Source organism: Petromyzon marinus, chromosome 43 (assembly GCF_048934315.1).
Source record: "Petromyzon marinus isolate PM22_M1 ecotype Great Lakes invasive population chromosome 43, UKy_Petmar_22M1.pri1.0, whole genome shotgun sequence".
In the NCBI taxonomy this organism is placed as follows: domain Eukaryota; kingdom Metazoa; phylum Chordata; class Hyperoartia; order Petromyzontiformes; family Petromyzontidae; genus Petromyzon; species Petromyzon marinus.
Window position 1 is genome coordinate 6,457,192 of NC_133709.1, and position 286,841 is coordinate 6,744,032.

The window sequence follows — 286,841 nt, forward strand, 5'->3', positions numbered from 1 at the left end:
ATCACCGTTCCGGCCGGAACTCGTGAGGTTCGTCCCAGTACTGCGGGTCGTAGTGGAGCACCCACAATGGCACAGTGACCACCACACCCTTGGGGATGACCAGGTCATTCACAACCGTCGTCTTTTTACAGACGCGGTCCGTACGAGATGATGATGAGTACATCCGCAGAGTCTCGCACACGACCATGTCCAGATACTCCATCTGCTTCAGAGTCTCGTAATCTGGCAGTTTCTGCATGCATTCAAGGTGACACGGACCAATGCATTTTACATTAAAATGTTATTGTTTAACACAATTCATTATGGAGTGTGCAACACATTTGTCAATCAGCCTTTGAAAAACACGTTCACATTGACAAACATGTTCCGAATGCTGCGATGTATGACAGCGAGTAATACTCTAACAATGAATGCACCATACAGTACTTAAGTAGTTAATGTAAGTTGACTTACGCCATCTGGAAGAATTGTGTCGATCTCTTGCTGGACTTTAGTCTGGACGTCAGGGTTACAAGCAAGGCAATAGGCCAAAAAGGTGATGCTTGTGCTTGTGTTATCATAACCAGCCATGAGGAACAGCACTGCCTGAGACTCCAGTTCACCGTCAGTCAAATCTGTCAAATGAAACCGTAAACGCAGAAGACTACAGGTTGAATAGTTTTGTACACTGAATTAATTCCCATTACCCTAGGTTAACACTAGATGCGCAATCCACAAGTTTTCCAGTTCGATCTCCCAGGGCAGTAGCCGAAACAATGAGGAAGTGTCTTAAATCCTCCCACCTCTGTCTTCCCAACAGTATGCTGTAAATGGGTTCACCACAGTTAAGTAAATTCACAGGTCGTGTGTGGTGAAGGTGTGGGTACTCTCGCCTTTCCCTCCGAGACGTTTAGGTGGCATGGAAGAGTAAGCTAAGATACCCTCTCTAGAGTGCACTTCGGCCAGCAGTGGCATAAGTAATTGCAGGGCTGCACCAATTAGCTAATTTTACTGTGACGTATACTGAACTTTAAACATATTCGGAATTTTGCTGGCTGTCCAGTGTTCATATAACGCTACATAACGTGTACTGTACTACACGCTATGTCTTGTGAAAGGACCATAACCAACTCTACTGTATACGAGCATTTTGGCTTCCTTTGGTGGCCTTAAACCCATCTTCGATGGCGGTCAATTGGCTACAGTCGAGTCTTTACCAATATAATTGTCTGCAGTCGAGGCTTTACCAATATAGTTTTACAGTATTCCGATTTTACTTCATCTTAAAACAAAGTATGTAATGGCAAGTGTAATTTTAACATCAGTCTTTCGAATGGCTATTCACTGCAATTCATCAAAACATAACACTTTATGCATAGTGCATCTAATGACCGGAACCATATATGCATTTACAGTAAGACATAAAATAATAGGTTTTACCCTTTCTGGCAATAAAGCAGTTGTGTTAAGATATTCTCGGTTCTTTCGGTAAAATCACATAGAAGGGAAACAATAAAATAATAAAAATATAAAACAATAAAATTCTCACGACGTTTCGACTGCAACACAAGCAATCATCATCAGGTGTGAAAACCACAGCAAGAAAATTTGAAAAAACTAAGAATATGAATCCCTGCAGTCACGAAAGCATTAAATCAGGAGGTGTTAAGATGTTCACCAAATATAAACCTTTTGCAAGGAATCGTGTCTGCATTAACCACACTCAGTACTTGTGGTGAACGTGCAGACAAAACATGCCCTAATAATATATACATTGTCCCTGAAACTGCTTGGTCTACACCAGAAACAGCCTTTAGGGCCTGGTGTCACCAGTGAAAACCAGAGAACGCCAAAAGGTTTAATGCTAGAAAGAGTAAAACCAATTGTTATTTTTTCATACTTTGATACTGGAAAAAAAACATCTACTGTAAATGATAGCAGCCTCCCAAACTGTGCACCCTTTGTTTGGGATACGCGACTCAATCTCAGTTTCACACGAGATCAGGCCTGACCATTCCCTAGCATGCCCACGTTGATTTTAGCGCACTGAGCTCCTATCTTCGCTCTCAGTTATTTTGATGTTTCTGGGTCGGCTGCCATACATGACTGACCTCCACAATTATCCCCACAAATACACGTCAAGAGGTCGGGAGGTCCGGTGACCTTTTGATTGCCATTCATTAGGACCTCAGTCTTATAAGGGTCAATATTGAGGACACCTATACCCCCTGTACGCATCAAACAACCATACACACAAAGCACAGTCCAGAACTCACCACGGTTCCTGACTTGCCGCATCCTGTACACCACTACACATAAGACTTTATTATGTGTATGTATGTTGAACTTCTTTAGCACCATACGTAGCCAACAATGCTATTCGGAATGTAAGTGATCTAATACATTAATTACATCAACACGAGAGGATATTGTAATAAAATTCCTACACTTTTCTGCAGGAGCATTCCCTTCATTTCCATTCGAGGTGTTTTCTGAAAGTTGAGCATTCACCATCTGTTGCAGAAAGTCTACTCTTCCCTGCAAAAAGAAAACCTCACATTTTTACAACAGTAGCATACCTCTCAATCCATACGGTTTACCTGTATTCTTGTACAGGGAAATTGAGTGTTCAGGTCCATACGGCGTACAGTCGTCGTTTCAATACGGGGAAAAAATGTGTCCGTATGTGTTTCTCCCTTGTGACGGGACTTTGTAGGATGAACGTTGAGATTTATAAGGGCACGGGGTGACCAATAAGGTCTGAACTGGTCTGTAATAAGGTAGGCACTGATAAGGGGTTGACAGGTATGCAGTAGGTACATCGGTCTATTAACTAAAACACACGTGTCTTTGGGTCATTGCTGCATTTGTACAAAGTAAATGCATTTTTTTGTTCGAACGAGCAATAAGTCCAACGCTCACATGTAACAGTTTGTTTTTTGACAGAATTTAATATTTAAGGTTTGGAAAAGGTGTTTTGAATTCATGGCTTTTGTAGGATCTGATTAATGACACTGACGTGGTCAATTATGGAAAAAGCTTGTAAATCCTGTTTGCGTGTGGGTGACCTCTTAAATGTCTGCAATTCAGTTTTCGATTTCTTGAGTAACTCATAATCATGTGACAGCAGTCTAATTGGTCTGCAATTCCTCAAATACATTTTGTGTCGACCTTATTTGATTTAGTTTAGATTTTTTGTTCTCAACAGAAGCAAAGAGTTTCACCTCCTGATGTCGGTGTTTTATTTTAATCGTCTCAAACTTCCATGTAATTTGCTTAGGCATGTCTTCAGAAATTTCCACGTCCCGTCACATTCGTTGTGCAAGGTGACCTCCAAAATGCTCTGGGGTTTATGAGCAAGAGATGCATTTCGGATAAAAACTTCTCCTTTTTCATTTTTTTCATTTCATTTATTTGGTATAGCCCTGTGAGCCATTCCTAATGGCCTCCTCCTCCTCAAACGTTATTTTTAAAAAAAATATTTTTTTATGGACTCACCATGTCATTCAGCCCTTTCTGACGTTTGTTCTTCATTTGCTGAACAATTTTATGGAAAAAATGTATCGCTTTTTTATCAAACAAAGTCACTCCCAGTCTTTCGAGTGGAGAGATCAAAAATGGGAAGAACACTGAAAGAAATAATTTACATTGATTATGTCATGTCACTCAACGTTAATACAAATGAAATATAAAAAAATGTATCCTATAAATGTTAATTGACTGATACTTTGCAGATTTTTTTTTTGAGAGCTCACAAACCTGACAACATATTTTGGTTTGTCAGAATAATGTTTTTAGGAAACTATAAAATATGAAAACTGAGTTATTCATGAATTGTAAGTGAGGATAACACCACTGGCTTTGATTCATATAGTTGTAAAAAGGTACTTACAAATTACAGCAAATAAAGGGCTTGCGAAGTTTAATTTGAAAAGAAGTTTTGCATTTATGACAAATGGATCGTTGGGGTTGGTCTGAGAATCCACGTCCGTACTGAAGGCTGAGCTTGCGATCACGTCCATGCTGTACGTTCCAAAAATTCTATTTAGAGGTGAAAATTCACATGAAAGCAACAATTAGCCAAAGAATACCTGCTGTGAACTGCAAAGTGAAACTGATCCTGCCGAAATGCAGCATGATTAACACGTGTGTGTTATGTCCATTTGAAACCATATTTGATCTGAACCATATAGAGGATCATCATACTCATGGTAAATATTAACCGAGGCCTCGAGTTTCCTGGCTGGCTGCTGACTGGACTCCTCTCCACCCCAACAATAACTCTAATGTTAGTGACTGTGGGCTGCTGCCACTTCAACAAACTAGCTGGGTAACTGGCTAAATGGGATGTTTTGTGTGACAACTGAACATTACATTTCATTGAATCGGCGGTAGAAGTTCGGAAAACATATAATCGATAGTGACACCTAAGAGGTGGGAGTATCAAATACAGAATACTGACTACAGTTCATATAAAATCGTTCTAACATTTTTATTTGTGCTCCTATTAATGTAATTATTACACCAAATATCATTGAAATCCTAGAGAATATTTTAAAAAAAGCCTGACAATGCAAAATATCTTGGAATTTTATTCCATAAAAATATATATTTTAGTGCTTTAGGTACAGGATCGTGAGGAAAAAGTACAAAAATGGCAGCTATCTTTTATTTTTCGTCACAGCGCAACGGGTTCTCTAAATAGGAACAATAACGATAACAATTTTCAGCCCTTTGTTAAACCATTTCTGATTGGAGGACTTCCCTATGCCATGCTGATCACATCCCCGCTGATGGATCGCACCTCTGCTAGAAGCATCTCAAACCAGCCACAACGAGCGATGAAATAATTGGTCGTAAACTTGGGAGACAAAATAATAAATCTGGCTTTGAAATTCGCGCTCAGATAGAGAAGGCTCGCAATGAATCTTATCAGTCAGCTCACATACCGAGTTGACGAACGAAACTTTCTGCTTTACAATTTCCCCAAATCCCTCACCTTCAAACTCCAAATGATCCAAAATGCCGCTGCCAAACTTCTCACCCACACCCATAAACGAAACCACAACCCAATATTCCGATTTCTTCACTGATTCCCAAATCGGTCCCAGATCAACTTCAGTATTGCCCTCATTATCTTAAAGATCCTTTCTAGAGTCAGCTCTACAACCGCTCCATTCCCATTTCACTCCACCCATGCACTCTCAGCTCCAGCAACCAAGGCTATCAAAGCCCCTCGTTAACCTACACTCAGTGGGAGGTAACTCGTTTTCTCTGTAACTCCCAAAGTCTGAAACTCCCCTCCCTCAGCAATGTAAGCTCCCCACATCTGTTCAAGTGCATGCACACGACCTTCTTGTTTTCATCTGCCTGTGACTTTCTCTATCTCTATAAATGAGTAGGCCTCCTTTCCAGAGGATGCTCATGTTCTACTGTTCTGTACAGCGTTTTGAGATGCAGTTGCATTTAGATAATATATACATCCACGTCGCAATGTATGATCAGGTACTGGCATAACCAATCCTGGTACAGCGGTTACTAAAAATAAAATAGCGGTAAATATCGGTCAACTCTAGTACAAGAAGAAAAGCAAAAATCAGCACTCATTGGTTAGGGATGCAGATTTATTATATAAAACTGGGTTGGCATTGGGGCACTAAAGATATTGGCTGTTTAAGGCAAGAGGGATGAATATGCATGTGTGTCTTGCGTAAAATTAGAAATCTTGTCACTGGTATTGATGGTGATTAACAAAATGCATTACACATGAACTGTTCCTTTAACACACATACCCACCACGCCTTGCTGGAATGACACACATCAAACTGTGTTGAACACCTTAAGTTCATTTACAGCACACACACCACACTGACCTTTCACGTGAGTAAAATGCGATTTAAAGAAATCCAACGGTGGCTTTCATAGCTTACTCTTTTAAATCCACTGGTTGTTCCAACTGGCACGGTTCGTGGAGGTTCTGCACCAGCACTTCAGCACAGCGCTGAATCAGGGGACACATCTGGAAGAGAGAGAGGTTTTTATCAGTGTCAGTTCCAGGGCATGGTTTTAAGAACACGATTATATATAAAAATCGATTAATTAAAGAGTACTGTTTGTTGCTGGCTGTTTGGCATTTTGAGTCTGTTGTCCAGTGCTCAGCAATCGTGATTACAACAAAAACGTTAAATAAAACATTCTATAGAGCTGCCAACGCTGCTTTATTTCAAATGCACGTCTTTACCTGCTTGATTTTTCCGCCACTGAACGCTGGAGTCAGCACATTTCGGATACGCTTCCAGTGCTCATCTTCAGCTATGAGCAGAACATCTTTGATGGGCCCGCTAAGTCCAAATTTCTGTTGAAAGAAAAGTGAAATTAGGTGATACCTTATGGGTAAAATAAATTAAAACAGTATGGAATTGCATTCATTAATACTGTAGAGTACGTCACGTAGCCAGATACTGGGAAAATGGGACAGTTGAGGCTTTCAGATTCACAGCACCACAACCAACACCTTGATCATACAATTTGCTCGAGTTTCTGTTACAACACAAGAAATTAAATATCTATAAATTAAAAAACCTCAGTTGGGAAACTCAGCGTTGCTAATTTGTCTTCTATCTGCACTGCTCACTCGGCGATTGGTGAAGGACTCCAGGCAATCTTTGACGAGGATTTGTTTCAGCATGTTTGTGTCAGTCACCATGAGCACGGGTACCCGGCCATCGTAAATCCTGTACATGTACAGAGAAGAAAGACATCATTGCAGGTGCTGGATTTGTTTGAAAAATATTGCTCATATTTCTGCAATGTATACGTCAATCATTGACCCTTCTTCAGTTGCTCACTCAGTGTGATTGCTCTGGTATTCCTGGTCCAAAATGTGTCAGAACCATGACAAATTCCAAGTATATAACTTTTTTAAACTAAACATAAACACTGCTTATTCATATCTCAGGAGGCTGCCATGGTTATCACGGTTGGCTACATACGGTGCGAAAGAAGTTCAAGATACATACGTTGGCATATTACGCTTGCCAGGGCACGGCAATCAAAACAATAATGCGGTTATGTTTCTTAAATGCCATCACGTGCGGTGCTGTAAAGTGTGTGTACTCTCACCTCTTTCAAGATGTCTGGTCAGTGTGGACGAGTAGGATAAAATACCATTACCATCTAAGAGGCATTCATTTTCTATTGCTCCCTCAAGTAGGGGGGAGGCCATTCCGCCAGAAGTGGCGTCAGTATCCTTTACCTTTGGTCATTTATACAATTATTTAACTGCAAATCATGCCAGAGTTTCCTTAAGTAAAAAGAATGCTTCCAATGGCAGATCACTGTTAGTAGGCTCACATGACATTGACTTCTCCAAGACAGAGGTTCTCTGCAAGCCATCTGGCTACCATGAGAGATTCGTTCATGAGGCTATCCACATATACAAACACAGAGACAATTTCAACCGAGAAGATGGATTCTGGCTTAGCTATCATTGGAAGGATTTGATAAACCATTTCGGGTCTTAATTGATTATTCACGCTTACGGTGGCTTTCAGACCGCATCCATTATTTTCATCTCCTCCCTCCTCTTTTCCGAACATAGATGGACTCGTCCATATGAATAACTGCCAAATCGCTCTCCGTGGTGCTAATGTTCAAAAAACGCCACTATTTTCAAATTTTCTTGCTGTGGTTTTCACACCTGATGATGACTGCTTGTATTGCAGTCGAAACGTCGTGAGAATTGTATTATTTTATATTTGTATTATTTATTGTTTCCCTTCTACGTAACTTTACCGAAAGAACCAAGAATATAATTCTTCCAATGGTTAAATTTTTGTCTTTAAGTTTGAATCTTATCCAGTATGTATTTTGGCAAGCCACATGCATCTTGCCTTAGTTTGTTCTCATTGTGCCCTATATTCCTATAATCATGTTCACAGGATCATGCATAACACAAAATACAATTTACATTCATAAATGAAACTGCCTTCAAGAGAAAAAAATATATAACGGGTGACATTTCGGCCAATTGGCCTTTTTATGTGGCGTGAAGCAGGGCCTTTACCTGAAACGTCACCTATTAGATATTTTGATTTTATTCATATGTCTTCTTTGGTTCTTTCGGTAAAGTCACGTAGAATGAGAATAAAGTAATAAATTAATAAAATAAATAACACAATAAAATTCTCACGACGTTTCGGCCACAACACAAGTGGCCTTCTTCAGGTGAAGCGCTGTCGTCCCGACAGGTCTGTTCCTTTCACCTGAAGAAGGCCACTTGTGTTGTGGCCGAAACGTCGTGAGAATTTTATTGTGTTATTTTATTTTATTAATTTATTATTTTATTCTCATCCTACGTGACCTTACCGAAAGAACCAAAGAAGATGAATCCTTGCCGTCACGAAAGCTTTAAATCGAAATTTATTGATGTTTAGTTTTTTTTTATTTGTGCATGTGCCCCATTAACAAAGCAGCAGCATTACCAAATAATGTGTTTATATACTCATAGGAATATCGGGTACACAAGTATACAATTATTCGGTATACCTTATACTCAAAATGGTAATGCCTTATGTTGGTTAATTATCTCTACAACAAGCCAGCTTAGCAGCGATTTCGGGAAATTACCAAGTGGGAAATTAAGCCCTGGTCCTCACACTTAAATCACAAGTGATAGAAGCTTACCCCCAGACTCTGCCGTATTTTCTGAAACTCTCTGCATCAAATTCTCTGAATCCCTGTGTGAAAAAAAAAATCAGTAAACATGACAATCTGCATATGCATGGTGCTTTTGTTTATTTATTTACTTTCGTTAAACCCAGGGACAGGTCTCATTGAGCTAAAAATCTATCTTTCAAGGTTCATTCCAGGGTCATACAATTAAGAAAGATCACTTAATTACCAAATATTATCCATACCAAATGTTTACAAATACTGAATGGTCAGTAGTATTTGTGAAATGATGCTGACATTTATGTCATGTAAAACTGCGAAAAGGTTGCCAACTCTGAGGCACAAAAACCAGGACACATCATGGAAAGAAGAATATTGCGCAATATCGAAAGGTGCATGCAAACGAGTTGCTTTGAGTGGTGTATTCTAATTCTTATTAAGTAACTGACAAAAACAGGGACTTTTAATGTCCTGGGAAGTCTTACATATTTTCCAGGATTGGCTACCTCAAAAAGATGATCCTGGGAAAACCTGGAGAGGTGGCAACCCTGTGTGCAACATGATGTAATTGGATGTCTGATCCAATGGTCACAATCATTCATAGTATGTTCTAGAAACCCCCATTTGCATCTAATATTCATATTAGAGTTCTGACCTTGAGGTAGTGGTGGAAAGTTCCCACTAGCGGGAAAGGTGTTGGCCCAGGAACTCCCATCTTCTTGAAGATTTGGTATGGCCATAGCAAATAACTGCGACAGAACAGATTTGTATTGGGAGGATACAAATCAAGTTTCATTTATTAGGTATAGCCCTGTGAGCCATGCGGCTCTTGAGTCGGGTGCAACAGCAACAAACAAAATATGAACAGAGAAACATCTTAAAGCGACGACGTGCAATAGAAACATCCTGGGATAAACCAGCAAATCTTACAGAAAAAAACACCGCATTACAACGCTGTGTGCAAAAATCCTAGTGTGATGCAAGTCAAACAATAACAACCATAAGACAATTTAGATTCAAGTTATCAGGCCAACTCCGCACTTCCGCAAGAAACATGGCTTAACCAAATGTTTTCGAAATCACCAAAATAAAGCTATAAAACACAATGTAACAACAGTAATCATAGTAACGTCTGATTTAAAGCTTTTGTGACTGCAGTAATTCATATTCTTAGCTCTTTCGGTAAAGTCACGTTGAAGGGAAACAATAAAATAATAAAATATATATAAAACAATAAAAATTCTGTTTTATATATTTTATTATTTTATTGTTTCCCTTCAACGTGACTTTACCGAAAGAGCTAAGAATATGAATATACATAGTAACGTCTATTAAAATGTAACAATAAACGATATACATAACATGTACGACCAAACTTGCAGCCATATCTGGCAGCATGACACTCCCAGTGTATGTGTGAGTGAGTTTTATAAGGTTAGAAATAATCATAGTAATAATATACAACAAAGCCCTTTCTGTAAATATACTACTATTTGAGCTCGTGTTGTTGTTTTGACCATACTTCTGCAAGCTGGTGAGCGTGGGCTTGGTGAAATTTGGAGATATGCCAAGGACTGTTTCAATTGTCACTCACCACTGATGTTGGCCATAGCCAGAAATCAAACTCCGGTTGGCTAGGTTCAAAGTATGGTGTGATAACTACTGCTTCACCGCTCACCCCAAGGTTAGAAGCACTCTGATTACAAATGTTACAGCTCATTGTCAAAGGTTAGACATAGAGTACTGTAATTGAATCAAGTCCTGACTAGAGAAATATATATACAGTACATCCCATTATTCAATGGGGTTTGTTTGGTACCACCTAGGGTGACAAATGCGATAAGTATCCACCACGGCCAAAAATATTTACTTACATGTTGTCTGTTTTATACATACCTGTACACACTTCCTATTCATGATCATATTTCATAGACGTTTCATATCACACGCCTTTATTTTTTTTTTCAAAATATTATCTAATCAAACATGCCGCAGTACCCTTATTTAATGACATTTTATCATTAAATTTACGAGTGACCTTGCTAACCTTACAAATGTTTATATAAATATAAAACCATTCAAGTAAAGCGGAAAGCACTCACATTGCAGACAAAATGAAGGCAGCCAATGTCAGAACCAGGGTAAAGGGAGACATCTCAGACAGGCTGGACATGAAAGCCATTATTGTGAAGAATCTGTGAACACAGACAGCAAGATCATAATAATTCTCATATTGTGGTTTAACATAAGCAGCAGGTTATAATTGGGGGCGAGGGGGGCACTATCGCAACCTGTTTGTCACGTCATCTCAAAGTCCAACAGCGGCCGAGTAATGAGACTTTATTTGGTAGTTATAGCGGGCATTTATATAAAGATGTAGTGTTATGTAAATGTTAAAGAGAAAAGTGAATGGTTTATCACCAAACATTAACAAAAACATTTTTTTTTGGGGGGGGGGGGGGGGGGGCAGAGCTTTGTGATGTCATATTTGAGGGGGGGTCTGACTTTTTGTGACGCCGTGTGACGAGGGGGGGGGGGTAAAAAATCGTCCGACATCACGTGACGTCATTTATGGACGGCCCCTTAGCGTTAACACACGTGTGTGTGCGAAATACACGCCTGCAGGGGCGCGCGCGTGCACGCGTTCGCTGTTGTGGTGGTGGTGGTGTACGTGGGGCGTGTGCGGGATAACCCCGGGCGGTGGTGAGCCAGCCACTTAGCCATGCCCCTCAGAGAGGGCGCTGGCGCGGGGGAGGCCGATCACTCGATCGGCGGGGGCCCGGCGAGAGGCCGACGACGACGACGACGAGGAGGAGGGTGGAGTGGAGGGGGTGGACGTCGCGCCTCGCCCGCTCACAGGGAGCGGGCGATATATATTTGTTTTATTACTGTACTGTAATGAATACTGTCGTTGAAACCACTGCGATGGGTCCACGAGTCCGGTCCATCGGGAATGCGCATGTTTGGTTTCAGCACAGCTTTATATTTAGATTCCCTCCGAAATGCGAGACATCGATTAGCAGTGAGCACAACAATGTCACTTGTCTTTGTAATCTTCCGTGTGCACTTCATGGGACTTCATTAGATCTCCTTTGCCAGTACCAAAATGTAATAATAGGGTTTTTCCCCTTTTTTCTGGCAAACAAAACTGAAACCTTCTTACAAGGATTCATGTTACTGCATTAACCACAATACCTGCAGTCAAAATGCAAACAAAAAACATACTATGATATGTGGCATTGTCTTTGAAACTGATTGGTCCACACCAAGCCGTCCCTTGATTGGTCCACACCAAGCAGTCCCTTGGTGTGGACCAATCAGTTTCAAGGACAATGCATCAAATATAATCATAGTATGGTTTTTGTTTACATTTTGACTGCAGGAATTGTGCATTATGAGACCTTTGCCAGTAACAAGATATAGGAATAGGTTTTACCCTTTTAACTGGTCCAACACCAATGGAGACTAGGCTCTAAGAAAAGCCGACTCGGGTGTGGACCAATCAAATTCAAGGACAGTGCATATTATTATCAGAGTTGTCTTTTTTGTTTGCATTTTGACTGCTTGTGTTGTGGTTATTGCAAACATGATGCCTTGAATAAAGGTGTCAGTTTTTTGTGCCAGTTAAAAAGGGTAAAACCCATTACTATATCTTGTTACTGGCAAAGGAGGTCTCATAATGTAAATGCTCACCCCGAGCCCTCAATACTCTGATAGTGCGCTGTTTTTGAGTTGTACGCCTTTTGGCGTCTTCTGGTCCAACACCAGTGGAGACTAGGCTCTAAGAAAAACTGTCTCGGGTGTGGACCAATCAAATTCAAGGACAGTGCCATCATCATTGTCAGAGTTGTCTTTTTTTGTTTGCATTTTGACTGCTTGTGTTGTGGTTATTGCAAACATGATGCCTTGAATAAAGGTGTCCGTTTTTGTGCCAGTTAAAAGGGGTAAAACCTATTCCTATGCAGGTATTGTGGTTAATGCAGACATGAATCCTTGTAAAAGAAAAAGTTTCCGGTATTGTTGCCAGAAAAAAAAGGGGAAAAACCCTATTATTATATTCGTGGGACTTATTTCGCAACGTGCGTAGCGAATTCGGAGCAGGTACGGCGGACACGGGAGGCCAACAAACAAAACACACACGAAAAAAATATATAACTTTTTAAAACAATGCGTGTCAGTGTGTGCGTTACACCCTATGCATGTGTTGTAATTGTTGTCTTGGACCTTCGCTGCGCTTAAGTCAGCGGACAGTCATCAACAAATATGCGGCATTGTATTATTATTATACTACGCAGAGACCTTGCCCGGCGCGGCACGGGGCGAAGCAAGATTTGGCGCAACTTTCGATAACGTGCATATCGAACCCCTCCTCCATCAAGCGCCTACCTCATTACAAACCAATTAAGAGACCTTATTGGCCCTTATAATTAATCAACCTCTTAAATAACAGGTCCCTGCAGGGTGGGCTGGTAGGAACATTGGAATTTTGCGCGATTTTATTTTTACACCCCAACAGCACGAGATTTCACTTCGTTAAAGTATTGAAAGGGGACGGACGGACAGACGGACGGACACATGAATCTATTGCAGGCTGGTACACTCAGTTTACAACTTCGTTCCTACCAGTAACAGGTCCCCGTGACAAGGGAGCAACTCAAACAAATGGACGCACGTGTTTCGTTGTGAAACGGCTGTAACGCCGCCGGCGCTGGCGTGCGGGAACGCGCGAACTCAATTCCCGTACACAAGAAGAACGGGTTGGCCGTACGGGTTGACACGGTATGCGATAGGCGCGTTCGATTTCAGAATTAGAAACACAGCCGTCACGTATCGAGTAAATTGTTGTAGTTGTTGTTGTCGTTGTTGTTGTTGAACCAGGCGATTAACCTCCACATTGATTGTATCGCGAATTACAAAACTTATTAAACGGATGTGTGTTTTTGACTGTTAATACTCGTGTGTAAACAAACAAGGCTACGTGCCAAAAGTAATCGCAACTCACCTTCACGCGAACTTTCTTTTCAGCAGCTGAACAAAAAAACTCCCGTCCGCATTCTTGTGACACTGTATGTGGTGCATATAAGGTCGCTGCGGCGGAAGTGAGTGGGTGTGAAACCATGACAACCACTGGAGTGGGTGGGTGTGAAACCATGACAACCACTGGAGTGGGTGTGAAACCATGACAACCACTGGAGGCGGGTGTGAAACCATGGCAACCACTGGAGTGGGTGTGAAACCATGACAACCACTGGAGGAAAGTGAGTGGGTGTGAAACCATGACAACCACTGGAGTGGGTGGGTGTGAAACCATGACAACCACGAGAGGAAAGTGAGTGGGTGTGAAACCATGACAACCACTGGAGGAACTCGATGGGTGTGAAACCATGACAACCACTGGAGGAAAGTGAGTGGGTGTGAAACCATGACAACCACTGGAGGAAAGTGGATGGGTGTGAAACCATGACAACCACTGGAGTGGGTGTGAAACCATGACAACCACTGGAGGAAAGTGGATGGGTGTGAAACCATGACAACCACCTGAAGAAGTGGGTGGGTGTGAAACCATGACAACCACTGGAGTGGGTGTGAAACCATGACAACCACTGGAGGAAAGTGAGTGGGTGTGAAACCATGGCAACCACCTGAAGAAGTGGGTGGGTGTGAAACCATATATATGACCGTGTATCATCTTACGGGACAATCGAAAGGCACAGAATGTTTCGATTGCATACGTTTGACTGAATGTCTAAAAAAGCTGTTATTCTGATAAGGTAGGCCAGCTGCTGACCAAATATGGGCAAGTTTGCGCAATGTAGCAAGGATTGCGCAATGTCAAACAATGACAAATGGTCACCCACGCAGCATGAGTACATAAACAGGAAACGTTTGGAGTTTAAAAATAGGTAACTGACTCAAGAAAGCCAAGCATGTTTTTCATGGCTTTTTTTCATATTGCTCTAACGTAGCATCTACCATTAATTGTCTGAAAATATATATTTTTAAAAACCCCAATGCAGGACCCTCCTGAAAAAGAGTCATACCACCGAGTGCGGCTTTTCTGGATAAATCAATAAAATGAAGATGATCAACCGCTGACAATGTTTCACCAAGTAAATTAGTCTGTTCCTTACCCCTTCTGCCACCTCATTCCCATGCCATGTCATATGGGGCCATCCATTTAGTACGCACGCATCGAGGGGGGAGGGGGGTTAACCCAAATGCGTACGTTTGCGTATGGGGGGGGGGTGAAGCCTCAATAATAATAATGCAGCCGGCGGTGAACTATCTGTTTGCTTAAACACGTTAATAGTATGAATCCTTGATCGTTTCTGCTTAAAGGACGCAACCTGGGCTTGCTGTATTCACTCCAACGCTGTCCTCTGGACAGTCCGGTCCCTTAACCTGATGAAGGCCACTTGTGTTGTGGCCGAAACGTCGTGATTTTTTTTGTTATTTTATTTTTACCTTTCGTGACTTTACCGAATAGAACCTAAGAGTATGGATCCTTGCAGTCACGAAAGCTTCAAATCTAGAATAAATATCGGCCGTTCTGTAGGATTTGGGGGGGGTTGTCAAGCGTACGCAGGTGGGGGGGGGGGGGTCAAGTTTTGACAGATTTTTGCGTACCTACTCAATGGATGCCCCCCTATGCGGATATTCGATGCACAAATGGATGGAAAATAAAAAAAAAACTCCCCAATAGATGTGCGATTATGGTCAACCAAAACAAGACCGTGGAAGATAGAACGATTGAATGCCCGTTTCACAAATACGAATAAGGCATCACAGCAATTGTCTGGATCGAACGAATGAATCTAAAATTATACTGTAGTTGTTGCTTTACATCAACACCAGCCATTCGGAAAAAAGATTCACAGTAATTATACAACGTTGCGTCAACCATTGACATGTGGTTGCATCAACCACATGTCAACGACCAGGCATTAATCGTGTGTGTTAATTCTGCTCATAATCACGTGTGAATGCCACACTTAACCATTTTAATGTAAAACAATTTGAGTTCTGAAAAAAACCAGTGGCTTTTTCTCAAATGTTAATCTGCTGTTGAGTCTCTATAATTTACGGGCTACAGTTTAGTGTAGGGCTTAACTTTCTAACTTCCTGGATGTTGACAATAATGTAGAGTGTTGTTGTTCCACAATAATTAGTTGCGTGAAGCGTGTAACGATTTGTATTTGAACGGAGACGACTGTAGCACGTGGAATATATGACCGGGGTGGCTCTCATAACCCCAGACTCTACAGGATATATGTAACACACACTGGAGTGGGTGGGTGTGAAACCATGACAACCACTGGAGTGGGTGTGAAACCATGACAACCACTGGAGGCGGGTGTGAAACCATGGCAACCACTGGAGGAAAGTGAGTGGGTGTGAAACCATGACAACTACTGGAGTGGGTGGGTGTGAAACCATGACAACCACGAGAGAAAAGTGAGTGGGTGTGAAACCATTACAACCACTGGAGGAACTCGATGGGTGTGAAACCATGACAACCACTGGAGGAAAGTGAGTGGGTGTGAAACCATGACAACCACTGGAGGAAAGTGGATGGGTGTGAAACCATGACAACCACTGGAGTGGGTGTGAAACCATGACAACCACTGGAGGAAAGTGGATGGGTGTGAAACCATGACAACCACCTGAAGAAGTGGGTGGGTGTGAAACCATGACAACCACTGGAGTGGGTGTGAAACCATGACAACCACTGGAGGAAAGTGAGTGGGTGTGAAACCATGGCAACCACCTGAAGAAGTGGGTGGGTGTGAAACCATATATATGACCGTGTATCATCTTACGGGACAATCGAAAGGCACAGAATGTTTCGATTGCATACGTTTGGCTGAATGTCTAAATAAGCTGTTATTCTGATAAGGTAGGCCAGCTGCTGACCAAATATGGGCAAGTTTGCGCAATGTAGCAAGGATTGCGCAATGTCAAACAATGACAAATGGTCACCCACGCAGCATGAGTACATAAACAGGAAACGTTTGGAGTTTAAAAATAGATAACTGACTCAAGAAAGCCAAGCATGTTTTTCATGGCTTTTTTCATATTGCTCTAACGTAGCATCTATCATTAATTGTCTGAAAATATATATATATTTTTAAAAACCCCAATGCAGGACCCTCCTGAAAAAGTCATACCACCGAGTGCGGCTTTCCTGGATTTATCAATAAAATGAAGAGGATCAACCGCTGATAATGTTTCACAAAGTGAATTAGTCTGTTCCTTACCCCTTCTGCCACCTCATTCCCATGCCATGTCATATGGGGCCATCCATTTAGTACGCACGCATCGAGGGGGGAGGGGGGTTAACCCAAATGCGTACGTTTGCGTATGGGGGGGGGTGAAGCCTCAATAATAATGCAGCCGGTGGTGAACTATCTGTTTGCTTAAACACGTTAATAGTATGAATCCTTGATCGTTTCTGCTTAAAGGACGCGACCTGAGCTTGCTGTCTTCACTCCAACGCTGTCCTCTGGACAGTCCGGTCCCTTCACCTGATGAAGGCCACTTGTGTTGTGGCCGAAACGTCGTGATTTTTTTTGTTATTTTATTTTTACCTTTCGTGACTTTACCGAATAGAACCTAAGAGTATGGATCCTTGCAGTCACGAAAGCTTCAAATCTAGAATAAATATCGGTCGTTCTGTAGGATTTGGGGGGGTTGTCAAGCGTACGCAGGTGGTGGGGGGAGGGGTCAAGTTTTGACAGATTTTTGCGTACCTACTCAATGGATGCCCCCCTATGCGGATACTCGATGCACAAATGGATGGAAAATAAAAAAAAAACTCCCCAATAGATGTGCGATTATGGTCAACCAAAACAAGACCGTGGAAGATAGAACGATTGAATGCCCGTTTCACAAATACGAATAAGGCATCACAGCAATTGTCTGGATCGAACGAATGAATTTAAAATTATACTGTAGTTGTTGCTTTACATCAACACCAGCCATTCGGAAAAAAGATTCACAGTAATTATACAACGTTGCGTCAACCATTGACATGTGGTTGCATCAACCACATGTCAACGACCAGGCATTAATCGTGTGTGTTAATTCTGCTCATAATCACGTGTGAATGTCACACTTAACCATTTTAATGTAAAACAATTTGAGTTCTGAAAAAAACCAGTGGCTTTTTCTCAAATGTTAATCTGCTGTTGAGTCTCTATAATTTACGGGCTACAGTTTAGTGCAGGGCCTAACTTTCTAACTTCCTGGATGTTGACAATAATGTAGAGTGTTGTTGTTCCACAATAATTAGTTGCGTGAAGCGTGTAACGATTTGTATTTGTATTTGAACGGAGACGACTGTAGCACGTGGAATATATGACCGGGGTGGCTCTCATAACCTCAGACTCTACAGCAGTGGTTCTTAACCTGGGTTCGATTGAACCCCAGGGGTTCGGTGAGTCGATCTCAGGGGTTCGGCAGAGCCCCCGCCACGGAGGTCCGGACACACTTGAATTATTGTGTAAATTTGTGATGACACACACGGCCCGCTTGGCCATCACTGGCTGCAGATGATCATGCTACACTGCTTGGCCAATCAGCGCTGCGGGGAATTTAGTGCGTACTCAGTAGTCAACGTGTGACTGTTGTTGTCGTACGTCGTGTGATTTCTTTAATATTTTATCCATACTAACTATGTCGGGCAATAGAAGAAAGTGGTCGGACGAATATGTACAACATGGATTCTCATGTATCACGGAACGTGATGGGAGTGAGCGTCCTATCTGCATGATTTGTAACGCCAAGTTGAGCAACTCTAGTCTTGCACCGGCAAAACTAAAGGAACACTTCTTGAAGCTGCATGGAGACGGGGAATACAAGAACACAACACTTGCTGAATTCAGGGTGAAGAGAGCCAGATTCGATGAAAGGGCCACTCTGCCTGCTCTTGGATTTGTACCTGTTAACAAACCGATCCTGACAGCATCGTACGAAGTTGCTTACCTGATCGCAAAGCAGGGCAAGCCACACACCATTGGTGAAACACTTGTGAAACCAGCTGCATTAAAGATGGCGAATCTGATACTCGGAACAGCGGCCGAAGGTAAATTATCCCAAATTCCCCTTTCAAATGACACCGTCAGTGACAGAATAGAAGACATGAGTAAAGACATCTTGGCTCAAGTAGTCGCGGATCTGATTTCAAGCCCGGCAAAATTCAGCCTTCAACTCGACGAAACCACAGACGTTTCTGATCTAAGCCAGCTTGCTGTTTTTGTACGCTATGTGAAAGACGACATGATAAAAGAAGAGTTTTTTTATTTTGTAAGCCTCTTACAACAACAACGAAGGCAGCCGATGTGAAGAAGCTTGTGGATGACTTCTTCAGAGACAACAATCTTTCATGGGATATGGTTTCTGCAGTTTGTACGGACGGAGCTCTAGTCATGCTGGGAAGAAAGTCTGGTTTTGGTGCGCTAGTAAAGGCCGATGCACCACACATCATTGTGACGCATTGTATTCTGCACAGGCATGTGTTGGCAACAAAAACCTTACCTCCAAAAATGGCAGAAGTATTAAAAACTGTGGTGGAATGTGTGAACTATGTGCGAAAAAGTGCTCTGAGGCACCGCATCTTCAGTGAGCTGTGTAAAGAAATGGGCTCTGAATTTGAGGTACTTCTGCTCCATTCTAATATTCGGTGGTTATCCCGGGGACAGGTGCTGAATCGTGTTTTTGCCATGCGTGTGGAATTAGCCCTGTTTTTGCAAGAGCACCAACACTGCCATGCAGATTGCTTCAAAAATCCTGAGTTCATTCTCATTTTAGCGTACATGGCTGATATATTCTCAGCTCTCAATCATCTCAATCAGCAGATGCAGGGTGGTGGAGTCAATATCATGGAAGCGGAAGAACACCTGAAGGCTTTTCAAAAAAAGCTACCGTTATGGAAACGACGAACAGAGAACAATAACTTCGTAAACTTCCCGCTTCTGGACGACTGTGCAAGTAAGATCGAAGATGTGTCTGGAATCGGAGATATTTCTGTATCCACGGAACTGAAGCAAACAATTGCCACGCACTTAGATGAGCTTGCAAAGTCTCTCGACGGATATTTCCCTACAAGAGAGTCATATCCAGCATGGGTGAGACAGCCGTTCACGTTTGCTGTTGAAACAGCAGATGTCAATGATGAATTCCTCGACGAAATCATTGAAATTCAGCAGAGCCAGGTTCAACAGCAACTCTTCAGAACAACAACGCTCTCAACGTTTTGGTGTCGACAAATGAACAAGTATCCAGTTATTGCTAAGAAAGCCCTGGATTTTTTTTATACCATTTGTTACAACATATCTTTGTGAGCAATCCTTTTCGAGGATGCTGGACATAAAAACGAAGAAAAGGAACAGACTTTGCTGTGAAAATGACATGAGAGTGGCACTTGCCAAGGTGAAGCCACGCATATCTGAACTGATCTCTCAAAGGCAACAGCAGAAGTCACATTGATTTCCAGGTATGTAATTTGTTGTGAGTTTATGCATTGTGTTGGTTTTATTCTTTGAACAAGGTAATGTTCATGCACGGCTCATTTTGTGTACCAGTAAAAAACATATCTATGTCTTGAATTTGAAAAAAATCACATTTTATTTTTCACTAAAGAGGGGTTCGGTGAATGCGCATATGAAACTGGTGGGGTTCGGTACCTCCAACAAGGTTAAGAACCACTGCTCTACAGGATATATGTAACACACGCCGTGCCTGAGACCTTTTTACACTTCGCTTAGTGTTCACTTGTGTGTGTGTGTAGCGCCACCCCACGTCAGTAGTTATGTAACTGCATCAATGTAAAGCAGAACTCATCCGTTGTTTTTATCTTACCGTATTATGAATGGGGAACAACGCCTGTTGCCTAAGAACCGACGTTTCGTGAATGCCACTGTGCGTGTCACAATAGTCGAACTCTGAAAAATTGGCCAAAAGTCGAAATGTTATCCGGTTGCATAACCTTTATCTTTTACGGTTTGAAAACCTTAGTACCTCAACTGGATAGGGTTGCCCGGGGCTATTGTAAGATCAGTAACGGAATATTTATTTAAACTGGAGGAATCCGATGAGCTATGAGAGCTCGATTTCACGGACATCCAGTCGGGGCACGGGGTCAGAACGATACAATAACCATACAAAATAACCGTACTCGGCGAGGCAAGACAAAACATGCTCGCGTGGGGCGAAACCACTATCCAGCAGCGGATAGGCAATGGCTAATGATGATGAAGGTTAGTGTTTATGAATAACAGTGGTCGGTTTTGATTTAAAGCTTTCGTGACTGCAGTAATTCATATTCTTAGCTCTTTCGGTAAAGTCACGTTGAAGGGAAACAATAAAATAATAAAATGTATATAAAACAATAAAACAAACGGTTATGGTTATGGTCGAAACGTCGTGAGAATTTTTTATTGTTTTATATACATTTTATTATTTTATTGTTTCCCTTCAACGTGACTTTACCGAGAGAGCTAAGATTATAACAGTGGCCGGTGTTATTGTGCTAACGCAGTCTCTCATGTTGGGGGTACCCACCACGTGACACAATAACCAAGGGGTGGAGGGGGTACGGTCACGTGACACAATCGCCAGGGGGGGTGGGGGTGTACGGTCACGTGACACCAGAACGCGATTGTTCGTTTACGTCACGCGGCGGTGGTGACGTAACATGACGCCAGAATTGGTCGCGTGACGCCAAAAACGCGACTGATCGACACTCCCGTAGTGACGTCGCTCGCCGAGTGACGTAACGAGGCAATTGTGTTCTGGCGTCACGTGACCGAACATCACCACTCGGCGCCGCCAGCCGCCGCGTGACGTGCCTAGCTCGCGCGCGCGCGTTGATTGCGCAACAACCGCCGCGTGTCACGTGGGGGGGTTGTTTTTTTTTAGCTGGTGGGGGTAGGGCCGCGCGAGAAACCCCCCCGCGACGCGCACCACGTGACCTTCACCCCTCCCACCTTACTGCCCGCCCCACTGCGCGTGCCACCCCCCCCCCATTCACTGCCCCGCCCCCCTGCGCGCGCCTTCTCCCCCCCCCCTAGAGCCCCCCTCCGCGTGCCATATCCCCCCCCCATCAACTGCCCCGCCCCCCCCTGCCCCCGCCCTCTTCCCCGCCCCCCTGCGCGCGCCCTCTTCTCCACCCCCCCCATATCCACCGCCCCGCTCGCCCCCCCCCCTCATCAGGCGAGGGTCAAACATGGCGGCGCACTTCAAGATAGGAGAGCTCGTCTGGTGAGACGGAGTTGTTCGCTCCCCGTTCTTTCTTCATTCCTCTTCGCTCTTTCCCCCCCCGCCTCCTCCGCACCCGCACCCACCTCCTCCCTCTCCGCCTCAAACCCACCCACCCACCGCACCTTACTCGCCTCGGCCTCGACGTTCAACGTGTTGTTGTGGTGTGCCCGCTCGCTATGAGCTATGCGCGCGCGCCCCCCCGCCGCCGCCGTGCCCGCGAGCTCACCGCCGCCGCGTGCCCTGTGCTGCTTTTGTGTCCGTGCAGGGGCAAGATGGGCAAGTACCCGCCGTGGCCGGGCAAGGTACGCGCTGGGGTGAGGGGAGTGAGGGCGGTGGTAGAGTAGGCCCAGGGCTAGGGGACATGGCGGAGCGCGCGGTGCGGCGCGCGCGCCCTCCTGACGAACGCTCACGAAACGCCAAAAAAAGCCAGCGAGCTACAAACAACAGGCGCCGCTTTGTATAACGCTGCAATAGAACGCCAAAAGTGATACACGGTTCCATGTCCCGACAATGCTAATAGCACGGATAATACAGGGACTGTACTATCGCGTGGTTGTCGCCACCCAACACTGTGTTTGTGAAGGATAATATTGGCTGAGAAAGCGTACGTGGTTTAAGTTTAATACTGGCGATGTAGCAAACCGTACGGATATTACAATAAAGTACGACTGCAGTGTTACCAAACTATTAGAGCAACGCATCTAACGCGACTGTGTTTTTAAATGCTAACGTTGAAATACATTGCCTTTAAGGCGATGTACATTATTGCAGTAGAATTACTGCTGTATATCAGTACAGTACACACTGCATTTATTCAATTGATATCACGACACATTTTTCCACGTTGATTTGGCGTTTATTTTTTTTCATTTGATCGAGTTGTAAGGTGGCCAGTGTTTCACTCGTCTTTATTGCATGTGTTTAAACACAAACCATCACTGATAACGCAGGGTAACTCCTCAGCTGCTCGTGTGAATAAATACTGAAAAGCGCAAATGTTGGGAAAACCACCACGCGCCATCGCACAACTTTGCTGTGCCGCTCAGAGATCCCATCCATCCATCGTTGCACAGATCTCACGCCGACGAGGCGACTCACTCCTGTGTTCTCCACGAAACCCTTCACCTCTAAAAGCTCCAAATCAGTGCTCTTCATTACAAGGCCCGCTGGCCACTTGGCGGCCCCTGGTGACCTTTAGTACGGCCCTTGACAACCCCCCCTTCCCCCATCATCATTGTTCTGTCAAACCCCCGGTGGTTTCGAATGTGTGGCGGCCCTCAACACTGATGATGTCTTATCAGCGAAAGTGGTGCCCGCCTCTGAAAATGAGTGAAGAGCACTGCTCCAGATGATTCAACTCCAGATACCCTGGCCATACTTGTGACCCGCACCTGTAAACATGACCCAGTCATCCCGTACCTATAAAACTCAGGCATGCTAACAAAACTACACACATTCTTTTTAAGACGGTGTTACTGACGAATAAGTCAAAATTTAAGTCTATAACCGTTGACTTTTGGGCCAATGGCCCTTCGCAGCACTTCAAGAGGCCAGAGTTAGATTACTCTCCAAATATTTGGTTTCATTTTGAAGGCAAAATACATGAGCGCAAGGTGGTTATGCAGTCCGCTACTTCCACAGCTTTTCCTTTTCTGCCATTTAGCACACTTGCTTCAGTTAATCCCTGGAGTGTACAAATTCATCTCTATGCACGCAGTGGTTGATTTGTTCTTAGTATTCTGTTGCTAAGTTTCTGCTTGCGTGGACGTAGTTGATAAAATACTGGCTGTGGCATGGGAGGGCCGGTGTTAAACACTGTTCCTTGATTTCGCTGGATCTGAGGTTAACGCCGCAGTGGAAATTGATACATTTATATTATGAGATTGCAGTAGAGAACCACACAATAGCCAGGGCCTTTTTTTGAACTCGTATATTTGTACTCCTTTTAATGTAGTACTTATGACCACATCTGGATTCGAATTAACGACGTCCATTTCACCCAGATGCAGTGTTAATTGTTTAAGACAAAACGAAAACACATCACATGTGGGCCACGAGGTTACGATCTCCCACCCAAAAAAAGAATCGCCCTGCTACAGAAACGTCCAGGAATCACCTGGGGCGCCTCAACTGATTGCTGATCTAATCATTGGCACAGTATTGTGCTCCAGCCTGGTATGGCATCTCGTACACACAACTGTTGGATGCACAATTAAATAACACGAAACCGACACATGCCCTGGCGAACATTCTGCCACCATATAGCCACGGAGACATGCAAACTGCAAATACATAAACTTGTTTAATGCCAATGACAACCTACCCGTCAAACAAAACTTTTCCGATTCGCCTTGCCACTGACTCAAGTCTGGATCCCCCTTCTGGGATAGTGCTGTCACTATTATAGAATCCCATCCAAATCAGGAAGAATGCTTGCGAACATGGTGGAACAACGCGGACATTGATTATAAACTCCTCAGTTGAGACCCTAACATCGCACCTGCCTTTGACATTCCTCAAAGTCACTGGTGCACCATCAACCGCATCAGAACATCAGCAAGTCAATGGATACAACTTCTTAAATGGAATGTTAAAGGAAAGCCACAGTGTGACTGGCCTTGCGACCCAAACTATGGACCATATAATAAACCACTTGTAGTCGGTGCTCCATGGAGGAATAGCACAACTACAAAAACCCTTTCCTGGAGCCCTCTCGTGGCTAGCAGACCTCAACATTTGCATTTAGGTCCTTCGCATTGTTGCCATATGCAAGAATATAATTTCATTTAATCTCCTGCTAATCCATGCAGTTATTGCAGTGAGTACAATTACTATCTTGGTTGGTACATATTCAATTTCTCTCCATAATTAATCTCACGAAGTTAAATGTTCTTGTACCTCTTTGCAGATTGTGAAGCCACCAAAAGACATGAAGAAGCCAAAAGGAAAACCGTGTTATTTTGTTAAGTTTTTTGGAACCGAAGACCAGTAAGGAATTTTATCATGCTTTTGCCATGCAATTGTACGTGTAATTACTCAAATATTAGGACTTGTAATCCATGCGCTCCTGTTCACTTTATGCTCTCAGTGCGTGGATCAAAGTGGACCAGCTGAAGCCTTTTCAGCCACACAAGGAGGACATGGTAAAGGCAAACAAGAGCAAGCGCTTTCTACAGGCCCTCGATGCTGTGGAGGAATTTATTAACAAGAAGAAGGTGAGTTGTATTAATTGTCTTAAGATTTTTTTAAACGGTGGATCAGAGTGCTTTCTCTGTCAATATGCCTTATTGTAATACTCCACTGTGAGCTCTTTCTTTCTGCAAATCCTCTTGCATATTGCCACCAAGTTAATCACATATCTTGCCCGTGAGATGAAGCATATACCAGTGAAATGAAGCCCCTGGCCTTCCGAGTTTTTTTTAAGTCAAGCCATACAGGTAACAGGCTTTATGTGCGATGCGGCATACTATGAAAATCCACGCAACTTTGCGGAGTCGATATGTGATTTTTCCGTCATCAAAGGTTCGCTGTTAGAGGGAAATATTTTGTCACCATGGCCCCCAAATGATGACTTATTCTCACAGGCCTTCGTTTGAAGAATGTTACCTCTTGCTTAGCAATGCCAGCTTGAGTTTTAAGAGCATGGACGTGGTTGTCTACATGGGCTTACACAGCAGTTGGGGTAAATATATTGTGGTTGGCTATGTGTGCTGTATTAGTTTCATGACTCAATGTAAGATAGTGTTATGGAGGAATTTAGACAAACACATTGTGAAAGACCCAGAGCAGAAGATGCCCTGGTTTTAATATTCCACGAAGCTCGTGGTCCACCTTAAACGACATCGGCACAAATTATGGCAGATGCGGATACCAGATGTACAAACAAATGGAACATTTAAAACTCTCTAGTGTGCTACTGGTCATCCAGAACAGACCATATAACACATCATGATTCTATGCCCGATCCACAAATACAATGGAGACATTACAGTGATACACTTTTGGTGCTCCTGATGCAGTTGTCTGGCTTGACTACGGACCACCTGAATGTGAAATTGTAGTTGTTGCTCCGCATTTACATCAGCCATACGAAAGAAGATGTAACAATTTGTCAGTAATTTAACTATATGGATTTAGCATTGTCAGGGTTTGCTCTCTGGCGGGAGCTGCGTAGTTAGTGAACTAGTAGTGTCAAACCGGAATCAGTTGTGGATTTTAAATTGGGGTGCCTTGGTCAGATCAGACTTGAGAGGAGATTATTCGTCTTCTCTCTGTTTTGCCCAGGCGGCAGCAAGTGGTGAGACAGCCAAACGGGGGAAAAAGGAGGAGCAAAAAGAAGATAAAAATGTTACACCCAAAAAATCCCCTGTGGGAAAGAAGGTGTGATTTTCGTCACAACTTTTATCATTCCATAAATGACAGCTTTGTTGGGATCCATGTAGTGAACAGATGTGCATTACTCATCAAATCATGCCCATGTAACCTTGAATGACACTCACTGGTCACATGCACACCTGTACATCGCAGGTGAATGCATGACACGTGCCATTCTTTACAGCCTGCATGTAATGTGCAGTCGAAACTTTGCTTTGTTGCTTGTCACTCTCTATCTTCATACTTTCTTCCTCTCTCTAGAATTGATCTCCTCTGCTATCAAATTGCATCTCCTAACCCATTTAAAACACCATCTTGAGATGCATCTGCGTTTTGCATGCTTTATTAATAATCAGTGCACCGGGTGATCCATTTATACATACACCATTGATTTCTCAATGAGCCTCTTCTCAACAGGTGATTTAATGTTGTGAAAGTGACAGCTCCATATCTTACAGAGGAGAGTGTTAAACGATGTAATGTGTGTATTGAGATTGGTGGGAGATACGCAGATGCTTTAAAGTATTTTTTTACAATTTCTATATTTGTTGGGTATCTATAAATGGATCATCCTGTATTCCATAATATGCTAGATATAAGCACACTCCTTGGGAGCAAGGCCATGTGTGCTTGTATCAGAAGTTGCCCTTCCCCTTTCATCCACCAGTGTAATGTAAAGGTGCATTGTTTATATATGAATTGTGTGTACGTACAGTGTCCTTATTTCCAGGCTAAACATACACATTTTTCAAACCCACACTCAGTCTTACACCGATTCAACAGAATATTTCAAAGCCTTTTTTTTCTCAATTTTTTTAATTCAAATTAATTTAGTGGAGGATTGTAATGCTGTAAAATAGCAGATGGTTGTGTTTTACTTAGAAAGGTGTATTGATTGTTGCTGTTAAACAGCGGTGATACTTTTTTTTCGAAAAATGGGCCTAATATTGTTTTAGCACCAACTTGTGGTTAACAGACTTTATTCCATGCAAAAGGTTGCTCTTTGAACATCTTAACACCTGTTTTATTGCCAGAAAGTATTTTTCGTATTGTTTTAGCAGTTTCATAGATTACTGCCATCTGCCACTACAAAGACCTATAACTGAACAATCCAGGACCTTCAGCTAATGATTGTAATTTATCTCATAGACATTCTTTAATTATAAAATGAGCACTTAAATAAAATGCTGGCCTTTGTGCCTTTGACAGGTACCCGAGGCCTTGACAACAACTGCAATTGGGCCGGCCGCTATTATCAAGCGCACGGTAAGTGCGGTTACCTCTGGGTTTGTGTATGAGACCACGATTATATGTTGTTTTCCGTGCGCTTGAGAAATGGTATACTGAATACATTTCTTGTGACAGCATGGAACCCTGTTGGTGTCCAGTGTTGAGGTGACTCAATACAAACAATATACAATTGCTTTAGGCTGCCCATGGTACACTCGCTCTCTTTGCTGTTGCACATTTAATATCAATGAAGGGAGCCTTCCAGAGTTTGATTTGCAAATATATGTCAAACACTTGGATCTTAAAGATATTCCTTGAATCGCCATTTGCCATGAGGGTTGCCTGCTTACAGTACCACGGGGGTGTGTGTGTGTGTGTGCATGCACATTATTTTCCATGGGTGTCAGTATGCGTTTTTTGTCGTCCATTAATGCCCATATCATCCTTTTAATCTATGAATCATAGCGCTGACCATGTGAACTGCAAGAGTCGAGTTAAAATATCAGGCATCTCTCTCCACTGCTTTAGTCTTCGATTAAATACCGTCGCATCTGTGGTCATTTGCCCAGAACTATGCTTTTTTATATTTGCGCTTGAAGTGCATATGACCAACAAGTGATGTCTCTTTACGTACCGAGAGTGAAAATTCACAAAAAAAAACACGTTTTTAAAACTGCAGTTACTGCCAAAAAAAAATCTGTAGGAAAGTGAACAAAAACTAGCATGGATACATTTAGTACGCTTATTTCACTGATGAAAATAGAATGGCCAGGTTAATATAGTTTCGTCTTGTTTTATTAGTGGTTTAACCAGATGTAGGTTTGACTTTACAAGATCACCGTACACGCTAAATAGATCGAGTTGTGTCGTGCTATATGGTGTGGGTTGAGCATGTACCCAGTGATAATATAGCAGTCTTTCGCATTTTGCTCAGGCCCCTCTCTCCATTGACGCCTCACTTTTCTGTTTCTTTTCTCAGCATGTTAAGGATGACCCTCACTTTAGACATTTCCTCCTGAGCCAGTCAGACAAGGTACAGTACTGATGTAACAAACATTCCCAGATATAATGCGAATCACTCTTAAAGCACAAACACATTGACAATGATAAACACGTTAAGCAGCACCGTTTATTCATTTGTGATAACCCAGATTTTTTACAATTCCAAAGTTGGATCAAACACATATATATGGCCATAACCATGCCATTCTTACCACTGCTTGATAACTACATTACTTATAGCTTCTATAGAAATATCCAAGTGGCATTGTTTTACACTAATTTGCTTATTGACTACAATTTATCACAGGCAGCTATTATATAATATGCTTCCCAAACAGAGCAACATAATGGATTATGATGACTTACCTTGTGTAACATCCATGTTTTTCGCAAGTGAAAAACTTTTGAAATAAATTACCAATTGTGCTAAGAGAGAGGGAATGACCCGGACATGTAACATCAGTTACAGCAGAAACCAATAAATGTATCATTATACACAATTCAAACACACTGTAGACACTCTTGCTCTGAACATTTCAAAACATTAATACTTTGGCAAAGTAATGATCCTTTGCTTGCTTCTGCTGTACATGATATATTTGAGGATATGGCCCAAATGTAATTGTCAATTTGGTTGGCTAAGCTTGGATGAATATTTACACGATACTTTTTACTCTTGGTAGTCCAAAGTCCAATTTTTTTGCACTTTGACTACCCTTAACATCTCAAGCATGCCTCCTTTTTAGTCTTGCAATTCAAAATGCTTGCATGCTAAACATTGAATGCTGCTTTCATCATCAAAGCGCCACTGTCATACGCGAGGGCAGTTTATAAAGATTTCTGATGCTGCCAATTTTGCAACCACTGTTGGCTATTACATCCTGCTCTGCCAGTATTTGTGATTGTAATGTATAGCTCCAATTAAAGTGGGAGGGGGAGAAAAACATTCTTGGTTAAGGAAACAATTATAGATAATCCTTTCTGACCAGTGAAACGTCCCACCAAAAAAGAGATTACCCCTTTTTTATAATGTAGACTTTACATTCTAACATCATGTCGCTATAAAGCACAGTTATAGCCTTTGCAAGTGTAACTTTGTAGTCTCTTCTTGAATTGTTTCCATCACAATTGTCTACCCTTGTAAAATCAACCCAATACTTAACATTGAAGCAAACCCCCAAACAGTCTCAGGAAATTTATTTAAATATAACAGGCCTTGCTCATGTTTTGATGTACAGATACTTTTGTTTTTAACTGTGGGGGGGAAAAAACATTGTTATAGATTCATTGTTTACATGCGGGTTTATATGACATGCCGTTAATAATGAGAGCTTATGCGTGTTTTTCGTCAGTTGTAGCATTATTAGTATTTATCATCCACTAACATGCACAGTTAACGAACCTCTGCTTCAGCGACAGTTCATGCAACCGTTTGCTGCGTGCGTGCATCGAAACGACACGTTTGAATGTCCGCTAATTATCGAAAAGCATTAACGTCGCCCCGTTTTCCTAGCAGCCCAGTGGAAGCGCGAGCAGCTTCCACGCAGCGCCGCCTCCCAGCACTCTGCAGGCTGCATGCGCCGTGAGTGCCCTGCAGGCCGTACAGAGCCCGTCCTCCCTCCAGGTAGTCGGGAGCCCAAGCCTGACTGAGGCACCAGCGACGGAAGTCGGTGTAAGCCTTCTGCAGTGTGCAGGCGATGCGAGCAACCCGCAACCGCCTCCTCTCAACGGCGGCTCCTCTGAAACGTCATCTGAAACCCCCCAGCTTGGAGGGAGTGCAGTGGAATTTGCTGTAAAGGCAGAGGTGGGAATGCAATGTAGTGGCTTTAAAACAGAACAAAATTTCGTTTATATATATATAAAACTTTTGTACTATGTCGTTAATTGTTCCTTTTTTTTGAAGCCTGCTATAATATGGTATTGTAGTTGGGTCTCAAGTCGTACATTGCCCTCTCACAAGCTTTGACATTGTCTGTATCACTGATATACAATTTTGATGCAATTCTTTCCATCTGGCCGATGTGGAAGTGTCAGCAAGAATATCGTCTGGAGATGCTTCTATTGCTCCCTCTAGTATGGAGGCCCTTCCATAAGCAGTAGTACAAACAAGTAATTGCAGGGCTGAACCTTCACCTCTTACATTTACGAATCTGCACATCTTTAGTTCTAGTTTTAAAAATTTCACAAGGCCGCCTTGTCATGTATTGGTGGTCATCTAGATGTGCCTTCTAAAGGATTGTATGCTTGATGTTTCCACAGCACCTTACCACAGCGTCCGAGACAGGGGTCACGAACCATGTCACACTGGTAATAATTCTAGGCCAGCACACTAGTTGTCCACACCGTTACATTTCAGTCATAACTGTCTCATGAGCGTTTTGTTACCAGATATTCATTCCTATATTTGGTTTTTACTTGCATGATAGAATTTTTTTTGGGTTAGATCACGTAAATATATAAATGTGTCGTTAAAACCCGCCACCACCCGACACGGCCAACTAGTGAGGGTTGTCACGTAAACAGAACGTGGCCAATTCGTCACTGGTACAGCACGCAGGTGTGTTGGAGAGCCAAGCCACAACATTTAAAATCTGAGTACAACGTTTCGCCAGTAATTACAACTAGCTTCATCAGGCGACAGCCAGATTTGTGGAGAAGCCCAGCTGTTTCGTTCCTTATATAGAGGCGTAGATGTGGTGACCAAACTTCTGCGCTCTTGAGTCAACGTACATGATGCATGCGCATTATGTGGCCCATTGATCTTGTCCTTCCTGTCCATTGTGTGTATTAAAATAGCCATACCAACGGTAATCCCTATTGAAGTATGGTGGCCTGTTTTTGCTTGAGAAGTTAAGATGGAAAATCCCGTTGTTGTGGTCCACAGGCTCTCGATTCAATTATGGAGGTGGACATTTAGAAAATGGTACAAAATTTGAACCAATTTTTTTATCTTTTGAATCATTAGGTGACAATCCATCAATGTAATGGACATTGTTTACTTAGCATTACAATGTTCCTTCCAGATTTGCCGTCAATTTTATTTTTAAATGATCACATTCTGTTGAAAGCGGCGTGTAAATAAGTTTATGCATAAGAATATTTTAGTGCCAATTAACAGAATTGCTTATTTTATTTAGTGGCAATTTAGGTTTTATGTATCGTCTAATGCAACCTCATCACAGGGGGTCTGTACTAAACAGTGAAACATGGGTATCCTGGATGAAGGAATTTTAGTCTAGAAAGAGAAAGATAACAGTTGTAGACAGAGAAGAAGAGGGGTGGTCTTGAGTCTAGACTTTAGCAAAGTCGACAACTTGGATGTCGAGGGAAAGAGTTCCAGACAGTGGGGGCAGCAGAGGAGAACGACTGAACTCCCACTAAGCAATGGTTGGCTTCCAACAGAAGGCCTTCGTTACTGGGAGTGGGGAGAGCATGCGAGGTGGCGTAGAGTAAGATTAGAGAGGCAGGCAGGGGTGAGTCCATGGAGGAACTTTAAAACGCTGTGTGATCTTGAAGTTGATCCAGGATATGAAATGGGAACCAGTAGCGTGACCTTGGGGGTGATGTCACGTGATTGGGAACGGGTGATCGGCATTTTTAATCGTTTGGAGTTTGGAGGTTTGTATTTGTGGAGGCCTTGGAGGAGAGAGTGGCAATGGTTGAGTCAGAATGTTATGAACACATAGAGATGGGAGTTTCGGATGCACCTTGGGAGAGAACCATGATGTATGTGGGAGATGTCGCGCAGACGGAGGTGTGAAATCGTGCATACATCTGTGGGAAGAGAGTTTGGGATGAATGGCAACTCCAAGGTTTTGCACACACTGCCAGGAATAATGTCGGTTTAGGAGGTGCAAAATTGAACTGGAGTCTTTACTGAGTGTGGACTCCTGGGTAATATTTAGCTTGAGAAAAACATAGATGACAGGAAGTAGGATGCAGGTTTGAACAGGGAGGTTGGGTTTCTGAAGCCAATCATGACAGAGTTGGCTGTAATCAGTATGGAATTGATGGTTGACATTAACACTGGAGATGTTTTTCCCAAGTGAATGAGTTGCTGAGAAGACCAGGAGACTGAAAATTGAGCTGTATAGTGCACTCTAGCCACAGGGGTCTTTGGGAAGAGCAGTTTGAGAGGTAAGAGTGGAATGAGGAGAGAATTGTGCTGGAGATGTCCTCAGTGATGAGGATGCTCAAGGAGCACGGAGTTAGTCTATGGTGTCAAAAGCAACATCGATCGAGGATAATTTGTAGTGAGAGTTATCCAGGACCTGAACATAGAGAATAATTTTCCACACAGCGCAGTTTCAAAAGAATGGCTTTGGCAGAAACCAGAATATACTGGGTCATGGCTACTTTATAGAGAAAGAGGTGGGTGTAGATAACCCTTTCTTGGATTTTTCCAATGTAAAGGAGGTTTGAGACGTGATGGAAATTTACAGAGATGTTGGGCTCCAGTGTTGATGTTTTTCAGGGTGGCAGTCTTGAGAGCTACAGGAATGGTACCAGATGAGATGAAGGCAGTGACGTAGCAAGTGATGTGCAAAGGGTCAGGGTGGGGAGGTAGTGAGGGATGACTTGAGTGAGTAGAGGATCAGGGCTGTTTAGAATGGAGGTTATTACCGTGATTATGATTCTGGTGACGTACTAAGGGGTACGTCAATTACTTGTGCTGCTTCATCCTTTGTTCTGCCAGGGCATGCCACTAGCATCTGTCCAGGCGGCAGATACCACCGCAGCAAATGGAAACATCACGCCCATCGACAAACGGTTGGTGAACTTTGCCGTCGAGGTTGCTGCGGGTGTTTTGCTTGGATTTTGTCAGTTTTGTCATTGGTTTGGAATATTCAATAGCAGTTGATTAAACACATTCCTGCGGAGGGAGCTGGTAGGAACGTGTTGGGTTGCTCGGTCAATGGCCAGGGTCAACGGCGGCACCACGTGGTGTATTCCGCAAATATGCCCGACTGAGGGCGGGCACAAGCCGGCGTGAGTAGGTTAAACGTTGAGTTTTATAAGGGCACCACGGGGTGACCAGCCCCTCCCCACCCAGCCCCCCCCCTCCCACCCCCCACCCAGCCCCTCCCTACCCTCCCCTCTCCACCCAGCCCCACCCCTCCCACGTGGACAGACATCCACAGACATACACAATCCCGGTTGGGCTTCCAGTCCATAGGGCACCACGGGGTGACCAGCCCCTCCCCACACAGCCCCACCCCACCCAGCCCCACCCCTCCCACCCTCCCCACCCAGCCCCACCCTCCCCTCCCCACCCAGCCACTCTCCACCCAGCCCCTCCCTACCCTCACCTCTCCACCCAGCCCCACCCCTCCCACGTGGACAGACATCCACAGACATACACAATCCCCTGCCTCCTGTGAATTAATCCCGGTTGGGCTTCCAGTCCACTACGTTTCCTACCAGTATCACAGAGCTAATATCAATAGATTGGTGTCGGTAATAATGACTACATTTTTTTATCCAGCAGTGGATTGAAGAAGTGCTCTACTGTACATACACAATAGCAACTGTGAAAGACTTCTCCCAGATATATTACCATTACAACGCACAATTGATTAACGGGACCTCACGTTAACAACAGTTTATTTTTGTTGGCGGAGAGTATATTTTGGTTTTATTTTTGACACTGGCCTGGGCTCAGCGCCTCCTCCCACATGCTGCTGTCTACCTTCTCACCATGGTCTTAACCCCATAGACTTCTGCCTGTGTCTGTCCCCCCCTCATATGGAGGGCCATGGTAAATCTGACACACTATGAAGAAGGGCAGTCACCTGAAACGTCACCTGTAGGCAGTTGTTGACGAATGAGATTTTTTTTTCACTTGCGCACCATTGCCGGCACAGTATCACCAAATGATTCGTCATGTTCGAGATTGGTATTGTGTGGCAGGAAAAATGTTGGGTTTTGTTATAAGCACTTGGCAGTGTTGCAAAGTGTTAAACTCGCTTGCATTTGACGAGGTTGTTCCGTGCTATATTTGATCCTCATGGCGGTACCCCGGGGTACCAAATAATACAAAATGGCCCAGGCAATTGAATATTATATTTCTGGGACACTATTTATCCCCAGGGCTGTAACATCACTCCGCGACTGGGGGTAACCAATCAATCCGAAATCGGTGCCACACTCCGCGATGTCGAAACGCAGCGAGGGCGATTGCGCTGAAACCCCAAACGCTCGCGGTACGCACCGTAGCGGTGCATCCTCGTGAGTACAGCTCGTCGAGATGAGTCGATTGCCGCGTCGCCGACCATCAACAGACTAAAAATGACTGCATCAGGGACATCATGCGAGAGCCGGGCTACTATGGCTACCCCGGGGTACCACCATAAGGTTCATTTGGCCTCCTGTCGTCATGCTGAGCGTAGCGATGTGCGCGCGCTTCTTGCCTTCCTGTGGCCTACAGGATAGGCTTCTTGGGCCTTGGCCTCATGGGCTGTGGAATGGTGCAGAATCTTTTGAAGACTGGCCACAATGTTACCGTTTGGAGTAGAACGGCTAGTAAGGTAAGAGATGTACAGTCAAGGGCTAGATTTATGCAATATACACAGTTGATCATCGATTATATTATCCGGCGGCGTCGGGGGGGGGCGCCGTATTTTCAAAAACGCCGCTTATTTTTGCACATTCTTGCATAACATGTTTTAGGTGTTGTTTCTGGGTTTTTTTAATGTGTTTACTATATGAAATCGGCATAAATAAACAAAAATATCCTATAAAAGTTATTAGTATTTACTGTAAAGTAATTACCACTCTTAATCACGAATATTCTCAATGGAGTGATATACGTACTGCGCTCTTGTTTTAACAACCATGTGTTTGACGATCGCCGGACTGGTTAAAGCCTTCGGAACGGTTTTGCCAGTTTCACTGGATCGGCACGGCACCGCCAGATAATGTTGGAAACCGGATAATCGATGATCAACTGCATTGTATAATATGGGGGAGGGTGGGGGGGTGCGCTATGAACCTGATAACCCGAGTTTAATTCCTGGTTCCGGTTAACATGAGTTGCGAGTGATATCTGAACCGGTCCGCAGCACCCGCTTTTCCCTTACACCTGCCACTGACCAGCGTGGTGACGTACGGTCAACAACACCCATGGCACGGAGAGGCCTTAATCTTGTGTTAAGTAGATAGTATATAATTTTTTGCAGCTACTGTAGTATTATTGTTTGAATGTATAGGCATTCTCTTTGGTACTTTCGGTAAAGTCACAGGTAGAAAAAATTAAGAATAAATCATGATGTTTCGATCGCAACACAAGCAATCGTCATCAGGTAGAAAGATACAGCAGTGGAACTGCTGAACAAGAAAGGGCTGTTGCAACAAGAGGGTTTTCGTAGGTTTGAGGTGGGTGTCACCCAAGGGTAAGTAGGCGGGGTCAGATGAAAAGGAGTCCCGTCGCCTTACGCATGCACAACAGCTGCGCCAAAGGAGGATTGGCATATTCCTGGTTCTTTCGGTAAAGTAACGTAGAAGGGAAACAATAAAATAAAAATATAACGACGTTTCGACTGCAACACAAGCAATCATCATGATGATGATCGTGAGAATGTTATTTTATATTTTTATTTGATTATTTCCCTTCTACGTTACTTTACCGAAAGAACCAGGAATATGAATCCCTGCAGTCACGAAAGCTTTAAATCAAGAGGATTGGCATGTTAATGCAAACGAATGCAATGGGAAATATATAAAACAATAACATTCTCATGACGTTTCGACTGCAACACAAGCAATCATCATGATGATGACTGCTTGTGTAGATGATGATGATTGCTTGTGTTGCAGTCGAAACGTCGTGAGAATTTTATTTTATATTTTTTTATTTTATTGTTTCCCTTCTACGTGACTTTACCGAAAGAACCAGGAATATGAATTCCTGCAGTCACGCAAGCTTTAAATCAAGAGGATTGGCATGTTAATGCAAACGAATACAATGGGAAATTAGACCCGCTGTGCTCGTTCGCATTAACATGCCAATCCTCCTTTAAAGCAGCTGCTGTGCGTGCTTGCGGCGACATTGCTCTTGTGCGACGACGGGGCTCATTTTTTACATTCTTTTCGTTTGCATTAACATGCCAATCCTCCTTGGGCACAGCTGCTGTGCGTGCGTGCGTACGGCGATGGGACTCCTTTCCATCTCTGACCCCGCCTACTTATTACCCTTGGGTGACACCCACCTCAAACCTCTATATAGCCTCTTGCTGCAACAGCCCTTTCTCGTTCAGCAGTTCTACTGCCGTATCTGTCAACCTGATGACGATTGCTTGTGTTGCGATCGAAACCAAAGAGTATGGATTCCTGCAGTCACGAAAACTTCCAATCAAGATTGTGTATCGGCATTCATCGAGACTGACTGAACTATGTTTGCCGTTCCTAGTGCGACATATTTGTGCAAGATGGAGCTTACCTTGGAAGAACGCCTGCGGAGGTTGTGTCCTGCTGTGACATCACCCTTGCTTGCATTGCTGATCCTGCAGCTGCTAAAGATGTATGTAAACCCATGCAGCTGGGAGAAGATGGAAAACTGAAATTGTGCATCTTTCTAACATTACTCCTGGTTGAAATTTATTGTGATCTGATAAGGCCGCACTCATTACACACAACGTGCTTACTACAAAAAAACCACAAGACCTTTGTGATCTCGTTATAGAGCGTAAACCCACACGCAAACTCCAGTCATCCTCGCAGCAGCTTTTGGTTAACCATCGAACAAAGATGGCCACTGCATCGCGCGCTTTTAGATGCGCTTCTGCGGCTGCTTGGAACACTCTTCTGGTATTAAAAAACCACTGGAGCTATACATTTTCAAATTTATATTTAATACTTATTTAGAAATGCTTTCTGTGTTTAGTTGTCCTTCGCCCGCACCTCCGATTAGCACGGTTGGCTACGTACGGTGCGAAAGAAGGTCAACATACACACGAGTGTGGCTGAGCTTTTTTGAGCACTGTGAATGTGCCGGAGCATATGTGCGGAAGCTTCTGGAGCTTAACATCACAAGAAGGCTCACTAAATATCCACGAACACTCAAAAAAATGTTCTATCACAGGTATATTTGATATTAAAGGTTTGTCATCTTGATTAGTTTATTGTGTTCAATCACTGTGAGTTCAGATGTGTTACCATAAACAAACTACATGAAGATGAACGAAATACAGAATGTGTTATCGCAGCGAATAAATACGAATAAACTATAAGCATGTACACAGCAATGCTTTAAATAAATGTGATTTAGCATGTAACATGCTGATATTTCAAAGTAATGTATATATTTTATTACAGGAAATATACTGTGTTTTATACTGTTTAATCTTTGTCCCCTCTGTTCTTCTTCGTGCGATGCCAGCTGGTTCTGGGGCCCAGTGGAGTACTGCAGGGGATTAGACCCGGCAAGTGCTACGTAGACATGTCTACAGTGGACCCAGAGACGGCTGTTGACATTTCAGAGGTTTGTCCTTTTTACGTGTTGTAGCATTAACACATTCCTGCGGAGGGAGCTGGTAGGAACGTTGGGTTGCTCGGTCAATGGCCAGGGTCAACGGCGGTGTGGTGTATTCCGCAAATATGCCCGACTGTGAGGGCGGGCACAAGCTGGCGTGAGTAGGTTAAACGTTGAGTTTTATAAGGGCACCACGGGGTGACCAACCCCTCCCCCCCAGCCCCACCCCTCCCACCCTCCCCACCCAGCCCCTCCCCACCCCCACCCAGTCCCACCCAGCCCCACCCTCCCCACCCAGCCCCTCCCCACCCAGCCCCTCCCCACCATCCCCTCCCCACCCTCCCCTCTCCACCCAGCCCCACCCCTCCCATTTTTGGATGCACGACGGACGGACACAATAATCCCCTGTGGGCTGGTGGTGTAACCAGGAGGTTCCTACCAGTATGATATCTGTAACACCATCCCGGTTTGCATCTCACCTCGTTGGTGCTTACATCGTCAGAAAAAGGGCCTTGCAGTGTTAGTAGTAACTGAGTACACTGTTATTAAAAAACGGTATTGTTGCCACATTTAAAAATATTCCCCTCTAGTACCTAATTGGCGTGGCCATTGATGTTTGCGGCGATGGATAAATATCGTTTGTGGGCTTGATAGAAAGCAATGGAAGCCTCGATGTGACTGTGGGCCCTATGAATTGCAGTCACTAGCTGTATGGAGTGTTGCATCATGGGCTGTTCGAAGTGAAGTCACAGGCTGCAGTTACCCTACCCCGGTTTGTTGAGGACCAACGTTGTATTGCTCTACTGTAGCCATGCGCTTGCACCGAGCCGCCGCTACACTCTCCTGACTCTCTATTTCAGGCTGTAACGCTGCGTGGCGGTAGGTACTTGGAGGCTCCCGTGTCTGGAAACAAGCGCTTGTCTGAGGACGGCGGTCTGCTTGTGCTGGCCGCGGGGGACCGCGCTCTCTATGACGAGTGCAATAGTTGCTTCCAGGCCATCTGCCGGCGTGCCTTCTACCTCGGTGAGTGAGCCTCAGCCCCCCCGCACAAGTAAGTTACGTGTGTGGATCCTGTAGCGCTTTAAAGCCTTCGCCTTTTAAACTCGGAAGCATTGATTTGGCGGTGTTGAAGCTGATGGGTAGTCCTCGGGGCAAAAAACATGTTTGCATGTTGTAAATGGGTCTCCCAAGTATTTTTGGGCTAACCATTTAATAAATGCGGCCAAATATCAGAAGGGCATGCCTCAAATAGATTTACAATTTGAAAATGGCATTCAGTTCTCATCGGATATTGACGAGAATTATTGTCCGAAAAATTGGATCGTCTCTACGACAACTCTCCATTTACGATAACTCTCATGAAGATGCTCCCATATGTGAACCAAACTGTTTGTTATCAAGTTGTCGTATAGAATCATCTTACGAGCGTCGACGACGTGCATCCCACACCCCCGTTACGTGTCGAGACAGACAACATGAAGGCTTGAACGCTTTTCACCTGATGCGTGTAGTAGAGCTTTTTTCGAAATGCTTCTTTGTCACCAAAGATGACCTCTTTGCTGGGCCCGACCCCCCCCCCCCCCCCCTGCGTTTGTAGGCGAAGTGGGCAGTGCGGCACGGATGGCCTTGGTGGTCAACATGATCTTGGGAAGCTTCATGACGTCCTTGGCAGAGGGCTTCTCCCTGGCACAACGCTGTGGTCTCTCCCAGCAAACCCTGCTGGACGTCCTAAGCCTGGGTCCCATTGGAAGTTCGCTCGTGGAACAGAAGGGGCTTGGTGAGATTTTACAACTTTTGATTTAAAGCTTTCGTGTGACTGCAGTAATTCATATTCTTAGCTCTTTCGGTAAAGTCACGTTGAAGGGAAAACAATAAAATAATAAAATATATATAACAATAAAAATTATCACGACGTTTCGACCATAACACAAACGGTCATCATCAGGTGTGAAAACCAACGGCATTATTTTATTGTTTCCCTTCAACGTGACTTTACCGAACGAGCTAAGAATATGAGATTTTACAACTCCGCCTTTTAGTGAACCACAATTTTTTTTACGCGACTAGAAAATAATTATAATTACTCCAACCATAAAAAAGGCTCCATGTTCTGTGCTGATAAAATATGACTTTAACGGCTGTAACGTTTTGAGTTCGCAAAACAAACAAACAAAAAACGGACAACACTTGCAGTGGTATTGATGTGAGGCTCGGTGATCGGAGCACTCAGCTGTGGCACCACTGAGATCCTGGCTTTGAATCGGGTGCAGCTACCCGTGATTTAACTGGGCTCTCAAGTGTAGCGAGTATATTATGGTCACAGCCTCGTCAACAATTATTGCACGTGAAAACACTTTCCGGGGTATCCAAAAAGAGCGCTTTAAAGTGATTCTGTGATGTTGTCTGCAAGAGCCATTCTCTGACACAGGATGATGTACTTGGCTGTGATAGTTCCAAATAATATATATTTTAACCATATTCTCCAGTTTATAAGACCCTCCGGAATGTAAAACACACCCAAATAAAGTTCCCGGTGTTAGAAGAGTTATGCACATCTGGCCATGCACTTACGTTATAAGATGTACCCCAACTTTTTCTTTTACGTCGTCGGGAACTTCTCAACACATACAGAGGGGAATGTGTTTGTCTTATAATCTGGAGAATACGGTTAATTACAATTCTGGCAAATCGCCTGATCAAGCTAGTTGTAATCACTAGTGAAACGTCGTACTCAAATTGTAAATGTTGTGGGTTTACTCTCCGAACACACCATTGTGCTGAAGTAGTAACTAATTGGCACGTTTTGTTTATGTGACAAACCTTATGAATTGGCTGTGTTGGGTGGTGGCGGGTTATTGACACTTATTTTTACGAGATCTAACCCAAAAAAAACCTTTATTATGGACGGTTATTATATTTACGGTTCATTGGGTCAGCCACAGATATCCACAGAGAACTCGCTATGCCCATCATGTGCACATTGCTTTTATGAGTATAGGTCAACATAAAAAAAAACAATCACCATTGGTGGGATATGTGTAACGTCGTGGTATTTTCGTGTTGTTCCTTTAAGGAATTTTACAAGGCGATTACGAGCCCAACTCCTCCCTGAAGCATGTACAGAAGGACCTGAGGCTGGCCATCGCAATGGGCGATATGCTGCACCAACAAACCCCCGTGGCAGCTGCTGCCAATGAGGTGAGGGCAACAGCCGGTGCGAGCAAGGGTATCCCCCCCCCCACGGATATGTTTGGCAGCGTTGTGCACCGTGGTGGCCGAGATGTTATCTCCCTCGCCTGGTATGCAGGAGGTCGCGGGTTTGGTCCCAACCCTGACGATGCCTGTATACAGTGGTACCTCGGAGATCGAACTTAATCCGTTCCAAAACCGTCTTCGAACAACGATTTGTTCGAACACGAATCAGTTTTCGCCATAAGAATGAATGGAATTAGCATTAATTGGTTCCCCACCCAAGGATGCTCCTATTAATGGGACCATTTTTACACAAAGTTTACAATATAAAAATACAGTACATAAAAGCATACAAAAAACAAGGAACAGTTATAATTAATAGAATAAATGAACATTGAACTTCACTTTACCTGTAGTAAGGAGAGTGGATGGCTTGAGCGGACGGTGGTGAGGAAAAAGTTGACGGAACGGTGTTTTGCGGGTCTGCGCTGGGCGAGAGCTACGCGTAAAACTGGGTCATTCGCCTCTGTCTCGGTCGCCCTCGCTACGCGTCTCGGCCCACACGGGTTCTTTCAGCTTGTTTGACCTCCGAATTTTTGTTCGATGTCCGGGGCAAAAAATGGTCGAAAATTTTGTTCGATCACCGAATTGTTCAAGTTCTGGGGCGTTCGATCTCTCAGGTTCTACTGTATTTGAATTTTTGCATGTTCTGCCCGTGATCGCATGCATTTTCCTCCAGATGATCAGGTTTTTCCCTCCACATTTAGAAACATGCTATTTAGATTGTTGGGCTGCTTTACATTTCCACATGATAAGCCACTTGGGTTGAACTGCCATTTGTGGCCACGTCACTTTTGAAACATAGCTTAATAGCTCAATGGGCTTTACCTGGTAAATAAATAGTTTAAAATATATATAACGTTCAATTGTCAGCCCTTTGTCAATCCACTGCTGGATGAAGGGCCTCCCCCCATGATGGTGAGGGCTGTTGACCATACTTTACGCTGGTCAGTGCCTTTTGTCATTCGTTAACAATACAGTTGGACTGCAGAATTTTGTCGTCACCAAGACATTCCGCAGTCACCCATATTTAATCAGTTATCTTTACGTTAAATTGTTTTTAAGATTTAAGCTTGTAGATAAATAAACCGCTGAGTCCGCAGGGGGGTGGGGGGTGGGGAGCAGCGAAAGAGTCGCATGCGGCTCTGAACCGCAGATTGCCAACCCCTGCGCTATCCCATACTGGTGGGGACCAGTGGTCTTGCCTTCTGATGGGCTAGGGGGGTACGGCACCTCCGCGGCAAGTTTTCAACATTTTTTTGTGACCCACTCAACCTTCGCCGCCTCCGGTGCGCTCGGATTGCAGGCGCGCCTAAAGCCCAGCCACCACCATTAGGTCACGTGCGTGGTTTGGTGTCCACTGATCTTGCGTGTGTTTGTGTTGTTGTTGTTGTTGCAGATGTTCAAAAAGGCCAAATCACTGGACCAGTCAGAAAATGACATGGCAGCTGTGTATCGGGTGTACGAGTAGGAAAGTTATTTTTAGACTGAACAAGACTACTGCATTCCTTACACCGCTGCAGCTTAGCGCAGCTTTTTATTTCTTCCTTTCAAGCATACACTTCTTTGTACAGTACGGTATCGTATCGTTAACAACTTGATGTAGTCGTGTTTTATTTACGCTGTTTCAATTAAAACATTGATACCAGACAGTATCATTACACACTGATGTGTTCTTGAGATACCAGGCATATTCATGTTATATCCAAGGTATGCTCAAGCCACCTGGTAGTTCATATTAATAAACCCCGTGGAATGTTTCACAAATTGCCAGGGTTATGCTTCTCAAGCAGAATACAGTTAAGTTAATGTTTTCATTTAAGTTAAGGCATTGCAAGTTGCGTACAAAAAAAAAGGTGCATTGTTAATTTAATATTTGACATTAACTTAAAATAGTTAATCATTCGGCAAAATGTTGTTTGCTTTTCATTTCATAGGGTTTTAAACATTTTAACAGCTGTCAAATAGGCATATATGTGTATTAGTGCTAAGCTACTGACAGCCTGCAGTACATGTAACTGTTAATTTCAGGATTATCGAATGAGTACAGATTTTTGCGAGTGTTTTTTGGCTTGATGTGAGCCTTGGAAGACGATTGCCACCTTTTTTCAATTTAGTAATTTAAAAACAAATGTATCGTTAATTAAATATCTTTGGTTTTCATGCATATGAATAGCTCAATGATTAAATTACCGTGCTACGTAATAAAAGTGTCACAACTAAACATGTCCGCATTCAGAAAGCGTGTTGCAAAACGCTCACCTGGCGACGCTCCTGGGTGTGTAGGTTTTCGCGTCATCGGACCGTGGTGTTTCGACACCACGGTCCGAAGTTTTGCTCCACGTGCAGAGCTACGCTTATTTAGCCGGATTTTTTTTTTAATTCCCATTCCTATACAAGGACTTTCCACTTACAGTACTTTTTCCACTTACAGTACTTTTATCTCTCTTGCCTGGTATGTTGGCTCAATCCCAACCCCCGACAATGCCTGTGTATGTTTGGAGTTTGTGTGTTTTCTCTTTCTCTCCCTGTGGTTTTTTCTCCCGGGTCCTCCGTTCGGTTTTGCCTCCCCACTTTTAGAGACACGTGCTTAGATTGTGGCTGCCACTATAAATTCCCAATCGTGATACTCCACTTTGACGAGCTATCATGTGTGCCCAGGTCGCCTCTGAAAAATGGCCATTAGCTCAGTGGGGAAGATTTTAACTACCTTACTGGGTATGGAGGAGGGTGTCGGGTTCGAACCTGACACCTGTGTATTTGGAGTTTGCATGTTCTCCCTGTGGTCGTGTGTATCTTTTTCCAGTTCTGAAAAAGCAAAAAGCTCAGTGGGCCTTACCTGGTAAAATAACAAAACTTTTAGGAATCGTTTTTAAACAGGTGCAAACCTAATTGCACTCGAAGTTGAATTTATCTACACGTGCTGAGTGACAAAACTGTAGTTTTATGTAAACATCCAAATAAATTGTGATGCTTATGAAATGCAATGGACGAGACCAGACAATTCTACAGCTTTTGATAAATGACTTTTTAATGGAAAAAAAATACAAATTCTCATCAGTATTTACAAGGCGAGACACTGGATGAAAAACCACATCGTTTCTTTTAAAATAATTAGAACCCCTTGGATTGTAAGATGACAGTGTGTATTGTTGCAGTGCCTAGTCCAAAGCTACCGACGATATTTTACGAGCCACTCGTTTTTTTCCACTGCTTTTGCCACCACTGTTCTTGAATAGTTGTTCATCTTGTACTTCGTGTTTTTTGGAGGGGTGGTGCCGAAAGGTGGATGTGTATGCCTATTCATAATAATAATGCCTTTATCCAGAAAGGCCTGAGTCTCAACACTTTTTTCCAAGCGTTGCATTTACATGTTTGGCCAGTGCAATTAGTGATTTGCTTGTTTGAGCACATGCCCGCCACACTTTATACAGTAAAATTAAGAGGGATAGGATAATTAATATTTTATCAGGGGTTCTTAGTCACAGGCCTATTTTCATTTGAAGTGGCATTCAAAATATGAAGGCAGGCACGGCAGCACGCGTTTGCCTTTGGAGAAAATCATTTGAAACTGCCACTTTTAAAAGTTGTACAAAATTACATTGAACACAAATTCAACTTGTAACGCAGCAGACAATATTGTATTTTAAATGTAAAAGTTTCTAACCTCGCGTAAAATTTTTACGTTATGTAACTTTGAAAAGCCAAATTTAAAAAAAAATTTGGAAAGATTCTAACCGTCCTAGCATATAGATGACGCTTTACACTTCATCACCCTATATCAGTTTATCGCAACTCAAGCAAACGATTTCGGCAAATACAAAATGTGTTGTCCCTGATATATCTTCAGAATGTGCATATATGAAACTGAATGTTTGACATTCGTACTTTACGTGTGCCCCAAAATTATCTTCTCCACAATGCAGATTGTATTTGGTTGGTGTGGTATGATGCGGACGAAGTGCCGTCAAGGGTCTGTTTCTCGCTTGGAATCTCTGTGCTCTAGCTCCTCTTGTTGATCTTGCCCAGTCTCTCGGGAGACCTCTTGATCGTGTGAATACTTGCATTTGTCTCCAAAGGTGCAGATGCCCTATTTAAAAAGACAACATTCATTTTCATAATAAACGTTTTTGGGTTAGATCGCGTTATTTATAAATGTGTCATAACCCTCCACCACCCCGACACGGTTAGTCAGTGAAAAAGTGTCACATTGACAAAAGACAAAATAGTTCACTGGCTGCATTAAGGCCCCCAGCCAAGCCATAGCCATTTCAGCTTGGCGATGTATAAACGGTCCACCTGGTGCCTGCACACGAGCCTATTTCATCGCTCCATCATCACCTAAGTGCTTGTCCAACTGAGAACCACAAAGCGATCGACTGTAGGGGTGGAACGACAAGAGAGGTTTGTTTGTCCATGGTCGGTTCCAAAGGCTCATGATACGTGCATAGCACTGTGGGTGTTATATTTGCAATAAATGCAAATAAATATTTTTTTGCATTTAGGCTATTTGAGTAAACCATAATGTACAAATGAGACCTAAATAAGAACAGGGAAATACAAACAAGATGGGAAAAATTACAGTTGCATTAATGAACCCACCACTTCTACTTCGCATTAATTATTTATATGAATTCAAAGAAACTAATATCCTTAATACATATTTGCTGGAAGTGTATTTACCTAATTAACGAGTAAAATATAAAAAAATAAGTTAAACGAACCGATTTTTTTTATTCTTTTTACTGTTACCAGGTTTCCAAATTGCTTTTTAGCAAGTGTAATTTATCCAAATGAAAGTTGTTTGTAAAATCTACTTTGAGGATAAACGTGTACACTCTTAAAAACAATCGTCCTCCTAAACCGGATACATGTTAAATGTGCATTTTGGATATAGTGAATACAATTAAGTCAAAATAAGCTACACGTGACATTTCGTCGATTTGATTTTAATTGGGCAACTGTAAATAAACTGCATTTATCACTACAGAAATGACGGAAGCAGTTGACGAGTGTGAGTTACTCAACTTGCACGAATAAATTCATTCGAATAAAGCTTGTCTCCTGCTTGGTGAAAAGTGAGGGTGGGACACTTCAAGAATAATGTTTCATTGTGCGACTGACCTTCAAGCAAAGCCATCAAGACTAGCTTGAGTTTACGCGATAGTTTTGAAGAGGGTGACGTGCTCATTATCTTGCAGCAAGCCAACATACTGATGCCCATTTTCCACTGTCGTACGTTGTCATTTGGTGCACTTCAACATGCCAACTTAAACTATTTTTATTTTACCAGGTAAGGCCCACTGAGCTGCACAGCTCTTTTTCAGAATCTAACTGACCACATGCTAGCTCAACGAAGTGGCTTATAACGTGGAAATTCATAGCAGCCAAAAACGCATGTTTCTAAACAGAGGGAAAAACCGACGGACCCCTACAAAAATCAATGCGACCACAGGCAGAGAGAACATGCAAACTCCAAATATACAGACGTTGGCGTTGGGATCGAACCCATGTCCTGTATACCAGGCAAGGTAGTTAACATCTCGCCACCATGTGACGCCGACGTTAGTAGCACGGCTCTGGTTCTGCAGTAAGGAAAATAAACGGCTTGTGCCTTGAGCTGCACCGGGCTGGCTGTGCACAACTCGGTTATACATTGGACAAGAAGCGTGAGAGTCTTTTACCTTTTTGAATCTCTTGCAGGGATAGGCTTTGAGACTTGGGTCGCTATAGGTCGCCTTCCTCTTGCCTTGTTGCCTCTTTCTCTTGTTTTCTTCAGACTCTTGTATGCCTCCCCTTCAGCACATAAACAATACTCATCACATTCTTGGTTCTTTCGGTAAAGTCACGTAGAAGGGAAATAATAAAATAATCACAATCATCATCAGGTGTGAAAACCACAGCAAGAAAATTTGATGACCTGATGATTGCTTGTGTTGTTTTATTTGTATTATTTCCCTTCTACGTGACTTTACCGAAAGAACCAAGAATATGAATCCCTGCAGTCACGAAAGCTTTAAATCGAAAAATATTTATCGCCATTGGCCATGATCCACTGCCGGATGAAAGCCTCCCGCCCCCCCCTCCCCCCAAGCCGTTGCCATCTCTGGAGCAGGGCCAGGAGGTGCTTTTATCTGAATCATACAAGATCTGTGCTTGTGCAAGGTGAATGCATATATCATGTTATCAATATTCACTCAAATACGAATGGATGACGGACCTCAATGCCGTGCGGGTCGTGGGAGTTAATGACCATACTTCACCACCCTGGTCAGTGTGGGTTGGGGGAAGTCCGGGAGCTTGATATGCGAGAGCAGAGAAAGCGCCACGGGGCATTGTTTAAGTTTGCTGCACTGCCTGCCGTGCGGTGGCATTAAGGTCGCGCTCGTCACACACAAAGTGCTTGCCACGAATGGACCACGATACACCTTGCCGATCTCGTGAAGGAGCACGAACCGTCAAGCACACTCAGGTCATCCTAACAGCAACGGCGAGCTTTTGGCTCGCCGTCAAGCAAAGACGATCACCGCATCGCGCGCTTTCAGATATGCGCTTCTGCAGCCGTCTGGAACGCTCTTCCGATATTAGGAAGCCACTGGAGCTATGCACTTTCACATCATATAGGTTGAAAACTCATTTCTTTAGAACTGCTTGTTTTTCGTTTGTCGTCCTTCCCCCCGCATATCCGATTAGCACGGTTGGCTACGTCCGGCGCGAAAGAAGTTCAACATACATCCCCCGCGGATGTCTATGACAACCTGTGTGCACGTGGCGGTCGCCAATCCAAGCAAGCACTAGACAGGCTTGACCATTCTTACATTCGGAAATCTGGTGAGATCGGGCACATTTCCGGTTACACCGTCACGGGCGCAACATCACAGTTCTGACAGTCGTATACTTTTTTTAACTATCGGCTGCGAAGAAAATACACCCTTGGCGACAACACTCACCCAGGTTTGGCTCGTGCCTTTGGACCCCAGTTTGGCAACGGATTCTCCTGAAATCGCTTGAGGCCTTTGCGACGAGAGATGGGATTCGCGTCTTCCCGCAGAGTGAAGCACGCTTCGAAGCTGGAAACGCACGCGCGCGCACACACATAGGGAGGGGGGGAGGGCCCTGTTTGTCGAACAGGAAAACGGAGCAAATCGCCTCGCTGACCGCACAGCCCCCTTGTCCGAGGACAACTCGCTGCGACACCTAACGTTTCATCCAAATCGCTGGGGACTGAGATGGTGTTAAGAGGCCAGCGGTCAGCAACCTGCGGCTCACGAGCAGCTTGCGGCTTTTTAAGGACTGCTTCGTGACGTTGTTCGCGTGCATTGCGGCTCTTGAAATATTCAGGTGTTTTTTTTTTACCCAATTCGACGAAAAAAAATCCCCTCGTTATTTTGGTTGCCGACCCCCTGGTATAGGTGGATATGCAAAAACAGTCGGGATACATAAACATATGTAGAAAATGACGAAATGACAATGGGAAAATGATTTTGCTGTACTTTACAAGATGAATAATACATTGCTGCACGTGAAACATTTGCATTTGTGAACCATCCACCAGAAATTACCATTAAAAAAGCCACACATACTGGCAGTTAATTGGTCGGAGCAGATATGCGAGCTATAGCCCTGACACTCCAGTACAAAACAAATATATTCCAACGGCATTGTATGTTATACCTTGCTGGCTTCTTTAGAATTTGAAACCCTGGCATTGTTTCCAATAGCCGCTCCTTCTTTGCAGGCCATTTCTTTTCCTGTTCATATACACACGCACATCATAATCACCATTTAATACGTGTACGGCCCGTTTGTCGATCCACGCCGTGCGGGTCGTGTGTGGGGGCCGGGGGCTGTGATTGGACCATACTTCACCGCACCGGGCAGAGTGGCTTGGTAATGGCGGCAGGTGGGGGGAGCATACACGTGGAAACACAGAAGTACAGAGCAGTAATGGATGTTGCTGTGCTGCACATCCGCCTGCCACCACGTAGCTCCGCCGCTGTTTGACGACAAGCTGGCATGCAGGCGGTCACCCAACCGGAAGCTATCCAGGTTTTAACCCTGCTTGGCTTCTGAGATCCGATGTGATATCAGTTGAATTCTGGATCACGTGGTCATATTTAATAACCGTGAGTAAACACGTACTCGCACGCAGTGGACGGTGGTGGAGGGCTACATAGCTTTAATCGTCATTACACCTCCACAATCTAACCCAAAGAGAAACCAATTGCGCATCGCGTAATTGCTTTATTGCAAGAAAAACACGGAAATTATTGTGCGCGTGAAAAAAAAACCAATTCGATTGAAGAGAACTGCTTTTTGTGTTCAGTTTGTTGTCCTTCCCCTGCACGTCCGATGAGCGCGCTTGGCTACGTACGGTGCTAAAGAGGTTCAACGTGCATATACACATACGCGGTACTCACCCAGCCACGCATGATGTCCCAGATGACGTGCGGGGGTGCGTCGGTCTTGATCGCATTCTTACATGCGTGTGATAAGGAGACTCTGTATCCTGCGTGCAGTACTGCGGACCTTAAAAAAAACACACACAAACAGAATGGACTTTAAACGTTGAAAATTCGTCGGCTGTCTGTCCGGGTGGCTCAGGGGTCACAGCATTGAGCTGACACCGTGACTGCCAAGAAGCTGGGTTTTAAATCCAGGTTTCGTTCCGCCTGCGACTATACCGGGTTCTCAAACGTAGTGAGTTGATGGTCTCAGCCCTGGGTCACGTTCAGAATCATAATCTTTATCCTGGAGTAATCTTTGAAGTTATTTTTCACAGATGTCCAGAAAGTCACAATACTCTCTGTGGCAGGATAAGTGAGGAAGTGCTGCGCCCTCCCCCACTATTGTGTGGATCAGAGGTCACTTGAAATTAATTTTAGAGGTATCTCTGCGATCTCCGCTTCAGTCAGCCATTCTCCAACAAATGGGTTGCACCGTTGTGTGGAGAAGAGTTGTAAATCGGATTCTGGTGTGCAGGTTCGTTGAATTAATTACATTCGTTAAATGGCACCACGGGATCTTGTTGGGCGAACAAACGCTCCCGCTCCATCTCATTGCAGGCCCCATTTGGCTGTTACCTGAACTCCAGCAAGGAGGGGGTGTTGCACCGAATAACGCTGCTCAGTTGATCCAACCCATAATACAGCGGGCAGTCTTGGAGTTCCTGAAATAGAATGGCAACGTGTAAAAACGTTGTCTCCAACGTAACACTGACGTCCATTCGTCAATTCGCTGGACGCCGGCCTCCCCCACGCCGCGCCGGGTTGCATGTTCGTTTGGCCATACTTCACCATGCCGGTCAGTGAGAAGAGGGTGGAGCCGAGAGGCTACGGTCAGTTCCGATAGCGCTCGCGTCAGCAACGTTAAAACGGGAATGGAACGCGTGCCACCCATTTCACAGCGCAGTGCGAAAACCACTGCGCGCTACCGCTCCACTCTGCACTAAGCACATTACTCAAATGGAATCTGGGAAATTATTTTGGCGCAAAACTGATTCAAATACAGTATTTCATCATTATTTGGGATCCGTTTCGGAGATGCTCGTGAATGGGAAATTTTGCGGACGATATTGGCCCACAAATATCGTACGCGCAACGCCTGCAGATGCTTCCAAAGCTTCGGGAAGTTCTCTCTCTCTCTCTCATCACTTTATCTCTCATCGCTTTATCTCTCATTTACATTCTCTCTCATCGCTTGATTCCATCCACTTTCATTCTCTCTCTCGAGACGCAGTCGTGTAGAGTTCCAGATGCAAGTGGCGGAAAGCCAAGTCCGCGAATAACGAGGCAATACTCTACAGATCCCTTCTGAATAACCGTCAGCTTAATCTATCTGGTGCGCCAATTTTAAATCGACAAGCAAAGTATGGCCAGCTTGATTATAATTTATCACAAAATAAATCGGTATTTGTTTTACCTCGGTGACAACTGCCAGCATTCCAATTATCCTGTCGGACGTTTTGAAGCGTGTTCTGTTCGCTTCTACAGCTGATATGATCTTCTGGACGTAGTTGATATCGTGTATGGCGCCTGTCCAGATGGGCCCTCCGAGCTGGCAAACAGAAACGAGGCGTGAATATCAATGTGGGAATTTCCAAAAACACAGCCATTTCCATGTCAAACATGTCCTCAGTCCGTGCAGCTGCATTTGCCAAGCAACGGTGGACACACGTGGCCTGGAATCTAGCGCCGAGGAGGCGAGGGTGGGTGGACTGCGCATTTGTTGTTAAACTCCCTGTCCCGTGGGCGTCAAGGAGCCCTGGCTCGCCAGGAGAAGGCGGTACACCAAGTGTAGACTAATTTCCATCTGTCCCATCTGCATGGGATAGCGTTGCCCCTAGCATGTGTGCGTTTTCTCCTGATACTCCAGTTGCCTCCCACATGTAAACATGCATTCATTGGCCAGTAGATAACATCTACAGCAGGGGTCGGCAACCTGTGGCTCTTTTAAGGACTGCTTCGTGACGTTATGCATTGCAAGTCTTGAAATTTTGAGTTTTTACCGAATTCGAAAAAAGTGGCCATTCTTGTTATCTTGATTGCCGGCGCACGATCTAGAGTGCCGCAGAGCTTGAACCCTACTGGCTCCTGACGTCTCGGGCAGTTGCCGGCTGGTAAACAAACATCATTCGACGACAGAAATCCCCCACGACGAGCGTTTAAGGCACCACTCACGTGGTGCCGCTGTCCACAGTTCTCACAGTTGGGTCCCACGGGCGGGCCGGTGGCTGCTGTGAACTTCAGCCTGTCATGATGGCAACAATGTGGAAGCGGTGAAAAATCCCGAAAGAGAGGTTAACCGCCTCCCCCCCCCCACGTCCCCTGACGTTAACACAAATGCTTGGAATTGGTGAGGCTCTCTGGGGTAACTGGACACGGCAGCCCATGTGGAGCGATACGACAGGAAGACCAGCTGGCAGGGAGATACTCACATCGTAATTAAAGCTGCAGATACAAATGACAATGGGACCGTTGTGCACTTTGAAACACCCCAATTTATACCTAACTAGAACCCATCCCCCGCTTGTAGTCCCGACTCAGTGGGACAAGTGAGCCCATTTTTCCCCCTCTCCCCCAAACCCATGTGCTGTGTTCGGGATTTTTCCCCCCGTGGAATTTCTGCGCCCCCTTCCATTTTTACTGCTCGCGTTCTGTCCCGGGCTCTTGTCGAATAATAATAAATTAATAAAATAATTATTGTATAAATTAATGATAAACTAGTAAAGAAATATAGGTTGTATTGTTATAATAAATAGGGGCGTTGAAAATTACAATAATACGCTTATAATAGATTTGAAAAAATATTGTAATTGACTTTTTTTGCGATCAATTATTCAGGCCCCTTTGAAACTGGCGGCTGCCCCCGGTAACCTGACTCCCGTCTGCCCTAAAGAGAAACCCCCAAGCCAAGAGCCCAGCGCGACGCAGCTGCCGATGCCGATGATGTCACCAAACCCCACCCATCACCTCCAGTCCAGCGGCACACGCGGAAACAGAAGGACTAGTTTCACATCATCAGAATGAGAAACTTGTTCATTGTTATCTATTACAACTCTGATAGCACTGTTTAGTGGCCGGGCTGTTTGATATCCAGGGCCTCTGGGCCCCGTGCTCAGCGATCGCAGAACAAAAAACAATTTCACAATAGATTACTTAATCGGATAGCCCACCTTGATGTACACTCAACACGAACAACGCAATGCGTGCGTGACCTTACCCGCTATTGTGGGCCGTGGATTTCCCCATTGGTTGCAGGTGAAACGAGCCACACCCGACACAGTTGTACACAAGGGCCTGCTTGCTGCAAGAGGAAACGCAACCGATTAGGATCTGGATGCGATATTCGAACATCACCGCAGTTGAATCATACAATCAATAAATCTTTATTTTACGTGCTAATCTGCCCCCTCAATAACACAGGCATCAATCTGTGCACATTACAGCAGAATGGGAACGGTACGGGGGGGGGGGGCACGGAGCAACAGGAATGGAAAAAGAAACCCAGCTAACACCTTTACTTCACATTTTCTCTGGGCTGTACGAGTGTTCAATTGTTAATTATGGCTTATGCTGTTGTTATTGTTGTCGACATGTAACTTCCCAATGCTGCGAAAAGACTTCCCCTCCCCCATATCTATATCACCTCAAGCCTCTCATACGTCACGCAACTTCTGTGTGGCCAATCCCACCCTGAACCCCTCCCCCCTCCCCGCCCGCTGTGAAAACAGACGCCGCTCCATGTAGCAGCGTCGAGGACCTCATGTAACCTCTTCCTCCCCATCCTCATCTCTCCTGACCCTTCGCTCCCAAATTTATATTCCTTGTCCACCCTTTTCCTCTTATTTCCCATTCTTTCTCTTCTCCCTTCCTTCAATTTTCTTTCTCCATGCATTATATCCTTGGCTTTACTCCTATTCCCGTGATGTGCCACGGCTATAAGGTTACCCCCCCCGCGATTCCACCTTGTTCCCCCGGGGTTGTTTTTAATCCGAGGCCGTGGTGCGGTGTCGATTCGAAGGTTTTGGTACGTTTACCTCGCCGACATTTTGACCTTGGCTTGGCCGGAGAATATGCGGACGAAGACCCGGATGTAGAAGTCGGCACTGATGGCCAGCAGAGGCACGATGTAACGGTGGTAGCGGTTGGAATGCAGGTCAAGGCAGTGCAGTATTATTCTGAGGGCCTGTAACCCACCAAACGACACGACGCTCGTGTCTTAGGCCAAGACCGTCGGAGAAAATGTGCATCAAAGCGCGTATCATGCCAGGCGATCGGTTGAAACAATGGGCACATTTCGTGTTGTTATCTCCGAGTGTTGGAGACACAGAAGGGAGCATTCGCTCTTGGAAGGTCAAAGCGACTTTAAAACAATAACAACACCATAAGGCGCATATGCTGGTGAGGCAGGCACACAGTTACAGGCAGCCATCTTCTCTACGAGGTACTCATTGTCTGGGCCCTCCTCTAGCAGGCGCCCCCCTATATAGACATAGGGAGCCACTGGAGCTATGCCCCTTTAAATATAGATTTATAACTCATTTCTTTACAACTGCTTATTGTGCTGAATTTTTTGTAATTCCCCCGCAACCTCCGATTAGCACGGTTGGCTACGTACGGTGCGAAAGAAGCTCAGCATACGTGTATGTGACCATCTGAGGTGACGCACAAATTCATATGCATTAGTACCCCGATACAGTACATTGCTGGAATCTATCCCATCTCAGTCTACCCAGCAGTATTAATGGGTATGCCAGCTAGCCAATCAGCAGGTCACGTTCGATGGGGTAAAGCGTGGGTAATCCCGCCTCTTCAAAGACGTCTGGCCGGCGGGGAAGAGTAGGCCAAATACCCTTTCAGAGGGGGCACTCGAAGGCTGTCCTGGAGTAGAGGGCCCTTCCGCCATTAGTGGTGTGAGTGAGCAACTGAAGGGCTGCCCCTTCACATTTAGAATCAACATGGATTTGGAGTATTTGGCCACTATAAATGTTCACGTGATAAGCCACTACGTTGAGCTATCATTTGTGGCCCGGTCGCTTCTGAAATGTAAGCTAGCAAACAGTAGGTTTTTACCTGATAACATAAAAACATTGTTAAGTTTTAGTTTTATTTTGTTAATGATCCGCTTCCTTTTCCTATACTTTGCGCTCCTGTCATGTTTTTGTATTGTTTGTTGTTATAACGTTCTGATCCCGTGCCCCTACTGGACATCTGTGGGAAAAAAAGCTTCATAGTTCAATGGGATTCCTCCAGTATAAAGATTATGATTCTGACATTAACATATGACTGCATCAAAACTAATAAAACTATATATAAAAAAAACTATTTTTATTTTCCCAGGTAAGGCCCACTGAGCTATATAGCTATTTTTCAGAAGCGACCTGGCTATCGCAAATGATAGTTCAGCGAAGTGGCTTTGTCACGTGCAAATTTAGAGCAGCCGAATACTCAAAACGCACGTTGATTCTAAATGTGGATGGAAAAACCGGAGAACCCGGCGAAAAATCCACGTGAGCACGGGGAGAACACGCAAACTAAAAACATACACGGCGTCAGGCTCGGGATCAAATCCACGACCTCCTGCGTACCAGGCGAGGGAGTTAACATCTCGCCACCGGGGCGCCCCACGAGGGAGAACTTGACAAGTGGAGGCAGGTGTCACTTTACCATTTCGTGGCAGAACTTGGCTTTGAGCGACATGGACCCGTACTTGGAGTAGCAGGTTTCTCCGCTGTTCCCAGCCATGACGGCCATGTCCGTGCAGGTCACGCACAGTAACCCTGAGGGAGCGACATAAGGTCACACGGTAAAAAAAAAAATTTCATCCCCACCCCTCCCTTTCACCCCCTCCCCTCCTCCCTTTTCTATTTCCTCCCCACCCACCCCATCCTTCCCCTAGAGGGTTATCGAGTTAAGGACACCAGGGATGCAGAGTTTATTGATATGTAGATAGACAGGTTGAAAACTATAAAACGTTGGTAATAATCATTGTCCTTTGCTTGTGTCCAAACTGGTGTCAATTCCCATACATGCTCTGTGTGTGTACCTGCATCGTTTGTTCAATAAAAAATACATTTGGGAAAGAGTAAGGTTTTCATTTGAAGTAATGCATGCAATGCAAACGGTACTTTTATAAGGTACTTGATAGGTCATACAGTCAACTCTTGATCATCCGGGGTAATGGAAAGGGGAGTGGCAAGGGGGGGAAGTGGCAATGGGGAGGGGCATTTGGGGGGGCTGGAGATTGGAGGGTCATTTGGGGGGGGGGATAATGAGGGGAGTGAAGACTGAGACCAAGCATAAGCACGGGCAATGCAAAACGTTCACAAAGCAGGATATGCAAAACCCATGTATTGCTTAGAATGGGGGCGAGGATATAGAAATGTGTTCGTGCTTTGTTAATTACAGCAATCGGTCACCAAAAGTCACGAGGCTGCAGTTTGCATAAAAAAAGAGCGGAATACCGCACGTTATATTTTTAGACTTTTTTTTTTTACCCGCAAGCACGGTTTATCCGCAACCCGGTGAAACCAGCTGAAGGCCGCTGCAATTGGTCATTCAGGCCGTCACATGAGCAGCTGTGGACCCCCGAGCTCCGTGCCTCCCGAGTTCGCAATTGAGCAACAGCTTTGTCCATTTTGAGAAATTTGCGCGCGTGACAAGATAATTTATGATCATCATTATTATTACGTTGAGGACACACTGTATCCCCGTGATGCTGTACTCACTCTGGTGCTGTTGTAACAATGTGTGTTTAGATGCCCGCCAAAGCACCCACACTTACCGCCTTCATTCACAGACTGAACGGCTGCGTCCAGAAACTGGACCGGACTCCCGTACGGGTCCAGGTCCACCACATCGAAGCTCTCCTTGTGATTCTTGCTCTTGTACATCAACATGCTGAAGCGAGACAGGTCCATTAGGTGTAAATACATCATCATCATTTATTTATCCCAGGAAAGCCTCATGAGTCTAAAGGCTCTCTACCAGGAGGGTTCTGGATTGACTCTCTTCCAGGAGCGTCCTGGAATGACTCTCTTCCAGGAGGATTTTGGGATGTTTGGCCAATTGCATTTTTAAATGAGTGTTTTTCTTCATGTGGGAGGGAAACCGGTGTACCCGGAGAAAATCCACCACACGCATTAAGGGGGTAATACTGAAATACTGAAACAACCCACTTGCTGTACTAAAAGCTTTTGTCCACCTCACAGCCCATTGGGCTTTGGAGTTTCACGAATCTGCGTGATCCATCGGCTAATGGTGGAACAACGCACGGGTGCAGTGAGACTGTGGCCACTTTACACTGGAAAGTCAAATGTGCGTAAGCTCACACTTGCTACTTAAGTTTCCCAAATGCGTGACACCCAACACCAGAACCAACACATACCAGGTACGCTACGTTGTGAGAAGCTGAGGGTAAGTCCAAAAAAATATAATTGTTGTACTGTAATTATATGCTTCCACATCTAAGCTCTCCTTTTTCGTCAACCCGTGCAATGACCAGCATGGTGAAATCTGGGAAAATAACTCCCATTGCACACATGGTGTGGGGAAATTACTCATCCCCAAGTCATAAACAAACGGCTGGACATTTACAACATACAAAACACTTAAGCTATACCAAATGTATCGAGCCTAACAAGATCGTGTGATATTTTTATAAATATATAAATTCACTATCGCACTCCCTTTGGCCACGATAAAGCTGTGCGTGAATAAAAACCACACACTGCATGAGGTGCAGGTTCTACTTAAATTTGGAAATATATAACTACCGAATCAGGACACTTTACTGTATGTTGGATGAATCTGAAAAATCCCATAATCTGGCCAAGATATGAATCTTCATATCCAACATTTTTTACATTTTTTGTCTCAATCTATCTGAAAGTATGCCATCACAGGAAATTACGAGACATGGCAAATGGCGTGATGTAGCATCGGGTATGTACACAATTTATTTCGCACAGTGCGTAGCCAACTGCGCTAATCAGAGTTGCCGACTTAGAATCGAAATGTGGTGACATCGCCTTCACTTGTGCGAAGACAAAAAAACAAAAACACGAACAAGAAAAACATCTTAAAGTGACTATGTGACTGTGCAAACAGAAAATCCATGAAAAAAACAGCAAAATATTCCTGAAAAAAGCACCGTACACCAACGCTGTGTGCAAAAAATCCCAGTGGGATGCAAGTCAAACAACAACCACAATAAAACTTAGATTAAGGCCATCAGTCTAACTCCGTACTACAACAAAACAAACATGTCCAAACCAAAAAACGTTTTCGAAATCACCAAAAAATAAAGCCATAATTGCAACGTAACAGTGATCACAGGGACTGTGACCGATTTTTTACAATAAACTACATAAATAACATGTAACACCAACTCCTAGAGCCATAGCTGGCTGCATGAGTTACTTCACAACAACAGAAGCATCAGTCGGAGTATCAAATTTTTCAATGCACTTTTAAGATCATCAAAATACAGATAATACTTTGCAGCGTCATCCGGAGCGAAACATTTTATTTTATTTTATGCCAATGAATAGCAGTGGTAACTAGGGGTGTACAACTCCTCTAGAGCAGTTTAGAGAGAAAATCTCATTGGTAGCGATTCAAGTTGCAGTTTATTGGCAATAGCATTCCAGACCCTGGGGGCATCAATAGCAAAAGCTCTTCCTCCAGTTTTTGTACGGCAATAGGGAATGTGAAGCTGATAAATGAGCGAAGACCTGAGGTCAAATTTGTTCTTTGAAACAGAGAGGAGATCCAGCAGGTAGTCTGCGGATTTTTTTGTAAGTACATCGTGAATAAATAAGATCTGGTGCACAAGCCGTCAAACATTAAGAGATGTTAAGTTTGACCCAATGTAGAGATCACAGTGGTGAGTCTTATATGGGCAGTTCAATGTAAATCTTAAGGCCGAGTGATAGATGGAATCAAGCTTCTTCAGTACAATACTTGGGGCTGATTTATACATGATGTCACAGTAGTCAAGTAGAGGCAGTATGGTAGCTTTTATCAATTCCAAACGGAACATTGGGGGGAAGCAGTGCTTGTGTCGATACAGAAAACGAATTTTTATTTGTCTTTTTACCAATATAATCAATGTGATGTTCAAAATTCAGTTTTGAATCCAGGATGACCCCAAGATACTTATATATCTTGATTTGCTCTATTTGATAATTATTTGAGGAATGTAATTGGGGGAAAATAACTTCCTGCTTTAGTCCTGGTGAGAAGCATAGCACCTTGGTTTTGGAGGTATTCAGGACTAGTTTAAGAGCAACTAGCTGATGTTGTAGTTTGTTGAAATCACCCTGTAGCTTAGCAATCACGTCATCCGGAGAGCGGCCAGCAGTAATCAGTATCGTGTCATCTGCAAAAAGATTTACCCTGGAATGATCCAGGTCAGTGCCCAAGTCATTGACATAAAGAGAGAACAAAAGTGGGCCGAGGATGGAACCCTGTGGAACCCTTTTTGTTATCTTAACACTGTTTGACCTCCAACCATCTGTGAATACAGTTTTGGTGCGAGAAAAGAGATAATTTTGTAACCATTTTACTGCGTTTTCAGAAAAACCGAGGCAACTTAGTTTACTAAGCAGGGTGTTGTGGTCTACTGTATTAAAAGCTTTGGACAGGTCTGTGATTCAGAGAGTCTCATGCAGTAGATGTGGTGCTGTATTTTTTTCAGAACCCAGATTGTTTTAGATGTAGTAGATTGTTGGTGGACAGGAAACTGCTAATTTGGTAGGTCAATAATTTTTCAAAAATTTTCATCAACGGGGACAAAATTGAGATAGGTCGGTAGTTATTTGGATCATCTTTAGGGCCCCGTTTGTGAAGTGGACGAACATAGGAATGTTTCCATTCTAGAGGAACTGATGCTTCTTTGATGGACAGGTTGAAAATATATGCTACAGGTTTGTATATTAGGTGACCAACAGTTAGTAGAGCAAAGACGGGAATACTATCTGCTCCGGTAGAGGAGGATCCTTTGAGGTAGGTCAGTTGTTTCAGAACATTACTTTCGTGGATTGGCTGGAAACTAAATTTGTTTAATGTTTGGACAGGGGTGTAGGAATTTGCATGAGCAGGGGTGACTCCCAATACATTATCAAAAAGATTACCAGCTTCAGAAAATTTAAGGTTAAAATTGTCAACTATTTTTTTGGATCTGAAAAATATTCCCCATTTCGGTTAAGCTCAACGGGCAGATTGTCTGTTTTGGATGCCTTTTCGATACATCTGATTGTTTTCCAGAAAATCCTGGCATTTCCATGTGATTCCAGGAGAGTGGAGGAAAAGTAGGCATTTTTTGCATGCCGTATTTTTTTGACACATCTATTCATTAAAATCCTGTATTCTAGCCAGTCATTGACCAAATTACTTTTCTGAGCACATGCCCAAGCCTTGTCCCTAGTTTTCATGAGCTTTGTAATCAAAGGATCAAACCATGGTGGGCGGTTGCCTTTAGTTTTAAATCTAACCAACGGAGCATGTTTTTTAAGAATTTGGAGAAACGTGTACCTGAAGGTCTCCAAAGCCGTAGTCAGGTTGGGGATATCACAGACCTTGTCAATATCCGAGTGAAGCACATCATTAGTAAATGCCTGAGTGCTGAAGTGTCTCATAGAGTGCTTCTCAACCAATTAAGGGGGGGCTTTGGGTCTGGCTAATGATCTCACCCCAAAAATGAAGGAGTGATCACTAAGGTTATTACCCAGAACACCAGTCAATGTGAAATTGTGAGGGGCATTTGTCAATAGGACGTCAAGCAGAGATGACTGTCCCGGATTTTTTTAGGTTTGGTCTTATGGGGACATTTATTAATTGAAACAGATTAAATTCATCTGCAAAATTTGTGGCCACGGCCGGCGGGTTTAGCCAATTTCAATTTAGATCACCCACTAAAACTATTTCACCTTTAGGGAGGCCCCCAAAAAGCTCCCTCAGTGCAGATGCAGCTTTAACATCCTTCCCACTAGGCGGTCGATAGCAGCACACTACCAATATCTGTTGATTATTTGGGAGAGTTATTTTGAGAGCCAGACCTTCAAAGCAACATTTTTTAAAACAAGGAGTGAGCTAGTGAACATGCCATCTAAATCACTCGGTTGTGTTACCGCTTGTTATCTATGTTATGAACCTCCTTGAGCTAAGGCGCTCTAAGTATTAAGTAAGACGTAAATATTAAATTAGATATAATAATCGACTGTGAATAACACACCGCCGTGGAGAACCCACCTTGCATCTGAGTAACTCGCGGTTACAAGATGCTGCACTTGGTTCATCTCAATGTTCTTGTTAATGGCGGCGACGGCGTTTTTTGAGAAGTCATTTGTGATGATGCTCTTAATGCCGGGGATTTCCTTGGCAAATCTGATGGATCGCAAACCAGACGCTGCCAGGGCTTCCAAAACCTTGACTCCTTCCTGTAGATAAATTCAATACAAATCATCATCATCATAACCATCATCAGCCACAATAAATTCACTCATGCCGGATGAAGGCCCCACGAACCCATCATCATCATCATCTCTCGCAGTTCTGAGATTTAGCAACCATCTAGCATTTTCAAAAGAGCCAATTTCATCATTCCATCTCCGCGGCGGTCGTCCCTCAGACGCATTCCCTCCTCTTCTTCCGGTTCCGTTCCGATGACGTACGTGTACGTACGGGTGCTAATACACGCAGGAGGTTCCGCCAACAGTAATCAGGCTGAAGCGCGCATACCTCACACTTGACGCCCACGTACGCTTGTTTCTCGGCATATTGTGGCGAGGCGGCCGACACGCTGCCCGGGCTTTCAGGCCCATCGCTCAGCGACACGACCACCCGGCTCTCTTCGCCCGGCACCACCACTGAAAGAATAAACACTTCCATTTAAATAACCTTCTTCCCAACAACGATAGCACGCAGCAAGGGTGGTAGCACCCACGGCCCACGGGACGGATCAGCATGCAAATTAATTTCATGCGGTCCACGACTTCATTTCGTACGACCTGCGAATTAACTTAATATGGTGGGCGACTACATTTCATATGACCCATGTAAATTCTCTAAGGCCCCGAAAGTTTTAGATGCCATACCAAACAGTGAGCATACGTATTTTAAACAAAACCAGGCAGCCGCCCGAGATAAGAACTTACGAACATCCGCACTTACGAACAAACCGCCATAAGGTGTTGTTATTTTTAACCATTCGACCTGCAAATGTTCGGTCGTACTTGTGAACCGAACTGCGGGACTATTTTGTTCAGCGGAGCGATCCTCGGCGAGGTGTAATGAGTTCCAGCATCCCGTGCGATGCACAACAACGGTGAACCGTTCGGCGTCGAGTTTAACAATGCTCCCCTCTTTTGTTGAACCATAACACAATTGAATAAAACTGACCATATGTGCAATTAAATATTGAGTCCCGAGACACGAACAAACCGACTTACGAGCGGGACTCAGGAACGTAACAAGTTCGCAAGTCGAGGACTGCCTGTGCAAAGGTATTCTCCGCAAGTAAATTTTTTTAATGTAACAATGTGACGGCAGTTGTACTGCCTGCACACTCAATATCTACATCAACTTTTTGCAGCCTCCATGTGTACCTCTGATGCGTCTCTCGTGAAGGCGTTCCCTTATGAACTCTGTAACAACAGCAGACCTGTTCAAACAGGAAATTGCACAGGTTGTGCCAGTTACTTAAGAGTACGCGGTTAATAAACAAATTGTAAACAAAAGTACAGTATTCATTTCATGACAGCTTTTAGAATTAGTTTCAATATGACATGAGCCCAAAAAATATCAGTCTATGATATTGTTTTCTTTTATCAGGCCATGTTAATGATGAGTATGGAACAATGTTTTTTTTATTTGTGCTTGTGCACAACTGCCAATGCAGTCCCTTGATATTTTTTGTTCAACGAGATTTTCCTATTTTACCCTGCTCCCAAAGTTCACCTTTAATAATCACTTCATCTTGCTTGCTATTTATATGTTACATACTGCACCACCTATATAATGTAATAACAAAATAATTACAGCCCTTCGTCACTGCTGGACAATGGCCTCCCCACACCATGTTGGTCATGGGATTTGTGTGACCATACTTCACCACGCTGGTCAGTGCGGGTTGGTGAGAGGAGGGTGACCCAGGACTGGTTCAGATATCACTCTCCACTTATGTTAACGATGGATGGGAATCAAACTAAGGTTGTCGATTTTTTTTCATTTTATTATGTTTTATTTTTATTATCTTATTATTTCCCTTCCACGTGACTTTACCGAAAGAACCAAGAAGAAGAATAAGATAAGGTTGTCGAGTTCATAGTGCAATACCCTAACCTCTGCACCACTACTTCAGGAGAGTATTTTGCCCACAACTCAATGATAAAAGATAATGAGCAGCCCTGAAACGTCTTGCTCAATCCACTGCTCGTAGAAGGGCGTCCACAATAAAGGATCTCTGGAAAGCACCTCTTAGAGCAGTGGTTCTTAACCTGGAGTGCACGCACCCCTCAGGCGTGCGAGATGCCCTTTCTGGGGGTGAGAGACGTGCCAGATTTGTTTAGAAGGTAAATAATGGAAAACACAATTTAAGCACAGGCACGTACGTACAACTACTCTGTTTCATCAAACCTTTGTACTTATTAACATTATAAAACATATTCTGGGTTCTTTCGGTAAAGTCACGTAGAAGGGAAACAATAAAATAATAAAAATATAAAACAATAATTCTTCCCTGCCTCTTATTTTATTGTTTCCCTTCTACGTGACTTTACCGAAAGAACCAAGAATATGAATCCCTGCAGTCACGAAAGCTTTAAATCAAAATTATAAAACATGTTACGATTTAACAGTTGCAAGGCTACAGTAAAGGTTAAGAACCACTGCCTTGGGGTCAATTTGGCCTACGCTTCCACACTGGCCAGACATCATGGAAGAGGTGGGAGTACCCACACTCTACCCCATCATACATGACCTGCCGATCGATTGTGGTGCACCTACTTATACTGCTGGGTGGACAGAGGCAGGGAAGAATTTAATTAACTTGCACCATTGTTTCAGCTGCCGCATCTCTAGATTCAGTGCTATGACACTGGGGCAGCACACCGAACACGATTGTGATGTAGGGCAATCCACATCTGTAAAAAAAAAAGAGCTTTATAGCTCATCGGATTCCTCCAGTGTAAATACATATTATGATTTCTGACGTGGATGTAATGTACTTACGTGATGTCCCGATTAAATTCCTGGACGGGATTGTAAAACACTTCGCTTAAGTTTGGGAAGAAAATTCGGGCTTTCCCCTCTGAAATTATTGATCCGGACGTTCCAAGGTCCACCTCTTCACAGGTCTTCTTGGGCTCGATCTCAGCAGCGTTGGACTCGGGCGTTTCATGCGATGTTGTTGTTGCCATTCTGCACACAGAGAGTTGAAAGGTGAAAAGTTGTTTTTTGTCACTGACATACAATCGGTGGCTTTTACAAACCAGATCTTGAAAGCAACTGTTAAGGTCTGGTGAGGCCAAAATTGGTTTCAGTAGATTATGTTCCACTAAGGATTTCTAAACGGTTACACCACAGTTATGGGGTTGGCCGCTTGTGGTGGGGTAGAAAGTGTGCGTATAATCCCACCTCTTCAATAATTTTTGGTCAGTGTGGAAGAGTAGGCCAAATTGCCCTATAAGGTGGGCTTCTCTAGAGCTCCCGTTTTCAGTTTTCAGTTTATTTCTTTTGGTATAGCCCTGTGAGCCATTCGGCTCTTGAATCGGGTGAAAACCACAACAAACAAAAAAAACAAAAACACGAACAAGAAAAACATCTTAAAGTGACTATGTGACTGTGCAAACAGAAAATCCATGAAAAAACTGCAAAAACATTCCTGAAAAAGCACCGTACACCAACGCTGTGTGCAAACAATCCCAGTGGGATGCAAGTCAAACAACAACAACAACCACAATAAAAACTTAGATTAAGGCCATCAGGCTAACTCCGTACTACAACAAAACAAACATGTCCAAACCAAAAAACTTTTCGAAATCACCAAAAAATAAAGCCGGGGACTGTGACCGCCCAGCAGTGTCGTAAGCAAGTAAAATTTACTGCTGCAGAGCGGGTGGGAAAGTGCTCCCACCCCCTTCCTGTGTACACCAGAGATCACTTAAAGGTATATCTCGGAGGTAGCTCTGCGATATCCACTTCCGTGGGACGCTAACATAAAGGGCTGCACTGCTCTTACGGAGATCCAAATGGAGTATTCGTCTCATAACTTGATGCCGATAGCAACATACAGTATAACATTGCCAAAATGTAAAATATTTATTTAAAGCGTTGTAAACGTATTCAGTACGATTGATCAACTTCCCTTTGAAAAGCTTCAACACATTAGCCAATAGCAATGGTACAAAAACGATTATAATTTTGCGTATATGAAAGGCGACGTTTCGGGCTACGGCCCTTTTCCATGACGTAAAAAAAAACTCCTTATAAAATGTGCCGTTACGTTTTAAAACAATCCCAAACATCTGAATTCGGCACACACACACACACACAAAAAAGCCACCCCACATGGGTGAGGGGGGGTTTACAAGCAAAGGATACGGTGTCCCAGAGCTCACGTGCGCACGTAAGAAAACAAGCCTCGTGCAACGCGCGCTATTGCACGAAGGGCCACATCGCCCAAGCGCCGCAGCCAGCCGCCACCGCCACCACCACCACCAACCAACCAAGCCACCGTCACGCGTGAGCCCGGCGCGAACGCGCGACGCTCACCCAGAGACGGAGAGAGGCGGCGGCGGCGGCGGCGTGCGTAGAGGAACGGGACGGAGGAACCTCCTCGGCAGGACCGACGCCAGACGGCTGCCCCAGTGCATGGGGAGGGGAGAGGCGACCCCCACGTGCAGGAAGCAGAGGGCAGGGGGCGGTGGGGGCGGGGCGGGGGGGGTCACCCGGAGACGTCATCAAGCTGCGCCGCGGGCCCCTGCTCGCTCTCTGGGGTGGCGGTGGGTGGGGGTGGGTGGGGGTGGGGGTTGCCATGGCAACGCTGATGAGACCCTCAAACGCGGAAACCGGTCCGGCGGTGTTTTTGGCAGGATGTTGAGCCAGTGTACGCTGGGACTCAATTGTCGTGAAGGTTGGGTACTTTGTTGCCTGTTGTTACCGGCGGTGTATCGGTGTTTGGCTCCAGCAAGCATGACTCTGCCGATGAGACCCTCAAACGTGGAAACCGGTCCGGCGGTGTTTTTTGGCAGGATGTTGAGCCAGTGTACGCTGGGACTCAATTGTCTTAAACAGAGGGAACTTCGTTGCCTGTAATTATCGGCATTGTTTCAAGCAAGCCTGGCTGCTGATGAGACCCTGAAACTTGAAACTGGTCCATAATGTTTCTTGTGCTGAATCAATGCTGCTGAATCAATGCTGCTGATTTTTTTTGTATTCTCAGAAGGCCCTGAGGTTGTTGGGTTGTGTAAGAAATATTTTTTTCGTTTACATGTAAGGGTTGGGCTATGAAGTCTGGATCAATGGTGGCTCTCTCATAGGTCGACTCAGCCTTAAATGTGAATTTGTATTGTTTGCGGCACGTGACCGTCAGCACATGGGGTGACACACCGCTCGGCGTGATTGGTATTGATGCCACATAGCCCATGACCTGGCTTTAGTTATTTTCCATTGAAAAGATGTTGCATCAGTAAACATGTCTCAATGTCATTCTTACGAGCCCCCCACCGTGGTGGAAAGTTTAGCCTGCAACTATGATTCGCTCTATGAAGAAAGTTCCCAATTCAGTGCCGAATTATCCATGTAGCAAAAGTAGCTACATATGATACGCTAAACGCTTTCAAGCTATCAATTCCGGTTCAGTGATTCTGCACTTGCTCCATTACTATAGTACTATACCGCCTTCAACTTTTATGAACGACTGGGTGTTTAAGGTCAGCGATTTGTCGTGTTATCTGGCTGTGTAGCAAACGAAAAATTCCAATTTACTTTACGATGCAAGTGAAGCATTTGTGTTTTAACATTTGTGATTTTTATTTATTTAGAGGGCCCCTCTATAGCAAATGCTGCAGGCCCCGCACTAGCTTAACCCGGCACTGTCTCTATTATATATTTGTTTCCTTTGAAGGCCACAATGTTATTGACGAACGCGTGGCGATGTCGCTGCGTGGCACATTGGCCAACGCCCGGATGAGAAATCGCGCACCTTCGAATTTTTATATCTTCCAGGGTGCGTCTCGTAATTCCGTACATCTGATTGTCATACACGCCAACAGCCTTATCAGTGACTACCTTACTAAAGACCAATTCACACAGTTCTAGATTTGAAGCTTTCGTGACTGCAAGGATCCATACTCTTTGGTTCTATTCGGTAAAGTCACGTAGGTAAAAAAATAAAAATCACGAACGTTTCGGCCACAACACAAGCGGCCTTCATCTGTGACTTCTTGTCTCGTTGTCTGTTAAAAGCTCTAACAGATAGGTGAAAACCCTCCCCGTAGAGGCTATCAATTCTAGATTTGAAGCTTTCGTGACTGCAAGGATCCATACTCTTTGGTTCTATTCGGTAAAGTCACGTAGGTAAAAAATAAAACAAATATCACGACGTTTCGTCCACAACACAAGCGACCTTCATCTGTGACTTCTTGTCTCGTTGTCTGTTAAACGCTCTAACAGATAGGTGAAAACCCTCCCCGTAGAGGCTATCAATTCTAGATTTGAAGCTTTCATGACTGCAATGATCCATACTCTTTGGTTCTATTCGTTAAAGTCACGTAGGTAAAAAAAATCAGACAGTATTGTTCCCCCCCCCCCGACCCGTGCCTTTATAAATCAACGTTCATCCTACAGAGTCCCATCAGAAGGAGAGAAACACAAAAAAACATTTACTCAATTTCCCTCTTACAAGAATACGGGTATGGATTGTATGAACAAATAAAAAAATAGGTTTTACCATTTCTGGCAATAAAACAAGTGTTAAGATGTTTAGACACCAAATAGAAGCATTTTGCAAGGGATCAAGTCCGCATTAACCGCACGTACTTGTGGTAAACGTGCAAACAAAAACATTCCCCGATAATATACAGGCAGTCCCCGACTTACGACGGGGTCGGCACGCATCTCCATCGTAAGTCGGGGACTACCTTTGCCTTTTGGCGTTCCCTGGTGCTGACACTGCTGAGCCAAAGCAATGAAGAAGTCTGTACTCTGATGTAGACCAATCATTCAGGTTCAAAGACAATTTATACAATATCAGAGCATGATTTTTTTTATTTTTTATAAAACCTCGTGTCAATAAAGTTACGCGGAGCACGCTACGCGCTCCGCAAACACAATCCACACGCCTCCTGAATGTAGCTTTGTTGTCTACAATGTTGGATTTTTTTTTCGGTTTAGATCGCGTAAATATAATTTAGGTAAATATTAACCCAAAAAAAACCTACAAATTATTTACGCGATCTAACCCCCCCCCCCAAAAAACAAGCCTATATTCAGGAGGTATGTGGATTGTGTTTTGCGGGGCGTGTAGCGTACTCCGCGTAATTTTATTGACACCGATCTTGATTTGAAGCTTTCGTGACTGCAGGAATCCCATATACTCTTTGGTTCTTTGGGTAAAGTCACGTAGGTATATAAAAAATATAATAGATCACGACGTTGCGATCGCAACACAAGCAATAGTCATCAGGTGGGACAACCACAGCAAGAAAAAAAACCCCGTTGAAGTATTGACACCGGACACGAAGTTTTTATTATTATTTTACACGCTCTTTATTAACTCACTCTATCTGTTGTTGTATCCTCAAATCTTGCAACTCAATTTTTACCCACTTCCCAATGTGGTATCGACCGCAAGCTTTGTATACTTATGTCATGCTGATGACAATACTACATTCTATTATTGAAAATAAAAATATATATTTTTGTAAACATTATTTTTTATATGTTATGTCTCGGCTTGGGTTTAATTGTCCACGCTCAACTGACGTTGGCTGTAAATCACCACCGGTCCCCTTACGTTATGGCAAACTTCGGGGCCACTTCCTGGAGTCGTGGAGTTCTTCCATTACTCGTACATTTCATGAAAACGTGTTTTTAAAAAAAGTTTTTTTAAATTAAATATTACTTATTTCGTGCGTGCCTTAACTTTATCCCCACGCCCCGCCTCCAGCCCCGCCCCCAGCCCCGCCTCCAGCCCCGCCCCCAACCCTTCACAACCAATCCGGTATAGACGGCGTTGCAACACAGTTCTCTTCCGTGCCCAACGAAAGCAAATGACCACGGTCCCTAAATCCCGACCCTGGAACCGTGGCCTCCTCCTCCTCGCTTCCAAGTGTTGAACGAGGCGACGACGCCGCCGACTGCCGCCGCTTCCATCCCCTCCACGCGGCCACTCGCCGAGTCCCAAGCCGTAGCGGGGCTTGCGCTTCGTCTTCCCGTCGTCGTTCTCCCGTCGCGGCAGCCGAGGGGTAAGCGTGGCTGGGCGCCCTCCCCGTCGACTCGTGGCGGGGTGAAGTCCGCCGTTGCCTGTTGGGGCGAGGCCCTCGGCCGGTCGAGTGATGGTGGCGGTCGCCCTCCGCCCAGGACGTCTGACCGCCGCGGAGGAAGAAGAGTAGGCCGAATACCCTCGACCGGGTGGTGGTGGGGGGTGGTGGTGGTGGTGGGGGTGGTCCAGATGTCTTGTTTTGCGTACCAGATGTCTTGTTTTGCGTACCAGATGTCTTGTTTTGCGTACCAATGTGGTATACGAAGATATTAAGTGAGGAGCGGTGGCGCAGCGGTTAGCGCGCGCCGCGCTACGAACCCCGTACAACCCGAGTTCGCGTCCCCACGCTCACGGGCCACCCATAGTTTAGTTTCATTTAGTTTCATTTATTTGGTATAGCCCTGTTGAGCCATTCGGCTCTTGAATCGGGTGCAACCGCAACAAGCAAAAAAACATGAACAAGAAAAAAACATTTTTTGATTTAAAGCTTTCGTGACTGCAGTAATTCATATTCTTAGTTTTTTCGGTAAAGTCACGTTGAAGAGAAACAACAAAATAACAAAATATATATAAAACAATAAAAATTCTCACGACGTTTCGACCATAACTCAAACGACACACCTGATGATGACCGTTTGAGTTATGGTCGAAACGTCGTGAGAATTTTTATTGTTTTATATATATTTTGTTATTTTGTTGTTTCTCTTCAACGTGACTTTACCGAAAAAACTAAGAATAAGAAAAAAACATCTTAAAGTGACTTTGTGACAGTGTGACTGTGCAAACAGAAAATCCAGGAAAAAAACCATCAAAATATTCCTGAAATAGCACCGTGTACACCACCAACGCTGTGCAAAAATCCCAGTGGGATGCAAGTCAAACAACAACAACCACAAGACAACTTAGATTAAGGCCATCAGTCTAACTCCGTACTACAATAAACAAAGATACACGGCCAAACCAAAAAAACTTTTAGAAATCACCAAAAGCCATAAGTGCAATGTAACAGCGATCAACACCAAGTGACGAATTATCGGAACCGGCCCTGGGCCTCCCCTAGGTCGACTCGGCCTCAAATGAGTACCCGGTGCGGTGTGTAGTAAACACCGTCACTGGGGGAGACAAAGGCGGCCGGTGCGTGGTTGCTGGCCACCCACATGCCGTGCCGGCCTTCATAGGTGCGCTTGCTCCGATAGTCTTATTAAAAGGCTCCACACGCGGCGAATCTGTGTCTCTGTGAAGTGTATAGAGGCACTTTTTCGTCCCGCGAATTCGCGGTAAGGGTTTGAGATTCGCGAGGGGTTCTTCGTCCATACAAAGAAACCCTCCAGGCTCAAGCACCCCCTATCCCATCCCATCTGCGTTAAACTTGCGACGTCTGATTGAGTTCGGGCGCATTGCGAGCGACTTTGTGATCTCGGCGTCGTCGTTTCTTGTGACACGTAGCTAGGAGTGCCATGTTAACCTGCGTTGATCAATGCAAGTCAGGGGTCGACTCAAAATAATAATCATAATCACTCCCCCTCGCCGTCCCCCCCCACTTGATGGAGGGCCAACTAAATAATTGTACGTCCGTGGGACGTTAACCTTGGTCGAATTTCGTCATTGGCACTGGCCCAAAGGCTGTAAAAACGGGGTGAGCTCGAAGTTGAAGCAGGAAACCCACCGCGAGAGTTTTCGTTTTTCTGGCCTTGTTTTAAACCTCGTCTAAACATACTGTTGTGATGGTGAACGGTTCGATCGCCGAGCGCGGCAGTTGTAAACAATGGGGAAAGTCTTTGTTTTATCCCCCCCCCCCCCCCACCAATATAAATGGGCACACACCTTATTACAGACCAATTCAGACCTTTTATTGGTCACCCCGTGCCCTTATTAATATCAACCTTCATCCTACAAAGTCCCATCACAACGGGAGAAACACAAACGAATAGACAAAAAAATGTATGGGTTGACACTGTATGCAAAATACCCTTTTAAGAGGGGGCCCCATTTATAACTCCCTCCACTGCCCCCCCAACTAGTGGCGGGCATTCCATCAGCAGTGGCGTGAGCAGGCAATTGCAGGGCTGCACCTGTTACCCTGTAGAATTAACGCGGTGCTTGTCTTCCCCTTAGGATGTGATTTAAAGCAAAATAAAACAAAGACGTCTCTTGTCTTGGCGGGGAGCTGGTCCAAAGAAGCAGAGCGCGCATCATGCCACAGGTCGTCCCGCTGCTCGCGATCCTCTTGCTGCTCGGGAGGTGGGCATCGGCGGCTGTCGGGGAGTGGGACGGCGCCGGCAGCGATTGGTCCGGTTTGACCATCGCCGCCGAGGACACGTGGCCGCCCGACTGGAGCCTCCTGCACGTGTTCGAGGGCCGGGTGGGCAGCGGGAACTTCACTCGCCTGCGCACCGACCACCCGGGCAAGCTGGTGCTGTGGCTGGAGAGCCTTACTGGGGACGCTGACCTCTACGTGTCGGACAAGACGCTGCACCCGACGTACGATGAATACGAGCTGGCCGCCACCTCGTGCGGCCGCGACGCTACCGTGGTGCCGGCCTCCTTCCATCGGCCGCTCGGGGTGGCCATATACGGACACGTGTTCTACCCGGAGAGCGAGTTTCGCCTCTCGGTGCTCCTCGACGTCTCCGTTACCAAGGACCACTTTGCCAACGATGGGGTGTGGCCGGGGGATGAAGACGATTACGATTACGCGCGAGATGATTCCACGAGGCCCAAGCCCCAGCAACATGCGGAGGGAGGCGAGCATGAGTCTCTCATTTGGACAATTTTTGTGGGGCTGCTCAAAATCGTGTTTGAAGTTTTGACTTGATTCTGAAATAAATAATACTACTGCTCATCAAAGCAGTTGGTGTAGTATCAGATTCATTTGCTGTGTGGAGATGATTTGTTTATTTTTTTTGTGGAGAGTAAAAGGCACATGTGACGAACCCACGCTCGAATGTGTAAATTAGTGATTTGCTAAGAGTTGTGAAAAATATTTACAAGTTTGGGATATGAATGTGTTCAATAGAAACATGCTTTCGTCTGTTAAATTCTCCAAAAAATATATATTTCAAAAGGGGGTTCATTGCAGAGATTAAGACCCGTATTCTTAGTCACTGCTTGGCTTAGGATTCGCTCTGGCTGGAGTGAGCTGGCTCAAAGCTGTGCTTAACTTGAGCCGGCTATGGGCCGTGGGACCCAGCCATGCTCAGGATTTCCATGAGCCGAGCCTGAGCTAAGCCATGGCCGAGTCGCTCATGTGTCTTTGAATATAACTTCGCTCAGCTGCGTCAAGCCAGAGCCAAGCCATGACTAAGAATCCGGCACTAAAACATTAAAATCTATTTTAACCTACATGATGCACGGCCAGATGACAGCAGTGTGAGCACCTTGCATTTGGAATGTTGTGAGATTATATCCTGGTTGGGGGGGGGGGGGTTTGACTCAGCCCATCAACCCAGCGGGGTGCATAAAATTTGTACGATGCTGTAGGGGTAGTCATCTGGATATAATTTACCCCAATATAGGATTGTGGAGTTCTGACCGCTGGCTCAGGGCTGTAAACAGAAGATGAGAACTACCACTGCTAATTTAGGTTGGAAATCTTAAACAACGTACTGCTATAGCAGACCTTTCGCTATAGCCACTTCACACAAGTTGCAACTCTTGTGCAGTGCTGCGGGAGATATTTATCACCCAAGTGTGCTCTGCGTCGCAATGTAAGTGAAGTACCTTTCTGATTTGGGTAAATTGTGGGGAAAAAAAATGTGGTGTTTTTTTTTTTATGGAAAGCCCTGTAACAACTGAAAATGCAGAACTTAACAAGCAACTTGTATGTTGTGATGTGACAAAGTAGGAAATTTCTGTTGTATTCAACTTCTCCGGCAACATTCTAATTCTTTCTCAAGATCAGCCATTGGTGAAAAAGCCCTTACCTTGTGTGTGCTACCTCTTGCATAATAATGGGACACACTTTGCGACAACATTTCAGCGCATTCACACAAAAAGGTGGGAATGTTGCTCAGGTGTAATAGTTTGCAAACTTGACTTGCAATCCAGAGGTCGCTGGTTAAAAATCCAAGCGTGGCAATTGAAACAATGGTGCAAGTTTATCGATTCCCCTCCCCTGACGTCCGTCCTCTGTCGCCCAGCAGTGTAAATAAGTATACCGCAGCAAATCTGTAGGTTGCTTGTGGTGGGGTAAAGTGTGGGTCGTCTAACCTTCCAGGACATTAAGCCGGGGCAGGAGTCTGCTAAATAAGCACGAGAGGTGTTCTAGAGCTTCCTATAATGGAGGAGGGCCTTCCGCCAGAAGTGGCATGAGCAGGCAATTGCAGGGCTGCGCCTTTACACAGGAATCGCTTAAAATGTACTGTCTGATTGAATGATTACAGCTGGCACCTGCAGTCTATTGCTATTTTCTTATTAAAAAAAACTTTAATATTTTGACAAGTTTAAAGAAATGTTGCCTTAATTGTATTTAAATAGGGTTGCTTCATACTGTATTACAATGTCTTAATAAATATCAATGGATCGAAATTTGTTTCATGAACTATGCCTTTCCAGATATCGTATGCTGATTTTGAGCACACGTTGAGTTGGAATTGTTCTGTGTTGTGAGTTTTAAGTTTTAAATTTACAATTTTACTATTGCCGATTAATTCGATACTCATTTTTTATATGGGTGTTAAAATGTTATCCGAATATACATTTTTACCACCTTAAATTTCAATACGTATATAATCTTGCCATTATTTAAAAAAAAAATGGTAGGTTAAACAATAATTAGTTATTCGAGTCTAGCTCGTCAGCTTTTGCGATGTTTCAAACATTTTGGTCCTCATTATTTGCACTTTATTTTAATGCATGTGAGCATTCTCAGTTCCCATCTACACCAAACAAAAACAAACAATGATATAGCCTTTGGGTACTGGCATTGCATGGACACCAACGAAGAACGTGGCTCTTATTTATTTCGCTTGTTTACCCAGGAAAGCCGCCTTGAGTCTCAAGGCTCTTTCATGAGGGTCCTGCAAGTTTTTCCTCAGTTCGGGGGTGATGTTGCTTTGTGCAATTCAAATTGAGTTATTTGCAGGTAATGTTTCAGCATCGGGATGTTTTGACCAATACCTGTTACAGGAAACCCATTCACAACAAGGGGAGAACACAAACCCCACAGAAAGGCCACCGAGTCGGGAATCGCACCGATGTGCTTCTTACTAAGCCACAAATGTTACCAAAGTCATAGTCATTGAAATAAAGTGACACTCTTTAAAACACTGCCATGACTCTTTGCTAATCACTTTTTGAGACCGGCATCAGTTTTTTTTAAAAAGCTTTTCTCGTCTCGACAATTACAAGGGAAGCTGCTTTGGTGTCACGGGTTATTGCACTGGACTTTCAAGACCAGAGGTCGCTGCATTACAATATTCCGGAGTGCAGTTGCAAAAAGTTCCTTTAATATTCTCCCCCACCACCACCTCCGTTTACCCAGCACCGCAGTCAGTCGATCATGCCGTGTGTGGTGGGGTTGAAGTGTGGGTGCTTTACACCTATTCCAAGACTTCTGGCCAGCGTGGAAGAAGAGTAGGGTGGTCTAGATGTCTTGTGATCCCCCATTTAATTCTCAAAAACCTAATGTTTGAATACCAATGGGTATATACAAACATTAAAGTGGGGAGCGGTAGTGTAGCGGTTAGCGCGCTGCGCTACGAACCTGGCACAACCCCAGTTGGATTTCCACTCACGGTGAACGCCCGTGACGATTATCTGGACCTCTCCTAGATCAATTCAGCCTCAAATGAGTACCCGGTGCAGTGTGTAAACATCGTCACTGTGGGGACATAACGGTCGGGCGTGGTGCTTGGCCACCCTCCCCCTCGTGTGCCATGCCAGCCTTACTTAATAGGTGCTCGTCACCAGCACTTGCCCCAACAGTCTGTTACAGGGGATCTTTGTCTTTATATAATTCAAGCAATATAACTTTATTAAATACTAGCTTTTTTTTGCCCGTCCAAGGACGGCTGTATATTGCAGTAAATCTGAAATATTCAATTGTAAAAATTGTTCCCATGTGGAGTGACGTCACCCGCTAATGGTTATTGGGGAGGGGTGCGGCATGTGCAGTGACGTCACCCGCTCATGATTATTAATGAGGGGAGGGGTGCGGCATGTGGCGTTCGGGCATGAATATTAATGAGGGGGAAGGGCCTCTTTTGCAGTGACGTCACGCACGGATGTAGCACTGCTGCGTATATTTATTTTTTTACCGTCACTTTCTGTAAAGAAACGTCGTCACATTTGAAGCGACTTTGCGTAATAAATTATTTAATTCAGCTCGACCTTCCTCTGCGTTCGTGTAAAAAGTCACCCACTCATGAATATTAATGAGGGGGGGTGGTAGGCCTCATGTGGAGTGACGTCACGCGGAGGAGTGGGTCTCATGTGGAGTGACGTCACGTGCGGGACGGACATACATTTCTGGGTGATTATAGCAGGTAATCATTATTGTTGTTAGTTCTTTCACAAAATTCATTTGGAATATATTTAATAGTTTTTTTCTGATGTGTGATCTTTCATGAGCCCAAACGATCACTGCAAGCCGTTCTTAAATAGTATGTGAACTCGTGTCAGCAAATCTGAAATAAATAAGGTTTATTTAAAACGAATAAGCAAAGGAAAAACATTTATTAGGGATCAATTAATTGGGGGTCACAAGACATCTGGACCACCCGCTCCATGTCAGGGGTCAATCAATTGGGGGGTCACAAGTTATCTGGTCCACCCTCTCCATGTCAAGGGGGTCAATACATTTGGGATCACAAGACATCTGGTCCACCGTCGACGGAGGGGCTTGCCATTGGCTTAGCTCGAGAGCAGCCTAGAGTGGAGACTCTAGTCTATTATAACCCCCCCACCCCCCTTTGTTTCAGGCCGCACTGCGTTTTGTGGTATTATTGACAAATTGTGTTTTTTTATTTACACGCTTTTTAATATTAATTATTACATTTATAGTTTTAAAGTTTTAACCTTACAAATACACTGGTTGTGAGGACACTCGTTGGTCAAATCGCCGCGGTCCCTTTTAGCCACCAACAACAGCTGGGCGCGGAACTCCGCCACCGCCGCCGCTTCCCCGGTTTCGCATCCCGGCTGCGTCCCGCGCCTCCCTTCCTCGTCGGAACCTCCTTCACCCTCCGGCACAACCTCCTTCAACCTCCTTCACCCTCCTGTACAACTTCCTTCACCCTCCTGTACAACCTCCTTCACCCTCCGGCACAACCTCCTTCACCCTCCTTCAACCTCCTTCACCCTCCTGTACAACCTCCTTCACCCTCCGGCACAAACTCCTTCAACCTCCTTCACCCTCTGGTACAACCTCCTTCACCCTCTGGTACAACCTCCTTCACCCTCCTGTACAACCTCCTTCACCCTCCGGCACAACCTCCTTCACCCTCCTTCAACCTCCTTCACCCTCCTGTACAACCTCCTTCACCCTCCGGCACAAACTCCTTCAACCTCCTTCACCCTCTGGTACAACCTCCTTCACCCTCCTTCACCCTCCGGCACAACCTCCTGCACCCTCTGGTACAACCTCCTTCACCCTCTGGTACAACCTCCTTCACCCTCCTTCACCCTCCGGCACAACCTCCTGCACCCTCTGGTACAACCTCCTTCACCCTCTGGTACAACCTCCTTCACCCTCTGGTACAACCTCCTTCACCCTCCTTCACCCTCCGGCACAACCTCCTGCACCCTCTGGTACAACCTCCTTCACCCTCTGGTACAACCTCCTTCACCCTCTGGTACAACCTCCTTCACCCTCCGGCACAACGCACGCCGACAGCTCCACCCGCGGCGTCGGCCTTCGCGGTGTGGGGGGTGCGCGCGTTGCTTTGCCCGCTCGCGGTTGCAGCCGTCCAGTGAGACGCAAACTTTGTGGGTTAGGTGGTCACAACAACAACAACAACAGCAGCAGCCGCCACTAAGTGGCGGTGACGTCACCACGACGCTTGTGCCAGGCCATGTGCACCTTGAGGCCACGTGAAGCGTCGAACGCCCGCGGGCAGGAGGCGGGCACAGTGCAGTAACAGCCGTCAACACGTGCTCTTGCTGCGTGCGCTTAGCCCACGGCTTCCAAGCCACGGAAAACAGGTCCCTGCAGGGTGGGCTGGTAGGAACATTGGCATTTTTCACTTCGTTAAAGTATTGAAAGGGGACGGACGGACGGACACATTAATCTATTGCAGGCTGGTACACTCAGTTTTACAACTTCCTTCCTACCAGTATAACCTCCCCTCCTCCTCCTCTCTCGTGAGACGCGACGAGATTTAGAGTTTGTTTGCATTTTCGTGCGTGTAACATAACACTCGTCACAATACTCTTGTCTCTCTCTGTGTCGTTCATTTCAGGAAGCTGTCGCCGTGTTCTCAGCAGGGACACGGAGACGCAGCGTTCAGGTGAGCGTCGCAACAGCACGAAATGGTGACGAGCGATTTTGTTTTTGACGAGCCACACACTCGAATGCAACTGGACAGAGAGTGATCCCGTTTTAGAAGGGTTTTTTTACTGGTAGGAAGGGAGATTGTAAACTGAGTGTACCAGCCTGCAATAGATTAATGTGTCCGTCCGTCCCCTTTCAATACTTTAACGAAGTTAAATCTCGCGCTGTTGGGGTGTAAAATCAGCAATAGACAGCGCAGAGACTTGATGTGTCTTATTGCACCCAACATTTGGAAGTCACATTATCTCATTTGCGAACTTCGCTTTTGGGGATGTTTTGCACAATTTTACGTAACAATGTCATAAAATTGCGCAAAATTCCAATGTTCCTACCAGCCCACCCTTGCAGGGAGCTGTTATTAAATGCCCTCGGATTAGGCATCATCTTTCAATGCCGTAATTGCGGTTCACGCCCGGGCTACGTTAGCAACGCGAGACGCGCACGTGCATCAGGAGGAGAATTCAGGACATTTAACATTTGTAGGGTGAGGACTTTGTCCATAATCGGATTGACGGATGTGCTGTGGATTAAACTAAATGTAGTGGGGACCTTTCACGCAGTGCTGTCTCTTCCATATAAAGTGGCCGTGTGTGTGCGTGCGTGCAGAAAACATGGGAAGTCGGTGCTTTGGCTGTGCGTGCAAGTTTACGATGTTGAGGAAAGAGGTGAGTTTTGCTGCTGACCAACTAAAACACGTTGCATTTTTTTCCCCATTTAAAACCAGGCAAACAAAAGGGCTTTCTCTACATGTACAACGATATGCCCCATTGGACTTATGTGTCTGAACCTTAACCATGATTTGATATTAGAACTACGGGAGAATTACACTTATCCTCTGACCTAACATCCCATCGCAGCAAAATGGTCCCAATTAATTCCATTATCCGCATTTCCCCGAAATAAATAATTGCCGATCAGCTTCCTGTAATGTGTAAAACAAATTGCGGATTTGAGCAGAAAATGTGTCTATTTGTATCTATCGCAATTTTCCGCCCCTGTGGATAAGTGGAATAAAAGCAGGTAATACGCATATAACATCTACAAAGTGCGTTTCCCTTATCAGCACGTACAAGAGGAGTTCTTTAATAAGCCGGGGCGGTGGTCGCCTGTAATCCAGCATTGTGGAGGTGATGGTTGATGGATTGCACACATGTTGTGAAACTCTCTTCCCTGTGTACATCAGGGTTCCATAATACCCTGGCTTGTCAGGAGAATGCAGTACAGCAAATGTGAACCCCACACCTGTTCCATCTGTATAGGATAGAGTGTTGCCCCGCCCTCGCCCACGTGGGGTATCTCCCGGTGGTTTCGGTGTCCACCTACACGTAGGCGCTCATTTATTGTCTGATAACGCCTTAATATAACGAAGATCTGCAGAGCTTGGGGGAGAATTTTGTGCTGGCTCACAGCGTGGGCTGCCTTTCTGGCCTGTCTGTAGTCCCCTCGCACCTCTTGAATCGGATTCTCTTTTTGAGAGGGTGAATTCTGTGTGGTGCTGCATTACCAAGTTGAAATTACTCAAAAAAAGAAATTCCATCCCTTTCTGTACTTTTGTCCGCTAACAGCACGGGTGCAAGAATTGTGGACGTTCCTTCTGTGGCTCCTGCCTCTCCCGTACGGCAACGGTGGCCAAGTTTGATCAAAAGCCGCAAAAAGTTTGCAGCAAGTGCTTCGACGTTCTTACCAAGTGCGTTATTAACCAATGTGTTCGTCTTTGCTGTACAACTAGCTGTCTCATGTGTTTTTGGGTTGTGTCACGCATTGTTTTGTGTGATGTATGACATGTCGCTCCACTTGCTGCGAGCTTCTTCAGAAATGGAACTGAAGGAGCTCCATGCACGCAGAGCGAAACGTCTGATATCGTGACGAACAACCTTGCGGTACAATCCGAAATCACACCAGAGATCTGTATCATCATACTGTTGTAAAATTCACTGAATTCGAACTGGGATTCTTTACTGTAACCGGGTGAAGCATATTGGGCTGCTTGGTTCATCATGAGCAGATATATTTGTAATCTACAGATACATTCGAATTTGAGGTGGAGGGATGGCGCCTTAGTTACCGCAGCAACCTGCACTGGCAAGCGTGGCGTTAAGAAGTATGGCCAAACGATCCCCGATGACCGACACGGCTTGCAGAGGTCTTCATCTAGCAGCGGAATGACAAAAGTGCTTTAATTCATTATAATCATTTAAGAATGTGTATTCTGGTTATTCTGCTAATACGCAATAACCTTGAGAATTCTGTCACTCAGGTTTTTAATACCTACACCCAGTTACTCGTTAGCGTTACTCAGCATCATGTGCCTTGTCATTGAAGCTTTGGTAAAACTGTATCTTCCTGTTTTCTTAATGTACATGTTCATGAGTGATTTGTTTTAGGTATTAACTTTGGCCTTACATGTTCATACTCAGGGGCGGAGCCAGGGGGGTGACAGGGTAGACAAATGTCACCCCCGAAAAAAAATAAAAAATCGAAAATCTGAAACATTCTGGGTGTAAGTTTACGACACTCGGTCTGGCGGGCTCCGTGCAACTGCATTGTCAGAGCGTGTCGCCAACCGATGGCGTCTAGTTCAACAGCCTGACTCTTTCTAAATCATTCTTGAAATAAAAATGTGTTGAATGTCACCCCGGGCTGAAAATCCTGGCTCCGCCCCTGTTCATACTGAGTGTGTCTTTCTAATCTATGCAGGCAGGGTGACGGTGGAAATCCAAGTCGGCCCACCCCTGAGCTCTCACCTCCCGCCAATTACAAGAAGTGCGTGAAATACAGACTGTTTCTTGTCAGCATTCGTGCTGAAAAATGTGTATTTCGGTATTCCAACTTCATTCCCAACTTTGATGCATGCCCCGGTTCTGTTATCTGCTCACTCGTGACTCCATTCTTTCCCCCCCTTTGCTCCGAATAATAGAGTTGACTCTATGCACTGTATAAGTTCAAAATAGCATGCTGCATGTATGTATGTTGAACTTCTTTCGCACCGTATGTAGCCAACCATCCTAATCTGAGGTGCACTGGAATTTCCATCCAGAGGTTGCAGGTTCGATTCGATCTGGAGCAAGTTTGAAACATTCGGATAAGTTTCTTAAATCCCCCAGCCTGTCCACCCAGTAGTATACTAAACAATTTTAATTTTACCAGGTAAGGCTCCACTGGGCTATATAGCTCCTTTTCAGAAGCTATCTGGCCACAAATGATAGCTCAATGAAGTAGCTTATCACGTGGATATTTATAGCAGCCAAATACTCTAAACGCGTGTTTCTAAATGTGGAGGGAAAAATCGGAAAATCCACAGGGAGAAACTTGCAAACTCCAAATATACAGGCATCAGGGTCGGGATGGAACCCTCGCCCTACAGTATACCAGGTGAGGTAGTTAACAACTTGCCACCTTTGGGCCCCAGTTAGTCATTCAAAAACTCACATGTGGTGGGTTAAAGTGTGGGCACTCCCAAACTCTTTCAAGACGTCTGTCCAGTGTGCAAGAGGAGACCACAATACCCTCTTAAGTGGAGGCTCTGTAGAGCGCCCTCAAGTGGAGGCTCTTCAGCAGTGGCATGAGCGAGCAATTGCAGGACTGCACCTTTCAACAGCGATCACCGCTGATCATCGTCTGTGCCGTTACTCCTTCCAGACGAGTGGCGGCACTGCAGGCACGGGAGCAGGGACAGGTCGCCGGTCCAAGCACCAGTCGACCGGCATCCGACATGCGGGGGATGTCTGTAGAGGACAGGGAGATCGCCGAGAGACTGGAGAAACTTAAGGCGGGAGTGCAGCCGAGTAAGAACCGCGAGCTGGAAGGGAGGGGGTCACTCCTCTTCGGTTGCTGCTCCCCCTGTCTTGTACTCATCACCGCTTGAAGATTCGCGCGGTTGACAGCTTTGTCACTTTTCACATCTAGACTGAAGGACCCGTACCTGTACGTGCGTGCTCATAAAAGTGGCACGCAAGCGAGTCTTGTTATAAAGGGAGGAGGTGCTTTGCGTGATGGTCAACGACAGGTGCCGTGCCTCCACAGCCTCCGCGGTGCCGTCCCAGCGTGAAATCGAACGGCGTCTGGCAGCCCTGCGCGACGACAGCTCACGGGATGTGCCGAGCTTGAGGGAGATGGAGGAGAGGCTGGCGCAGCTGCAGGGCCGACCGGCACCTCGCTCCGTTGGCCGAGCCGTGAGTATACCGTGTTGCCGCATGCTGTTAGCACTTTTGAATTATTGGGCCCAAAATGTCCATATCGGTACCATCAAGGGTGGAAAATGCTAAGAGTAATTTTCTTGAAGCATTTAGTGTCTAGATCACATCTACTTATGATAGCAATGTGACCGTAGTAGCTCTAACTGATGAAAATGTTGTTTCATAGCACGTTTGAGAGAGAATATTGTTTTGGGGGATTGGGGGTGAAATGTGATATGAAACATCCATGGAATATAAAACTGAAGTACCGAGCATGAACCACACAGTCGCCCAACCCCACAATGCACCGCACGTGACAGCTATCTGCTGGGTTGAGCATACAGTACACATTGTTTTCCTACGTCTGACCGCATATCCGAAAATAAGTTAATTCAAACTGCATATAACGAATTCTTGGTAGAAATACGTTAGCCGCGTATACTGTTCGCGAAATCACACTACATGCTACGGGTTCTTGGCTGAATCTTCCCGACCCAGGGTAGCATCCTCAGGTTAAAGATACAATTGAATGTATGTGTTTGACCAGGAGCCCTGTGTTGAATGTTTGTAAATAAAGGTTCACCAGCCACCGGATAGCAGGACGCAGACCGAGCAGGCAAACAGCCTACTGACCCAGATGTCAGAAGAGGTGGCCATTGATGGTAGATTCAACCCAGAATCAACCTCGTCAGATGGTGAGTAAAACGCATTTTACACGGAGAGACTTGAACTTGTCTGTGATGTTTGATTGAAAATATTATTTTGTAGTGAGTGGATGAGCCACTCCAGAATCTTCAGAGATATTATTAGCATGATTGTTATTGGTTTGCATGTAGAGAACACACGTGCGGTCTGCTGCACAGATACTCGTTGGATCATGCAGCAAATTCAGGCCTAGTTTACAAATGTTGGATGATCTGTAAAAATGTGTTGTTCTGTTGGATTGATGGAAAAGTATGACATTGCTTAAATGATGCAACGCCCATACCTTTCATGTAAAAAATGTCACGGTATCAGGTGATGTCACCTTTGATTGCATGTTGTATTAATTCAGAATATAAATGATCTTAAAATATAAAAAAAAAATCCAAAATTGTCTTTAAAGATTTTTTTAAAAATCTGATTATTTTTTTATCCGAAACTCGCTGCTGACATGCAGTAAAGTACATATTTTTTGAAGAGTGGTGCATTTTTTCCAGCCAGGCATAGACGTTTAGTTCTGGTAATCGGACACTTTTCTCTCTTCTGAAAAGACAAAACAGCTATGAACGACCTTAACAAGGGCACCAACGACAGCTTCCCGCTGAACATTGCTGCCGAAAAGGAGGGCGACTTGAGCAAAGCCCTGGAGCAGGAGACAAAGGACGTATTGGCTGCAGCCAAGCGAGAGTTGGAGTTTGAGGCACGTGGCCGAGACGACACAATGGCTGTGGCTCGCCGCTTGGCTGCACTTAAAGGGGAGGACCCCGATAAAGGTACCGACAAGCTGCCCCATTGCGTTGGGGCAGGGGGGTGGGGGGTTGGGTGGGGTGTGGGATTGAGCCCCCCCCCCCACCCCCACGCCTTCCTGAAGACTCAGCCGCCCCTTAAAAATTCTTAGGTCAAAAAATGTTGGTAATCTTTAACGCCCAGTGGCGTTTTTTTTAAGTTCGCCAATTTATCAAACGCAGAGGGTTGAAAACCAAAGCATAATTCGCAATAGACATGAGATGATGGGATCGTAACTCATTCTGTTTAACATTTGTTTCAAGTTTATTTGACATTGTGTTGTGCTTCCTTTGAGTTTTTGTTATGCGCCCCTCTTTCAAGAAGCTTGCACTGTAGGGTTTCCAACAATCCGTCTCTCAATGTACACCTTGCCGAGTATTATGCTGCGGGTGTAATTAACCGTAAAAATACGCGCTGTCTGCGCAACAGTGGAAATTACAGATCCCGTCGGTTTATTCGATAAAGGAATAGGATAGCTGTGCCGGCGTCACGGTTCACATTTGCTAAATTTGAAAACTGACCCGCTAAATTATTCGGTTGGGAAAACGCACAGCGGTGTCACCCACTACTGAAAAACTTAAGCAGAGGACAATCATTAAAAAAAAAACATTTTGACGTTAATTTAGGCTTTTCTAGATAATAAAATGTCATGAAATAAGACAAAAAGAGTCGATTCTTGAATTAAATCGTAATGTTGAATCGTGACAATTGATCTCATCGCAGGTGTGTGGGCGGAGGGACAAGATCGTTGCACGCCAATTAAGCATAATATGCACATTCATCGCAAATATATATTTTCCTCTTCCTTGTACAGTGGTTGTACAGAACTTGGCGGATTCTGACAGCGAAGATGAGAACGAAGAGAAGACCGTGTACAGAATGCTGAAGCAGGTTTGTGATGGGAGTGGGCACGGTAGATCCCAGCCACTCCCAAGACTATTCCGAACACATTAGCATTTTGTACTTTAGGTACTCTGTAATGGAAAAGGTGAAGAAGCCCTGTATTTGCCTGCCCGTATCACTGCCTGTGGAAGGACCTCCACTAGAGGGAGCTCTAATGGATGCACGTTGAACTTCTTTTGCACCGTACGTAGCCAACCCGTGATAATCGGAGGTGCGGGGAAGGACAACAAACTAAATACAAAAAGCAGTTCTAGAGGGCATTTGACCTACCCTTCCACACTGGACGGACATCTTGAAAAATGCCGTAGTAACCACACTTTACCCTACTACACATGGCCTGCCAATTGACTAACTGTGGCATACCTATTTATGCTGATAACTGGACAGAGGCTGGAGTGGTGAAAGGGGGGTTTAAAAACTTGTCCCATTGTATCAACTGCCATTTTAGGAGATGGAACTAGCTACCTCTGGGATTGCAAGCCAAGTGTACAAACCATTCCACCACGGCAGCGTTCCAAGTACTGTGTAGTCAGTGTTATTTCTGTCGGTATAGTTTGGAGAAGAGGCGGCAATGGACAAGGCGAGTGGTTTCTCTGAACGCAACAGTGCTGCCACCGCGTTGGAGGGTCCAAAGTTCTCACAGCTTCCAAACCCAGCTGCCGGTGCAAGCAAGGTGAGCGTCAGGTCTGAGTGGTGGTGCATTTGCATGATACATCTTTTCTATCATGGACAGCCCCTTTGTCAATCCCTATGCCGTGCCAGTCATGGGGACTGTTTGACCAAACCTCACCGACCTGGTCAATGCAGGTTGGCGAACTGTAACCGCAACTGGGAATCAAACTCTTGGTTTCCCAGCTTCCGAACCAAGCGCCCCCATTTTATGTGCAGCAGAAAACCTCCCGTGGAGTGGCAGCAGCCGTCCTCAGGCCGTCGGGGAACGACAGCGGGAGTGACGACGAGTTGCCCTGGTGCTGCATCTGTAACGAGGACGCTGTGCTCAGATGCCGAGGCTGCGATGGGGACCTATACTGCAAGCGGTGCTACCGGTGAGCGCAAAGTCGATCCACAGTGTAGAGGCTTTTCTTACGCTGCCATGCCCTAAATAGTTAGCACACGGGACTTGCAATCGAGAGGTGACCGGTTCAATCTCTTGACTCCGGCAGTTTTAAACGACTTGGAGCACATTTCTTCAGTTCACCCCGGCCTCAATCCACCCAGCAGTATAAATGGTTGCACACTACCGTCGATCAGAAAGTCACGGGTAGTGTTGTAAAGTGTGGACACTCCCACCACTACAAAGGCGTCTGGCCAGCATGGAAGAGTAGGCCAAAATAACAATCGATAGGGGCTCTGTAGCGCCCTCAAATGAAGGCCCTTCAGCCAGCAATGGCGTAAGCAAGCAATTGCAGGCTCACACGAAATTGTGATTTCTCTAAGATAATGGTACTTTGCAAGCCTACTGGCTATCGACAAAGATGTGTTCATGAAGCCATCCATATATACAGACACAGACACAATTTCAGCTGAGAGGATGGTTATAAACTCAACAATCATTGGAAAGATGTCATAAACCACTTTGGGTCATGACTTGATTTTTGCTTTCTTGTCAACCTCCACCGTCGGCAGTGTGAGTGTGTGGAGCGAGGTGCAATGATTGCCTGGCGGCCCTTCTATCGGTGTAGACCCACTGCCGGTGTCATTGTTTTCTCCTACATTAACATTAGCTGCCCCGCCCATGCTGCTGACACACTTGGGTTACGCCCATCTCTAAACCTTTATAAACAGTTTGCCTTAAGAGGCTACCCCCTCTTTTCTTGATGACGACTGCTTGTGTTGCGATCGAAACGTTGTCGTTTTTTTTTCTGAAAGAACCAAGAATAAGTCTACATTGTAGACTGCCAGTACACTCACTACGATTAAGAACTAGGCTAAAGTCTATATTAGTGGGTTTTTTTATCCACTTTAATTTTTATTATAATTTTTCTATCGACGTGACTTTACTGAAAGAACCAAAGAATACGAATTGCAGGACTACATCTTTATCCTTTACCTTTAAGGTCATTGTTCCACACACCCAGCAATTTTACAAAAAATTAAAGAAATGTATTATAACATATAGATCCAGTGAAGTCTGATTTGTAGTTTTGATCTGTAGAGATGTATTGCTCGCACATAGTTTAGACTTTTACAATTGCTCATGAGTGTACGCGCATCAGTTGTAATATGTATGTTAAGTAAGTGTTGAATGGGTTAAAATGTAATTATTTATGAATTTAATTGGCGGGTGGGGGGAAACTTCCTGGAATTAGATATCGAAAGATAAAGGCAAAACATTTCCCAATGAGGTCTTGTTTATTATTGTGATTTACTGGAGACGTGTTGCTTGTTCATATCCCACAAAGTGTTAATGGGGAGCAATTAGTGTAGTGGTTAGCGCGCTGCGCTACGAACCCGGCCACCCGAGTTCAATTCTTGCTCACGGCACCAGCGGCGAATATCTGAACCAGTTCTGGGCCTCTCCTAGGTCGACTCAGCCTCAAATGGGTACCTGGTGCGGTGTGTAAACATCTCCACTGGGGAGACAAAGGCGGTCGGGTGTGGTACTGGCTACCGACTCCCTCGTGTCCCATGCCGGCCTGCTCGCTAACAACACTTGCCCCAACAGTCTGTTAAGGCTATACGGAGGATCTTTGTCTTTGTTTAAATGTAATTTAAAAGTGTAATCGCTTGACATTTGTAACTGGCACCTAAATTACGCACTTCAAACTAATTAGTAATTTTTATCCATCTTACAAGAGGCACAGTTAATTTATAATTTGTATCAACATTGCATTACTCCAGTAATGTGTGATGTGACTGTATTTTGCCTGCATCTGGAACTTGTAATGTTCATATCAAGTAGCATATAAATTATTTCATGGCAATATTTTATTTTGTTCACACAGGGAAGGACATGACAAGCATGACAGGCCGGATCATCCTACTGAGACGTATAAGGCCACCAAAAAAAAATAATGTAACTAAATCGCATTTTTTGAAATTAGATTTTGTATTAAGGTGGTTTGCCAAGACACTTTAGATGTTTAGCGGAAGCCATAATCCTGAAAAATAAGTTGTATTCCAGCAGTTATTCAGAACAATATTAAAAGTTAGTGTGAATGAATAATGGGGTCATATAGTAAATTAATTTGTAGTTTAAACAATTTGTTATACAAATGATAATGTGCAGTTCATTGTCAATACACTGCTGTGGATGACCTTAGTTGACCAGACCAGCGCAGGGTGGTGAAGGTCAAACCCAGGACTGGTTAGGACATCACTTGCCATTGATGTTAGTCATGACTACGAAATTAATTCAGGTCAACGAAATTCGTAGCACAGTTGTGCGAACCATTGTTATTGACTTGCTCAAACTTTAAAGCTCCCCTGTTAAAGTGCTGCATTAAATGTTGAATAGCTTGAAAATAGGGTTGTGTTGTTTCACTTGTGGAATGTTGCATAACACTAATACTGTTATGGTGGAAATATGAACCGCTTTATTTAAGACTATTGGGTTTACTGGTTGCATATAATACTGTACACAGCCCATTTGAATGCATTGAGTGGAGTATAGGGTTTTAACAGCTGTCCTGTAGATTTGACACGCGATGCTGCTGTGCTATAATTTTTCGCACACTTGGACATCCAACCCAGAAGTCGCCGGCTTAATCTCCCGGTGCGGCAGTTGAAACAATGGAGCAAGTTTCTTAAATTCTGCCCCGCCTCTGCACTCATCGGTATAAATAGTTACACCACAGTCTATCGGAAGGTTGCGTGTGGTGAGTTCTAGTGTGGAAGAGAAGGCTAAAAGACCCTTGTTCAAGTGTGGAAGAGTAGGCTAAAAGACCCTCTAAAGGGTTCTCTAGGACTCCCCCTGGGGAGAGGCTCTTCTTGCCAGCTGTGGCGTGAGCAAGTAATTGCAGGGATGTAAATTATATTTTATCTTATGTAATGACATTACCCCTAATTGCTGTACCTATATCTCCAGAAAATAAATTATTACTTTGTAGTCAGTGTGCTGAGCTGGCTCTGCTGAGAATCCTGGGTTCGGTCCAGGCAGCAGTCGAGCTGTGATTAAACCCAGGTTCTCAAAAGTGTAGTGATTTGATGTTTGCAGCCCGTTCATAAGTGATTGCATAAAAAACACATTCCGTTAAATTTGGTTCTGCGCTTAATACGGCAAAAAATTCCAGCTGTATGAATTATATATATCGGTTTGACTGTTAAGACAAATCTCACCCTCATTTCGAGTCGGTGAGAAGTGCTGCCCTCTTATTGTGTGCGGCCACTTGAAGGGATCTCTGCTTCTGTTCTCCAACAAGAAGGGTTGTACTGCTCCATGCAGATATCGGAAAGGATACTTCAGATCACATAAAAGAGCGCCCTACAATATTCCTGTTTTTTTGTTGCTAATGACTAAAGAGGCGCCATGTGGCATTCTGCCCCAAGCCCTTGTATCTCCATGTCCCCGTGTCGCCATTTCCTGAATGCGAGTTTACGAATGATTTGAACTTGTAACACGCTGCACATTATTTGCTCACCCGAAGAGAAAATGACTCGGGCACGACGAACTACAAGACAAGCGGGAAGACAACAGCCAAGTGGTGAAACGCCACGGACAATCGCCCCATGTTTTGTGGTTCTCTAATATGTTAAGATGTTTTCAGCAAATTAATGACTTATTTACACGTAGAAGCTGGAGCACCTCGACAAAACCAACGTGTACGAAGGAGCAACACTCAATCTCACACAGACGGAACCGATGGAAGTGCACATTTGCCGTACCGCTTTATGGCAAGCCAAGGTATGGCAACTCGACGCCCACGGAAAGGAAGTTCACATTTTTTGTGATTCACTAACCCTGGTCTTCACAGTCTTAGGTGATAGGCCACATGCAATGCCACCATTTCCCGGCAAAGTAATTTGGGTAGCCTCGAGTATTTATGTGACAGACATGACCAGGCCATGCATAGTTGTATTCGTACAAGAGTTGTCCCTTATGCATAGTATACATTGGGAGTGGAAGTCCATAAATGCAGTCGCGTGTTTCTTTGCAGTCTTTATATTTACCAATAGCAACTAACTCGTGTGCTTCCAAAATCTGAGCTGTTAGTAATAAAAATAAACTGTTGGGTTTATATACATTAAAAAAGATGCATTCGTAAATGTCAACGGCCCTAATCCATAAAAAGGAATATAAAGTCAACGTTTTGTGCAATTTGTCCTTAATAGCAACAACCAATAAACTTAACACGTTCGTCATTAACACTGTGGCATCTTAAAAGTAAAATCTATACATGAATAGGTGACGTTTCAGGCCCTTCACAGCACATGATCAATGATGCAGAAAAGATCAATTGCTGTATTGAATACAGAAAGATGATCAATGAACAGAGACATATCAATGTCTTCATAATAAAGGTTATTTGGGTTAGATCGCGTAAGTATAAATGTGTCGTAACCCTCCCACCACCCGACAGCCAGTAAGGTTTGTCACGTAAACAAAAAAACGTGTGTTGGAGAGTAAAACTGACAAATCGCCCGATTCTGGATGTAATTATCAGTGAAACGTCGTACTCAATTTGTAAATGTGGATTTACTGTCCCAACGCACTGGTGGGCTGAAGTTGTAAACTAATTGGCGCGTTTATGTCTTAAGTGACAAACCTTACTGGCAGTGTGGAGCGATGGTTGGTCACAACACATTTATATTTCTTGAATTAAAGCTTCTGTGACTGCAGGAATTAATATTATTTGGGTCTTTCGGTAAAGTCCCGTAGATAGGTTCAAATTAATAAAATAATTTGAATCTATCTACGTGACTTTACCGAAAGACCCAAAGAATTTATATTTACGCGATCTAACCACCCAAATTTTTTTTTTTTACCATGAATATTGGTCTCGAAAGGCTACTTTAAGCGTTATAACACATTCCTGCGGAGGGAGCTGGTAGGAACGTTGGGTTGCTCGGTCAATGGCCAGGGTCAACAACGGCGGCACCACGTGGTGTATTCCGCACAATATGCCCGACTGTGAGGGCGGGCACAAGCCGACGTGAGTAGGTTAAACGTTGAGTTTTATAAGGGCACCACGGGGTGACCAGCCCCTCCCCACCCAGCCCCACCCCTCCCACTCTCCCCACCCAGCCCCTCCCCTCCCCACCCAGCCCCACCCCTTCCACCCACCACCACCCTCCCCTCCCCACCCAGCGCCACCCCACCCAGCCCCACTCTCCCCACCCAGCACCACCCTCCCCACCCTTCCCACCCAGCACCACCCTCCCCACCCTCCCCACCCCTCCCCACTCTCCCCACCCAGCCCCTCCCCACCCACCCCCCTCCCCACCCACCCACCCCCCTCCCCACCCTCCCCACCCAGCCCCACTCCTTTCCACCCCCCACCCTCCCCTCCCCACCCAGCTCCACCCCTCCAAATGTTTGTATGCACGACGGCCGTCCGTAGACAACGACCCCCTGTGGGCTGGTGTAGTAACCAGCAGCTGCCCACCGCTATTCAGGTCCCCTGGGTGGCCACGTCTGCGAGAGGCGGTGAAGCCGAGGCGGTGATTGTTGGACGATCGGCGAGCGCCATCTCGTGGGAGGCGAGAGGCGACTTGGGCCGTGGGGGGAGATTGCCTCAAATCGCTGCGTGTGGCGAGTCAACGATAAGTTGAACACGGTGGTATACCGCTGCTGATGTTTATACATTTTACTCGGAAGTCGACGTTATTGCGCGCATTCGCTGATGGCGTTCAGGAGCGACGAAGCGGCGTTTGTGATTCGTGCATCACGGGGGTCTCTGACTTTGAACGTCGACTCTTGATTGTATTAAGCTGCTGGAAGAGTCACGACTTGTGTTTTGACCATTGGGTTTTTGGGTGGCGGGGGGGAGTGGTGGTGAACGTAATGATAATTGCAGCCATTACGTGACTCGTACACGGTCACACTTCTCCCTTGCGGATTCCCACCATGCCCCTCGGCTGCTTCCACCACATCATCGGTCTCCCTTCTTGCAGAACCCTTTATCCGCCATCCACATCGGGACTCGCTTGTCCACCCTCCTAACACCCCCGAGCAATCTCGTCCCGCGCCCCCATCGCCACGCTCCGCCTCGCCGTTTTAAGATGTCCTCCTCCCTCGTGTCACTGCTCGACACTCCCCCCCTGACCCCTCCCCCCTGACCCCTCCCGCCCTCCCCCCCCTGACCCCTCCCCCCTGACCCCTCCCCCCCTGACCCCCCTGACCCCTCCCGCCCTCCCCCCCCTGACCCCTCCCCCCTGACCTCTCCCGCCCTCCCCCCCTGACCCCTCCCACCCTGACCCCTCCCGCCCTGACCCCTCCCCCCCTTACCTTCCTCACCCCTCCCCTCACCACCCCCCCCCCCCCCTTTCCTCCGCATTCCTCCCTCCCCCCGCCCTCCTTTCTACTCACCAACCGCCTCCCGCCGCCACGACCCCCCCCCCTCACCACTTCCCCCTCACCCCCTCCCCTCACCACTACCCCCCCTCACCCCCTCACCACTACCCCCCCTCACCCCCTCCCCTCACCACTACCCCCTCACCCCTCACCACTACCCCCCTCACCCCCTCACCACTACCCCCCTCACCCCCTCACCACTACCCCCCCTCACCCCTCCCCTCACCACTACCCCCCCTCACCCCCTCCCCTCACCACTACCCCCTCACCCCTCACCACTACCCCCCCTCACCCCCTCCCCTCACCACTACCCCCCCTCACCCCCTCCCCTCACCACTACCCCCCTCACCCCCTCACCACTACCCCCCCTCACCCCCTCCCCTCACCACTACCCCCCTCACCCCCTCCCCTCACCACTACCCCCCCTCACCCCCTCCCCTCACCACTACCCCCCCTCACCCCCTCACCACTACCCCCCCTCACCCCCTCCCCTCACCACTACCCCCCTCACCCCCTCACCACTACCCCCCCTCACCCCCTCACCACTACCCCCCCTCACCCCCTCCCCTCACCACTACCCCCCTCACCCCCTCCCCTCACCACTACCCCCCTCACCCCTCACCACTACCCCCCCTCACCCCTCCCCTCACCACTACCCCCCCTCACCCCCTCCCCTCACCCCCTCCCCTCACCACTACCCCCCCTCACCACTACCCCCCCTCACCCCTCCCCTCACAATCCTTCCCCTCATCTCCCCCCTCCCCTTCCTAACCCCCTCCTCCTTCCCCCTCACCCCCGCCCCTTCACCCCCCGCCCCTTCACCCCCACAATGCACCGCGCGGGGCAGAGCGCACGGGCGCGCGAACCCCGATTCAAAATGGCGGAGAGCGCTTAGCGGGCGGCGGTGGCGACCGAGAGACTCTCACTCCCGTCAACATCAACAACTCTTACAGACGACGACAACAACAACAACAAGAACAAGGTCACGGCTCGCCAACACGCCACGCCGCACCGCAAGCCGAGCCAAAGAACAAACGGCAAACAACCGACGGCAACCTCGGCCGACAACCACCACCGCCGCCTGTACCAACACCACGATCAGCGCCGCTGCCGACTGCAGCAACTGCGGGGGTAGCAGCAGCAGCAGCGGCAGCCGCCCCGAGTAACCGCAACAACAGCACCGGCCTCTACTCCTCCACAGTATTGGCCTCGGCGTCCTTGTAGTCGGCCTCTCCTGCACTCCATCGAACATCGGTCACGTCGTCCCGTAGCATCTCCGTACCATCATCATCATCGTCGTCGTCGTCCTAACCCTCCTCTCTCCGCCTCCATTACTCCCCCCACCACCCCCCCTATCAATCAGCATCAGCCTCGTGTGCGATCCGGCCGCATAAGCCAGCCGTAGGTGTCAACGCAATCCGGCTCCTGCACTGCCGTGAATCGCCGGTCTTGGCCTCCCCCTACTACTCCTCCTCCTCCACAAAACCTCTCCAACCTCGGCATTGTCTCGCGTTAGATTTCCTCAGCATCAGCCGCAGCTTCAAAATTCATCGTCGTCCTCGTCCCTCATCGTCGCCTTCATCTTCTTCCTCACCGCGCTTGGGGACCCCCCCCCCCACCACCACCACAACCCCCCTCCACCGGCGCCGTCCAATGGCCGAGCCGCGGAGGGCAACACTGTCCACGCTCTCGGGCCCCTTCGTCGCGGACAAGAAGAGCGAAGGGGACGACGATGGCAAGGCGAAGGCGGCCAAGGCCACGGCTCAGCGCTTCGTGCTCACGCTGGGCGAGTCGACGGACGAGGCGTGCCCCGAGTTCTATTACCCCGAACTGCTGCTGAGAGCCGCCTCGGTGAGGGCATGGCGAGGTGGTGGTGCCGGGGACGTGGATTACGGTTGTGGTGGTGGTGGTGGTGCTGTTGGTAGTTTACGGGGGAGATGATACATCGCGTCGCGGTGCATGGAGCAGTAACGAAAGGGGAAGAGGAGACGATATAGTTGTGGTGAATGGAGGTTAGAGTAGACGTGCCGTGGTGTTGCATGGAGCAGGTAGTGGAGATATGGTGGGGGGGGGGGGGGCGGTGTATAGAGGAGACGTTTATGGGTCATGGTCGGTGTAGTCCACCGAAGAGAGACGCGACGGGACAGGAGATGCGGGCCGTGGTGTGGCGTATAGAATGGAGAGGAGACGGCATGCGTAATGGTTTGTACACGAAGGGTAGACATGTCTTGCGAGGGGAAACAGGAGGGGTCTAGACAATGGGGTCGTGGTGGTGCATGGAGGGTTGTGTCTCTTGGAGGTCGTGGTGGTGCATGGAGGGTTGTGTCTCTTGGAGGTCGTGGTGGTGCATGGAGGGTTGTGTCTCTTGGAGGTCGTGGTGGTGCATGGAGGGTTGTGTCTCTTGGAGGTCGTGGTGGTGCATGGAGGGTTGTGTCTCTTGGAGGTCGTGGTGGTGCATGGAGGGTTGTGTCTCTTGGAGGTTGTGGTGGTGGGGGGGGGTCTTGCGAGGTTGTCTGGCTGACAGTACAGCGTGTCTGGTCCTCTGTGCTGTTGTCACTTCTTGTGTCTAGTCCTCTGCCCGATCGCTCCATATATCTGTTCCACTGTCATCTGTCCGTCCCTCTTGACTGCCATTCTGGCTGTCAACTTGTCCACATGTCCCTCCGGTTTTTTTCCCTGACCCTTTGCCGCTCTGGGGCCCTCTGCCTGACATTTTCCCTATGCCTGTTCCAACTTATTTCCTGCAAGTGTGCCCCCTATGTTTCCTGCCTCTGTCCCCACACCCCCAACACCTGACCTGTGTACCTGTACGGATGGCCTGTCTCTCTGCTACTACTCCACTCCGTCCGTACGGTTTTTTGTTGTTTCTGTTTCTCCCATGTGTATATTTGCCTCCGTGTCAGCCTTTCCCTGTTGGGGGTAGTAGTAAGGGGGGGGGGGGGATGGTGACGATGATGGAGGTATCTTGGGCGCCGCAGGTTCCACGAGTTCGATTACCAATTAAAACCCGCTGACACCCGTGTACACGTACACAGTACATGGACTCGCACTGTGGTGTTTCGCCGCTGTTGTTGGTGACAGTGGACGTGTAGCTGTGCGTAATTAAGCCGCCGTTTTGGGAACGGCGGGAACACAGTTGGGAGTGAGAGCTCCGTAATGGAGGATCCTGGGATGTTGTTTGCCCACCTTGTTTTTTTTTGTAAGGTCACACACAATTGGCGTGGCATTGGAATCTCTTGCGCCTTGCGTGTCTTTAAAAGACAACGAGCATTTCGGGCCTGCATTCGTGGTGGTGGTGGTGATGATGATGATGACGGCAGCCGCTGCTGCTACTTGATTGCCGTGTGTGTGTGTGGTGTTTGCCTACAAGAGAGTTTTAACATGCACACACATCTCGGTGGTGCCGGCTGCCTTGTGAGAGGGGGATGGGGGGAGGGGAGCCTCCTCTAGTTGGGTGCATGCGCCGCAGCGATGGGAGACCTGGCTTCCGTGCCATAGCGATGGGAGACCTGGCTTCCGTGCCATAGCGATGGGAGACCTGGCTTACGTGCCAAATGTCAGGGTGTGGAATGGCAGCACGCGACTAATTCACCGTGTAGGACTTGCGGAAGAGCGTCGAAATGTGTGTGGCGGGCGGGCGTGCGGGGGGGGGAGGATAGATACACTTAAAGTGAACTGAACGTATCGCGCAATCGGATACGACCGATCATTTCTCAAAAAAAGCGTTGCATATTTATTTACTCGTTCGCGTTCAAAGCAACGTCAAGGTTGCACTGCTGTGTGGTAACAATGGGATTGCGATATGTTGCTTTACGTTGTGCCCGGGGTGGCTTGCAGGCGGTTAAGCCATTATGCACCCCTTGCATTATATTACGATAGCCCGCCCAGCCCAGCCGTGATGATGTGCAGTTAGTGGGTGGCGCTACATGCATTGTGGGACCTGTGCATCCCCTCCCGCGCGCCATGCACACAGTCAACCCACCCACCCACTCATCTACCCCACCCGACCACATCACTCGTACGTTCGCCGCTTTCCAAAGCCACACAGAACCGCATGCACCGCCGTGCAGCACCAATGTCACTACCCTATTAACAATGATGCGGGGGGGGGGGATAGGGCTTTGGCGAAGGGGTTTCGGCGAGGAAAGGTGTCGTGTGTGTGTGTGGTCTTCTAGTTTTCGTACCCGGCGGAACGTAAGGTGATGACGAGGTGTGGGGTCGGCTCTGTGTCTGTCCCCGCGGAGGGAGGAGCGTGGTGGAGGAAGCCCTTTGGGAGGGGACCGGTGCCAAAACCCCAGATCAGTCCCCCTTGCTGCCGACATCTTGTCATGGATGTCCCCCCGGCTATGGCTCTTGGCTTGAGCCAAGAGTCGGGAGGGAGGGAGAGAGACAAACGTGTGTGGCTCGATGGCGCAGGGTCTGTGACATAGAGGAGTAATATTGCACGTGTGCAAGTTACCGGCTCCCCCTTGTTGGTGGAGGGGGGTGGGATACCTTTGGAAGCAAATCCTAGTTCCTGATCGAGTTGTTTTGACATTGCACGAGGTTGTAGCGTATACAGACACGCTTTAAATGAGCACAATTCATCGTTGCATTGCACTGGTTGGAGGGAAGGCGAAGGGCAACGTCTTGATGCAAGTGCACTGCTTCGGATATAATCACGCCTGGCCTTGCCCTCCCACCCACGAGTATCCATATATCCAACTTTTATTGTACCGTAACTGTTTGCGTTTTCACCGAATCGCTTATTGCTCGGCACGTTTTCTTGCAGTCATTACATGACCTTGTGACAGCCCGTTCAGACCTGGTACACGTATATCACTCTGTCAATCCACTGCTGGATGACCGCCTCCGTGCCCATGCGGCTTGGTATGGGTTGCTGAAGGCAGGGGGCAAGTATACGTTAGAGCATTGTAAGGGGGGCAGTGCAACAGTGGTTTCTTCTGCACAGATCTCTGCTGGCGCCGAGTTAAGAAAAGAATAAACCAGCAATGCTTCAATTAGTCTCATGCGTTTTAAAGGAGTTTTTTTGTTGCAATGAGTTGCTTGGCCAATGCTTGGTGCAATGTTAAGGGGGCCAGTGTCTTACTTTGCAAAGGAGGCTTTGGAAGGATTTTTGCAGGTTGCTGACAATTTGATGTGTGCATGTTCCATGGCTTTTCTAAACATTTGAGAGGTGCATGTTTTATTTTAAAAAGGGATAAACACACCTGGGGTGGGGGAGGCTTTTTTTTTACATAGCTGGCATTATGAACTGGCCATGTGTCACGTGAAGTCACTGGAAGGTGGACATTGAGTACCCTTGTCAACCTTTAGCGTACACAGCTGGCTTCCAAAGGCGAGCCGACGTGTTGTTGTAAATGGTAATGTCTGAAATTCGATTCCAAAATTGCATTATCCCTATTCGTTCTCTCCAGGTCTTCCGTTGCAATCAGACGCGTGTGTTTTAGTTATTGCCGTGAAATTGATGCATTGTCACAAAATTGGTTTATATGAAGCTATGTTGAACTTCTTTCGCGTACGTACGTAGCCGGCTGTGCTAATCGGAGGTGCAATAACGTCGTGTGAAGATATTTACTTTGCCTTTTACTTAGACACATAGAATTTAGATGGATACTTTCGAGTATTTATTGCTTGAAACATGAAACGCAAAAGGAAAGTTGCTGCGTCTTGCCATGTTGGTATGGTCTGTCAACTTACAAGCTTTCGTTGCGTTTTGGCTGAGTATTTTTCATTACCTGTCAATCCAAAACTTTTGTAGTCTTAACTTTTTAATGCGTTTGCATAAGTAGATATTTTTTAAGACTAGATGACGTAAATCATGCAAGTGCTGTTACTAATTATGTAAACTATGCACAGTTTTATGGACTAAAAGTGATTTTTGAGCTATGATACACGCATTGAATTGTGCGTGTAAGAATTGGATGATTTATGGTTAATGCGTACAATTAATATCCTAATGCTACGATTAGTATAGTGGAGCAATGTAGCACTGTACAAATGACACAGAAAACTTTGAAACAGTTCAAATAAGACTACAAACGAGTCAACAAATCATTGTTAGAATCACAGCCCCGCACAATGGAAATTAATTGAATCGCTACTCTTTGGTTCTATTCGGTAAAGTCATGTAGGTAAAACATAAAACAACAAAAATCACGACGTTTCGGCCATAACACAAGTGGCCTTCAACGTCGTGATTTTTGTTTTATTTTTTACCTACGTGACTTTACCGAATAGAACCAAAGAGTATGGATCCTTGCAGTCACGAAACCTTTAAATCTAGAATTGAATCGCTCTTGGTGAGATTTCCAAATTGAATCTTTGTCTCATTACATGATGCTGAGAGCAACATTGGAATGCAATTAGATGAATGCCAAAACACGTTTCAAATAAAAATGTATAGGGTACGTTTTTCTGTAAATTAATATTAATGAAAAGGGGTTTCATTATTGCAATGCAATTTCAACAATGTGTAGTCCAACCCAAGAGCAATAATTTACAGTCAATTGTCACTCCACTGCTGGATGAAGACCTCCCCATGTCATGGGGTTTGTTTGACCATACTTTGCAAAGTTGGTCGGTAGTGCAGGTTTGGTCAAGTGGAGCCAAGGGATAGTTCAGATAGTACTTGCATCTGATGTTAGCCATTGCCTTGAATCGAACTTGGCTCACCGATTTCTTATCGCAATGCTCGAACTACTCCATCACCATTGCCCCCCCTCCCGCACCACAAAACTGATGGAAAACTTTTCTCAAATAAAATTTCACGTAATAAATTCTTGTTGTCATCCGCGGATCATGCTTGCAATATAATGTCAATGATCAGTTGATTGTTAATTAACCACGTGTTTTGTTGTTTTTGTTCATCAGGGCAAAACACCAAAGAAAAATAATGACGACCCTTTCAATGAAGAGGAGAGAGAACGGAAGGAAGTTGAAGCCCTGGCCAAAAAGTTTGAAGAGAAATACGTACGTTCAGTATCAAGATTCTGCCTGTGTATCTTCTGACCGCTTTGCACCTCAAGCCACGTGAATATTGGAACATTTTAGCGCAAATTTTGCAAATGTTTATGAATCTATTTAACTCACTGCTGTATAAGTTTATCCGCTTTTTATATTTTGACCTACTGATATATATATTTTTTTAAGTCTGGCAAAGAAACAGTGATTTAAATGGGCTCCTGTATCACAACCACACGGAGCCTATGTATAGATAGCACTGACTAAACTGAATGACTTAACTGTGGCATTAACCATATTACATCGAATACAGTTTACAGATAAGTCCCCAGCGATGAAACTGGATCGTGTGCAGGTGTTAAGTGGATTGTTACATAACAGGACCATGTGAGATGGCGATATCTCTTTACACTTATGCTGCAGGTTTGCTTGAAGCTTACAAAATGAAGACAGATAATGGAAATACTCCTCGGTACTTTATGTTATATCTTTAAAATGAGATGCAAAAAAATCGATTCTCGAATCGTGAGTTTATGAAAGCGGTTCAGGGTGTATCATTGCATACGTTCAAATTATCAGTGCTAAATATTAATAAAATTTCAAATTAATAAAAAAATGAAGGTAGAAGTGAAATATGATGACTATTATATCCGCATATCCTCGGAACAAAGTTGTTAGAGACCGCACCACATTGGTTGGCAAAATATCGTCCTTAAGTGTAGTTATGCGGGAAATGCATTGTTGAAGGCTGCCTTTGGAAAAATGATTGCCACTTTAACTTGCTTCCCATGTATTCCTGTGACGTGTGTGGCATTGATTGCAGTCCACTTCAAAGCAAAAGCTTCGGAGAGACCGAGTCCAGGATCTGGTCGACATTGGCTATGGTTACGATGAAACGGATTCCTTCATTGACAACTCGGAGGCAGTAAGTAAAGAGTCCGGCAGTGTGTGCTGACATTCTCTGTTTGTGTGCTAAGTTTGTTTGTTTTCTAACACTTTGTGAGAAAATACGAAAACTATGTAATTTTCCCGGACCGTGACAAAATCTGATAACTGCATTAAATGTACAGCCAAGTTGTTGCAGCAATTTATCAGTTGCAGTAATGTTTTTTAACAATTGCTGCGTTTGTATTTTTGGATTACGGAAGCATTCTTAATTTTCTTTGCACACAATGGACCATGCCACCTTGAGATGCCAATGTATTCAAACGGTGTTTCCAATTATTATTATGGTTAAGCTGAGTCTGTGATGCATCAGGTGGCATTTAGCATCACTTTATAACGGTAATACTTTGCCAGTGCTCTGTGTACAACACTTGAGTAAGGCAAACCTGGTCAAATGGGTCCGTAAAGAAATAATTAACCTTATGGAAACGTGTCCCATTTGTTTTAGTCTGCGTGGAGGACAGTCGACAGTCAAACCAGCTGGAGCGCATATGTATAGAGTAGAATATGCATTGACGTTTGAAAAATTGCCACTTTGCTACTGGCCACTGCTTTGGGTTTCTGATAAAAGCAGGAATGATTTTTGCCCTCAGAGGAGTCTTAAGTAACTGACTACTGGGAGCATTAGAGCGCATTCACAATCCATAATGGGGTTTCATTTGAGGTTACTTTTTGTTTTTAATATCGCATGAAGCGTTCATGCATGCCACATCGGTTATTCTACCGTGTTTATGGAGACTAGTCACGACTTCATGCTGGCCAATGTTGCATTGTACCCCCAAAAGTCAATTGTACGCACCCAAGTGTCAACATTGTATGGTAATTACTGATCCCATAACCTTTATCTGGCGCGTTATATATAAGCATGCTCATATAGTAACTTGAGAATATTCAATACGATCAGTTTCTGCTCTCCCACTTGGTGCCTCAGTGTGTGGAAGGTTTTCCAATTGTGGTGAAGGTGTAGACATTTGCAGGGTGTGTGAGGGGGGTATGGATGGGTGGAGGGTTGCTGGGTACCCAAATGCCCCCTGTGGTTAACAGCCTTTGCCAGCGGTTAGCCAATTTGCGCAGCGCTGCTGGTTTTGAATCCCACAGCCAGTTTTGGTAATTTCTGCAGGGAATTGCAGGAGCTTGGTGTCTTCTGTTTAAAAACTCGCCACCACTTACATTTATCAGTGCATCGTTGCAATTGCCCAAACTCTAGTTTGCATATTATCCACAACTCTCCATGCCAAAATTGCACCCATCTATCCAATAATCCAGGCTCTCCATTAGAGACAATTTTTGTGGGTGCGAACGCTGGCGAACTAAGAGAGTGGAACAATAACGAACATCCGGAATAAACACCTCATTCGAGACGCACACCGTAACTAACATCGCACCTCGTGGCTTTGACATTCCTCCTCAAAGTCACTGGTGCACCATCAACCGAATCAGAACACCAACAGGCCGATTCACACATTTCCTTCATAAATGGAAAATTAAAGACAAGCCACAGTTGGATTAAGACATAGCAACCCAAACGATAGACCATTTGGTAAACCACTGTGGTCTGCGCTGCTTCAACCGAGGAATAGCAAAACAACACAAACTCATTCCTGAATCCTGATTGTGGCTTGCAGACCTCAACATTGGAATTGAGCTCCTGAACACATTACCATATGTACCATATGCAAGAATAGTGGGTGCTTACCTTGTTAATTAAAAGTATATTGATCTGTTATCCTCTTCTAGAACAGGTCTGATAGATCCAGGAACTAATGCGATTACTGAGAGAAGCTTGTGTGGGTATATACAGGCATGGACTCCGGCCAATGCGGATCTATATTTATATGAAAATAAAAGTTCTGAATGGAAGGCTTAATTTGGAGATAGAATGTGTTTATCCTCATGCATTATGTATTGCTAATTGCACAATATTAACTGTAAAACATTACATTCATCTTACAGATGACAATTTGCACTTGATATATTGTTATTACTGTATTAATGACATCTCTGTTGATGTATTTATCATTCCACATCTCCCTTTCAGTATTTCCCTACCATTGACTTTTGACTAGAGAGGTGCCTTAGGTATGTCTCTTGTGCTGTAGAGAAACAAATAGCATTGTTCTACTTTTCTTACTGCAATGCCCATTGTTATCAGAGATGTCATAATGTTGGTGACGCTCTGTCATTTTTAGAGTGCGCATTTTCAGATGCAGTTAAATGTATGCGCCAGCACCTTGAATATTTCATCCTTGGCCACTGACTGAATTATGCAAGCTAAATGGGGCAATGTTTTCGAAAGCCGAGGTCTTTGTCTATAGAGATTTCAACGTATGAAAAGTGGTGTTTGCATATATTTTGAGGTAGTGCTGTGTGTAGCAAGTACATTTATTGTCCTGTGATGTCTTGCTCTGGTTTGGTGGCACTAACTTTTATAAGCGACACCACTAGCTTTTATCATCATCATCATCATCACGATCCATAGTCGGATAGCCCGTAGGTTTCCACTGCGCATATTGTCATTAGTTTCCACTTGCCTCTGTGTTGTGCCAATATGCTCAAGTAGTGCACATCTTTCTGGCACCAACCTCTTATGTCGTCCAGCCATTCTCTGTTAGGTATTCCTCGATCCATTTCCTTAAATTTTTCCAAACAACACACTTGTGATTTTACTGTTGTTGTCCATCCCACATATATATTTCCAAATAACGATTGTTTCATTCTCATCACTGCCTGCATCATGTCGTCTTCTATGTGCAATATTTTTCTTCTATGTTGGTTACCCTTTGGGTCCATTTTATATTCAGTATCCTTCTATGGCAATACATTTCGAATGCCAATATCTTACTCGCTTTTGTAGTTGTATCAAAGTTAGCTTGGTGGCTTTACATTTCTGGTATTTTGAAGTGTATTTTTGTCCATAACTATTGAATAGTTTGTTTGTGGAAGATACAAAGACATTGATAAGCAGGGGGCCTATGTAAAATGTTACAGATTTAGCAGCTGGAGAGTTTCGTCAGCCTGTACTGCTTGCTGATGGTTGTGTGACTTTCCAAGCATGATTTGTGATGGAAGAGGCATTCAATATAAAGGGTTATTTCCAAAGTGCAATGGAACTATCTTGGGATGGTAGGGAGGGACAGGTCTATGTTTGGAATATATTTCCAGTCATCTCTCCGTGTATTAAATATTGGGTATTTTGTCACGTAAAAAAATCGGCGTTTACTAGAAAGTGGTGTTTGTGGACAGTCTTGGGAGTATTTTTCTAATGCTGTTTGGAGTTAAATGAGTTCGGAGTAAAATTGACATGTTAGACTTATAAATCTCGGTTTAAGTTACAGCTTGTTTTCTCTGGATAGGTAGTTTAATGCACCATTTTTTTCCTTCTCATCCTTCCCATGTTAGAAATAAGAGATAGAAATATTCAATAAAATTGTATTCAAATTGGAATGAATTATTTTAGCTGTTTTTTTGTTTGAGGACATATTTAGCCATAATAGGGTTTTATTTCCTGGAAACGCTTTATTTTGGCAGTGAAATTAAGTGGTAGTCAAATGGGCAATCAAATAATATTTCTTAAAGGAGCAGCGTACACTGCCGGTTCCCACATCGTTTTATAATGGGGCTGTATAGATGCCCCTTCAGGAGCTTTTTCCTTGTATGTGTTTTTGTAGGTGATGTGTCACCTGGAGCGGGAGTTGAACACATCTGAGAATGTCATTGGCTGACTAGGGAAAGCAGGTTTAAAGTGAGTAATTAACTTAGTTTCTGGCTTTTTGTTTGTATCAAGTCGAAGAACGTCACTTGTAAGTGGCGTTTTAATATTTAGTACTTACAAACAAATACAGCAGTGATAAAATTGTTAAGAGTGCACAAGATTTCAATTGCTTTAATATACCACAGTTCTTACACTGTACACAGGACAACAGTGCACGATTCAATTGTGCCTCAACAAATATTTTTTAGTCGAAACATCTTATTCGGGGGGGAGAATACTTAAATTTGGATTTCCTGTACTTGCAATAATCTTGGCAGTGTTAGAACCAGTGTATCTACTTTACTATTTAGTCAAGAGATTTTCAGTTGAGAACCTGCAGAGGCTCGAATAGCATTTCCAATGAAATGCCATGCTCTAACAAAACGCCCCTGCATGGTAGGTCACAGTTCTAATGCAGTGAGTTGATGTTGGAAGGTCAGTATTAACCCTTTCCCGTTCAGTTGACGTCCGTATACATTATCAGTTCTTCTTCCAATTCCGTTCTGATGATGTACGCGTACATGTGCATCGTTGGAACAGAACCGGAAGGAAAAACTAAAAATGTTTTATCGGTACCAAGGCTTCCACAAGGTCATGCGGGATGGCGTGTGGCACAGTTTTGCGCTAGCTATCATAGGAGTGCGGTCATGTCGCTACGGTTCTCCATGGTGAGTACAATGTCTTATAAAAACAACGGCTCTCTGCCTCTCTAAATAAAATGAACACAGAACCGCTTTGCGTGTTCCAAGGTTCAGTGGTGAACGGGACCCACCCTGTAACTTGCAGTTTCGGAATGGGAAAGGTTGAACTGTGGCCAGGTGATTCAGCGGTAGAGAGAACAACTTGCAACGCATAATAATAATAATTCTGTAAAACCTTGGATTGCGAGTAACTTGGTCTGCGAGTGTTTTGCAAGACGAGCAGAAATTTTAATTAAATATTGATTTGATAAACGAGCGAGGTCTTGCAATACGAGTAGTACGTATACGCTTTGTCTGCCGAGCGTCACGTGATCACAACTGATATACGAGTGCTTTGATATACGAGTGCTTTGGATCACAAACACGTTTCCGGAATGTTTTATGCTCGAAATCCAAGGTTTTACTGTACTCAGCCCATCATCCGTCCGGTGTCAATAAGATAGGTATCATTCTGTGGGGAGTCAAACGGGGTTGTCCTATGGTTAGACTCACCTCCACCATACATATTCTGAGTTCCCACCTGGCTCAACGCTGAGATGAGCACCGCTGCGATGCTCATTCGATCAGGAAATCACTTGAGATATTTTTGACTGTTGGCAGCAGTGTTCACTGCTCAGTAGCTGGAATAAGTACATTGTTACCTGTACCTTGATATTTCTTTGTAGAGGCAGCTGAACATCAGCGAGATGCAACTATTTGAGGGTCTTTTTTGTCCCGATTATACCCGTATTCTGTCTCCAAGCATTTCCAAAAAGATGGCAGCAAGTGACCAAGCACCTGATATTGGTTTGTTCTTTTTTTAGTACTTCTTAGAACAGTGCCTGCATGTTTGCTGAGATTCAGAGTGCCTATCATCATCAAACAGATTGCAGTCTTTCAATGAACCTTTCCCTTACCGAGGGCCAAATAGGACAACCACATATTAACACCCATTTCCATCACTGTAAGAAGCCTATGCAGTGACAACAGTGACTGAACGTGATAAAAAGTCCCCTCTAGTGCGCCGATTAATGCAGCTAAGATGATTGCAGTGACAGATAAAGATTGTTTTGCAGGCCGTTTCAAAGTGGTTAGGTTTCCTGTGGCCCACTGTCATGTGACCCACAGGCTGTATGAAACAAAGTCAGCCCGCGGGCCGTAGGTTTCGCCACCCCCTGGTATATGTAGGACGGCAATGCCATGTTGCGTAACAGGGTTTTGCAGGAGTCATCCGCGAGAGAAATGGGCAGCACTTTCCCGTGTGTTTGATCGTTAAGTTTTGGAAATTTACTTTATTTTTAAAAGAAATATCAAAATAACGCTTCCAGTAAGTGTAAAACTCTCTTAGGTTTCATAATTGTTTTATATCACACAATGGAATTGTAACTCATAGGTATCGTATTGTTTTCTTCACTTGTGCTTAATTTAGATGAGCTGAAGAACGTAAATCGAGCTATGCGTGCCGTGCCTTGTCACCCACTGAACGTTCACCAATGTGTGGGAGATCATGCATATGATGCATCGTGCAAGTTAACATCAATATGCTGTCAGCGCAAAGTAGCGTTACAAGACGAAACTTTCAACTGTTCCAAAATGGCAGCTTGCACATTTTTGTTTTATTTAACAGGAAAGACTATTGTTACTCTACCTCTCTGGCATCTCTATATGCTGTGAAGAAGGGCCATTGCCCAAAACATCACCTGTTATATACTTTTTCTTATTTAAGGCAGTGTTATGGATGGATGTGAGTTGGGTTATTATTGGGAAATGCCTGGGTGTGATGAAAGATTTTTGCTTCCTTGCCAAGCATCTTGTGGTAATGTTGTTGCCTTGAATTTATTTGTTTTAGGCTTTGCTTTATTTTAACCGATGCAAACGTGTTTGTCGGTGTCTTACGACAGTGATAAGAAGAGAAAAAAAACACTTGTCGGCAGTTACGGTTATAATTTTCTCTCAAGTCCTAACTACACGAACGTTGAGCGCTTAGAGCGGCGGTATCTCACTAGTTTTACTCTGCAGCACCGTCTGAGCACGACCGCGATTGACATGATGGGACGGATCCTAACAGTTTTGTTGTTTCGTCAGTACGACGAGTTGGTGCCCGCCTCGCTTACGACCAAGTACGGCGGCTTCTACATCAACACGGGAACCCTGCAGTTTCGGCCGGCATCGGATTCGGAGGACGACAACGCTTCTTCGAACCTGGACAAGCACAAGAAGCCACTAAAGGTTTCGATGATTTCCTCTCAAGATGCTCGTTATTTTTTTGGGTCCTGCATAAGTTTTGGCTTTTTGGGTTGTTACCACGTGTTGTTTGCGATGAGGTCGTGCCAAAAACACACACGGTACAATCTGCAGAGGCATCAGAATTTGTTTTATTACGATGAATTTTTTAACTTTTAATGCAGGATGTTAAGTGTATTGGTTTTCTCCAAGTGTTTTTTTGCTCATTGGCAAGTAACGTCAGTGTTGTTTCATCGATGATCTGTCTTTGATGTTTCGTATCTTTATTTCCCACAAGAAATTTAAGGAAGGAGAGGACAAGATGATGAAGAAGCGTAAAAGGAAAGAAGGACCTGAGAAAGAGAAAATGCCTAAAAAGCTGAAAGTGCTCAAGCAGATAGGGTAATGTTTATTCGAATGTCCACTTTCTCACATACAAAAAGAGTACAGCCCTTGGTCAGTCCATTGATGGATTATGGCTTCCTCACACTTGTGTCGGTTATGGGGTTGTTGAACCTTTCTTAATCATGCAGGTCAAGGAGAATCTAGTGCCCAAGAGCAGTTCTGGTATCACTTGCCACCGATGTTAGCCATAGCCAGGAATCAAAATCGGTTTGCCGGGTTTCAGAGGGCAGTACGCTTTACCACTCCACCACCCACCCACTTTATACAGAAGAATATATTAACTTACTATTGATCCCCCCCCTTATCTGAGACGAGGAGCCTATTCTTGCCAAAGAATGCCTGGTCCTTGTTCTTTTCAAACATTTCAAGAACACCATTGTGTCGAATAGACTTTTTAAGCATTAATATTCGTTTGATTTTACTAAACTGCAACGTCTAAACTTTGGGGCATTAGAACACACTGTTGCAAAAGGCATGATTTACTGCTTAAGGGCTACTGCTTGATGAGAAATGGTCATGGAAAAAATAAGGCGTGTTTTTTTCACAGAATAACACCTCTGAATTCTGACAAGTCCGAAAAGCAGAAGAAAAAGAAAAGCAAAGGACCCATTTCGCTGCCGGAGATGATTGAGCGGTTCCAGAAGGAGAAGGAGGAGGCGGCAATGAAGCAGGAAAAGGTGGCGCAGACCGCGACGGCATCCGGGAACTCTGTAAATGCTACAAATGCCAGCGCTCCAGAGGAGCCCGTAAAAGCGCCTGTAAGCAAGCTGGAGCCCCTGCCAATGCCAGACTGCTCTGCCGACCAGCTGCTGCCCAACCTGTTTGGGCCAGGCTGCGATCTGGACCTACTTCAGGTGGTGGCCAACGCGGCGCACAACCTGACCAGCCTTGACCTGGACAGTCTCCTGGAGGACTCGCCAAACAGCAGCCTCTCCCAGGAGTCGGAGACTCCTTGCCAGCAGGCCCAGCCCAGTCCCAAGCTGCCAGATGGGCTGCCTGCTCCACTTGACATGAAAATTAAGCAACTGGTAGAGGTAAATATGTTTAATGCATTCCAACTGAGGTTTGCAAGCATTAATGCATGAGCTCTGTCCATCTGTCTGTCCATGTCTCTCCAGCTTGGGGTCATGGTAACTGTTGTAGAGATGATTCAGCTATACATTTTAAATACATTTCAGGTTTTGTTGGTACTAAGGACTTATCCTACATAAAACCAAGCAAATTGTTAAGACCGATGCCCAAAATCAGATTACACAAATCATAGAATAAAAATGCAAATGTACCCTCACAGATACGCCATCGGTTTCCATAATGCTAATTAAAGACTTTGTAAGACAAACGCGTGTTGGAAAGCGTTGCAGAATCCATGCATATGCAGGATTGTTTTTAAGTTGTTTAAAATGCATTTTCCTCTCGCTGTCGTGTTTATACAGAGTGCACCAAAAATCAGTTAAGCGTACATACATCTGTCCAGTAAATTATAGCAGATGCTCCAACTGTACCCCATTTGGCCGTACACATCTCAGTCCTTTTGATCACAGGATGTTGCCTGAACAATCCTCAACGTGTCCACGTTGTTCTTAGCCTGCTTGTTTATATTTTAAATAAACAACTGTATATCCAGTGTGGTTCTGAAATCGCTAAGGTTCCTGACTTATTCCACACGCTATACCACAACCCCTGTGGAAGCTTAAATGTGAATGGCAGTCTGGAAGATAAATATTGGTGGAATATTGGTGTTTTTTTGCTCAATGTGGTGCTAATATTTTTTTCTTTTAAACTCAGGTTGCCAAAACGTGTGATAGCGAGGGCAAGCAGAAGCTCTTCAGCCAAGATGTCAGTCACATCCTCCTCGAGTGAGTACTAGCCACAGCGACATTATTGTTTCATCGTCAAAATAGTTAACCTGGTACATAAATATTAAGAAGGTAATATTACTCTTTGGTTCTATTGGGTAAAGTCACGTAGGTAAAAAATAAAATAACAAAAATCACGACGTTTTGGCCACAACACAAGCGGCCTTCATCAGGTGAAGGGACGGGACTGTCTGGAGGACAGCGCTGTCCTCCAGACAGTCTCGTCCCTTCACCTGACAGTCTCGTCCCTTCACCTGATGAAGGTCGCTTGTGTTGTGGCCGAAACATCGTGATTTTTGTTATTTTATTTTTTTACCTACGTGACTTTACCCAATAGAGCCAAAGAGTATGGATCCTAGCAGTCACGAAAGCTTTAAATCTAGAAGGTAATATTACTTTTGACTCGTGAAATTGTGCGAAAATATGTTAAAATGTGTCACGGAATGGCATTCCAGAATCCTAATTGACTCGTAAGTCGTGAATCTAAAATTAGTGTTCTTCTAAATCTATCAAATATTGTTTGAGAATTCACATTTGCTTTTCTAGGATCTGTGCTCCATAATTACCTTGAATATTACGTCCTTCACAATATTCACACTTACTTTTAGCCTTTGTCAATCCATTGCTCGATGGTCGTGTGGTTTTGTTACACCATACTTCACCACGTAAATGTGGTTTGATGGTGTGGGGGGGTGGGGGGGGGCACATGAATAATTACATATGAACATTCATTTAAATCCTTTCTTTTCCACCACTCGCTTTGTTCTTGATCCTCATGTAGCATTGAAGTTCAGACAAAGGAGCTGAACAGCCAGCTGCGTGGAGGCGTCTACGCTCACGTGGCATCCCTCCTGGGTTGCAGCAAGGACTCTCTTCTGAGGCGCGCCAAGAAGCTCCATCAGCATGAGCAGGTGAGCAGCTGCTCAGTGGATGCGTAGGCGAGGACAAGCGGTTTGTGTTGTGGACCTCAGAGTAGGCATGGAGATTGGGCCCCAAGGACAGAGAATGGTGTGGAGGAAGACGGACACGAGTTGGAGGGAATTGCAGCGAGAAGAAGACGAATTCCATTTGTGTGTCCACAGAAGCCTCACCGACTCCTGAAACTCTTTTTCTGATGTTCTTTCATTGGAATGGTTGGCCAGTTCCATTCATGAGAGTTTGACTGGTAGGTGGGTTAACACAGGAGTACAGAGACAATACCGACATACACGAGGTGTAATGCTCAAAGCTTGAAGAAATCCAGCCCAAGACTACAACACCTTGGGCTTCTTAACCAAGTACTCGTCAAGTTTAACACTGCTTAAGCTGCTGAAATGTGATGATTGCGTGTGTAGTGGGTATAAACGGAGGGAGACTTATCTGGAGGGCAACACGTGTATTATACAATAACAGCTTAACACAAAGAGGTTAAGCCCCTTCCACCCGATATCCTAGGGAGGTATGTCCTCCACACTGGGGGAGTCGCTCACTTAAGGGTCCTCCGGCTAGCGAGACCTAGGGAGGCTATTCTGACCCGACCCAGCCAAGGTTCTCAGCTCCGGCCCCGGCTCCAGGTCTTCAGGGTGGCCTCTTCGAGTCTTCGAGTGGACGACAACTGCCAGGCCCGTTCAGGGGTCCAGCTTTTATACAGAGTCCCAGCTCACTCCTCCCCTAGCCTACGCCTTCCTTCTGGAACCTTCCTGAGGGACCTGGAGTGTGACATCATCCCCAAGCCCCCCATCTTGGGGGTCTGGGGTCTGCACACCTGGTCACGATGCTCCCTCTGGGGATTACCTCGGCCCAACGGCCCGACTTCATATAACTATCCGGCTCGGCCTCTCTTCCGCCCCCTGTTGACACGGGGCCGGTACTACCGGCTAAGAGTAGTGGTGATCGCGAATCGCGCCCAGCAATGCCACTACACGTGCATTCCGGTTTATTTGGTGATAGGTTTTACAAATTTGAAATGCATTCTAATTTAATTTCCAAATTAAGTCGCGTAATTGATTGTTTTTTCAGTGGGTGACATGCTTTCTTGTTGCATGACAATTCTGCTCCGCTCAGAAACCAGATGGTATAGACATTGGTTCCAACCCTGGATCACAGGGTGGAGTCTGCAAGGCCGTGGGAAAGTTGTCCGTGGAACTTTTTTTTAATCACTGCATAGTGGTCTGCAAAATGTGTTTGAGGGTTCGCAATGCCCTCCCTGGGTCCAGAAACGTGTGAACTCAATCGAGTTCACACGTTTCTGCGATTTTTTCGCACCTCTAATTAGCACGGTTGGCTACGTAGGGTGCTAAAGAAGTTCAACATGCATCCATTTCATACCACGCCAACTGGGGCTTCATGAAGCGAGCGTGACCTGTCTTTGCAGGATGGACGTCTCAAGTCGCCGATGCACAAGCTGCGGGATGCTGTGGGCGCCGTCATGCCGGAGCAGACCGTAAAATACCAGGAGACTTACCAGGCCCACACTCAGGCCAAGTACGCCAAAGTAGACATCAAGGGGTGGTTGTTTTTAGTTGTTTTTAAAGCAAAAAAATAAATGCTGCTTGTTAAATACCTAAACTTTACAGCATGCTGTAATTTACATGTCTGATTAATTATTACCCATATGCATTTCAGAATCACAATCTTTATTTAGACTGGAGGAATCCGATGAATCTATGAAGCCCATTTTTGCAGATGTCCAGCATGGGCAGGTCGGCAAGTTCCTTAAGCAAATGCAGATAGGGAAGAGCGGGTTACTCAAACAAGAGTTCTTATGTAATCGGCTTTTTTTCTTGTATAGAGACACACTCGGTGTTGTGATTTTTACCCTTTTGTGGAAGCAAACAACAGCGGGGGAGGGGGGGGGCCCTCTTAGCAAACGTGGACAGAAGTTGTAATGCTTCGCTGCATGAAGAATGCGTGTTCCATTTCAATCAAGACTTACGGAGAATGGCAGTCGCCTTAATTTACAGTGAAGCACGTTGTTAATCTTAAGGTAAGGATTTTGTTACAACGCCATACTTTTACTTCGTGTTTTTTCCCCTCAGAATTATGAGTGAAGAACGAGAAAGAGAAGATAAAGATAAAAATGCCAGCGATGATGACGACGATGACGAGAAGCCTGGCAAACGTGTGTTTGGTCCAAGAAAGAAATTTCAGTGGAACACTGAGATAAGGTGAGCACTTAACATCATTTAGCAATGATTTCAATTGACTTGATATAACTCAAGCAGAAATAAATCTCTGAAAACTGATGAAATATTTTAAGTTTTTACTGCAGCCGATTAAAAGTCCCAGTAATTTGGTGTCCGGTGCGCTTGCGTTCTTCTGGTGCGTTTGTGCGACCTGGTTTTTTCGAGGGTTTTGTTTTAAAGAAGTGGCACTGAACAGAATGAATATCAAAAAACAGAAACGGACGTGATTTGTTGAACATTGTATTTCGCGTTCACAGTAGTAATGTTTGTGATGAATTCAGTTTTGTGACAGGATTAGAGAAGAATAACCCTGACCGTGTAACGTTTTTTTTTACACGATGTTATATGCAAAGCCTAACAAACGATTTGCGCGTGGCATAATTCGTTACTTATTTTTTACTCATCCTCCATTCCACACTCATCTGTAACCATCGGTACAATCAACGTGTTGCCCCCTTGCCAGCTTGCTTTGTAAAGTGCAAAAAATCACGTGCCTTTCTAAAAAAAAAATTGGGGGAGAGGGCTTTTTTCTCCAATAATTGTAATAATGCACGCGTCAGCAAAAACTTAACGTAGACTCTCTCGGCGGTGAGCTTTGCTCGGTGTGTGACACTTGACGCTCCATGAGATAATGGTGGTTGCAGGGATTTGCTGTGTAATGTGGTGAAAGTGAAGATGGCAGGATATGACGCGGAGCGGATTAAGTCACAGTCGGCCGAGGACTACCTGAAGGCCTTCCTAGAGGCCGAGGTGAAGCCGCTGTGGCCCAAGGGCTGGATGCAGTCCAGGTGAGGCCTTCTCAAACCGCGTCGCGACTGCCGCACCAATGCAGTCCTTCGCAGATTCCAAATCCCCGTTACAGTGTGTTCTTGCGTAAACATGTACGGCCCCGTTTGCCATTCCACTGTTGGACGAGGGCCCCACCCCCCCCCCCCACACCGTACGGGTCGTGGGAGATTATTTGACCCAATACTTCACCATGCTGATCAGTGCGGGTTGGTGAAGGTGGGGGAGCACGGGCGTTGGAGCACAGTACAGTACTACAATGGGTTTTGATGCACTGCCCTATGCTGACAACATAGTCCCGCAGCAGCCTTATAAACGTTTTTTATATTCTTTGGTTCTTTCAGTAAAGTCACGTAGATATAAAAATAAAGTGAATAGAAATACAATAAAAACACTAAAACCACGAATGTAGACTGTAACCTGGTTCTTAATCTGAGTGTACTGGCAGTCTAATGTAGACTGTAGCCTGGTTCTTAACCTCGTTGAGCGTACTGGCAGTCTGTTATGTAGACTGGCGCCTGGTTCTTAACCTGAGTGAGCGTACTGGCAGTTTATAATGTAGACTTATTCTTTGGTTCTTTTGGTAAAGTCACATACATTATAGACTGCCAGTCCGTTCACTCAGTTTAAGAACCAGGCTACAGTCTACATTATAGACTGCCAGTCCGCTAACTCGGTTTAATAACCATTGCTACAGTCTACATTATAGACTGCCAATATGCTCACCAAGCTTAAAACCAGGCTACAGTCTACATTAGACTGCCAGTACACTCACCGTGGTTAATAACCAGGCTACAGTCTACATTATAGACTGCCAGTACACACTCAGATTAAGAACCAGGCTACAGTCTACATTCGTGGTTTTTGTTTATTATTTTAGTCACTTTTTTATTATTTATCTATCTACGTGACTTTACTGAAAGAACCAAAGAATCTGAATTCCTGCAGTCACGAAAGATTTGTCAGATATCTTACCTGTAAAAAAACCACAATCCTAAAAAAGAGCTCTTGCAGGTACATACCTAGGCTGTCCCCGGCTATGCAAGCACCGTTAATGCGAAACAAATTTGATAGCGTCTCCTTCGATGATGGACCAAAATATCTTGTTCGACTGAGTTTAAATTTGTGCTATTCCCAGTTCAGAGGTTGTTACTTTGCTGGTGGGGGGGAAGGGGGTTTTTGTTGTTGGAATTCTTTCGTAAAATGGGTGCGTTCACTGGTTAGGGCACGCCCAGAGCGCTTTTCTATTGAACGACTTAACCCAGAGCGCATCTTAACAGGAGCTTACAGCCTGAGAAATTTTGATTTAAAGCTTTCATGACTGCAGGGATTCATATTCTTGGTTCGTTCGGTAAAGTCACGTAGAAGCGAAACAATAAAATAATACAAATATAAAACAATACAATTCTCACGACGTTTCGACTGCAACACAAGCAATCATCATCAGGTGTGAAAACCACAACAAGAAAACCACAACAAGAAAATTTTCTTGTTGTGGTTTTCACACCTGATGATGATTGCTTGTGTTGCAGTCAAAACGTCGTGATAATTTTATTGTTTTATATTTTTTTCTTTTATTGTTTCCCTTCTATGTGACTTTACCGAAAGGTCCAAGAATATGAAAGCCTGAGAAATTGCCTCGCTGAGCGTTCGGTGGAGTGTCGGATTGTTTCAATATCTTATTGCTAGTGATTGTCCGCCAGCCTAAAACAATCTCCTCCTGCGGCCGTCTGGAATGCTCTTCTTGCCGATATTAGGAAGGTGCTGGAGCTATCAATGGTTAAATATAAATTTCCAACTTCTTTCTTTAGAACTGCTTTTGGTGTTTAGTGTGTTCTACACACACACACACACAATCTGATACGCCCACCTCGCGGTCCTCAAGCTGTGCAGTTATCTCCGCCGTTTTTAAAAGCATTCTCCTCACACAGTTCAATAAGAGCCAACTTCCACCTCGTAGTTCCATGGCAGAGTGCTCTGCTCAATGAATACATCCTTGTTAGCCAATTGTTTAAAATAGATCCCCAACACGTGCATACTTAAAGTATTGAACTGCCAGGAGGAGTGGGGGTGGGGGCAACGGCATGACTGATTAAAGTGACACTTTTGTTTTCACCATCCACCATTTCAACAATCATTATTTACCTTGTACATACAAATTATCTTGTGATAAGAGGTCATTTAATATATTTTGCTCCCATGAACATCATTCCATTTTGCTTGACGTAGTGATCTCAAACAGAGCTGCACTTTATTAACAGCAGTGCTGTACAGTAAAATATTCCGAGGATGAACATCGAATGTGGCATCTGAGATACTTTAATCCGCACAGTTTACACTCGTTACAATGGTACAGGATTGTGTAGCTTTCAGATATGGAGGTAGTTTAGCGTACTTAAATCTCTGCACTTCAGCTTAATAGTGTCCGAAGTAAAACACTGCTTAACAGTTTATTGTCCAAACATGTGGATGCCAGGACCCTCCTTTAAATTCTTTAAACGCAGCTGGGATTTGCTGGATAAATAAATTACATCAGATTGATCATTGCCACCCAGTGCCACATCTGTGCCCCATTTTCATGAACATGTGTTCTTCAGTGCTGACACAATGCCCACAGTGCTTATTTCCATTCTACATGTTAAACGTTGAAGCCAAAGTTAATATTTTTCATCGCTGAACATGTGCCTTCAGCCAACTCTTTGCTCAAAACGTTTTAGTACAGAATTTAGCATTGGGATAACGAATACTATAGCAGCAAAGCACTGGTGTTATTGTATTTGAATGGTTGGTTTTGGTATTTTGAACTCGCTGCATCGTTATAGTTTAAGGATATTGCCTTAATGTGGATTCAATTAAGTTGTTTTGCCTTTAAATATATTAAATAATACCATAATGTCCAAGTTATAAGATGCTTTGGGAAGTAAAATACACCCCAACTTGTCAGCCGGAGAATACTGTAATTTTCCGAGCGTGCGAGAGTTCGTATGTGGAGAACGTTGGCTAACTACACGATCTGTAACGCAGGTTATAAGACCCCGTGTGATTTATTTGTTGTTGCCATCAAGTGCTTTTACTTTATGCGACTTGAACGCTTGACCGTGTGTGTGTGTTTTACAGAATGCTATTTAAGGAGAGTCGGGCAGTCCACGGCCACATTACAGCAGCACCGTAAGTGGCCGGGCACCAGACAGCGTTTTTTTATTGAAACAATAAACAATCACTTTTTCAATGTTGACAGGTGTACTCTGAGTGTGTCCACATGTATCTTTATAATGGGCCTGCAACAATTCCATGAAAAATCCGTACTAAGGCTGATGCACCCAAAAATTTGTTTCGTATTGCAAATGATTTACAAATAAATGTTGTAATGGCTCGAATGACAGAACAACATGCGAGGCAGCAGCACAAACTAGACAGGACCACAACTAGAGAGTTTTAATAAATTAAAATGTGGCAGTTCATTGAATTGCTGGCTTTCGACTGGCGAGGGCAGTTTAGACATTCAAAACCAAATAAAGTAGTTAAAAATGGCTAAATTTGGTACTAAGAGAATGTAAAAAAATTTACTCGACAAGATGATTTGTGGTTGCGAGGTTGGGTGGTTAATTGTCAGAGGCAATTCAAATCCCTTCCATTGTCCTTGGTCGATTAGCCAAGTGATCATGTGGCACGTTATCCACAGTCTGGGTAGACATTTGCTACACACTTTAGGTTTCTTTTCATTCATAAGATCCAGGGGGCTAAATGTGCATACACTTTTTGGAGTATAAAAAAGCAATCCATTGTTTGCACCACAGGGTAATTATTCCACAAGCTTTCAATGCCACTGGCAGCAGAAACAATTGAGAATTTCATGAGACTATAAGTGGCTATCATTTAGGGTGTCATCAACTAAACATCAAAAGCATTCATTGCCAAGATAATGATCTGGTTTAATTTGCTGTGGAAGTGTACTCTATGTGAATGCTAGTAAAAGTGTCATTCATCAAATGCAAGTTTTTCTTTGTTTTTTTCGGTTAAGTCACGTAGAAAAAAGACATAATAAAATAACATAATAGTATACGACATTTCGATTGCAACACAAACAATCATCAGGTACAGAAGAGCTAAATTTAAGAGAGAGAGGAAACACATAACCGCAGATATATACGGACACCTAAGTAGAGGGAATTAACACAGATACACCAGGGGGTACAGAGAGAGACGGAGGAGCACACTAAATGAAACAGGGTTTAGCAAAATTTGGAAACTATATAAAGCAACACAGACGGTCGGTCAAAATACAATTAGCGCATGTTCTGGTTTGATTACGTTATTTCAAAGATTGCTAAATTGTAAGTTAAGCGTGAAATTTAAGAGAGTGATAGAATATAGACCGCATACACATATATAGACATCTAAGCAGAACGAGTTAGCACAGAGACATATGGGGAGAGACGCGCACACAGTGAAGCAGCCTCTCTGTGCCGAGGCCTTAAATAGACGGAGACGGCGGGGCTGGGACTGAGAGACAATGGGATACAAATTAGCGTGAAGAAAGTATACATCAAAGGACGGCGTGGGGGTGGGGGGGATACAGGTTGTCAAGCATATAGGGGCAGCGGAGGAAGTCGCAGCACACACTCGGAGACACCAAGGCACACACACAGGCAGAGACAGCACAGTGACACAAACCCAAGTCAAGACACAAAGGTAGACACACCAGCAAATGGATTTTCAGATGCAGGCATTTGTTGTTTATCAGAGGAATTCTTGGTTTGAGCATTCTGCTTGGAAGTAAGAAACGTTGGCGTGTCTGTTGACGCGATTAACATTTTCACCACGTGTATATGTTTAAAATTCTCAGTTTCTATCAGAGATTAAAGCCGAGGCTGCTGTTGAGATAGCAGACGACTTGAGCTGCAAGGAGAGCTGGCAGGGAGACCCCTCTCCAGAGAGAGAAACCAAAGGAAACCCCTGTCTGGAGAGAACAACAAATGGAGAGAGGGCAACCGAGGGAGATCTGTGTCCAGAGAGAACCAATGCAGATGAGGGAACTGAGGGAGACCCCTGTCCAGAGAGCAGAACCAAGGGAGAGATGGGAACCAAGGGAGACCCCCTGTCCAGATAGAACCATCAATATAGAGAAGGGAACCAAGGGGGAGAGGGGTACTGAGCGGGGAGACCCCTGTCCAGAGAGAGGAACCAAGGGAGAAAGAGGAATGGAGTAAGACTCCTGCAGAGCTGGGGGAGTGGAGGGAGACCACCATTAAAATGTATGAAGGAAAGGAAAAGGTGAAAGCAGCGGGTAGCAAGGCGAAAGAGGAGATCTTGATTTGAAGCTTTCGTGACTGCAGGAATCCATACTCTTTGGTTCTTTTGGTAAAGTCACGTAGGTAGAAAAATAATAGATCACGACGTTTCGATCACAACACAAGCAATCGTCATCAGGTGGGACAACCACGGCAAAGAAAAATGGCCTACTTCAGCGTTTTTTTCTTGCCGTGGTTGTCTCACCTGATGGCGATTGCTTGTGTTGCGATCGAAACGTCGCGATCTATTATTTTTCTACCTACGTGACTTTACCGAAAGAACCAAAGCGTAAAAGAGGAGGAGATGTTCAATTCCCCTGCAGGACACGCCAAAGTAATGCCCAAATCATATCAATAAGTCCCCCCAGGAACACGATTCGGTAGTCAGTTGCGTGCAGTAAACAGTCTACATCGCCATCCACATTTGTTTCCACTGCTTCAGGTGTACAAAGTGTAAATGTATTTTAAACAAATGTTATCAATGTGTATTCCAGCGAAACCTAAAAGTTGTATATTTCAGACATGTGGGTTTCATTCATGCTGAAATAAATGGATGAAAAAATCTGTCGTGCTAAAGACAAAGAAAACCTTTATATCACTCGAACAGAAGAGCTGTGTGTGTTTCCTCGATCCTCGCTTAGCCCACAGCACCTTTACTAAAAAAAAACATTTCCCTTGTTTTTATAACAGAATACAATATACAGCATATAAAAAAGAAACTAGTACAAGTTGTTCATTACAAGAAAATAAAAGACAGGAAGTTTGTTGTAAAACCAAGATTGAATCTGCAAATGTTAAAGATGCGGCAAAAGAAAGGTGAGGTTGGATAAAACCCAGGTTGATTTAAAAAAAAAATAGAAATTCCCATTTTTGACACGCTCCAATGTCAGTTTTATACCGTGTCGTTAAACTCCCAGGTGGTATCTGTTAAACAACAAAGTGAATTCCAGCTCAAATGAGCACTGAAGGCCGGTGCTCATTTTAGATATACAGCCTTGAGCTAGTGATGGAATAAAATCCACATTCCTATGGCAGGGGTGAGTCTATTCATAGCACAACCACAGTTGACTTGCACTACTGTTGGTACCTATTTTAGCGACTACCGGGAGGGATGAGCCAAAGCAACACCCACCCTGGCAACCCCCCACTCCCCACCAACTTGGATTTGAAATCCCAATTATAGATTTGCAAGCTGCTTGCTCTTCCACGGAGCCACCTGGCCCACAGTGCTGTAATCGTTAAACGTGTCTTTGACATTGAGGCAGCCAGATGTGGGAACTACAATCGCCTTCATGTTTACCTTTCGCGCGAGGTACAGTGCAGTTTATATTGTAGTTTTAAATCCTCATTGTTTAAGCGTAAAGTATAAAATTCCTGTAATGAATTGTACGATTTGTCTTACAAGTGGTGTGATTTGTGCTTTTGCAGTACAAAGAAGAAATGCATTCCTCCTGCAAAACCAAAGCTCAAGGTAATGTCAGTGGACCGTAGGAGAATTATTGGTTTGTGTGGATGAGTGTAATCCATTCAAGGTGGTCCTTTTTTAGGAGAATCCCGGGGTGTTCACCGGGGATTTGAACCATAATTCTGCAAACGCCCTCCTGCTCACTCACATCACTCGCAATCGACTTCACCAAAGATGTTAACTCCCTCGCCTCATAAGCAGAAGGGAGAATATAAGAGCCAATTACTATTCTTACATCAATCTAATCATGTACACAGCCCTTTGTCAACGCACTCCTGGATGAGAGCTTCACCATTCTGTTCTGGTCGTGGAGGTTATTTTACCCAATTTCGTGCTGGTCCGTGGGGCTTAAAGGCGTGTTACATAAACGCAGGAGCATTCCAGTACAGTACAACAATGTATTTTTTTTGCACTGCCCTCTGCTGCCCATCAATTACACTCATGTCCTTTATCATGATGTGATGCTTAGTTTGGATTGGCGACTACCTACTATCCAGGTTATATGTAATCATGTGGCACCATATAATCAGTCAACAATACGTTTCCTCCCACATGCATAAACACTCGTTGGATGAAAATAAACCAATCAATCTTTATTAATAAAGGAGGCATCAGTGCGCATATTAAGAGCATCTTAATGTCTGCCTCCACGTGTTGCGGATTGCGCAGTGTTGCATTTCAGCTATATTTTGCAAGTATACTTTACCGCCGCTCTGCCTTCAAGCATTGCCCAAAAAGTGTCCCGAAGTGCTCACCTTACTGCAGATGAGCCAGGTGTTTGTGGCAAGTGTCTGATGTTTCCAAATTAGCGTCAGTTTATTTTTCATCTCAATGAAATTGCAGCTCCAAGTACACATTGCAAAAATGAAAGCACATTCACATACCTGTCAACCCCTCATCAGTGTCTACTTTATTGGACAAATACAGGCCTTACTGGTCACCCCGTACCATTATAAATCTCAACGTTCATCCTACAAAGTCCCATCACAAGAGATAAACACAAATAGACATGTTTTCTTTTACATGTATTGAAACGGCTGTATCCTGTATGGACCTGATAACTCAATATCCTTGTACAGGAACACGGGTAAACCGTATGGGTTAACAGGTATGCATTCACAATCACAGCACAGGTCTTACCAGAGATCACAAGCCTGGTCTTGCAGCGTCACTGGAGCTTGCTATTGATAAGTTACAGCTTTGTGCTTTTGCCCAAAACCTGCTCACTTCGACCCGGTTCTCTATCACTGCCACGAGGGTCTGGCACCAGCTTCTTAGTATATTTACCAACAGTTCTATAAACTATTCACAATACTCAACACTGCTACAACTGCCAATTAATTGGTACTGTTCAATGTTTTGAAAAGCCTTTGTCCCTTGAAGATCAAGGTTTATTTTTTACAAAACCGTTGAGAAATCACAAACCCGCAATGGGTCTAATCTGCAACAGTGACCAAGCTGCTGTGCCGATTATAGTGGAACTCGGATTTTTTTGTTTTTAAATAAACACATTAAGGCGTTCCCCTTCCCTTTCTACGTTTCAACACGAGACAATAATTACTCTTTGGTTCTTTCGGTAAAGTCACGTAGAAAGAAAATAAACTCAATAATAGAATACGACGTTTCTATTGCAACACAAACAACCGTCATCAGGTAGAACTAAATTTGAGAGAGAGACAAAACACAGACACGGAGACACACAAGCAGAGAGAGAGATACACAGAGAGACACACAACATAGACACACAGAGACCCATGCCTCTGTGTCGAGGCCTTAAATAGAGAGGGGGGGGGTTGGGCAGCACCTCTCTCTCTGCCCAACCCCCCCCCCCTCTCTATTTAAGGCCTCGACACAGGCATTGGGTCTCTGTGTGTCTATGTTGTGTCTCTCTCTGTGTGTCTGTGCTGTCTCTCTGCTTGTGTGTCTGTCTGTGTCTCCGTGTCTGTGTTTTGTCTCTCTCTCAAATTTAGTTCTACCTGATGATGATTGCTTGTGTTGCAATCGAAACGTATTCTATTTAATTTATTTTCTTTTTACTTGGCTTTACCGAAAGAACCAGAGTAATTCCTGCAGTCACGAAAGCTTCAAATCAAGTACGATACAATAAGTTTATCCTTATAGACATAGCAAAGCACCACCACATTGAGCATTGCTCCCAACAACCATTGCATCGCCCTCCCAAGTTCATATGCCCTGATTTCTTTGTGGGTGTGGTTGCCAAACTGCGTGTTGCCGATTTATTGTTTGAGAACATGCACGACTGGTTTGACCCATCCAGAAATTAAATTAGTCACAGCTGCGAGCCTCTAAATACACCCAAGGCAACTCGGTGGGTGGTTGAAATCCACATTTGAACTAACGAGCCGTTTCAGGTTTTTCCAGAATTTTACTCCATGAACATGTTCTCTGCAAGCGTGTATTTAGCCTTAGGATAGAGCGGTTTCGCCTCAGCTGGGTTTAATCATTTTCCTTTTGTTGTGGACTGTAAATTCTCGTGGTAGTCTTAAATCAGAAGATTGGAAGTTAATATCTAAAAATGTTAAATCAATCACATTGTGATTATGCAGTTCTGTCTTATATATATTTTTTATAAATAAAGTGCTTTTTTAATTCTAGATTTGAAGCTTTCGTGACTGCAAGGATTCATACTCTTTGTTTTTTTTCGGTAAAGTCACGTAGGTAAAAAAATCAATAAAATATATGAAAATAACAAAATTAAATCACGACGTTTCAGAGGCAACACAAGCTTCCGTCAGGTGGAAACCGTCACAGCAAAATTGCTGTATCACTTGATAGAGCAAATTGCTGTATCACTTGATAGAGCAAATTGCTGTATCAAGTGATACAGCAAATTGCTGTATCAACATTAAAAAGCAGACTCTTTGGTTTCTTCGGTAAAGTCACGTAGGTAAAAAAATCTATAAAATATATGAAAACAACTAAATTAAATCACGACGTTTCGGAGGCAACACAAGCTTCCGTCATCACCGCAAAATCGCTGTATCAAATTGCTGTATCACTTGATAGAGCAAATTGCTGTATCACTTGATAGAGCAAATTGCTGTATCAAGTGATACAGCAAATTGATACAGCGATTTTGCGGTGATGACGGAAGCTTGTGTTGCCTCCGAAACGTCGTGATTTAATTTAGTTGTTTTCATATATTTTATAGATTTTTTTACCTACGTGACTTTACCGAAGAAACCAAAGAGTCTGCTTTTTAATGTTTTGGAAAGAAGGAAGGACTGAAAGCAGTGTTTACACAAACACATTTGCCATAGTCTCTGGATTATAAAATGCAGTTTTATTTTCCTGTATTTAAAAGAAGAAGTTGGAGGTACATCTTATATGTGGTATCCGTGTGTGTGATTAGGAGTTGTACAACTTTATTGACATGGGCAGAATTTTGGGGTGTGTCTTCCTCTCTGAATCTCTGAAGTTCAATCGGACAGGCCAGTAATGATTACAGAGTTGACCTCATAACTGCATGTGAATAGCAAGCGGGTTTCAATTTTAGCCAGGTCTGCATCCATCACACCTCAACCAGTATAAAATAAGTTGTTTTAACAATTTAACAGGATGCTGCCATGGCTTAATGGTTAGTAGCCCACTGGTCAGTGGTTCTAAATTACACTTGGAAAGAAATGTTTTATCTCCCAGTTACCTGCTAAGTCCATTCAACATCTTGAAGGGAGGTCCTATCCCATTGTTCAGAACGTTCTACCCCAATCCAGAGGTCACCAGTTCAATCTGCCAAAAATTACATCTGCTGAAGCAGTGGTACAAGTATTTAAAATCCTCCCCCCCCCCCCCCCATCTCTGTCCACCAAGCAGTATTAATGAGTGCCACAATGGCCATTGTTAGAAGAATATGCCCAAACAAAAAAAACCCCACCCTTTTTAGATTCCCTCTCGAGCTCCTACTAGTCGAGGCACTTCTGCCGGCAGTGGTGTGAGCTAGCAATTTGCAGGGCTGCGCCTTTGCCTAACAAGTAAATCACTTTTTACCTTCTCCAGCAGGACACGGGGCTGAAGTCCGAGCGGAAGCCTTTAATTGCGACGGCGGGCCCGGCCTCTGTGCGGCCGGGCACACCCAACGTGCTGCCCGCAAACGCACCTCTGACAGCGCCGCCCGTGCCCGCCAACACCATGGCTAACCAGCCCGCGCAGCCGAAACCGATGGTGCCGCAAGCCGCGGCGGCGGTGGCGCTCGGACAGTCGGCGCTGGCCCAGCCCGCTGCGATCCACTCCAGGCCCTCGAGTTCATCGCCGTCGTCGGGCGCGTCCGGTGCCGTTCAGACGACCGTGGGAACGAGGACGGTCATCGCGTCGCCATCCTCCTCGTCGCCCAACTCCTCCGTGCTCGTCTCCGCTTTGCCCATGCAGGGCAGGGGTCAGCACGTGGCTCCGCCCGTGTACAACATCGACAACTCTCTGGACGACGAGTTGATCTTGAACCCGGGAGTCCTCGGCAGCGTGACGGAAACCCTGGCTGCGCTCAACAACGCCGCGTTGATCGACAAGCTCTGCTTGCCCGGGTTGTTGCTCGGATCGTCGGACTCGATTCCAAAATCCGTCACCAGACAACCCACGTCCGGCCTGGAGAAGAAACCCGTGCAGCAAAACCCTCCTCCCTCGGCTACGGCAAGGTCGAGCCCCGTTCCTGCGGGCCACTACCCTCTCAACCTGTTGGCTGACCAGGCGGCCAATAGGAAGCAGCTTCCGCAGCAGGGTAAATCGGCAAGTGGCCACCCGCAAGTGGTCGTTCAGGCTCACAGAAATGTCATCTCGGGCGTGACGCAACTGCAGAAGCAGAAAGCGGGGACCACCGTCGTTTCTCATGCGCATCAAAAACCCGCCCTGCAGCAGAGCTCGCACCGGCAGTACCAGCAGAACTCGAACCCTTCGGCCAAAGTGGCCAATCAGCAATACGTGATAAAAACCTCGGTCGCGTCCCACAGCAAAGATTCATCGCAAAAGCAGCACCAGCCCCACATGCAGCAGGCCCACATACAGCAGCACCACAACATCAAAGTCTCGGACAGGCTGCCATACAAACAGTCGGACATAATAAAAATACCCATACAGAGCCACAGTTTGCCTCAGGCCAGCACGTTCCCATCAAACTCGTTGGGGAATAACACCATGGGTAATATAATAGCCGGAGTCATTGGGCATTCCGGTGTGTCCGCAAACTCGGCGTCTTCTGGACAAAAATTCAAGATGCCCTACTCTCCCTCAACCAAGGCTGCGTCCACAGGTGCTATGACCTCGTCCCACCCGTCGAACAGTCCCGTGCTCGGCTGCAGCCCAAAGAGGCTGGCAGCGGGCGCTCCGAAGCTCGGGCAGAATAGCGGTTCGCCCGGCTCTGCAGGTGCTGCTCACGGCCTCGCCAGCACGGGAAAAGTGGCAGCCGCCTCTCACAAGTCTCCGTCCCACCCGCCACCTCCATCATCTTCCCCTGCTTCCTCCACGTCGCCCAACCAGGCGAGTCGTGCCGACGCGCTCGTGTTGATGGCCGAGTTTTCGCGTCCTTTGTTGTGCGTATATGTGTGTTGAAGTTCTTTCGCGCCGTACGTAGCCAAGCCGTCCTAATTGGAGGTGTGAAATCGGAGGTCCCTTTGCATCAAGTGCGGTGGTGTGGTGGTCATTGTTGTCAGTTGATCTGGCCCGCCTAGAAGATATGCCTCGCCGAGACACGAAGAGATGAAGATTGGTGAGATGAAAGAGCGTTAATCAAGAAATAGAGATGAGAGAGATGTAGACAAGAAGTAGAGATTAATGATCGCATTCGACGGACATTACGGCATCATGATGCCGTGCAACTTAACACATAACGTCACATGGCTCCCCAACACGCCATTTCTCTGTGTGGCCTGCTTAAAATCATCGTTGAAGGACCCCGCTCGTACATCAAAAGTATGCGCAGCGTTAATTGCATGAGCCATCACGCTACGATAGTTGCCTCGAGTTAAACCGTGTTGCACGTCGGAATAAAGGACTTGCGTGCGCCTCTGCCCCCAGATCGTCTCGGGAAGCTCGCTGCTGGCCACGGGCACGGCGGCGGCATTGCTGCCTACGACCTCCGTGTTGGGTCCGAAAGCCACCGCTTCGTCAGCCCACAAGCCCGCCCCTGCGTTGTCTCACAAACCGGCGCAGCCCGCCGGCGCCGTGCCGGCGGCAGCTCAGCCAGCTCGGCCCGCGCTCCATGCGCCCATACGCAACATCATCATACCCGTCAACTTCACGGACTTCGACAGCGACGCGGCCATGAGCGGGAGGGACGCCATCATAACGGGGCCCGCGCCAGGCACGTTCCACCACGGCCTCCCGCACAGTGAGTCCTCCCGTCCGGGAGCTGTTCACGTCATGCCCGCTCGCGAGACCGCGAGGAGACGGCGGCGACGTGGCCGAGCGGGGGGGGGGGGAGGCGCTTTCGCTGCTCGTTGCGGAGGTTCTCGCTGGTTTGGGATCCACAGGCCGCCCTGGTGAACCGTTTTCCCCATTCCGATGATGCACGTGCACGTCATTGGTTTTTCTCCTGATTCCGATGACGTACGTGTTCAGCATCGTCATCTGAAACGATCTATATATATATAAAACCCAACCTCGCCAACCAAGACTATATAACACTTTCCCTGTAGACCTTGGTACTTCCTTGATAAATCTGATCGGCCAATCCTTTTCAGTGACAGCTTCACGGCAATTTCTGCCTTCATGTTTCATTAACGTGGTATTTTATGTTTATGTTCACTGAAGCAGCAACTTGAACAACCTTGTTTGTCTTTTCTGTTTAACGAGTGACATGAGCTTGAGACCTCCCCCTCCTCCCCTGCCTTTTACTCTGCTTAACTGTCTGCTGCATTTCTGGGTATTTTGCGTTGCACTGTCTCTTCATGGGCAAAATCACTCGGAATGCACTCAATCTCTTCAGTGCCCAAGCTAAGCAAAGTTGAGCCTGGATAGTGCTTTCATGGATAACCGCCGTGCACGGCTGTGAATCTGCAGTGCATCAAAGTCAGTTGTACGGTTCTGCATCTGTGCTGCCTGCCTTCGCCAACCCACACTTATCAGCGTAGTGAAGTATGGTCACGTAACCCCCTGCGGCACCGCGTGGCGTGGAGAGGCTGTCATCCAGCAGTGGATTGACAAAAGGGGTCTGTACACAGGTGGATAGTCTCTTCAGCCCCTACTTTTTTGCTAGTGATTAGCTGTGCAAGTCGAATCGGCTTCAGGCCCGCGCTGCATGGGTGTACGAGCTGAGGATTTCTTTTTACCGCGTTTACACTTGTTACCAAAAAACGGTGCTGGTGCCATGCCGAACCAACCTGGCACTGCTTAGAAGACACCAGGTTGTTTTTTCCTGGTGTCGTGCTACAAATTTCCCTGGCCCATGTTGCCCCCACCCCCCCTCCCGAGCCAGATTCGGATATCTTGTAGAAGAGGCCCAATGTACCGTGATTTAGTGACGGCTCAGGAAATAACCGAGTGAAACCGCATCCAAAACCATGAGAGTCCCCCTCGCTGACCCAGTATGGATATGACTGTGGAAAACGGGGTATTTGGTGTGGTTTTGCTGGCTCTGATCTGTGTCCCCTCCACCTCAGGTCTCTATACAGGCTTGCACTCTAGTCCCCAGCCGCAAGGGTCGCAGCCCCACTCTGCTTTGCCTGCCCGCTTTCCACAGTCTTTCCCAGGTAACCTTTGCATTTGACCTTGTCCGCATTCTCACTCTTGTGGTTCTTGCACCGACCATGTTGCTCTGTAACGCTCTTTGCCCGTCTGTCGACATAGGAAGCAAATTAAGTTGGAGGAAAATCGTGCATGCTCATGAATTCGGTAAACGCTTTCCATCGGTGCGGTTGTCCTCAAAAGTATTTCATTCGCGGTTGTAATGTCACATTCCGAACGCGTGATAAGTGACGTCATGGTGAGCGGTACACTCATTGGCGTGTGACGCTATCTATCGCCTTGGCTGAATATGCATAACTATCCCGTTTTTATTGACAAGTTCTGGACGACCCTTCGATCAATTTGGCCAATCTTCTTTTGAGCGAGTCCCTAAGAGCAACAGATTATTTGTACTAAAGTTGTATTGATTTTTTTTTGTATAATCTTTAAGCAAGTGTTATCGTAACCCCATTTAGCAGGGAAACAAGGTGGACGGATGTACAGAACAAATGCATTAGCTCATTTAACCCGAGTCGGACAACTTTGAAAGAGAAAATGACAGCCTAATTGCATGCAATACTGCCATTTCAGTTTATTTTTATTTGTTACATTCATGATCCCATTTGTCCAGTTACTCGCTTGTTTTTACGAGGGAAAGATCCATGGGACGTCAGCGCAGCAACAGCAAAAGACAAAAAAAACATCGATATCGCGGAGAACGAGTACAGGGTCCTTATGGAATATCGCACAACTAATAAATTAGATATTTGACGGTCGTTAACGAAACACGGCAATGGGCGCCAGCACAACTTAGGTACGAGTGCGAGTGAGCTCTGTGTTTTGGTAGAATAAGGATATCGAGAGGGGAAGAGAAGGGAGGGGGAACCAAGCCGTAGATGAGCGGCAAGGGGATTCCAGAAAGGTGGAGCAGCAACGCGGAAAGACTTTTTTGCAAACAACATTTTTGGAAATGTAATTTAAAGTCGGAATCAGGAGGAACTTCTGAGGCTACGGGAGGGAGTTCGAGGAACCTCGGTGGTCCCCTTTAGGTAATTGGCGTATTTGTTGAAGAAGACCTTGAGGATGAAGACGGCCATGTTGGTCATGGCGGTTGTTTAGCCATACTTCACCGCACTGGTTAGCGGGCTTCGGTAATGGTGGGTGCGAACCGTGACCCGATTCAGATATCACATGCTGATGGTGGTCTTGGCCTTGCATTGAACCCCAAGTTGCTAGGTTTATAGCGCTGCATGCTGTATAGCGTGAAATTAACTGCAAATACTACACTTGACATAGCCTTTAACATGTAATAAACAACATGTAGTGTCGGATGCTTTCACTAAATAGAAAATGCAGCTCTGTATTGTAGTTTTCACCTATGCAGTAATAACAGATACCAGTGTGTCGGTGAAAGTGATCTGTTGCACAGAGCTGTGGAACGGATAACGTGATTTGTTAAGTGCTGGCAATGTCATAATTTACAACCTTCCCCCCCACACACTCAGCCACTGAATGAGTTGCTACAATTCTGTTCAAGGATCTTCCTTCCTTCCTTTTTGTTTAGTTTATTTTACATGTCTCGTTAGTTTCTGCATTTGTTGCGTCTCTTTGACTCCCATTAACCTCGGTGTAATATTTGCACATATAAGGGGCCGTCCATAAATGACGTCACGCGATTTTGGACGATTTTTGACCCCCCCCCTAGTCACATGGCATCACAAAAAGTCAGACCCCCTCCCCCCCCAAAAAAAAAACATGCTTCAAATCGCATTCAACTATTGTCATTGTAGTGCGTATTTAATGTGGCGCTGCACTCTGATGTTGTAGGAGAAAACATTTATTAAAAAGTCTATTTAATTAAGTAGAACGTGTTTGCCTATATTTATTTAAAGTTGCGCATTTTGATGTGACGTCACATTTCTCAAACACCCTCCCCCCAAGGTGCGTGACGTCATTTATGGACGGCCCCGAAGTCGTCTTTCTCATCCCATAACTTTTTAGCGTTCTTACTCTTGGCACCTCATGTAATCTTATCCATCGGCACATGTAACAAAATGCTATATACATTCTTAGTTCATCATATATTTTAATTATGTTTACACGTGCGCGTGTGTTGTTCATGCTTATGCTAAAAGCGCAAATTGCTTCCTTCTGTTCGCAGATGCAAGTTCGTTACAGAAAGACGCCTCCAACCTTCCGAGAAAAACTCAATGACATTTGTGCGAGAGCAAAGCGAAAATCGGTGTGAATTAATACAAGTTTCATTTTGGGCTGCTGTATTAAATGTGTAACCCCTTCAGAATGTTGCTCCCTTCCCCAACCATCCCCACCCCCCCCCCCCATCTTTGGGCAAATGAAAAACTTGATGGAATATTTAATGTACTATTGACGGCTACAAATAATGTTTAAATGATCATCATTATTTGGTGCTGATGAAGAAAGCAATTTTGTTGTCTTCAAAATAAATTCAACTAAATCTTGGGTCACATCACATTCTCTTTCACGAGCAGTTAAAAGTGGATTTTGGTTCCACCTGAAGTGAAAAACCGGTTACCATCATGAACAATGTTTGAGTAAAAACATTTAGGGAAAGAGAGAGTACAACATTATTTACAAACCTTAACTTCCAATGCAATCGGGGGCAAAACATCTTGCGTGGGTCATTGACAAAAACAACCAAGCAAAAGTAAAATAAAACATGAATGTATGTCAGCAGTGAAGATGTGTGTTTTTCTAGGAACTTTGCATTACAACATCTTTGTGAGCAGTGTCCTTTGGGTGTAGACAATTTACTTTGACCAAGCCGGGCCTGATAAATTTAAGCTGCCAGCAACAGAGACTTTCTGCGTCTTTTGAAAAAGGCTGCGTACTTTTTACAGATCTTAAGGGGGATGTTGCCATGTGGGTGTAATTGCTTGCACACCGGACTTGCGGAGGTCGCCACTTTTATTGTCTCCTGGCGCGGCAGCTCAAGCGATGGGCAACTTTATTCAATCTTCCTCCCCCCCCCCCCCCCACATCTGTCCATCCAGCAATATAAAATGGGTAAGTCGACCGGCATGTTGCGTGTGGCGAGGAAAGGTGTGGATACTCCTACCTCTTCCAATGTGTACGGTCAATGTGGAAGAGTAGACCAAATAATACCCTCTCGTGGGAGTATCTTTAGAGCTTCTCCCCGCAGTGGAGGCCCCTTCCGCCAGTGGTGGCGTGAGCAAGAAATTGCAGGGCTGCACCCACACATTTTTATACATATTAAGAGATATATTGCCGTGTGTGGCTATGGGAGAAACAGCCTCAGTATTGTCTTTCATGCGCCTGGGCCGATCTGCACGACTCCATCTGCTGCTCACATTGACGTGTTGTAATGTGGGTGATGGTCAAAAGACAACCAGTGCCTTTCATTAAACAAAAAAAAGAATAACAACGGTAAACGCTTGTCCAAAACTTTAAAGGGGAAACATGGAATTTGTTTTTTTCTCATCTGCTCTGAACATTTATAGTAAGGCGTCATATTCCCTTACGATAATATTTAATTGTAACTACAGGCTTTTGGGTCGGCCTTCCATTGTTGAAATTCCTACCTTTACTGGATGTTTGCGTTTAATTAATTAACATGATGTAAAGTAGGGAAGATTCAAAAAGGTTAAACCAAGCTCAGGACATCTCTCATTTTGTGCATTTTTCTCATGCTCGTTTTCTTATTTCTTGCACCCTTGCTGTAAAACTGCTTTCTGCTTTTTTGATTATAGGAATTGTACAAAAACTGAAATAAATGTGAGATAATGGTAAAGTGGTGAGAGTATTTCCAGTGTTGTATACTACTGCATTCCTGTTACATATTTCACAATGCAGAACGTGAACACATGTGCCATTGTCCATATATAATACACCTACTCAGATAAATACGTGTTTTAAAAATTCACTTTTTAGTTGGTTAAATTCGATATGTAAGCTTTTCCTAACAAATATGTCAATTGATGTATAAAAGTATCAACATTTGCTTGCTTTTCAAGCTCCTGGTTTGCTGAAAAACCAAATAAATCAGAATATTTGTCCAAGTAACAACATTTCATTGGCTGTCAGGGGGAGGGTAACATTCATATACCTACATAATCTCACCCAAAAGAAACTAATAATTTCGGTTTGGGATTTTTTTAAATCGCAGATATACTCGTACACAATAGATGCCATGACAGCAAATATATTCCTCATGTCAAATCACAATTTACAAATGTTCTTAGAACCTAACGTCTCGCAGAAAGACAAGGGTGTCAAAAGATAGTATTCACAACTTGGTAGGTTTATTTCAGATATAAGGCCCATTGATCTAAGAAGTCATTTTTCAATGGCAATCTGGCCAAAACTTCACGATCACGGCATACGCCCATCGCACAAATCAGTAGTTTAAAAATATTTTATTTTTCTTGACAATTACAAAAAATATAAGATTGTGTTTAAGATGCTTTTCAAAGCTGAGGTGCAAGTTTGTGGGAGTAACTGAAGAGTCCGAGTGTGTGGTGTGTTTTGGACGTGTGCTGCTATCTGCAAAAGTCCCTTTCATTCCTCTAATCTAAGCGCTGCAGCTGTGATAGAAGTCATGAATGTGGCCACTTAGTGCCTGTGTGCATATGCATGTCAAATTCCATTACAGATAGTGGCATGTGTGCGTGTGAATGCACTGTGGGGGTTAGGTTTTACGCTTCCAATATTAAGACTATAAATACAGGGTGTTTTAAAAAAATGGACCCAATTTCAAAGCAGTATATTTCACGATGGCAACATGTTACAATTACACAAACGGTTACAAACGGTTTAATGAGTTATCAAGTTTTACTAACCATTTTATAAATGCTCTGTGCCTTCCACCTGCTGTACGGACAACATCGAGACGATAGTTGAATTCGTCCCAAACACCTCTCAAAGTCTTCTTTGGTTATTTCGGTAAAGTCACCACGTAGAATGAGAATAAAATAATAAAATAACAATAAAATTCTCACGACGTTTCGGCCACAACGCAAGCGGCCGTCTTCAGGTGAAAGGTACAGAACTGTCGGGACGACAGAGCTTCTTCCACTGAAGTCACCGCTGCCGTGATTCTGTTTTTGAGGTCATCCAGATTAGTCGCTAATGGTGGCACAAAAACACCACGGGTCTTTTAAGTATCCCCACAAGACAAAGCCGCAGGGTGTGGTGATGTCTGGGGGTGATCTTGGGGGCCAAGAGTGTAGCGACAAGTCTTGGGGTCCCGTGCGACCTATCCAACATTGAGGCGGTGCGTCGTTTAGAAAACGTCGAACCTGTAGGTGCCAATGTGGCGGTGCTCCGTCTTGCTGAAAAATGAAGTCATCGGAAGTTCAAGTGGTAAGAGTTTCATTCATGGGCGGTTCGTGGTTGCAGAGATATAGCGATTTCAAATCGGGTCCATCTTTTTGAAACGCCCTGTATATTGACATTTTTTTACAGTCTAGTAGCGTGTGGTATGTACGTACATTGTATTAAATTAGTGTAAAATGTGTAATTATAGTGTTAAGATTCTGAAGCATGTAGCAAACAAAATGCATTTCGAGACAATACAGTGGCTGTCGAGGACAAAGACGGCTTCACTTAACTTTAAATACAACAGATTTCTGGACCATAATCTTAACGGGAAGTCAATTTATTGCAGTGTCACCCCACAATTTGTGACAATGATTTATGCTCCCATAGGTGTATTTACAATTACAGCTAAATTTACAAAAACCTGTGGAGTGCAGTATGTAAGGTACAGCGGCTTTACATGTGGATGGGTGGCACCGTCTTCCGCCCAGCGCTTCACTTAAAATAGGAAACTCGGGAGTTCTTGTGTTTGGGGTCAACTGATAATGTCGCCGTCTATTTAGAGTCGATAAAAATTACGACCGTTTGGTGAAGTTAACAAAGCTAATTTCAACATCCCTTCGCCATTTATCGAACTGCCCCAGGCTTGTGAGCAAAGAGATGTTACAAAAGTATTTCCAGATTCTTTCTCCATGTTAAAAGACGCTCCCATAAAGTAGACATTTCCAAATGTGCCCAGTTACCAATAGAGTTTATACAAATTTGGCCATGTCTGATAATAAGATGCACCCCCCCAACTTTCAAAATACAGGCCAAACTGCATCTCAATGCAGAGAATATGGTAATATATGCAGAGGGTGATTCATACGCGGCAAAAGGTGTGATCATGACCATTGGATTTGGTCCTCTTCACACCTTGCATATCACGTGACCTCGCCGTACCGCATGTATAATAAAGAACGCTCAAGATTTTACTTGACAATGCCCCTCAAAAATTGACGCGGTGGTTGGGATGCAACTCAAAAGTGGAACGCAAAATCTTGACTCCTGGCTGAAAATGTGCTTCGGTTTATACGGGCAACCGATTGTCTTTGGCCCATTTCTTCAAGATGCGGAGGAAGTATTCGACTTGTGGATTTCCAGTGTTCCTCAGCAACTGAATCACATCCCGCAGTGTCTCCCTGTGAACAAGTGGAAACCCCCTTCATTCAACGACCTCAATCATCTTCCAAATAAACCAACATGCCAAAACTACAGCAAAATGCACACAATAAATGTTCGATTCGCTGGTGCGGCAGTTAAAACATGTTTCTTTAATTGTTACCTCCCCCCCCGCCCACCGTCTCTGTCCTAACCCAGCAGTATGAGTATTGTACAATGCAGTAAGTAAATCAGCAGGCCGCATGTAATGGGGGTTCTTCTTTCGTATGGCTGATGTAGATTCAGAGCAACAACGACAATTTCACATTCAGGTGGTCAAGCCAGGCAACCGCGTCAGGGGCAGCTGAAGTCTATCGCTGTGATGTCTGCTTCGTATTTGTGGATTGGGCATTGCATCGTTATACATTGTTACAGTCTGTTCTGGATGACCACAGTTGCACACTGGAGGTTTTTTTTTTACATTTTCCATGTAATGGGATAAAGAGTGGCCACTCCCACCTCTTCCAAGGCATCAGGCTAGCATGGAAGAATTGGCCAGATTACCCTGAAGAGCTGCCTCAAGTAGAAACCCTTCCGCAAGAAGTGGTGTCAGTGAGCGGCTGCACCTTTACTTTAGTGTATTATAAATTTCAGTGTTGTACCCGATGTGCTTGAACTTTCCATTCTAATCCTGTAACTACAGCAACTGTATTCGTTATTCATCAAGAGCGATTTCTCCACTACAACGTTTGGTTAGTTTGATGAGGGTTTGCAAGATTGTTTTTTTGTGGTGAATATCCACGTACTTGGGTTCGTGTCCTGCGATGATCATCTGAAAGATTCCAACGCAGGCACCTCGCTTGCCCTCCCAGTATTCCGGGTTTGGATCCAGACGCTCCAGCACGTCAAATGCTTTGGCTGCATAGAAGAACTGGCCCATCTGTAAAACAAGGACACACCAGAACATGGAGCTTCGTGTAACAAGCCACCACATGCACCAGTTGGCTTCTGACACTTTCCCCGATTGTTCACAGCATTCCTGCACCTCCGGTTAGCACGTTTGGCTATGTATGGTGCCAAAGAAGCTCAACATACAATAGGTGAGTACACACGTGGGGTTTTTTTATGCTGTATAAAATAACAAAGAGGTGCGGTCCTGCAAATTATTTCACACTCCAATGCTGGCTGTATGGCCTCCACTAGAGGCAGCTCTGGACTGTGCCTTTAAAGGGTATTTTGTCATTCACGTTCACACTGGCCAGACGTCTTGGAAGAGGTGGGAGCACCAACACTTTACCCCCACCACACATGACCTGCCATTAAATTAATTGGCGAACCCATTTTATACTGCTGGGTCGACAGAGGTGTTGGGGGAAGATTTGAATAAACCTACTCGTTGTTTGAGCTTCCGTGCCGGGGGATCGAATGGAACCTGCGACCTCTGGATTTGCAAGTCCAGTGTACTAACCAATGCACTGCAGCCGCATCCCAGATGAATAACTAAACATGCATTTCATTTGATGCTGTGTATGCTTTTGAATGCAAGTCCGAGTGCCGATGAGCAGTGTGTAACACTTACTTTGTAACAGTCGTTGGCTATGAGCTGCAGGAGGCTAAATGACTCTCCTGATGTATCCATTTTCAGGTACAGCTCCCATGCCAACCGTGCCTTTCTGTTCATTATATCTGCAAGTGAAAAACCAATTTAAGTACACGGTGATTCTCAAACAATGTAGAGACGATTCATGAAACCCATCGAGACTGCAATGTTATGAATAATAATAGTACTGTAATTGCAATTTCTATTGTGCCGTAACATTGCAAGCCATTACAAAGGTCCTTGTTGGTCATTATTAACCACATTTTTGACTTAAAGCTTTCGTGACTGCAGGAATTCATATTCTTTGGGTCTTTCGGTAAAGCGACATAGATTAAATAATTAAAAAATATATCACGACGTTTCGATCGCAACACAAGCAATCGTCATCAGGTGAGAAATATCGCGGGAGAACTGCTGGGAATATAGGCTTTACCGAAAGACCCAAATAATATTAACCACAATGTTAAATTGATCCATACAAACCCATTTAAATATGATGGTTCACACTGGGTTATTCTTAAACGGAATGTGGAATTTACGTAGTGATAACTCACAGCAGCGAGCCAACCAGCTCGCGTACACAAAATCATTCTTCAGCTTCTCACTTTGAATGAGGAGGAAAATCTGTTCAAAGAAAAATGAAGATTAGGTGGCCAACAGTTATCATTCCACGGACTAATTGCACGACCTGGCACAGACTAATTTTGGGGAGATATCTTTGACATGTAAATTCCATAATACAGGTTTTTTTTAGGGTTAGATCGCGTAAATATATAAATCTCTCGTTAAACCCGCCACCAATCCGACACAGCCAATTAGTAAGGTTCGTCACGTAAACAGAACATGCCAATTCGTTACTAGTACAGCACACCGGTGTGTTGGAGGGCTTGGTTCTCCAACACACCGGTGGCTCTCAAACACACACCGGAGTGCTGTACTAGTGACGAATTGGCATGTTCTGTTTACGTGACAACCCTTACCAAATGGCTGTGTCGGGTGGTGGCGGGTTTCACGACGTATATTTACGTGATATAACTAAAAAAAACTGTTATGGATATTGGTCGCGAAAGCCTACGTGTTAAACATTATGTAAATTTCTTAATTTATTTTCTCACAGCGATGTACTTCCTTTTGAGATTATTTGCCTTGTACAGCATTAAAATGGCAAGGGCAGCTTGGACAATGTAAAATTGTTCACTAAATGGTAAAAAAATATTCAGTTGTGAAAAACAGACTAATATTCCACTTGAATTTCACGCATACACAGTACGAACACAGTTACATCCACATCACTCTTCATCATATAGGCTCATAGAGAGCAGGTTGCAAGAAAAACAGATGTTGCATTACCTCCTCTGCTTCCTTGTAATTCCCAATTGCAGCCTTCGTCTGTGCGTAGTTAAAATTAAAACCGTCATCATTGTAGAAGTAGCTCTGTAACACACAAAGCAAAACACTCAGGACCCCAATTTGAAAATAAGCATTGAAGGCTGGTAATATACATGAAGAGTCCTTTTGATAATCCACTGCTGGATGAGGCCCTCCACCCCCAATGTAATGCGGGCTGCGGAGGGTATTGGCCATACGTCACCCTACTGGCCAGGGTAGTTTGGTGAAAACGGGGAGCGAACGACTGAGTTTAGTACAGTACAACAATGGATGTTACGGCACGGCCTCCTGCTGACAACGCAGCCTATACCACCTGTGTTATGCATTGGGACAGCCCATTCCAGCACTATCCAGTGTCCAAAATAAAACTCATTATTCTGTGGCACTGCATTGTCAATGGTGTGTCAGCACGAATAACCAGGCTCAAGCCCACTTAGCTTCCGAAATCTGACAAGATCGGGCGCATGACATTTCAGGTCATCTACTCATAGGCTGGTGGTCATACGCGTGACAAATTGCGGTTTCGGAAAACACGCGTTACCTTGATCGAATTCAGATAGATGAGGACGTCCTCAAACTGCTTTAGAAGGAAGAAGCAGGAGGCCATGCACTGCCGGCCGGGAATGGTGTCTGCAACGCACGTGCGCGCACACAACGCGAGATGCAATCACACGCGAGGGTGTGCGCCGTCGAGATTCGCGATCGTGCTTTGACTGGGGATTCGAGTCCGTGTTTATCGCTGCAGTGACCGGTGCCCGCCGACAGCAGCTGCAGGGTTAATGAGCCGCCTCGCTCAATACAAGATATATACACATTGACATAATCCCAGATCTTAAACACGCCATCGGGTGCCTGTATTGTACGCCTAAGCGATATTAAACGATGAATTTAACACACAGGCTTTCACAACCAATATGCAATAAAGGAAATGTATTACTCACACGGTCTGAATATACCTAATCAAATTTTGACTTAAAACTTTCGTGACTGCAGGAATTAATAGTCTATGGTTCTTTCGGTAAAGTCACGTAGATAGAAAAAAATAAAAAATAATAAAAGTGAATAAAAAATAATAAAAATATCACGACGTTTCGATCGCAACACAAGTGGTTGTCATCAGGAACAGGGAGGTTCGCCTCTGAGGGCAAGCTGTTTATAAAGGTTTAGAGATTGGAGGGGCAGCTAATGTTAATGTAGGATAGGATAACCAAAGGATAACCAAAAAGATTTCCAAAATCTTGAACAAAGACAAGATCCAGGTCCAATTTAACACAGTGTATAAAATTCGTGACCTCATCCCATCTGTGTAGGACAAGATTCGTCACATCCTGGCGTCTACAAACTAAGCTGTATCTGCGGCAGCAGTTACATTGGAGAAACCAAACGACATGTCTCGGACCGTGTTCGTGAACATAAGGCAGATCTGAAACACGGCAGGACCAATACTTCTGCCGTGGCTGATCATTACTTTAATGCGGCTGGCTCACATGAAATTGATTTCTCTAAGACAATGGTACTTTGCAAGCCGACTGGCTATCAACAAAGATTCGTTCACGAAGCCATCCATATATACAGACATAGACACAATTTCAACCGAGACGACGGTTTTAAGCTCCGCACACATTGGAAAGATGTCATCAACCACTTTGGGTCATGACATGATTTGTGTTTTCTTGTCCACCTCCACCGTCAGCAGTGTGGGTGTGTGGAGCGAGGTGCAAGGCTTTGATTGGTGTAGGCCTACTACCGGTGTCGGAGCCTTCACCTGCATTAACATTAGGTGCCCCGCCCATCTCTAAACCTTTATAAACAGCTCTCTGATTGGTGTAGACCTACTGCTGGTGTCGGAGCTTTTGCCTACATTAACATTAGCTGCCCCACCCATCTCTAAACCTTTATAAACAGCTCTTTGATTGGTGTAGATCTACTACCGGTGTTGGAGACCTCTCCTACATTAACATTAGCTGCCCCGCCCATCTCTAAACCTTTACAAACAGCTCTTTGATTGGTGTAGACCTACTGCCGGTGTCGGGAGCTTTCTCCTACATTAACATTAGCTGCCCCGCCCATCTCTAAACCATTATAAACAGCTCTTTGATTGGTGTAGACCGACTACCGGTGTCGGAGACCTCTCCTACATTAACATTAGCTGCCCCGCCCATCTCTAAACCTTTATAAACAGCTCTCTGATTGGTGTAGACCTACTGCCGGTGTCGGAGCCCTCTCCTACATTAACATTAGCTGCCCCGCCCATCTCTAAACCTTTATAAACAGCTTGCCCTCAGTGGCTAACCTCCCTGCTCCTGATGACGATCGCTTGTGTTGCGATCGAAACGTCGCGATATTTTATTATTTTGTACTAACTTTATTTTTATTATTTTATTATTATTATTTCTATCTACGTGACTTTACCGAAAGAACCATAGAATATACCTAATTACATGTACAGTTCAATTGGGCTATGTTTGTAGAGAATGCTCTAACGATTTATTCAATTAGGCAGCTGCATGTGGTGCCTAAAACTGAACCCTGATATGGAGCAGGGTATTGCTGACACAGCGAGGCTGAGAACCCTTGCACATGGAGAAGTTAAGTCTCCAAAAGTACACGCATTACTATTATACACATAAGGATATGCCTCTTCTGCTGAAATGTATTCTCGTTTTACTTGTTAAAAAACAATCTAGTATAATTCAAAGTAACGATATGATGTACAAAATATATATGAAAGACAAACTTACCGCATTCACTTGCCGAGCCGCCTACAAGCTGGAAGTATTGCTGAGCGATCTTCACGTGCTCTACCTGCAACGCACGCATTTACTCAGAAATATGTATTTTTAAATATTGATGATCTTGCACACTGTCCTCTCTCTCCAAGGTCAATTACAGAAGGATGTTTTTTTTAAACCCCAAATAGACTTAGAAATACAGTTAAGGCCAAGTCTGGTAAACAATTATACAAGAAACATAATTGTTTTTATTATGATTGATTCAACTTTCAAATAACTTTCAATTAACAGGTATGCTGGGGCTGAGTATTTATAGCCAGGGAAATAGCAGCGTTTGCATGGGCCCTGGTGCAAGGAATGGGTCCCCTGTCCCATTTTCCTCCACCCCATAGCCCAGTGGCTGGGCTCCCTATGGCCTGTGGACACTGGTGCAGTGACTGCCTTCACATTTGACAGCTACGCCACTGCCCGTAACGGAACCACTGTTTCTGCGCAGGTTTTCGCCGCGACGCTGTGTAGCTCTCAGATGTTTTTTTTGGGATCGTACCGCGTGTAGATCGGCATCATGTCTGACGTTTCACTCCACATGCTGGGAGCTTCTTCAGGATAGTTCATGAAGAAGCTCCCAGCACGTGCACCAAAACGTCAAAAAATATGCCGAACTATACGCAATACGACCCATGCCCACTGTTGTTGAGTGCCGTATATATGTATGTTGAACTTCTTTTGCACTGTACGTTGCCATCTATGCTAATCAGAGGTGCGGGGGGTAAATGAGAATGTGCATTAGCTACGCTCACTCACACCGCGATAGGTGAGATTCCACCCTTTCCGGCAAGAATACAGGAGGTGTTAAGATGTTCGCACGCCAAATCGATGCCTCTTACAAGGCATCGAATCTACATTAACCACACATACTTGTGGTAAAACATGCACACAAGCACGCGCTGATACGGTATGTCCTTACTGATTGGCCTACACCAGAGGCCGCCTCCTTCGTGGCATTGTCTCAGCAGTGTGAGAGCAAAGAACACCAAAAGGCAAAGAGCCTATTCTTTTTTCATCATCTTGGTAGTGGCAAAAAAGGTTTTAAAAGGTGAGGTTCCTTTTACTCACAGATCCTTGATCCTGGCCAAGAGCTGCATTCACGACTCCCTTCAGTATGTACTCCTGAATTCACAAAACAACAAACACAATTGCAATATCACAGGAATATTGTATTGTTATTCACGATAGTTCCTCTGTCCTGTCGAGTGTTGTTTGATAAAAAAAATACAATTCTGTAGAACAACTGAAGACATATCAGCTATGACACCAGTGCATAACTTTATATCAGAAGTAATCAATGAATGATCTATGTTTTGCTCAGAAGGACTGCATTTGCCTCGATGATGCTGATACATTTAGGTCTCACCTGTGGGGTCGTCGGCTCCAGATCCTTTATGAGGTTGTAAGCCTCCTGCACGTCATCTGAAAAATAACCACAAACATCAATTCCTCAACACAGCACCGTGTGAGTGTATGAGGCGGGGTGATCCATTTATGGGAAAAATTCTCGTGAAAAAACTAAATGTTATTTCACAGTATCTACACGTCTCCCACCATATGGAGCCATCACTTTCACGGGAGTCAATCACCTGGTTGAGTAGAAAGTAAGAGGTGCCATGAGACATCTGTGGGGGGGGGGGGGGTATCTATCGAATGAACACGCCGCGCATTTTTCATCTCCTGGAGTCGCGTGCGTGAGGATATAATTGGAGCAGAATTTCAGATGCCGTACGCAGGTACATGTCGCGAGCCTACCTGAGCCTACAGCTACGACTCTCAGTGAGTGTGCACACCTTGTCGCAGGTAGTAGATAACCAAATTGAGTCTGGCTTCTGGGATGACGTCGATGAGTGGAGGAAGCACTTGCAAGGCGCCATCTCCAGCTCTAAAAACCACCTGCGTTGGGACGTGCAAAGAACGATCAACCAAGGATGATAAAGCAATTATCATCCTTTACATCAGCAGTTCTTATTCTTGGTTCTTTTGGTAAAGTCACGTAGAAGGGAAACAATAAAATAATAAAAATATAAAACAATTCTCACGACGTTTCGACTGCAACACAAGCAATCATCATCAGGTGTGAAAACCACAACAAAATATAGTTCACTCATATACCACCAGTCAAAATAAATACAGTAAAACCTTAGATTTGCGAGCATAATTCGTTCCGGAAACGTGTTTGTAATCCAAAGCATTCGTATATCAAAGCACTCGTTTATCAGTTGTGATCACGTGACGCTCGGCAGACAAAGCGTATACGTACTACACGTATTGCAAGACCTCGCAGACCAAGTTACTCGCAATCCAAGGTTTTACTGTATAAATATGATTTACCACCTGTAAAATAAAAAATAAAAACCTTTATGGTAATTGTATTGAATGGCATGAAGCAAATGTAGCGTTCATAAAGCCAAGGGCTACAATATCTCTTACAATACCTTCAACATAAATTGCACTATACAAACATTATACATGTAAATTTAGCAGAAACAGATGTGTACATCCTGCCTGCCTGAATACAAATGGGTGCATAACATACAATACATACAAGGCTGCACATGAACAGATTCATGCATATGCACCGACGTACCAATTGATGCATTGTGCATGTAAAACATACATGCATAAGCACTGACTTTGGTGCGTCACTTGCAGACTGCTCGCGCACCACCGGTGGTAAACGTAACTCCACTTCGGAAACCGCTGCTTTAGATTGTGAATTTTTTTGGAACGGGTGACACTCACCAAGTTGTGCTTGACCAGTTCTTTGGCGAACTCAAAGGAAGGAGAGGCCATTTCCTGCAGGTTCTTCAGTTCCATCTTTGGAGACAAAGTGAAGACGTACGCGCGCACAAGAATGCTACAAGGTCGGCGTTATTTTACACGGCGCGTAACAACCCTGCAACCGTCCTCAGTAGCGTAGCTGTGAAGTTTGCGGGCGGTGCAATTGTCATGGGGTCCCACAGGCTCGAGGTGCCACAAGGGGGGACGGCCAGATTTGGTTCCCTGCACCACAATGAGCCACCCGGCCCGTCCTTATTGACCGCTTTGCGATTGGCTTCTGCATGCAGGTTGATGTTCTTTCTCGTTGCAATCCATTGATTCCGCGATAACTGTGTGTTCTGGCTTTTACTGACCTCGGCAGCTTTCCCATTGTAGAGCCGAAAGTGGTTGCAGGCTTTCAGGTTAATAGCGGTGGCGCTATCCGTAAAGTGCTGCAGGTACACAGCCAGGACCTCTTGCGACACATCGTAATAGTCCAGCTTGTAGTAGCACAAAGCGACGTACACGTTCAGCGCCAGGTAATCCCTGATGACGGAAACAAACAAATCACAGTGTGTGAGGCTCGTCACTAGTGCGTGACTTGTAACAAAAGTCACTGGCTATGTCGTCACTATCAAGGGTGTGTAATGATCCATCGATGTACCTCTATTCTTAAGGTCACGATGTACAAATTGAGCCGTGTGTACGAATCAATGTTTATCATTTATTACGTTTTTTTAATTGTAAATGGTGTTCACGTGACTGCTCCAGCCAAGAGAGGCCGCTGCATTGACCACAATGAAATTTGTTTTATTAATTATTTTTTAACTGACCCACGAACCTGAATTGCAACATTCACTAAATCGCAAAAGGGGCACATTGTTACACCCCTTCCGATCATTATCAAACAATACATGCTGTTTAGGGATAAGCTGAGGATTTAGAAAAGTGTCAGATGTTGGACATACCGATTCTTAAGGATAACTTCAGATTTTCTTTCTTCGGATTTTAGGATAATTTACAGCAAGTAAAAATGTTATGCGTCTACTACAGGTTTTAAAAAAAAAATTCCACGTGACACCACTTTTGGTGGGAGGCACATAAATGACGTAATTTTATTGACATAATTGCATGCGACTTCATACTTTCAGATCATCCAAAGTTTATCACGGCCCAATTTGCAGATACTTCAGATGAATAACAAAAATTGGGAACACATGCCAAGGACCTACACCAAGTGGTTTCCAATCAATCAGGACGGAGGCAAGGAACGTTACAACTGCTTAAACATGTACCGGTTATCTAAGAGGATCCTCTTGTAGATATCGATGGCTTCCTGGTAGTGGGAGCGCATGTAGTGAATTGAGGCCAGGCTCAGTTGATCTTCAACAATGTCCTGTAGGTTTTGGTGGTAGCCCATCAGACGCTTTTCATCACTGAACTGGTTTAAAAAAAAAAGATCAACAAGTTTTCCACGTTAGCGTACAGAACAAGTGTCCATAATCGCATGGCCAAAGCACGTAAAGTGAGGCAGTATATTTTTGAACGAGGTGCGCCGCTTTGTCAACTCGGAACTCACCTTGTGGGACAGGTGAAACAGGAGCCTGTTCTGCAGGCGGCTTTTTGGTGCTGAAAATAAAAAAATACATGCCTACAATGTACTTTTACAATGGGTTACAGAAACATAATCGCACGTGTATGTTTCACATGCAAAGCGTGTGAAACAATGGGCAGCGCTTAACTGGATGTGCAAAAAAAAACACAAGTAAATGCAGATTCTTAATTGCACAAGTGGAAGATGAAAGACAATATAACGTGTGCGTGACTGCAGCTTGAAACACCAGACCTTTGAGCATAGAACTTCGCACTACCCCCAAATATGTTTTCTGCAATTTACCAACTTGCGAAGCAAATGAATGGCTAAATCACTTGGAACTGACTTTCTAATCGTTATTATTAATTGGCCACACAAAATAATCATCATCAACGCATGCAATGGGATTTACTTTAACAATATTCTTTCATATGGCATTTTGCAGAGATAAGCAACTGGTTTGTGAAACACCAACAAGCTATTTAGTCATTCACCAGCGTTGGTTATACGTTTATGAATTGGACTGGTGCTGCTGTTCAGTTGTCTTAATAGGCAGCAGTTGACCGTGTGCTCCATTGTGAGTTTCGCTTCACATTCAACAGCAATCATACCTTTTAGCGCTGCCGCGTCTGCCTCGCTGTACATGCCCAGGAAGAAGTAGACACAAGCCAGATTGACCCACACGTCAGGGTTACAGCCATCTCGCTTTGTCATCGCCTCATATTCCTGTAATTACAGTCCGGTCATCATCAGCCATGATCAATCCACTGTTGGCTGAAGGCCATCCCTTTGCCAACCTGGCCTGACCAATGTGGTTGTGTATGTTCAAACATCCCCCCAGACTGACACGGTGTGGTTAGGCCTTTCTTTCATAACTGTACTGATTGCCATTTTGTTGGTAAAAAAAAATCTCCCTAGAAAAGCGACTCGCACCTCTTTTCCATTGTACAACCGTGCCGTGTCGGGGCTGCGCTCAGCCAACCTGACTCAGCTCTGGCGGTGCCAGGTTTTTTTTTTCCCCACTGCAAAACCTCAACCGTGCCGCTGACATCCCACGCGATGACGCCAGCGTCACTGGCCCCACTTGGCCCCAAATCAGGCCAGGGTTTTGGTGGTTTAGTTTTAGCTCGGCCCAGCAAACAGCCAGTGGAAAACCACCTGTGTAACCAGAGGACCCCACTCTGGCGGAGGTCGAATGTGCCATTTTAAAAGGCGTGGCAGAAGTCTCAGTGGGTGTTCACCTGGTAACATAAAACCCCCTCAATCTATCAGCGTGAAAGTTACTTTACCTCCATGGCACGTTTGTAATCTCCAAGGTGGAAAGCACAGTACGCCATCCAAAGGTCTGTCTCTTCATTCCCTTCCCCTGCATGGCGCTGAAACTGAGCAATGAAAACACACAGCGTTATAAACACTAATAACAATGTACAATTTGGATTTATAATGCATAGAAACGTAATTTAATTTCAAAGGCACTGTGTAACAACAGTGTAACATGCGAATCATGTAGTCAGAAATGTATACAGTACATATACTGTAGACTAATCAGTCAGTTGGTTTCAGGCAAGGCCAATTGTTTGTTGTGGTTGCACCCGATTCAAGAGCCGAATGGCTCACAGGGCTATACCAAAATAAACTGAACTGAAACTGAACTGAGCTAAGAAGCTCCTTTTAAATAGTATCTCGGCCAAAATGGCCAAATACGGTAGCAAGTGCACCTCCGATTAGCACAGTTGGCTTCGTACGGTGCGAAAGGAGTTCAACATATATATACGTCGAAGGGATGAACAGGGGTTGTGTAGAATAAAAGCAGAACATTTTACAAACATGACAAATAAACAACCAGAACTTTGTGCATTGGAGACTGGTATAGACAAGAGAGATTAAGTTCTTGATCCTGGAATTGAAAAGCGGCTGGGATTATACAGCAGGGATGACTGGAAGTTCAATATTGCTGGGGCAGCAGAGAACAATAGAGCAATCCGCTACTGAGCGGAGGACGACTAAAGCATATTAAGAGCCTCTTGCAACACAGCAAAGGAAACGTATTACCTCGAGATATGTGATGGCTCCTGTGTAGTCCCTGTTGCTCAACAGGTCTTCCAGTTTAGGAATCGTTTTGCCCTTTTTCTTTTTCTCCACTGCCGGCTGTGTCCCTGCTCCCACAGCCGGCTTTGCCCGTGACAGCATCTACGAGAAACGAGCACAACAACGATGCAGTGACTACGGCTTCAAGTTTATTTTGTTCAACCATGTGAGAACACAAGAGGCCAGGACAGCCTCATTTGCAAGGAACCTGAGTCACAAAAAAACACAAAGGGAAGAACAAAGAACAGCAATGAAGAAAATAAATCAGGACAAACCCAAAGACACTGTATCACATGCAGAATAGAAAAGATTGCAAATATCAATCAATGTTAAATTAAAGAGAAGTATCACATTCCCGGCTCGGTAAGGTTACCTCCAGAGAGGTCACAGTACACAGATTACAAAAATAAGCTTCAGGAACATTAACTTTTAACAGAATATAGCTTGGCTTTAGTACCCTCAACTGATCATAGTACAATTATTGAGTTACAGAGACGTCAAACAGATATAAGTTGACCACTGTACTAACATGTAAACAGACGAGAATATGTTACATGCAATTGCAAGTGAAGTCGCCGTAAAAAATCGACAGTTTTAGCATCACGTACGCTTTAGAAGGGGGAGTAACCCAAGGGCCGTTTGTGAAGCTACGGGATACCCAGTGCATTAAAAAAGCAGAGGCTCTGCGCGTCCAAGCAGTGGCGTGTGGCTGTTAAGGTGTACAGGCCGTGCAAATACACCGGGTGTCACTGGCCAGATGGGGCCCACTGGCCAGATGGGGCCCACTGGCCAGATGGGCCCAGGTGCGGGGGCCCAAAGAGATGAGGGAAATTTCACAGGGGTCCAGCCCAAGGTCATTTGTTGCACCGGGGCCCATGCCAACCAAGATATACGTCACTCAACCATAGCACAATATATACCTACATAGAACCATACTAACCTGGAATACTGTAGACTTAAAGATATTTTCGAATCCGAAAATCAGGCCAAGAAACAGAACTCAGGGACGAGGGCCTACTCCCTACGCCTTGAGTTGTGAGGGTTATTTTGGCCATATTTCACCACGCTGGTCAACCGCAGGTTGGTGAAGGGTACAGAACAATGGATTGTGCTCCTTTGGTCTCTGCTGACCACAACGCCTACAACACCTGTTACTATACGCGTGGGTTACCCATCCAGGTAAGGCTCCGCTGAGCTACATAGCTCTTTTCCAGAAGCGACTTGACCGCAAATGATAGCTCAACGAAGTGGCTTATCACGTGGAAGTTTATAGCAGGCAAATACTCCGAACGCGTGATGATGATGATTCTAAATGTGGAGGGAAAACCCGGAGAAAAATCCACGCGACCAGGGGGGGGGGGGGGGCGAGAGAGAGACACGCAAACTCCAAAACATACAGCAGGCATCAAGGGTTACGATGGAACCCGCGACCTCCTGTACACCAGACGAGGTAGTTAACATCTCGCCATCAAAGCACGACCCAGGCCAAAGAAATCCTCCTTGGCTCACGATGTCATGAGAGGTCGTCGTGGGTGAGGTTCATCAATTTATTGCATTGGCGATCAATAACGGGTAAAGGCGCAGCACTGCAATTGCTGAGGGCCACTAAGCTGACGGGCCTCCTAGACTAGAGGCAGCCCTAGAGGGCCCCCTCTCTTGGGAGGTTATTTTGCCCTACTTTTACACGCTGGCCGGACGTCTTGGAAGCCTCGCGTCATAAATAATCTCCGTTTTTAATCGTTTGGCTCAACGATGAAGACGATTACAGTCGTACCCGAGTGACAAACACCACCAACCATCACTATTATCATCACGACCATCTCCACAACCATCACCATCCTATTAGCACGGTTGGCCATGTACGGTGCGAAAGAAGTTCAACCCACGTACACACCACTAAGCCCCTAACTTGTTACAGACCATATTCTTGGTTCTTTCGGCAAAGTCACGTAGAAGGAAAACAATAAAAATATAAAACAATAAAATTCTCACGACGTTTCGACTGCAACACAAGCAATCATCATCAGAATAGGAATCCCTGCAGTCACGAAAGCTTTAAATCTAAATAATTACAGACCAATTCAGACCTTATTGGTCAAACCCCGTGCCCCATTTGAAATCTCAACGTGCATCCCCACAGGCGAGGAACACAAACAAATAGATACTAAAGTCACGTGGGTAAAAATTAAATAAAATTAAATAAAACAAGAATGAAAACAACTAAATTAAATCACGTTTCGGGCATACTTCAGCGATTGTTTTTTCGCTGTGGGTTGTCCCCCACCTGATGACGGACGCTGGTGTTGCACCCGAAACGTCGTGATTCTATCTTCTTTGGTTCTTTCGGTAAAGTCACCACGTAGAATGAGAATAAAATAACAAAATAAAACAATAAAATTCTCACGACGTTTCGGCCACAACGCAAGTGGCCTTCTTCAGGTGAAAGGGACAGACCTGTTGGGACAACAGAGCTAACGTCCCAACAGGTCTGTCCCTTTCACCTGAAGAAGGCCACTTGCGTTGTGGCCGAAACGTCGTGAGAATTTTATTGTTTTATTTTATTCTCATTCTACGTGGTGGTGACTTTACCAAAAGAACCAAAGATGAATCCTTGCAGTCACGAAAGCTTTAAGTCGTGATTTTAATTGAGTTGTTTTCATTTTAGTTGTATTTAATTTAATTTTCATTTTTTAACTAAGTGACTTTACCGAAAGAACCAAGAGCATGGATCATTGCAGTCACGAAAACTTAAAATCTAGAACAAACAAACACACAAAAATTACGTTACTAAAATTACCTAGTTTTTGCTTGCACTATTGAAACGGCTGTACGCCGTACAGACCCGCAAAAAAACTCAATATCCTTGTACAGGAACACGGGAGTTAAAATCTTGTGGGTTGTTGACACGGTGTATCAATGTAACGAATCACGCTCATGAAGATTATCAACCGAGTTACAAATTTTGACTTTAGAAACCCCTCCAATAATGTCCCCTGTAACAAGAAGAACACGTACTCTTTGGTTCAACACCGCTTGTGTTGTGGCCGAAACGTCGTGATTTTTGTTATTTTATTTTTACCTACGTGACTTTACCGAATAGAAACAAAGAGTATGGATCCTTGCAGTCACGAAAGCTTCAAATCTAGAAGAAGAACACGCACGGCAGCCCAAACACCACAACTCCATACACTTTGATTCTTTCGCTGAAGTCACGTAGGTAGAAAATAAAACAAATCACGACACAAACCCCAAAAACCACCGCCACTGCTCCTGCTCCACGGTGGTGGTGGTGGTTGTTGTGGTGGTGGTTGTGGTTGTTGTGGTTGTTGTGGTTGTGGTGGTGGTTGTGGTGGTGGTTGTGGTGGTGGTTGTGGTGGTGGTGGCTGTGGTGGTGATGGTTGTGGTGGTGGTTGTGGTGGTGGTTGTGGTGGTTGTGGTGGTGGTTGTGGTAGTGGTTGTGGTGGTTGTGGTGGTGGTTGTGGTGGTGGTAGTGGTGGTTGTGGTGGTGGTTGTGGTAGTGGTGGTTGTGGTAGTGGTGGTAGTGGTGGTGGTGGTGGTTGTGGTGGTTGTTGTGGTGGTAGTGGTGGTGGTAGTGGTGGTGGTTGTGGTTGTGGTAGTGGTTGTGGTGGTTGTGGTGGTGGTTGTGGTGGTGGTAGTGGTGGTTGTGGTGGTGGTTGTGGTAGTGGTGGTTGTGGTAGTGGTGGTAGTGGTGGTGGTGGTGGTTGTGGTGGTTGTTGTGGTGGTAGTGGTGGTAGTGGTGGTGGTTGTGGTTGTGGTAGTGGTTGTGGTGGTGGTAGTGGTGGTGGTTGTGTTTGTTGTGGTTGTGGAGGCCCTCACCATGGCGGTAGAAACCGCAGCCGCAGCTCCTCGCTGCGCTGGTCGCTTCACGGCCGCGATGGAACCGAATGAAGCCTCGAGAGGAGAGGGGGGACACCTGAGATCGTTTAAACCTCCCCCCAAAGAAAAACAACAACACACAAACAACAACAACAAGAGTATAAACGCGTTCCCGGTTAGGTGGTTAAAGTGTGTAAAGATGAGAATGTTTCACTGCTCCGTAAGCGGGGTTGTTGGTTAAGGCCGGGCGGGCCTCGTTGAGGGGACGCGGTTGCTAAGGGGCGGTGGCGGCGGCGGGGGGTGGTGGTGGTTGTGGTGACGGAGGGTGGTGGTTGTGGTGGTGGAGGGGGGTGGTGGTGGTTGTGGTGGTGGAGGGTGGTGGTGGTTGTGGTGGTGGTTGTGGTGACGGAGGGTGGTGGTTGTGGTGGTGGAGGGGGGTGGTGGTGGTTGTGGTGGTGGAGGGGGGTGGTGGTTGTGGTGGTGGAGGGGGGTGGTGGTGGTTGTGGTGACGGAGGGTGGTGGTTGTGGTGGTGGAGGGGGGTGGTGGTGGTGGTTGTGGTGACGGAGGGTGGTGGTTGTTGTGGTGGTGACGAAGGGTGGTGGTTGTTGTGGTTGTGGTGGTGGTGGTGACGGAGGGTGGTGGTGGTTGTGGTGGTGGTTGTGGTGGTGACGGAGGGTGGTGGTTGTGGTGGTGACGGAGGGTGGTGGTTGTGGTGGTGACGGAGGGTGGTGGTGGTTGTGGTGGTGGTTGTGGTGGTGACGGAGGGTGGTGGTGGTGACGGAGGGTGGTGGTTGTGGTGGTGGAGGGGGGTGGTGGTGGTTGTGGTGACGGAGGGTGGTGGTGGTTGTTGTGGTGGTGGTTGTGGTGGTGACGGAGGGTGGTGGTGGTGGAGGGGGGTGGTGGTTGTGGTGACGGAGGGTGGTGGTGGTTGTTGTGGTTGTGGTGGTGACGGAGGGTGGTGGTGGTGGAGGGGGGTGGTGGTTGTGGTGACGGAGGGTGGTGGTTGTTGTGGTGGTGGTTGTGGTGGTGACGGAGGGTGGTGGTTGTGGTGATTGTGGTGGTTGTTGTGGTGGTGGCGACGGAGAGGGGTGGTGGTGGCTGTGGTGGCTGTGGTGGTGGCTGTGGTGGTTGTGGTGGTGGTGGCTGTGGTGGTGGTTGTTGTGGAGGTGGCTGTGGTGGTGGTGACGGAGGGTGGTGGTGGTTGTTGTGGTGATGGTTGTGGTGGTGGGACGGGGGAGTCGCCACACGAAGCGTGAGGCGGCCCCCGCCGGGTGGATCTCGATATAACAACAATAATAACAATAATAATTATTATATTTATATTAAAGACGACACACGGACGAACGGCTGCAACGAGGTCGCCTCTGGCTCGATCGATGCCCACGGGGGGGTGGACGATGACACACTTTTACCTCAGCGAGGTGACCTCGGTGGTGAAAGTCGCCCGTTGTGGAAAGTGGGGTTTTGTTTTGTGTGTCCGTGCCACGTCGTGGTGGTGGTGGTGGTTGTTGTGTGGTGTGTGTGTGTGGGCAGAAAGAAGAGAGAGCGGTGGTGCAGCGGTTAGGTGATGGCCCTCACAAGCAACGAGAAGAGGGGGGGAGGGATACAAAGGCGGCCGGGCGTGGTTGTTGGCCGCCAGCCAACCTCTTCATGTGCCACTCACAGCCCCCTTGCTCACCCCCTGTAAAGAGCTATCTCTTTGTCTTTTATTGCGGCTATGTACGCGCGAGGTTTTGTATGGGAATGGTGGTGGTGGTTGTTGCCATGTCAGAGGTTTATTATTGTTTTTGTTAACATGAGGCCCGGTTTAAGGCGTTCTCTTGAGGCACCAACAATACAATTGTGATGCGAACCGGTTTCGAACGCCTTTGTTATAACTCATAAGCACGGTTCGTGAACACAAGAATAGGTTTTACACCTTTTCTGGTAATAAAACACGTGTTAAGATGTTCAAACACAAACATAGAAACATTTTGTGAGAGTAGGTGTGACCTCTTCCTGGCAATAAAATAATGTGACTACACCGAGAACGGTGTAGTTAAGTGTTGACTCTGGTTAAGTGTTGACTCTGGTTAAGTGTTGATTCTGGTTAAGTGTTGACTCTGGTTAAGTGTTGATTCTGGTTAAGTGTTGACTCTGACTCTGGTTAAGTGTTGACTCTGGTTAAGTGTTAACTTTGGTTAAGGGTTGACTCTGGTTAAGTGTTGACTCTGGTTAAGTGGCTCCCGTGAGGACTGTAACGGCGTGGCGAGGCAGTGGAGACGGCTCGCCGGAAGAGGCGGCGAGCCCGAGCCGGACGTGACGTCACACAGCAAGTGGCGGGAAGTGCGTACAGTGCGGCGTACAGTGTGGCGTAAGTCCCGGCGTATTTCGGCAAAAAAATGTACACTAACAGCGTCTAACGTGACTATTAACAACGTCTAACGTGACTATTAACAACGTCTAACGTGACTACTAACAGCGTCTAACGTGACTATTAACAACGTCTAACGTGACTATTAACAGCGTCTAACGTGACTATTAACAACGTCTAACGTGACTATTAACAACGTCTAACGTGACTATTAACAACGTCTAACGTGACTATTTATAACGTCTAACGTGACTATTAACAACGTCTAACGTGACTATTAACAACGTCTAACGTGACTATTAACAACGTCTAACGTGACTATAACGTCTAACGTGACTATAACGTCTAACGTGACTATTAACAACGTCTAACGTGACTATTAACAACGTCTAACGTGACTATTAACAACGTCTAACGTGACTACTAACAACGTCTAACGTGACTATTAACAACGTCTAACGTGACTATTAACAACGTCTAACGTGACTATTAACAACGTCTAACGTGACTATTAACAACGTCTAACGTGACTATTAACAATGTCTAACGTGACTATTAACAACGTCTAACGTGACTACTAACAACGTCTAACGTGACTACTAACAACGTCTAACGTGACTACTAACAACGTCTAACGTGACTATTAACAACGTCTAACGTGACTATTAACAATGTCTAACGTGACTATTAACAACTTCTAACGTGACTACTAACAACGTCTAACGTGACTACTAACAACGTCTAACGTGACTATTAACAACGTCTAACGTGACTATTAACAACGTCTAACGTGACTATTAACAACGTCTAACGTGACTATTAACAACTTCTAACGTGACTATTAACAACGTCTAACGTGACTATTAACAATGTCTAACGTGACTATTAACAACGTCTAACGTGACTATTAACAACGTCTAACGTGACTATTAACAACGTCTAACGTGACTATAACGTCTAACGTGACTATTAACAACGTCTAACGTGACTATTAACAACGTCTAACGTGACTATTAACAACGTCTAACGTGACTACTAACAACGTCTAACGTGACTATTAACAACGTCTAACGTGACTATTAACAGCGTCTAACGTGACTATTAACAACGTCTAACGTGACTATTTATAACGTCTAACGTGACTATTAACAACGTCTAACGTGACTATTAACAACGTCTAACGTGACTACTAACAGCGTCTAACGTGACTATTAACAACGTCTAACGTGACTATTAACAGCGTCTAACGTGACTATTAACAACGTCTAACGTGACTATTTATAACGTCTAACGTGACTATTAACAACGTCTAACGTGACTATTAACAACGTCTAACGTGACTACTAACAGCGTCTAACGTGACTATTAACAACGTCTAACGTGACTATTAACAGCGTCTAACGTGACTATTAACAACGTCTAACGTGACTATTTATAACGTCTAACGTGACTATTAACAACGTCTAACGTGACTATTAACAACGTCTAACGTGACTATTAACAACGTCTATCGTGACTATTAACAACGTCTAACGTGACTATTAACAACGTCTAACGTGACTATTAACAACGTCTAACGTGACTATTAACAACGTCTAACGTGACTATTAACAACGTCTAACGTGACTATAACGTCTAACGTGACTATAACGTCTAACGTGACTATTAACAACGTCTAACGTGACTATTAACAACGTCTAACGTGACTATTAACAACGTCTAACGTGACTATTAACAATGTCTAACGTGACTATTAACAACGTCTAACGTGACTATTAACAACGTCTAACGTGACTATTAACAACGTCTAACGTGACTATTAACAATGTCTAACGTGACTATTAACAACGTCTAACGTGACTACTAACAACGTCTAACGTGACTACTAACAACGTCTAACGTGACTATTAACAATGTCTAACGTGACTATTAACAACTTCTAACGTGACTACTAACAACGTCTAACGTGACTACTAACAACGTCTAACGTGACTATTAACAACGTCTAACGTGACTATTAACAACGTCTAACGTGACTATTAACAACGTGTAACGTGACTATTAACAATGTCTAACGTGACTATTAACAACGTCTAACGTGACTATTAACAACGTCTAACGTGACTATTGACAACGTCTAACGTGACTATTAACAACGTCTAACGTGACTATTAACATCGTCTAGCGTGACTATTAACAACGTCTAACGTAACTATTAACAACGTCTAACGTGACTATAACGTCTAACGTGACTATTAACAACGTCTAACGTGACTATTAACAACGTCTATCGTGACTATTAACAACGTCTAACGTGACTATTAACAACGTCTAACGTGACTATTAACAACGTCTAACGTGGCTATTAACAATGTCTAACGTGACTATTAACAACGTCTAACGTGACTATTAACAACTTCTAACGTGACTATTAACAACGTCTAACGTGACTACTAACAACGTCTAACGTGACTATTAACAACGTCTAACGTGACTATTAACAACGTCTAACGTGACTATTAACAACGTCTAACGTGACTATTTATAACGTCTAACGTGACTATTAACAACGTCTAACGTGACTATTAACAACGTCTAACGTGACTATTAACAACGTCTAACGTGACTATTTATAACGTCTAACGTGACTATTAACAACTTCTAACGTGACTATTAACAACGTCTAACGTGACTATTAACAATGTCTAACGTGACTATTAACAACGTCTAACGTGACTATTAACAACGTCTAACGTGACTATTGACAACGTCTAACGTGACTATTAACAACGTCTAACGTGACTATTAACAACGTCTAACGTGACTATTAACAACGTCTAACGTGACTACTAACAACGTCTAACGTGACTATTAACAACGTCTAACGTGACTACTAACAACGTCTAACGTGACTATTAACAACGTCTAACGTGACTATTAACAACGTCTAACGTGACTATTGACAACGTCTAACGTGACTATTAACAACGTCTAACGTGACTATTAACATCGTCTTGCGTGACTATTAACAACGTCTTGCGTGACTATTAACAACGTCTAACGTGACTATAACGTCTAACGTGACTATTAACAACGTCTAACGTGACTATTAACAACGTCTATCGTGACTATTAACAACGTCTAACGTGACTATTAACAACGTCTAATGTGACTATTAACAACGTCTAACGTGACTATTAACAACTTCTAACGTGACTATTAACAACGTCTAACGTGACTACTAACAACGTCTAACGTGACTATTAACAACGTCTAACGTGACTATTAACAACGTATAACGTGACTATTAACAACGTCTAACGTGACTATTAACAGCGTCTAACGTGACTATTAACAGCGTCTAACGTGACTATTAACAACGTCTAACGTGACTATTTATAACGTCTAACGTGACTATTAACAACGTCTAACGTGACTATTAACAACGTCTAACGTGACTATTAACAACGTCTATCGTGACTATTAACAACGTCTAACGTGACTATTAACAACGTCTAACGTGACTATTAACAACGTCTAACGTGACTATTAACAACGTCTAACGTGACTATTAACAACGTCTAACGTGACTATTTATAACGTCTAACGTGACTATTAACAACTTCTAACGTGACTATTAACAACGTCTAACGTGACTATTAACAATGTCTAACGTGACTATTAACAACGTCTAACGTGACTATTAACAACTTCTAACGTGACTATTAACAACGTCTAACGTGACTATTAACAACGTCTAACGTGACTATTAACAACGTCTAACGTGACTATTAACAACGTCTAACGTGACTATTAACAACGTCTAACGTGACTATTAACAACGTCTAACGTGACTATTAACAACGTCTAACGTGACTACTAACAACGTCTAACGTGACTACTAACAACGTCTAACGTGACTATTAACAACGTCTAAGGTGACTATTAACAACGTCTAACGTGACTATTAACAACGTCTAACGTGACTATTAACAACGTCTAACGTGACTATTAACAACGTCTAACGTGACTATTAACAACGTCTAACGTGACTATTAACAACGTCTAACGTGACTACTAACAACGTCTAACGTGACTACTAACAACGTCTAACGTGACTACTAATAACGTCTAACGTGACTATTAACAGCGTCTAACGTGACTATTAACAGCGTCTAACGTGACTATTAACAACGTCTAACGTGACTATTAACAACGTCTAACGTGACTATTAACAACGTCTAACGTGACTATTAACAACGTCTGACGTGACTATTAACAACGTCTGACGTGACTATTAACAACGTCTAACGTGACTATTAACAACGTCTAACGTGACTATTAATAACGTCTAACGTGACTATTAACAACGTCTAACGTGACTATTAATAACGTCTAACGTGACTATTAACAACGTCTAACGTGACTATTAACAACGTCTAACGTGACTATTAACAACGTCTAACGTGACCATTAACAACGTCTAACGTGACTATTAACAACGTCTAACGTGACTATTAACAACGTCTAACGTGACTATTAACAACGTCTAACGTGACTATTAACAACGTCTAACGTGACTATTAACAACGTCTAACGTGACTATTAACAACGTCTAACGTGACTATTAACAACGTCTAACGTGACTATTAACAACGTCTAACGTGACTATTAACAACGTCTAACGTGACTATTAACAACGTCTAACGTGACTATTAACAACGTCTAACTTGACTATTAACAACGTCTAACGTGACTATTAACAACGTCTAACGTGACTATTAACAACGTCTAACGTGACTATTAACAACGTCTAACGTGACTATTAACAACGTCTAACGTGACTATTAACAACGTCTAACGTGACTATTAACAACGTCTAACGTGACTATTAACAACGTCTAACGTGACTATTAACAACGTCTAACGTGACTATTAACAACGTCTAACGTGACTATTAACAACGTCTAACGTGACTATTAACAACGTCTAACTTGACTATTAACAACGTCTATCGTGACTATTAACAACGTCTAACGTGACTATTAACAACGTCTAACGTGACTATTAACAACGTCTAACGTGACTGTTACACTCTTGTCTCTCAAACTTCACACTTAACTTCTAACTTAGCAATCCTTGGAAGAACGTAATCAACCACGCCACGCGGCAATTGTGTGTTGGCCGAATCCCTTGTGTCGCGTTGCATTACATTTCCAAATTTTACGAGGTTTGTTTGACCTAGTGTCGTTTCTCTCTCTCTCTCTGTATGTCTCTGTGTTATCTCTCTCTGCTTATGTGTCTGTCCGTGTGTCTCCGGTTATGTGTTTTGTCTCTCTCTCTCTTAAATGTAGCAATCTTTGGAAGAACGTAATCAACCAGGTGGGGGTGTTGACTGTTACGTCAGCCGCCTATCTGCGTTGCATTACATTGCATATCCAAGTTTTACCAGGTTTGTTTTATCTTTCATTTCGTACCTGATGATGATTGCTCGCGTTGCAATCGAGACGTCGTACGCTGTTATTTCATTCCTTACTTTCCCTTTCCCCGCGTGACTTCGCCGAAAGGACCCAAGCTTCCCGCGGCCACGGTAGCGCCACATCATAGTTCGTGGCTGTTACAACTTCCCACGTGACCGTTCCGACATCTCGCGCTGCTCGTGACGTTTCACGTGACTCGCTAGCGGCGTTCAACATTGCCTTCCCGCAGGGAGTGAACCGCTGGACGCCGGGCGGTTTCCGTGGCTCGTGTGTGTGCAAGCGTTCGCCGTGACCCGCTGTGCCACGGCGCACCTTGCACAATAACTCGCCTCCGTAGCCCTTCCGAGGACGGGTGCATTGCAAGTAAACCTTTAACTTGCAGGACCGCGACGTGCCGTTCATTGCATCCACCCCGTGTGTGTGTGTGCGTGCGTGCGATTTGTAAGGGGCGCGGTGACACATGCGATCCCCTTGTTCATCACGACGTCCTTTTTACTTGGACGTCTCAACAAGAGCGCCACGGAGATCGCGTGCCGTCAGGGTTCTGGATTTGTCGTGAGGGTTAAAAGTTGACGCCGAGGAGCGGGGGCGGGGGAGGAGGCCCCCCCCGCCTCCCCCATATGCAGTGACGTCAGCCGCTAATTCTTATTAATGGGGGGAGTGGGGGGGGGGGTTATCCATTTGGAGGGCGTCACCTGCTCATGATTATTAATCAGGGGGCCGATCGCCGTGGGGTGACGTCACGCGCGTTGCACACTGACCTCCTTGGGTGAATAATGTCGTCAATCGTGCGGCCCTGTTGTCCATCCGCAGCTGGACGGCGGCGGCGGCGGCGCTGCAACCGTGTCGGTCGTGACGTTGAAGGTCACCCATAGTAGGCGTGTTAGATCATCACGTGAATATAAACGTGTCGTCAAGCCCGCCACCACCCGACGCGGCCAGTTAGTAAGCAAGTCGATTACTAGTACAGCACGGCAACGAATTGGCATGTTCTGACAAACCTTAATAATTGGCTGTGGCGGGATTAACGATACATTTGTGTTTACATGATCTAACCCCCCCCGCCCCGCGAAAGGCTACGCGTTAAACCGACGTTGAATGTTGTTTGCGGCAGGCGGTGTGTGTAGCGGTTAGTGCTGCTGTGGCCAACCTGAGTTCGATTCCCACTCACGGGCCAATTCCAGTGGTGCCGGGCTCTGGACCTCAAATGAGTTCCCAGTGTGGCGTGTGGTAAGCTTGACCACTCAGGGGAGAGACAAAGGCGGGCGGGTGTGGCGTTGGCCACCCACCCACACGTGCGCCGTGCCGGACTTTTTATGGGTGCTCGCTAGCAACGTTTGCCCCAGCAGTCTGTTCAGGGCCAAACCACCGCGCCAGCTCCGTTCCAATTGCCGTGCGAAAGAAATCGCTGTTTCGGCACCGTTCGCGTCTTGATGTTTGGTAAACACGAATGGAGAGAGTTCATTCGAGTGAAACATTCTGGGGTAATACTACAGCTGCGTTGGGCACAAGAACACATACAAACTCAGCACGTGTGAATAAACAGCACTAGCCTTTCGAGGAAAACATACAAACGGCGACGTTTTGGGCAGTGGCCCTTTACGTTAAATAAAGAAGACTTATTTCATATTCTTAGCTATTTCGGTAAAGTCACGTGTTATGGTCGAAACGTCGTGAGAATTGTTATTGTTTTATATATATTTTATTATTTTGTTGTTTCCCTTCAACGTGACTTTACCGAAAGAACTAAGAATATGAATTACTGCAGTCACGAAAGCTTTAAATCAAAATTTAAGACTTATTTCCTTAAAAGTTAGCCGATTCAATTTTGATTTAAAGCTTTCGTGTGACTGCAGTAATTCATATTCTTAGCTCTTTCGGTAAAGTCACGTTGAAGGGAAACAATAAAATATATAAAACAATATAAAATTCTCACGACGTTTCGACCATAACACAAACGGTCGTCTTATAGTTAGCCGAGTGTATTATTTTTCTTTTTTCGGCAGTGTTATGACGAATCGGCAAAACGTTAACTACCTCGCCTGGTATGTAAAATTGGGTTCGATCCCGACCCTGTGATGCCTGCTGTTTATTCGGAGTTTGCATGTCCTCTTTCCCCGTGGACAAGTGGATTTTTGTCCGGGTGCGCTCCGGTTTTTTTTCCCTCCATATTAAGAATCAACATTACGCATTTAGAGCATTTGGCTGCTATACATTTCCAAATGATAAGCCGCTTCTTTTGAGCTATCATTTTTTGTGGCCAGGTCACTTTTGAAAAGAGCGATATAGCTAAGTGGGCCCCACCTGGTAAAATAGTCTTGAGTTATTTTGTTATTTGTGCTTGCGCACCACCGCTGCCAACGCAGCAGCATCACCGAATATGCTGCGTAATTATTTTCGCTTGTCACAGCACATTCCTGCCATTCGCACACGCGTGGATAAAATTACGTTTCGTGCGTGTGCAGGGGCGTGAATCTCACCATGTCCAAGATAACCGTGGAGATCATCGATTCGAATCAAAGCTCTGTGGACGATGAAGATAGCGGACCCAGCGGAAGACTCGATGGGAAACAGGTGCGTTGCAAACTGCGGTGTTCAACGTTCTGGAGCAGATATCTACTGGGATGCCGCTGCTGCTGCTGCTGCTGCTGCTGTGGTGCAATGGTCATCACACTGGACTGGATGTCCAGAGGGTCGTGGTTCGATTCAATCTCCGGATGCGGCAATTGAAACAAAGAGCAAGTTTCTTTAAGCTCGCCTCTGCCCCGCCCACCTTTGTCCTCCCACCGTTTTAACTGAGCACACCACAGTCGAATGGTAAGGCGTATGCGGTGGGGTAAAGTGCGGGTACTCCCACATCTCCCAAGTCACGTTATTAGCATGGAAGTGTAGGCTAAACATCCTCTTATGGGGCTCTCATGAGCTCCAGCGGCGTGAGCAAGAAATGTCACAGTTGCACATTTAACATTTTACCATTTATACGCAGAATTATCATTCCTCACTCCAATTCCACGATGTCCCATTTATGGATGATACACAGGATTCAGTGGAGAGAGTCTTGAGCGAGGATGCATCTATGAGAGGTGTCATAGTAATTATGCACTGATTAAAAACCTTTTTTCTTTTAGATCCCCTTTGCTTTGTTGCTTTCAAGATTAGAAATGTATTTTGGTACACAGCCCTGCGCTACCCGGAACGTAGCGCTGCTAGGCGCTATCACCTTTTTATGCATGGCGGTCACTCTTACAAGCACTGCCCAGGCTCTAAACCCTTTTCATCTTCCCGGGTCTGACGCGATCGGACACGTTCTAGGCAAATTATCAATCTGCATAAATGATAAATAGCATCTTCTAATGGTTCTTTCGGTAAAGTCACCACGTAGAATGAGAATAAAATAATAAATTGATAAAATAAAATAACGCAATAATATTCTCAGAGAATATTCTCAGATTGATAAAATAAAATAACACAATAATATTCTCAGAGAATATTCTCAGATTGATAAAATAAAATAACACAATAATATTCTCAGAGAATATTCTCAGATTGATAAAATAAAATAACACAATAATATTCTTAGATAATATTGTTCTCAGAGAATATTATTGTGTTATTTTATTTTATCAATTTATTATTTTACTCTCATTCTACGTGGTGGCGACTTTACCGAAAGAACCAAAGAAGATGAATCCTTGCAGTCACGAAAGCTTCAAAAATCGAAAGATGAATAACATGTTCAAAAAATATAATTGAGAAGAGCACGTGACACTTGATGGACGGTTGTGTTGGCTTTTTATTGTTTGTTTTCTCCCACCCCAACGAAGCGAGAGGCGGCGGCGAATCGTCCCGGCGCTCGCACTGCACAAACGAGGGGTACACGTGAACAAAGAGCCCAGCAGAGAGACTTCATTAAATGTGTGACCGGTATGCCAAAAAACAACACGTGTTAAACACGAAAGTAACTTGACCAAGCCAACTTGGGTGACGGAACATTTTATTTTCCCTGCTTTATTATATTGTTTTGTTACTTTTGGCCCCTTTCAGTCTCACGGATAATTTGGTCCCTCGTGCAAATGAGACGATTGCGGTCTCATGAATTATCGCCTGCTTAAACTAAATAAAGTAAACTTAACTGTAGATGTGCCACATTAGTGTTGTACAGCCTTTTTGTCAATCCACGCTGGATGAAGGCCCTCCCCCACGCCATATAATTTGTCAGGGGAGTTTGTTAGTCCGCACTTCACGCTGGTCAGTACATTTTGGTAATGACTGGGGGGGGGGCAGCTGTGGGTGGGTGAGGGGGGCGTGGCATTATCAGCGCCAGTCAAGATATCACTCGTCGCTCACCGACGTTAGCTGTGGCATGCAAATGAAGCTCAACTATTTTCTATTTTACCAGGTAAGGCCCACTGAGCCATGTAGCTCTTTCTCAGAAGCGACCTGGCCTATCGCAAACGATAGCTCAACGAAGTGGCTTTATCATCACGTGGACATTTATGGCAGCCAAATACCCCGAATCGAATTCGGGTTGCTGGATTCAGAGCGCCGGGTGCTAACCACTGCACGCGTGCCCACTCCACCCCTAACATTACCTTCTTACCGACGTTACGTTGTTTTTTTTCATCCATCTCGTTTTTTGCGATGCGATTGTTTCAGACATGAGCGAAGATGAGCAAGTGGTGCTTGCAATGAAGATCAGTTGTGAGGAGAGGGAGGAACGGCAGACTCAAGATAAATCCACGGTATTGCAAAAGATTCCCAAGGATTGCTTACTTAAGTTACGCATTATCATAATGCTTATTTACCCAGGAAAGCCTCCTGAATCTCTTTCAGGAGGAAGGGTCCCACCAAATGTTCACAGTCGGGGGGCAATCATTGCTTATATTTAAATTAATTATTTTCCGTTAAATTTTTCACATTTGGACCAGGGCACACAGTGACCTCTGCTTGTACATGGCATTACAGGTCTGTAACATCCACTCACTGTGAAGCAAAGGCACGTATAATTTACAGTTAATAAACCTACAGTATTAATCAGAGCGGCGGTGGGATTTGAACCGTGAACTTCTCCAAGAAACGGCAAATGTGCTACCGCTAGGCCAGTTGTTTGGCTTATTGTAATTGCCCAATAATGTTTGCGTGCCAGTGAATGAAAACCAGAGCAAGTAATCATCGTCCATTGCCATCCTCACTGGTAAATGTAGGCCAACTCCGTACCGTATTCTCTGGATTATAAGATGCAAACGCATCCAAAGCGTGCGCCTGTTTTCATTAAAGGTATACAAATCTCTTCACACACACCTTTATTGGATTATAAGACACCCCTACCTCTCCAAATTTTTGCTTTAATATTCATGGAAAAAAATTGATATCCAGAGACTATGGATGTTATTTTAGCAGATAGGTTTTTGCAGTTGTTTCCTCATCCCAAGTGTCATCTTCTGGGTTGGGCTTTATGTTGAACATTATTACTCTTTTGCCAAGCACTGCTGTGGGTATCTTCAGGAAATTAGATGAAGAATCTCACCCGGATCAGTGAACACATAAGGTTGGAGGACACCATGTGGGGATTCCTCACTTCAACTCCTGAAATATGTCCACAGCCGTCAAAGCTTGAGAGAACTAATGCCCAATTCGCGGCCGAAGCCGGAAGAGGGCACTTGGATTAATAGTCATTAGTTAATGAGTCTTGAGACATTTTCAGGTGGGTCTTCTTACACCCTTTGGGAGAATATTTTAAATGTGCGGTAGCATGAATACCTTCGGATAACTCGCTTGTATAAAGGGAAGTCCCTCGAAACGCAATGCAGACTCGTCAGCGAGAAACTACCATTGCTACTTCCCTACAGACGTTGTGACGTGGTCTGCGAGGATTGCTGATTGCGCGCTTGTGAACGGTTTCAGGATTTGAAGACGTCCGAGGTGTCTTCGAGCGACGGGTCGCCTCCGCGTGTTCTTGGATCTGTTTCGTCTCGGTCCACCACAGGCAGAGCCCAGACGTGGACAACCAGGCAGCACAGGTCACCTGCCTCCGGCACTGCCTCGGCAACTGACAGCGGAGGATCGCGCGATTCCAAACTAAACACAGACGCGTCTCAGCAATCCTCCGATTCACACGGGGCTGACGATGAAGATTCCATTAAAAGTGATCGCGCGCGCAAACCACGTACGCATATTTCACTGAAGCGAAAAAACACACAGTCCTCGTCGGTAATAAATAAGAAGGCAAAGGTGTTGCCTGCATTGGGAGAAGAGCACCCCATTGAATTTGCAACGCAAAGCAAAGACAGGAATGACGACGTTGGTGTCGACGACGAACCCCGCACAAGAAGCATCCGCGATCGTCCGATCGTCTTCGACGCGGGTGGCTTGCGACACGACATCGGCACTGGGGAAAACGGTCCGGGCCAGGTGGAGCGCAACAACTGCCTGATTTCAGGCGGTGCAAAAGCGACCGAGGGTGGTGCACTCCCCTGCGGCCCCAGCGGGAGGACACTGGGTCGGGACGACGTGGTCAACTACTACTGGGGGGTGCCGTTCTGCCCCGCCGGTTTAAACCCGGACGAATACACGAGCGTCATCCTCTGTCAGCTGCAGACCTACGCGGCCGTGGCGAAGCAACAGCAGCGGCGGCTGCTGCGGAAAGCGGACATGTGCGAGGCGTTGCCAGAGCCCGCGAGGGACCGGCGGTGGCGTGGACGATCCGAAGCGCGAGCGGGCGACGCGAAGCGCCAGCCATTTGCCGCGGGCGAAGAGAGCGGAGCGGCGGGTGAGGAGAAGCAGGGCGTTAGCGTGCAGGGAGGGCGGAGCACACCTCGCGAGTGGTGGGAAGAGAAAGAAGGAAGCGACAACGTAAATGAGGATGAGGGACTGAGCAAGGATGAGGATGAGGGGGAAAATGAAGATTCGGAATCGTCGGCTGAGAAAGTGCGTGAAAAAAGCACTGATTCTTTACGTGCCTCAACGATGTCGCCCCCTGATGAAAAGGTGAAACGCCTACCAAAATGTAAATTGCAAAGACGTAAGGGATTGCCCCAGCATAAGGATGTTAAATATTCAGACACTCCTAAGCTTGGGGAAATTGAGTATGGTAAAATATGTGATGATGATGAAGATGATGATTTTATATCATTACCAACGCTTAAACGTGTATCTGGCACCCCTCAACGAAGAGCCGATGAGGTTGTATTTCTTGAAGACAATTGTACAGCAGGTGAGAGAGGACGGACAGCGCGCAGGGACAGCAGTGCTTTTTCGACAGGGAGTCCATATCTAGCAAAAAACACACGCAGCGACAACTGTAGCAAGAATGAAATGATGCTGTCGACGGGAAGTCTACAGCCCCGTAAACTAACCTTGGCCAACTTTAGCGCCGTGGATGGAAAAATACAGACTCCAACACGTGTCAGGAAAGAAAGTGATGGAAAAATGACAGAACACATTGGTGAAAAAGTCGATGTAAAACACAGAGCTAATAATTCTAAAGTTACGAGCCCTAAAATTAATGAGCATGAATTTGATTTGATTCTTGATGATGATGATGATAATAATGATGATGATAAGCAGACAAATCAACATGATTGCACAAGGAAAACGGCAACTGGTGACTGCAAAGAGTACAAAAATCAATCGGGAGACTCGAATGACGTTATAAAGGTTCGTGATATTGAAGGAAAACTGACTACGTCTCCGTCGGCAAACGATGGAACAATCGTCACGAACAAAGCCAAATTGAAAGTCATGCAATGTGAAGAGGAAGGGGTAATGGAGAGATATGAAGAAACACCCGAGCCCTCTCTGCAGTCGTCTGATGGGAGTGATAGAAAACATGTTTTGTCTCTACAGAAGCACAATCTGCAGAGAAAAAACGAACAGGTACTCCCATTTTTGTTTGCACCACCGCCGTTTTGCTGCTTTTCAAAAAACGACCATGTGCGCCGCATATTTTGGACATCTCTAATTCGCATCACATGAGTGTTGACTTCAGGCGGTATCAGATAAAAGCAAGTTAGGAAAAACAAGAGCTTAGGGGTCGGGGGGGGGGGGCTTTTCCCCACTTGTCTGGTTCCTCATGCCTCTTGAGTTGTGTCCCTCTCTTGGAGAGTGAGCGAATACTGTGCATGCAGCAACATTCCAAGTGAAAAACAAAAGGCCGACCTGTCGCTGTTGCCAAACCCCATTCGCATATTTACAAAAGCAGTCATGCTTTCGGCTCGGGTTTTGTATGTGCTCGTTTTCGGCAGCCCTTTGATCGATTCGGCTGCCCGCGCGCGGTTTATCCGATTTGGGGATTAATCGCGCATGGGTTTTCCCTGAAGCTCAAATGAAGAATCTAAAAACAGTTATCCATTGTTATTCTTGGAAATGTTTATTACAAGTCGCGTGCTTAAACTGAACAAATTTGTGTTCCGGTTAATCCGAAATCCACGCGATCGCCTCTACAGTACAGTAGTTGCATATCTTTACAAGAGTGGGCGGAGTGATTGATTTTGATTGGCGTGGCTCTGTTATCCACTTTGTGGCTGGAGTCTTCTGCGCGGGAGCAGGAAAGTGTTATCACTGAGCACACGCATTGATTCTTTCCGAGAAATGTTGTTTTGTTCATTAGCAAACTAAATTGTCTTAACTTTCACATCATTTATACCTATATTAGTGGGGTTTTTTTGCATAGACATCCGCAGAAAATGGGTATTTTTGGATTGTCCGAGATTTTGAATTATCCGTGGTCGTCCTCCCCGTCAGCGCGGATAATCGAGTCTACTGTATTTCAATCGGGCAAGTCCTACATCGCAACAACTTTATTTTCGAGCTTTCTTAATGGATCATCTTTACGAGAGTGATAGAGTTATACTGGTAGGAACGAAGTTGTAAACTGAGTGTACCAGCCTGCAATAGATTAATGTGTCCGTCCGTCCGTCCCCTTTCAATACTTTACCGAAGTGAAATCTCGTGCTGTTGGGGGTGTAAAATCAGCAACAGACAGCGCAGAGACTTGTCCTACCAGCCCACCCTGCAGGGACCTGTTAACTCCCCCCCCCCCCGTTATGTGTGGAGCATGAATGCTTTCAACATGGTTTGTAAAGGGTTAGAAAAGAACTGCATGTGTGTGTGGTTATTTTTTTTACCGCCTCGCAGAAGGAAAGGCTCGAGAAGACCGTGCCCTGCCCCTTGTGTTTGGTGGAGTTCTTGGCATCTCACATTGAGCAGCACGCATCTGAATGCTGCATCTCCGAAGATGTGGACGATGCAGGTATTCGAGGTTTTCAGTTTGAACGCTGTATTGGCCATTTTCACGTGAACAAGTGAAGAAAACTTGTGCACACGCAATGATTGCGCGATGCTTTGCCTTCGGAAGTATTTAATTAGCAGTATAGTAGCTGCCACAGCGAAATATGTTTCCATATTTCTGACAGCTTCCATCGTAAAATTATATTGTGTATATATGCAGATGGGATTTTTTTTGCTCTGTTTTTAGTCAAACTTTGGTAAATTTGGCCAAAGTTTTTAATGAGGGCAAGTCTCTAATCTGCCTGTTTACATACAGGTGCTGTAATCACCTTATCTGTTTCATGTTTTTATTTTTCCATTTCTCATGTGGTACAGTTTTGTACCGAGTTCTTTTTGTTTCAATGTACAGTAGAACCTTGGATTGCGAGTAACTTGGTCTGCTCGTGTTTTTGCAAGATGAGCAAAAATTTTAAATAAATATTAATTTTATAAACGAGCGAGGGTCTTGTAATACAAGTAGTACGTACACAGTATAACGCTTTGTCTGCCGAGCGTCACGTGATCACAACTGATTATACGAGTGCTTTGATATACGAGTGCTTTGGTATACGAGTGCTTTGATATACGAGTGCTTTGATATACGAGTGCTTTGATATACGAGTGCTTTGGATTACAAACACGTTTCCAGAACGAATTATGCTCGCAATCCAAGGCTTTTCTGTATTTTATTTACATTGCCCGAGGTCACTCTTGCAAATTAGACTAAGCTGGTCTTTAGAATTCTCACCTGGTTGAATAAAAGAAACTGCGAGAAACAATTTTATGCTAAGATTAATTTATATTTGATCATCTCTTTGAGAGTTAGGGTGACATCACTTCCTGTGACTTTGTCCTCACGTTTCCTGCCAAAGGTGTTGTCACACAATGTCACGTTTACTGAAATTTTATCTAAAATATATTTAAATTATTGTTTTAATTTTGGAACATGATGTTAAAATGTATAAATCAGTGATTAATATTTAAGATTATTACATTTAGGTATGATCATTTAGTAACATTAAAAAAATACCGGAAAAGTTGGGCCTGAAATTGAGCATAAAATTTGTATCTGTAACTCATTCCTAGTACGCACCATTTCCAGTAGCTAGTGGAGTACATTCACAATTTATATTGTTGCAGTCAGTATACAGTATAATGAACATGTGTTTAACGTGTGCATTTCACAGAAAATTACGTCCCAAGCAACTCTAAAATGGAGGTACCTTCATGGTCCAGGTGAATTAATAACAAGTTGAACTTGTAACACGCTGCATGGTATTCATTCCGTCTCGAAGAAAGATAACGTTACATTATATATTGTGATTGTTCACTCTGGAAAGCGTCGCTGAATCTCTATGATTTTTCAGGAGGGTCCTGTGGTGGCACGTTTGGCTGATACCAATGAGTGTTTGACCTTTGTAGGCAAACCAGGGTTCCTAGGGAAACCCATACTTACAAGAATATAACACTCAAAAGTTCTACACGTAAAAAAGATGCAATCCACAGAGAGACCCAATAAGTAGCAGTGGTTTTCATGCTTGCAGCAACTTTTTGGCTAGCCATCGAACAAAGACAGTCACTACACCACGCACTTTCAGATGTGCTTTTGCGGCCGTCTAGAACGTTCATAATATCGTTTTTTTTGGGGTTTGCGTAAATATAAATGCGTCGTTAAGCCCCGCCACCACCCGACACAAGCAGTTAGTAATAGTTTGCCACGTAAACAGAACGCGCCAATTCGTTACTCGTACAGCACACCGGTGTGTTGGGTGAGCAAATCCACAACATTTACAATCTTGAGTGTACGACGTTTCGCCAGTAATTACAACTAGCTTCATCAGGCGGACAGCAACCAGATTTGTGGAGATTATCCTCCTGTTGCGTTCCTTAAATAGAGGGGTAGGTGTGATGACGTCACTTGTGTGCACTTCACGTGTGAAGGGGGGGGGGGTGGATGTACATTATGAATTCACATTATGCATGCCCATTGTTATCGTGTGCACATTTATTTTTACACGATCTAACTCAAAAAACTGTGTTATGGATATTGGTCCGATTAGCCTACGTGTCTCGAACGTTCTTACGATATCTGAAATCCATTTGGTTCTTTCGGTGAAGTCACGTGGGTATAAAATAAAATAAATCACGACGTTTCGGGCACATCAGGTGTGAAAGCCTGGTGACGGACGCTTGTGTTGCGCCCGAAACGTCGTGATTTAGTTTATACGCACGTGACTTTACCGAAAGAAAGAAAGGAGTGTGGATTCCTGCAGTCACGAAAGCTTCAAATCAAGATTCGGAAGCCACTTGAGCTATGCGCTTTTACACCTCGTTTGAAAACTCACTTCTGTAGAACTTTGCTTGTTGTGTTTCGTTTGTTGCACTTCCGCTGCACCTCCGGTTAGCACGGTTGGCTCCGGACGGTGCGAAATGAGTTCAATATGCACGCATGCATATCAATCTGCATGTGGACTGAGCGCGTTGCTGTACTGCCATCCCCTGGTCACCACGTAGCATCACAGCATTGGGCCTACAACAGCTATGATGCACTTAACCTGGTTCTGCCCTCTTGGCCTCCGCAAGCACACTGAGAATCATTGGCTTTTATCGTCGGCATTAAATGACTACGTTGTTAATTTGTTGGCAATCTGCTTGAGTCTTAAGATGTTTCTCTTTTTGACAGGGAAGGGAGCACTGGTGCCTCCCGTCAAACATTCGTCCCAGAGTCTGACAGCAACAGCAGCACAAGTTTAGTGAGTGAGAGGGAGGTTGCAGATGGTTCGGACAACATTCTGGAAGGCATTGTCATCAGCAACTCGCCCATCAAGTCTTTCAGATCAATTTCCCAATCCCCAGACTGTCTCATTGACTTCAAAAACCAGTTCAACAAACCAGCTCGACCGAGAACAGGATTCAGAAAGCATAAGCCTGGCAGGAGACGATAAACGCGTCGTAAATCGTGTGCAAATGTGTATTTTTTTTATAAATTGTTTAAATATTGTAATCGTCAGCCATGGTCAATCAAATGTTGAATGAAGGTCTCACCTGGCTGCGTCGCAATAATAATTCACCGAGCACCTGCACGCAAGGTGATTTCATCGTGCCGTATCGTGAAATTAATTCCTCCTTTCCTTTCGAGATTCCCCAACATCCGAAATTCGCTTACTCATCTCTGACCTTTCAAGCGCTCTTCCCTTTGTGGCAAGGATTACGCATTGCAGACCTTGCCACATGCTGACAAACCAATCCCCCCAACTTGAATCGCCTTGTGCTACACAGGGACAGCTACCACTGGGGGGTTCTCTTCCAGTTCACGAGACGGGATGTTATGTAAGGCGCTTTGAGTTGCCGTTGCTTTGAAGTTCCCATTCAATGCAATTCCTGTGGTTTTTTTATTATTATTTTTAAACAAACTCTGAAGGTGCGATATAAGTGGTGACTCACCGGATATGACGTGGCGCTCAAGTCGCCGTACAGGGCATATTCCGGAATGTGCAGCACTTGGAGCACGTGGCGTTTCTTAGTTAGCACGATGTGGTTCACTTAGCCCCGTGAGAATAATTGGCCGCAGCCAGCAAGTTCAATCGTCATCAGCCATGGTTAATCCGCTGCTGGATTGGAGTCCCCATCCCCAGCCGTCCGCCACCTCACAATCTTGCGACGGTCAATTAACAATCCACCCAGCACAACATTCACCGATTTAGTCGTCCGACTCGGTGGACATCATCTTGGATTTGTTTCATTCATTGGCTGCCACACGCCGTTATTCTTCTTGATTGTAATCCGTGATCGGCTTTTCTTGACGTGTCCTGCCCAAGCCCCACAGTTTGATGTCATTAACGTGCACGTGTGTCGACTCTGCCGGTGTCGTTTCAAGCTTGCGTCTCTCTGTGCTGAGTTTTTTTTTCAGCTTCATTTGTTCATAAACGTTGTGTTGGAAGATATTTCACGTTTGGGGGGGGGAGGGGGGAGGGTTTTTTTTGGTGAAATGTTGGTTACAGTGCTGGTAATTGATGTGAACATTGCAAAAACAAGTATCCAACTTCATCACCGAAGCCTTTACAACACATTTCGAGTGTTATTTTCTACCTTATTTTGCAAAATAGATTCGAATCCAACACCATAATGGTGAGAAAACTCACCGCAACAATTAAATGCCTGCCGGCTGGCGGCAAAAGGCCAATCGACAGAAAGATATTCGTCATCCGCTTGTTTTTTTTCCCAGGAAAGCCTCTGAGAGTCTCACGACTCTTTGCAGTAGGAGGAGGAGGCGATGATTGGTATTTACATTGAAATGAATTTGCGGGGTTCTAATCTTTTTTAAAATGTAATTTGACCAAGGCACCGGTGCACAAACGCCCCGGTCCTGCGAGCAACGTGACGGGATCCCGAGCGTCCGCTGTCATAAGGTTTATACACACCCGCAGTATTTATCGGGGCGGCCAATGGATTCGAAGACCGCTCTGAGGCGGAGGGTGAAGTGTGCTCGCAAGTCACGATGCCGAATCCTTGCTCGCAATTCTAAAAATTGTGCAACGGGGACGCCGGCCTAGACTCAATAACGTTTGTATTGTTTGTTTATTCAATAAAAAAAATTGTCTTGATTTAAAGCTTTCGTGACTGCAGTAATTCATATTCTTAGTTCTTTCGGTAAAGTCACGTTGAAGGGAAACAATAAAGTAATAAAATATATATAAAAAACAATAAAAATTCCCTTCAACGTGACTTTACCGAAAGAACTAAGAATATTAAAAAAATGTCGTTTGTTGATATGACTTTGGTAACGTTTCGTATGCGTATTTCAATCTCTGTTTTTCAAATTCATTTTAATGCTGAACCTCGATGTGTTTATTCTGTTTTCGACAATGCTCCCGTGTGAGTTACACTATTTTATCACTTGATGGCTTTCGAATTGGCAATTTTGAAAACTCGACGATTGCCGAGGGCCCTGTGGACTTGTGCAAAAGCCTAAAAGACGTGGATATTGATATCAATATACTCAATTGCTGGGGGGGGGGGGGGTGAAGCAGTGGTGCGGTGATTCAGGGCACTGAACCTGGCTACTGGAATTAACTATTAAATCGTTTTTATTGTACAAGGTAAGGCCCACTAACCTATATAGCTTTTTTTTTTTTACAAATGGCTTATGTGGAAATTTATAGCACTCTTAAACGCACGATTCTAAATGTGGAGGGAAAAAGCGGAGGACCCGGAAAAAAAGTCCACGCGACTACGGGGAGAAACACGCAAAATCCAAATATAGGGGGCATCGTTAGTGTCCGGGATTGACCTGTATACCAGGCGAGGTAGTTAACATCTCCCCACCGCGGCGGACGGAATTCCCCGGCCACAGCTGCTATTGAGTAGCGAGTTTCATCCACACTGGTCCTGCAGCCCTTCCCACTGCCTATATTTCAGTGCGGTGAAGTATGGTCGAAAACCCCCCAATGGCAGGCACGGCACGGCGAGGCCATTCAACAGTGCAGTTAAATATTGTAACAAAACAAAAAAACGAATATATTTACTCAAACGGACTACATTGAATTTTGCAAGCGTGCACGTGCATTATTGCAGCGTGAATTGTAATTTTTTTTGTTGTACTCTCATTGATGAACGTACACTTTTTAACACGCGCTAACTAGAGACGCGTGCAGGTACTTACGCATGCTGTGTGTACGTATTGCGAACTTCTTTCGCACCGTACGTTGCCAACCCTTGCTAATTGGAGGAAATACACCGATAAGATGTTTTGTAAAGAGGAGCGCATGGATTCGAGATCGTACCGCCACGTGACTGGCATCATCACCGACTAATGCTATTTCAGGAATATTTTTTTATGTTGTTTTCCATGGATTTTCTGTTTGCACGGTCACACACACACATAATCACTTTAAGATGTTTTTCTTGTTCATGTTTTTTTGTTTGTTGCGGTTGCACCCGATTCAAGAGCCGAATGGCTCACAGGGCTATACACAAAATAAATGGAACTATGGAACTATAAATTGATAAAATAAAATAACACAATAATATTCTCACGACGTTTCGGCCACAACACAAGCGGCCTTCATCAGGTGAAGGGACGAGACTGTCTGGAGTGACAGCGCTGTCCTCCAGACAGTCTCGTCCCTTCACCTGATGAAGGCCGCTTGTGTTGTGGCCGAAACGTCGTGAGAATTTTATTGTGTTATTTTATTTTATCAATTTATTATTTTATTCTCATTCTACGTGGTGGTGACTTTACCGAAAGAACCAAAGAAGATGAATCCTTGCAGTCACGAAAGCTTTAAGTCGAAATATGGAACTATGATCACCCAGAAATGTCTGTCCGTCCCGCGCGTGACGTCACTCCACATGAGGACCACCCCCTCATTAATATTCATGAGTGAGTGGATTTTTACACTAACGCAGAGGAAGGTCGAGCTGAATTAAATAATTTATTACGCAAAGTCGCTTCAAATGTGACGACGTTTCTTTACTGAAAGTGACGGTAAAATAAATGTACGCAGCACAGTGCTACATCCGTGCGTGACGTCACTGCAAAAGAGCCCACCCCCCCTTCATCAATATTCATACACAGCACAGTGCTACATCCGTACGTGACGTCACTACAAAAGCCCCCCCCCCGTCATTAATATTCATGCACGCGTGGAAATTTACACTGACGCACAAGAAGGTCGCGCGCTCCACATGCCGCACCCCTCCCCTCATTAATAATCATGAGCGGGTGACGTCACTCCACATGCCGCACCCCTCCCCTCATTAATAATCATGAGCGGGTGACGTCACTCCACATGCCGCACCCCTCCCCTCATTAATAATCATGAGCGGGCGACGTCACTCCACATGCCGCACCCCTCCCCTCATTAATAATCATAAGCGGGCGACGTCACTCCACATGCCGCACCCCTCCCCTCATTAATAATCATGAGCGGGTGACGTCACTCCACATGCCGCACCCCTCCCCTCATTAATAATCATGAGCGGGTGACGTCACTCCACATGCCGCACCCCTCCCCTCATTAATAATCATAAGCGGGTGACGTCACTCCACATGCCGCACCCCTCCCCAATAACCATTAGCGGGTGACGTCACTCCACATGGGGCAACCCCTCCCTCTTAAATAAGGGGCCGTCCACAAATGACGTCACGCACCTAGGGGGGGGGGTGACGATGTGTGACGAGAAAGGGGGGGGTTTGAGAAACGTGACGTCACATCAAAATGCTCAACTTTAAATAAATATAGACAACACGTTCTACTTAATTAAATAGACTTTTTTGTAAATGTTTTTATTTTACAACATCAGAGTGCAGCGCCACATTAAATATGCACTACAATGACAATAGTTTAAAGCGATTTGAAGCATAATAATAGGGGTTTTTCCCATTTTTTCTGCATTAACCACAATACCTGCAGTCAAAATGCAAACAAAAAAACATACTATGATAATATATGATGCATTGTCCTTGAAACTGATTGGTCCACACCAAGAGGACGGCTTTCTTTTGAGCCTCGACCCAATTGGTGCTCGACCAGATGACGAACCCATTGCGGGATTTTTAAATATGTATGGTAGTTTTATTGTTTTGTCATGGAATTCGAACAAAAAAAACACATGACCCTTATTCGGTTTAACAGATTGTAAATGTTGCGGATTTGCGCTCCAACACAGCGGTGTGTGTGGCTGTGCTCGTAACGAATTCGCACGTTCTGTTAACGTGACGAACCTTAACTAATTGGCTGTGTCGGGTGGTGGCGGATTTAACGACACATTTTATATTTTCACGATCTACCCCCCCCCCTCTCCCAGCCCCCCACAACCCCCCCCCCCCCCTCCAACATTATAGATGACTCCGATTGTTTATTTTCGTTGCCAACCCCCTTGACCCCGCCCGGGGTAAAACCCATCACCACGATGCGTGCCGTTTATTACTCTTAAAACATTTTTTTTTTTAAAAACCCATCCCACGAACGGCATTCAATGCACGCCGCCTGACGTCACGACGCACGCGAGGTCTCACCGCGGCGCAGGTGATGAGAGCGAACACGGTGGGTGGGTGACCGCTTTCGTATGCCTCCCAAATGAAGACCACCAGCAGCAGCAACAACAGCACCACCACCACCACCACGATTGTGCTGCTGGTGCTGTTGGGCAGCGCGTCCTGTTTGGACGTTCAAGGTAAGACGCTGGGGTTTTGTTTTGTGTTTTGCCAACGCGACCCGACCTTCAGACTACTGCGCGTTTCGCGTTTCGTCGGAAAGCGAAACCGGCGCGGGTGTCGTTGGAAGTTTTGTGTGCTCCAGGACACTCTTTGGTTTCTATTGGGTAAAGTCACGTAGGTGAAAATAAAATAACAAAATTCTCACGACGTTTCGGCCACAGCACAAGCGGCCTTCATCGGGTGAAGGGACTGGACTGTCTGGAGGACAGCGCTGGAGTGGGAGAAGCCACGCTCAGATCGCGACCTTTAAGCTGTGCGTGGCTTCTCCCACTCCAGCGCTGTCCTCCAGACAGTCCAGTCCCTTCACCCGATGAAGGCCGCTTGTGTTGTGGCCGAAACGTCGTGATTTTTTGTTATTGTATTTTTTCACCTACGTGACTTTACCCAATGGAACCAAAGAGAATGGATCCTAGCAGTCACGAAAAGCTTTAAATCTAGAATTGCTCCAGGATAGCCCGTCCGGACAACGCGAGATTGTTAAGTCGGGGGAATCTTCGTCGCAATGAACACGGCACCTTTACAGGATTCTCGTCGGTTTGCACACCTGGGCACAACAAACAGCACGGTTGGCACAAAAGTCGCTCGGCAAGGCCGCTCGGAGGCTGGGGTTAACGCGTGCGTGACACATCCCGCCTCTTCCAAGATGCATGGCCTTCGCGGAAGAGTAGGCCAAAAAAAACATCTGTTGAGAAAACATTAGGGGCGTGCGGAGGGGTGAATGGGTAAAACTCTAAGAGACTTAAATTTTGGTTTAAAGCTCTCGTGACTGCAGTGATTCATATTGCTTGGTTCTTTCGGTAAAGTCACGTTGAAGGGAAGCAATAAAATATATGTAAAACAATAAGATTCTCACGATGTTTCGACTGCAACACAAGAGACTTATTTTTGTGTCGAGTGGGGGGGGGGGAATTGAGTTGTGGAATACCCTAAAAGTGGAGAAGTGTAATTGACTAATGAGTGAGATTCCATCATTATTTCACGAGTACAGTCAACCTGTGCATACGAGTATATCAGGGCGACTGTGTCCACTGCTAATTCGTCAGTCACACTGTGTGGCCTTCAAAGGACTAAAGATACAATCGGCGACGCTTCGGGCAATAATGGACCTTCATAGCACATCAATGACGATGTCCCTTTGGCCAAAGCCGCACTCGACAAAAGTGAGGCAAGGCGTTCTAGACACACGTGGGTATTGCTTTGATGGGTGATCACCACGCACAAACAGGTTGGCATCGACATCCTGGTGCGGAATTTGCTGGCAGCGTAGCGCGCTTCTTCTTCTTCTTCGTTGTGCCGTACTTCTATGCTCCCACGTCGATGTCAAACTCGAGAAGATTGCCACATACGCTTGCTCGCCAGCAGAAGGCGGTACGGCAAGTGGACTCTCCATCTGTATCCGTCTATACGGGGGGCGGGGTATTGCACCACACCCTTCGTTCTACCAACAGGTCAATAACACCGCAATATATATAGAGAGAACCGCAGACCTTGGGCAGTTGTTGGCAGCGCCGGCTGACCGCGTGGCTGCTGCTGCTGCTGCCTTTCTGCTCGTCGTTGTCTGTGGTCCGTTCCCCACACGCCTCTGAGCCGTTCCCTAGCTCTCTCAGAGAGCATCCCCCGGGCAATTGGGCATTCTCTCAGAGAGCGAGGGAGCAGTTCTCAGCGGCGCATCGCAAGTTGAGATCATCGACACTGTCCGTCGTTATATCCATTTCTCCATTTAATGGCACACAGTGTTATTGACGAATGAGGTTAGGTTGATATACAGGGTGCTTAAAAAAAAATGTGAACACTTCGGAGAATTTGCAGCAATAACCACGTGACATGCGCTGCTGCCTCCGGGCTCCGGAGATCACGTGGAGACGATTCCAGGCCCACGTGTTGACAACGACGGCGAACACGTGGGAGACTCTTTGACTTGTTGAAGCTATTCACATTACATTTGTCATCACGTTACAGTGTAGTATCCGTTGCTTTTTTTCCCATTAAAAAAGAAAGTCCCATATAAGTGGTTAAAAAAATGTCGAAGCAACCTGTATACTCTTAGTTGTACATATACTAAGCTATATTCTTAGCTCTTTCGGTAAAGTCACATTGAAGGGAAACAATAAAATAATAAAATATATAACAATATTTTATTATATATAACAATATTTTATTGTTTCCCTTCAACGTGACTTTACCGAAAGAGCTAAGAATATGAATTACTGCGGTCACGAAAGCTTCCAATCAAAATATACTAAGCTATTTTGTGTATCACAAACACGCATGATAAATTTGATATATATTTTTTGCTTTAATAAATAGCAACCTTGATCATGGTGGAGCAATGTGCACCGACTGGACGAGTCGCATGGCTGTCGTGATGACGTTCGCAGCAGTCGCAAGCCACGTGCCAGTGCCAACTGCCCCGGGCCGTGCAACCATCGATTCCGTCCCCACCCCACATCAGTTCCGGCCCTCAATCGCCGTCCGCCGCGGCCAAACTGCGGCCCATTCTTCGTCGCGTCTCTTCGCGTGCTGTGAAGAAGGGCCATTGCCCGAAACGTCACCCATCGTCCTCGCAGCAGCAGCAGTGGCGGCGCCTTTTGGATAATCGATCGAACAATGACGGCGGTGACCGGATGCGTTTCTGCGGCCGCCTGGAACGCTCTTCCCTCCCATACTAGACAACCCAATTGGCGCCGTGCGCATGAAATCATCTCAATTGAAAACGCGTTTCTTTAGAACCGCTGTTTGTGTTTAGCTGGTTTTTCCTTCACCCCGGTACCTCCGATTAGCACAGCTGGCAAAGTACGATAGGGGTCGTCCATAAATGACGTCACGCGCTTGGGGGGGGGGGTCAGGCATTTGTGACGATGTGTGACGAGGTGGGGGGGTTGGGGTTTGAGAAATGTGACGTCACATCAAAATGCGCAACTTTAAATAAATATAGACAACACGTTCTACTTAATTAAATATACTTTTTAATAAATGTTTTCTCCTACAACATCAGAGTGCAGCGCCACATTAAATACGCGCTACAATGACAATAGTATGAAGCGATTTGAAGCATGTTTTATATTTTTTTTGGGGGGGGGGGTGGGCAGAGCTTTGTGACGTCATATTTGAGGGGGAATCTGACTTTTTTCGTGACGCCGTGTGACGATGGGGGGGGGGTCAAAAATCGTCCAAAAAATTATCGTGACGTCATTTATGGACGGCCCCATACGAAATAAGTGCAACGTACATACACGTATTTTTTTGAAATATATTCATTTTCAGGCCACCATACTGTGTGTGGTGTTATTGAGGGATGTGTTGAGCTTGCTTGATTTTTTTTCGTTTGCTCAGATTCGTCAGAAGCTAAGCAAGAGTTGAGCTGGGATAAATGCTTGGATGGGCGAACCACTATGGTGTACGGGGCCTCGTGCAGTTAACATGGCGACTCGCCAGAACTATTACAAAGCTAATACTGTACCTTCCTTCTGTACTTCATACGAAATGCCTCTGGCCAAGGTCGCCTGCAATGTGCCCGATCTCGTCTGATTTCAACATATTTGTCATTAATGCTCCCCACGTTTTCTTTTCTTTTTACACAAATAGGCGACGTTGCAGGCAATAATTCTTAATAGCACATCATTGCTAATTTCCCCTTCGACCGAGCCATGGTCATTCCCCAAAACGTCGCCGATATTATATATATACACACACAGTTGATAATCGATTATCCGGCACGCGATTATCCAGCTGCTTCCATATTGTTCCTGTGGTCCTAGCGATTGGCACCACGTGCGTGACAAAAAAAAGTAGTTACGCTTGATTTCGGCGTTAAATATTACATCCGGTGCATTATACACTACATACAATTTATTATGTACAAACCAGTCCGGCATATCAGCACCACGTGTGTGACAAAACAAAAGTATCTAGACAACAAGCTAAACATAAAAAAGCAGTTCTAAAGCAAAATTCGTTTTCAATTTATCGTTATTCCTGCGTATGTTTTGATGGCAGCAATGTGTTCAGGAGCCGAGTGCCAATGTCGAGGTCTGCCAGCCACGACGAGAGAGCTTCAGCCGAGAGAGAGAGAGTGTAGTTTTGCCGTTCCTCCTCTTTGAAAGGAGCACAGACTACGGTGGGTGATGGTCATTAATATAAGGAATGTCCTCTGGTCTAACACCGTTTTGAGACGAGGCTCAAAAGAAAGTTGTCTCTGGTGTGCACCAATCAGTTTCAAGGACAATGCCATATATTATCAGAGCGTGTTTTTTGTTTGTATTCTGACCACAAGCGTTGTGGTTAATGCAGTGACATGATTCCTTGTGAAAGGTTTCAGTTTGGTGTTTTGACATCTTAACACAGCTGTTTTGTTGCCAGAAAAAACTGGGAAAAACCTATTCTCGTATTTTGGTAAAGGCAAAGAAGGTCCCACGATATGGAATGTCTGTTTCTTTTTCTGACTGTTGGCCAGGTCTGCCGGCGCCACGCAACTTTCGCGTGACCTCTGTGGATCTCAACTGCTTTGCCGAGTGGTCACCTGACCCCAGCGCGACCCGCGATGTGACCTACAGACTGCAGTATAAAAGGTAATTAACAACATGTTGACCAACCTTCAAAGCCTGCTTTTGTTTTTCTCTCTCGCGGTTTTCTGAGCACACGTCCGAAAAGGCCAATAAATGGCAAGCGGCCAGCAACTTACAGCACCATTCGAGTTGTAATCGTCAAGACTGTCGCAAATGCTTTTCTTGAATCGAGCGAGCTTCTAAGAACTTGAGGATGGAGAGACGATGGGAACAGGCAATTCCAAAGTGGAGCAGTGTGAGGAAAGAATGGGAGAAATGGTTGTGACTCGCAGTGCGGTGAGCGAGTGGGTGAGTGTGCTCCCCACTGTGCCAACAAAGTTGCTGCATCTCTGCCAGTCATCTCAGTCAACCCATGGCACCTGGGTCTGTTTCGTGACCTCCTGCCAGCGGGGTCCTTCGACACTCCACGTGGCCTCAAAGTGCCCCGACCATGGCACAAGCGCCGTGGTGATGTCACCGCGACTTAGTGGTCAACGGCGGTTTTTGTTATGTTATGGGAAGCTGCTGTGTTGGTGGTGGTTGTTGAAAACAGTGTGGATGAGACGAAACAGTCGGTGTCTGGTAGACCGAGCCCTTGACACGGGTCGAGGAATCACTGAGTGAAGTGGACAGAAGCAGTAACCATTGTAGTGGTGATAGAAGAGTGATAAGGAGGCGACCGAGTGGCTGGGCTGAATAATAATAATAATTAAAAAATAATACGTCGCGTCAAGCGACTTCTTTTCAGGAGGGTGCTGCTGCATTTCATTGGCCGATCCATGCTTTTTTTGCTACGGCGAGCGCTGCGCGTGGGCTCACTTGGCCAACCCCAATCGCCGCGGCCCGCCGCGCACTCACGCTCGTGACTCTGTCTCGCCCGACAGCTACTGGATTAAGGACGACAACAAGTGGAAGAACATCTCTTGCCCAGACGCGCGTCGCAGCGAGTGCGATTTCACGGCGAGCTGCCAGCCGTCGTCCAACCACACCCTCCGCGTGCGCGCTGAGGCGCCGGGTGCCGCGTCCGAGTGGGCGCACGCCTGTTGCTTCCAGCCGCTCTTGTCCAGTAAGCGTCACGTGGGGGCGGCAGGGCGGCCACGCAAGTGGTGAACCTTAGCACGATGTTCTTCACATTCTTGGTTGTTTCGGTGACGTCACCACGTAGAAGGGAAACAGTATTATTTTACTGGTTCCCTTCTACGCGGCGACTTTAGCGAAAGAACCATTGGATAGAAATCCCTGCAGTCACGAAAGCTTTAAATCAACGATGTTCTTCTTTGATTGAAAGCTTTCGTGACTGCGGGGATTCGTATTCTTGTTTTTTTTCGGTAAAGTCACGAAGAAGGGTTTTCACACCTGATGATGATTGCTTGTGTTGCAGTCGAAACGTCGTGAGAATTCTAATTGTTTTATGTTTTTATTATTTTGTTGTTTCCCTTCTACGTGACTTTACCGAAAGAACCAAGAATATAATGTTCCTCTTATTCTTGGTTCTTTCGGTGAAGTCACGTAGAAGGGAAACAATAAAATAATAAAAATATAAAACAATACAATTCTCACGACGTTTTGACTGCAACACAAGCAATCATCATCAGGTGTGAAAACCACAGCAAGAAAATTGGAAAAAAAGTGGCGTGTTTTTTTTTTAACGTTCTTCTTTTGCAAGGCCCGCGGGCTACTGGCGGCCCCTTGTGGCCTTTAGTGCAGCCCCTGACGTGCGGGCCCCCGACAGCGCACACACCACGTGACACCCCTTGCAGGTGGTCTCGTGGCCCTCACGCTGACATCTTATCGGCGAAAGTAGCCCCCCCCCCCGACCCCTCTGAAAATGAGTGGACACTGAATTAAACTTTTTTTTAATTTTAATTATAGATTTGAAGTTTTCGTGACCGCACGGATCCATACTCTTTGGTTCTTTCGGTAAAGTCACGTAGGTAAAAGAATAAAACAAAATAAAACAAAATTGAAAACAACTCAATTAAATCACGACGATTCGGAGGCAACACAAGCTTCCTTCATCAGGTGTAACTGGCACGGCTCTCCCTACAGTAATTTTGCTGTGCTAGTTACACCTGATGAAGGAAGCTTGTGTTGCCTCCGAAACGTCGTGATTTTATTGAGTTGTTTTCAATTTTTTTTTATTTATTTTTTTTTTTACCTACGTGACTTTACCGAAAGAACCAAAGAGTATTTTATTTTGCCCGGTAAAGCCGACTGAGCGATGAGATCTCCTTCAGAGGTGACTTGGCCACGCATTAGAGCTCATCGAAGTGGCTGATATTATCATCATCATCATCGCACGTGGGCATTTGTGGTAGCAGCCAAATAATCTAAACGCATGTTTCTAAACGTTGAGGGCAAAACTGGAGGAGCACGGAGAAAAATACACGCAACCATCAAGGGGAGAGAGAACACGCAAACTCCAAGTATACAACAATCATAGTCAGGGTCGGGATTGAACCCACGACCTCCTGCGTACCGGGCGAGGTAGATAACATCTCAAAAACACAGCAAGAAGCCCCTGGATACCGATTCTGATTCTGATCTCAGGTGCTGTTCTGTGAGGAGTCTGTAAGTTATCCCCCTGTCCTGCCAGAGTTGTATCCGGGTTCTCCGGTTTCCTCCCATAGCCAATAGAAAGCACGCAATGTAACTGGTGTTTGCCAAACATCTGAACGGTGAAAAAACTGTACCTGCAAATTACTCAATTGGAATTACACCTCGACTGGGAAAACTTTGCAGGACCTCTCCTGAAAAAGTGTCATGAGACTCGGTGAGGATTTCCCTGGGGAAAAAAAAAAATCATAATAACAATTATATTTTTCTTCTTTGGTTCTTTCGGTAAAGTCACCACGTAGAATGAGACTAAAATAATAAAATAAAACAATAAAATTCTCACGACGTTACGGCCACAACACAAGCGGCCTTCTTCAGGTGAAGGGACAAAAAAACTGTCGGGACGACAAAGCTCTAACTGTCGTCCCGACAGTTTTTTTTTGTTCCTTTACCTGAAGAAGGCCGCTTGTGTTGTCGCCGAAACGTCGTGAGAATTTTATTGTTTTATTTTATTATTTTAGTCTCATTCTACGTGGTGACTTTACCGAAAGAACCAAAGAAGATGAATCCTTGCAGTCACGAAAGCTTTAAATTGAAACAATTATATTATTTTAGCATTATTTGTGTGGGTGGATGCTGCCGGCGTTCAATACAGGGCCACCCGATATTCTCCGTTCTCAGAGACAGAATTCAGCCACCTGAAGCGCAAAACCCAATATATGACCGTTTTTTTTGTGTGGAGTGATTTGTGTCCAGGCTGAAACCACCAACTCAATGCACTTGAGAACCTGTTTATAATCACAGAAGGTTGAACCCCAGTTTGGAACCCGGGGGTTTTGGTGGTGCTAGCTCTGCGTCTCTGACCTCTGAACCCTCCAACTCAGGCACCTCACATCATTGATTAATTGTAACCGTAAATTTATTATTCTTTCTCGAAATGCAACACATATATAAAAAAAATTGGCACGATTAAATGCGAGATATATTTTTTTGCGTTTCTTGTTCCCAGCAAGGCTGACGGCGCCGTCCACCTCTGTCATCGTTTCCGGACTGAAGTTTTACGTTAAAGTGGAAAATCTGAAAGTGAGAAATGGGAGCGATTTCCTCGAGAACGTTTACAGCGACCGGCAGTGGTTTCTGAATTACACCGAAGAAGCAAACGTGAGTTTTGTTTTTTTGCCGTGAACTTGTATTCATCCGTCCCCTCAGTCAAACTGAAAGGGACAACACAGTGCATAGAACAGTGATTACTACCAACTACTGTTATATGATGCAGAGATGCGGGCACGAAGTGAGCGAGACAAGGAGTTTTAAAGGACAGAGAGGAGAATGCACGGATGGATGTCGGGAATATCTCTGAGGGAAAGGAAAACGAATGAAGAGGTTTGAGCCATAGCAGGCGGTTACTAACGTTCTCGAGAGGGCCAAGGAGGTGAGACGTCCACGCTCTGGCCATGTGTTGAGTAGAGACAAAGATAAGATGCAATGAGAAGGGCTATGGGGATGCCACCGGCACAGGGCAGAAAGGAGTGGATGGAGACCGAGATGGGAGGATACAGTGGAGCAAGATATGAAGACAGTGGATGTGACTAGATAATTGATTTTGATTTAAAGCTTTCGTGACTGCAGGGATTCATATTCTTGGTTCTTTCGGTAAAGTCACGTAGAAGGGAAACAATAAAGTAATAAAAAATATAAAACATTAAAATTCTCACGACGTTTCGACTGCAACACAAGCAATCATCATCGGGTGTGAAAACCACAGCAAGAAAAATGTGAAAAAAGTGGCGTTTTTTTGGTCAAATTTTTCTTGCTCTGGTTTTCACACCTGATGATGATTGCTTGTGTTGCAGTCGAAACGTCGTGAGAATTTTATTGTTTCATATTTTTATTATTTTATTGTTTCCCTTCTACGTGGTGACTTTACCGAAAGAACCAAGAATATAGATCATTGATGTTCTCTATTAAGTCTATGGGTCTATATGCAAGTGCATGGGTCTTGGGGTGAGCAAGCACTTGCAGGGCTGCTCCTTTATCCTTAACCTAGCCCTATTGTTATGAATGTGATGATCGGTATTGTGCCGAGTGCACTTGATTTTTGTTGTTGTTACCGTACTGATGTTGCCAGCCGTGGCTTTCGCACAGGGCCACGTGCAAGAACGTTTTCTGGTCACACAGAACCACCACAAATTCACCGTGCCACACGCGGGCAACTACTGCCTGCGTTCTCAATTCTACATTCCGGACTTCTACCTCTATGGAGACCAGAGCGCCGTGGCATGCTACATCGCCCACGGCACGCCACCGGGTAATGCCTTCCAATTGCGTTGAGAATTGTATTTATTTATTAACGTATGCACATTTATTTTGGCGCTGCTGCTGCGCGGACGAATGTGTTGATTGTTTGGTCACGTGGAACTTGGCTATTTGCATTATCATTAATACGAGTCCGTATTCCTCGCGTTTTTTTTTTCTTTCTTCCCACAGACTCTCTGAACCTGCCTGTGGTTGTCACCATCGCCCTGCTGAGCGTTCTGATCGTCGGCCCCTTGGCAGCCATGGGCTGGTTCTATCGGCAGAAGCTCAAGACCCTCGTATCTCCTACAGATCCTCCTCCACCCGCCATCTTGCAGGTGAGCGGCCAGGGTGGTGTAGGAGTGTTGCTCTCCCCCCCTTCCCCTCTCCCATATAAAGGTGCCCCCCAGCCCAGAACACGTAGGTTCTGCGTTGTGGTTGTGATGAAGTGTACCCACAATCAACCTTCCAATTTTGCGTTGCGTGGATTTGCCCCGCGTGCCCTGGTTACGGGATGGAGCAGTCGGTGCAGTGGTTTAGCGGCAGTGCACTGCGCTATGAAAGCCGTCGACCTGAGTTTGATTCCCAGCCACGGCTAATACCGGTGTAAAGTGATATTATAACTGGTCTCGGACCTCAGCTAGGTAATAGCAGCCTTAAATACCTGCCACAGCATGTAAACCTGAGGGGAAGCAAAGGTGACAGGTGTGGTGGTGCTGGCCTTAATAGGTGCTTGCTAACAGCACTTGCCCCAACAGCTTATAAAGGGTGTACGGGGGGGGGGGTGGGGGGATGTTTGTCATTGTGTTTTTTTTATGTCGACATTTCAGAGGCTGGAGGAAGAGTCAAAAACACAGCACGAGTGCAATAAACTGTGGCTATCGAAGAGCCGTGCCTGGGAGGGCAGCAGCTCTCACTGCATCGTCGAAGACGATGCATCCAACGACGACAATTGCATGCAGCCACGTCCGTTGGGCAATTCGGGTCTCCAGAGCGGCAGCGAGTGTCGCATGTCGGTGCAGCCGGCACGCGATGGTTCAAGCAGCAGCCCCCTTTCCAGATACGACGCGCAAGTCGATGCCACACTGCAGAGGGCTACCTTCACACCCGTGCGCCGCTCCACGTCTGACCGCTCAGATTGTAGTCCAGCAGAAAGTCTCATGGCAGATGTCTGGCCGGATAACGGCCAGGGTGCCGATGTACCGTTTTACATGCCGCATCAAATGCACAACTTGCCGTGCACAGAAGGTTCAAAATCGATGGTCAGCACGGCCAGCTCGGGGTTAGACTTCCCGTATTCGTGCGTTGATCTGAGCACTGTCACTGGTGATTTCAGGCAACATTCTAAATCGGACGACGTTCTGTCTGTTAATTTGGAGTCAAGATTCGCCGGGGGTAATTTAACCCGGCGAAACTCCAAACCGGATTGTTCAATGTATGGTTCACAGATTGTTATTTTAATGGAGCCAGCCAGTCAATGTGGCACAGGGTACAGGAAAACGTGGATTGTACCCAAGATGTCGATGAATGGGGGTAATTTAACATAGCTGTATTTCAGGGTTTTGTTATTTGGAGGCCTTGAAAGTATTCGCAGGGAAAGTGCTGCATTAATTATATACCCTCGTTAGATGTTTGTTTTGTGTTCCACGTTTTATTTGTTTTTATACGACAGAGTTGCAGGTCAGCTTTTTGAAAATTGTGAAAACAATGTAGCATTCGTGGTGAGATACATATTGTAGCAGTGGGCATACATTAATCCCACCCGCCACCCCCAGCATAAACCATCATGTAAACTCCAGTCATCCTCGCATTGGCGGCTTTGGGCTAACCATCACACACAAAGATGGTCACCGCATTGCGCACTTTCAGATGCACATCTGCGGTCGTCTGGAACGCTCTTCCGATATTAGGAAGCCACTGGAGCTATGGACTTTTAATTAATTTGTATTGAAAACCCATTTCTTGAGAACTGCTTTTTGTGTTTAGTTGTCCTTCCTCCTGCACCTCCGATTAGCACGGTTGGCTACATACGGTGCGAAATAAGTTCTACCTCCCGCGTTGTCAGCGAACAGCTGCGCAAGAGATTTTTCGCCGAACATCTTGGAAGTGGCTGAACACCTTTGGGTTCACGCTTTCACCGTACACTAATATTTTGTCGCGTGACCGTTATACGAATGTTTTCAATTCTCAGAGCTGGAGTTTATCCGAATTAGGAGGTACAGAACAAGTGTTTACATGATGGGTTCTTTCTTTGTGCAATAACTCGTGACCGTTCTGAGACTATTAACTCACTACACTTGAGAGCCCTGGGCAACTGAAGCTCAAGACTGAGTACTTGATTATATCAGCGCTTAAGGCCCATTGATCTAAACAGATTATGACCAAGGATGACCAGCCAACCGGGATTGGAACCCAGCCTCTCAACCTGCTCACCTCTTGTCAATTATTGTTCGTGACTCCTGCGTGTTTAAGGGGCCGTCCATAAATGACGTCACGCACCTGGGGGGGGGGGGGTGTCAGACATTTGTGACGATGTGTGACGAGGGGGGTGGTTTGAGAAATGTGACGTCACATCAAAATGCACAACTTTAAATAAATGTAGACAACACGTTCTACTTATTCACAATAAAGGTTTTTGGGTTAGATCGGGTTATTTATAAATGTGTCGTAACCCTCCACCACCCGACACGGCCAATCAGCAAAATAAAGTGTCACGTTGACAAAAGACAAAATAGTTCACTACTTTAGCCCACCGGTGTGTTGAAGAGTGAATCCACAACATTTACAGTTTGAGTACGATGTTTCACTGGTAAATATATCCAGCATCATCGGGCAATTCGCCAGAATTCGGGTGGTGGAGGGTTACGACACATTTATAAATAACGCGATCTAACCCAAAAACCTTTATTATGAATAATATTGGTCGCGAAAGCCTACGTGTTAAACTGACGTTCTACTTAATTAAATAGACTTTTTAATAAATGTTTTCTCCTACAACATCAGAGTGCAGCAGCACATTAAATACGCACTACAATGACAATAGTTTAAAGCTATTTGAAGCATGTTTTATTTTCCAAATTGAAATATGGTTTTGGGGGGGGGGGTGGGCAGAGCTTTGTGACGTCATATTTGAGGGGGGGGTCTGACTTTTTGTGACGCCGTGTGACAAGGGGGGGGAGGTGTCAAAAATCGCCCAAAATCGCGTGACGTCATTTATGGACGGCCCCTTACCTGTCATAGTATATACGCATGCTCGATGAATCGTTCGTGAAACTGGGTGAAGAGAAATGCGCATACAAAATGTTGTTCCCGATTTTTTCTCGTTTGCCATCACAGCTCCCCCGTTCTGGTCGCCTTCCCTCTTAAGTCCGCACCTGCGTGTTACATTGCAACAAAATTATTGCTCGACGCATGTGCGGGCGACGTTTTTCGCGGGAAAACGGCGAACGCAAGGTCACAGCAAACGAGCCCACTGACCTTTGTTTTTGTTTTTTACCAATACTGTATTCCGAAACGATCTGTAGGATCGTCCGACAATTCGTATCTGCGGGTGGCCAGATCTCTTATTGGGATCTTTGAGATTACAGTATTCCGAAAATCGAAGGGACATCAGCTCTCTTGGCTGAATCTGAATAAGATTTTGCAGCAACAGTCACATCCGTTGCATACCTCAACACATGCTGGTTTTGTGTGCAGTTAATAAAGCTTGGTGACCAGCTACCATTACAGCCTCTGGGTCATAATAGTTTGACCTTCGCTTGCAACACCCCTCCCTACCTCCCACCCCTTCTGGGTAGGGGCATCTTCATCAACCCGCACCGACCGGCATGCTGAAGTATGGTCACACATTTCCTCCAATGGACGATGAGCATGTGCAGGCGCCAGCTTCGCCAAACATGGCTTTTCGATTTAAAGCTTTCGTGACTGCAGGGATTCATCTTCTGGGTTCTTTCGGTAAAGTCACCACGTAGAATTGAGATAAAATTATAAAAATAACAGAATAAAATTCTCACGAAACGTCGTGAGAATTAAAAAAATAACAATAAGATTCTCACGAAACGTCGTGAGAATTTTATTGTTATTATTATTATTTTATCTCCATTCTACGTGGTGACTTTACCGAAGGAACCCAGAAGATGGATTTTCTTCTACTGGGAAAGGTGGAGCGCAGAATAAATTCCCACTCGTAAAGATGTGCTGGAAAAAAAATCCTGGGAAACATTGAGTCCGGAAGGCCACTTATAGGCTGATGGACTTTAATGTCATATTTTAGTGACACAAAGTCTCGTGTTATAACAATGTTTATCACAAATCTAGGGGCAGCCGTAGGTTCAATAAATGTACACGTGTTCAGTCCGTTTGGTAAATCCACTGCTGGATAAGAGGCCTCCCCAACACGGTGTGCGCCAATAGATTGTTTAATCATAATTCACCATGATGACCAGTGGGGATTGAAGGCCGGGGAGCATAGATGTACAGTACACTTTATATTGCACTGCCCATTGTAACACCGTGAATGCATTGTCGTGATTACGTGATCGTCATAGGTACATGGCACATCAATTTACATACCTGTCGACCCATACGGTTTATCCGTATTCTTGAACAGGGAAATTGAGTTTTCAGGTCCATACAGCGTACAGCCGTCTCAATACGGGCATTATCTTGTTGTCTGTTTGTGTTTCTCTCCTTGTGATGGGACTTTGTAGGACGGAGGTTGATATTTATAAGGGGCACGGGGTGACCAATGAGGTCTGAATTAGTCCGTAAATAAGGTAGGCACTGATCATGGGTTAACAGGTATGAATGTACAACTCGTGAAGATATTTACACAAGTTGCCACTGAGGCAACTCCTGGTTGGAATAGGCATTTAACAGAGCCCACAACCCTGCTGATGAGTATCAAGAGAAGCCGAAACCGGCCCAGAGGTTAGTGCTTCTGCTTCAACGAACGAGGCTGGAAAATGTTGGTCCCCGAAGGTCGGATAGGTTGATGGACCTGAGCATTAAACTTGTAATTTTTGGGGGCAAATTTTGAGATAACCGCCATTCACCACGAAGTTGGTGGCGACGTCACCACGGCGCTGGTGCCAGGCTAGGTGCACCTAGAGAGCACGTCGATTCATATACAGTACCGCACATACGGATATTACCGTAATCTAATTACAAGGTGCGCAATTTCACTCTCTATTTAAAATCAAAAGGGGGGGAGGGCGGTGCGTCTTATAATCCGGTTGCTGTGTGTGGGCCTCCCCTAGGTCAACTCAGCCTCAAAATGAGAAACCTGGTACGGTGCGTCGTAAACATCCCCACTGGGGGAGACAAAGGTCGTGGTGGTTACTGGCCACCCCACCCTTCCCCACCCCGTCGTGTGCCGTGCCGAACCTTTGTAGGTGCTAGCAGCACTTGGCACGGCAGTCTGTTACAGGCTGTACAGGGAGGGGGGTGGGGGTTGTTGTCTATGTGAGACCACGTTACAAAATGGTACCTATTTTATTACACGCTTTCAGTTAACTCGCTCTGTCTGTTGTTGTATCCTCAAATCTTGTAACTCAATTGTAACCCACTTCCCAATGTGGTATCGACTGCAAACTTGGTATGCTTATGTCATGCTGATGACAATGCTATATTCTATCATAAAAAAAAATAATCCAAAATCTATATTTTTTAACATTTTTTTTATATTCTTGTTTTTTTTCGGTAAAGTCACGTAGAAGGGAAACAATAAAATAATACGTGACTTTACCGAAAAAAAAACAAGAATATGAATCCCTGCAGTCACTAAAGTTTTAAATCTAAATTATTGTTTATGTTATATGTCTCGGCTTGGGTATAATTGTCCACGCTCAACTCACGTTGGCTGTAATTGGCCACGGTCGTGGTAAACTTCTGGGCCACTTCCTGGAGTCGTGGAGTTCTGCCATGACTAGTACATGTCCTTTTTTCTGGCAAACAAAACTGAAACCTTTTTACAATGATTCATGTCTGCATTAACCACAATACCTATTAACCACAAACCCTATTCTTACATTTTGGTACTGGCAAAGGAGGTCTAATGATGTAGATGCTCACCCCGAGCCCTCATTACTTTGATAGTGGCATTGTCTTTGAGCTGTGTGACGCCTTTTGGCGTCATCTGGTCGAGCACCAATTTGGGTCGAGGCTCAAAAGAAAGCCGTCCCTTGGTGTGGACCAATCAGTTTCAAGGACAATGCATCATATATTATCATAGTATGTTTTTTGTTTGCATTTTGACTGCAGGTATTGTGGTTAATGCAGTAACATGAATCCTTGTAAAAAAAGGTTTCAGTTTTGTTGCCAGAAAAAAAGGGGAAAAACCCTTCTAGATTGGAAGGGAAATATTGAATAGGGAACCCTATTCTCTGAAAAAAAAGATGATTACCACGTGACAAGGGAATCGATTCCACATTAAAGTTCTTAACTTTGTGGGTCGATTCCACGCCTAACACGTGACACGCACGCGTCGATTCCTGACGGTCGATTTGGATATTTTAAACACTGAGACGCAATGCAATCGATTCCAAACGATCTGAATATTTATTTATTTATGCCGGAGGAATCCGATGAGCTGCAAATCTCTTTTTCACATGCGAATGGATTGTACAGGGTGGTCCATATGTCTTGTGACCACCCCCCCCGGACCCTGATTTTTTTGTTCTTTTGCATTTTAATTTCTGTTTTCATTAAAACCTTACTTTTAAAAAATATGACGTTTTAGTGAATTAAATTGGGGGAGGGGTCACAAGACATCTGGACCAACCCTGCACATTTAGTAAGCATCCCGTGTGGACGAGAAAATCCATCACCACCGTCGATTCCATTCCGTCGTAAGTCATTGAGTTGCGGAACGTTCACACGGGCAGCGATTTCGATTCCTGATCGCGCCCATCGATTTTTTTTTAAACCCGCGCCACATTTCGCAGGTGCGAAAATCGATTTAAATTCCTGTGCGGGCGGGGCGGAGCAGGCGGGCGGGGCGAGGTGGTGGGCAGGGCAGGGCGGGGTGGTGGGCGGGCGGGGCGGGGCGAGGTGGTGGGCGGGGTGAAGTGGCGGGCGGGGCGGAGCGGGCAGGCGGGGCAGGCAGGCGGGCGGGCGGGGCGAGGTGGTGGGCGGGGCAAGGTGGTGGGTGGGGCGGGGTGGCGGGCGGGGCGGGCTGCGCGGGGCGGGGTGGCGGGCGGGGCGGGCTGCACGGGGCGGGCGGGGCGAGGTGGTGGGCGGGGCGAGGTGGTGGGCGGGGCGAGGGGGCGGGGCGGGATGCGGGTTTATTATTATTGTAATTACAAAATCTGGGTCGTCGATTTCTTAGACGTGGGGGGGGGGGGTTTCGTGAAAACACAAATCGATTACGATTCGTGCGAGGATTCGATGCGAGGGAATCGATAGCCCAGGGGTTGTCGGGGGTTGCGGCGGGGTGGTGTCACTATGGCGTCTCATCTGGCGGGCGGGAGGCTCAACCTCGGCGTGCTTCGCGAAGCGGCGCGGAGGCGGCTGCTGCAGATCCTCGACAAACTCTCGGGGAGCAAGGCGAGAGGGGCACCATCCTTCCTTCCTCCCCCACCCACTCCTCTCTTAACTCTTCCTCCCGTTCGTTCAGAGGGAGCGCGAGAGGGGCGCGATGGGAGTCGTCGTTGGGTGCGATGTTGTCACGCCTGTGTGTGGGTGGGTGGTGGGGGGGGATGTTGTCACGCCTGTGTGTGTGTGGGTGGGTGGTGGGGGGATGTTGTCACGCCTGTGTGTGTGTGGGTGGTGGGGGGATGTTGTCACGCCTGTGTGTGGGTGGGTGGAGGTGGTGGGGGGATGTTGTCACGCCTGTGTGTGTGTGGGTGGTGGGGGGATGTTGTCACGCCTGTGTGTGGGTGGAGGTGGTGGGGGGATGTTGTCACGCCTGTGTGTGGGTGGAGGTGGTGGGGGGATGTTGTCACGCCTGTGTGTGGGTGGAGGTGGGGGGGGGGATGTTGTCACGCCTGTGTGTGTGTGGGTGGAGGTGGTGGGGGGATGTTGTCACGCCTGTGTGTGTGTGGGTGGGTGGTGGGGGGGGATGTTGTCACGCCTGTGTGTGTGGGTGGGTGGTGGGGGGGATGTTGTCACGCCTGTGTGTGTGGGTGGGTGGTGGGGGGGATGTTGTCACGCCTCTGTGTGTGTGTGGATGGGTGGTGGGGGGATGTTGTCACACCTGTGTGTGTGTGGGTGGGTGGTGGGGGGGGATGTTGTCACGCCTGTGTGTGGGTGGAGGTGGTGGGGGGGGATGTTGTCACGCCTGTGTGTGTGTGGGTGGGTGGAGGTGGGGGGGATGTTGTCACACCTGTGTGTGGGTGGGTGGAGGTGGGGGGGGGATGTTGTCACGCGTGTGGGTGGGTGGAGGTGGGGGGGGATGTTGTCACGCCTGTGTGTGGGTGGAGGTGGGGGGGATGTTGTCACGCGTGTGGGTGGAGGTGGGGGGGGGATGTTGTCACGCCTGTGTGTGGGTGGAGGTGGGGGGGGATGTTGTCACGCGTGTGGGTGGGTGGAGGTGGGGGGGGGATGTTGTCACGCCTGTGTGTGGGTGGAGGTGGGGGGGGATGTTGTCACGCCTGTGTGTGTGTGGAGGTGGGGGGGGGGTGTTGTCACGCCTGTGTGTGGGTGGAGGTGGGGGGGGATGTTGTCACGCCTGTGTGTGTGTGGAGGTGGGGGGGGGGTGTTGTCACGCCTGTGTGTGGGTGGAGGTGGGGGGGGGATGTTGTCACGCCTGTGTGTGGGTGGAGGTGGGGGGGGATATTGTCACGCCTGTGTGTGGGTGGAGGTGGGGGGGGGGTGTTGTCACGCCTGTGTGTGGGTGGGTGGAGGTGGGGGGGGATGTTGTCACGCCTGTGTGTGGGTGGAGGTGGGGGGGATGTTGTCACGTGTGTGTGTGTGTGGAGGTGGGGGGGGGATGTTGTCACACCTGTGTGTGGGTGGGTGGAGGTGGGGGGATGTTGTCACGCCTGTGTGTGGGTGGAGGTGGGGGGATGTTGTCACGCGTGTGGGTGGGTGGAGGTGGTGGGGGGATGTTGTCACACCTGTGTGTGTGGGTGGGTGGTGGGGGATGTTGTCACGCCTGTGTGTGTGTGTGGGTGGTGGGGGGATGTTGTCACGCCTGTGTGTGGGGGGGTGGAGGTGGGGGGGATGTTGTCACGTCTGTGTGTGGGGGGGTGGAGGTGGGGGGGATGTTGTCACGCCTGTGTGTGGGTGGAGGTGGGGGGGGATGTTGTCACGCCTGTGTGTGTGTGGGTGGAGGTGGGGGGGGATGTCACGACTGTGTGTGTGGGTGGAGGTGGTGGGGGATGTTGTCACGCCTGTGTGTGGGTGGAGGTGGTGGGGGGATGTTGTCACGCGTGTGGGTGGGTGGAGGTGGGGGGGGATGTTGTCACGCCTGTGTGTGGAGGTGGTGGGGGATGTTGTCACACCTGTGTGTGGGTGGAGGTGGGGGGGATGTTGTCACGTGTGTGTGTGGAGGTGGGGGGGGGGATGTTGTCACGCCTGTGTGTGGGTGGGTGGAGGTGGGGGGATGTTGTCACGCCTGTGTGTGGGTGGAGGTGGGGGGATGTTGTCACGCGTGTGGGTGGGTGGAGGTGGGGGGGGATGTTGTCACACCTGTGTGTGTGGGTGGGTGGTGGGGGGATGTTGTCACGCCTGTGTGTGTGTGGGTGGGTGGTGGGGGGATGTTGTCACGCCTGTGTGTGGGGGGGTGGAGGTGGGGGGGATGTTGTCACGCCTGTGTGTGGGGGGGTGGAGGTGGGGGGGATGTTGTCACGCCTGTGTGTGGGTGGAGGTGGGGGGGGGATGTTGTCACGCCTGTGTGTGGGTGGAGGTGGGGGGGGGATGTTGTCACGTCTGTGTGTGTGGTTGGAGGTGGGGGGGGATGTTGTCACGCCTGTGTGTGGGGGGGTGGAGGTGGGGGAGATGTTGTCACGTCTGTGTGTGGGGGGGTGGAGGTGGGGGGGATGTTGTCACGCCTGTGTGTGGGTGGAGGTGGGGGGGGGATGTTGTCACGCCTGTGTGTGTGTGGGTGGAGGTGGGGGGGGATGTTGTCACGCCTGTGTGTGTGGGTGGAGGGAGGTGGGGGGGGATGTTGTCACACCTGTGTGTGTGGGTGGTGGGTGGAGGTGGGGGGGGATGTTGTCGATGGTTGTTGCGAGTTGGTGGGTTTGTTGAATTGGTTGTGAAAGATCTGGGGCACGGTCGCCATCGGTGAGCTCCTCCGGCAGGCGAGGCTGCATTGGCTGGGGTCACGTCAGCCCCGCACGCCCCGCACGCCCGGCACGCCCGGCCACCGCGGCGGCTCCTGTTTGGCCGGATAGAGGGGGTCTCAGGCGGGCGCGGGCACGGGCTGGAGACCCGCGATGGGAGTTGATAGGGGCACGGGAGGACGTGGAGCTGAGTAGACTTGTCCGTGATCGGTACCAGCGGTGTCACGATCGGACTCTGTGGAGGGGAGGCTCGTGAAGGACGCTGCTGGGCAGTTGGAGGCAGTCGCCCTCCAACAACAACAACGGAGGGGCAAGAGGAGCGACGCTCACAACAACGAGCGGAGCGCCGGGCGGCTAAAACGCAGCAATTTGGCACAGTAGGGGGGAACGGGGTGGTGGTGGTGCATCTCCCTGTCAACTCAGTCAACCCATGGCACCTGCTGGGTCAGTCCCTCCCGCGACCTGTCAGCGTGTCTTGGACACTTTCACGTGGCCTCAAAGTGCACGTGGCCTGGCACAGGCGTACGTGGTGACGTCAACGCCGGTTGTTGTTGTGGGTGGTGGTTGTGATGATGGTTGTTGGTGGGTATGATTGGTACTGGTGAGAGAGGTGAGTCTCGAAGTGATGATTGGCGGTAAGCTGTGGGTGCTGGGGATCCCGATGGTGAGATCGTGACTTGGTGGTTTCGGTTTGAGCGATGGTGGTTGTGGTGAAGTTGATGTTAGTGTGCTTATGGGTTGATGATGGTAGTCGTGGTGGTCGTGTGGGTAATGGAGTGATTGAATCCTGATGATGCGGGGAATTGATGTGGATGGTCGTGGTGATGGTTGTGGTGGCGTGTGATGGTCAGGGTGGGTGATGGCATTCGGGTGCTGATGGTCGGCTAGTGGTGTGGTTGAGGGTTGTGCTTGCCGATGACTGCGGTGTGGGTGATGATGGGGTGACGATGTGCGGATTGAGTCGCACATTTACACGTCACTAGAACTCGCTCAAACCCCTCTCACAAACAAACCCATTTTGACACTAGCAGTATAAATAAAATAATGATTCGCCAGGTGAGAAGTCGAGTGACCTGGGGTCACCAAAATGATAAATAAAAATAAAACAAATTAAATAAAGTAAAGCATTGAATCACATTTAAATCGGGGCAAAAACAGCTGTCACATTGGAAATTGAAAACGCACTTAAATCACTGTGGACTTACACATTTCTTGTAATGTAAATCAGTGCGGCCAGATAATGTTTAGGCTAATTTTAATACACTTAAAATTAAGTGACAGAAACATCAAACAGATATACGGTGACTTGAACTCATGATTAAAACTGCCAAGGATACATTCCATACGCGCCTCTCTATTTCTGAGTGTCTTATTGAATCATCTGGAATGCGCCCAATCGCGGAAGGTAAGTAACCTTTAGCTTGGCGAGCGCTTGGATGGGTGACCCATCATGCATTAGAACAGGCGTTATATAGGCTGCTGTGTGATGCTATGTTGCCAGCGGCGGGCAGTGAAGTAAATTCCACATTCACCAACCCGCGCTGACGAGCCGGGTTCAATACGGTCACAGCGTAAGGAGGGCCTCATTCAGCAGTGGATTTACAAAAGGGCCGTACATGCACACATTGAGGCCACTTCCGTTGTACTGCAACTCTACTGAAGGCATTGAGTCATGAGTCTTTTCGTGATCGTTTTAGGCCGAGTCTATGTAAGGTAGGCCCAAACCATTTCCAGAAGGATGTGGAACGTGTCATCTTTGTTCCCGAAATGGCATACGGTGCAATAACCACACACCCCTTTCCCTATTTCCTGAGTTCCTCAATTCTTTAAACTTTTTTTTAATCTCTTAAAAAATACCGTCTGTTTTCTATTGTATCATGATTGCAATTGCAATGCCAATGAGATTACAGCACTATACAGCCTCTTTTGTCAGTCTTCTGCTGAATGAGGCCCCCTCCCCATGCTGCGCAGGTCATTGGGGGCTATTTGACCATACTTCACACTGGTCAGTGCTACATCACCATGCTGGTTAGTGCGGATTGATGAAAGCTGAGCGCGGAGATGTGGGAACGTACAAGTAGAGCACAATAATTTATTTTGCTACACTGCTGACTATCATGTAGCTCCGGCAGCTTGGTATGCATGGGGGTCGCCCATCCAAGAACTATCCAGACTCAACTCTGAATTTGCTCCCGAGCTTGGGCGAGATCTGGAACGGCATATTACGGGTGATCCGAACACATAGGCTGACGTTACAGACAGTATGTAGTCCTTTGTTGTATGGTCTCTGCCTTAGAAATGTGGAATTTCCTGCCGGTCCCCAGGAGCTCCTATTAGAAACTAATGCTAACTAATGCTTAATTCAGTTTTCAGTTTTCATTTATTTGGTATAGCCCTGTGAGCCATTCGGCTCTTGAATCGGGTGCAACCGCAACAAACAAAAAACGTGAACAAGAAAAACATCTTAAAGTGACTATGTGACCGTGCAAACAGAAAATCCCGGAAAAAACAGCAAAATATTCCTGACAAAACACCAAAATATTCCTGACAAAACACCGTGCACCAACGCTGTGTGCAAAAATCCCAGTGGAATGCAAGTCAAACAAACAACAACCACAAGACAACTTAGATTAAGGCCATCAGTCTAACTCCGTACTACAACAAACAAACATGGCCAAACCATAAAACATATTCGACATCACCAAAATAAAGCCATAAAAGCAATGTAACAGTGATCATAGGAACTGTGACCGAATAAAAAAAAAACGACAAACAACATGTAGCAGTGACTGAGACGACTGCCTCTTTGGATTCGTGGCAATAGAAGCAGTCTTTCTGTCCATAGCCCCCACCTTAAACCCGAATATCTAAACTCTGTTCTTTAAACCCTAGACTTCCACACCTTAACCCTTAAACTCCGAGCCTAAACCCAAGACCCCACATGCCAACTCTTAGCGCTAATTGAAAACTAAAGATACATTGTTTATTAAATACTTCGCGAACTGAAACCCAATGAAAGTCAGTTATAGGATGCAAATATGGTCGATGGTTGGATGAACATCCGTGGGAACAGTCGCCACTTCCAATGATAATTCCTGAGTAAAGGGAGGGTTGTCTATGTCTTGTGCAGCCTCCTTGTTAACCATGTGCTGCTGCTATTTCTCACCAGGCCATCGTGTGGGATGAAAGCCTGACTGGACCTTTTGGCCTCATCGCTGAATACTCACTGCTAAAGGTAACGTTAGTAAATGGTGCCACCCATTCCTTCATCACATCCAGAATAATCTATGATTGCTACTTTCTCTCCCCTAAGGCCTCCGATCTCCAATTGATCCAAAATGCCACTGCCAAACTTATCACCCACACCTGTAAATGAGACGGCATAATTCTGTTACTCCAATCCCTCCACTGGCTCCCAATGCGATCCCCGATTAGTGTCAAGATTTTCTTGTCAAGTATGACGTCCTCTAACGTGCATGTTTAGTGACTAACTCGGAGACGATAAGACTTGGAGGCACTTCTTTATTAACAAGCACCATCGGGGTTAACACTCTTACAAGTAGTCCGTCTATTGTCGGCGACGCTACTCAGCGAGGACAGTTGGGAGGCTGCCTGACTGGTGAAGATGGAGATGACGACAAGAAGGATGGTGAAGACGATGAGAAGAACGGTGACGAAGACTTCAGCAGCACGACGGGGATCCCACTCCACACAACAGACCCGAGGGTCCCCTACGGGGGGCCCCTCTTATACTGTCAGCGTGGCCTCGCTCCGCCCCCGGCCACGCCACCTTTCTAGAACCTACTAGCGGGTTCCTGGTGTGCCCCTTCTGTGACCTTTCCCCTCGATCCCCCTCTCGTGTCTATCCTGGCCTGCTGACGTCAGGACTGCCGTACGCCGCAGGCCCCCTTTCCTGCCAGCGGCCAGCGCTATGCCACTACACGTGTTCATCTTTCTGTCCTTGCGTAATTCCAAGCACGCATCTCGGCATGCTTCTTTGTGTACGTTTGCGCGTTTGTTCCAGTGTCTTTATCACTGACCATGTTTCTCATTGACATTGACGTACTTGCTGGTTGAATGTCCACGATGATGGTAATGTTGATGATGGTAACATAGCCCGGTTCACCCGCGACAGGAGCATGAAGTGGACAAGATGTTTCCTCTGCGGGAGGAACGCCTGCCGCCACTGCCGCCATCTCCTTCCCGACACGTGATCTTCATGCTACGGCCACGCGTGGAGCTCATGCAGGTCGTGGGCACCAGTCTGCTCAAGTAAGTGACGGAAAGCACACACGGTGGCCTCCTCCCGCGAGAGATATCACAGGGTCGGTGTTCCCGACACCCTACGCTGTTGGTGCAGCGTGAGTTGACCTGGCCTCAAAATGAGTACGTGGTGCGGTGTTGTAAACGTCACCATTGGGGAGACAGAGGCAGTCGGGCGTGGTGCTGGCCTCCCACCCCCTCGTGTGCCGCACCGGCCTTCGTAGGTGCTCGCCAATAGCACTTGCCCTAAAAGTCTGTTAAGGCTACACGGGGGGGGGAGGGTCTTTGGAGATGAAGAGCCGACACAAATGGACGTTCCTTCCAGTGGTGGTCCTGGCCAATTGGAGGCCCTAAGTTATAATTACATTTGGCAACCACCACCCCCTTTAAATTGACTAAATCTTAATCCGTTGATATATGAGATATAGAAAAGAGATATGTGTAGTGAGACACAATAAAAGTCGATGTATGTATGTTGAACTTCTTTCACACCATATGTAGCCAACCGTTCTAATCGGAGGTGCGGGGCAAGGAAATATATAAACGTAGTTGGATGAGAAATGAGAGAGACAAACATTCAGGGATGAGACAGATTAATTGTCCTTTTTAATGAAAAGTGTTGCTCTGGTTTTTATTAGGATTTGAATTCGAGCAGCTCATTTTGATTCACCCTATTTTTTTTTTACGGATCCTGGACCCCTTGCACTGCATGGCACCTCTTGATTAGCACGGCCGTGCTATGTACAGTGCAAATGAAGTTCAACATACACACACATTGGCATTTGCTTGGTCTTCTTACGCCGAGCGCCATCACTGACCGCCCTGTGTGTGCCGCCCTGTGTGTGCCGCCCTGTGTGTGCCGCCCTGTGTGTGCCGCCCTGTGTGTGCCGCCCTGTGTGTGCCGCCCTGTGTGTGCCGCAGGGAAGAAGGCTGCTCCCCGGGCAGGGAGTACCACCTGGTGTGCGTGCCGCGCCGCTGCGTACTCTGCGAGCAGCATCTGCAGCAGATGGGCGTCTTCGGCACCTTTGCCACCATCCAGGAATATCCCTTGGACTTCATTCCTTTTGACAGTGACCTCATATCCATGGAGAATGAGTTTGCATTCAGGGTATGGCTCCCCCTGTTTTAAGTGCTGTAGTGTCATTCGTACGAGGCAACATTATTTTTCTGCTCATTGGACATTGAAGTGGTGCTCGTCTTCCGTTTACAGCCCGTCAGATGGTGGTGAAAACCCCACTTTGCAATGACGGGGGCAAGGCTATCTGTCGGACAACCATTGTTGACTTCTCACAAAGTGGTATGCATATGTTCTACCCCGGAGAGCGGGACGATGGGCCGAGTCGACCCCCAACCAAGTAGGATTTGAACTCGCAACCTTCCAACCGTGAACGGCTCGCTCGACTAACTGAGCCAGTGATAAAGTGATGAGATAAAAGATAGGTTTTTGTCATCCAATATCCGTGAAATTTGCTATTCACGAGCATCTCCGGAAGGTAATACTGTAGTCCTGCAGTAGCCTAGAGCAGCACCTGTTTTATACATGCAAGTCGCCCATTTAAGCACTCCCCAGGCTCAACCCTGCTGATGAGATCGGGCACATTCCGGGTGAATCAAGGCCGCAATGCAAAACAGTACCATACAATTTGGTTTAATCCTGTGCTCTATGCAAAAGAACAGATTTATGCAGAGTGCAAGGCCGCTGTCCTTGTTCACTCGTGAGTTTGTGAAAATAAGAATTGCCGATATTGGGATTTGTCCTCATTGGAATGTTTTTTTCTGTTGACAAATAATTTCTTTGCTTTCAGGAATGTCACTTGGAAAATGACTTCACAAGCTTGTTCCACGTTGCAAAAGGACTGATGACCATGCAGTCTCTTTATGGCACCATCCCAAATATCTCCGGAAAGGGAGAATGGGCCAGGGTGAGTACCTTGTGGTTGTTGGTTGATGACCGTTCTGTTATTATGAAGCTTTTTCAATGGGAAAAACCTTTAAACTTACATGTGCGCACGTGAAGCTCGCTGCTACCTATGTATGTTGAACTTCTATCGCACCTTACGTAGCCAACCGTGCTAATCGGCGGTTCTACTCCCCTCTGGAACTCCCTGCCCAGGGAACCCTCTTCACTTTGAAGTCTCCTCAAAATCTTACCCTTCAACCGTGACTCAGGACTCACTTCCTTAATCACTTCCTCTATTTTCCTCACCCTTGCTTCGTCCCTCCCCCATTCTTCCTCTGTAATTGTGCGCTCCGGTCCACTTGTTACATTCGTGGGCTTATTAGCAACATAGACGTTGCTGTCGCTGTGAACGTTCAATGGCAAAAGCTTCCGTTATTTATGAGCAGTTGTGAGCCGCCAAGAATTGACCATGTCGATTGGCGGAAAAAAAACAAGAAGAAATTGTTTTTTTGTAAGGCTTACGTGTTTATTGCGATACGTGACGTCGCAGCGCGTCACCGACATGCTGCTGAGGATGCACCGCGAGATGGCGGGGGTGCAGATGCACATGCCTCCTGCCATCGACACGCTCCTCATCATCGACCGCAGCGTCGACCTGCTCACCCCCATGCTCACCCAGCTCACCTACGAGGGCCTCGTCGATGAAATATACGGCCTTCAGAACAGTGAGTTGACGCCAAATTGCGCGCGGCCCAACTCCGTGCCCGTGTGTAACGTGCGCGGGGGGGGGGGCCCTTGCGTCAGTCCGCTGCTCAGAATCGGAATATTTATACTGGAGGAATCCAATGTTCTGTAAAGTTATTTTTCACAGATGTCCGGATGTCCCTGCTGGTTGACGGGGGGGCTTTCCCGTGCCGTGCGTGAAATACGGTTTTATGACCGTACTTCACCACACTGGTGAGTGCAGATTAGTGCGAAGGCTGAGAGTGTAGATGCGGAGCATAGAAGTTTGACGCACCGCTGTCCACATCACCAATTAATACCCTGGTACACAAGCGGTGGATGTAACGATGTATGGATTCGTTCCTGTGATTTTGTGCTCATTTGAGCAAGAAATCACGTGCTTTTTTCTTTACAGCTTCGGTCAAGCTTCCGCCAGAGAAGTTTCAGCCACGTAAGCAGGATGGCGAAGCTGCCGCAGAGCTGCCCTCGGAGCCCAAGAAGCTGATTTTGAATTCGGCCGAGGAGTTATATGCGGAAATCAGGGATCGAAACTTCAACGCCGTGGGGGAGGTGCTGAGCCGCAAAGCCAGGCTCATCACAGCCCAGTTTGAGGTGCTCCTCTTACCCCCCTCTGCCTTCGCCTGTGCACGTTGTACCGTATTCTCCGGACTCCGGAAAGTCGGATGCAGCCCAAACTCTGGGAGACTGCGGTATTGCTACGGAGATCCGTCTGCCAGAAAGATGATTGTGAAGGTGCTGCTTTAAAGTGGGGAGAAATGTGTTCTGGAAAGATTCTTCTGAAAGGCCGGTGGCGGCTGCCTTCTGTCTTCTGGGTGGTGATGTATTGGCGATGTCTCGCTGTCACTATCCGGGCTCAAAATCTTGCTTTGCATCCGACACCTGATGAGAAAAATGGGGGGCTTTCCAAGTGATGGGGCGCCATGGCGGCGAGATGTTAACTACCTCGCCTGTTGTACAGGAAGCCATGGGTTCAGTCCCGACCCTGACGTCTGTATATATGAGGTTTGCGTGTTCTCCCTGTTGTCACGTAAAGATTTCTCCGGGTCCTCCAGTTTTTCCCTCCACGTTTAGAATGAAGGTGCATTTCGAGTATTTAGCTGCTATACATTTCCACGTAATGAGCCACTTCGTTGAGCTATCACTTGTGTCCAGGTCACTTCTGCAAAAAAAAAAAGAGCTATATAGCTGGCAAAAAAAAAAATTGTTTGACCTGTTGCTGTGTTTGCAGGAAAGGCACCAAGCGAAAACCGTTGGGGAGATAAAGGAATTTGTTTCCAAGCTCCCGCACATGCAAGCTGTGAAGTCGTCCCTCGCCACCCACACGTCCATCGCAGAGCTTGTACAGGAGGTCACGCGTACGTTCTCGTCCGCTGCCTCTTGCAGCTCTTTTTCCACTGCACAACCGAGCAACACCGTGGCCGTGCCCCGAGCAGAAGTCAACCAGCACAAATAGATTTTTTTAATTAGTTCAGTTAAACGGAATGTGAGACTGTGAGGTGGTAGACTAAGTTCAAGAGCTGCTTCATCATGGATGTCGCTTCGACTTTTGACGTCGACTTGACTCGGGATTCTACGTGCGTCGCAGTAGCGAACGAATAATCAATTGTTGAATCGAATTGTGATGGAGAGGATCATTGTGCGCCGAGAAAGAACCCTCGGTGCTTCTGACAATCGTTTACTCCCGCCTCTTGACTTCACGTTTTTCGTCTCCAGATTCAGACACCTTCCTCGACTCATTGGCTGTTGAACAAGAGTTCATCGCCGGCATAGACACCGATAAGGTGAAGTATATTTTAGAATTCATTATTATTTACGCTTGTTTACCCAGGAAAGGCCTCGCTGAGTCTCACGACTGGTTTCGGGAGATTTCTGTCACGTTTTCATGAAAGGCGGAAGGTAGGGGGCACTGTGATTGCTATGTATATTCTAATTGAGTAAGAAGCTGGCAGGACTGGAAGAATGCTGCCTTTACACTGTGTGAGGATCAGGAGGTCCTCTGTGTGGATCAGAGGATCTTGGAGGTGGGCTATGCGATATCCACTTGGGGAGGCCATTCTCGAACAGATTCGCGAGCGTTCAGAATGGATTCTTCGCTAAAATGACAAAAACCCTTGTTTTTTTATCGCTCTGTGGGTGCTTATCAGGCCAACGTTTACATCGAGGAGGGCATTGCACAGAAGCTGCCCTTGATGCGCGTGCTGCGCTTGATGTGCATACAGTCGCTGTGCAACAACGGCCTCAAACCCAAACTGCTGGAATACTATCGGCGCGAGATCATACAGGTGAGCGTGCCACGCATCGGGAAGGCAGAGCTGTCCGTTTTTCCACTGCACGTTGATGATTATGTATGTATGTTGTACTTCTTTGGCACCATACGTAGCCAACCGTGCGAATCGGAGGTGCTGGGGAAGGACAACTAAGCACAAAAAGTAGTTCTGAAGAAATTAGTTTTCGTTCTAGATTTAAAAGTGCGTAGCTCCCAGTGGCCTAATATCAAGGAAGAGCATTCCAGACGGCCGCAGAAGCGCATCTGAAAGCGCGCAATGCAGTGACCATCTTTGTTCGATGATTAGCCAAAAGCTGCTGCGACGATGACCGGAGTTTTAGTGATGGTTTATGCTCCTTGTCGAGATGCTGGTGGTGAATGATGGCAGGAAAATTCAGCACTCGACCGAAATGAATTTAGCCATCCACCGGATTGTACAATATGCAGGCCTTCATCAATCCACTGCTGGATGTGTTGCTCGTGACAGACGTATGGGTTTGAGCACATGCTCACCTTGTTCAACCTGGAGAAAGCCGGCCTGCTGAAGCTGCAGCCGCCAGGACGGAACAACTTCCCTACTCTCCGCAAAACCCTGCGGCTCCACCAAACCGACGTCAACGAAAGGGTGAGTGGGGCGGGTCGTCATCAGCCTTGATCAATCCACTGCTGGATGAAGGCTTCGCCCTCCCCCAAGCCATCGCCACCCCCCACGGCCATGCGATTTAAACATAAGCCTGGCACCGGTACGCGAGCTGACTTCGTTGCTCCATCTTCACGGTGAACGTCCTCTCTGGTGCGTGCTTTCCTTCGGCTACCACCCAGCCGGGTCGTTTGTCCCAATGTGACCTCTTTAACCTACGTATTTCAGAATCGGAAGCTTTATTTATCCTGGAGAAATCCGACGAGCTATGAAGCTCTTTTTTTCACAGATGTCCAGCATGTTCTCCAATCAAATCCCCTTATAAGCGGGGACATGGTATATCCACTTGTGGACACGCTGTTTCGTTTCATGGCCTAGTTTGTGATGCTGGGTGCTGTGCTCTGTGGGGAGCGGTCGTGCAACGGTTAGCGTGCTGCGCTAGCAACACGGTGACTCGAGTTCGATTCCTGTTCACGGCCGACACCAGCGATGATTTATCCGAACCGGTCCCGAGCCTCCCCTCGGTCAACTCGGCCTCAAATGAGAACCTGTTATGGTGTGTAAACATCCCCACTGGGGAGATAAAGGTGGCCGGGTGTGGTGCTGGCCACCCACCTCCTCGTGTACCGTGCCGGCCTTTGTCGGTGCTTGCTATAACAGGACTTGCCCCAACAGTCTGTTAACGCTACATGGGGGGGGGGGGGGACACCTTTGTGTCACTTGTCTGAGACCAGCCGAAATGCGTGCTGCATTACGTTCGTTTGGCTGCGTTAAGGACATTCCGACTCGTATTTGCCCGCACCTTGAAGTGGTAGTGCCCGATTCCAGCCGGGTTGTGGTGGCCGCGCTGTTTCCCGTCGCAGGCCCCCACGGACGTATCCTACGTGTACAGCGGCTACGCGCCGCTCTCCGTCCGACTGGCTCAGCTGAGCACGCGCCCTGGCTGGAGAGTCATCGAGGAGGCCCTGAAGCTGCTTCCGGGGCCCGAGTTCCACGAGAAGCAACCGATTCCAACGGGGCTCGCTCACAAACGTGAGCCGCACAGCGTCCACATGTCTTTGCCCCCTCCTCCTGGCCGACTGATGCCCGTCACGCAGTCTGGTCGCGTAATTTGTAAAAGGCAGGAATCGCTTTACTCCTGAAATTTACACATTGCCCAAAAATGTAAATTTGTAAATTTCATTGCTTGCACCACGGCCCATGCCTTAATGCATACACTACAGCGGTTCTGAGGGCATACGCCAGGCAGACTGCATTGTGTAAATGCGCATGTTCACAATGGTTTCTGCGACAATTGGACAAACTGCATGCGTTAATGCACGTGTACGATGGCTCTGGTGAACGTGTGTGGCGCTGCTGCTGCACAGGCGATACGGGGTCACGCATCACCCTCGTCCTCTTCCTGGGCGGCGTGACGAGCGCCGAGATCTCGGCGATCCGCTTCCTCGGGCAGTCCGAGGACAGCAACACCGATTACGTCATTGGGACCACGAAGCTCATCAACGGGACTTCCTGGCTGCAGTCTCTCGCGGAAAAGCTGGAGCCGATCACCACGTGCCCTGCCAAATGAATAATGCACGCCGCGCTACAATGCCAGACGATTTAAATTTTACCCGAGCCAAGGATGGCTAGCAGTTGAACCTACTCACTGGATGGTAAAAAAGCCATCCGCATCATCAGCCTCAATATAAATCCACTGGTGAATGAACGCCTTTCCAGGCCGTTGCCATTGGTCATAGTCTTGCGATGTATTCACCCAGCACCTGCAAAAGCAAACGAGTGGCGTTCATCGTTCCACCTCCACGGTGGACGTTATTCCTAGGTGTGTTCCCTCCGGTCCAGTGGACATAATCCCCTTTCGAGATGCATCCTACCCAGTTGCTTTGTTTAAGTCAGTATGCCTTGAACCGCGGTGTATGTTCTCTCATCTGTGCGTTCTTGATTGTCTCCATATGCCACTCTAAAAGTGTAGCGCTCATTTCTTTTGCAACTTTTCAGTGAACAATAATGGCTTTTGCGCTAATTTGATGAATTGGTTCCTAGGGTGCATTGGGTTCAAACGCGCGCAGAAAACTACTGTGATATTTGTAAATATAAATCATTTCCATCGGCTCTTAAAATCACGTTTCATGTGCCAATTGTAGCCGAGGATAATGTGTGCAGCTCTGTTATAAAACCAGTGCAGGACGAGGGCCTCCCCATGCCATTCGGGTCAGGAAGGTTATCTGGCCAAACTTTACCGAACTGGTCAATACGGGTTTTGTAGGGTGGGCAGCATTCGACGTTGGCGTATAGTACAATGCGATGAATTTAGCTGCACTGCCCTCATTGCTGAGAGCACAGACCCCTGAGCAGCTTACAACACACTTTTTATGCATGGTGGTCACCCATCAAAGTGCTATCATGGCTCAACACTACTCGGCTTGTGAGATCGAGTACATTCTGGCGGTGGGGATAAAGGGGCAGTAGCGGTTTTGATTGGGGGTGGGGCTGCCATACCAAAGTATTGACTTAAGTTATAACTGGCCTGGTAACCTACAGGTAGCATGTATCCCTTAAGCTTTTAAAACATTTCTAAATACGGCTAAATGTAAAAGCACAGGCTGCTTAGACTTCAAAAGCATTACTCATTCACTTTTTGCCCACAATACATGCCCCATGGTCAGGTTCTGCTGTCAGCCCAGTCTAACAATGTTTGGAAGTGCATGTGGAAAATTGCACTTCGCTCCCTGAGCAAATGTCCCAAGTGTTATGTATATACAGTGATTGAAAATACACAGCCACCACTTACAATAATCACAACCATCATTGTTTATTATTTACAGTCATTTTGAACAATGTTTATATTTTTAAATAGGTTGCGTTTAGAGCAGTAGGATGGATTCATGTCCAATTTGTGGTGCTGGCCACAACATTATCCTGGCTGTCTATATTGGTGCCGTCCATCATCAAATAATTACAATTACCAGTTTGAGCTAGGTTAATAAAGCTACAAATGCCGTCTGCCTCTCAAGTCGTAGTGACGTCACCACGGCACCTGTGGACACATGCTTTTTCGTCTGAAGATTTTATCGTGAACTTTGTCCTTCTAAAACCCCCACAAGCCTGCTACGGCAAAACACCGTATCGATATTTAAGAGTCCCAGGTGTATGCCAATTTGTTGGGTTAATGCTTCATTTGTGTGGGTTGGAAGATCGCTCCCAACACTTGTTAGAAACCTGCGTATACAAGGAATATCCTGCTGACATTTAAACCACGCAGCTCAAACTTCTGTCGAATTATAAGCGTTCAATCATGGGCGATACCATTATGAACGGCCTTGTATTGCCAACCCGGGCCGGGCCATCTAAAAGGCCGTATCGTGGCACCGCGACACGGGCAGCATGCTTCTTTGCTTGGGTCTTCTCGCCGCTTAGACCTTGGCGTTGGCTAGGGCTTCCACCTCCTTGGTGACTTGCTCAGCGCTCAGGTTGTCCAGCAGAACGCTTCGCTCTTGGCCATAGGCTGCGGAGCAGAACATGCACGTAACATCACGCGCATGCAAATATACACTTGGGATAACACTTGTCTCCTTTTCCATTGGTACAACAAAGCCGAGCCAGGTCGTCCCGGGTCAGAAGGCACAGTTTTTTCTCCCCCCCCCACCCCCCTACTGAAAAAGCAAAGCCGCGCCACTTGCATCATGCCAACGTGAGAAATTTTAACGGTGAAACGTTAAACTTTCTCACGGTAATACAGACTGACGTCACAATTAAGAGGCCTTTAGCTCCGCCCCTTGGACGTGTTGTTTCTCGAGAAAATAGCATTAGCGTTGTTCCGTCAACGTACCACGATTTGCTTTCCGGGACGGCAGAGAAAACCGGTGACCGACCCACCCGTGCAACGAGAGCCCAGCGCTGGCTCGGCTCGGACGTGCCAGTGGAAAAGGAGTGTTCGAGTCCAGGGTTTGGCTGGGATGGGGCCCAGCCAACATCGGCATTATGTTGAACTTATTTCGCGCCGTACGTAGCCAACCGTATGAATCGGGAGGATGCAACTCGCCGTGGGCAATTGTAACAATTGTTCGGAGCGGGTCACCGCTGTGTCGCGGTTGAGCCTCCCAGAAATGTGGTAGCTTTCCCCTCTTGGAGAAGAAACGAAGGAGGCCCCTTTGGTTATTTGCGCAGGGCCAAGTGCACGATTCGCGTGTGCCGTTACCGTATCGCGCCCAGAGGCGGGCCGGAACGTCGCGGCATTCCCGCACGAGCACCGGGAGGTTGGGATTCTCCGTCTTGAGCGTCACAAAGCGAGCCTCGATGAACTCCCTGCACACGTGGTGGGGGTTGGGGGGTGGTGGTGGTGAGGCACGGCATCGTGATGTTAGTGCATTGGGCTTGCTCACTGTGATACTGAACACACTGCACCGGTCGACCTCGGGGAAGGCCCAGGGCTGGGTTTAGAACGTCGTCACACTGGCGTTAACTCGGGTCGCCCGCTGCCAACAAGCCCGCTGCAGTCCCCGGTATACACACACACGCAACACAGCCATGCTGGTGTTTGCGCCCTGCTAGCTCCCGCACAAGGACCACGTTACTGATAACACCGAGTCCAGTCGAGGCCTTCTCCCCAACCACTTTACTCGGTCCCTCGCCTCCCTCACAGTCTCCCCGTCCCCCCCCCCCTGTCCCCGTGCGGGCCGCACCTGACCCCGCGGCTCGCCTCTGAGCTCTGGCTCAGGTGCAGACGCAGCTCCCTGAGCGCGGGGGACGCGAATCTGAGACTCGACCGCGCCGCCATCCTCCTTCGTCTCTCTCGGCAAGCTCCTAGCTTCTCCAAGGGCGAATACGGCGGCGGTGGCGGCGATCGATCCGGCGCAATCGCGAATCGTCTACGTCGATTCTCGATTCACACGCGCGACGTTGCCGCGCGATGACGTGAGCACCCGCGCCACGCATCGCCGCGTGCAATTTGTTTTGCGCGGTGACGTCACCGCGTCGCCGCGTACGGTTGCTGCGCGTTGGGCGCGACGACGTCACAACCGAGCCAACGTTTTGCGGCGTGACGACGGTGGTCCCGAGATGCCAAGCTGCCGTTGCGCGATGATTGTCACCGCGCAATGTTTACGCGCTGCCGCCGTTGCGCGATGACGTCACCACGCGCAACGTTTTCCAGCGCGACGGCGCAATTGTGCGATGACGTCACCACGTCGCGTCCTCCTACCTTTGCGCGATGACGTCGCCGTCGCGATGTTTTTACCGCGAGGGGGAGGGGGGCCACGCCGCCGCTGTCGGTGACGTCACGCGGTGTTTGGGCATTGCCAAGATGGCGTCGGGCGGTCCCAGCGGCAGTGGCGGAGGCAGCGGTGGCACCTCAATGGCGCAGAAGACGTGGGAGATGGCGAACAACATGCAGGATTTACAGAACGTGGACGAGATCTACAAGTACGACAAGAAGCAGCAGCAGGAGATCCTCGCGGCCAAGCCCTGGAGCAAAGAGTGAGTGTCGCCGCCCGGCTAGGCGAGTAGCGCCTCGGCCTCGGATTGTAGGGCCCGGCCCCCCACCCCCTACCCCTCCAAAGAGTGATTTTTTTTTAAACAAAATTCACGTTGCCGGCGAATAAAGTTTACCTTTTTGTGAATGGTGACTTAACGCGCGACGGTTTCCCTGAGCGACGCGTGCGTGAGTGCCACCGGATTCGATTTCAGTGCTTCAGACGTCTTGGAGGTGGGGGTGTGTGTGGACATTGCGCGAGTTTGTCGTGAGGTTGACGAGTGGTCGGTGTGATGAAGGGGATGCGTGTTACTTGACTCTTGTGTTGTGTCAGCCAGCCATCCCGAGTCGGTCAACCCATGGCACCTGCTGGCTCATGCCCCGGTGACCACCTGTCACCGAGCCTTCGACACTTCACGTGGCCTCAAAAGTGCACCTGGCCCGGCCCAGGCGCCGTGGTGGGGTCACCGTCACTTAGTGGCGAATGGCGGGTGTTGGTATTGGTGTGTCATGGGGATAGAGAAGAGATGGGCTGATGTACAGAAGGACGTGGAGCTGATTTGACTTGCCGATGACTGGCACCAGAGGTGTCAAGATCGGCCTCTGTGAAGGAGGTTCGTGAAGGACGCTGCTGGGCAGTTGGACGCAGTCGCTCTCCAGCAACAACGGAGGGCAGAGGAGCGACGCTCACAACAACGCGCGGAGAGCCCCCGGGCAGCTAAAACGCAGAAAGTTGGCACATTTGGGGAGCACAGTTGGTGCATCTGCCAGTCATCTCAGTCAAGCCATGGGACCTGGGTCTGTTCCGTGACCTGCCAGTGCGCCGGCGACGCTTCACGTTTTCTCAAAGTGCACCTAGCATGGTACAAGTGGCGTGGTGACCTCACCACCACTTAGTGGTTAACGGCTGGTTGTGTTTGGTGTTGCGTGATGCCTCGCTGGACTGCGCGAGACGTCAAGTGCGTGAGGACTGGAATTGCTGCTCTTAGAACGAGACGCCGAATGCGTGAGTTTGGCATTTGCCAAAAAAAATAAACACTGCTGCTCGTGTCTTTGCAACAAGACTGTTGAATGGTGTAAACTATTTGAACAAAAAAAACTCAACACGTTCGTCATTAATGCTGCCAAAAAGGTAAATATATAATCGGCAACTTTGCGCCCTCCATGACAGAGCTATGAAGAAGGGCCATTTCCCGAAATGTCCCCTACATATATATTTCATTCTAGGGCAGTGTATTCATTGAATACGTGTCGTTTCTTCTTCTTTGGTTCTTTCGGTAAAGTCACGTAGAATGAGAATACAATAAAACAATAAAATTCTCACGACGTTTCGGCCACAACACAAGTATCCGTCCTCGGGTGAAGAAACAGGACTGTCCAGAAGACAGCGCTTGAGTGAACCCTGTCAAGCTTGACAGCGTCTTTTAAGCTGTGTGGGAGGAACATAGAGCCTTGACAAAGCAGCATGTAACTGGGAGATTAGCATTACGGAGAGCGAACGAGCTGGGACTGGAGGAGGGGGGAGGGGAGTTTACATATAAATTAGCATGTAACTGGGGGATCAGCATGATGTTGGTGTGAGGGATTAGCACCACGGCGTTTGTTTGTGCTTGTGCACAACCACCAATGCTGTTTCACCAAAAACTTTTTTTTTGTAAAAGCTGCTGTTCATGCGAGCGACGCTTCCGCTACGAATGTGCGATGTTGGTGCGCAGCCACCACTACTTCAAGTGCTGCAAGGTGTCGGCTCTGGCGCTGCTCAAGATGGTGATGCACGCGCGCTCGGGCGGTAACCTGGAGGTGATGGGGCTCATGCTGGGCAAGGTGGACGGAGACACCATGATGATCATGGACAGTTTCGCGCTGCCCGTGGAAGGCACCGAGACGCGCGTCAACGCGCAGGCCGCCGCCTACGAGTACATGGCCGCGTACATCGAGAACGCCAAGCAGGTTCGTCTCGCCGTCAAACGCCGTCGGATCGGCCTCGGTCAGTACACTGCCGTATGAAGGCCTTTCCAAGCCATCACCTCCCTTGAATGTCTGCTTGCCCTGGTCGTCCCTTGTGAATGTGTGGGTGGTGCGTGCGTTTTTGTAGGTGGGCAGGCTAGAAAACGCCATCGGCTGGTACCATAGTCACCCCGGATACGGCTGCTGGCTTTCCGGCATTGATGTCAGCACGCAGATGCTGAACCAGCAGTTCCAGGAGCCCTTTGTGGCCGTTGTGGTGAGGATTTGCTATCACTCTCTCTCGGGCTGCCGCAATATCATTTCTCACGGTACAATATTTTGACGGCAACCCTAGCTATCACTACCTCTGGAGAATATGCCCCCTGTGGCTCAACTCTTTGCTGTGATTACTCTAGGCCCTGTGGCCTCTATTATTCCTGTGGTTATTTTCCTGTGGCTTTGCTGCTACAGCTACCTTTTGCTGATGATTTTAGCCTTTGATCAATACCTCCACTTTTTGTCTCTTATAGATCGACCCCACGCGCACGATATCCGCAGGGAAAGTGAACCTCGGAGCTTTCCGCACCTACCCAAAAGTGAGTGGCGGTTGGGCTTTGCTAATATACTTGGGGTGTAATGATACACTCGGGATATAATGATGCACTTATTAATGTTGGATATTAATCTCACGCTTCATAGGTATAATCGTTCATGTACGATTTTTTTTTTAAATGTGTGCATGGTTTACGTAATGAGTTAATGCCACCCCTTCCATTCATTAGAAGCCATAAAAAAACACGTCGACTTGCGAAGCTGTTTTGGGCTCTCCCCTTTGGTTGGCTCAACCGTACACAATTACCTGGTGCAGCGTGTATCCTTGGTCCTGGCCACACACAACCCCCTGCTTTGCCATGCCAGCTATTATTGATGTTCACTCAAAGCTCTTGCCCCAGCAGTCTGCATGGATATATGGCGGAGCTTTGTTTTTTTCTTTCGTGCGGGCTGCAGGGATACAAACCACCGGATGAAGGACCGTCGGAGTACCAGACCATCCCTCTCAACAAAATAGAAGACTTTGGAGTGCACTGCAAACAGTGAGTGTTGTTAATACAGTGCTATTTTAACATATGCCAGGTGGCACGGTGGTAGAGCGATGGTTTGCGAGTTCACAACCTGGTGGGGGTGCGGCGGGGGGGGGGGGTTAACTCGTTCCGTAATTTATCTGAAGGTCCGTAGAAAGAATTCTACTTTATGGTGAGGGAAGTTGCCATTGGCTGCCTTATGCTTAGACTTGGCTGAGGCTTGTGAATGGGAGATGAGCAGTAGTTCAATGCTCATTTGAGCAACACCTTACTTGGGTCTTTTGAGATGCCAGTAAAGTGAAAGATTATGTAGCGCATTATTTTAGACATGCAGCGATGCGTTGATTCATTGGTACGGATATTGCTTACGCTCATGTCTCATGCATGAAAACAATCCGTAGATATTTTTTTAGACAGTGGCTGATGGTGATGATGCATGTCCTTATGCATTTGTAATTACCGCACTATATCGACGTGTGATAGGAAGTCGAGACGTTGCCCTGGAACGTCGTCGCCTGTTATATTGTTTCCCGTTTTATCGGCGATTGTATTGAGGTTTTTTTTTATTTCCACAAGGTGGCGCCAATTCACTAGTCTTATACCACTTCGGGAATGAAAGAGCATTTAACAGCTGCGCACAACACTTGTAATTGAAAATACTGTATGCGCAAAAAGGGCATTTCCCACACACGTCACTAAATCGTGTTACTCACTCGTGATGATTTTAGGAAAAAAAAAACCTCACATATGTGTTTTTGATTGTTGCATGGGGGTCTATCCAGCGAATGTTGCCATGACTGCATGAATGGCTCCAAATCAATTAATTTTTTCATCCTTTAATTGACGAGTTGATATTCCATGAACATTTAACATTTATTTTCAAACTTTAAACAAAAATTAAGTTTGACGACTATGTTATCATCTAAATGCCACCACTGGGATTTGGCCTTTGTTGTACACAATGGCCCGATGTTGTGTTGTACAGTGATATAGCAACAGGTTCCCCAACCTCGACTAATGTGTAACCAATGTCTGAGTCACTGATACAGCATACATGTAATGAGACAAAACAGCACATTTTATTTGGGTCTGCACCTAATTTTATAATTCCAGCTATGATAAAAAAAATATGACTTATACTCTGGTGCAACGAATATTGCTCTGTGGCAGTGGCTAGGAACGTTCTGGCCTCTACTATGTGGATCATAGGTCACTTTAAGGGATCTCAGAAGTCACTGCAGTATCCGCTTCTATGGACCCTTTCTCTAACACGAATGGTTGTGCACTCCTCTGCTTGAGCTCCGAATATACACGCTGTCTCATGAAATGACACCGACAGCACAAATTGGCGTACAATTATGGGAAAGGACTAAACATTTCTGAAGCATGAAGAAGTTTGATGGATCACTTCAAACCAGGAAACATGTGGGGCTGGCAGGAGTGGTACTCACATGCGATATTTCATTGTAATTTATCTCCAATGGAAGTCCACTACTTAGCCATGCAGCCTGGGCGTGCTCATCGAATCCCTTGGCACTGAACCAAGAGACCGGCTGGAGCATGCGCTCAGCCAAGCACTGGCGTCGGAGTGGCCACTTTAGTGGGTGGGGGGTGGGGTGGTGGGAGGAGGTTCCTCAACCCTATGCCCCTAGCCCAGGATATTCATTACACTATATTGTACGTCCTCCGCCCTGAGTCAAAGGGTCTTTACTTAACTGACATTGCCAATTGACAGCTTGCTAAGATTTGGTGCTGGCGGGGGGAGGGGCTACTAGGGGTGTGGGCGCCCTACATTTGTGTGTATGTGTGCATCTGTGTTTCCGTGCATGAGCGTGTGTGAGTGTTCATGTCTGTATGTGTGCATGAGTGTGTGTGTGTTAGCGTGTGCATATGCTGACGTGCGTGTGTGTCTGCGTCCGTGTCTGTGCGAGTGTGCGTGACTGTGGGCAACTGTGTGAGCTCGGGTGTGCGCGTGCTTGCATGCATGTGTGCGTGTGAGCTTGTGAGCTTGTGTGTGCGTGTGTGCATGGCTGCACCCAGCGATCCTTGCTTCCGCCCGGCGCGCTGTGCGGCCCGTGGGACGTGTAGAAGAATGCCGGGCCATGACTTTCGTGCTACCGGTGCGTGTGTGGGTGCGTGTGTTTTGTGTGCATTGCATGCTTGTGCGTGTGTATCCAATGGGATGCATGTATGTGTCTACCCATGTGTACATATGTGTGTATCGGTGACGTAGTGGAAAGCACGCTGTGCTAAGAACCCAAACGATCTGAGCTCGATTCCCATACCATGGTTAAAATCAGTGGTGAATGTTTGAACCGGTTTCTCTCTTAGGTCAACTCGGCCTTAAATGAGTACCTGATACGGTGTTTAAACATCAGCACTGGGCAGGCTAAGGTGGCCGGGCGTGGTGCTGGCCACATCTCCATCACCTTGTGCATCGTGCCTTCCGTAATGTGTGCTTGTGGACAGTGCTCATGCTAACAGTCTGTAAACGACTGTATGGAAGACCTCTGTATGAGCATGTATATGTGTGTATTGGTGTGTGAGCACAGGATTATTTGCTTGTGAATGTGCACAATTGTGTGGGGAGTGGGAGTGCAGCGGTTAGCGGGCTGCGCTAAGAACCCAGCGACCCGAGATCGATTCCTGCTCACGGCCAACACCAGTGACGATTATCTGAACCGGTCCTGGGCCCTCCCCTAGATCGACCCGGCCTCAAATGACTACCTGGTGCGATGCATAAATATTACCACTTGGGCGTGGTGCTGACCACCCACCCATTCATGTGCCGTGCCGGCCTTTATAGGTGCTTGCTAACAGCACTTGCCCCAATGGTGCGTTAAGCCTATACGGGGGATCTGTGTCTTTGTTTACACAAGTGTGTAAACGAGTGCTGGTTTGCACGTGCATGCGTGGGTGCTTATTTACGGTAATCCAATATGCCATCGGCATTTTGAAATATAGCACAGTAGTTGAGAACGTCAAGTATATCCGTAATTGATTTTAAGAACTCTTGACATATTTAACACACTTTGACATTATGTAACAATATCTCGGCTTTTGTTACCCCTAAATTGTCTGTAAAATTACACTGGCTCCCCACACACGTGCCCTTGATGTGGAGCGGTTCTCACTCTTTCGGCCACGTGAGAGCTCACCTACACACGCACGAGCGGTTGCATCGTGTGCGCGTCCGTCCGTACACGCGATTGGATGGCGGATGTCATCGGTATAGCAATCAAGGGTGGTGTGCAGATGGTGCAACTGCACAACTGCTTCAGGGTCCATGGGTCAGACGGGGGGGAGAGATGCAGGCGCCGGGATACAAAGAGGGGTGGGGGGGGGAATTTGGGCAGAGCCTCTCCCCATTTAATTCGTTGCACCAAGGCCCATGCCAACCACATTACGCCGCTGGCGGTGGTTGCAGGCGTGCGGATGCATGGATCTAGGGTATGCGCACTTAATGTGCGTGAGAGCTTTCGACCCCATGCCACCGAATCTGGAAGTGAGTTGCTGTAAATTGATCACGGCGTCTCTCCACGTGTTTCCTGAAACATTTGAGACTCAATTCAACCTTCAAATGCATTTTTTTGTTATCGACCCGCACTCTCCCATTGTAAATGAAGCTGCAAAACGATCAGTTGCCCGGATCACTGTAAACGTTTTTTGTATTTGCCCGAACATTTCAACAAATTTGAAAATAATAAGAAAGTAAGCCTATATGCTTTTATTTAATTTTCACTGTGAAGTACACTCAAGTATATTGACCGTTTTTTTTATTTGACTGTCAGAAAAATCGAGAAAATAACTGTTTCCTTTCAAGCCACGCACACAGACGCGCAAATACGCAGTGCAGTAATACATGGGGTATTGCTGTGCTGAAGCGTTATGTGTCTATGTTCCCGCACTCCTGTGGTTGTACATGCTCGTCATGAGGGTTATCTGGCTATACTTTATCACCCTGGTCAGTGGTGTGAGTTTATGGCAAGGAGCATTGACATGCAGTTCGCAACAAATAATTATTCTGCACTTCCGTCTGCTGCCCACAACACACACTTTATAGCACCTGTTGTATGCATGGTGGGCACACATCCAAGCACTATCCAACTCACATTAGCTTCCGAGAGCAGATGGATGATATTGGTTGCCGTTGTGTTTGATTTCGTCATGCTGTCTTGCTAATAGTTGAGCGTTTAGCAGCACAGACATGAGAGTAGTAGTAGTAGCAGCAGCAGGGCTCACTTTTTGGCCACTGCCAAACTCTTAAGACTTCACTTGCCCCAAGGCAACGGTACCCGGTAGCCACTAACATTCTTGGCTGTTGTGTTTCATTTGATTTTGTGTTTTGTTGTTCCAAGTCAATTACATTTAATGGCATGCTTAGGTTTTCTAATGTGGTAAGTCACATGTTTGCCGGGGAGAAAAAAATATCTAACTTGCCACTTCTGATTGTGAATGACGGTGACTGCACCCGAGCTAATGACAAGCAGCTCTTGAACTCGGTCCCACCTCACAGTCGTGGACTCCATTCCACCGAACTGCATTTAAAATGAATGTTTTGTGCTTTATGTTATTAGTTTACGGTGCCGAGAAATTGAATTTCTACGTCGTTGACGTCGTATATACGAGTCTATACGTCGGTCATTTCTTGCTCAAATGAGCATTGAGGCAGTGCTCATTTCCCGTTTACAGCCCAGACCCAGTAGTGGAAATTACACATTCCTATGGTGGAGGTGAGTCTTTTCATAATACAACCACTGTTGACTACCCCCATGAAGGGGTATTAATTGTATCGACCCCGGAGGGATGATGGGCCGAGTTAACCCCCAACCAGCATTTGAACTCCCAATCTTGCCGATTGCGAGCCACGTGGATGCAGTGTGGGTGTGCTGTGGTGCACGGTGCGTGTAGCACGTAGGTGACAAACTGGCTCGCCCCGACGTGCTGTCTGCATCGCAGGTACTACGCCCTGGAAGTGACGTATTTCAAGTCGTCGCTCGACAGGAAGCTGCTGGAGCTCTTGTGGAACAAGTACTGGGTCAACACTCTGAGCTCGTCCAGCCTCCTCACGGTAACACGCGGCGGCGGCGGCGGCGCGTGCCTGTGCAATCTGCCGCTTGACATGTGGTTGTTTGTTTTCTGTCTGATGTGTTTTTTTAATTTTACACCGGGTTCCATGATGTTGTGTTATTTGGTTTGCGGCACAACCCGAAAACGCATCGTGGCGTGTGCAGGCCACTGGATGGATTGTCACGTGGCAGGAGAGTTGAGGAGACCCTCGTCCAGCAGTGGATTGATGATAGTTGATGATAAGGAATAGAATAATGGCGGCACCGTGGAGCCAATAACTCCCGAGGTTCGACTCCTACCCAGGAAACGGTGGTCAGCCCTAAATCCCTGCAAAACTGGGGCTGGCAGATGCAATTATCCAACCCTGCCCCACTCCGCCAATTCATAGACCACGCAGCACATGATCCCACAGTGCTTGTTCTGCCGATTCACAGACCATGCATCACACTGTCACGCTGCCCGCATCGCTGATTCACAGACCATGCAGTACATGATCTCACGCAGCCCGGGTGGCCAATTCACAACCCACGCATCTCACAATCCCATGCTACCTATGTCGTCGATTGACAGACCATGCATCACATAATCCCACGCTGCCCGCACCGCTGATTCACGGGCAACATTGGCAACATCCACCAAGCATACACCGAGACTATCGAATGGCTTAACCTCGCTATACACGTATAATGTTGTTAAGTTGACCTTGCCATACAAAAAAAGAATACTTGAGCCACCACACAGTGTGGCCTCTAATCGAGGCAGATGCTCAGCATTTATGATGATCGGTAATGGGAGAAATCACTTTACAATGCACAAAAGTGAAAAGCGTTGGTAAGACATGGTGCACAACATAGGGCACCAATTATCAGGCCTGGCCCAAAGCCATAAATTAATTATCATGGACGCATGTTTTGAGACTTACGTAAGGATGCACACAGATTGGGTGCAGAAGCTTAAAGACCTACAGGGGTCTCTGACTGAACCCGGGGGGCACGTTCCACTTTGCCCTTAAGCTTCAAGCACGTGCCCTGCCAAACTGATAGAGGGGAGGACACAGTGCTCTGTGAATGGAAAATTTCAAAGCACCACCTCTTTGGACCCCCCCCTGGGACAGCAGATGCAGAGGCATTGGGCAAGAGGCTACGGCTTCAAAAAGTCAGCGTTTTTGACAAGAAAGGGCTCTCGCCTTTTCCTGTGACGCCGCCTCTACGCAGAGGTATATCCAGGATCAAGCATGAAAAGGCAGAAGCTTTGCTGGTGCCAGTGTGATGGCGGAGGAGGTCTCGTATCGGCACTACTGGGTATATTATGTGTCCTCGACATTCACGGCCTCTGTCAGCATCCTGCTCTCAAAATGGAGGGGTGAGGGAGGTGGGGTGGAAAAATCAAACGCTCCTCCGCGTAAAGCGAGTTCCTGTGTGCGTTTGAGCTTATGGGTAAAGTTGGGAGCTTAATTGTACGTGTGATTGTTACTTGCGCAAATGTTTTTGATTGTAAGCGCTTGCGCGGTTGCAGTTGCGTGTGTGATTGTGATTGTTAGACGCACGCTTGTGGGAACGGGCGCACGGTCGCGTGTCCGTGCGATGCTGAGCGTGCGTGGAAGGCCCCCCTGTACTTGCTCAGTGTGTGGTTACCGTCATGGGTCGCCGCCTTGTAGACGTTACTTGATATTGCGTGTAACTCCGTAACATGGGTGCTCGGCCGGTGTAGCACACACAAACTCCGCACCACATACACACTCCGTGCTACACACAACACCACACACACACACGCTGCACAAAACACACACACTACACTTACACTGCATAATGCAAACTGCACAACACAGCGGCACTGCACAACAAGGACATGCAAAGATCCTCCATATATTCTTTAGCAGACTGTCGGGGCAAGTGCTGTTAGCGAGCACCTATGAAGGCCAGCACGGCACACGAGGGGGTTGGTGGCCACCACCACACCCGGCCGCCTTTGCCTCCCTAGTGGCAATGTTTACAAACCGCAACAGCTACTCATTTTGAGGCTGAGTCGACCTAGGGGAGGCCCAGGACCGGTTCAGATAATTGTCACTTCTGTTGGCCATGACCGGGAATCGAACTCGGGTCGCTAGGTTTTTAGCCCAGCGCACTAGCTGCTACGCTCACGCTCCCCACAGCACAACACATTGAACGACACACGCAACACACACACACATATCAGTTCACATTGCAATACGTGCACCCTAATTGATGCTTTGTCATTCACATATCTTTCGATGTTGTTGATAACTTCAACCTCCCGTACACAGAGGATATTAAGATCTGTGACTTTACCGAAAGAACCAAAGAAGAAGTACTGTACATTTAAATACAATTTAACTTGTCATTAACTGCCATTCAAACTGAAATGACGAGACCAGGGGTCGGCAACGTACGTCTCCGGAGCCGCATGCGGCTCTTTAAGCACTGCTTCGTGACGTTGTTTATTAATGACCACTGTCTCGCATTCACATTGCATTGCGGCTCATTGAAATATTGAGGTTTTTTTTTTTTTACCAAATTGAAAACAAATAGCTCTTCTTGTAAATTTGTTTTGCCGAGCCCTGACCTAGGGGGAACAAACACCCTACTTTGTACTGCATTCATTCCCCAAAGTAGTAAGTAGTGCAAAGCACCACGGAAAGTATGGTAACGATAATCTGTGTCATCACATTATGCGTATTTGTTTATATTTTCAGCAGAGGGACTATGAGGGTCTTCTTAGAGACGCTTGCGTGGGGGGTCGCGACCCCGAGCGCATGGCGTGACGGAGTTACACGTCTGCTCCGTGACCCGGCACCCTCTGCTCAGTGCCTCCTCCTCCGTGTCACGGCTCAGTCTCATAGCCCACCTAGCTTGACACGGATATGTGAATTTGCACGTGTATGTGTATGTATGTGTGTTGGCGAAAGAGATACGGCGTGGGGGGGGGGCGTGCCAGTACCAGTTCAGATGTCACTCACAATGAGTGATGTTAGCTGGGTTGTGAGCGCAATGCTAGCCAAACGTAAGCGTTACCAAATCACAGTTTGCTTTTCTCGGCAACAAAGTGACAGCCTCTCTTAGCAGTGGCCACGTGGCTTGGAGGTCAGAATGCTGAGCTGGCACCACTGAGTTTTCGATGCTTGAACCGGCTGTCTCATGTGTGGTGGAGTTGGTTTCATCCCGGTCATCAAATGACTGCACATAAACACCATCGCAAAGCATCTTGGTGAAGTATGGTCAAACGTTCCCCTGTTAGCAGCACGTTATCCAGCAGCAGATTAAGAATGGGCTGTGCATACACATATCCACATTTTTAAATCATTACTCCCGCACGCCCTCCATCACTACCGCTCCCAGTAGCCCAAGCCTTACCCAACCCCACCTTCCCCCCCTCCACAGACCGCCACAGCATCTTCCACCACCCCCCCCCCCCAACCCACCGCACCCCTCCCGGCAACCCCCCTCTGCCCACGTCCGGGCCTTGACGTGTGCCGGCATTGGCGAGCGTGACTGAGTGGCGGTGTTAGCACGCGGTGTTGCTGCGCGGTCCCGCACCTCCCGGGCCCCTGCGCGTCCCGGGCGAACGCTGGCGTCGGTCGGGTGGCAGAGCGGAGCGTGATGGAGCCTCGTATCCCCGGGCTCCCCTCCACCCCCCGGTATTGTTTTTCCGCCGACCGCTAATGAAGATGAATAACTCAAACGAGCCCTCCGGCGTTGGCACTTAGCCCCCGCTGTGCCCTGCCTCGGCCTCGCCGCCACGTGGGGACACGAGAAGAGCAATGGGAGGAGGAGGAGGAGGGGTTGAGCGGAGAGGGTGAAGAAGGTGGAGTGCTCAGAGTTTGGTGCGGCAGACATGGAGTGAAGGGAGTTGGAGAGAGGGAGTGAGTAGAGCACTTGAATTGTGGAAATTTGGATATGGAGGGTAATTATGGTAATGAAGGTGGCAGCCAAGGATTATTATTTCTAAACCGCTTGGGTAATATATGTGACAAAAAACTTACTATTTATTAATCGGCCAGCCAATGGGTATTACAGTGAGGGAAAAAAGTATTTGATCCCCTGCTGATTTTGTACGTTTGCCCACTGACAAAGCAATGATCAGTCTATAATTTTAATTGTAGGTTTATTTGAACAGTGAGAGACAGAATAACAACAACAAAATCCAGAAAAACGCATGTCAAAAATGTTATTAATTGATTTGCATTTTAATGAAGGAAATAAGTATTTGACCCCTCTGGAAAACATGACTTAGTACTTGGTGGCAAAACCCTTGTTGGCAATCAGAGGTCAGACGTTTCTTGTAGTTGGCCACCAGGTTTGCACACATCTCAGGAGGGATTTTGTCCCACTCCTCTTTGCAGATCTTCTCCAAGTCATTAAGATTTCGAGGCTGACGTTTGGCAACTCGAACCTTCAGCTCCCTCCACAGATTTTCTATGGGATTAAGGTCTGGAGACTGGCTAGGCCACTCCAGGACCTTAATGTGCTTCTTCTTGAGCCACTCCTTTGTTGCCTTGGCCGTGTGTTTTGGGTCATTGTCATGCTGGAATATCCATCCACGACCCATTTTCAGTGCCCTGGCTGAGGGAAGGAGGTTCTCACCCAAGATTAGACGGTACATGGCCCCGTCCATCGTCCCTTTGATGCGGTGAAGTTGTCCTGTCCCCTTAGCAGAAAAAACACCCCCAATGCATAATGTTTCCACCTACATGTTTGACGGTGGGGATGATGTTCTTGGGGTCATTGGCAGCATTCCTCCTCTTCCAAACACAGAGAGTTGAGTTGATGCCAAAGAGCTCCATTTTGGTTTCGTCTGACCACAACACTTTCACCCAGTTGTCCTCTGAATCATTCAGATGTTCATTGGCAAACTTCAGACGGGCATGTATATGTGCTTTTTTGAGCAGAGGGACCTTGCGGGCGCTGCAGGATTTCAGTCCTTCATGGCGTAGTGTGTTACCAATTGTTTTCTTGGTGATATGGTCCCAGCTGCCTTGATATCATTGACAAGATCCTCCCGTGTAGTTCTGGGCTGATTCCTCACCGTTCTCATGATAATTGTAACTCCACGAGGTGAGATCTTGCATGGAGCCCCAGGCTGAGGGAGATTGAAGTTGTTTTGTGTTTCTTCCATTTGCGATAATCACACCAGCTGTTGTCACCTTCTCACCAAGCTGCTTGGCAATGGTCTTGTAGCCCATTCCAGCCTTGTGTAGGTCTTCAATCTTGTCCCTGACATCCTTAGAGAGCTCTTTGGCCTTGGCCATGGTGGAGAGTTTGGAATCTGATTGATTGATTGCTTCTGTGGACAGGTGTCTTTTATACAGGTAACAAGCTGAGATTAGGAGCACTTCCTTTAAGAGTGTGCTCCTAATCTCAGCTCGTTACCTGTATAAAAGACACCTGGGAGCCAGAAATCTTTCTGATTGAGAGGGGGTCAAATACTTATTTCCCTCATTAAAATGCAAATAAATGTATAACATTTTTGTCATGCGTTTTTCTGGATTTTGTTGTTATTATTCTGTCTCTCACTGTTCAAATAAAACCTACCATTAAAATTATAGACTGATCATTTCTTTGTCAGTGGGCAAACGTACAAAATCAGCAGGGGATCAAATACTTTTTTCCCTCACTGTAAGTGTAGCTCATGGTGTTAGGCTTGGAATACCACTAGCATCTGGTTAAATGATGGGGCATCACTTAAATCTTAGTAAACCACTTGCGCACCTCGTTACCGCGACACCGCTTGAATTGTTTAATCTTAACGAACTTACCTTGTATACGGATTCTGTTGTAAAATGTAGGTTGTGCGATTGCTTGAGATAGTCTTGTGCTAGTTAACGTTACAATGAAAGATCGCTTGTGAGTACCACCCCTGCACCTTTCCTGGTTTGCAGATATTAATATTTAAAGTACTGAAGTGCGCTATGAAACATTTTCATGCTTTTTAATTTGTCATTTGTGCCAATTGTATCCTGATTGTGCTCTCGGTGTCCATGAAGATTTTTTTGTGGAGCATTGCAACTCTCCGTGTTACGGAATGTTCCACAGAAGCGGATATCGTAGAATTGTTTTTGAGATCCCCTTCAAGTAAACTCTCTGGTCCACGCAGTCGGGAGGGCAGCACTCTCCCCACCCACTGATAGTAATCTTTGTCACGTAACAGTCAAACTGCTACTTTTAATTCTCAGTACTAGAATATAGATACAACTAGGTGTGCACGAAATTTAATGTGATGGGATTTTTTGTTGTTATTGTTGCAGCGGTCGGTGACCGAGCTGTCACTCAACATCTTGCCACCTTGGAGAACCTTGTGTAATCGTGAACACTTGCCCGGATTTTAAACCCAGGATATTTGCAGTGCCAGCTCGGTGCGCCGACCTCCTGGTCCTCCTGGCCACCCCGTGACACCTTTTCATGTTAACGATCACAGTGTCGTAGCCACGTTCCGCAAGTTCACTCGGCAGGGCCGCCTTTCCGCGTCGAAGGTTGGGGTCTCAGTGGCCGGACACCCTGAGCCCTCGCCGACTCGGCTTCGTGTTTTTCTAAGCGAGAGGTTGCAGACCTGTGGCACGCCAAGCCCCTTCCTGTGGCTCGCCGATCACCACCGTGGCGGGCGCCAACTGGCGCACCACTCGATTTCGGCGTTAGGTTGAACAAATTTTATGCAGCCTCCCTGTAACAACACACGTGTACTCGGGGCACACACATGCGCACACACACACACACGCAGACTCCAGCAGGCTACGCACGGCCTCTCTGGGCTGCATTCAGCTTGCATTTATTTCCTCCTTGAGAGAAACCCCAAAAGCCACCCTCGCCTTGATGGGTTACGTCCTGTTAAGTGCTTTAATCTGCACGCTACTTTCACTTCTGCTTCCGCTGTGTTTGAGCTTATTTACTGTATTCCCGGTGTGCGTGAGGTTATGTATTGTATTCCCGAGCGGTGTTTGATGGGGATTATTTTTTTCTTCCCTTTGCTGAAATTCCTACAGCTTTGCTTCTGCTGCGTTTGATGCCGCGTGTTTCTAGTCTGGCCTATGACCAAATCATCCGGAATGTGCCCGATGCCATCAGATCACGGAAGCTACGCACGGACCGAACCTCGATAGCACTTGGACAGGCGACCACCGTAGAAACAAATTGATGAATTTTGGGCCACTGCTGGGCTACGCTCTCAGCAGAGGGCAGTGCAGCAAAAACAATTGTTGTACTGTATTGTGCGGCAGCGTCTATGGTCGCCTGCCTTCACTGACCCTTATTCGCCAACATGTGGAAGTATAGTCAAACTGCCCACTCGACCTGCAATGGTGTATGGAGGTCCTCATTCGGCAGTGTTGACGGCCGTGTATTTTGTTTGCGGCGTGATTTTTTTTTTCAATAGAGATTTGATGGCGTGCCACATTGGCGAGATGTTAACTACCTCGCCTGATGTGCAGGATCGTGGGTCATGTGCAGGATCGTGGGTTCGATCCCAACCCTGACGCTTGTATATTCGGAGTTTGCATGTTCTTCTTCACGTGGTTGCGTGGATTTTTCTCAGGGTCCTCTGGTTTTTCCCTCCACATTTAGAAACGTGCGCTTCGAGTATCCGGCTGCTGTAAATTTCCACGTGCAAAGCCGCTTCGTTGCGCTTTCACTTGCGGCCCAGGTCGCTTCTGAAAAAGAGCTTTATAGCTCCGTGGGCCTTACCTGGCAAAATAATAAAAAAAATAGTTTAGTTTTTAGTTTGCTGAATGGTTGTGGATGTTATGCAGCCCCTTGTTTTGCCTGGCTTTGTCGTAGTCTCGTGTCGTCGTCGTCTGTACAGCCTGACGGTGGTGCGCGTGTCTCATTGGGGTGTCCCGTGTGCAGAACGCCGACTACACGACGGGACAGATATTCGACCTCTCTGAGAAGCTGGAGCAGTCCGAAGCGCAGCTGGGCCGGGGCAGCTTCTTGCTGGGCATCGACGGGCCGGAGCGCAAGCCCGAGGACAAGCTCACCAAGGCGACGCGCGACAGGTGACCCGGGGGTCGCCTAGGGTCGCCCGGATGCCCTCCGTCCGTTCGCACACGCGTTGGTCCCAGGACGTGGCAACCTACGTTGCAGGCCATTATTTGGATTATAAGGCCTACTGGAAAGCAAGACGCACCCCACACTTTCTGGAAGTCACAGGAAACGATGGTGTTCCAATGTAACATTTTAAATATAGAGCGGATGCTGGGAAAGAAAAGTGTAGCTTGTAGGCCGGAGAATACGGTAATGTGTAGTAGCAATAAAGTTGTTGATTTTGCCAGGGTATGTATAAAGCTGTTCAAAATATTGGTTTACACGCCCACCGGATTACAAAACGCACCCCAAACTTTTACTTTAAAATCCCATAAAAGTAAGAAAAGTGTGTGCATCTTGTAATACAGGGAGAATATGATGTTTCCACTTGCCTACTTGTACACGACTGCCACTACCGTCCCATGATGTTAATTGGCCCTGGATCATGTGTGTGTGTGTCTCCACAGCTGCAAGACGACAATCGAGGTGATCCACGGACTGATGTCTCAAGTCATCAAAGACAAACTCTTCAATCAGATCACGCCCACGAGCTAGACCACCGACCGCCAGCGAAAGCTGGCAAGATCGAACCAACGCGCGATTTTTGTTATTTACTGGGTGGCATTTGACGTTAGTTAACCCCCTCCCGCCGCCCCCCGTGTTCTCTGTGTCCTCTCAAGCAAGGGGCAAAGGAAATTGGTAACGGGAACGTTGCAAATGTTTTTGTTGTTCGTGCAGCATTTCTGTAACGTATTCAACAGCGAAGTGTTTATCCTGCGATTAAATGCTGATTTGGACAAACTCGAGTAAAAACCGCCCTTTCAAGAAACCTGTTTGTTGATGACTGAATGCAACGTGTAATGCGACGCAGTGCAGTTGTTCGGCGCCGCCTGCGCGTTGCGCTTTTAACGATGCTGTACGTGAAAACTGCGGCAATGCCTCGCGATGGTGTTCGCCATCGTTAAAGATGCTGCATAAGCAGCTTCCAAGTCGAGTAATATATTGAGGCTGCATTTAAAATATTTAATTTTTTTTATTTTGATGCGCATTTTTTGGCTCGTTTGCATTACGTTATGTATATTGCTTCAGGCGCCCAAAGAGCTTAACCTGATGCCATTTGACATATTTGGCAGGAAAAGTGATGTCATTATGGAATAACATGAAAAAAATAATAATCTGTTTTTGGATCATACGAATTTTGGTATTCCAACGCGATTTTCAGATTTTTTTTGGGTGTTTAATTTGAACATCGTGAGCACATGCGTAGGAAACGCATACGTACGTGCCTGCACGCCTACTAACACGCGTCTTCAGTACTTACTACACACAAACACTCATTATGACAACAACAACAACAATAATAATACGTGAAATGTATGACTATTCACCCAGAAAAGCCACACTTGGTACAACGATGTTGGGAGGAGGGGAAAACTCACTCGGGATGGGAGAAGAACGTTGAAAACTCCATGCAGAAGGGTGTCCGAGTCAGGAATGGAACCAGGCAATGGAGGGCAGCCAAAAGGTTTTAAAAAAAACAAGTGCATAGTAAAAAAAAAATCAGTTGCACCAACTTAATTCTCTCGACTGTTTTTGACACCTCATGTATGTGTTCTGCGCCATAAAACAGTGCTTGCCATGTAAGAGAAACGCTGGCATTGACGTTTGTAGTCGGCGAGGTTTTTTTGGCGCAAAAAAAGGAAAACGCAATAAGCTATCGGTGCTCGCGCTTTTAATATCCCGTTGTCAAAACTATTCGGTCGCCCCGACTTTTGAAAACATTTCCATAATTCCTTCCATCGCACGCACACACGCGCGCGCAAGCTCGCACACGGACACACGCGCGGCGTACAAATAAACCTGCGAACGTTCGTGCGTACACGCTGTGTGTGTGTGTGTGTTGTACACGGCGCAGGGCGGCACCTAATATCCTGCGGTTTGCATAACCCTTGGTTATCGACACAAAAACGTGATATCTGGGCAGTAGCCGTGTTTATTTAAGTCCTCGTAAATCAACTCCATTTACGTTCTCGCATATTTGGGATCCCAGCAGCAGAGGCGGCGATTCGAGTGGGCTCCCCTTCACTCTGCATTTCCTCCACGACCTCTTTGACAGTCTCACCGCTGTGCCACTACTTTGCCGCCGCCGCTGCCGCCACTCCATCACCACCCCACCGCTTCACCGCCGCCACCACTCCATCACCACACCACTTCACCACTTCACTCTTGCCGACGTCGCGCACCGCAAAGTGTGGCGACTGCCGAGCGTTTATTCACGCGCAGTGTCCCGAGTGCGTCGGCCGTTTCCGCAGGTTTCGCACATCTCAATAGTGTTTAGGTTTCTGATGAAGCTCGACTTTGGCGTTTGAATCTTTCCGAGTGTGACACGCCAATAAGTTCATCCCACATCGTCATCATCTCGATTCACTTCGGTGCACGACTCGCACAGTAGTAATCAACTTGTGCACGGACAGAATCGGTATTGGTCATACACGTATGTTCTGCATCGAGTTGGCACTGCTTTCGCACGGCTTACGTAGATGAGGAGCAACAGCTACGAATTTACATTCACTTGGGCAAGCGTCGCGAGCAACGGAGTGTATCGCTGTGACGTCTCCTTCGTATTTGTGGTTCGGGCATTGCGTCCGTTGTACATTTGTTACGGTCTGTTCTGGATGACCAGAGTCGCACACTGGAGAGTTTTTAATTTTCCATTTGTGCGTCAGGTATCCGCATATGCTGCCGTGGTTTGTGCGTATGCGGTGATTTGAGTGCGTTCCCTGACCGGTCTCGTTGGTATAGATATTGCATGCAGTTGCCAATGAGCAGTTGGCTTGAGTGCTCTTGTTTTACACGTTCAGGGTTCATATTCTTGGTTCTTTCGGTAAAGTCACATAGATAGAAAATATATTTTTTTAAATAAAAGCAAAAAAACCCAAAGACGTTTTGATCGCGACACAATTTTCAATGTTATCGAAATAATATATCGCATGAAATATGTTGCGAGAATCTCTTACACATTAGGCATGGGTTAAATAAATGTTTTTTTATTCTTGGTTCTTTCGGTAAAGTTACGCAGATAGAAAATATATATTTTTAATTAACTTAAAAAATAAATAAACTTTTCTCTCCGCCTGATGAAAACCGCTTGTGTTGCGATCGAAACGTAGGTTTTTTTTGCTTTAAAAAAAATTGAATCTACGTGACTTTACCGAAAGAACAAAGAATATGAATTCCTGCAGTCAGGAAAGTTTTGAGTCAAAATGTTCAGGGTTATGCTGAGAAAAGAAAGAGAGAGAAAACAAAAAACCTCGACCGTCTGTTCACATAGCGAGATTACTAATCGTGCGATTACGAGAGAAACATTCACAGACTGTTGTTCTCCAGCGGTAGTTTGTGTAGTTTTAAAGGAATTGGGCGAATTAACATCAACATTCTCCAGGAGCCTCTGCGTGCAGTCTTGTTTTGCATCCACAACCCCCCTGCGTGTAATTTGGGCCACATGTTGACAACCTCCCTGTCCTCCGGGACCACCGAGGCCCACGTTTCCACCTTCGACGACTAATCACCGCGTGTTTGTAATGTTAAGGGTGGGAAGTGGTGGGGGGGGGGGACCCCCCCGTGTGCACCGCGCACGTGTACATACGAACGGTCGAGTTGCTTTAACATGCGAAGGGCCGCGTGATTCAGATCGATTGGAGAAGTTTGGCCGACGAGGAAAGCCCCCGCTCCGGCAGTGACGCCCCAAGGGGCTGGCTTTGGCTGTTGGAATCTGGGCAACTTCAGGCCCAAACGGTTTTAAAACCGCAGCCCCCCCCCCCCCCGTGCCTCCCCACGGCTCCCTTGACTTTGAATGACTTCCAATCGGCTAATGGAGAAATATGGTGGGGGTCCCGTTATGAGTCGTGCATTTTTCTTGGCAAGCCTTATACAACCTGTGCACCATCTATATGTGTTTAAAATATTAATGCATTACTCGTACCCCGATTCACGTCTCCATCGCCCCGCCCCCCCGCCCCTCTCCCCGCCCCGTTGACGTCGTTTCGCAAATACGTCGTCACTTTATTGATACCGCAACCCGATTAGCATCGCCTCAATCCCACGCTGAACGTCGCTGCCGGCGTCATCCGCCCTTTCTCGTATCCGTGGCCACGGCCTTCGCCTGCTCCTACCCTGTAACGGCGCTTCGATTGACGTTTCGATATTCGTCGTCGCACTTTCCACGAACTCATCCCCAGGACGTAAACCGGGGTATTGCGGTATAAGTATATGATAAATATGTGTGTATATATATACGTCCACCACAAATATGTAGTTATTAAATATGCTCGCGTCATCGGTGGCTTGTTACAAGGACTTAGGAATGCTGACATCATGGGGAGGCCATCCGGCAGTAGATTTGTCAATGCTGATATCACCTGTAACTCGCTTTGCCGGTTACTTATGTGCATCTCAAACTGGATGACCATTTCCAACAAAGTATCTGTACCTTAATCGCAAAAAGCGACATGGAATGCAATGTTGAGTGGAGGGGAGAATAGTGGTGAAGTGACTTAGCGCACTGCGTTATGAACACAGCAACCTGGATTCGATTCCCGGCTAACATCAGTGGCGAGTTGTATCCAAACCAGGCCTTGGGCTAACACCACAGCGTGGTGCAATTTGGTCAAACAACCCGCATCGCCGATATAACGTGGGAGCGGCTTCATCCAGCAGTGGATTGTATGTATGTTGAACTTCTTTCGCACCGTACGTAGCCAACCGTGCTAATCGGAGGTGCCAGAGGGACAGGACAACAAACGAAACACAATTGACAAATTGATGGACATTGTTACAATGGAGTGACGTCCACCGCAGAGATGGAGCGATGAAATCCGCTTGTGCGCTTGTGTTAGGTGCATTTTTGCATCGCAGAGGTGGTAACAAAGAACGCTAAGATGGATGTTGGGGATATCGCTTGGGACAAGGAGTATGAATAAGGAAGTTCGTGCCTTAGCAAGGAGTTACTCAGCTGTCACGAGGAGGTCGGAGAGGCGAGGCTTAAATGGTTTGGGAGCGTGTTGGCAAGAGACAAAGAGAAGACGCAATGAGAAGAAGGGCATTGGAGATGCCAACGGCGCAGGGCAGAAATGAGTAGAGGTAGACCCTGGGGTGAGATACGGAGAAACGATATAATTATGGACACGGTGGATGTGACGAGAGAAGAGGCACGGACTTGAAGGTATACACGAAGACAATTCCACCATCATAATCAGGGGACTATTGGCTTTGAAGAACAGAGACGGGTGATGGATTGGGGAAAAGCCTTCATCCAGTAGTGAATAGACCATGGCCGATGCATATTACTCGCAACGCACGCTCAATGACCCAGTGGCTATGCAGATTGGGCAGCGTTCAAATTGAAAGCCCTTTGCAGACGTTATTTCGTCGCACGTTTTTTTTTCCACGTGTGTCACGTGTGTAAGGGATAAAGGTGCAGCCCTGCAATAGCTCGCTCACGCTACTGCTGGCGGAAGGGCCTCGACTACGGCGAGCTTCGAGGGAGGAGTCCTCGACTCTTGCGGGTATCTTGGCCTACTCTTCCACGATGGGGGTCAGACCGTCTTGGAAGAGGTGTGAGTACATAAACTTGACCCCCAACAACAACCCCCATTCGCCACTAAGTGGCGGTGACGTCACCACGGGGCTTGTGTCAGGCTATGTGCACCTGAAGGCCACGTGAAGTGTCGAATGCCCGCTGGGCAGGAGGTCACGGGATAGACCTAGATGACATGGGTCGACTGACTGAGATGACTGGCGGATGCACCACCTGTGCCCCCCTCGTGTGGCAACTTGCAGTGTTTTACCCCCTCCATACATACCACAGGCAAGCTGCCGATCGACTTAACGGGCTGTATACCAAATTGTCCTGCTGGTTGGGCAGAGCCGTGCGGGACAAGGGGTGATTTAAGAGACGGGGTTTTCAACAGCCGCGCCGGGAAATTGAATCCTGCGGCAAACTTCTGGATCAAGGAGCATAAAACATCACGCGAACTTCGGTCATCCTCGCAGCAGTGGCTTGTGGACAACCATGGAACAAAGACGGTCAACGCGTCACGCGTTTTCAGACGCGCTTCTGCGGCCGTCTGGAACGCTCTGCCGATATTAGGAAGTCACTGAGAGCTATGCACTTTTAAACCATCGAGATTGAACACTAAATTATTTAGAACTGTTTTTTTGTTTAGTTGTCCTTCCTCCGCACCTCCGATTAGCACGATTGGCTATGTAGGGTGCGAAAGAAGTTCAACGTGCGTATGAATCCGGTGTGCTGACGAGTAACATCCACGGCAGCGTCCGCGTGCAACGCGCTCTCTATAAACGCATCGGCGCAAGTAGAGGATACGTTTTAATGAGGCTCAGTAGTCATTGCAAAATCTCGGGGTCGTAAAGGCCACCGTGGCCTTGGTTGTAACTCGCAATGAGTGAATGGGCTTGCCAAGCCTCGCGTTTGGGGAGCGAAGCTCCGAATTGTTCCCACGTATTCCTCTCAAATGCCCGAGTGTGCGTCTGTCACGCGACGCTGAGCGTTCCCAACTCTCACGGTACCGCTCACGCACCCCAACTGAAGTAAGTCACTCGCCACATTCCCGCCGTGATCGAAGCTGCAAAGTGACGAGGAGAAATCTCCCATCACTACCATAGCAGAGAACAAAAAAAATAGTGCAGGCTGGAACATCGCACGTGTTAAACAACACGCGCATAGGCACGTGTACAAAAAAAGTAGTGGGCCTTTTGTGCGTTGCGCAAAAGCAATTTTGTAAACACGTGTTGTTTGAAATCGTGTAGTTTTCCAGCCTGCGCTATTTTTGGTTCATGGCAGGGTTTCCTAAACTTCAGTCCTCGCGACCACACCGCCACGCGACGTCTTGCCGCGTTTACAAAATCACAAATAAACTCGTTCCACGCTGCACGCGCCCGATCATTGTTCAACACGTCCCACGTGACGCGCTAAGCAATTAACGCTGCCTGCGTCACGTGGAACACACATGCACAATGAGATCAGGCTCTTAAATTAAGCCCAGTTGAAATGTTACATTGAGAATAGTTGGACTATTCATTTGTGTTTAGCCGCGTGAGGTTCACCTGCGGAATGGCCGATATCGATTATTGGACCGCGCTGCGTTAAAAACAAAAACATTTTTTATGAATGAGCCTCGGTCTTCGCATTCAAATCCCCATTCATCACCTCCACGGCGTTCAGGGTGGAGGGGGGAAATATGGTTCCTTGAGCAAACAATGATTATCTGGAAGCATTTTATCTCTAAATCGCAAATATATTTGATAGCAAGGTCACCGTGGTAGCTTTGAGGGGGTTTTTTTAAAAGCGAATTTCCGTTAATAAAGGTGCAATAAATCGTATGTTTTATCGGGAATACCGGGGTTTTTATGGAGTGTTATATCAACGAAATATATATTTTAAAAAACTATTATTGTTATTTACCCTCGGGCTTGCTTTCTATGCCCGTGGTGAATACTTCCCATGGTTTTATACCTAGGTAGCAAATGCCATCCCGGGTGGTACCGACCAATCATCGTGACTCATGAGCGGCAACGGTGTTGCGCATGCAAGGTGCGGGCATGCACCGACTCACTACCCACCGCGAGTCGATTCAACCAAATCACCACCATCGTCATCCCTGATTGAACCACTGCTGGATGAAATTCCTCCCCAGTGCCATCGATCGCCATCTCGAAGTAACGGCCCCGACGATCCGAGCAGCAAACCCAACCCAGCGTCTGCAGCGCACGAGCTGAAATCGTCACTCCAATGTTCGCGGCGAACGCGGCCCTCTCGAGCTATCGAGTGCCGAGGGGGTCGGGCAACTTGCGGCTCCGGCGCACGCGGCCCTTTAAAGAGCGCCTCGTGGCATTATTTTATTAAGGACCACCATTTGCGGCTCTTGAAATATCGCGTTGGTTACCGAATTCAAGGAAAAAAATGTCTCCGCTTGTTATTTTGGTTTGCCGGACCACGTTCTCGAGCTACCTTCGACTGAGGGCCCTTCCGCCAGCAGCGACACGAGCAAGCAATTGCAAGGCTGAAACCTTTATCTCTATGCCCTTTATCCTGCTCGGAGGGTTATATTTATTTCCAGGGCAGCCCAGAGAGAGAGAGAGAACGCGAGCGGAATTTAATGAGCAGCTCCAGATTTAGAAAATAATTGAGCCCCGTTTGATGTGCGAGTGGCGTCGTTCCGCGCTGTCGGCTCTCAACGCGAACCACGTGGGAGTCCTCCCTCGTAGCCCCTGAGCCAAAGGCGGTGGGGAGGGGGGGGGGGTCGCTCGGTGCCAATCTGCGGTGGCAAATGCTGCGAGCGTCCACCGTGGGCAGTGTCCACCACGAGCAAGCCGGGGGATGGGCAACTTCGACTCCCACGGGGGTAGGGAGGGAGTGTGGTCAGGGTCGTCCATAAGAGAGGGGGGGGGGGGTGGGGTCCTGGGCCCCCAACGCCTTCAAACTAAACCGGGAGTGTTACATCTGATACCGTGACGCCGAAGCGTGGAGCACTCCACCCCCACCCCCCAAAGCGCGGGGCCTGGGGCGGTAACTCCCTCGGGACGGCTCTGTGTGTGTGTGTGATCCACTACACCCTTGCCACCCAAAGTGGCGGCTTACAGGCGTCCGTTGCCCGGTTGAATTTTGAGTTGAATTCGGCTCTGCGCAGAGGTGCGCGTGCGTAACTGTCACGCGATCCATCGCGTTCCGTTTCAAGCAGCCCCCCCCCCGTCTATCGCCGTCACTGAGGGGATATCGAGCACGGTTGGCTACCGTACGGTGCGAAAGAAGTCCAAGGTAGATACTTCCACAGTGCTGGCCCTCCGCATTCAACCCACCCACCCCAGACCAACCTCGTCATCCCTGACCACTCGTGGATCACTTCACCTGCACGTTATTCATTATTTGTAGGCTAATCATTATCAGTTGAACACGTAGGCTTTCGCGACCAATATTATTCATGAAACGGGGTTTTTTTTTTTTGGGGGGGGGGGGGGGTTAGATCACGTAAATATTAATTAATCGCGTAAATATACACGGTTGTCATCACCAGCGAAACGTCACAGTACTCAAGCGATCTAACCTTAAAGCATTTGTTATGAAGGATACTCATCATTGACTGTCTTTGCCTCCAGCCCCCCACCTATGTCAAGCTACCTGCTGGATGAAGGCCTCATCGCCGTCTGACCATACTTCACCACGCCTGTCAGTGATGGTCAGGACCGGCTCAGATATCAGCCATGTCACTCGCCATTGATGTTAGCCGTGTGTGGTCGTGTGCATTGCGTTATCCTGGTGTCAATAAAGTTTCACAAATATAAACAAAGACAAAGATCCCCCGTATAGCCTTAACAAACTGTAGGGGCAAGTGCTGTTAGCGAGCACCTATGAAGGCCGGAACGGTACACGAGGGGGTGGGTGGCCAGCACAAATATAAACACACACATACTCACACACATACCGTATTATACGACGCGCCCCCAACTTATTCTGCAAAATACAGGGGGGGGGGGGGGGGTGAAAGTGCGTCTTATCATCCGGAGAATACGGTGATGTTTTTTTTTTATACGGCCAATTGACCTTGAATGCGCCCGATGTCAAATCTCGAAATCTCATCAGGATTTTGTTCAGCCTGGTCAATATTTTGACGGGCTGCCACTGCCAGCGCTTGCCGGGTGTTGTAAGCGTGGGGGGCTGCGAGGTAGGATGATGAGAAGGGTGTTACCGAGTGTCACCCCTTCGTATACAGCGACCTGCTGGGTTCACTCCGGGTTTCTCTCATGCACATGATGCCGTACAACTCATGTCGATACAGGGTGCTCCTGAAAAAGTCTTCACTTGTTGATTCCATCACTCATGTCGAAGGACTTGGGTCACCATACACTGTCTGGATTTTCGTCTCATCCCACACACTGTGTTCAACCACTCACCTGCTCACCACACTGCAGGTCACAACAACACTCACCCACTCACTCACCCACTCACCACACTATAGGTCACAACAACACTCACCCACTCACTCACCCACTCACCACACTGGAGGTCACAACAACACTCACCCACTCACTCACCCACTCACCACACTGCAGGTCACAACAGCACTCACCCACTCACTCACCCACTCACCACACTGCAGGTCACAACAGCACTCACCCACTCACTCACCCGCTCACCACACTGCAGGTCACAACAACACACACCCACTCACCACACTGCAGGTCACAACAACACACTCACCCACTCACTCACCCACTCACCACACTGGAGGTTTACAACAACACTCACCCACTCACCCACTCACCACACTGCAGGTCACAACAACACTCACCCACTCACCCACTCACCACACTGTAGATCACAACAACACTCACCCACTCACTCACCCGCTCACCACACTGCAGATCACAACAACACTCACCCACTCACTCACCCACTCACCACACTGCAGGTCACAACAACACTCACCCACTCACTCACCCACTCACCACACTGCAGGTCACAACAACACTCACCCACTCACTCACCCGCTCACTACACTGCAGGTCACAACAACACACTCACCCACTCACTCACCCACTCACCACACTGTAGGTCACAACAACACTCATCCACTCACTCACCCGCTCACCACACTGCAGGTCACAACAACACTCACCCACTCACTCACCCGCTCACCACACTACAGGTCACCACAACACTCACCCACTCACTCACCCACTCACCACACTGGAGGTTTACAACAAAACTCACCCACTCACTCACCCGCTCACCACACTGCAGGTGACAACAACACTCACCCACTCACTCACCCGCTCACCACACTGCAGGTCACAACAACACTCACCCACTCACTCACCCGCTCACCACACTGCAGGTCACAACAACACTCACCCACTCACTCACCCACTCACCACACTGTAGGTCACAACAACACTCACCCACTCACTCACCCACTCACCACACTGGAGGTTTACAACAACACACTCACCCACTCACCCGCTCACCACACTGCAGGTCACAACAACACTCACCCACTCACCCACTCACCACACTGTAGGTCACAACAACACTCACCCACTCACTCACCCACTCACCACACTGGAGGTTTACAACAACACACTCACCCACTCACTCACCCACTCACCACACTGGAGGTCACAACAACACACTCACTCACCCACTCACCCGCTCACCGCACCGTAGGTTACATCTGCTCACCTTCCAATGCTCAGCTTGAGAATTCCCTCCACATCGTCTATTTCCCCAAGTATCTCATAGCCTCTCGTAACCTTGCTCAGTCGCTCTGACGTATTTACACACTCAGTAGTACCGTATGTTGCTGGCCGCTTGGCGTGTGGAGGGGTGGAAGGTGTCTCTGGGGGCCTGTCCTCAGCATCCTTTTCAATTTACATATTTAAATATATATGTGTATTATATAGCGTGGCAGCGTCCTGAGAATTGCATTGGTAAGTAGACACGTTATACATTCCGAATTGTATATTTTCTTACGTTTAACGTTCTAATTGCTTTAGCATATGAACGAGCCATGCGTAAGGATGCAGTCCTCAAGTGAACACGAGCTGCGGGTGCACAATCACGTGGCAGGCGGGCGCACACGTGTCTTGTACACGAGGCGTGTGTACACAAGGCATTCATTTAGGGCCTAGTCAACCTGGGGGAGGCCCAGGGCCGGTTCAAATACTCGCCGCTGTCATCGGACCTTGAGTGCTGCGAATCGAAGCCGGGTGGCCGGGTTCGCATAGCGCAGCGCGCTAACCGTTGCGCCACCGCTCCTTCCACCCGCGCAGATAAAGACAAAGATTCCACTCCCCCCCCCTGCCCCCCACGTATGGCCGTGAACAGACTTTTTTTTTGGGGGGGGGGGGGGCAAGTGCCGTTGGCGAGCACCTACGAAGGCCGGCACGGCACCCTACGAGGCCCGCCTTTGTCTCCCCGGGTGGCGCTGTTTAACACATCTCACCGGGTACTCGCGCTCACAGACGCAGCGTGTGGGCGCGTCTCTCTCTCTCGCTCTCGCCACGTTGCTGTCCGTATGTCGGAGAAATAAATGCTCAACACGCGGGTCGCCCTGCTTCTCGGCTTAAGGTGATTTTGTTTAACCAGGCGAGAACTCAGGAGACGCGCAGGTTAAGTGTCATTTGTAAAAAAAAAAGTCACCATGGGTCGCTAAAATGTCAAAAGAAAAAAATAAATGAACGGCAATGAAGCAAAATGGCAATCACAGCAAAAGCAACCGCGTGATAAAGATGATACTTTTCGATTTAAAGCTTTCGTGACTGCGAGGATTCATCTTCTTTGGTTCTTTCGGTAAAGTCATGTAGAATGAGAATAAAATAATAAATTGATAAAATAAAATAACACAATAAAATTCTCACGACGTTTCGGCCACAACACAAGCGGCCTTCATCAGGTGAAGGGACGAGACTGTCTGGAGGACGGCGCTGAAAAAAAAAAGATGATACTTTAACAAAAAATAATATTGCACGAGCGTAAATCGACGTTTCATCATAAATTCGGGCAGAGGTGGGACGATTAATAATGTCGTCGACTCTAAGGCTCGTATATGTCGTACGTAGCGGGTAAGTAATACGTCGACACACACGCACACACGCACACACACGTGTGCCTACACGTGTGTGTGCGCGTGTGTGGGGAGCGGTGGCGTAGTGGTGAGCGCCACTGCGCGAAACGAACCCGGCGGCCTCGGCTCGATTCACCGCCACGGCCAGGAATCAGTGGCGAGTATCTGAACGGGTCCTGTGCCTCGCCTAGGTCGACTCAGCCTTAAATTAGTGCATTGTGCAGTGTGTAACATATCAACACTGGGAAGACAAAGGCGGTCGGGTTTGGTTCTGGCTACGCCACCCCGAATGCGCCGTGCTAATAGCACTTGCCCCAACATTCTGTGCAGGCTGCACGTGGGAGCGATGTGATTGTATGTGTACTGCATGTATGTATATTGTGATGTGTGTGGAATTCATGTATATGATATGAATAAGGATAATTGCCCGAAACGTCGCCTGTTATGTTTTCCTATCCAGGCCACAGTGTTCATGTTTTTACGTGTTTATCTGTGTGTGTGTGCGCGAGTGCTGGTGTATGCATGTGTGTATTATGTGTTTGTGTATGTACGTATATGTATGTATATTATGTGTTTGCCTATGTGTGGTGTGTATGGCTGTATGTGTGTGTGTATATGTGTGTGTGTTAGCGCACTGCGCTACGAACCCAGCGTCCCTAGTTCGACTGCCTCTCACGGCCAGTGACGATTATCTGAACCGGTCCTGGGCCTCCCCTAGGTCGACTCAGCCTCAAATGAGTACCTGGTGCGATGTGTAAACATCGCCAATAGGGAGACAAAGGCGGCTGGGCGTGGTGTTGGCCACCCACCCCCTCGTGTGCCGTGCCGGCCTTTATAGGTGCTGCTCGCTAACAGCAAAACAACCCCAGACCTTCTCGTGGTGCCGGACGGGCAACGCTGTCGTGGGCAGTGCTGTGGGGGGAGGGCCAATTCCAATTTGCCTTTCCCCTCATGGCGTTTGTGACCACCACAGCGGCCAAAAGCACTAGCGGAGCCAGTGGGGAGGGGGGGGGGTGGCACGTGCCCCCCCTCCAATGATCCGATCGAATTCCTTAATTTCGATCGGGTCATTGGGGTTTATTAGTAATAAATCGGCATTTTGCGACCCACACGGCCACTGTGTAGCATATTATTACGTGCCAGGGACTCTATGAGATGATAGGACAATAGTCTGAGTCCATAATTGGCAATAAGTAACGGCAAAGCAGTTATAGGTGACATCACAGAATTTTGCGCAATTGCGTATACAGAGTCCACGACTTCCCTGAAGGCATCAGCACCTTCAGCGAGCGCGATGCCGATCACACAACGCGGTTCGAATTCGACACCTCGATCGATGGCTGCGCCATCGCCGCACACGCGTCGAATAAAAAGCAAGGGACAAGTCCTTACTACTAACAACTCCTCTATCATTTTTCATTGCTGGAGGGGTTGCTCCCCTACCTGAAAATCCTCGCTCCGCCATTGGCCAAAAGGGGGCTCTGGACGGGTGCGAGGGGCTGGTAACCCCTCCACCTTCAATTAATGACCGATACACCACGACGGAAATTTTTTATTAATAAGCTTGTCCCGGAGGCCCCGGGGGTACATGCGTCTATGATGTCTCCTGACCAAACCCCATTTGGCGGAGTCAGGAGACTGAATCCTTACCCTCGGGGCTCCTCCAGAAACAACAAAAAAACACTACGTGTGGCCACGTGGAATGTTCGAACGCTCACTGTGGAGGAGAGGCTGCCACTCCTCTGTCGGGAGCTGGACCAGTACCGCCTGGATCTCTGTGGTAATCAGGAGGTCCGGTGGACCGGCTCTGGCTCCTGCCACCATGAGGGGTGGACAGTCCTCTACTCGGGGCAGAAGACTGCCCCCGTGAAAAGGTCATGTAGCCCGCATGCCCAGCCACCGCATGCCCAGCCACTGCATGCCCAGTCACCGCATGACCAGTCACCGCATGCCCAGCCACCGCATGCCCAGCCACTGCATGCCCAGCCACCGCATGCCCAGCCACCGCATGCCGAAACAGCTTTTGTTCGGCCGGATCGAAGGGGCTAAACGGGCGCGGCACGGGCTAGAGAAGAGATGGAGTGACGTGGTACAGGAGGACGTGGAGCTGAGTGGACTTGCCGATGACTGGTACCAGCGGTGTCAAGATCGGCCTCTGTGGAGGAGGCTCGTGAAGGACGCTACTGGGCAGTTGGAGGTAGTCGCCCTCTAACAACAACGGAGGGCGGAGGAGCGACGCTCACAACAACGAGCGGAGCGCCGGGTGACTAAAGCACAGCAGGTTGGCACAGTAGGGGGCACAGGTGGTGCATCAGCCAGTCATCTCAGTCAGTCGACCCATGGCACCTGGGTCTGCCCCGTGACCTGCCAGCGGGCGTTCGACACTTCACGTGGCCTCACGGTGCACATAGCCTGGCACAAGCGTCGTGGTGACGTTACCGCCACTTAGTGGTGAATGACGGTTGTTGTTGTTGTTGTGTGTATGTGGCGTATGTGTGTATGTATGTGTGTTTATGTGTGTGTGTATGAGTGTGTGTATGTGTGTGTGTATGTGTATGAGTGAGTGTGTGTATGTATGTGTGTGAGTGTGTGTATGTGTGAGTGAGTGTGGGTATGTGTGTGTATGTATGTGTGTATGTGTGTGTATGTGTGTATGTATGTGTGTATGTGTGTGTGTATGCGTGTATGTGTGTGTATGAGTGAGTGTGTGTATGTGTGTGTATGTGTGTACGTGTGTGTATGTGTGTATGTATGTGTGTGTGTATGAGTGAGTGTGTGTATGTGTGTGAGTGTGTGTAAGTGTGAGTGAGTGTGTGTATATATGTGTGTATGTATGTGTGTATGTGTGTGTATGTGTGTATGTATGTGTGTATGTGTGTGTATGTATGTGTGTATGTGTGTATGTATGTGTGTATGAGTGTGTGTATGTATGTGTGAGTGAGTGTGTGTATGTGTGTGTATGTGTGTATGTATGTGTGTGTATGTATGTGTGAGTGTGTGTATGTGTGTGTATGGGTGTGTGTATGTGTGTATGTATGTGTGTGTGTATGTGTGTGTATGTGTGAGTGTGTGTATGTGTGTGGATGTGTGAGTGAGTGTGTGTATGTGTGTATGTGTGAGTGAGTGTGTGTATGTATGTATGTGTGAGTGTGTGTATGTGTGTATGTATGTGTGTATATGTGTGTGTATGTGTGAGTGTGTGTATGAGTGAGTGTGTGTGTATGTGTGTATGTATGTGTGTGTATGTGTGAGTGTGTGTATGTGTGTGTATGTGTGAGTGTGTGTATGTGTGAGTGTGTGTATGTGTGTATGTATGTGTATGTGTGTGTGAGCGTGTATGTGTGAGTGTGTGTATGTGTGAGTGTGTGTGTATGAGTGTGTGTATGTGTGTATGTATGTATGTGTGTATGTATGTGTGTATGTGTGTATGTATGTGTGTGTGAGCGTGCGTGCGTGCGGGCCGTGCCCGGGGCCCCTGCGCGCCGCGGCTGGGGAGTTGAGCGTAGACTGCCTGGCTGCGCGGCTTCCCCTCGCCGCGTCCACGCGATTTCACGGACACGCTTCAGTGGGCACCCCCCCCCCCCATCTCCCCCCCCATCTCCCCCCAATCCATCTCCTCCCCCTCCCCGCCCTCTCTCCCACCCACGGGGCCCTCAACACCTCCCATCACCACCATCTCCTCCTCTTCCTCCCCCCCCCCACATCCATCTCCCCTCCCTCCCACCCCGTCGACGTTCTCAACACTTCTCGTCAGCATCATCCCCTTCTCCCCCACCTCCCTCGCTCTACTCACCTCCGACTCTCACATCCATCTCCTCCTGTAATCTCCTCCTCTCTCTCTCTCACGATAGCCCCACCTACCATCATCATCGTGAGCGCCTCTTCCTCCCTCTCCCCTCGCTCGCTCTAAACCGCGCACCTTAACCCCCCCCACCTCGCTCCCACTCTCACCACCCGCGGGGATCTCAACACCTCCCATCATCTCCTCCCCCTCCTCTCCCCTCCTCCCTCGCCCTACCCCCCCCGTGCCTGCCCTCCCCGCTTCCCCGCGACCAGCCCCTGCACCTTCCTCCAATCATCACCTCTCCCCCTACGAATCGCCTCGAGTGCAGGGATCATCACTGGACACCGCCCATCACCAACCCCTCCCCGCCCCCCCCCCCCCCCTGCAATCGTAGCATTTACCATTCAGTTGGACATTGACGCGGCGGTGGAAACGTAGCGTCCGCTTATTAGATGTTAACTACCTCGCCTGGTATGCAGGAGGTCGTTGGTTCGATCACAACCGTAACGCCTGCTGCTGTACATTTGGAGTGTGTGGTGTCTCTCTCCCCCGTGGGCGCCCAGGACCGGTTCGGATAATCTAATATCCATATCTATATTTTGTATTATTATAGAGCGCATTCACACAAAGGAGCTTAATTGACATCGCTTAGAAAACGGTGACACAGAATGAAATGATGTAGTGGGCAGGGGCGTAACAAGGGTTGAGAAATGAATGACAGTGAGCGAGATGTTAACTACCTCGCCTGATATGCAGGAGAACGTGGGTTCAATCCCAACCCTGACGCCTGTATATTTGGAGTTTGCATGTTCTCCCCGTGGTCGCGTGAATTTTTCTCTCCGGGTTTTCCTTCCACATTTAGCTAAGTGCGTTTAGAATAGTTGGCTGCTCTACATTTTCATATGATAAGCCACTTAGATGAGCTGTCATTTGTTGTTATTTGTATTCTCCACAACGACGCTCATACGGCCATACCTATCCCTCTCATCTCACTCCACTCCCCTCCACGCACTCACCTACCTCTAATCTCACTCTACTCCCCTCCACGCACTCTCCTACCTCTCCCCTCTCATCTCACTCTACTCCCCTCCACACACTCCCCTACCTCTCCCCTCTCATCTCACTCCACTCCCCTCCACACACTCCCCTACCTCTCCCCTCTCATCTCACTCCACTCCCCTCCACGCACTCTCCTACCTCTCATCTCACTCTACTCCCCTCCACACACTCCCCTACCTCTCCCCTCTCATCTCACTCCACTCCCCTCCACACACTCTCATACCTCTCCCCTCTCATCTCACTCCACTCCCCTCCACGCACTCACCTACCTCTCCCCTCTCATCTCACTCCACTCCCCTACACGCACTCTCATACCTCTCCCCTCTCATCTCACTCCACTCCCCTCCACGCACTCTCCTGCCTCTCCCCTCTCATCTCACTCTACTCCCCTCCATTCACTCTCCTACCTCTCCCCTCTCATCTCACTCCACTCCCCTCCACGCACTCTCCTACCTCTCATCTCACTCTACTCCCCTCCACGCACTCCCCTACCTCTCCCCTCTCATCTCACTCCACTCCCCTCCACACACTCTCATACCTCTCCCCTCTCATCTCACTCCACTCCCCTACACGCACTCTCCTGCCTCTCCCCTCTCATCTCACTCTACTCCCCTCCACGCACTCTCCTACCTCTCCCCTCTCATCTCACTCCACTCCCCTCCACGCACTCTCCTACCTCTCATCTCACTCTACTTCTCTCCACGCACTCTCCTAACCTCTTCCCCTCTCATCTCACTCGCACAGGGTCGAGATTAATTTCAATAATCAATATGAGTATTGGGAAGCTTCGTCGTCGATGTCAATCGAAGTAATCGCTGCTTATCAGCGCACGAATCGCCCATTCTCAATCCACTGCTGGATGATGAGGAAGGCGGGCCGTGGAGGTCGCTCGACCGTCACCAGATGAGGGATCGATGAGGGTTGGTGAAGGCGAAGAGAGTAACCGTGGGTAGCATATACGTGCAGTACAACAGAACGGTAAATGTTTCTGTACTACCCTGTGCTGCCGATCACGTAGGCGCGCAGCCTGTAACACCTGCGAATGCGTGGTGGCCACCCATCCGAGATACGTCCAGGATCAACCCTGGCTTTAGCTTCTACTGGAACATCAGTGAAAACTGCTGGACAAATGTGAAAAAAGGAGCTTCATAGCTCATCGGATTTCTCCAGTATGAATCAATATTCTGATTCTGATAGCTTCCAAAAATCTTACGAGATAATTATAATCGGCACATTTCGGCAGGCTGTTAAACCGGAGCCGCTCCCCCCCCACCACCTCCACGCCTCGCGTCTCTGTCCGCCTAGCGATGTAATTGGTTTCATCACATTCTTTGGGTCTTTCGGTAAAGTCACGTAGATAGGTTCAAATTAATACAAATTAAATAAAAAAACTACGACGTTTCGATCACAACACAAGCGATCATCATCGGGAGGAAAAAAAGAGGGGGAAAGCTGATTAAGGCAGGCTGTTTTTAAAGGTTTAAAATGGGCGTAGCCCAAGGGTCATAAACGAAGTGGGCAGGGCTAGTGATGAGCGGCCTCCACGGTGAGCGCGCGGAGGTGGCTATGTTAATGTGAGAGATTAGCTTGTTGATGTGAGATCACAGAGCCAACGCCACGTCGAGGTCGGCGCGCGGAGGTGGCGATGTTGGTGTGAGACATTTAACCTGTTAATGTAAAATCGGAGAGCCGAAGCCACGGGGAAAATAAAAACTAACATCGGAAGGTGGCAGGATGGGAACATCGCAGCCAGTTATGACTTAAACTGGTTGATGACGCCCTTCCAATGATTGCTGAGTTTGTACCCATCCTCTCGGTTGAAATCGTGTCTGTATATATGGATGTCGAGAACAGAGAATGCCCCTGTACTTGGCATTCACTGATCTTACAAAAGCCTTTGACCTCATCAGTAGGGGAGGCCTCTTCAAAGTCCTCAAAGTGATCGGCTGTCCACCGAAGCTGCTGGCAGTCATCTCCTCTTTCCATGACAACATGAAAGGAACAATACAGCACGGCGGCACCACCTCAGAGGAATTTCCCATACTCAGTGGTGTAAAGCAGGCGGGGTGCGTGCTTGCCCCAACGCTGTTTGGCATCTTTTTCTCACTTATGCTCACACATGCCTTTGGGACAGCAGAAGAGGGGGAGTCTTTCTTCATACAAGATCTGATGGCACACTCTTCAACCTTGGCCGTCTCAGATCCAAAACCAAAGTCCGCAAAGTCCTCATCAGAGAACTCCTATTTGCTGATGATGCTGCGGTGACAGCTCACACAGAACAAGGTTTGCAGACACTCATCGACCACCTTGCCAATGCCTGCAACAACTTTGGCCTGACAATCAGTCTGAAAAAGACCAATGTCATGGGCCAGGATGCCAGAGACACCCCTTCCATAAACATTGGCAGCTACACCCTGGAAGTCGTTCAGGACTTCACCTACTTGGGTTCCACCATCACCTGCAATTTGTCCCTCGTCACAGAGATTGACAAGCGCATTGGGAAGGCGTCTACAGCTATGTTCAGGTTGACTAAAAGAGTGTGGGAGAACAAATCCCTAACGCTCAACACCAAAGTACAAGTGTACCGGGCCTGCGTCCTTAGTAGCACCCTCCTCTATGGATCAGAGTCCTGGACAACATACGCCCATCAAGAACATCGACTAAACACATTCCACCTCCGATGTCTCAGGCGCATCCTCGGTATCAGACGGCAAGATCGCGTTCCCAACACTTTAGTCGTCAACTTGGCCAACATTCCCATCATGTGCTCTCTACTCAGTCATAGGCGCCTGAGATGGCTTGGACACGTGCGCCGCATGCAGGATGGCAGAATACCCAGGGATGTCTTGTACGGCGAGCTGGCATCAGGCACACGGGCCACTGGTCGCCCGGTCCTGCGCTTCAAAGATGTCTGTAAACGGGACACGAAGAGCTGCGCCATCAACCCAAATGACTGGGAGAAAGCTGCCGGCGACCGACTCGGCTGGCAGCAGGCTGTGAAAACAGGCCTCGGGAGAGGCGAGGAGAAAAGAGACACACCGCTTGGCAGACCAAGAGGGAGCGACGTAAAGAAAAAGCAACAAACGCCTCTGGAGCTGCCACCGCATTCACTTCAGCAATTGCCGTGGCAAGGATTGTCACTCAAGGATTGGCCTACTAAGTCATTCTTGGCGCTGAAAAACCTACAGCTGACCTCGTAAGACGCAAAGAGAATTGTCTCTCGAGACACAAAGGCCGCCAGTGGGCTTACAAAGTGCCTTCATCTTAGAGACGAAGTTCGTCTGTCGGCAGGTCGCGTGCGGTGGGGGTAAAGTGTGGGTAACTCCAGCGTGAATGAGTAGAATACCCTCGGGAGGATGGGGCCTCGATGTCTAGGGCTCTCTCTCGAGCAGGAGGAGGCCCTTCCGCCAGCAGTGGATTGAGCACGCAATCTCAGGACTGCACCTTTTGTCATGCTCATCAGTTACCTTTTAACTGATGAGCATGACAAATAAATAACACGAGTTTACGCCTGGCATTGAACAAATGATAAACAGGTCTGCAGCAGACTGTCCTGGAGCGCGAAACGAAACACAATCATGTTACTAACGAAACTATGAATACAGATCCCCCGTATAGTCTTAACAGACTGTTGGGGCAAGTGCTGTGAGCGAGTAGCACATCTGAAGGCCGGAACGGCACGCGATGGAGTGAGTGGCCAGCACCACGCCCGGCCGCCTTTGTCTCCCTGGTGGCGATGTTTACACACCGCACCGGGCACTCATTTGAGGCTGAGTCGATCTAGGGGAGGAGGCCCAGGAACGGTTCAGATAATGGTCCATGGTTGTTGGCCGTGAGCGGGAATCGAACTCGGGACGGCGGGTTCGTAGCGCAGCGCAGCGCGCTAACCGCCACACTACCGCGCCCCACATATATACACACACATTTATTTATATATAATACATATATATATATTTTATATATATATGAGAGAGAGAGTTAAAGAGAGCAAGTCGGGCTTTTTGAAGCGTGTAGGAGGAATGTAAATGAGGAAGCGGTGTAGACACCGCTTCCTGTTTGAATAGAGCGCTGAGCGGGTCGCGCTGATTGTAACAAATTATTCCATTTCGCCCGCCTCTTCCTCCTGCGATGTGCGCGCCTCGCGTGGATGCGGTCGCCAAGTAAGGAAAACAAACCCCGCAAGCCTCGCGCAGGGAGAGAGACGCGAGACTCGGCACCGACGGCGTGGGTGGGTGGGTGGGTGCAGGGAGCGGTGGCGCTATAGTTAGCGCGCTGCGCTGCGATACCCCCGGGCGACACGAGTAAGATTCTCGCTCACGGTCATACCCTGGTGCGGTGTGTCAACATCGCCACTCGGGAGACAAAGGCGGCCCCCTGCGCGGTGTTGGCCACCCACCCCCTCGTGCGCCGTGCCGGCCTTCATAGGTGCTGCTCGCGAACAGCACTTGCCTCGGAGAGTCCGCCAAAGGCCGTAGTGGGGTGGGAAGGGGAAGTTTGTCTTTGTGTACTTTATGATGTTAATCTTACTGGCTCGAGCAGAAGCGTGCAGCACCGCGCACTTTTCGGTTGACATTTGTACAAGGCGCCGTGATGAGCGTTTGTCAATTCTGCCACGATTTTCCTCCTCCGTCTACCGATAGCCAACGTAGCGCCGCGCTCCTCGCGGCTCGCGATTCGATGGATTAAGTCGCCGTTTTAGCGTTTTGCGATGTCGCAGTCACATTGGAGTTTGTTTACAAATGTGGGAACGATAATTATTTGTCGTTGATGTCATTTATTTGGCGATGTTGCTGCGTTGGCAGTGGCGCACCGAGCACAATTAATAGCATTTACGTGCTATGAAGAAGGGCTTTTTTGCCCGAAACGTCGCCTGTAATATATGTTTATCACGTTAAAAGCCATGCACAGTGTTATCCATGAATGCGTTGAATTACTGCGTTGTTGTGTTTCTGATAGAGCGCCCTCGTACACACCGGGGCGTCTAAGAGCGACTTTCATCACGCGTGTCATCTCAACACATTTGAAAGGGGCACCCCCAGTGGCAGATGTCCCTGTGCGACATAATGGTGACTCAGCACCGGGCCTGAAAACGGGCACAAGTCTGCCAATAGTGTGTGTGTGTGGGGGGGGGGGGGGGGCGATGATAGCGATGTATAATGCCAATGGAGCCATATGCAGGGTAATTTTCGAATTTGGAAAATATGGGCCCTGACGCCGGGCACGCAGTGGCCTGCCGCCTCTTGCGTGCAACTGACATCGCTCGTGCGTGCCCAGTTGCGAGCGGTTCGCGGCAACCGCTGGCTCACGGTCGCTCCGCGTCTAAACGATCGTCAGCGTCTGAACGACGAAAGAGAGCAGTGGTCGCGGCCCCTTCGGGGTTCGAGATCAACCACCGATCACGAGAAGGATGGATTTTTTTTTGTATCACCACCCCGGCGTATCGCGTATCATCTCCTCGTCCCTTTAACGACTCTGACAATCATCTTCTGTCCGATCGTTAACCCAAAACGTGACAGCGTGACTCGTTCACATCTCTGTCACTCCACATATATCTATACAAAAAGAGATTTTTTTTTTAAACAATCCAATAATTTCGGTACAAGTTACCCACATTTGACCCCACCACACGCGTGACCTTGCCAATCCGATTAGCACGGTTGGCGAAAGACGTTTTGACATACATACAATGGACTGTGCTGTATCTGTTTATATTTCTCGGTGGAGGTGGGCGGGGGGGGGAAATTTAATAAATCTGTACATTGCTTCAGTTTCCGCGCCCGGAGTTTTGATCGAACCAGCGACCCTCCGGCGTTGCTAAGAACGTTTTCACCGCTGCAGCAGCATCCCCACTCCAAGACCCATCCTTCGAAATACCAGAGAGCACATCCACACGTGTTCTGAGTTAAGTGCACACCCATGTCACTTGCATGTGTATTTTTATTTAACGCAACTGCAGTATTAAAACAATCACTTTACAGCCATCCACCCGCAGCAATGAAGGCCCACGCTTTGTCGGTCGCGGAGGTCGTCCGACCGCACCTCATCACCTGACGACGACACGCGGCACACAACCGCAGCCAGCTGGGCGTGCGTTCTGACTGGAGCCCTCACTCAAGTTAACGTTTCAAATTGTGCTTCCTCGCGGTCAGACGACGCGTATCCACCCGCCATCGCAATGTGGAATTTCCACCCACTGACTCAGGGCCACCAACGGAAATGAGCATTCCCCCCTGCCATTGCTTGTGTAAGCGTTGAGACCCTGGCGTTTAAGTCAACACAGAGTAACATTCACACCAATCACGGTGCAATCACTTGATTTGCGTACTCCATCGATGGTCTCACCACTGCTGGATGGAGGCCTCCTCACGCCTCCCCCCCACCTTCCCCCCCCCACCTTTTCCTGATGACGACCGCTTGTGTTGCGATCGAAACGTCGTGGGGGTTTTTTAAAAACTTTTATTATTTTTATTCACTTTATTTTGTATAATTATTTTTCAATTTACGTGACATAACCGAAAGAACCAAAGATAATGGCCTCCCCACGCCTTTTCGCCCGCTCCTGGCGGGGTGGGGGGGGGAGTCGTCTTCCCAGCACCAGTTGAGATGCCACTCGCCACTGATGATAGCCGTGGCCGGGAATCGAACTCAGGGTCGCTGGTTTGGTAGCGCAGCACGCTCACCGTTGCACCGCCGCTGCCCTATGACACACACACCATCCATGTACGTGCATGTGTATATGTTGAACTTCTTTAGCACCGTACGTATCCAGCCGCGCTAATCGGAGGTGACGTGAGGAATGGCTATTGCCGGAAACGTCTCCGTTATGTGTTGAATGCCCCATTCTAAATGGCACCCTTTTCGTTCGGACACTGCAGTGGAGTTCTCCTCCCCTGTCTTTCAAACAACACAGCCGGGGGTGGCTTTTCTCACCCGGAGAAAGCATCGCCGTCCGGAACACGTTGCGGTTTTATGTTTGAAATTTGTTTTTATTTCAATAGGAGCCCGGTACATTGCACAACCCGCGATGTAAGGGGTGGTGGGTGGGTGCGGGGGGGGGTACAGAAACTCCGCGAATGGAACACGTGTTTTAATCAAACTCTAAAACTAAACAATTTTGTGTTTATTTTACCAGGTTAGACCCTGGGCTGTGTAGCTCAACGAAGTGGCTTATCGTCGTGTGGAAATGTAGAGCGGCCAAATAATCTAAACGCACGTTGATCGTCCACACCATTACGGGTAAGAACATGCGAACTCCAAATATACAGCAAGCCACGACCTCCTGTATACCAGACGAGGTAGTTAACATCTTGCCACCGTTTCTCAATTGACTTTCCCCATACTTTCTATCGAACTGATACAACATTTTTCGAGTCATTTATTGTTGGGAAATGTAGCGCATTGTCAGGCTGCTTGTGTTGCAATATTGATCCTCGTCTGTGCATTTGCGAGCCAACGTGGAATGCATTTGACGAATCGTCGCGAATTAGGGTTACGATTCAGGCTCACGATTGGGTAACCGAATTTGGCCGTTTTTCAACATCGCGGTGGATGGTAGCGGCCTCTAGCGGCTGCAAAGATGACGTTAACCCCTTGCATTAATGTGCGGTTGATACCAATCGAAAGAGGCATCGATTTTTAGCACGCGCGATTCGCGAGCTTCATAAAAAAACCCCCCATCGATATTCATAGGTGAAACGATATTCGAGTACAGTAATTATGCCACCCGAAAATGAACCACCTTGCATCGCCAGTTTCCCGAGCGATGAGCCAGCTAACATTGGAGTGACGGTTCGACACTACCCGCGCACGAACGGTCACTCCATCTCCTCCATGGCCCTCCTCCTCTCCGTTGTAGCTTTTATTATTTAATTAAACAATATTCCTGACCACCGCAGCATCATCAGCGTCCCTTCTACAGCCGTGACGCGCGTCCTTGCACCAAGCCACGTCTTCGCTATCCTATCAGAATGGAATGACAACATTCACCTGGGTGTGTTCGCGCGTAGGACGTCCTCCGCTTTGCGTCCTCTCGATGTAATTGCCAAGAATGCATCTCTGCATGCAAACTTGCGCACTCCATCATCATACGAAATGCATTTTCAAAGTTTTGCTGGCTGGCTGGCTGGCTGGCTGACTGGAGGGATTGAGGGACAGTTCAAGAATGCATCTCTGCATGCACCCTTGCGCACTACATCATCATACTAAATACATATTCAAAGTTTTGCTGGCTGGCTGACTAGAGGGAGGGAGGGACGAACGGGCGGGCAATTGGACGGACACGTCCAAAGGACGTTCGGGAGGGCTCGGAGTTAGACTAAAAATGTATTCTTGGCAAATTTTATTCCGATTGTGCTGTCAGCGCCGTGTCGCGATGCGATGAACCCACCAGGAACTCTCGCTCAGAGCAGCGACCGCGGCCCACTCGCGTTGGAGACCAACCCCGATGACGAGAAAGATGTTTTTATTTTATTTATTACCACTCCGGGCGCAGCCTATCCGCGTATCATCTCCTCGTTGCCGTTAACGACTCTGACAATCGTCCATCTGATCGTTCACCCAAACATGACAGCACGAGTCCGTTGAAATACGGAGTGACCCGTGCGCGCATGAGCATAACGCAGCGCATAAGGGTCAACAACCCCTAGGGAAAACGTCGATCCTATTCCCCACTTCGCACGACCACGTTGCACGGACTCAATTCTATGGCTCGACAGCGCCTCTGTTATTGTTGGCTTGAGACGGGGCCGCGAGCACGTGGCGTGATGCCACGAAGCTGCTGCTGCTGCTACCTTTGATCTTATACGATACGAGAGTGAGTTCAGGGACACAAGCTGCCATGGGGGGTCCCCTAGGCGAACAAACCCCCCCCCCCCCAACAACAACAACCGTGCTCTGAGATGTTTCGCCAATCATACAGTCATCATATTAATAATAACAACGAATTACATTTATAACGCGCCTCTCGACTTAGGTACCCAAGGGGTCGTACATCGCACAAAATAATTTATCACAGGGCCAGGGGGGAGCCAGAGCCAAGGCGACAGAGAGAGAGAGAGAGGCCGATTCGGAGAACGGAGAGCGAGAGAGAACGTTACGCGCGAGTTGAGCCTGGGCTTCCTCCACACCGCCGAGTCACGGACAGCACTCGGCAAGGCGCTCAGCAGCCCTGTTGGGAATCCACTGCTGGATGAGGGTCCCCCCCACCCCTCCTGCCCCCCCCCCTTCTCCTCCCTTCCCCACCGGGGTGATTTGATCACAACCAGGGATCGGCAACCAACATCACGAGAAGAGGCATTTTTTTCAAATTCGGTAACAAACTTAAAATAAATATTTCAAGAGCCACCACAATCGGTGTGGAACACGAGGCGGTGGTCCTTAATAAATAACTCTCACGAAGGAGTCCCTTAAAGAGCCGCTTGCGGCAACGGGACCGCTGGATGCCGACCCCCTGATCATGCACCGCATCACGCACAACGCGAGCCCGATTCCATCGCTCCGTCTCCGCGACGGACGGGGCCGACGTACTCCCGGTGACGTTCCCTTCGTGATGGCTCTACCGTCCACTCCGCGGTGGTTCGCCTCCCCGTAGCGACGTCTTCTGAGCCCGCTGAACAGGCGCAACGCGGACGATGGCTCTTAACCTGCGTTGCGTCTTCCTTGGTTCTATCGGTAAAGTCACCACCACGTAGAATGAGAATAAAATAATAAATTGATAAAATAAAATAACACAATAAAATTCTCACGACGTTTCGGCCGAAACACAAGCTTGTGTTGTGGCCGAAACACAAGCTTGGCCGAAAACGTCGTGAGAATTTTATTGTGTTATTTTATTTTATCAATTTATTATTTTATTCTCATTCTACGTGGTGGTGACTTCACCGAAAGAACCAAAGAAGCTGAATCCTTGCGGTCACGAAAGCTTTCAATGGAAACTTCGTTGCGTTCTCTAACTCGGAATGCGTTGCTCTTGGGCTCTCCCTCTCGGTGGTAATTATTAGACGCCATGCGCCGTGCGCATCTTCACGCTTCCTTGCGCACTTCCAATGCGAACGTTCTTGTCCTGATGTCGAAGGTGTCCGTCCGTGCGTCCGTGCGTGCTTCGCGTGATTTATGGGTCGCAGGAGATAATTGCCGCCGGCTAAAACGTCGTCTTCTCTCGCAAACTCACCGCCGCGTCGTTCGTTGTCATTTCACGAAGTTCAGCTTTCTAAGAGGACTCCTACAATTTGGATGTCATTCGCCACTGTGTGTGTGTGTATATATATTCGTCGTGTTTAGGAGTCGGCAAAACTTGCGGCTCCAAAGCCGCGTGCGGCTGCTTCGTGACGTTATTTATTCAGGACCATCACAGTCTCGTATCAACAAGCCTTGCGGTCCTTCATATGTTGAGGGGGGGGGGGTTGTACCGATTTAAAAAAAAAAGTCTCTTTGTGTTATCTCGGTTGCCGAACGCTGAACATTTTTTTTTTATCTCGGCCCGCGTGCAAAAGCTGCCCTGGGTATATGAACCTTATGGATGGTACCCCGGGGTTCCAAAGTATCCCGGCTCTCGCACAATGTCCGCGATGCAGTCACTTTTAGTCTGTTGATGGTCGGCGATGCGGCCATCGACTCATCTCGACGAGCTGTACTCACGAGGATGCACCGCTACGGTGCGTACCGCGAACGTTCAGGGTTTCAGCGCAAATCGCCCTCGCCGCGTTTCGACATCGCGGAGTGTGGCACCGATTTCGGATTGATTGATTGATTGGTTACCCCAGTCGCGTAAAATTCCGGTAATTTGACGGAGTTCATCTTTTCATATTGCTCGCTGTGAAGTCCGCCGCTGCTGTCATTCGTCAGTCGAGTCCCTGCGACAGACCCCGCTGCTGTTTGACGAACGCCTGTTTGGTTTTATGAAATCAGATTGATCCGGAACCACACTTGGAAGACTTTACGTATTAATTACGTCCTTTCATTTCCTGTCAGGTTTTGGTTGATACAATTGCCCATTTCGTCAGCTAATTATTTCGTTGGTAGCGGTGCACAAACAACAACAAAAACCCTCAACACATTCGTCTATGACTCTCGCCGCCGTGGCGAAGATGTTAACTCCCTCGCCTGGTATGCATGAGGTCGTGAGTTCAATCCCGACCCTGACGCCTGCTGCTGCTGTATATTTGGAGTTTGTGTGTTCTCTCTTCGTGGTCGCGTGGATTTGTTTTTCTCTGGATCCTCCGCCTTTCCCCCTCCACATTTATAATCGACACGCATTTAGACGATTTGGCTGCTAAACATTTCCACGCGATACGGCACTTCGACGAGCTATCCTTTGTGGGCCTTACCAGGTAAAATAAAAAATAGTTTCGTTTAATGTAAAGGGCCATTGCCCGAAACGTCGCCTTGCATGTCGTCAGTGAATCGTCTTTATTTGCGCTATAAATCAACATCAATGGCGAATGATATATATATTTTTTATCTCTGAACCGGTCATAGGCACCCCGATTTCACCTACTCTTACAACCAGAGTGGTGAAGTATGGTCAAATAAATATATTTAAAAATCCGCATGACATCGGATGGATGGGGTTCAACCAGCAGTGGCTTTACAAAAAGGGCTGTGCACGTGCTCGTGGTGTTTTAAAGCAGCGCTTTGGGGGATGTGTGTGTGTGCGTGCTGCACTTACTTCGCACCGTACGTAGCCAACCTTGCTAATCGGAGGTGCGGGGGGGGGGGGAAGACAACAAACGAAACGCAACAAGCAAGCGCATCTATATTTGTGCGTGCCGAAGAGCAAGTAAAACCAAGACTTCATTTTCCGTGACCTCCCAACAATCGCCTCTCCAGAACAATATTATCGAGCAGCATTAATGTCTACGCGAGCAACAACCCCCCCCCCCCCCCATCGGCCGGTTTGCGATATATCCGGCGTCTCGTCGGGAGTTCGCCGGCAGGTTAAACCACAATTGCCGCTCGATTGCGAAATGTCAGTGGCAAGCGCCCGTCCCGCATACACGGTGGGATCCCGTTAAACGCGACGAGTGTGCGTGAGAGGACAGCTGATCTTCTCCCTGTTCCTTCCCCCCACCCCCCGTCCTTCGCTCTCAGTTCGTGCCTCTCTTGAACAGTTCTTAGGGCAAGCGCTAAAATGGGGAAACCATCATTTTTCCATATCACGTTCCTTGGTCCTGGCATGAATTACAAACGATTTTTTTTTAAACTGGAGAAGAGGGTTTCGCTGTCTGATTTCAAAGCTCTGATAGAAGAAAATGTCATTGACCATTGGAATTGTTTTTAATGTTTTTGTATTGTACTATTTCGTATTGTGTGTGCGTGTGTGTATGTATGTGTGGGGAGCGGTAATGCAGCGGTTAGCGCACTGCGCTATGAACCCGGCGAGCCAACACCAGTGACGATTATCTGAACCGGTCCCGGGCCTCCCCTAGGTCGAATCAGCCTCAAATGAGTACCTGGTGTGGTGGGTAAACATCGCCACTGGGGAGACAAAGGCGGTCGGGCGTGGTGCTGGCTACCCACCCCCTCGTGTACCGTTCAGGCCTTCATAGGTGCTCGCTATCAGCACTTACCCCTACAGTCTGTTACGGCTATGTGTATGTGTGTGGTGATTTATTTTTGCTGACTTCTTGCCAGGCCCCCCTCGCAAAAGAGGTTTTTAAACCTCAAGGGTTTTTTTCACCTGGTTAAATAAAGGTGAAATACGTAAAAATATCCCCTCCCCCCCCACCCCCTCTCTCTCTCTCCGTGCGCTCCCTCTCGCTCCCGTGACCCCGTGCCACCCCGTCTGGCCCGAAGTGCTGTGCTTGAGACGAGTGAGTGTTGAGCTCGGGTCGTCATCGCTCATTAGCGAGCCCTGCATGTCCAGAGAGCGAGAGAGCGAGAGAGAGAAAGAGGCACACAATGGTAGGGAGAGAGAGAGAGACGCGCGTTATCACGCACCCGTTCAGGCCGATTTCCAGTCATCGTCATGTTTTTTTTTATTAGCTTAGTCACAGAAATATGATTACGTCGTTCATTCCAATTGCATCTCACCATCACTGAGGAACCACAGACTAAGCCGTATAAGGTAGTAGCAGCCAGGCAGTGAGCCGGTGGCGCTACTAAAAGTTGCCCAAGTTCTGCAGTCCTCTATGTGATAACGAGATGTTTTCAGCCAAGTGTTTATTCCGCATCATCATCACCAGCAGCAGCAGCAGCGTACCGCTGTTGATTTATCGCGGCATTCTTTGTGTTTGCAACATCACTTTTCTTTGGCGCACGACCACATCACTCACGCAGCCCCGTTAGATTATCGCAAGCTAAGCAGACGTTGAGCCTGGATAGGTACCTGGATGGGCGACCGCCACCACCCGCAAAAAAAACACAACGCGTGAGTGGCAGGCGTCGTGGGCGGTAGTGGAGGGCAGTGAAGTGGAAAACCCACCCCGTCACCAATCCGCACTGACCGGCGTGGTGAGGTATGGTCAAATATCCCTCGCAGCCTGCGCGAAGGGCGTGGGGAGGCCCTCGTCCAGCAGTGGATTGACAAAGCGGGCTTTTTGAGCATCAATCATCAAGCCGCGATTTGTGTCAGAAATAAATACGAATCAAAACAAAGATCCCCCGTGTAGCCTTGACAGACTGTTGAGGCAAGTGCTGTTAGCGGGCACCCTATGAAAGCTGGAACGGCACACGAGGGGGTGGGTGGGTGGCCAGCACCACGCTCGGCCGCCTTTATCTCCCCAGTGGCGATGTCTGCACATCGAACCGGGTACTCATTTTGAGGCCGGGTCGACCTAGGGGAGCGCCAGGACCGGTTCAAATAATTGTCACCGGTGTTGGCCGTGAGCGGGATTCGAACTCGGGTCGCTGGGTTCAGAGCACAGCGTAGCGCTAACCGCTAAGCCAACGCTCCCCACCAAACACACGCAACGGATTATAAGACGCACTCCCCCCCCCACCCCCCATGTCCCTGACGACCGAAGTTCGATTCCCGGCCACGGCAAACATCAGTGGCGATTGACAATCTGAGCCGGTCTCTGTGCAGTCTCCTACCGAGCGGCTTCACCCACTCGCACTGAAGCACGCGGTGAGGTATGGTTGGACAGCCATTGGCGGCGTGCAGGACGGCCTTCATCCAGCAGTGGATGTACAAAAGGCTGTGCACGTGGATAGTTTGTTTACATTCACGTGGAACGCAACTCCGCGGGGTGGAGCGGCGACGCAGCGGTTAGCGCAACGCGCCGTCGATGCCTTGAGTTGGATTCCTCGGGGCACGGATGCCATCGTTGGGCGCGTGATAACCGACCAGCCTGGTGAAGTATGGTCAAACAGCCCCCATTAGCGACACGGCATGGCCCTGGGAGGCCTTCATCAAAACAGTGCAATCAAGCAAAGTGATGTCACTTGTTGTACAAGAACAGACATATTTGACGACCGCTAACCACACGCACTAGATAGTAATAATAATCATTATATTTTTTTGCTGAGCACACAGTGCTCGAAGATCAAGAATATCAAGCGACCAGCAACAAACAGCACGGGCAACGAGGTTGGTACGAGCCAAGGGTCGGCAACCAAAATAAGAAGAAGAGCCATTTTTGTCGCACTCGGTGTAATAGACAAACACAAAAAAGCAACCCTCAATATTTCAAAAGCCACAATGCACCGTCGCGGATACGAGACGGTGGGTCGTCCCTAATAAATATCGTCACGAAGAAGCAGTCCCTTTAAAGCAGTGGTTCTTCACCTTTACTTTGCAGCCTTGCGCATCCCCTTTGGTTCTGAATCGTACCAAAAAAGATGCACAATGTTAATAAATCCACGGGTTTTGATGAAACAAAGTAAGTTGTAACTTACGTGCCCGTGCTTAATTTGCGTTTCGATGATTCACCTTCGTGTCTCGCGCTCCCCAGAAAGGGCATCTCGCACCCCCAGGGGACTGCGTGCACCACAGGTGAAGCACCACAGGTGAAGCACCACAGGTGAAGCACCACTGGTGAAGCACCACAGGTGAAGCACCACTGGTGAAGCACCACAGGTGAAGCACCACTGGTGAAGCACCACAGGTGAAGCACCACAGGTGAAGCACCACAGGTGAAGCACCACTGGTGAAGCACCACAGGTGAAGCACCACTGGTGAAGCACCACAGGTGAAGCACCACAGGTGAAGCGCCACAGGTGAAGCGCCACAGGTGAAGCACCACAGGTGAAGCACCACAGGTGAAGCACCACAGGTGAAGCACCACAGGTGAAGCGCCACTGGTGAAGCACCACAGGTGAAGCACCACAGGTGAAGCACCACAGGTGAAGCACCACTGGTGAAGCACCACTGGTGAAGCACCACAGGTGAAGCACCACTGGTGAAGCACCACTGGTGAAGCACCACTGGTGAAGCACCACAGGTGAAGCACCACTGGTGAAGCACCACTGGTGAAGCACCACAGGTGAAGCACCACTGGTGAAGCACCACAGGTGAAGCACCACAGGTGAAGCACCACAGGTGAAGCACCACTGGTGAAGCACCACTGGTGAAGCACCACAGGTGAAGCACCACTGGTGAAGCACCACTGGTGAAGCACCACAGGTGAAGCACCACTGGTGAAGCACCACAGGTGAAGCACCACAGGTGAAGCACCACTGGTGAAGCACCACAGGTGAAGCACCACAGGTGAAGCACCACAGGTGAAGCACCACTGGTGAAGCACCACAGGTGAAGCACCACTGGTGAAGCGCCACAGGTGAAGCACCACTGGTGAAGCACCACAGGTGAAGCACCACTGGTGAAGCACCACAGGTGAAGCACCACAGGTGAAGCACCACAGGTGAAGCACCACAGGTGAAGCACTACTGGTGAAGCACCACAGGTGAAGCACCACAGGTGAAGCACCACTGGTGAAGCACCACTGGTGAAGCACCACAGGTGAAGCACCACTGGTGAAGCACCACTGGTGAAGCACCACAGGTGAAGCACCACTGGTGAAGCGCCACAGGTGAAGCACCACAGGTGAAGCACCACAGGTGAAGCACCACAGGTGAAGCACCACTGGTGAAGCACCACAGGTGAAGCACCACAGGTGAAGCACCACAGGTGAAGCACTACAGGTGAAGCACCACTGGTGAAGCACCACAGGTGAAGCACCACAGGTGAAGCACCACAGGTGAAGCACCACAGGTGAAGCACCACAGGTGAAGCACCACTGGTGAAGCACCACAGGTGAAGCACCACTGGTGAAGCACCACAGGTGAAGCACCACTGGTGAAGCACCACAGGTGAAGCACCACTGGTGAAGCACCACAGGTGAAGCACCACAGGTGAAGCACCACTGGTGAAGCACCACAGGTGAAGCACCACAGGTGAAGCACCACAGGTGAAGCACCACTGGTGAAGCACCACAGGTGAAGCACCACTGGTGAAGCGCCACAGGTGAAGCACCACTGGTGAAGCACCACAGGTGAAGCACCACTGGTGAAGCACCACAGGTGAAGCACCACAGGTGAAGCACCACAGGTGAAGCACCACAGGTGAAGCACTACTGGTGAAGCACCACAGGTGAAGCACCACAGGTGAAGCACCACTGGTGAAGCACCACTGGTGAAGCACCACAGGTGAAGCACCACTGGTGAAGCACCACTGGTGAAGCACCACAGGTGAAGCACCACTGGTGAAGCGCCACAGGTGAAGCACCACAGGTGAAGCACCACAGGTGAAGCACCACAGGTGAAGCACCACTGGTGAAGCACCACAGGTGAAGCACCACAGGTGAAGCACCACTGGTGAAGCACCACAGGTGAAGCACCACAGGTGAAGCACCACAGGTGAAGCGCCACAGGTGAAGCACCACTGGTGAAGCACCACTGGTGAAGCACCACTGGTGAAGCACCACAGGTGAAGCACCACTGGTGAAGCACCACAGGTGAAGCACCACTGGTGAAGCACCACAGGTGAAGCGCCACAGGTGAAGCACCACAGGTGAAGCACCACAGGTGAAGCACCACAGGTGAAGCACCACTGGTGAAGCACCACAGGTGAAGCACCACAGGTGAAGCACCACTGGTGAAGCACCACTGGTGAAGCACCACAGGTGAAGCACCACTGGTGAAGCACCACAGGTGAAGCACCACAGGTGAAGCACCACTGGTGAAGCACCACAGGTGAAGCACCACAGGTGAAGCACCACAGGTGAAGCACCACTGGTGAAGCACCACAGGTGAAGCACCACTGGTGAAGCACCACTGGTGAAGCGCCACAGGTGAAGCACCACAGGTGAAGCACCACTGGTGAAGCACCACAGGTGAAGCACCACTGGTGAAGCACCACTGGTGAAGCACCACAGGTGAAGCACCACAGGTGAAGCACCACAGGTGAAGCACCACAGGTGAAGCACTACAGGTGAAGCACCACTGGTGAAGCACCACAGGTGAAGCACCACAGGTGAAGCACCACAGGTGAAGCGCCACTGGCTTTAAAGGGCCACCGTGCGGACCCCGTAGCCGCAGGTCGCCGACCCCCTGGACTGCACGGGGCTTGGAGGGGGTGGGGGAAGAGAGAGGATTGGAGGGGGGGGGGGGGGAGAATCCAATGTCGATGGTCACTAGAGCTGTCAACTTTTACATGGCTACGGCCTTCACTCCAAGGCCGTAGCCATGGAGTCAACATTGGTGGGGGGGGGACCAAATCTTCCATGGGGTCTAGGGGTCCCTCCCGCCCCAGAAAAAAAATCTAAATTTAAAAAATAATTTCCTGCTTAAAATATTTCAAAAAATCACGAACACATGGGATGGACTTTTTATTTATTTTTTATAATAATGTCTAATAGTTTCGATTTAAAGCTTTCGTGACTGCAAGGATTGATCTTCTTTGGTTCTTTCGGTAAAGTCACGTAGAATGAGACTAAAATAATAAATTAATAAAATAAAATAACACAATAAAATTCTCACGACGTTTCGGCCACGACACAAGTGGCCTTCATCAGGTGAAGGGACGAGACTGTCTCGAGGACAGCGCTGGAGCGAACACAGCCAAGCTCAGACCGCGACCTTTAAGCTGTGTGAGAAGAAACAGCGCCTTGACAAAGGAATTAGCATAAAAAAATTAGTATTTAATTGGCGGACTTGTTCACCCCCTCTACACCGTTCATCATGCTAAGTCCGCCAATTAAATGTAAAATTTTTTTATGCTAATTCCTTTGTCAAGGCGCTCTGTTTCTTCTCACACAGCTTAAAGGTCGCGGTCTGAGCTTGGCTGTGTTCGCTCCAGCGCTGTCCTCCAGACAGTCTCGTCCCTTCACCTGATGAAGGCCGCTTGTGTTGTGGCCGAAACGTCGTGAGAATTTTATTGTGTTATTTTATTTGATCAATTTATTATTTTATTCTCATTCTACGTGACTTTACCGAAAGAACCAAAGAAAATGTCTAATAGTGTTATTGTATTACCTTGCTTTGTTTTTTAATTTTTTTACCTTTTCTTGTTTCATTTTATGTAATGGCAGAGATTAGGGATTAATACGTACAACCATAACCACAATCACATAAACAGCAATCTATGCGGTGTTATACGAAGACAAGTCCAGATATTGTGGCCAAGGTTTAGCAAATTGTTGTTTTCATTTACATAGCATAGCGATGATTATTACAGTATTTAAAAAAATATATCGTTTAAAGCAATATAATGGGGGGGGGGGGGGGCATTTTAAGTATATTTGAATATTGTGTCCCGCCCAATATATATTATAATTACGGCCTTGCTTTATAACTGCTTTTGTGTTTTATTTCTTGTCCTACCCCCCCACACCTCCAATTAGCACGGTTGGCTATGTAAGCTGCGCGATTGCAGTCACCGTCGAGTTCAGTACAACGACGGATTGTTTTGGTTCACTGCACTGGATCATATCTCGAGATCAATGCCACGTGCGTGAGATCTGGAATCAATGTCACGTCGGGCTGAGACAATCACGCAAACACACACAGCTGTGCCCACTGACCTCTGGCAGATATGCAGCGCTATTATTTATACATTGCACGTAATTTAAATGATGTGATTGCATACAAATTGTATTTTACAACTGGTATTTAAATAACTTATATGCGACCCACACGACCAAGTAGTTGATTGACACTTTGTATCTCTGTTCCATCACTCTGGCAGTTTGTAATTTTAATTTCATTGCGCCCGTAACTGCCTTTGTCTGGACAGTCGTGCAGAGATCCAGTGGATTTACCAACGACACGGATTATACTCCAGCACAGATGTTCGTTCGCGCGATTCCCTCGGAGCACAGATCATCGCCGAAAGCTAAAGCATTACGAACGATATTTGTGCGCGCTATGAAGAAGGGCCATTGACTGGAACGTCGCCTTTTACAATTAATAATTGCTTTGATTTTTTTTGTGTGGGTACATATCGCGTAAGTAATATGTTGCGTCGCATAAACCTCCTCCACTCGACACAGTAATTTAATAAAATTGTATACGTAGTAAATCGCCTGTTATATATATATATATTTTGTTCCTTTTAAGGCCATGAACACAGCGCTATTGACGAACGTTTTGAGTTGCATTGTTAACTGCGCTCGCTTGCGTACCAATGCCAATGCAGTGGTGGCGGATTTTAACGACACATTTATATAATGACGCGATCTAACAAAAAAAACCTCAATTTAGAATATCGGTCGCGAAAGCCGACGTGTTAAACTGACATTTATTACTACAATATTTCGTCTCGCGGACACGGTAATACATGTATACATGTTAATACACACGCATACATATACACGCTTTGCTATGCACGTATAGGCAAAAAATTGCGCCTATGTACCTATCAACGTGCGCATCAAATGGAAAATTAAAAACTCTCCAGGAGCAAGTGCGACTGTGGTCCTCCAAAAGTGACCGGTACAACCAACGTATGAACGATGCAATGCCCCGATCCATAAATACGAATGAGACGTAACAGCGATACACTACTCCGCTGCCTACTCCTGATGCAGTTATCTGTCTGAATGTGAAATTGTAGCTGTTGTTCTGCGTCTACATGAGCCGTAAAATTTAAGAAGAACAAGAAGATGTAGCGATGGCGCAGTGGTTAGCGCACACCACCTTCACCACCGCCCCGTCGCTAACCCGCACTGACCAGCGCGGTGAAGTATGGTCAAACAACCCCCATGGTTTGGTTGACGCCGTTAAGGATAGGGGTTTAATCCAGTCCAGCTGTGGACGGGCAGCGGACAGCGAATTCACGTGCAGTTATTGACATTACCGCATTATTGAGATTATAAGACACTCCGGAAAGTAAGACGCACCACAGAAACGTGTCCCCCAGTGTCAATAAAGTTCTAGCAATCCCGTCACACACACACACACACCTACCGGATTATATGACGCAACATCCAATTTTTTGTTTTGCATTAAAATACGCGTGGGGGGAGTGGAAATTTGCGTTATAAAATCTGGAGAATACCACAGTGAGATAAAGTGTATTGCGGCATTATTGAATGCAACTTTCCCTTGATTAAAGTAAACAAATATGAGTACGCATACGTTCCGCAAACTTCCAAAACAACAATTATAAACGTATGCGTTTCTCATTGTGAAGCTAACAACATAGCTATACAAAAATCACACACACAACACACGTGTAATAATTATAACACAGCGACGCATACTAAAAAAAGCATACAAAAGTGTGCAGTTCATAACACACGAATGAATACCACGCACGTGCAATACAGGCTACGGTATAGTCAGATGTATTTATATATTTTAGTATTCATTGACGTTACATATTATATCGCAGTGGATCAATTTGACTGCTGACTATTCACGTAACCGTACAACGCAATTAGTTACACGTTACAATACACGCGTAACCTTACAAGACTTAACATTGGCTGCACATTATAATACACAAAACGGTTCAATACAATTAGTTACACGTTACAATACACATAGCCGTGCAATACACAACATTGGCTGCACATTATAATACACAAAACGGTTCAATACAATTAGTTACACGTTACAACACGCGTAACCTTACAAGACACAACATTGGCTGCACATTATAATACACAAAACGGTTCAACACAATAAGTTACACGTTACAATACACGCGTAACCTTACAAGACACAACATTGGCCGAGCCTCATACTACCTGTAAGATATAACCGTACAACACAATTATTTACACACTGTGATACACGTTGCCATACAAGACACAACGTTCGCTGCACATCATTGTACACACAACGGTTTCAACACAATTAGTAACACATGACAATACGATACACGTAACGATACAATACACAACGTGGGCTACACATTATAATACACATAACCCGATACAATATATTAAATTAGTCACACACTACATTGGAAGTATACGTATGAAACACGCAATTAGAGACACCACAATACACATCACTGCACGACATACGTACAATTAGCTACACACTACATTTTCGACATATGTTACAGTGTATTTCGTTTTTTTTGGCTTTCCACGTCGACCAGCGCGTGTTCGAAGAGGTGGAAAGTTAATAAAGAATTAAAGCTTTCGTGACTGCATAAAATTACTCATTGTTTTTTTCGGTAAAGTCACGTATGTAGAAATACAATAAAATTATATTTTTTGTTTTAATATAATTTTATTGTATTTCTACATACGTGACTTTACCGAAAAAAACAATGAGTAGGTGGAAAGTTACCCACACTTTACCCCACCACGACTACACTAGCGACCTATCCACGTGTGGTGTATCCACACGTGGACTGCACGCTGCTGTGTGTTGGGGGGGGTGAGGTCGGTCTGATGGGGCAAGGATTTTAGATCGTCTCCCTCCTTATTTCAACCGCCGTGTCGGTGAGATGGAACAGAATATGGACTATAGACAACGTTTCGGTCCATTTGCCATTTGTGTGTGTGTGTGTTGTATGTTAACCATAAAACAAAGAATCCCAGATAGCCGTTAACAGACTGTTGGGACACGTGCTGTTCAGCGAGCACGCATGTATTATGCATGTTACACTTATTTCCCACCGTCACGTGCTAATTGGAGGTGCGGGGGAAGGACACAAAACTTAACACTACGAAGGCCGGCACGTTCGGACGAGGAGGTGGGGTGGCCAGCACCACGCCCGACCGCCTTTGTCTCCCCAGTGGCGATGTTTACTACACACCACACCAGGTACTCATTTGAGGTTGAGTCGACCTAGGGGAGGCCCAGAACCGGTTCAGATATTCGTCACTGAGTGTTGGCCGTGAGCGAGAATCGCGAACCACTTCGGCAACCGCTTCCCACAATGTAACACGCAGAATTGGCCACGCACAGCAATACGCATCAGTACGACAACACGTAACTCGTTACACATCGGCATACACCATACAATGTGTAATACAACACGTGAACTTGTGTACTCGGTCCAATCAACGTAACTTACGCAACACACAAAGACAAAGATTCCCCGTGTAGCCTTTGACAGACTGTTGGGGCAAGTGCTGTTAGCGAGCAGCAGCACCTATGAAGGAGACAAAGACAAAGATCCCCCGTGTAGCCTTTGACAGAGTGTTGGGGCAAGTGCTGTTAGCGAGCACCTTTTGTAAGGCCGGCACGGGGCACAAGGGGGTGGGTGGTCAGTACCACGCGCACACACACACAGACACGATGGGTTACACACGTGACAATACACACATTGTTCTTTTCAAATACTCACCGAAGGAAATCTTCAACGAGTCTCAAGACGCCTTTCAAAGAGGAGCCATTGGGACGCAGCTTGGGCCGATTACGAGCCGGACGCTCCTGATACGTGTACGCGGCAAAGGTGCAGCCCTGCAAGTGCCCCTGCGAACGCCACTGCTGGCGGAAGGGCGTTTACTTTGGCCCACTCATTTCCACGTTGACCAAGGTTGGCTACGTACGGTGCGAAAGAAGTTCAACATACATACGACAGATTCAAACCGCACCTCCGTTTAGCAGTTGGCTACGTACGGTGCGAAAGAAGTTCAACATACAGTACATGCAAACATACAACCGGCGACCCCCTGTTTGTACGCATGTTGAACTTCTTTCGCCACCCTACGTAGCCAACCGCGCTAATCGGAGCTGGGGGGGGCAGCGAGCGAGCGGGAGTGCCGATCGGTGCACACTCCCCGCGGTGCAGAGGCGAGGCCGCGTGCCGCTTGGCGCACGGACGGCACGGCACTGCTCAGCACGGCACGGCTCGGCACAACACGCACGGCACAACACGGCACAGCACGGCACGCCACGCACGCCACGCACGGCACAACACGGCACAGCACGGCACGGCACGCCACGCACGGCACAACACGGCTTGGCACGGCACGCCACGCACGGCACAACACGCACGGCTCGGCACGCACGGCACAACACGCACGGCTCGGCATTGTCTGTCGAGACGTGTAGTACGCGCGGTCGGGACGCTGTTTCAGCTCTCGCTTACACCAATGCTGTATACAAATCATACACGGTGGGTGTACATTATTACGCTTTATGTGCATATACAACGATGGTTTCACTCGCTCGGTGTTATCCGGAACACCGCCATTGGCCTGGGGTTTGGAAATAGAGATTGTCAGCGTAAGGGACTGCCATTAGAGACCAAGGCACGTGGTAGTAGGCATACCTCCCCGTAATAATCTTATATTATTGCAGCTTATATTCCTATGAGTCTATTATGAGGTGTGAAGGACCGAGTAAGCGAGGCGAGAAGGATGTGGGAGAAGGGGCGTGGGGGTACAAATATAATTCCCGGAACCACTGTGGTTGTATGTTTGTGGTGTTGAGTTCGATTCCCGCTCACGGCCAACACCAGTGGCAACTATCTGAACCGGTCATGGGAACTCCCCTAGATCGACTCAGCCTCGAATTAGTGTCCGGTGCGATGCGTAAACATCGCCACTTGGGCGAGGCGGCCGGGCGTGATGCTTGCGACCCACCCCCTCGTGTGCCGTGCAGGCCTTCATAGGTGGTCGCAAACAGCACTTGCCCCGACAGTCGGTTAACAAGGCTATACGGGGGATATTTGCCTTTGTATGTATGTTGAACTTCTTTCGCACCGTGCGTAGCCAGCCGTGCTAATCGGAGGTGTGGAGGCACCCGCGCTCTCTGGCTGAGCCGAGGGCGTGGGCGTCTCCCGCCCCTCCCAAGACGTCTAGCCAGCGTACGGAGATATCATTCGTACGCAGTAAACACACTCGTAGAGAAGTCTCCGGATTATAAGACGCACCCCCCCCCCCACCAACCCCGCCTTGTGCGTTCAAGCAACGGTTTTGGGGGGGGGGGGGTGCGTCTCATAACACGGTAAATTTGCGCGTGGCCAGATTTGGTCAACTTTCATTGACAGCGGGCACAAGTGTGGGGTGCGTCTTACATTCCGGAGCGTCTAATAATCCGGGGCGATGCTGCGGGCGTGCGCGCGCATAGGCGCGGGCGCACAGTCCTCTGATCCACCGCTGGATGAGCATCAACCGGGGGGGGGGGGTGTTTGGCGAAAGGGGTGCGGATGACTTAACGCGGCTACGTGGACGTGGGCGCGTTAAAAGTCATCAACGTCGGCCGTGTTCAAGCCACCGCCGGATCATCGCCGCCAGCTCTCGCCACCCTGCGACGTGATAATCCACGCAGCCGGTGACCACCGACGCCCACGTGATTGCCACCGCTCCATCCTCGTCGGCGAGGGTGGGGAGGGATGGGTCCTCTCGGACGCGTTCCGTTCCTTGGCCGGCACACACTCTCCCGTTACCATCCTCGTCATTATTACTCGCGGCCTACCGTTGTCATCGCGCCTCCGACCAGCACGGTCTGCTACGCGCGGGTGCGAGAGAAGTTCAATATTCACAACACATACATCGCTATCATTATTGTTATTATTATTATGCGTCTCCACCGGCCTTTGTCGGTATCATCTTGCTGCGACGTGTTCCGCCGAAATCCCCGCTCACTCCTCTTCCCAGTTCGCGCGCAGGCACGGTGGGGTAAACACACAAAGACCCCCCCCCCCCCTCCCGTGTAGCCTGTAACAGACTGTTGGGGCAAGTGCTGCTAGCGAGCACCTCTGCAGGCCGGTTCGGCACACGAAGGGGGGGGGGGGGTGGGTGACCAGAACCACGCCCGGCCGCCTTTATCTCCCCAGCGGCGATGTTTACACACCGCACCCGCTACTCATTTGAGACTGAGTCGACCTAGGGGAGGCCCAGCACCGGTTCAGATAATCGTCATACCGGTGGTGGTGCTGGCCCTGAGCGCGAATCGAACTCGGGCGGCCGCGGTTTGCGTCGCAGGCGCTGCGCTGCGCCCCTCCACCGAAATCGCGCGTACACGCACAGCACACAGCACACCCCACTAAACACAATCCGCTATAGAACGCCCTCTTGTTTGCCTGACCTTTGACGTCAGCTGATCGCAGAAGGCCACCGGCCCCCGGCGCTGAACAGCGTCTCGCATTAACGAGGCCGGGCGGCTGCGTAATTGCGCTCATTAATTACCACCACCACCTCCACCCACCCAGCCACCCACAACCCCCTCCACCTAGCACCACCACACACACCGCGACCTCCCCGTGTTCCCGTCAACGCGGGCCACGGCGGTGGAAGTTGGTGGTGGTGGTGGAGGGGAAGCGGTGGTGTAGCGGTGGTGTAGCGGTTAGCGCGCTGCGCTACGATCCCGGCGAGTTCGATTCAAGCTCACGGCCAACACCGGTGTGACGATTATCTGAACCGGTTTTTTGGCCTCCCCCTAGTTCGACTCAGCCTCAAATGAATACCTGGTGCGGTGTGTAAACATCGCCACTGGGGAGAAAAAGGCGGCCGGGCGAGGTGTCGGCCACCCACCCCCATCGTGTGCCGTGCGGGCGTTCGTAGGTGCTCGCTGACAGCACTTGGCCCAACACTCTGTTAAGGCTATACGGGGGATCTTTGTCTTTGGGGGGAAGGGTTGCTTGAACTTTCTGGCTATTTCCTCCCGTCATACACCTGGTTGAGCCGCGCTCAACCTGTTTGCAAAAGCGTGGCTCGTCACGAGGCGTGGTTGCTTTTGCTCGGCGATAGAGCGACGGGAAACCAGTCCCCAAGTGTCGCTGGGTTGTCTGAAACTGCGTTGGTCGGGTGTGCGTAAAACAAAAAAAAAACTAATTTTGTTTTAAAACATTTTTGGGAAAAAAATATTTTAAACGTGACGCTGGTCACACGTGGCCCACTCTTTTCCGAACACCGTCAAGGGAGCTTGGGGAGCGGCGGGGCGGGGGGTGATAAAAAACAAATATTCACCGTGAAGCAGAGGGCGCGAATTCCATGGTAAATAAACCCGTGGTTATTAACCAGCGCGGCCGCTGGGTTTCGAACCGCGAGATTCTGCAACAAGCGGAAAACGCGCTATGATCACTCGGCCAGGCCATGCCACCGTCTCAGTAGCGTGGGTACGACTTTATTAAAGAATTACATCTCGACTCTACGAGTTCGACTAAGCTCTGAGACGATGATAGGTTATGAACAAGCAACATGTGTTCGGGAAAATAAATAATTAACCGTATATTTATTTACGTACACTTTCAAACAAATATAATGAATGGCGCTTATATGTATACTGTATATATATACTATATATACACACACTCGGAAGGGAATGGAACTTATGACCTGCGGTTCTCATCCCACGCAGCTCTCGAGAAAATAACTAAAAATAAACTCTCTCTCTCCGCTTCATCATTGGCACCATTGCCTTGTAACCAACACACGCTTTCTATATAATAATAGGCCGACGTTATAGCGATGATCATATTTCAGAATCCGTTCGAAAATGTATTCGTTTCAATAACAAAAACAGACATGGCACAGCGTTCGACAAGGCCATCCAACGGGGAGACGGAGTGGATGCAACTTCCGATTTTGTCCCACGTGTAGAAAAAAAAACCTATTCATTTGGCTGAAAAAAAATCTCTGAGTATATAGAGAGGACTGCAGAGCTTGGGCAATGGTTGGTAGTGCCGACTCACCGCTTGGATACTGTCTCTCCCTACTTTGGCTGTGGTTCCTCCTCGCGTCCGTGAGTCGTCCGCTCTCTCTCTCTCTGTGTCTCTTCGAAAACGATCGAATACTGTGCGATGGTGCGGTGCAAGCTGAGATTATGATCATTATTACTACTACTGCATCATCCAACAATGGATTGAACGTGGCTGACGACGATGTTCCAAAATTATTTCGAAACATATTTCATGCGCGCGTCTCCATCAGCCACGCAGTTCGTGAATATAAACGACGATGGTGGTGGTAGTGATCATCATCATCATATCATTTAATACAATCGTTATTATTGTCAGCTTTTTTAAAAATCCACTGCTGGATGAAGGCCTTGTCAGTGCTGGTTGATGAAAGAGGATGAGCGCCCAGGACCGGTTCGGATAATCTAATGTCATTGTATTTATTTATTTACAGAGCGCCTTCACTCATAGCTTATACAACGGCGACACGGAATGGAATGATGTAGTTGGCAGGGGCAGTGCTCCAAGGATTGACGAGTGAGTGACAGCGATTGAGGGGTTACTGCTTAGCGATCACGAAAGGGCTATAGGGTAGGGATGGGAAGCAGTGGAGGGGCGAGGGGAGGGAAGAGAACGGGCCATGGAGAAGAGGCGAGCCTTTCGGAGAGGAACGGAAAGAGGTGAAGTATGGCGACCGCTTAATGTACAGGGGAAGTTTATTCCGAGAGTTCGAACTCGGGGTAACCGTGTTCATAATCCAGTGTGCTGCTAACCACTGCGCCACTGCTCCACCGCGGTGATTATTATTATTTCTGCGAATCTCATTAGGTTGTACTGTTTAACTAAAACACGACGGGAAACTCGAATTAGCGGTGGCGCCAAAGGGTTAATGGATGGATTGGAGATGAAAATTCCCTGGGGGAGGTGAGCGTGGGTGGGGTGTGGGGGTGGTGATGGGGTGATGGAGAGCGGTGGTGTAGCGGTTAGCGCGCTGCGCTAAGAATCCGGCCTTGATAGGCGCTCTCTAACAGAACTTGCCCCAACAGTCTGTTAAGGCTACACGGGGGGACGTTCGTCTTTGTGTGTTGCATAAATTACGTTGATTGCATCGGGTGCACACGTCCAAGTGTTGTATGGACGTGACAATACAACGTGTTGCATACACGTAACAACACAACGTGCATATTTGTGTAACTAGTTACGTGTTCAGGTAGTGATGTGCATTGCAGTGCATGTCCAATTGTGCGCGTCCGTACGGTGGGGGAGCGGTGGCTCAGTGGTTAGCGCTACGCTGCGAACCGGGCGACCCCGAGTTCGATTACCCCGCCTCACGATCATCAATAGCAGTGGCGAGTATTTTGAACCGCTGCCGGGCCTCCCGCAGGTCTGCTCGGCCTTAAATGAACGCCAGGTGCTGGTAGGCGAACATCAGCACCTCCCGAAAGGCGGTCGGCGCCGTCCCGGTTCGCCTGAGTCGTGCGGCCAACTCATCGAGGCTCGGCGATCGAACTCGGTCAACAACGTTGCTGCTACACCCGCATTGTATTATTCTACGGATTATAAGACGCAATTGTGGCCTTGTAATGATCTATCTGAACACTCGGGCGCGCGTCTTCCTTCTCGGTAGCCGATTTTAATCCTGAAAACTGCGGTAACGCGACCGACTGCATATTCGTCCGGAACGTGTCATCGATTGTCAAATGGTTAAATTGCTTCGATATTTGCATTGATGAGAGAACGCGACACGGTGAACTCGAACAGTTACGCGCAAAGATGCTTGCCCCGAATGAACCACAATACCTTGCTGATCTCGTCAAGGGGGGCACGCAACCACCGTCACGCGACACTCCGCTCATCGCTGCAGCGGTGGCTTTAGGCTCGGCCATCGAACAGAGACGGCGGTCACCGGCATCGCGCGGGGCTTTCAGACGCGCTTCCGCGGCCGTCTGGAACGCTCTTCTCCTTCCCGATGTTAGGATGCCACTGAGAGCTACGCACTTTTAAATCGTCTCGATTTAAAACTCGTTTCTTTAGAACAGCCTTTCTGTCTTCTTTGGTTCTTTCGGTAAAGTCACGTAGAATGAGAATAGAATAATAAATTGATAAAATAAAATAACGCAATAATATTCTCACGACGTTTCGGCCACAACACAAGCGGCCTTCATCGGGTGAAGGGACGAGACTGTCTGGAGGACAGCGCTGGAGTGAAAAAGGCACGCTCAGATCGCGACCTTTAAGCCTCAACTTTAGCAACACGGAGAGCTACGGGCCCCGTTCAGACGGACGAGTTCATCCATGGTCGGAACGGAGGAGGGGTAGAGAGACAGCTGCGAGGCGCTGTTATACTCCATGTTGTAAACCATACCATTAACCGTGGTGTGAGAGGTATTAAGAGTCAATGCCAGCGAAAGAGCTGCGGTCTTAGAGTCGCGGCATTTCTTTCCGTGTTTTATTTTCTTTCTGTGTTTACTTTGTTGTCCTTCCCCCGCACTTGCGATTAGGACGTCGGCTACGTAGAAGTGGTAGCGGCAGCAGCTGGCATTGTCTATCCACTGCTGCATGAAGGCCTCCCCACGCCGTCGCTATTACTGACGGTCCAGTGCCGCGTACTGCCAAAGTCCATCTCACTCCGTCCTGCACACCAACCCGTGCTCATGACTCCATCTCCACGGTAGTCGTCCTCTTGGACGAGTGCTCCTCCTTTGGACGCCACGGTCGCGAGATGTTAACTACCTCGCCTGGTATACGGGAGGTCGTGCCTTCCATCCCGACCCTGACGATGCCTGTCGATGTGGAGTTTGGGTGTCTCTCTCCCCGTGGTCGCGTAGATTTTTCTCAGGGTTCTCTGGGTTTTTTTTCCCTCGACAGTTATATTCAACGTGCGTTTGGAGTATTCAGCTGCCGCTATAAATTTCCGCGTGATAAATCACTTCGTTGAGCTATCATTTGTGGCCAGGTCGCTTCTGAACAAAAAATAGCTATCGGGCTCAATGGACCTTACCTGGTAAAATGAAAACATCGTTCACTTTGGTATGTCCAGTCATGGTGGCCGAGTGGTTAAGGCGTTGGACTCGAAATCCAATGGGGTCTCCCCGCACAGGTTCAAATCCTGTCCATGACGTTCGCTTATTATTATTTTGTAATGTCCCCGTGCTGTCGTGGATCGTACGCACCAAAAAGCCGGCCAGCCGGGTTCAAAACCTCGACCCTGATTTCAATTTAGGTCATTGATTGCATTCTCACTTTTTTTTTTAAGTATTTCTCTTTGTTAGTTTGGCGACCCAGATCGCTCTTGCAAATCAGGCTCATCCTGCATAGATGTTGAACTTATTTCGCACCGTACGTAGATAACCATGGTAATCGGAAGTGCATGGTAAGAACAACAACATAAACACAAAAAGCAGTTCTAAATAAATATTTTTCAATTTAGATTGACGTAAAAGTGAATAGTTCCAGTGGCTTCCTGATATCGAAAGGAAGAGCATTCCAGACGGTCGCAGAAGCGCATCTGAAAGCGCGCGATGCAGCGACCGTGTTTGTTCGATGGCGAGCCAGAAGCCGCTGCTGCTTGCGAGGATGATGTACAATAACAGCGATCGCGTTAGACAAAAACAAACTTTTAAAACTCCTTTGTGCCACCACTCAGTCGCCAGTCTCGTCCATCCGCCAATACTCCAGGCTAGCCACGTGTCCCAGCCAACTGAATTCGCTTTTTGTTCAAATTATTTAATATAATTGCGTTCTTTTTATTGTCTACGGTGTTGCGTTATTCATCATATATGAATGTTGAACCTATATCGCACCGTACGTAGTCAACCGTGCCAATCGCGGAGGTGCACATTGGGGGCAAGGGTTGCAGGATCACGCAGACATCATTTGTAAGACATCCAGACCGTGGCCAGGGGACTGACTTGTACAGCAAGTGGGATCTCCATTCATCTGTGCGGGAGCTTTGAGCGTTATCCCCTCGTGCGTGTGCATGCTGGGTCTTCTCCAGATTTTCCGGGCGTCCTCCCCGAATGTAAGAAGAACCAGGCGTCAGTTAAACGATTGTCATCGCGCTTAATTACTCCTCTATTTGAGACCGAAACAAGGAGACTGCTTCTCAATTCTGGCAAATCGCCTGATGAGACTGGTTGTTGTTGTAGTCACCAACACAAGCGGTGTGCTGAAGTAGTAACTGACTGGCACGTTTTGTTTACGTGACAAACCTTACTCGTTGGCTGTGTCGGGTGGTGACGGGTTAACAACATATATATTTTTTATATTTTTAAGCGATCTAACCCAACAAAAACCCTTTCTTATGGAGAACCAGAAGCTTCCCGAAAAAAAAGTCTTTAGACAAAGTGAAGTTTTTTTTGGCAAATCATGGGTAATGATATTATTTTAATTCAACGCTTTCCAAGTAAAGTTGCAAACGCGTTCATGCATTGGCTCTGTCCGTCCGTCATTAACGGGGTGGTGGTGGGGGTGGGCGTCACGATAACTTTATAAATATGACCCGATATGAATGAAATTTCATAACGAAGTTGTGTTGATGTTGCGGAATTACTCTATTATTGCAAAACGAGCGCGTGTATTTATTTTAAAAAAAATGGGTTGCCCCAAAACATTAAAGAGACATTATCCAGAGCTAAAAAGGGATAATTTGAAAAATGTGCTTGTATTTGTTTTCCCCCTCTAATTACAAAGGTCTGGAGACTCTGCGAAATAGGGTTTCCTTAAGAGACACACGTGTTCGACCGCGTTATAATATAATACTTTACTTATTTATTCAGGTTGAGCCACACTGTGTCGTATGATTCGTTTTCAGAAAGGTCCTGCTGCTACACTACGTTGCGTTTAAAAATAAAATAATTTAAAGATATTTTCAGACAATTAATGACGGTGACTGTTTATTATACAAGTGGGAGGAAGCCGAAGGACCCCGGAGAAAAGCCTACGCCTTGCGCGAGGGACAAAACGCTCTATGCTCCCGCGTACAGAGATGGAAACAGCCGTCGATTAGTTAATTTGCCTTCTGCTGGCCAGCCAGGGACATGGAACCTCCTCGAAGGCCCATGGGAAGGGAGTTTCACAACATTCGTGCGGTGATCCACCACAGTAAACGAATCTAAACTATTTTTTTTATTTCATTTAGGTTAGGCCCACTGAGCTGTTTAGCTCGTTATCAGAAGCGACTTGGCCACAAATGATAGCCCAAACAAAATGGCTTATCATGTGGAAATTTATAGAAGCAGCCAAATACTCTAGATGCACGTGGATGGGAGAACAGGAGGACCCAGAGAAAAACCCACGTGGCCAAGGGGATAGAGACATGCAAACTCCATATATACGGGTGCCAGGGTCGGGATCGAACCCACGATCTCATGTGTGCCAGGCGAGGTAGTTAACACCTCGCCACCGCTAGATAACAGGACACGTGCATAGCCACCACCGCCCAGTTACAGAATCCACGCGTATGCATGCATTGTTCGAACTCCCATGTTTTTGGGTAGCGTCTTTAGCACCGTCTCGCCACCGCTGTTCCGTTATACGCGAAGGGTGGGGGTGGGGTTCTTGCCACTGCGTCGGATCTCGAGTTACGCGACCGTATTCTCTGAATTATAAGACGCTCCGGACAAAAAAGTAAACACGCACCCCTAAAACGTTGTTGCACGGTGTCAATAAACTTGTACGCAGCTAGTCCCACACAAACGCCCCAGATTTTGCTCGTTTTAATATATGGGATGGGTGTAATTGCGCCTTATCAATCCAGAGAATACGGTAACAGCGGAATGACGGATACAAATTTTGTGTGATGCTGTCTGATGCTGATAACCTTCAATGCATTATTCGTATGATGCACCTACGCGTACGATTTTACTATTGGATGATGCCCCCCCCCACGCCGTGGGTGCAGATTCGTCTTAGCGTAACGCGTTTGGCAGTGCACAGCGCACGCCACGCCAAAGCCAAAGATCCCCCGTATAGCCTTTAAGAGGCCGTTGGGGCAAGTGCTGTTAGCGAGCGCCTATGAAGGGCGACACGGCACAACAAGAGGGTCGGTGACCAACACCAAGCGCGGCCACCTTTGTCTGCCACGGTGCTGATGTTTAAACACCACAATTAAGGCTGAGTCAACCTAGGGGAGTCGGGCCGTCGGATTCGTCGCGCAGTGCGCTAACCACCACGCCCGCCACTCCCCACGCGATACAACAACCGCCATTCGCCACTAAGTGGCGGTGACGTCAGCACGGCGCTTGTGCCAGGCTACGTGCACGTTGAGGCCACGTGTCCTCGTTGGTGCGGGACGGTAACGCTGTGGTGAGCAGTGCCAGGGGGGGGGGGGTGGAGGGCCAATTTCGATTGGCCATTCCCTTCATGGCGTTTGTAGCCACCACAGCGGCCAAATGGGGGCTCGGTGCGAGGGGCTGGTAACCCCTACACCTTCAATGAATTACCACTAAACCACGAAAAAAATATCCAAGCGACACACATGCATACGCGCGCGCGATACAAAGGTCGCGTAACACGCGTTCACGCCGACCCGAAGCGTGTATAGGTCGCGCAGCGTCACGGGAGGGCCTGTGTGGCGTAGCCGCTGCTATCGAGTGTGCAGGCGGTGCAATTGCACCACCGGGGAACCGCGAGCCGGAGGGGGCCAGACAGGCAAGGAGGGGGGATTTGTAAATTGGTTCACGACTGAGGCCCCCCCCACCCCACTATGTAATTCATCGCTTGCACCAGGGTTCCATACCGAGCAGGCCACGTCACCGGGAAGGCCTCGCGGGGTAAGTTGACACTCGAGAGCGCGCGCGCCCCGCGAGAACGCAGCAGACTCTCTCCCGCGCGTGCTCGGGTCGTACCTCGTGATGTCCGGCACGATGTCCGACGTTTCGCTCCACGTGCCGGGAGCTTATTCATTATGTTGCATTGCCTGCAGGGTACTACTAATGCTGGCTGTTGTTGGTGGTGTTGCTGCTCGATTCAGGATACATTCCCAGCACGTACAGTGTGTAGCGAAACGTCGGACATCGTGGCGGACAACAACTCCACCGCAGCGCAAACCGACGTCCGCGAACACCTCCATAGGCGTGGAGCAGGGAAGGGGCCCTCCTGCCTCTACACACGCCGACACCGCGACTCCCGTGCGCGCGCTGCGTCGACGCTCCGGCGGTGATGCGAGTGCTGAGCCTCGGCACCTCGGGGTTGAAGGGGGTGGTGGGGGGTGGGTCGCGGCGGACGGGAGAGGCGCGCGTGCGATGCTTGGACCCCCCCCCCCACCCTGTCCTCCCAACCCTGCTCGCTGTATCCATCCCACCCTCCGCTCCCACCGGTCCTCGATCGTCGATCATTCCTTCCCATTACCGGGTGGCTCCCTCCCTCCAACCCCTCCAACCCCTCCCCCTCTTCCTATACCTCCCTCCATCCATCCATATTCCTACACATGTCCCTCCCTCCCTCCCTCCGCTCCCTGCACTCCCCACCCCTCGTCCACGCGCGCATCCTATGAGCCGGCGGCCGCGTCTCGACTGGAATGCAGAGTGAACTCTCTCTCTCTCTTGCCATGGTGCGCGACGCCACCGCCACCACAACCACCACCACCAGCACCGCCGCCGCCGCCGCAGCCGCCGTCTTTAATTCATTATTTAACTCAGCGTGCAACGGGTCTGGCTCCCCTCTTCTTCTTTTTCTTCACTCGCGGTGTGCCTCGAGACGCACTCCAACAGCAGCAGCAGCAACAGCAGCAGCAGAAGCAACAGCAGCAACAGCAGAAGCCACCACGAGTGGCTCATGAACCACACCGCTCCCGTCCGCATCGCCCACGCCACCATGAGCTCACCTGACTCCGACAATGATGACACCCAGCAAGGCAGTGGCGGTAGCAATGGAGATGGAGGTGGCAATGCTGGTGGCTCCGGTCTGGGTGGAGGAGGAGGAGGAGGGGGAGGACATCTGGATGTTGCGGGGCCCGGCTCGGCGCGGGGGGGTCGCCACGGCCGGGCGGGCCGCCCCGCCGTGGCGAACGCGGCCCGGGAGCGCAGCCGGGTGCGCACGCTACGCCACGCGTTCCTCGCCCTGCAGCGAGCCCTGCCCGCGGTGCCGCCCGACACGAAGCTCTCCAAGCTCGACGTGCTGTTGCTGGCCACCACCTACATCGCGCACCTCACCAGGGCTCTGGATCAGCCGCAGGGACCGAGCTCGCAGGGCCAGGGCCAGGGGGGCCAGGGGCAAGGCCACGGCCAGGCGGCGCAGGGCCCCGGCACGGCCCCCGCGGGTGCCGTGCCGGGGGCCGCAGCGGCGGCGGCGGCGGCGGCGGCGAGGGCCGGGAGCGCGCAGACGGGAGCGGGGAGCCGCGCACAGAGCCTCAAGACCGAGGGGTACCTGCATCCCGTGAAGGTGACGTGGGGGAGGGGTGCTCTGGGGTCGTGAAGGGTCACGTCGAGATGTCTGCCGTGTACGGTGAAGGTGATGCTGCTCGTGGAGATTCTGATGCTCATGATGATGATTATTATGATGTACAACTGGTGGTGATGGTTAAGCTGGGTTGATTATCATGATGGTGCTGGTGGTCATGGTGGTGGTGGTGTAGAGAGTGCGGAGCGGTGGCGCAGCGGTTAGCACTACGCTGCGCTACGAATCCCGGCGACCCGAGTTCAATTCCCGCTCACGACCAACACCAAGTGACGATTATCTGAACCGCTGCTGGACCTCCCCTAAGTTGACTCAGCCTCAAATGAGTACTTTGTGCGGTGTGTAAACATCGCCAACAGGGAGGCAAATGTAGTCGGGCGTAGTCCGGGCCGCCCACCTCCTTGTGTACCGTGCCGGCTATCATAGGTGCTCGCTAACAGTACTTGCCCAAACAGTCTGTCAAGGCTATACGGGGGGTCTTTGTCAGTGGTATAGTGAGTAGGAGATTCCTTAAAGCGATCTGTGCTGCGCGTATTTACATAAGCACAGCGATGCTCTTTATTTACAAAAGAAAGCCTCACTGAGTCTCAACACTCATTTTCAGCAGAACCCTGCGTTAGAATGTTTGGCAAATTCCATTAACAAGTGTCTTTGGTTCGATATTTCACGCCCCGGTAATATGTTAGTTCACCGACACATTGTGTTATTGCATCTTCTTATTTTTTACGTGGAACGGGGATCCCGTATTTTATATGCAGCTTTCTTGCCAATGACATCTGGCAGTCCATCAGCGTTTGTTTAAAACTAGCCTCGGCTCCTCTGATGAGACCCGGAAGATGGAATGAATCCTCTCCAGATTTGCTGTTGCTAAAACAAAGGCTTCATCATAAAGTTTTTTGGGTTAGATCGCGTAAGTATAAATGTGTCGTAACCCTCCACCACCCGACACAGCCAATTAGTAAGGGATTTATGACGTAAACAACACGCAAATTAGTTACTACTTCAGCCCACCGGTGTGTTGGAGAGTAATTCCACAACATTTACAAACAAAGGCTGCTTGATAACATTGCGTTGGAAATCCGAAATAGGTTTGAGAGACTAAAAGATATTTTATTGATATGTGGAGACAGAACGTAGTACTACTATACTGCTCATATGTATTTACTTTATTTATATTTGCTTATAATGAATTTCAGTATTGTTCAGGCTCAGTTGCGGGTATTAACAAGCCCGCTCGATGGAGTACTAATTTCTCCTAACTATTTAGCGTCGGTTTAGATTGAAAACTAATTTCTCTAGAACTGCTGCTTGTTGTGTTTAGCTTGCTGTCCTTCCCCCACACCTCCGATTAGCGCGGTTGGCTTCGTACGGTGCAAAACGTACATACATTGTTCAGAAGACAAACTAATGGACAATTAAGTAAATGTATGTGCTATGAAGAAGGAGCATTGTCCGAAACTTCGCCAATCCTATTTACTGTATATATATTCTATTTAATGCCACGGTGTTCTTGACGAATGTGTTGCGTTGTTGTTGTTGTGAACAGTGCTTGTTCAGCACTGCCAACGCATCACCAACACCACCACCACCAAACAATTAGTTTGATAGTTGCGTTTAGTGTTTGCTTATCATTTTTAGGGCCGTTTAAACCCAATAGAAAAACGTTCATCAAAAACTCCCACTCGCACAACTTTTATAACGCTCACAGCTGCGGGGCACGTTCTATCCACACCGGCTCGATGTGTACGATGCGTGTATGTATATTGTACGTACGTATGCACGTCGCCAACCGTGCGCATCGGAGGTGAGTTTGCAATGTGTCGTATGTATGTTGAACTTCTTTCGCACCGTACATAGCCAACCCTGCTAATCGGAGGTGCTGAGGAACGACAACAAACTAAACACAAAAAGCAGTTCCAAACAGATGAGTTTTCATACCGAGATAACTTAGATAGTGCGTAGCTCCCGGTGGCTTCCTAATATCGGAAGGCAGAGCGTTCCAGACGGCCCTAGCAGCGCATCTGAAAGCGCGCGATGCAGGAGCCGTCATTGTTCGATTGCTCGCCAAAAGTCGCCGCCGCCGCTGCTGCTGCCGCTGCCGCTGCGAGGATGATGTACAACAACAAAAGACGCGGCAGCCAATAACACGTTCCTACGTTCTATGACGAAGGGCCTATTGGCCGAAACGTCACTTATATATATTCCCTCTTTCAGGCCAAACGCAGTGTTATTGACACGGAACTTGTATCGTTTGTGTTGTTGTTGCTGTTGCTGCTGCTGCTGTTATTTGTGCTTGTGCACTGCTGCTAACGCAGCAGCATCATTAACATCACTAAATCATTCACGCGTCTATTCTGTGTGGTTAGGCGCCTGTTGTTGTCACAACGCGAGGCTGTCTTGACTCTCTGTTCCTGATCCTGTCTCTTAATACACGTGCATGGACACAAACGTAATCTCTACGCTGTTCAAACGTAAACTCTGTACATATTTATTTTCGTGTGTACGTTTATATATATGTGTGTGTGTGTCATTTCTGATTCTGCAATGTCAGAATCAGAATGTTTAATTTTTCCTTTGCGTAATCCGATGAGATGGAAAGATCTTTTCCACATACGTCCAGTCGGGGCAGGTCAGAACTTAAGTAGGGTATATGGCAGTTGTGTTCCTTCTCAAGAATATTATCCGGGTGGTGATATTTTAAATGTCAACATATATGTAATAAATCCGGATGAACCGCATAGCAATTGTCGTCCGCCCATTTCGTAAAAAAAAATCAGACGATAATTATATTTTTGTTCCGCAAGAATCAAATCTGTCCATCGCTATGTTGATTTATTTGCACGAGCCGTTAATAGATTGGCACGTGTTGAGTTGTCAGCGTTCCAGCCAACTTTTCAAAACACTTATCGTATTCCCCGGTTTATAAGACGCAAAGCCATACTCCCCCACCCCCCACCATGTATTTTAAAGGTAAAAGTTGGGGGTGCGTCTTATAATCCAGTAGGTGCGCGCACGTGCGTGCGTGTTATATTGCGTGTACGTGTGTGCTTAAAATCAGATTTGTATAAATGTATCGACACCCGAGGCAAGTTTGGATGCGCGCGTCTTCCTTTAAGGGACGTTTTTTTAAACGATATAATCGGGAGAATACGGTAGCACGCGAGAAAGAAATGTTATCTCGTAGTTTGGACGATATTGATTGTGCGTTATTTGGACTCTCTCTCTCTCTGTGTGAGCCGTGTCCTTTGTCAAAGACGTCAGCGATCGTGTGGCCTTGCTTCCTTCCACTTCCCTCTGCCCGTGATATTTCCGTCTGCATGACAACTTTGCATTGCATACTCTTCCCCATTGCATCCAAATAGTTCAGATTGCCGGCGTCTTGGTCTCTCTGGTTTCACGGGTGTCGTGGACTGCAATGATTGGTATTCTTTTACAGGGCTATCTATCATTGCGTTGCCAATGCACTTATGACAATTATTAATCACTCAGTTCTTGTGTAAAGCAAAACGTATCATTCAGTGTATCGGGCAATGTACTAAAAAGGCAATATGGAGCCTAGGTATATCTAACGCCCCCAGGTCGCACTGGCATGAGAGGCAAATGTTGTTTCACGTGTGTCGACAGAGTTGGTTTCATATCGAGGTTCCAATAAAGGATATACGACAATAAATAAGAATGTCCGGAAAGTAAGACGCACCGCCCCCCGCTCCCCCCCCCTGACCAAAAGAGAAGTGTGCCCCCCGTAGTCAATCAAGTTAAACAAATATGGTCACACACACACGCACGCACACCCACACACACGCGCACGCACACCCACACACACGCGCACGCACACACACACGCGCACACACACGCACGCACACACACACACACGCGCACACACACGCACGCACACACACACGCACACACACACGCACGCACACACACAGACGCGCACACACACGCACGCACACACACGCGCACACACACGCGCACACACACGCACACACACACACGCGCACACACGCACACACACACACGCGCACACACGCACACACACACACGCGCACACACACACGCACACACACACGCACGCACACACACGCACACACGCACACGCGCACACACACACAGCACACACACGCGCGCACACACACACACGCACACACACACGCACACACGCACACGCGCACACACACACAGCACACACACGCGCGCACACACACACACGCGCTCGAGTGCGCAGGTACCGAATAATAAAATTCAGCCACGAACCGCGTTGCTTTAAAAAAAGGGGGGGGGGGGGGATGTGCGTCTTGTGATCCAGGAAATACGACATCGAAATATGTATAATTGAATCCTCGTTAAAGTTAAATTATTGGTTTGAAAAATAATGGTACCTGAACGCTCGTTTATCATGATCATTATTGAAATAGTACATTTGGATGATTGAATAGATATATATGTGTGTGTTATTTATATGTAAGTAAACATGTGTTATCATATACGTAACTCACATGTATTGTGGACACTGTACGGCACTGTATTTATAATGGATATATATAAGTCAAAACACTTTTAATAGGGCAGTATAATCATAACACGGTAAATGAGAATTATCACATATCAATGAATAAATAATACAAATTCTTGACTATCGGATGAAGGCCTCCACCCGCACGCCGTGTCGCTCGTGTATGGGGTGGGGGAGGAGGGGGGTTGACCATACTTCACCACGCTGGTCAGTTAGTGCGGGGGGTGATGGGGGGGGCGTTATAGGGGGCAGGACCAGCTCCGATATCACTCCCGGCTCCTGATGTTAGCCGTGATCCGAAAATCCAACTCGACAAACGCATCACCCGTGTACCGATACAATATCGTCCCTATACAGAAGAATTACCAGCTTAAGTGTTAAACACATTCGCACATTAAATATATCGTGCGAACGTTACTGTGTAGCCGTTGCATGTCGTATATACATCACAACATTTCCCGCAAATAAAAGTGACGAACGTGACGTTCCGGTCAAAAGGCCGTCGGCAGTAGAAGCTCACGAACATATCTATATATCACGTATCATCATCATCATCATCGAGATCATCTGCCATGATCAATCCACTGCTGGATTAATGCCCCCCCCCCCAAAGGCCGCCGTCACCATCTCTCACGGTCCTGCGATGGACCGCATAATCCGGATTATAAGACGCACTTTTCTCCACCCCTGGATTTTAATGCAAAAAAATTGGGAGGGATGGGTCGGGCGGAGTGGGAGTGCATCTTATATAATCCGGTAGGTGCGTGTATGTGTGTGCATGTGTGTATGTATGTATGTGTGTATGTATGTGAGTGTATGTGTATGTATGTATGTTCGTGTGTATGTATGTGTGTGTATGTGTGTATGTATGTGTGTATATATGTATGTGTGTATGTATATGTGTGTGTATGTGCGTGCGTGTGTGTATATGTGTGTGTATATGTGTATGTATGTGTGTATGTATGTGTGTGTATGTGTGTGTGTATGTGTGTGTCCGGCAAAACAACCCCCTACCTCCTCGCGGTGCCGGACGGGCAACTCTGTCGTGGACAGTGCTGTGGGGGGAGGGCCAATTCCGATTGGCTCCTCCCCTCATGGCGTCTGTGTCCACCACAGTGGCTAAACGGGGGCTCTGGATGGGTGCGAGGGGCTGGTAACCCCTCCACCTTCAATTAATTACCACTAAACCACGAGTTAAACTGAAATATGTAACTAATAAGCTTGTGCCGGAGGCCCCGGGGGGACAGGCGTCTATGACGTCTCCTGGCCAAACCCCAATTGGCGGAGCCAGGAGATTGAATCTCTACCCTCGGGGCTCCTCCAGAAACAACGAAAAGCCACTACGGATGGCCACGTGGAATGTTCGAACACTCACTGCGGAGGAGAGGCTGCCACTCCTCTGTCGGGAGCTGGACCGGTACCGCCTGGATCTCTGTGGCATTCAGGAGGTCCGGTGGACCGGTTCTGGCTTCTGCCACCATGAGGGGTGGACAGTCCTCTACTCGGGGCAGCAGACTGCCAAACAACAGGGTGTGGCTCTTCTTTTGAACAAAAGAATGAAGGGGGCGTGGGAGCGTGGCGGTGAGGTGTGGGAAGCTGTAAGCCCCAGGCTACTTTGGGCTCGCCTTCCCATCAACCGGAGGCGAGGAGTGGTGGTCCTGGTTACTTATGCCCCCACCGAAGACGAACATCCGTGGAGGGATGCAGGCAAAGCCAATGAGTCAGATGTCTTCTATGACATCCTGTCACAGGTGCTGGCTAAAGTGGCACCTCGGGATAGAGTCATCATGTTGGGTGACTTCAATGCCCGAGTTGGTCATGATGCTGGCACCTGGTCTGGAGTGATTGGAGGGCATGGGCCAGATCAGCTCAATAACAACGGTAGGAGGCTGCTAGATTTTTGTGCAGCCCATGGGCTTGTAATTACCATCACGCTGTTCCGGCATCGGCGCATCCACACAACATCATGGATGCATGCCGGGTCCAAGCAAGAACATCTGCTGGACTACATAGTGACGGACCAGCGGATGCGAGCCCATGTCCTTGACACCAGGACCTACCGTGGAGCTGATCTGCCCTCTGACCATCGACTAGTCATCTGTAAGATGTGCCTGCCATTCTTCCACTCCGGTGGTGAGTGTACACCCAGGACCCCATTCCAACCTAAAGTAGCCTGGTCTCAGTTATCTGATGAAAGTTGCAAGCGAGAATTTCATTATCGCTTGCGGCTGGAATTGGCATCGTCCCCGACTCCTCCTGATGTCGAGGGTAAATGGGCGAGGTTTAGGACTGTGACTCATGCAGCTGCAATGGCTGCGTTGGGTACGCGGTCCAGACCTCCCCAGAGACCCTGGCTGACAGAGGAGGTGTTCAGGATGGTTGAGAAAAAGCGACAGACCCACTGTCATCGGCTACAGAATCCCACGTCAGAGAATGAGGAGGCTTACCGCAGCCTTCGCTCGGAGGTTCGGAGAGCCGTGAGGCACTGCAAGGATGGGTGGTGGTCGCGGGTTGCTGAGGAGATGGAGTCTGCCTCAGTGGCCCGCGGTCGAAAATCTCTATTTAACTCCATCAAAAAAGTAACCTGCAGCGCCACACCTATTACCATCATTAGGGGAAAAAACGGTGATCCAATCTCCGACCTCCAGGAACAGGTTTGCTGATTTGCTGAGCATTTCTGTGAGGTCCTGGGGGAGGGAAAATCCCACAGCCAGGAAAACATCGTGGCACAAAGTGAGGATGACCCTGCTGAGGCTGCGGTGCCTCAAATATTGGAAGAAGTCACCCCCTGTGAGTGGCTGGCTGAGGTGCCATCTGTTGAGGAAGTACTGAAGTCGACCCGGAGTCTGAGACCAGGAAAGGCAGCGGGCAGAGATGATCTCCCAAGCGAAATGCTGAGGGAGGGTGGCGTTTGTGCACAGACTGCCTTATATGACATCATAACAACAGTCTGGACCACTGGACGGGTTCCATAGGATTGGAAGGATGCCCTGGTGGTCCCCCTCTTTAAGAAGGGGGACCGCACAGACTGTAACAACTACAGGGGCATCTCACTCCTCAGTGTGCCGGGAAAGGTCCTGGCAAGGATTATTCTACATCGCCTTGCCAGGCACGCTGAGGAGAGGCTTACGGAGCCCCAATGCGGTTTCAGGAAAGGGCGGTCCTGCACAGATGCCATATTTTCTGTCCGTCTGCTACAGCAGAGGTGTAGGGAATTCCAGCAAGACCTACATCTCTGCATTATTGACCTGGTGAAGGCCTATGATACCATCAGTAGGCCTGAGCTCTGGGTTGTTCTTCGTGCTTTTGGAGTACCTGACCCTCTGCTCACGATCATTAAGGACCTTCATGATGGTGAGCGGGCCCGGGTAAAACTACGTGGCCGGGAGTCAGAGCCATTCCCTGTACACCTTGGGGGTGCGACAGGGATGTCCTCTGGCTCCCACATTATTTAACATCTATTTTGACCACGTAGTTCGTGAAGCCTTCAATAGCTGTACCGGGGGAATCTCCATATGGTACAGATATAATGGGAGGCTGATCGATGCCCGGGTGCGGTCAAGGGATGGCTCCCTATTGGTCAACCACGTTATGTATGCCGATGATTTGGTAATAGCCACTCATTCAGAGGAGGAGTTGGAGACGCTGCTGCTGAGACTGGAGCGTGCCACTAAGAGGTGGGGC

At 47.1% G+C, this 286,841-nt stretch overlaps 13 protein-coding genes, 1 long non-coding RNA gene and 1 other non-coding gene across 57 annotated transcripts in view; 10 read left to right on the forward strand and 5 right to left on the reverse strand.

Annotated features, from left to right (window-relative positions):
• The window catches only part of LOC142905258 (cytochrome P450 3A8-like), a 16,404-nt gene extending 2,630 nt beyond the window's left edge, over window positions 1–13,774 (reverse strand). Inside the window, exons 1-12 of the mRNA XM_032970476.2 lie at window positions 13,655–13,774; window positions 10,755–10,847; window positions 9,308–9,401; window positions 8,665–8,717; window positions 6,614–6,713; window positions 6,221–6,334; window positions 5,910–5,998; window positions 3,872–4,020; window positions 3,478–3,608; window positions 2,427–2,517; window positions 454–614; window positions 6–232 (exon numbers count right to left, since the gene is read on the reverse strand). Coding sequence (XP_032826367.1) covers window positions 6–232; window positions 454–614; window positions 2,427–2,517; window positions 3,478–3,608; window positions 3,872–4,020; window positions 5,910–5,998; window positions 6,221–6,334; window positions 6,614–6,713; window positions 8,665–8,717; window positions 9,308–9,401; window positions 10,755–10,834 — 1,289 coding nt within the window. The 5' untranslated portion in view covers window positions 10,835–10,847; window positions 13,655–13,774. The remainder of the gene's footprint in view (window positions 1–5; window positions 233–453; window positions 615–2,426; window positions 2,518–3,477; window positions 3,609–3,871; window positions 4,021–5,909; window positions 5,999–6,220; window positions 6,335–6,613; window positions 6,714–8,664; window positions 8,718–9,307; window positions 9,402–10,754; window positions 10,848–13,654) is intronic.
• An 8,030-nt stretch (window positions 13,775–21,804) lies between these two features.
• On the forward strand, window positions 21,805–45,377 carry GLYR1 (glyoxylate reductase 1 homolog). 19 transcript variants are annotated; one of them, XM_032970239.2, is made up of 17 exons: window positions 21,805–21,912; window positions 22,178–22,214; window positions 24,821–24,900; window positions 25,001–25,127; window positions 26,197–26,292; window positions 27,496–27,552; window positions 28,496–28,549; window positions 30,032–30,322; window positions 30,778–30,825; window positions 33,215–33,288; window positions 34,946–35,045; window positions 36,926–37,036; window positions 37,895–37,996; window positions 38,848–39,010; window positions 39,585–39,764; window positions 41,061–41,185; window positions 42,639–45,377. In XM_032970239.2, the coding sequence occupies exons 1-17, from the start codon at window positions 21,878–21,880 to the stop codon at window positions 42,708–42,710; spliced, it is 1,752 nt and encodes a 583-aa protein (XP_032826130.2). In that variant the 5' UTR covers window positions 21,805–21,877; the 3' UTR covers window positions 42,711–45,377. The 19 variants fall into 19 exon arrangements, with proteins under 19 accessions (XP_032826130.2, XP_032826142.2, XP_032826131.2 ...); XM_032970251.2 differs by having other exon boundaries at window positions 30,032–30,100; XM_032970240.2 differs by having other exon boundaries at window positions 30,035–30,322.
• Window positions 44,253–65,671, reverse strand: TRMT1 (tRNA methyltransferase 1). The gene is made up of 17 exons (XM_032970238.2): window positions 65,515–65,671; window positions 63,973–64,161; window positions 62,349–62,404; window positions 61,483–61,610; window positions 60,994–61,181; window positions 56,525–56,640; window positions 55,408–55,520; window positions 53,778–53,926; window positions 52,961–53,044; window positions 51,919–51,988; window positions 51,161–51,295; window positions 50,323–50,408; window positions 49,660–49,768; window positions 48,914–48,990; window positions 48,190–48,309; window positions 46,924–47,035; window positions 44,253–45,329 (listed from the first exon to the last, which is right to left on the reverse strand). The coding sequence occupies exons 1-17, from the start codon at window positions 65,613–65,615 to the stop codon at window positions 45,207–45,209; spliced, it is 1,956 nt and encodes a 651-aa protein (XP_032826129.1). The 5' UTR covers window positions 65,616–65,671; the 3' UTR covers window positions 44,253–45,206.
• Window positions 65,672–68,984: 3,313 nt separating this feature from the next.
• C43H6orf120 (chromosome 43 C6orf120 homolog) lies at window positions 68,985–73,753 on the forward strand. The gene is made up of 2 exons (XM_032970044.2): window positions 68,985–69,209; window positions 71,342–73,753. Exon 2 carries the CDS (start codon window positions 71,421–71,423, stop codon window positions 72,039–72,041), a length of 621 nt encoding a protein of 206 aa, XP_032825935.1. The 5' UTR covers window positions 68,985–69,209; window positions 71,342–71,420; the 3' UTR covers window positions 72,042–73,753.
• Window positions 73,754–75,652: 1,899 nt separating this feature from the next.
• On the forward strand, window positions 75,653–87,748 carry ZFYVE19 (zinc finger FYVE-type containing 19). 13 transcript variants are annotated; one of them, XM_076073761.1, is made up of 14 exons: window positions 76,279–76,602; window positions 76,637–76,747; window positions 77,626–77,673; window positions 78,324–78,382; window positions 79,283–79,404; window positions 80,415–80,480; window positions 81,357–81,502; window positions 81,741–81,889; window positions 82,470–82,587; window positions 83,146–83,367; window positions 84,195–84,271; window positions 84,837–84,956; window positions 85,172–85,329; window positions 87,229–87,748. In XM_076073761.1, exons 4-14 carry the CDS (start codon window positions 78,329–78,331, stop codon window positions 87,296–87,298), a joined length of 1,302 nt encoding a protein of 433 aa, XP_075929876.1. In that variant the 5' UTR covers window positions 76,279–76,602; window positions 76,637–76,747; window positions 77,626–77,673; window positions 78,324–78,328; the 3' UTR covers window positions 87,299–87,748. The 13 variants fall into 13 exon arrangements, with proteins under 13 accessions (XP_032825886.2, XP_075929875.1, XP_032825884.2 ...); XM_032969995.2 differs by lacking the exons at window positions 76,279–76,602; window positions 76,637–76,747 and adding an exon at window positions 75,653–75,711; XM_076073760.1 differs by lacking the exons at window positions 76,279–76,602; window positions 76,637–76,747 and adding an exon at window positions 76,105–76,164.
• LOC142930795 (uncharacterized) lies at window positions 76,598–76,947 on the reverse strand. The gene is made up of 3 exons (XR_012946745.1): window positions 76,885–76,947; window positions 76,701–76,830; window positions 76,598–76,646 (listed from the first exon to the last, which is right to left on the reverse strand). It is a non-coding gene; the product is annotated as an uncharacterized LOC142930795 (long non-coding RNA).
• A 4,783-nt stretch (window positions 87,749–92,531) lies between the features above and the next one.
• On the forward strand, window positions 92,532–130,726 carry UBN1 (ubinuclein 1). Of its 6 annotated transcripts, none has more exons than XM_076073762.1 (18): window positions 92,532–93,587; window positions 98,610–98,708; window positions 99,523–99,624; window positions 106,161–106,304; window positions 106,597–106,700; window positions 107,251–107,737; window positions 108,489–108,559; window positions 109,341–109,470; window positions 110,913–111,022; window positions 111,577–111,705; window positions 112,368–112,511; window positions 115,627–115,677; window positions 118,491–118,616; window positions 119,229–119,271; window positions 123,283–124,752; window positions 125,290–125,575; window positions 126,873–126,962; window positions 129,098–130,726. In XM_076073762.1, exons 1-18 carry the CDS (start codon window positions 93,390–93,392, stop codon window positions 129,148–129,150), a joined length of 3,837 nt encoding a protein of 1,278 aa, XP_075929877.1. In that variant the 5' UTR covers window positions 92,532–93,389; the 3' UTR covers window positions 129,151–130,726. The 6 variants fall into 6 exon arrangements, with proteins under 6 accessions (XP_075929877.1, XP_032826318.1, XP_032826319.1 ...); XM_032970427.2 differs by having other exon boundaries at window positions 123,286–124,752; window positions 125,290–125,602; XM_032970426.2 differs by having other exon boundaries at window positions 92,533–93,587; window positions 125,290–125,602.
• A 489-nt stretch (window positions 130,727–131,215) lies between these two features.
• On the reverse strand, window positions 131,216–151,151 carry IFT56 (intraflagellar transport 56). Of its 2 annotated transcripts, none has more exons than XM_076073763.1 (19): window positions 151,023–151,151; window positions 149,444–149,556; window positions 145,571–145,708; window positions 144,808–144,900; window positions 144,130–144,244; window positions 143,504–143,553; window positions 143,220–143,365; window positions 142,299–142,470; window positions 141,907–141,981; window positions 140,955–141,057; window positions 140,528–140,583; window positions 140,230–140,283; window positions 139,123–139,186; window positions 136,923–137,011; window positions 136,343–136,426; window positions 135,547–135,616; window positions 134,972–135,078; window positions 134,199–134,332; window positions 131,216–133,433 (listed from the first exon to the last, which is right to left on the reverse strand). In XM_076073763.1, exons 2-19 carry the CDS (start codon window positions 149,444–149,446, stop codon window positions 133,322–133,324), a joined length of 1,665 nt encoding a protein of 554 aa, XP_075929878.1. In that variant the 5' UTR covers window positions 149,447–149,556; window positions 151,023–151,151; the 3' UTR covers window positions 131,216–133,321. The 2 variants fall into 2 exon arrangements, with proteins under 2 accessions (XP_075929878.1, XP_032826363.2); XM_032970472.2 differs by lacking the exon at window positions 151,023–151,151 and adding an exon at window positions 150,857–151,000.
• Window positions 151,152–151,668: 517 nt separating this feature from the next.
• On the forward strand, window positions 151,669–171,154 carry UIMC1 (ubiquitin interaction motif containing 1). Of its 6 annotated transcripts, none has more exons than XM_032970466.2 (9): window positions 151,669–151,797; window positions 157,152–157,249; window positions 159,743–159,851; window positions 161,102–161,201; window positions 161,934–162,019; window positions 163,182–165,152; window positions 166,413–166,527; window positions 167,732–167,780; window positions 169,228–171,154. In XM_032970466.2, the coding sequence occupies exons 3-9, from the start codon at window positions 159,759–159,761 to the stop codon at window positions 169,487–169,489; spliced, it is 2,676 nt and encodes an 891-aa protein (XP_032826357.2). In that variant the 5' UTR covers window positions 151,669–151,797; window positions 157,152–157,249; window positions 159,743–159,758; the 3' UTR covers window positions 169,490–171,154. The 6 variants fall into 6 exon arrangements, with proteins under 6 accessions (XP_032826357.2, XP_032826362.2, XP_032826360.2 ...); XM_032970469.2 differs by having other exon boundaries at window positions 151,782–151,827; XM_032970467.2 differs by lacking the exon at window positions 151,669–151,797 and adding an exon at window positions 156,640–157,027.
• A 3,335-nt stretch (window positions 171,155–174,489) lies between these two features.
• Window positions 174,490–187,243, forward strand: LOC116951661 (uncharacterized). The gene is made up of 7 exons (XM_032970454.2): window positions 174,490–174,722; window positions 179,219–179,333; window positions 180,194–180,375; window positions 182,875–183,026; window positions 184,011–184,173; window positions 184,353–184,498; window positions 184,991–187,243. Exons 1-7 carry the CDS (start codon window positions 174,626–174,628, stop codon window positions 185,705–185,707), a joined length of 1,572 nt encoding a protein of 523 aa, XP_032826345.2. The 5' UTR covers window positions 174,490–174,625; the 3' UTR covers window positions 185,708–187,243.
• Window positions 187,244–190,872: 3,629 nt separating this feature from the next.
• On the forward strand, window positions 190,873–207,199 carry VPS33A (VPS33A core subunit of CORVET and HOPS complexes). Of its 2 annotated transcripts, none has more exons than XM_032970341.2 (13): window positions 190,873–191,008; window positions 197,556–197,621; window positions 198,522–198,658; window positions 199,571–199,757; window positions 200,455–200,571; window positions 201,100–201,274; window positions 201,688–201,884; window positions 202,522–202,648; window positions 203,007–203,074; window positions 203,438–203,575; window positions 204,047–204,184; window positions 205,063–205,231; window positions 205,567–207,199. In XM_032970341.2, the coding sequence occupies exons 3-13, from the start codon at window positions 198,540–198,542 to the stop codon at window positions 205,767–205,769; spliced, it is 1,638 nt and encodes a 545-aa protein (XP_032826232.1). In that variant the 5' UTR covers window positions 190,873–191,008; window positions 197,556–197,621; window positions 198,522–198,539; the 3' UTR covers window positions 205,770–207,199. The 2 variants fall into 2 exon arrangements, with proteins under 2 accessions (XP_032826232.1, XP_032826231.1); XM_032970340.2 differs by lacking the exon at window positions 190,873–191,008 and adding an exon at window positions 191,541–191,705.
• NDUFA2 (NADH:ubiquinone oxidoreductase subunit A2) lies at window positions 206,993–209,069 on the reverse strand. Its single transcript, XM_032970343.2, has 3 exons — window positions 208,882–209,069; window positions 208,398–208,504; window positions 206,993–207,704 (listed from the first exon to the last, which is right to left on the reverse strand). The coding sequence occupies exons 1-3, from the start codon at window positions 208,974–208,976 to the stop codon at window positions 207,613–207,615; spliced, it is 294 nt and encodes a 97-aa protein (XP_032826234.1). The 5' UTR covers window positions 208,977–209,069; the 3' UTR covers window positions 206,993–207,612.
• A 324-nt stretch (window positions 209,070–209,393) lies between these two features.
• On the forward strand, window positions 209,394–226,825 carry COPS5 (COP9 signalosome subunit 5). Its single transcript, XM_032970342.2, has 8 exons — window positions 209,394–209,674; window positions 211,385–211,619; window positions 211,765–211,893; window positions 212,147–212,212; window positions 212,625–212,710; window positions 217,658–217,769; window positions 225,622–225,770; window positions 226,266–226,825. Exons 1-8 carry the CDS (start codon window positions 209,409–209,411, stop codon window positions 226,351–226,353), a joined length of 1,131 nt encoding a protein of 376 aa, XP_032826233.2. The 5' UTR covers window positions 209,394–209,408; the 3' UTR covers window positions 226,354–226,825.
• A 46,461-nt stretch (window positions 226,826–273,286) lies between these two features.
• On the forward strand, window positions 273,287–273,368 carry TRNAS-CGA (transfer RNA serine (anticodon CGA)). The gene has a single exon. It is a non-coding gene; the product is annotated as a tRNA-Ser (tRNA).
• Window positions 273,369–277,727: 4,359 nt separating this feature from the next.
• TCF24 (transcription factor 24) lies at window positions 277,728–280,017 on the forward strand. Its single transcript, XM_076073764.1, has one exon. The coding sequence runs from the start codon at window positions 278,024–278,026 to the stop codon at window positions 278,660–278,662; it is 639 nt and encodes a 212-aa protein (XP_075929879.1). The 5' UTR covers window positions 277,728–278,023; the 3' UTR covers window positions 278,663–280,017.
• The last annotated feature ends 6,824 nt before the right edge of the window (window positions 280,018–286,841 follow it).

Coding starts and splice junctions, on each gene's coding strand:
- UIMC1 (XM_032970466.2), top strand. CDS start 159,759: ATGTCCAAGATAACCGTGGAGATCATCGATTCGAATCAAAGCTCTGTG. Junction 159,852..161,101: donor GAAGACTCGATGGGAAACAG/GTGCGTTGCAAA, acceptor ACCCCAACGAAG/CGAGAGGCGGCGGCGAATCG. Junction 166,528..167,731: donor CGAAGATGTGGACGATGCAG/GTATTCGAGGTT, acceptor TGCATTTCACAG/AAAATTACGTCCCAAGCAAC.
- TCF24 (XM_076073764.1), top strand. CDS start 278,024: ATGAACCACACCGCTCCCGTCCGCATCGCCCACGCCACCATGAGCTCA.
- IFT56 (XM_076073763.1), bottom strand. Junction 144,245..144,807: donor ATTACAAACGTGCCATGGAG/GTAAAGTAACTT, acceptor CTGTAATTACAG/GAATATGAGGCGATGACAAA. Junction 139,187..140,229: donor TTGGCCAGGATCAAGGATCT/GTGAGTAAAAGG, acceptor CGTGCGTTGCAG/GTAGAGCACGTGAAGATCGC.
- COPS5 (XM_032970342.2), top strand. CDS start 209,409: ATGACGTCGCCGTCGCGATGTTTTTACCGCGAGGGGGAGGGGGGCCAC. Junction 212,213..212,624: donor CTTTCCGCACCTACCCAAAA/GTGAGTGGCGGT, acceptor TGCGGGCTGCAG/GGATACAAACCACCGGATGA. Junction 217,770..225,621: donor GCTCGTCCAGCCTCCTCACG/GTAACACGCGGC, acceptor TCCCGTGTGCAG/AACGCCGACTACACGACGGG.
- LOC116951661 (XM_032970454.2), top strand. CDS start 174,626: ATGAAGACCACCAGCAGCAGCAACAACAGCACCACCACCACCACCACG. Junction 174,723..179,218: donor GTCCTGTTTGGACGTTCAAG/GTAAGACGCTGG, acceptor ACTGTTGGCCAG/GTCTGCCGGCGCCACGCAAC. Junction 184,174..184,352: donor CGCCCACGGCACGCCACCGG/GTAATGCCTTCC, acceptor TTCTTCCCACAG/ACTCTCTGAACCTGCCTGTG.
- NDUFA2 (XM_032970343.2), bottom strand. CDS start 208,976: ATGGCGGCGCGGTCGAGTCTCAGATTCGCGTCCCCCGCGCTCAGGGAG. Junction 208,505..208,881: donor GAGGCGAGCCGCGGGGTCAG/GTGCGGCCCGCA, acceptor CCACGTGTGCAG/GGAGTTCATCGAGGCTCGCT. Junction 207,705..208,397: donor CCGCCTCTGGGCGCGATACG/GTAACGGCACAC, acceptor TCTGCTCCGCAG/CCTATGGCCAAGAGCGAAGC.
- GLYR1 (XM_032970239.2), top strand. CDS start 21,878: ATGGCGGCGCACTTCAAGATAGGAGAGCTCGTCTG. Junction 21,913..22,177: donor AAGATAGGAGAGCTCGTCTG/GTGAGACGGAGT, acceptor GTGTCCGTGCAG/GGGCAAGATGGGCAAGTACC. Junction 39,011..39,584: donor CCGGCGTGCCTTCTACCTCG/GTGAGTGAGCCT, acceptor CTGCGTTTGTAG/GCGAAGTGGGCAGTGCGGCA.
- ZFYVE19 (XM_032969995.2), top strand. CDS start 75,657: ATGTGGAGTGACGTCACGTGCGGGACGGACATACATTTCTGGGTGATT. Junction 84,957..85,171: donor CAGCTGCCGGTGCAAGCAAG/GTGAGCGTCAGG, acceptor TTTTATGTGCAG/CAGAAAACCTCCCGTGGAGT. Junction 85,330..87,228: donor TACTGCAAGCGGTGCTACCG/GTGAGCGCAAAG, acceptor TTGTTCACACAG/GGAAGGACATGACAAGCATG.
- TRMT1 (XM_032970238.2), bottom strand. CDS start 65,615: ATGCACTGGGGCAGCCGTCTGGCGTCGGTCCTGCCGAGGAGGTTCCTC. Junction 61,182..61,482: donor ACGTGGGCGTCAAGTGTGAG/GTATGCGCGCTT, acceptor ATTTATCTACAG/GAAGGAGTCAAGGTTTTGGA. Junction 55,521..56,524: donor TCAGTCTGTGAATGAAGGCG/GTAAGTGTGGGT, acceptor TCGCTCCCTCAG/GGTTACTGTGCGTGACCTGC.
- C43H6orf120 (XM_032970044.2), top strand. CDS start 71,421: ATGCCACAGGTCGTCCCGCTGCTCGCGATCCTCTTGCTGCTCGGGAGG.
- UBN1 (XM_032970426.2), top strand. CDS start 93,390: ATGGCCGAGCCGCGGAGGGCAACACTGTCCACGCTCTCGGGCCCCTTC. Junction 98,709..99,522: donor AAAAGTTTGAAGAGAAATAC/GTACGTTCAGTA, acceptor CATTGATTGCAG/TCCACTTCAAAGCAAAAGCT. Junction 115,678..118,490: donor GGCCACATTACAGCAGCACC/GTAAGTGGCCGG, acceptor TTTTTATAACAG/AATACAATATACAGCATATA.
- VPS33A (XM_032970340.2), top strand. CDS start 191,604: ATGGCGTCTCATCTGGCGGGCGGGAGGCTCAACCTCGGCGTGCTTCGC. Junction 201,885..202,521: donor TCATCACAGCCCAGTTTGAG/GTGCTCCTCTTA, acceptor CTGTGTTTGCAG/GAAAGGCACCAAGCGAAAAC. Junction 202,649..203,006: donor GCTTGTACAGGAGGTCACGC/GTACGTTCTCGT, acceptor TTTCGTCTCCAG/ATTCAGACACCTTCCTCGAC.